This window comes from Acinonyx jubatus, chromosome B1 (assembly GCF_027475565.1).
Source record: "Acinonyx jubatus isolate Ajub_Pintada_27869175 chromosome B1, VMU_Ajub_asm_v1.0, whole genome shotgun sequence".
Classification (NCBI taxonomy): Eukaryota; Metazoa; Chordata; class Mammalia; order Carnivora; family Felidae; genus Acinonyx; species Acinonyx jubatus.
In genome coordinates, this window is record NC_069382.1 from 42,701,134 (window position 1) to 42,989,491 (window position 288,358).

At 43.2% G+C, this 288,358-nt stretch overlaps 2 protein-coding genes and 2 pseudogenes across 21 annotated transcripts in view; 1 reads left to right on the forward strand and 3 right to left on the reverse strand.

Annotated features, from left to right (window-relative positions):
* PLEKHA2 (pleckstrin homology domain containing A2) overlaps nt 1-36,137 on the reverse strand; it is a 72,577-nt gene extending 36,440 nt beyond the window's left edge. For 2 of the 5 annotated variants that reach the window (XM_027070941.2, XM_027070921.2), the window contains exons 1-3: nt 21,186-21,328; nt 20,738-20,832; nt 8,805-8,968 (exon numbers count right to left, since the gene is read on the reverse strand). In XM_027070941.2, the coding sequence (XP_026926742.1) occupies nt 8,805-8,945 (141 nt within the window). In that variant the 5' untranslated portion in view covers nt 8,946-8,968; nt 20,738-20,832; nt 21,186-21,328. Of the gene's footprint in view, nt 1-8,804; nt 8,969-20,737; nt 20,833-21,185; nt 21,329-35,935 lie in introns of those variants that run through there. The other 3 variants (XM_053216570.1, XM_027070925.2, XM_027070934.2) reach the window with 2 other exon arrangements.
* A 32,279-nt stretch (nt 36,138-68,416) lies between these two features.
* Nucleotides 68,417-188,828, reverse strand: TACC1 (transforming acidic coiled-coil containing protein 1). Of its 16 annotated transcripts, none has more exons than XM_015076065.3 (15): nt 188,553-188,819; nt 125,911-126,097; nt 124,841-124,956; nt 99,591-100,692; nt 97,269-97,304; nt 95,902-95,962; nt 93,913-94,033; nt 91,213-91,265; nt 82,794-82,919; nt 81,094-81,170; nt 79,935-79,978; nt 78,373-78,533; nt 77,455-77,561; nt 74,240-74,360; nt 68,417-73,190 (listed from the first exon to the last, which is right to left on the reverse strand). In XM_015076065.3, exons 2-15 carry the CDS (start codon nt 126,069-126,071, stop codon nt 73,122-73,124), a joined length of 2,355 nt encoding a protein of 784 aa, XP_014931551.3. In that variant the 5' UTR covers nt 126,072-126,097; nt 188,553-188,819; the 3' UTR covers nt 68,417-73,121. The 16 variants fall into 16 exon arrangements, with proteins under 16 accessions (XP_014931551.3, XP_026926615.2, XP_026926657.2 ...); XM_027070814.2 differs by having other exon boundaries at nt 93,826-94,033; nt 188,553-188,818; XM_027070856.2 differs by lacking the exon at nt 188,553-188,819 and adding an exon at nt 157,977-159,028 and having other exon boundaries at nt 93,826-94,033.
* On the forward strand, nt 146,621-148,017 carry LOC106978401 (60S ribosomal protein L24-like; annotated as a pseudogene).
* Nucleotides 188,829-288,302: 99,474 nt separating the features above from the next.
* LOC128314265 (60S ribosomal protein L12-like) overlaps nt 288,303-288,358 on the reverse strand; it is a 1,590-nt pseudogene continuing 1,534 nt past the window's right edge.

Consider the following 288,358-nt stretch of genomic DNA (forward strand, 5'->3'; position numbering starts at 1 on the left):
AAGACTGGGGATTCAGAGTAGAAAGGGGGAAAGAGAGAGGCTAGCCATCTTACCTTCTCTCATATCCCTCAGTGGTGCCTAGCAGAACACATTAGGTGGTCAAAAACAGCTTGCTAGTTAACTAGTGGGAGCAGGAGGAAGGGAATGTATGTGGAAATCCCACAACTAGGCCCTGAGCCAACATGGCTGCCCATGGGCTGAAACCACAACTCAAACCACCAGAAGCCAAGGCCAGACACAGACTCTCAGAAAAGAAAGACTTGCCTAGGAAGAGCCATGTGATGGGAACAGAGGGGAAAGCATAATTCCCTCTGCCCCACATTCCACAGCCCTCACCCTAGAATAACCAAAAGGAAAGTAACCAAGCTATTCCCAGGGATTAGGTGATCCAGACAGTGGCTTGACCTGTTGCTCTGGTGTCAAATACATCTCCTCCCCTCCACTCTGCAGCTCCACTTCCTGATAACTAACTTGAGGAAGAGTGAAATGTCCATGGCTATTCTCCTCATTCTACAGTTCAAACTACGCATTTAATCTTTGCCTTCCAGAAAAGTCAACTCTGTATCATAAATTGCTGTGTTGGTATAATGCTTGCATTCTATTATCTGGATGCCTCTTTTTCACTGACACACATCAGCACCGGCTTCAGCCAGTGGCTGGACTTTATGATTTGTAAGTCTCCTGCCACCACATTCCCAGCCCCTTTATTTCCCTCCCCCAAATCCTGGTGATAGTGACCAAAAGACATGCACCAAGGCCCGGGCTGTAGATAATCCCCTGGACACATTCAGATTCCAAGACTCCAACTACTGGCCACAAAAATGGTTCTGAAACTAAAACCTTAAACTCAATAAGCCAACCCCCTTCAGGGTGCCTGGATAGTTCAGTTGGTTGAGGGTCCAACTCTTGATTTCGGCTCAGGTCATGATCTCATGTTTCAATGGGTTCAAGCCCCATATTGGGCTCTGCACTGACAGTGTGGAGCCTGCTTGTGATTCACTCTCCCCCCCCCCCACCCTCTCTATGTCTCCTGTGCTTGCTCTCTCTCTCTTAAATAAATAAAAACTTTAAAACATTTTTTTAAATTAAAAATAAAAAAAAAAGTAAGCCAACACCTTCACCCCTGTGCTCAAGGCAGCCCCCTCCACACATGCCTCAAATTCAAGAGTCATTTCCCTTCCAGCCTCGAACTGGCCCCGTACCCCACTGCCCGCATCCACATTCTCTCCCAGTCAGCCTGGTCCTAAACCTCCGAATGCTCTCCTTCACCCTTCTGTCAGTCACCAAGCCTGTCATTTTCTTCCTTCACAGGGCCTCTGGATCTGTCCCTTCCTCCCTATTCACCTTGCACCACCACCACTGACATTCCAGGAAACCCTAGGAAAATGTCTCACTGTGAACAAGTAACATCTCAGTGACACTTTAGAGTTTATGCAAGCACTTTCACAAAAATTATTTAATCTTTACGGCAACTATGTCAGAGGGAGATATAATTAATATCATTACCCCTACTTTACAGAGGAGGACAGGAGACTCAAATGATCGGTGTTTCCCTAATTAAGGTATATCTCAAAGTGTTCTGTGCTCAGCTGATGTGAACTAAGAAAACGGGCTCGGAAGCAAAATCTAATAGGCAGCTCCCTCCCAAATATACAATTGCCCGCTTTGCCTTAGAGGCATTATTTGAATAAAAACAATAATAAAATGCCATTCTTTTGTATATAGTTTTATAAATACATAAACATAGATGTATATGATAGATATATTCAAACAAATATTGAAGACTGAAATCTAAAAGCAAAACATTAACAACAATATAACCAAAGACAAATTTTAAGAAAACTTAGAACAGTTTCTTCACGGCTTCACATGGGTAAAACCTCAGCTACATCTCTCAGCTTTCCTCTCTTTTAGTTGCTTGAACTTTAATAACAGGTAGGGCTAACTATTAACACAATTTTCCCCAAGTGCCTCTTGGTTTTCACTTCTTTTTAATTTAGACAAAGTACCATCTTGTTATAAAGAAGAGGAGGATTGTTTTTTAAAAAACCACATGATTATACTCTAGTATTTTATGTTCATTCTCCAAAAGTCCATGCATAATTTTAATTCTAAAAACATTAACTAAATAGTAATGTTCCCTTAACAGAATTTGCATTTGGGTGAAAGTACAGATCTGTTGCTTGCAATCTTTTAGAATTTTTTTTCCCCAAAGGAATTCTGCATCTTTACTCTAACACAGTATGGACAAAAGCATGCCAGAAATTCTACTTAGCCCGTTAAATCATTTGTCTACGTGGAAAGTTAATACACATACCAATAACACAAAACCCATGAATGAAAAACACTTGGCTCAAACAACTGCTGAAGATCTGAAAATTATCATGATGCTTGTTTATACGGAGAGTATCTCTGGATAGACACACAAGAAACTGGTCATGTGGGCTGCCTCTGGCTAGGGAAAGACGTGGCTGGCACAGAGGACTGGAAGGGAGTAACCTGTCACTATATGTGAGCTGTCCTACATTTTGAATTTTGTACCATATGCATGCATTGGTTATTTTTTTTAAGTTCTCTTACCGGTTCTTGGCATTTTGACAGGGTAAAGCATGTGATGCAAAGATCTTTTAAATATTGTTGGATTTTAGCCAAATTTTGCTCAAGGAGGTTTCTGACAGAAAACACAATTTTAAAAAGTAGCAATTTTCACCTAGCCTTTAAGACAACACTATTGTCGGGGCGCCTAAGTGGCTCAGCCAGTTAAGCATCTAACTTCAGATCGTGATCCCGCAGTTGGTGAGTTTGAGCCCCGCATTGGGCGCTCTGTGTCAGCATAGAGCCCACCTCAGGTCCTCTGTACCCACCTCTCTCTGCCCCTACCCCACTCATTCTCTCTCTCTCTCTCTCTCTCTCTCTCTCTCTCTCTCAAAAATAAACATTAAAAAAAGAGACAACATTATTGCTCATTTATATGTTCTACATATTCCTACCACTGTTCTGTATTCTACTAATATATCCAAAAACCCAGAATAGTCAAATAACCATCTTTTTTGTCAACACGGGTGAAACTGCTTGCCACTTTCAATGGAAAGAACTTATTAAAAGTTCTTTAAAAAAAAAAAAAAAAAAAGCAAAGGGCTTCCATTGCAGCCCCAGAGTTACCAGGAGAGATAACAATCTTTCTGAAGGTTATAATGATCCATAATTCATATCACGGCCTTTGCAAAGTAAAAGCATCTGAGTATTTTTCTGTCAACAGAGAGAAAATACACTTCGCAGAGTACATTTGACAAGAACAACCATCTAGTACAACAGTATTTTCATGCTTCTGTTTATCCTTTGTTCAGGGCTATATAATTACGTCTTGCAATTACTTAGGCAAGTGGGCATCACGAGGGTGGAACATAAGCGTTGCTGTGCAACTGAAATATAGTCACTCTGTAGGTCACTGTAATAAAGTAGAGCAGCCCAATTAAGGTATTTCCTCTCCTCTCTCATGATAGACACCCACATTAAATTAAAATACACGCGCTCGTTCCATAATATCGTGGTGACGTTTCAGGGAGATCCAGCCAATGTTTGTTTCCGTTCAAAAATTATTTGTGTACTTAATATTATCAGCGTATCAATTTTTAAATGCATTAGCCAAATCTGTGGCCATAACCAAAAATATTGAAACTTTCTATTTATAGGGGTGCTTTTTAGCAAATGGGTTTCATCCCGTATCGGTCTGGTGTCACCACTGCCTGTATTAAAAACTTTACCACATTGAATCCAAATTCTGTCAGACATCTGGGGCTGTACTGGGCCCATGCATGCTGACACCTAGCGTACCCCTGCCATTCATCCCGTGAGCAGACACGGCTGCTGTGCACACGATGGCCGGCACCTGCAGCTCTGTTTCCGAGGGCAGCCTTCAGGCCTCTGGAGCTGTTTTGCCCACACTGGTAGAGCCAAAACCAGTGACTGTCCAGTGTGGCATGCGAAAGCCCATGTCTCTCGGAGAACTCTGAGGCCTAAACCACAGCGAGCCCCCCTGCAGCATCAGGCTGAGGCCTACCCTTTGCCAACTTCTTGGAAGACCTTTGTCTGGTTTCCTCTGCTTCCCTGTCCTGCTTCCCAGCTCTCTTGACAGCTTCCAGAAGAACATTTCCTTAAGAAAGAGCTTGGCACAAATCCTTGTCTTGGTGCCTGACTCCTGGTCTTGGGGTCTCACTCTAACCAGGTGACATCACCTTCCTCCTTGGGACAGCCTCTGTCCCCAAATGACTGCTGTTTCCCTCACATAGAATACCTTCCTCTTCCCCTTTGGCTCTGCTTAGGATAGAGTGCATAACAATCAAATGAGAGGGGTGCCTGGGTGGCTCAGTCAGTTGAGCGTCCGACTTCAGCTCAGGTCATGATCTCACGGTTCCTGAGTTTGAGGCTCACTGCTATCAGCCTGTCAGTGCACAGCCCGCTTCACCTCCCTTGTCCCTTCTCCCTCCCCCACTTGCACTCTCCCAAAAATAAATAAATATTGAAAAAAAACCCTATCAAATGAAATAGCGTAAGTGAAAACACTTCAAAACCTATAAAATGCCCTGCAAATGGGAATCACTTATGGTAATAACTCATCTCACCCATCCTTCCATATCTGGATCTAGCACCACCCCCCTCCACGAAGGTGGGGGTCCCACTCTCCCTGCCACATTTTTTTTAATCGTCCACCTCCTCACCAACAGTGTAAGCTCCATGAAGGAAAAGATGCGGTCTATGCACCGCTGGAGCCTCAGCATCCACAGTGGCATATGGTGCACAGGGTGTGTTTAGCAAACCTGTGTTAAGTTGTGTTGCTAAACTCCAGTAGCTCACTCTACTCTTCTCCCTTCAGGAAACGAAGGGCTGACAGCCATGTTAGAGATCATCTAGAGTACCTACAGGCCAGTGAGCACAGATACCTCACCTAATGTACAAAACCACTCAGTGGCAGAGCCAGAATCTGATCCTTCATCTCGCCTCCCAGACCTGAGAACTTTCCATGTGAGACTCCACCTTGAGGCCCTACACCTTCCCTGGATGGGCAGACACACCAGAAAACTGCACCCCCTTCCCCTTCAGCCAACCTACTGGCATCTGGGCCATTCAACTTAACACTGTGCCATCTTGTTATAAAGCTGCGCTGAGATTTTTAGCACCACAGTTGTGTGTGATGTTTTCACCTCTCCAGCTAAACCTGAAGCTTCCTGGTGGCAAAGACTTCACTGAATTCAGCTCCCACCGCGTCTCCAGGACCTTGCACAGGGCTGAGCACAGACATCAGTGGGAGGAAGCGGATGCAGGTGAAGAAAGCAGGCACTGGAGCGTCTATACCTGGCTCCAACTCCAGCTCTACATTTTAACACCTGTGTGACTCTGAACAAAGTTGCCAAACTTCCTGCTCCTCGTCCAGAGTGATAACAGTCCCTGAGTCCCAGGATTATTAGGAGGACATAATGAGATAACGTATGTAAAACATTTCACGCTCAGTAAGCATAAGCAGCAGGTAACAGTAATAGTAGCAGCAGCAGTAGGAAAAACAGGCTCCATAACCACCAACTACCAAGTGGCTTCAACAGGCAAAGATCAGAGACATGGGTTGAAAGAATCCCCTGCTTATTAGTGCCTATTAACTAAGATACCATATCAGGCGTCTCTTTTGCCCTATAAAAATAAGATAGTGAGTGACCGAATGCAGTTCCGTGTCTCTCTCCTCAGGGGCAGAGCACCCCCTCCACCCACCCCCTCTGTTTGCTCCTGGGGATCATCTCCAATCCACCCTCCTCCTGACTTCCAGCACTCTGCTTTGTCCGCCTCTGCAGAGTTTCCACTCAGTTTAGGCCCAAGGGAAGCCCAACCCCAGGAGAGCAGTGTTGGGCACTCTGCATTTCACAAAGGCCTCCCTTTGGACAGACTCTTCACTTGGCCCTCTTTGGTGTGTTCATCCATTCATTGAGCACACACCTTTATTGAATGCTGGACACTATGGATCAAAACCTAAGCCAGATGAGCTCCCTACCCTAGAGGACCTCCCAGCCCTGAGCGTCCTCTGGCTTCTCTTTCTTCATCAGAGACTGCCTCTAAAGATTTCCTTCCTCCTAAGCAACATTACGATGATGGTCTCATTATCAGCAATAAAGGCAGAAGAACTGGAGTCAGACTGCCAGGGCTGGAATCTTGGCTCTGAAACTCTTCACTATGTAGCCATGGGCAAATTCTTCCCCTCTCTGCCTCACCCACCTCACCTTTACAGTAAGGACAATAATACCTATCAATTAGACTTGTCAGAATAAAATGAAAACCCCATGAAGTCTTTAGAACAGTTCTTGCCACACAGTAATAAATGTTCACTAATACTATTTTACAACTTATAAAAATATCCACTCTCAAATCTAGAATGGCTATTTGGCCATTAACACAATGATGAGCTAAGTCAACAGCTGAAGGAGGAAAATGTTCTAAACCATTGTTCTGAACTATGTCAACAGCAAGACTCTGCTTTTTTAGGCAGATGCCAGGCCAGCTGAAATCTCTGCTTCCAGGGAAACTGTAAAGACTCCCCAGCAGTGACCACAAGTTCTATTTGGTAACTCAAACTCAAAGAAGGCTCTAGCACAAAGTGCAGCTGAGAGCTCAGTCAGCAGGGAAGTGCAAGAGGCTGCCCTTGGCAGACGAGGGCTGACCCCAGAGGTCCTAGTAAGGCGGCCCAGGGCAGAGCATTCAAGGTTAGTGTGGGTTCTGGAACCAAGGAACAGTAAAATCAGTGGGCAGGACAGAGCAAGGGAAATCCCGACAACTGGCAACATTTGAAATCTGAGATGGTAACAATGTGGCCCTGAGTGATCTGTCACTGACAGCAAGGCTCTCAGTCTGTCGTCCAGGATATGAAGGAGGATCCAGCTCTCAGGGGCGGTAGCTGGCAACAGTTAAGTCAGGATTCCCCAAGCAAATGAATCTGCATTAAGAACAGTCTTAGCAGGAAGCATGGCGGTAAGCAGGTAGGTCAGGATAAAAATACTTTTGAATTACCTTAGCTAATATGATAGGTGAGTCAGAGAAGGTACACAGAGGGAGAAAAAGAGAAAGGGAATGATAAGACCCAGAGACCATGAGTCACCCTTAGCTCACCCCTGGCATGCCAGGGGCCAAGTCAACCAGCAACAAAGATTTGATCCCAAGCTCCTCCAACAATGCCACTTCCTTTTGCAGTGGCTCTGTTGACCCAGCTAGGGGCACCTGTACAGAACAAAGGCAAGGAAAATGGTAGAGTAGGGCCAGAAGGCAAACCTAACACAAAAACACTATAAGAAGCAAGCATTCCAGGCTAAGTCAAGGATGTAAGTGTTCATAGGGTTCATTCTGCACACTCAGCATTTTCAATGAAAGTGATCAACAGAAGGTTATCAGGAATGAGAGGTGACACACGGGGCATAGTTCTATTTAGGGGTTAAGTTTTTTCTGGAGGAGGTGACTAGCAGCAGCTAACCAGAGTATGTTTTCTGTATCTATAGCATGTTCTCTCGCCATCAAACCCAGAGGGCAAATGCCAAAGGCCTCTAGAGGGTTAGTCCCTGGATAATAACCTAGAGATTCACAGTAATCTTTTTCCACTGCACATCTTAAAGCACATATCCATCCCCTAACATTCAGACTTTCCCCTTCCCAAGTCTCTGAACCAGAGCCAGATCTCAGCCCCACACTCCTCCCTGCCACAACATGGCTGTGACCCATGAACTTGACATTCAGGGGCCATGCCAATCTTTGGGGACTCATTCCACCAAACTTCCATTGCTCCAGGGCAATGGGAAGGAAAGACCCAACAGCACTCATAGCACCAGAAATAAAAAGACTTGAGACTTTTTCTCATACCAGTGACAACACCAGGGGCTCCCAAGCCCAGCAATTAAAAGTAGGGGACACTATCTTTGTGTCTCACTGCCACAAAATGCTAGGCAGGTCACCTAAGTCTGGCCATGTCCTCGATGAAGTCAATTCCAATGTCTGAGACTCAGTTTCTCATCTGTTACCATCAAGAAGCAAAACTAGGTGGGGCGCCTAGGTGGCGCAGTCGGTTAAGCGTCCGACTTCAGCCAGGTCACGATCTCGCGGTCCGTGAGTTCGAGCCCCGCGTCAGGCTCTGGGCTGATGGCTCAGAGCCTGGAGCCTGTTTCCGATTCTGTGTCTCCCTCTCTCTGCCCCTCCCCCATTCATGCTCTGTCTCTCTCTGTCCCAAAAATAAATAAACGTTGAAAAAAAAAAAAAAAGAAGCAAAACTAGGTGACCACCAAGGTCACCTCCCACCCAGGATTCTACAACTCCCTGATGCAAGAGACCAAAGAAGTCCAACGTTTGTTGAGCTCAGGGAACCAGGCCACACTCCCTGCCAGGGAGGGGCCCCAGACTGGAAGAGCAGGAGTGGCCATGAGGCCACAGTCACAACAAGGGAAGTGAAAGAAAGCAAGCCATGCCTTGGAGCCTGGAACAAGCCGGGCCGGCCTCTGCTGAATTTCTGAAGTTTTAAATTCCTGAGCGTAAGAAAAGATACCAGATCCCCAGGATCAGGACAAATGAGCTTCTTTTTCCTCAGACTAGTATCTGGGATGGCTCTGTGTGTGTGTGTGTGTGTGTGTGTGTGTGTGTGTGTGTGTGTGTTGTGGGGAGTTTCACTCCTTACTGACCACCAGTGTGATGCTGCCCACAAGAGATGAAGTGCTTGGACCTAATCCCATGCATATTCCTCCCAAGCAGTGACAGGCAGCCAGCCACCTTCCCATGCAGCCTCTCACCTGGGGGTTGTCCATGTACCAGAGAAGGCAGTTGGCCTGGGTGTCCAGAATAAAGTACCTCCGCAGAAACTTGCCGCTGTTCTCATTCTCCTCGATGTCCAGAAACCCACAGATTCGGTTCTGTCGATCCACATAAGGCATTCCTGGGCTCTGCTCACATCACCCTGCATGGCAGGAAGAAGGGAGGTGCTGATGAGGAGGGTAAAGGGTGCTCTGCCTCAGGACCTGGAGGACCTTCGCTCTGGCTTGACTCACCTCTGTAAGAAGGTAGGCTTCTACATATCAGCCCCTTTCCCCAGAGCAAATGTTCCACCCCAACCAGACCCTGGAAACCTCTATCAATTCTGTTCCATAAGCAGCCATCAAAATTCATTAACATGTACTTGTACTCAACCAAGTGTCCTGAGGGCCCACTGTGTGCCGAGCAGAGTCTTATGCAACTTTACACATAAAAAGAGGATATAAGCCTAGACTTCGGGTCAGGGGCCTGGGTTCAAATTCCAGTTTTAGCTACTCATGAATTGTGTGACTACAAACTATTTAATCTTTCTGCACCTCAGTTTCTGCACCTGTAAAATGGGGATAATAGTGGTACCTACACCTCATAAGATTTTGGTGAGAATTAAGTGCCCCATGCACATCAAGCATTTTACGAACACTAGGCATTATGATGACCCTTTACAAAGGCCTTGTAAAGTAGGTTATAACCCAATTTTATACACAATGAAACTCAGAAAGGATTTAAGTTCCAATTCAAATACCTGCATAAAACTTTGCCAGGAATGCAGCCACAAAGAGCAAACCCTCCAGCTCCAGGAAGGTACTAAGGAATTAAATCTGAGGGGTTCATGGGGCCTTGTGGCAGGGCCACATCCCTCAGCCCTAGCTTCACTTACTTCACTCTGCTGTTCCCCAAAGGCCACTTATGACTGAAAGAATGAGGAATCAGAAGAAGGCTCCAACCAATGAGCACGGTCACAGATTCCAACAAGGCCTCTGATGATGGGAGACAAGCTTTGCCTTCAAGCCGGACTCCTTTCTCCTCATGATTTCCTTCTGACTCTCCAAAGAGCCAGACAAAAGGGCAGGAGCTCTCTTCTCCTCCCCAAAGAGGATGAACGCCTTCCAACAAGCAGCTACGCCCAACCCGGATGCACAGGTGGAACACAAGAGCCAGAAAACGCCATGTGACATTCTGACTTTCAAGAACAAACACCACCCACCACTGGGTCCTGCTTGGCTCTGACAAGCAAACCTCACTATGACCCAAGCCCACCAGGGCCCTAAGCAAAGTGGTGAGCTGGCTGGCTTACAGCCATGCCTGCACCACAACACTGGATCAGCAAGTAAGCCACCAAGATGCTGCACCCATAGTGGTGCAGGCCCAGGGTAGGCCAGTCCCACATTCCCACAAGATCAGGCTCATTCGAAGGGTAGCTACTGGCAGTGTGGTCTGCTCTCCTTCCCACCCCCACAGGGGGCCCTGCAGTGTGGAGAGGCTGCCCCAAGAAGAAAGGGCCTCCCCCCTCCCCCGACACACACAAGAACACCAATGAACAGTAAATCCTTGATTGCGGGTTAAGATCAGCCCAAATTCCCAATGGGGACAGATGACAGGGGACCCAACGGCCACTTGATGGGTAATGATGGGGGACAAAAGAGTACAGCAGGCAGAGAAACAAGACAAAGATGAAGCAGCACAGCTAAAAGGGAAGAAAAGGAGAAGTAAAAGGGAAGGTGAGAAGATAAAAAGTGGAAAGACGGGGTTTTAAAAGATGGTGGAGGAGAAGGAAGTACAGCAGAAGTGGAGGAAGTGGAAACAGCATCACGTCTGTCACAGGTGCCTGCAGCCAGACCCCTGCTTCCCGGCGCTTTCCTGAGCTGAGCATCCACCCCGGCTCCCGTTTCACAGTGGCGCGAGCGTGAGGTCAGGAAAGGGGAAGTGATGGGCTTGAGCCAAGAGTCAGGAACAAGCACCATAGGAGGAATTTCAAGTCTTCTAGCAAACGCTGAGTTAAAGACGGGAGGTGGTGTTGGTTGGGAAGGAGCACACCCCTGAGACAGGATGCAGTTCCCCACCGCCCAGAGAATCAGGAAAATCAGAGTCCCACGCAGAAAGGCTAGGATGACCCAGGCATCCCATGCATAGTCCCATGCACAGCTCCCTGAGGGAGCTCACCCAACCCCCAGGAAAACTCAGTAAATTCCCTTGGTGGCAGCCTAGTCACAGAGATAGAATTTCCGGGGGGGGGGGGGTGTCAGGACTATTGCCACTCCTGGAACATCTCTAAGAGAAAGCTTATAAACTGCAGTGGGATAACCAAGCCGACTGTCTCTAGCCCCAGTTGGTAAGCACAGCATCCAACTTCATGCTGGCTTTCAAATGTTCCCTTTTCAGCCTACAGGATTCATCAGTGCCAGTCTTTTTCTCAGGTCACAGGCTAGGGAAGGCACTCTTTCTACAATCCTCCAACAGTCTACTTTTGTTGAGGGGCTTCCCATTGACATGATCCATGAGTGGGAGAGGATCCTCATGTGCCAAAAGAAGGATAACAAAAAGGATTCTGGTTATGTCTCCTGGCTATGGTTTTATCGCCAGAAAAAAAAGCTGCTCAGATGTCCTGGGAAGCAGCTGAGTCATGGAGCTCATCGAGAGTGTGGGTGGTGAGGAGAAAGGATGGGCTGCAGGAGAAGCAAGCATCATGTGTAAACGATGTTATGACTAGCCGACCCACACAGAGACAACGCACTCACAAGATGGCGCACCAGACACAAACCTGAGGTCCTAACCCCCAGTCCTCTGTCAGTTCATTCTGACCCCATTTGTGAATCCTTTGTCAGAACAGCGGCTAAGATTTGGTACAGGGAGTCTGCAGCTCCCAAACCCCCAGTCCCCTCTCCCTACTCTTCAACCTGCCACCACCATCTTGCAAGTCCCCTTGGCTCCTCCTCTTTTTCCTGGAAAGCCCCCCCCCCAGTAGAGTGATCTCAGCCACCCCAAGCGCAGCCCCAACAAGTGGGCACTGAGGGGAGAAACGGAAGTGCTACTAATTGATTCATGAGGGGAGAAAAACACCCTGATGCACATGTACACACAGTCACCCCAAATTCCCCTCCTAAGACCAAGGCAAAGCTTTGTAATGTTCTCTCTCACAACATTTCTCCAATTATATGGTTTTAGCCCATTTTGTGACTCTCTAAAATCACTTGCTATCTTAAATTTCATTTGAATCCAAATTCTCTGGTGTAAACCTACAGGTGGGGGTAGTTTTAGAGGGTGCTTTATCCCAGTAGTTACCCCCAACCCATGTCCTGGGCCCCACACCCTGACAATGACTCTCTCCCCACCTCCTGGGACAACATGCCAAATGTTCTTGCTGGGGTGCAGCACCAGATACCCCTGCCCCGGACTAGCCCTAGTAGCATAATGAAGCCTTTGCTCTAGTAGCATAATGAAACCTAGTACCTTCTGAGCCTTCACAACACAATGGTGACAAAAAGTATAGAATATTTGTAGAGGAAGGGACCTCAATTCCACTCCACTCAGTAGCCTCTTTCCAAAGCACGTCAAACCTCCCTAGAATTTTCCAATTTTTGGTGCAAAACTCAGAGCATAACAATGCTGGAATTTAAAAAAATTCACTCTGGCCAACCATTTTCACTTTTGCAAGCTTTTTCATGCCCCTATCCGCATAATTGGCCTTTTAAAATTTTTAAATTATATCATAAACATGTTCCATGTTGCTACATAGTCTTTATAACAATTGCCTTTAATGGTTGCATAACATTACTGAACTGCATTTACCATAATTTACTTAACCATTTCTCTAGGATCAGACAGATTATACTCAATTTTTCATTATATAAATAATGTTAAAATTCTTATTTTCATGCTTTCTTTCTCCTTTTACACGGACACAGCATACATAATTTCCAAGCAATAATACGACTAGGTCATAGATAATGATCTTTTAAAATTCTCGAGACCTATTACAAAGTTACTTCCTAAAAATATTTTCTGTTTACATCACAGTCAGCAATATATCGTTACCATCTCTAGAATTGTATATACATTGGATGTTCTCATTTTAAACTGTTGCTAGTTTTAAATATATAATGATGCCTAGTGAGGCTGAACATTTTTTTCACGTTTGCTTCCTGCTTCATCTTCCTTCCTAGACTTTGTTAAATGCAAATCAAAATTATGTGTACATACAATAGTGTGTTCTCTCTGTCTCTCTCACACTCACACACACACACACACACACAATCAAACCAAGTCAAAACATGCCCTCCCATAATCCAAATAACTGAATAATGCATTTTAATGAAAAGTAAAATAGAAAAGAGGCTGGGGTGCCTGGGTGGCTCAGTCGGTTAAGCATCAGACTCTTGATTCTGTCTCAGGTCATGGTCTCACAGTTCATGAGTTCAAGCCCTGCATCAGGCTCAGCGCTGACAGTGCAGAACCTGCTTGGGATTCTCACTCTACCTCTCTCTCTGCCCTTCCCCCACCCAAAGTAAATAAATGTTTTTTAAAAAAAGAGGAAAATTTTATATGATCCAGATTTCTTCAGTATACAAGTTCCTAAGTATGCACTGCACTTGAAAATATGTTAAATATTTAATTTGTGGTAAAAGTGAGACTGAGCAAAAAGTGAACTGCATGGAGTTACCCATTGATCAGCAACAGAAAATGGGTTAATGTCAATTAAATCAAGATTGCTGAACAACATTTGCAGTTGACCAAATGAAGCTCATTAGAAGATTCAAGTGCCTTCTACCTTTAGATGAGGTGAAGGGCACTGGGAGATATCGGTCTAAAATATCTCCTTGACTGACCATTTCAATGTCTTACTTTCCATTACTGGAGAATGTTTAATCCAAGAATAAAACTGTCCCCTACGAATTGAGGCAACTGACATCTTTATCAGGCTGATTAAAATAAGAGACAGCTGTGACCAACACCCTAAGGAAAAAGAACACACACCAATGGGAGACAGAAGCACTAGCGGGTTACGAATGTAAAGAGAAGATTGCTGCTGGAAACAAACATCATCTACTTGAAAAGATTTCTTAGGGCTCTTACACACCCAGGACAAGAGCATGAACTTTTGTGGAAGGCCATTTGGCAATATATAACAAAAGAGCTAAATATGTTCAGACCCTTTGACCCAGTGATTCTACTTCTAGGATTGGATCCAAATAAATAAAGATGCAAATAAAGATTAAAATTTGGGGGCACCTGGTGGCTCAGTCAGTTAAGTGTCTGGCTTTGGCTCAGGTCATGATCTCATGGTTCATGAGTTCGAGCCCCTTGTTGGGCTCTGTGCTGACAGCTCAGAGCCTGGAGGCTGCTTTGGATTCTGTGTTTCCCTCTCTCTCTGCACCCCCCACCCCACTCACTCTGTCTCTCAAAAATAAACATTTTTTTAAATTTTTTAAATAAAAAAATAAACATTAAAAAAAGATTAAAATATTTAAAATGACAGCTGTAATAGAATTTCTAATAACAACAAGTTGAAAATGCCCTGAATGTCCCAATGATTAGGGGATAATTAAATTAGGGGACATTCACATAAGGAAATGTTACAGAATCATTAAAAAAAACTATGCTTCCAAAGAATTTTAAATAAATCAGGGAGAAACTCATTATACCATAATTTTTTAAATATATAATATGACTTAGAATATCATCTCGGGTTTGAGTTTCATGAGTTTCATGAGTTTGAGTCCCACGCTGTCAGGACACAGCCTGCTTGAGATTCTCCCTCTCTCTCTGCACCTCCCCTGCTCACACTCTCTCTGTCTCTCTCAAACTAAATAAATAAACTTGGGGGAAAAAAAGAATATGATCTCGATCCCCTAAATATTATTTTTGTATTTCTATATTTGGATAGAAAAAGACTGACATATAGACATCAAAATATTGGCAGTTCTTATCTATGGGTTATGGGTGAATTTTATTTACTTCTGTGTATTTTCCAAATCTTCCAAATATTCTACAGGGAATGTGTGCTCCCCTTTATTCAGCAGGTGGGAAAGCTATTTAACTGCACACACACCCTGACCCGAGTGTATAAATTTTGAAGCTGAGAATAAATTTGTCAAGTCTCCAGATTCCACAAACAAACAAAACCTTGCCTCAATTATAGCTTTCCTGGGACCTTTTGGTGTTTCAAAGTCTTTTTATTTTATTTTTTTTAAAGTAAGCTCTACACCCTACATGGGGCTTAAACTCATGACTCTGAGATCAACAGTCACACCAACCAAGCCATCCAGGTGCCCCAAAGTATTAAATCTCATAAAGCACTATGCATCACAATTGCCCAAGAGCCAGGTACCTACCCAGAGGGCTTTGGCACTCTCCAAACTAGCTGGGTTTGGGTTTCTTACCTACTATTGCAACATCCTCTTAGAGAGGCTCATCCTTTCCCCTGCAGGTCTGGTTCCTTACTCTCTGGTCTCCATAAGAGAAGCCCCTGTCCTTAAGGCCAACTCAGTATTCACACCCACATGAGTAGCTATATTCCTCTACTGCTATAGCACCTAAGCCACACCATGCCCAGTGCTCTGGGAAAATGAAGAAGGAACCCTGACAAAGACCCCTAGTGGAATTTTCCTTCTTGAAACTTAGAAGACAGGACTGACATTTTTTAAATAAATGGCTAAATAGATGAATGAAGAGATGGATAAATAGATTTATGTTTAAAAGAAAAGCTATAGGGGTGCCTGGGTGGCTTAGTCAGTTAAGCATCTGACTCTTGATTTCACCTCAGGTTGGTGAGACTGAGCCCCACACACCTCCACACTATCAGCAGTGAACCTGCTTGAGATTCTCTCTCCTACTCTCTCTGCCCCTTCCCCAATCTCTCTCTCAAATAAATAGATTAATTAAAAAAAAACTTTAAAAAAAGCTATAGAGCTATCACATCATTAAAGCTATAATTTGCTCTACTGGATGTCTTATTTTTAAGATCGCTAGTGCAGTTTGGAGATACAGGAAAAAACAGAGTGAAGTAAGGGAGATTCATCTGCTTGACCATCCTGACACTTTCGAAGCAGATAAAAGGGACAGAAAGTGATAATAGAGATAAAAACCTCAAATAGTATCGTCCCCATGATGAAACGACCTCTGACAGTTCAAATATGAAAAAAAAAACATCACTTTATTTTACAAATTTGGAGATTTTTTTTCACATCACTTTGCGTTGGCAGCACAGGGAAATTTCAGGGATTTTGCTCTCGAGAAAGTCAGGATGGTGTTTCTCAACATGTGGTGGGGCATATGCAGTAGAACATCTCTTGTCCGATTACCCTGCTAGGTTGGAAGGTGGAGATAGCAGCGTCCCGGTGAGTGAGAGGGATACCAACAGGCAATTGCTAAACTCGACAGGAGAAAATTTATCGGAAATGACATCAGAGGTCTCAGGGGACTGTAATACAGCAGACAGGAACCAGAGTGAGGAGGTTATGAGCAGTCACTCCACTATTGCTAGAACGTGCATGGGCCATCAGTACAGAGCTCACCTATGTTTAAATCTGCAGCACAGGTAAGTGTGTCCTGTGCAGCTTCACCAATGCCAAGGGCAGGGTAAAAACCACGATAACAGCAAGACACAAGCAGGGCTGTTTCATCCTTGGGAATGGACCAAAAATTATAACTTAGGAAGTGTGGGAGCATCTATCTCCTCTTGTTAACTATCACTGCATTTTGAATGTATCCTAAGAACAAATTCCAAATAGTCTGAAGGCAGGACAGTCATGTGAGAGAGAAGGGAATGAACTGAGAAGCATGTTCCCAACAGAAGTGCGAAGTGAAAAAAGCAAACATCCACAGCAACAGAGGGGTAAGAAAACGTGCCCACATGACACAGATAGCCCAAACCCTCCTGGACCCTATAACTTTAAGGGGAGAGCCAAAGACACTCAAGAAGGAATTTTTAAGGGGGAAATTTTCAGGGAAAAGACTGGAGAAACTGAACATTGATACACCGCAATCAAGATGCCAAAAGCAACAAAAACATTTTAAACAGTCATGACGTTTTTTAACAGCAACTTCATCTACGGTCAGAGAAAATGTGGCCGTTGCAGCCAGGAGGAAACGAAGGCCTTCCCGTGGCCCAAGGCTCCACCAGAGATCTCAGGCACAGGTAGGTGAGCAGCCACACCTGGTTTATAAGTTAGCCAATAAAAACGGAGATCTCCAACTTTCAGAAGTGTGGCAGTCCCCTCCCCCACCCACTTAGAAGACACAGTTATTTCAGTTTTCACTGCAGGGTTTCCTAACAGGAATCAGGAGCTGAAATCTTCATTTAAAACTTGACCCGCTAAAACACAGGCAGTAGAAAAATGAAAAGGCAACATCATTACTTCTGTCTACTAGCCTTTTTGCAAAGTGCCAGGGGAAACTGTAAATGGCCTCAGGCCCGTCTAAAGAGAAGGTGGGGAGGAGGAGGGACTGGGTGTGGCTAAGAGGATGTGCAGGTGACAACAACCAGTACATTTGACTAAACTCTTTTACATTTGAGTGCATTTGACCAAACTCTTGCACGAAGGTGACCAATAAAAAGGGCATGCTGATTTCAGTTGTCCATCAATGTGGGAGAGTGAAGTGAAAGAGCACGTATTTTAGAGTCAGACAGACTCCACTGAACTCTTCTCCTCATCTGTAAAATGGAGAGAATCGCTTTACCTACTTCAAAGGTGGCCGTGAGGATTAAATAAAATAATGTGTGAAAGTGCTTAACAGGAGTTCTGGTAAAGAGTAAGCACTGCTTAAGCGCCTGACAAGTAGTATAGGGTTACCATTACTACCGCAGAGCTGCTTATTACAGGGCAGGCATCTGCATGGGCCGTCTCTACCCCTCCAATATCAAAAAGCAAATGTCAAGAGAAAGGGATCCCCCTCAAAGAAAGGCATAAACCTCCCTTACTGTTCCCTCTACTCCAAGAACCATCGTAGTTTACATCTCTAAAATTCTTCAGGAGAATTTAAAGAAACAATCCAAGAGATCCACAGACTCCATCTTGGCCAGGCTACCCTGAAAGTTAACAACCCAAGCCCTCGAAGATCAGGTTCCAGGGAAGGGACTCCACCCTGCCTCCCCGCTCCGCCTACAGAAGCATCACAAGGGGGGAGAGAGAGCCCCTTTGCAAGTAGATGGCCAAATTTAAGTCCTAGCTGATGGGGCAGCGAATCCTGGCCTTTGCCCTTTAACTACAGTGTTTCTCAAGAGTGTAAGGACAAGTGGACCTAGCTTCCCACCCTCTTTATCTCAGCTGCCAGCCTCTGTGGGCAGAAAGGCACACCACAGGCCCAACGCTGAAAGCCTTTTGCCCACACTGGGCAGTGTTAGGAGCTCCTGCCTCAGCAGGCTGTGACCTCCACAGTGAAAGAGCTCGATTCAGCTTTTAATCCTCTCCAGTCACTTCAGTCAACAGAGAAGGGGCTTTCACAAAGGAGATAAATTATAAAGCCTAAAAGGTTGGATGGGCTTCACAGCAGGGGCCAGGGGAGGGGGAGAGCGGAGCAACCCAAGATTCAGAATAAAGGTCAATGGAGTCTTCCAGTTATGGTCCCGCTGCACCCGCTCCTGGAACAGGAAGGAAGGGACCCCATCCCTCCCACCTCTCAGCAGCCCTATCTCCCCACCCTGTCCCATTCCCTGGCTCAGTGATGGTCTTATACTGGGCAGGGCTAGGATTCTCCTCTCCCCATAGGCTGTCACACTACAATATTTGCTCTGCTTCCTTCCTTTCCAAAGCCTAACAGATTAGATTGCAGGAGTCCTATCCAACTCACTAAGACAGATGGAAAACTGAAAGTAAGGCGACCGAGACTGCTCACAGTAGGAAGACAGAAGAGGTGGGGAAGTCCAGTGTACCAGCACCCGGATGCTCTTTTCCAAGCCCGGGACTACATGGGCCAGAATAAGCCACAGTAACTTCAGTGAATCAGAAGTATTTACTGCACTGTGGCGCACAGCAAGATCCAACTTGAGGCACTCCAGCCTTTTGACAGGGGCATCCCCCACCTGTCCACTGGCCTCATGAAGAGAGGAAATCAATGAAGTGCCAGCTGGGTGCACACAATGAAGACCATGCCCCTGCTGTTTGGAGCTACTTCACAGTGTTCCAGCACTTTTAGCAAACACCCAGCAAGCAAGCAGGAGGGCTGGCTGTTCGGGATGATATGACTGATACAACTAATACTTCTCCCGTCCCACTTTCACAGAAGCTCTCTAGAGGTAGGCACCAACCAAAACCTGCATGTCTCCAGGATTTATTTTAACGTTGCTAAAATACCGAGCGCAATATGGTTCGGCTCACTAGGATGACAAGATGCAGGCCCTACTTCCTTATACAGAAGAGAGAAGAAAGCACCGACAAGGGAAAAGACGGGCTTGCAAACTCTCTACCAAGGAGCAGCCGGTTTGCAAATCAAACCTAGGTGATTAATTACCCCCATCTGTGAGGTGAGCAGGGCTCCCATCATTAGCTAGCTGGAACACCACCAGGGGCATCAGAGACACCCTGTAGAAAGGCTTAGAAATAGGAGACAAGGTCTAAAGGCAACATCAGAGGAAACCCTCATGCGCCAGCTTGGTGAACCAAATCTCTACGGGATTGAGTTACTGCCACACTGTTCTTTTCCCTTCCAACTGGACAGGTGCAAGCAATTCATGTACCTGCAGCCATTCATTCATCCATTCATTCATTCAACAAACATTTGGCTTAGCACCCAGGAGATGTCATACACTGGGCTGCCCAACGTATGGCAGAAGTCATTGTGTGTTCAACCGGCACACATGGAGAAGACAAGTATCTGAAATGAGGATGCTTTTTAAAAAGCCTCTTCTGGTTTCTCAAAGCACCCCGGATCTCTATTTTAGGCACTCATGTACAGCCTGCGTCTTCCATCAGACTGCAAGCTCCCTGAAGACAGAGGCTGGGTTTAGTTCCTGTCTTTCCTATCCTTACTATCCATTAAATGTCAACTGAGTGCAACCGTGAAACAGAACACAAACACTTCTATTCTTTCAAGACTTTTGGCTTTACTGTTTCTGAAGGCTTTGACACCAAAGAAAAACGATGAAGCTCCAGAAAGGAGGGAAAAGGGGGCTGACTTAGATATATTAGGAACAGGAGTACAATTTTGGAACTTCAGCCCCAGTGCAAACCACCACTCAGCGGGCTGAGGTGCCTCCAAGAGCCACAGCTGGTGTCCTGGTAAAATGCTTTCCCCTCCCTCTTTCTGCTGTTTACTCTCCTCTGAAAAAAAACAAAAAAAAAAACAAAAAAAAAAAAAAACCCATTTGGAGTCCTAAAGAAAGCAAAGAGGAGGAACGGGAGACGGAGTTACAGGGGGGAGATTCGGCTTGAACCCAAACTCGCTAAGAAGGAAGGAAACTTTCAGGCAAAAGGCTGGGGGTGTGGGGGAGGGCTGGCCTGGGGGAGGAGATGTGTAAGGCCCAAGTGGAGGTGGCCCTGCCGCGCCTCCTCTCTGGAGGTGCCTGTACACTTTTCCTTCCTGCACGGCCTCTTTTTTCCCTTTCCTCCTCCTTTATCGTTTTTTTTTTTTTCTTTTGGTTTGGGGTTTTGTTATTTTTTTGTTGTTAATCTGATGAAGTAACAGTCTTCAGAACTAGAGCAGAAAAGGGAAGCGTGTAAGGTGAGGAAGAAGTTAGTGAGAGCCAGAGACAGCTCTCTCTAGGGTGCTTTCCCAATCTGGCACCGAACTTGGATCTTAGGACAGTTTTCCTTCAAGTCACCCCCACAGCCTGGAGTTCCAGAAGCCCGAGGGCCCGAGCTGGACCCAGTGGAAAGGAAGGGATCTCCCTAGGGGAGCACTGTAGGCCTGTCACGTAATAAGGTAATAGGGGAAGAGAAAAATGAGGATCCTTGGCCCAGTCCGAGCCCACGGGACTTGCCTGGGACGTTCTCCGCTTTCCTCCCCTACCCGCAGCCCGGGCAGTCGTTGCGAGGCCGGTGCTCCAGCGCCAGAACCCGCAGAGAAGTTTCGCCGCTGCAAACGTGAGAAAATGCAGCTCAGCAGAACACCCGCCCCCACCCCCCTCCGCGCGGCCCCACCCCCGCAGCCCGACCCCTGGCGGTGGCGACCTTGGCCACCCCGGATGCTCCAGAAAAATGGAGGAGGGGCTGCCCTCAGGGGTTTCCCGGGGGCTGCCGGAGGCGCCCACGGGCCACGGCGACCTTTCCCTTCGCCGTCAGCCACCAGGACAGGCGCACCCAGCCCCCGCCTGCGCGCCCTCGGCGCCCCCGCCCGCGTTCCTGCTCCCCATGCTCCGCAGCCCCGCCGGCCCCCGCGCGCCCCTCTGCGCCTCTCTGCTCCCGGACCCGCCAGGGCGCCCCACTTACCCCGCCGTGCGGCGGCCGGGGCTCGGGCAGGGTGGTTTACATCGGGGTGGGACGCGCCGCTCCGGCCGGCCGGGCCGTCGCTCTCGGGGGATTTCTTTATCTCGCTGCCAAACTCTCGGTGCCTCTCGCTCCTCTCGCTCTTCTCCCCCCACCCCCACCCCTCCTTCTCTCTTGTCTCTCGGCTCTTTTTTCCGGGTTAATTACGTTTCGCATTAAAGCAAAACCCAGCCCCGGATGTGAGTACAATGCTCCGCCGAGCCCGCCGGGGGAGGAGAGGGGTGCCGGGGCGCCGTGGGGTGGGAGGGGGCGCGGTCGGGCGCCGCGGGCTGCGCGGAGGAGGCGGGGGCGGGGCGCCCGGGAGGCTGCCCTGGTGGCCGCGCGCCAGGCGCGGGCCGGGACCACCTCGCCGGGGTCGGCGGCCGCGCAGGTGGGACCCGGGCCGCGGAGACGGCCGCGCGGAGGAGGACTGCCTCCGACGCCGAGCCCCGGGCAGCAGGTGTCCGGAGCCGAAAGGGGGCCCAGGGCTGAGGGCATCCTTGAAGGAGGGAGGCGAGCCGCAGCGCGGGCTCCCTCTTGAACCCCGTTTCTTCTTCCCAGAGCCCCACCCCGCGACTTCAGCCGGGCCTCCCTCGGATCGGGAGCCCTTAGCCTTTCTGGGGCCTCAGGGTGAAAGTTTAGGGTTGGGGTGAGAAGAAGAAGCGATTCTCCTGGATTGTCATGAATGTGCCGGAAGAGCCCAGTGGCACCGGACGTTTTTAATGAGGGGTATGGGGACTTTATCAGAGTGTGACGACGCAAAGTCGCCTTTCCTGCCCTCAGAGCGGGAGGGTGCTCTGGGGGAAAAAAAAAAAAAAAAAAGAAGGAAAATAGACAAGCATGCGTTAAGTAAATCATGCCAAGGGGAACCTAAGAAAATTACTGTGTGCCGGTGCAGCCCCTGAATTATCTCACTTGCTCCACACGGCAACCCTATGGATCTCAATCCCGTTCACGATGAGGAAACCGAGACTCAGAGACGTTAAGTAATCTGCCCTGGGTCCCACAGTCTATCAGTGGCAGGTCTGTCAGGTTCTGACGCCGGCCTCCCACAAGGGGAGATCATTTACATATACAGAAAGTGAGGCGCAAGACATCGGAAACATGGACACGTAGTGGATTCACCCTTGGGATGGAGGACGGGGAGATGCTGCTTCTGGGGATTCTGATGCGGGCGTGTTGAGGCTTTGAGGGAGAAGCGGACAAAGGAAGAGCCTCAAGAGGCTCGGGCACATGGACTGGCTGTGCGGGAGGGATGGAAAGGCTGGTCCACATCCCACTGATACGGGGGAAAGGCATGCTGAAAAGTCTCCAGGAGCTGAGGCAACAAAGCCTGGGAGCAGGGGACCTGGAGCCGGAGGGAGGTAGCAGCACACACCCCGAAAGCACCAGTGATGAAACCACACAAGTTTCCTCTTCCATTTTGATTGCCAAAGCAAAAATGAGCTGCCTGCTCTCTCAGGTGTGAAAAAAGGAAAAGAGAAAGAAGGAAGGAAGGAAGGAAGGAAGGAAGGAAGGAAGGAAGGAAGGAAGGAAGGAAGGAAGGAAGAAAGAAAGAGAAAAGAAAGAAAAGACTTTTTGCATTAGAGCATTTTGCTTCGAATGAGGAAGGGGGGACACAAGGAAAAAAACATTTCCTTTGAAATAAATATATCAACGTCCATTTTTTTCTGCTCGTGAAGATTTTTGCTACTCATAGGTTTCAGGCAGCATAGCGTCTTAAAGAGCATGTTCTCTGGAACCAGATGGACTGGGTTTGAATCCCAGCTCTGCCACTTATTAGCTTTGATCCCTGGGCAAATGACATTTCTGTGCCTCAGTTCCTATCTGGGTCGTTATGAAAAGTAAATTGAGTTAACTTTTGTACTGTTTAGATTACTGTGGTACATGAAGTAGGTGTTATGTAAATGTTTTTTTATTTAAAAATTAGATTATGGTTTTCATTGTGAAAAGTAACAAAATTCCACCCAGTGCCAAGCAAATCTGACTGGAACTGACGGTTTCCAGTATGAGCAATGAGGTAAAAGTCTCAGATTCCATGGTATGGTTCATATTAAAACCCATAAAACTCTACTCCCCATGGGGCCTGCCTGAGTCACTCAATCACAGAGCCGCAAATATTTTCTGTGCACTACTGTATTGGATGCCTGGTAAGCAAAGGGAGCCAAAGGCCTTGGGTCTCATTAGAAGGATACAAGTGTCACTTGAAGGCTGAGGCAGCCTCATATCCCTCATGGAAGTGCCATGAAAATGGCACAGAGAATAAGTACAGTCAGTCTTTAGAGGAACAAGACATCTGGGGGGAGGGGTAAAAAGGGGACTTGTATCAAAAAGGAGATGGACTTTGAAATGAGCCTGAGAAGACAGGTACAATTTACTGGACAGGTGCAAGAATACACTGGTCATCAATGTACTTTGGGTGATGCTCGTATTTCACTGGGAGCCAGCCCCATTTACCACCACATTTGCCCCTGGCCAAAACCTGGTCCCAGTTAGACTACAATTTCTGCCCCAATTCCACTCCCTTATTCCTAGATTTCTGGGTGCTTTCTCAATGGACACCCCCCACCTCCTCCTGTAGTGGGCACCACACAGCAGGTGTCAGTTGAATCTGTGCCCTGCTGTGGCCCCTTTGCCATCTCTTGACCTGGACATTTAAAGAATACTTCCATTACCTGATTTTATTCGTGTTTTTTCAGTGCAATAAATAGTCCTGATGTCTGAAAATGTAACCGCCTGTGGGGAAAGGAATATCAAAAAAGGACCTTTCGCATCAGCTATTTCAGTCCCCTCATTGTGTCAGCAAGATGAGTTTCAACAACTTGCTCAAGGTTTTGCAGCTAATTAGAGGCAGAGTTGGTTCTAGAACCCAGGGTTGACTACCCCCAGAATCTTCTATTATTGGTATAGGAACCTTTCCATGAAGATGGAGACTTCTGGCCCAGAACCCAAGAATCTATAAACAGTACACTTGTACTCTAGACATTTATTTATGCATTTTCTATTTCTTTTCAATATTAATAGCGGGGTAACTAGATGGCCTAATAACCTTCAGTGGTGAGCTAGCACACCCTCTGGGCAAATGCATTGTTTTCTGTCCTTAAAGATACACATTACATAAGGTACCAGGCTGCAGCCAGGGCCCATTAGTTCCATTGGGGAAAGTGTGAGACTCAAAAAGCCAAGGTCATTGGTTGATCCTGGTTCAGGCCAGTTAATTTTGCACAGAGATAAATTTCTCCAAGGCCATTACAACTCTAATGCTAGCTGGACATTTCATAAATAGTTACTATTAGTTTCCATAGCGAAGTACCATCCATTTCCAAAAAGATTATTCAAACTAACTGTTGTCCTCTTCAGTCCTATTCATTCAACAAACAATTATCTGAACCTATTACCGTTTTTCCTCCCACCATGTATCTTGCATTTACTTATTATTCAGGTACTTGCTAAATGCTAATTGTTTTACCTGGATTATCTCACTTAAGTCTTAACTGGGAGCAAGGTCCTATTGTGTTCTCAGAGATAAGATGACTAAGGCATAGAGACCCAGACTAGATACAAACCTGTGCGGCCTGAAGCCAGAGCCTGCCCTCTTAACCACTGAGCTTGTGAAGGGTACAGAAAGACATAACACAAGACTCTTCCCAACCACATTGTTGATAACTGTCAACATTTAGAACCTCCATTCCATTTCACCTAGCAATTTCATGTCCAAAGATATGTGCTATTGAAAGTCATCTGGAGACATATACAGTATATAGGGAGTATATGTGTATGTGTCCATATGCCGTGTATACATATGAAATATATACATACATACTCACTGCAGTATTGTTCATAATGTTGATAATTGGAAATCACCCTCATGCTCATCAACACGATTGAACAGGTAAATACTGGTACATCCATACAATCCCATGCTATGCAGCTGTTAAAAAAGAATGAGGTGTACCTCTTTATAAAACATATGAAAAATGCTAAATATTTTAAGTGGAAAAAAGGTACAGAGCTGTCTGTATGGTATAGTCCTATTTCTGTAAATAAAAATTACACATGTTTATTATATGAAGAATGTGTAGAAGACTACATTCCAAACTGTTAACCACAGTTCTCTTAGGGTGGGGGAGGAGGGATTATAATAGTGTATCTCACTTTCTAAGAGATGTAGTTCTGTAATGTTTAATTTTTTGCAATAAGCATGCATACATTTGATTGTCAAAAAAAAAAAACAACCAAATAATGATTTAAGACTTTAATAAAAAAAAAATTTTAAAGCTCTATGAGAAAGTATATTGTAGCCCTCAAGGAACCCATCCTTAAAGTTGGGAGGAGGGGCGCTTGGGTGGCTCAGGTCATGATCTCGAAGTTCATGAGTTCGAGCTCCACATTGGGCTCTGTGCTGACATCTCAGAGCCTGGAGCCTGCTTCGGATTCTGTGTCTCCCTCTCCCTCTGCCCCTCCCCTGCTCACGGTCTGTCTCTCTCTCTCAATAATAAATAAATGTTAAAAAAAAAAAAAAAGTTGGGAGGAAATATACAGAAATATACAGAAATAAGGAGGGAATATACAAGGAGACAGTACAACATATACAGAAATAACTATTATAAAAGCCAGAAACTTGTATACACAGATTGACAAGGGGAGATAAAATTCTGTGGGAAAAATCACAACCAGCTGGGGTTGAGAGGTGCGGGAGAAAATGCATAAAGGAGATGGCAGTATGGAAGGATGTTGAAGGGAAAGGGAGACAGAGAAGGTGCAGAGGGGCTGAGAACAGGTGGGCCCCAGGTAAAGACTGCATCAAGGGCAAGGCACAGAAGCAAGAATGCATGGGATCAATTTGGAGAAGTATGGGTAGTCCAGTTCAGCTGGAGCACAGTAGGGAGATGAAGCATTTTCATGGGAAACAAAATGGGAAAGAAAAGTAGATGGAGGGTCTTCATTGCTAAACTAATGAGTTGTATTTATTATTTTAGGCTTCAAGAGTCCCTGAAGGCTTTTGAGCCAGGAAATGACACAATTAGCAGTGAATAAGCAGCAATTTCATAGTGACTGGGTAGTCACTGGACTCTAGCGCCAGGATTTGCCTCCTGACTGTCACTAATTAGCTGCAAAGGCATGACCAGTTATTTTACTTCTCTGTGTTTCCATAAAATGGGGACGTTGGTCATCATAGATAACCTATCTCATACCATTGTTGTTGAGTGAGTTAATGTTTCTAAGGTACATAGCAAGCGCTGAGTCTGTCTGTTACACTTAAAAAATCAGTATGGTACCTTTGGATTAAGATCTTTGCATTTCATTTTGAAACTTTTATTACAAAGAGCTGACATTATATGGTAAATTATTAACTATTCCTTCTTTTCCCTTTCACAGGATTAGAGATTATTAATCTCATTTTACAGATGGAAGAGTTTAGGTTTTAAGGAGAAAGATGAACCCTGCCCAGCACCCAGGGTTATCTCTTAGCTCAAACTCTCAGAACCTGGAGAACAGGAGAAATGGGCAATGGAAGAAGCTTTGGCAATTTCTGTTTATAGGATAAGGGCGGTAATAAAGTAAATTCAAAAAAGATAAAACTTTGGTGGAACACTTAAAAGTTTGTATATAAAATTAAACTTGTAAAATATAAATATTTAAATACTGAATTATGTGTCCCCCTCCACCACCACCAAAAAATCATATGTTGAAGACCTGACAATGTGATTGTGTTTGGAGACAGTGCTTCTAGCAGGTAATTAAGGTTAAATGAGGTCATAAGGGTGAGGCCCGAATCCTATAGACTGGTCACCTTATAAGAAGAAGAGATCTCTCTGTGTGCACCAAAGAAAGGCCATGTGAACACACAGCATGGAAACGACCATTTGCAAGCCAGGAGGAGAGTTCTCTCCAGAACACAAACATGCTGGCCAACTGATCTCAGACTTCAGCCTCCAGAACTGGGAGAAAATACATTTCTGTTGTTTAAGCCATCCAGTCTGTAGTATTTTTGTTTCACATATGTATACATACATATATACATGCAATGCATACATACACAGGCCAAAAGGGCTATTTCCTAGTAACAAAGTTGGGAAAATATTGCTATACAGCTAAATCTGACACTAATAAACCTCAAAACTGATTGCACATCCTCTCCCCAGAAATAACAGTCTGCTGGCCAAATGCACCATTCCTATTGATTCATGCTGATGGCATTGTTTTTCTGTCAGTTTGAATAAGTGCAGTGCCCTGCTGGGATTCCTGCATCCCTAGAGATGCCCTGTGATTATATGGGAGGAATTGGACCCATAGAATCAGAAAGAGAGAATGAATAGATACGTTAGCTTTGTATCCATGACCATATTTAACACAGTTAACTTTATATTTGCTTAGACCAGTTACATAATTCATTTCCTCGATAATGAGCCTACGGAGGGGCTGCTATTAGCAAACACTTATGGGTGAATATAGTCAAAGTCATTAACTGGAATAAACTTTATCCAGTTTATTCCAAGAGATGCCTATGGTACTCAGTGAAGTGGGCAGACTTTTATATCAGTGGTTCTTAACACAAGCTGGTTATTACAAAACAACAAGAAAGCACAAAGGATATTTGAACGTGAATTTATGTCCTTCCATTATTTTGTTAATAGGAAATATATACACACAGTACAAAGTTCAGAAGGTACAAAAGAGTAAGTATGAACAAATATTTCTTCTGCTCATGTGCCCCAAACACTACTCTCCTCTCCAGAGATAACCAGTGTGTGTGTGTGTTTAATAAAAAAAAATTCAGTTTTGCAGGGATATACTAAAAGTGTTAAAAGTAATTATCTGAGTTAGGTTTACAGGTGATTTTTAAAAATTTTTGTATTGGTGAATTTTCCAAGTATTCTTTAATAAGCCCATAGTATTTTGTTATTAGAAAAAAATATTAGGTTTAAAAGTAGATAAATATATTTTAATTTAAAAGTACCTTAGAGGGGCACCTGGGTGGCTCAGTTGGTTGATTTTGGCTCAGGTCATGATCTCATGGTTTGTGAGTTCAAGCCCCGCATCAGGATCTGCGCTGACAGCACAGATCTACCTGCTCACTCTCTCTCTCAAAATAAATAAATAAACATTTAAAAAAAATAAATAAAATTACCTCAGAGATCTCATAGCTGCTTTGTGACTTAAAAACCATACAACTGAGATGCCTGGGTGGCTTTGTTGGTCAAGCACCTGACTCTTGATTTCAGCTCAGATCATGATCTCACTGTTGGTGAGATGGAGCCCTAAGTTAGGCTCCACACTGATAGCACAGAGCCTGCTTGGGAGTCTCTCTCTCCCTCTCTCTCTCTGCGTCTCCCCTGCTCACACTCTCTCTTTCTCTCTCTCTCTCTCTCTCTCAAAATAAATAAATAAGCTTTTAATTTTTTTTTTCAACGTTTATTTATTTTTGGGACAGAGAGAGAGACAGAGCATGAACGGGGGAAGGGCAGAGAGAGGGAGACACAGAATCGGAAACAGGCTCCAGGCTCTGAGCCATCAGCCCAGAGCCTGACGCGGGGCTCGAACTCACGGACCGCGAGATCGTGACCTGGCTGAAGTCGGACGCTTAACCGACTGCGCCACCCAGGCGCCCCAATAAATAAACTTTTAAAAAATAAAAAGTAAATCAAAAGAAAAAAACCATAGAACTAACTTTATCCTCAAATTAAAAATACTTGTCAGTCTGTGGATACATTTTTCAAAAGCATTGTAGCCAATTTTATTCCATTCACATTAAAATTCCTGCCTCTGGAAAAGATATACAGAAACTGATTAACAACCTGAACCCTGAGATCTAGTGAAACTCCTTATGATTCACTGGAAACAGGTAATTTGCTCAAGGGTCTTCTTCCAAATTTCATCATAGTATCTATGATGACTTCACATGTCTATCAAACTATATTAAAACTAAGTATAACACTAGGCTGGAGAATTAAGCCTGGTCCAGCCTAACTTCTTTATTTAGTAATTAAATAATAACAAGCCAAATTTATCCTTACACCTAATACTTAATGATGCTGTGAATGTTCTAATTGGATAAATAGTCAAATGCACCTTCCAGCATCTGATGACAAAAGATGTCACAGTCTTGCTGAAAAGACATATAGGGGATTTGGCACTGATCTGGAGGTCACCCTTCTGGCAACTTGAGTCTCCAGAGTGGAATTCCAAACACAGAAAGCAAGAGGGAAGGGGCCTCTTTGTAGCCAAAGTCCCTGTATTAAGGAGAGCCTTTCTTAGCCTTGCTTACTAAAGGTTCAGTTATGTGGTTTTCTAGTCCTCAGAAGATTAGAAACAGCAGGAGAAAGGAGACAATATTAGAGACGGAGGAGGAGCAGGATGGAGAAGGAAATTATTTTATTCTGTTCATTCCTATGTCTGTAAATGGATTAGCTGACAACAAAGGAGGGGAAAGAAAAGTCAAGAATTCCCAGAAGTTGGGGTGCCTGGGTGGCTCAGTCAGTTAAGTGTCTGACTTCAGCTCAGGTCATGATCTCATAGTTCATGGGTTTGAGCCCATTCTGTGTCTCCGTCTCTCTCTGCCCCTCCCCACTCATGCTCTGTCTCTCCGTCTCTCTCAAAAATGAATAGACATTAAAAAAAAAAAAAAAGAATTCCCAGAAGTTATATGTGCTCAAGACAATCTTTGTCATTCCTGGTGATGACCTTGGGGTAGGAAAAGGTAGTTAAACTGTGATCAGCGCCTTTATTTTAGGTGGAAAGTTCCATGTAGTTTTGCTGGTAGGAGTGGTGGCCTGTGGGGAGCAGACCACCTCTGAGGGAGGTGGTTAAGAGCAGGCAGGATTCACTCATACCCTCTTACTTTTTTAAATGTTGTATCATGTGTATTATGTATCTTTTGTTTAATAATACAAAATTTTTAAAAATATTTAATGCCCATACAAAAAACTTAACAAGTAAAAAGTTGGTGAAAATAAAATTGCAAAAATTAAAAATACTGAACACTTTAAGCCATAAAACTCCTAGAAGAAAACATAATAGGTAAGCTCTTTGGCACTACTCTTGGCAATGATGTTTTTAGATTTGACATCAAAAGCAAAACCAAACAAAACCAAACAAACAAACAAACAAACAAGTGGGACTACATCAAACTAAAAAGCTTCTTCACAGCAAAAGAAACAATCAAGAAAATGAAAAGGCAACCTCCTGAATGTGCGAACATATTTGCTAATCATGTATATTTTAAATGTTTATTTATTTTGAGAGAGAGTGTGTGGGCATGAATGAGCATGAGCAGGGGAGGGGCAGAGAGACAGAGAGAGAGACAGAGAGACAGAGAGAGAGAGAGGGTAAGAATCCCAAGCAGGCTCCACACTGTCAGGGCAGAGCCCAGTCAGGGTTCAATACCATGAACCTGACCCAAAATCAAGAGTCAGACTCTTAACCAATTAAGCCACCTAGGTGCCACAACTAATCACGTATTTGATAAGGAGTTAATATCCAAAATATAAAAAGAACTCACACAACTCCATAGCAAAACCAAAAGCCTGATTAAAAATTAAACATTTTTATAAAAATAACATACAAATAACCAAGAGGTATATGAAAAGATGCTCAACATCATTCATCAGCAGGGAAATGCAAAACAAAACCACAATGAGATATCACCTCACATCTATCAGAATGGCTATTGTCAAAAAGACAAAAGATAACAATTGTTGGCAAGGATGTGGAGAAAAGGGAAACTTGGTGCACTCTTAGTGGAAATGTAAATTAGGGCAGCCACTATGGAAAACAGTGTGGAGGTTCCTCAAAAAATTAAAAATAGAAATACCATATGATCCAGTATTCCATTTCTGAGTATATATTCAAAGGAAGCAAAATCACTACCTCAGAGGGTTATCTGCATGAGCTAGCCCATGTTCATTGTAACATTGTTCACAATAGCCAAGAAATGGAAATAACCTGAATGTCCAATGATGGATAAATAGATGAAGAAAATGTGATATATATACATACGCATATATATTGTAATACATACACACACACACACACACACACACACACGCATATGGTGGTTGCCAGAGACAGAGTATTTGGGGTAGGAGGAAACAGGTGAAGATGGTCAAAAGGTACAAACTTCCAGTTATAAATAAGTTCTTTATATATATATATATATATATATATATATATATATATATAGCTATATATATATATAGCATGGTGCCTAGAGCTAAACTAACAACACTGTATTGTATATTTGAAACTTGCCAGAAGAGTAGATCTTAAAATTTCTCATCACAGAAAAATTTGTAGCTGCATGAGGTGATGGATGTTGACTAAATTTATTGTGGTTACCATAATATATATATATATATATATATATATATATATATATTATATTGTATACTTTAATACCATGTTATATGTCAATTATATCTCAATAAAAATGGAAACAATTTCAAAAGATACAAAAACAAAAAACAGTACCACAATGAGATAGCACTACACACCTACCAGAATGGCTAAAATAAAAAACAGTGGCAATGTCTGGTGAGGTGGTGGCTGGTGAGGACAAAGAGAAATGATCATGATACATTGCTGGTAGGAAAGTAAAATGGTATAGATCCTCTGGAAAACAGTTTGGCGGTTTCTTAAAACAGTAAACATGCAACTATCATATATCCAATAATCGTACTGCTGGGCATTCGCCTTAGAGAAATGAAGACATGTTTACACAAAAACCTGTATATGAATGATTATAGCCACTTTATTGATAATAGCCAAAACTTGGAAACAACCTGAATGTCCCTCAACTGGTGAAGAGTTAAACTGTGTTAGATCCATATGATGGAATACTATTCAACAATAAAAGGGAACAAGCTACTGACATACACAACAAAAAGGATGAATATTCAGAAAAGTATGCTGAGTGAAGAAAAGCCAGTCCCTCAAAGGCTACATACTGTATATTGATTCCGTTTATATGACATTTTTAAAATGACATTATAGAAATGGGAAACGAATACGTGATTGCGAGGTCAAGAAAGGCGTGGAGTAGGAGGGAAGTGGGTGGGGCTATAAAAGGGCAACAAGGGGCCGCTTGTGCTGATAGAAATGTTCTTTCTTGGCTGTATCAGTGTCAGTATTCTTGTTGTATTGTACCATGGTTTACAAGGTGCCACCACTGGGGGAAACTGGATGAAGGGTGCATAGGATCTCTCTGAACTATTTCTTACAACTGCATGTGAATCTACAGTTAACTCAAAATAAGACGTTTAATTAAAGAGAAAAAGTATAAGCTTAAAAAATGAGAGTTTTATGCTTAAATAGATACTAGCTATTTTTAAAAACCACTTGTGACGCAACATATCCCTCTTGACCCTAGATTAACAGAGGCACCACTACTCACGAAGCCCACACACTGGTTAAGCACACTTTCACATACTGGGGCTGGCAGTACTCCATTTGTGGTGAACTAACATTTAGTTTTTAGTTCGGATATGAAAAGCAGTGCTCCATTGCCCTCCTACCTCAACTGCTACCATTCCTAGCCCATAGTTTCCCACATGTGCGTTTCCTCTGTCATCGGGGCACATGGCTGCTCCCATTCATTTTTCTGTCTTCCTTTTAAAAAGCAAGGTTTTGGTACTTGGAGAAACTCCAGGACCTCAGCTGGTGTTCGAGAAAGTCACTCTCCTATAACAGGGCGCACAGAAGGGTTGGTTAGATCATTTCAATCAGTTACCATAAAATGCTGCTGTGGTTCCTCTATATTCAGAAGGTGAGAAGCAAGCAGTGCAGAAGTCTGTTGAAGGCAGCTCGTAATTACATGTTACTGAGTGCGCCATGAGTCAAATCATGGCCACTGAAATGTAACTGCGTATTCTTGAAATAGTTCAGCCGTGAGGTCGAGGGGCTGGTTTATTTCTGGTTTCTCCAATTTAAGCCCGTGTGCATGACCCTATGACTACCACTCAGTTCAGAGTAGATGAGCAGCACAGTGAGGTACACAGAACTTTGGACAACGGCGCCCCTGAAACAGCAGGTAGGATGGTGCCTGTGATTTTTGTTGTTCAAAGTTGTAAAGGATCTGGAAATGTAACTACTATATTTTGAGCGGAAGTGTTAGTAAGAAAATGATATAAAGCAGACGTCTTCAAACTTTTCTTCCCTTACACCCCCTAAAAATGCTGAAAACTACATATCCCTTCACACATTTTAAGTTGATATCTATAGCTTTTCGTGGTTTGAGTGCTGGCAGGGGATGTAGTCTGTAGATTGTTTTCATCGAATGTTTTAAAATAAAACTGTTATATCACTCTTTTCAATGCACCCAATAGAATCTAAGCACCATAGTAATTTGACACCATCACTCTTTTTTCAAAATGAACACGAAGTTCCTTAACAGAAATGTTAAGTCATTCCCTTTCCTCCACGAACTGTATCTTCAGTCCACTTCCATTAAAGATTTGCATCCAAATATTTTTATGACATCTTTTATTACTTGAACATCTATCCTTTGGACATCTTTTACTGATTACCCTATCATCTTTTTTGAAACAAATATGCATGTGTAAATTGATTTTACAATTTCAAAAAATATCCTGTGACCATAAGGTATTAAAACATTTCCTGAGACGAAGCCATTGTTACCATCATCAGTAACATGATAAATATGTATTTTATTGATCATTAAACATAAAACAGTAAAATATTGAAAATTATTCTCCTCGTAAGAATTATCTCTCCTAATGGATGAGGATGGGTTTTTACCTATATGGATTCGAATATATTTACATACATATGTAATTAGTTCAAATATCCATCAATTAATATTACTTATTGCAAGAATGAACAGGCCTAGCACCAATATTTTCCCACATCGCATTTTTATGAATGTAAACATTGAGAAACCTTGTTCACTTGAATAAGTAGATGGGGCCACAAGGAGCTTTGTCATGACAATGTCCAGGGCTGACAAGAAGAAAGGAAAATAGGGACATATTTCTAGGCTTATGGCTTCAGAGGCACACCTGGAATGACTGGCTTGCTCATGAATACAGACCCTATATGAAGATCCGTGGCCAGTCCACCTTTGCCAGGGAACTTGAGATTTGTTTTTCAGCAGGGCCAAATCTGGCAGTGTCATTCAATTCTTTGGATTCCTTCACCTTATAGGTCAGATATCACTTAGAAACTTTCCTTCAATAATTATTCTATGGGGGGAGGTTGTGCCTGTATAAGGGCAAGGGGTATGTGGGAACTCTCCGTACTTTCTGCTTAATTTTGCTGTGAACCCAAAACCCTCTCTGAAAAATAAAGACAGTTTTAAAAAAAATTATTCTGATGATCTATCAGCGGTCAACTCAATTAGGTTTTTCTCCAAGTTTTACGGAAAACGATAACTTGGAAACCACCTAATTTGTGAAATGATTGGTATCTCAGTCAAAAAGGCTTTTGCTTTCTCAACACAAACACAAATATTTCTAATTGTTCCTTGTCTGGCCCCTGGAGGCTTTTACAATCTAGGACAAATGCCTTTCTTTCCTTTTTTAGAAGTGAAGAAGGGCTAGTGTGCCAGGGGAGTGGGAGCAGAAAAGACCCAATGTGACACCTGGCTCTCACTTCACCTCAGGCGGATTCTGAAACGGATTCCCGAAAACCATCTACCCCAGAGGCACCCACCATTTAAACACCACTGGAGTAAGGTGGTTTAAGAACTTCTTCAAATACATCGAACTGTAAAGTCAGCTTTTGGGGGTACTTATCTGCTGGTTATCTGAAATTCAAATTTAACTGGGTATCCTGTATCCATCTCTCTGGCAACCCTGTCTCATCCAAACCATTCTCTTTAAGAAATGGCAAAAACCAGGACCAGGCAAGACTCAAGTCCTCCACCAGGGAGTAGGGTCTTTTATTTCTCCCTCTACCTAATTCTCAAATGTAATTACTGTTCTCTCACTTTCTCATCATGGTGTCCATCTTTCTCTCCCAACATTGTTTCCACTCTTCTAACCCAAAGCAAGAAGGGAGGCAGAAACAAGAGCACGACAACATTCATGAGAGAAGGACAGCTTTTGGAGGAAACCAGGGCAGTGAAACGCATTTGAGAGGAACAGAACGAGTGTGGGTACAGTGTGGGCAAAACATCTCTGTCCTGTCGTCTCAAAAACAGAGGCTAAAAAAAGGAGAGGCGGGAGCAGCCGTTTCTTTGGGGGCAGAAACCACATGTATCAAATTTGTGCCTATGCTCCTTTACGGTCTAAAAATAATTTTTAAAAAAATAATAAAAAGTATTACTCAAGTCCAGCTACATTTATTTTAATATTTGGTGCTCTTCTGAGCTGTTCCTTAGGAAAGATACTGACAAGCCTTCCTGTTTTTTCTGCCCCCTTCTGTTCCTATTTACTACCATTGCTTTCTCTCACCCCCCTCTCATCTCCCAAGCACTAAAATAATTTGAATTTCAAGCTTTTTTTTTTTTTTGGTTGGGGGGGGGACCTTCCTGTGGGTGTGGGAGGACCTCCTTTGGGAATTGTTCTGGATCTAGTCGGCTCCATCTGTATTTTGGCAAAATCTGTCTGCACCCCGCCCCCACTTCCTTTTCTTCATACGTAGGAGTCCGAGTGTCCCCCACCCGACAAAGAACCTCCTTTATCTAATCCTTAGGTAACCAAACTGAGAGGAACCCCCCGCCCAGGGGGCCCTAGGGGTCTGCAGCCTCCACTTACCCCGCCCTTGGTTTTGGAAGAACAAGAACTCTGCAAAAAGGAGCCAGCTTCTCACCAGCCACAGGAAGCCACCTCCTGCAGGCGAAGGCTCCAAAGGACAAGGTGACTTCCAGGAGGAAGGCAAGAGCTGTGTTTTTCGGTTTCAGGAGACCCAAGGCAAGTTCCTGTTTCAAAGACAGAGTTTTAAAAACTGATTAAGTTCAGAGAGTTTGTGTGTGTGTGTGTGTGTGTGCGCGCGTGTGTGTATGCGCGCGCGCACACACGCGCGCACACGCTCGCGTGTCCCTCTCCCCAATTTACCCACGTGATCCCCTTGATTTTCCTCTGGGGAACAGCTGATCTGCCTTTCTAAAAAATCTCTCTAGACCTAACCTCCCCTCCTCCTCCCCCTTCCCCACCGGCTGTCATCATGGCCATTCCTTAGCTAGTGTCTCAATACTCTGGTACATTTTTGTTATTGACAAAAAAAGAAAAGGGAAAAAAATGAGAAAAGGACTGCACATCTAAGAATTTCCTGTGGTTTGGGACAGGTTTAGTTCAAGCTTTTCATAACTTATTTTCTCTCATTTTTTCCACGCTGAAGACAGTGCTCAGAAACACTGCTGCCAACCCATGGACCTTGTTTTCTTCCTCAGGTCCTGGAGAAGACATTCTCCTTGGATCTGGAGTGGGAAGGGAGGAGATGAAAGGGTGATGCCCAAGGCTGAAGAGTCAACTTCAGGCAGATGTTTTGTGCTCACCAGAGCCTCTGTCTTCCATTCTGGGGACAGTGGGCTGCAGAGCCCAGGGAGAGCATACCCCTGGTTACCTGACCAGAGAGGCACCAAAGAGCGGTCTCACATCTTGTTTTCATAATATTTGTATATTCCTTTATTTTAGCAGTTTCCTTATAGTAAAATAGGTATAATAATGCCTAGCACACAATGATATGGGGAGGAATTAATAAAATGAAAGTGCTTGTATAGTACCTGACATACAGTAGACACAAAACTAACATTTGCTAAGCATGAAGTGCATTTATCACGTTACATTCTGTGTGCTCACTTACCTGTCTGTCTTACCACTAAACTCTGAATGTCTTAGTCATGGTTATATGCCCTCTATCTATGACAGTGCCTGTAATACAGTAGACAGCCAAAACATAATGTGTTTAATCAAATAATTACTATCTGTTTCCACCCTCATCCTGGCTCCATTTTCCTTGCTGGTCAAGAGTATGCTCTTTGCGCTCTCTTGTGTTCTCCGGACAAGGTTCTAGAACTCAAGCTATGAATAAAAATTGCCAGGCTTGAAATGGATGAAATGATTGTTTTCCACTTCCTAGAAATACCAAAGGGAGTTTTCTCAGCAAGCACACAGAAAGGAAGAGATTAGGAAGCACAAAGTCTGTGGGATGTTGTTATTTCTAAGTCCATTGCAGAAATGTGATGTGTTCAAATTAAAGTCAGAGTCCAGGGTGATATTTATAGTCAAAGTATTTCAAAGAGCAGAAAACATGAGATTCCCCAAGGCCCTTCAAGGAGGGAAGACCAGCATTCTAAAAGAAATAAAAAGAGAAAAGAAGGAAGGTAGGAATGAAGGAAGGAGAAAGAGAAAGGGGGGGGGGGAGTGAAAGGGAAGGGAGGGAAGGAAAGGGAGGGAGGGAGGAAGAGCTGGAGAGAGAAGGAAGGAGAGAATATGGAGCAGGGAGAAAAGGAAGAAAGCTAGAAGAGTGGATTTAAAAGTAGGCACATAAGGGGCACCTGGGTGGCTGAGTCGGTTAAGCAGTCTGACTTTGGCTCAAGCCATGATCTCACGGTTCCTGAGTTCAAGCCCCACTTTGGGCTCTGTACTGACAGTTTGGAGCTGGAGCCTGCTTTGGATTCTGTGGCTCCTTTTCTCTCTGCCCCTAGCCTGCTCACACTTTGTCTCTCTCTGTCTCTCAAAAGTAAATAAAAGTTAAAAAAAAAACACAATAAAAAAATAAAAGTAGGCACATGAAAATCACAGTTAAGCATGGTCTACCGAGCACACCTTTTATTAAACCTTCACTAAAATGACAACAAATGGAGAAAAGGAGCATAAACCCTCAAGGACAAAGAGAACATGAAAGCACCAACAACCAACGATAAATTTTACAATTAACAGAAGCACAAAAGCTATGATTGGTGGAAACTCAGCTACCATACCAGGAAAACCTAGACCTGCAAGAGTTGGAAGCCAACAAGAAACAAGCTCTTTGACATGTCCAGGCCCTAGAGAGCCTGAGGGAAATTAGAGGACCAGGAACCTCTGAAAGGGGTGGCAAGATAGGTTTGGGTGGGGCTGACAACAGGAAGGTTCGTTGAAAGCTTGTATGAGGAGGAAGAAGATGGAGAGATTGAACAAGATAGACTCAAGGCTTAGGAGCTGGGACCACCGAGGACAGAAATAAAGACAATTCACTAATGGAGGTGGGTTCATTGAAAGCTTGTACTGAACGGTAATGCCTCCACTCGTGCCCCATCTCCCTTACCCAACTTAGCTGGAAGAATGCTGAAAAAGGCTTCCACCTCCTCAATTCCCACCCCCACCCCCAGGCAGGAGTGTGGAGGAGTAATCTCATTGGGAAACTGTCCAGCTCAAGAGAAAAACTCTACAGAATCAGTTATTTGTCTCCCAGTACAACTTTGGTGCAGCCCCCCTGTCTTCAAACCTCCCACACGTGCTCAATGCTTTCAAACAGATTTTTTTCACTTATAATTGTGAACCAACCACCAAGGACCATCAGATATTTCAGGGAAGCCTCCAACATCAAAGATAGACCAAAATAAACACATGAGGGAAAAGGGGGGGGGGAGGGGGCTTGGAAGACACAGAGACAATGCAGGGAGAGAAAAAATATATATATATAAGTAAAAAGAGATACTGTGTTCTTAAAATAATGATAATTATTTTAAAATACTAGGATGCTTTTTAAAGAGAGAGAGGGCATTCACAGAATAAGAAACACTCATGGAGATTACAAATATGACAGAAAAAAATTCAATAAGAGAGGTGAAAATAAAGTTGAGGAAATCTACTGAGGAAAGTAAAACAGAAAGAAAAACAAATTAGGAAGTAGGAAAGATGAAAACAGATACAAATCCAGAATTCTCAATATCTGCTTATTAAGAGTTGCAAAAAGAAAACACAGAGAAATGAATTCATGATAGGATCCCAGAACTGAAGTACATTAGTTTCCAAATCAAAAGGGCCAATGGCTACTCAATGCAGTGAATGAAAAGAGACCTAAACCAAGGCACATCACTGTGAAATCTCAGGACTCCAGGGATAAAGAGGAGATCCCAAAAATTTCTAGAAAGGAAAAAGGTCGTGCTCAGAAAAGCCGAGGAATCAGAATGGCACCAGACTTCAGGACAGCAGTACTGGACAGTAAGGGACGAAGACATGAGGGCCTTCAACAGGTCTTTTTTTTTTTTTTTTCTTAGAAAGGCAGACTGCTACGTGCAGCGCCTCATTTGGATGTGTCTGGAGTCTTGGAAGCTTGACTACCCTACGTTCTCCTACACATGGACCTTGAGAGCTTGTTTGGAGGTTCTAGCAGGGGAGCGCAGCTACTCATATACCCTTGACTGAAGAACGGTCCTCCTGTATCGGGGAAGTTCGTCCTCTTCGACCGAACGCACAGCTTCGGGAGGGACGCACATGGAGCGGTGAGGGAGGAAGGGGACACCCGCCTAGCCAGCCAGGTCAGCCAGATCAACCCTGGCGATCAATGGGGTGACAGATGTTGCAGCCAGATCACCCTCACATCCCTTCAACAGGTCTTAAAAAGGAAAAATGATTTATGACTGTGACTTCTATGTTCAACCAAAGTATAAACTAATCATGAGGATAGAATAAAGGTATTTTTCAGGCATACACTGTTTCAAACATTCACTTGCCATTCACCCATTCTCTAGAAGATACAAACTAAGATCCCTGGGAAAAGGTAGGCCTAACACATGAAGGAGGTAGAGAGAATTCCCAGGATGAAGATGAAGGGAAGTTTCAGAATAATCGTTACGCATCAATCCAAAGGAAAAAGCAGTCCATATCAGAGGTGAGAGAGAAATGCAGGATTGCTGGATATTGGAGACATCCAAAAGAAAGAAAAAGAAGAAAGAAAGAAAGAAAAAGAAGAAAGAAAGAAAGAAAGAAAGAAAGAAAGAAAGAAAGAAAGAAAGAAAGGGAGGGAGGAAGAAAGAAAAGAAACTAGGATATCATCTGATGTGTTTGAATGTATTTGGAAGAATGTTATAATTCTATCAGAAAATTAGAAGATGAATTAATGACAGATACAGAGAAAAGCAAACAACAATAACAACATTGAAAAGGCAATTATTGGGGCGCCTGAGTGGCTCAGTCGGTTCAGCGTCTGACTTCGGCTCAGGTCATGATCTTGTGGTCCATGAGTTTGAGCCCCGCGTCAGGCTCTGTGCTGACAGCTCAGAGCCTGGAGCCTGTTTCAGATTCTGTGTCTCCCCCTCTCTCTGACCCTCCCCTGTTCATGCTCTGTCTCTCTCTGTCTCAAAAATAAATAAACGTTAAAAAAAATTTTTTTTAAGAAAAGGCAATTATTAATTCCATGAAAAACAAAAAGTTATACAGGAAAGAAAAAGTAACCATAATGTACTACATGGCTCTTCTTTGAACAAAGCTTACATAAATACTAATGTAAACATTAATATTGATTTGATAAAAATTGTTATATAACTAGAAGGGAGAGGCATAAGGGAGCTAAAATCTCCCTTCCATAGTAAGATGTCCATAGAAGGAAAAATCAAGAACTAGATACTTAAGCATGATAAATGAAACTAAGATGGTAAAAAGCCTAAGAAATGGCTAAAAGTTTAAGTGATTTCCTCCCAGAAAACAGCAAAACGTCAAGGAAGGAGCTATGTTTTGTTATAAGCCTTGTAGTACTATTTGATTTTTTAAAGGGTGGCATCTCTTGATTCCATATTGGTGATTTCCAAGTTGACAAAACAGGCATTCTGAGTTCTGGTTCTAGTTCCCTTCCATGTTATAGGATCTCAGTTTCTTGTATGTCAAATGAGGGGCTGATGATGTCTGTCTCCTCCTTTCTCAAAATGGGGCAGTGATCAGAGCCCAGTCTGTGGAGTCTCCCCAAACACTCTTATCGTCTGAACTCCTGGCACTTGATGTCCATCCCTTTTTCACAATAGTTATAATATTTACTCACCCACTAGAGTAAACTGGAGATTTGGGGGCATCTTTATGGCGCTGGGAGGAAGTTTTTAATACATTTTCTTTTATATAAGATGATCGAAAGATGCAAAGAGTAAGGGCAGTATTGGGAGCCTTGCCTCTTTTCTTTGATAACATCATGTCCTGCTTTCGGACAGTCTTTGTATCCTAAATCCGATCAAATATTTCTGGCCTGGGTCACGTGGGTGGCTCAGCCGGTTAAACATCCAACTTCCACTGGAGTCATGATCTCACAGTTTATGGGCTTGAGCCCCACATCAGGCTCTGTGCTGACAGCTCAGAGCCCAGAGCCTGCTTCAGATTCTGGGTTTCCCTCTCTCTCTGCCCCTCCCCCATTCACAGTCTGTCTCCCTCTTCAAAAATAAATAAACATTTTAAAAAATTTAAGGAAATTAAAAATATATATATTTTTGGCCTTTCTCCCCAAGCCAGTTGAAAACTTTCAGATGGTAGGGACCATAATTAGTGGGGTTTTTTTGTTTGGTTGGTTGGTTGGGGTTTGTTTTCTGTTTTTTGTTTTTGAATTCCACATTGAACATGATAGTGGTTTGATAACTATCTGCTGAGCAAGCAGGGGGAGGCCTGTCCTGTCTTGGTAAGAGGTCCTGCAGTGCACATGAGTGTAAAGGGAGATATTTATTTTAAAAGAGAATAAAAAGAGCAGGATGATGGTGGGGGATTGTGGTCAAAGAGCCTGAGACACTGCTTGAGTGGTTTTCTGTACCACCCCTGTTTCTATTTTTTGCTCATTGCTTTTTCCAGTTCCTGGATGCATCACTGGGTTAGGAACCAGAAAACACCAAGACAAGACTAGCTATGCTTTGCCACTTATATACTGGGTGACCTTGAGGAAGTCAGATATGGTCATTTGTCCTCATTTCTTCTCCCGTAGGATAAAAGGATTGGACTAGATGCTACAGACCCTTCTCATGCTAACATTGTAGAAATCATGACTGTTTACAAATAAGTGGACACACTGACAGGCTGCTGGAGGGCCCCATGATGCCCTGCAGAAAGAGAATGGCCTGAATGGCAATGGCATTGTTAAATATATAGAAAAGAAGGAATAATAGCACCAGGTGTCAGAGGGCCCAGCCAGGCGACAGATGTGAAAGGGGAAGTAAAATGCTGTGCAAGTAAACTGCAGGTGGAATAATTCATGAAGAGAAGAGCACCTCCTTTCATTTCACTTAAGGTGACTTTGGAAAGAAGGTGCCATTCACCTGTACAGTCTGAGCCCACTGTGGAACTCAGTAATTCCAGAAAATAGTGGTGATATTATTTCCATCAAAGTCACTGATTTTCAAGAGGCTCACTGGTGGGGGGAAAAAGCCAGGGAGCATTTGGTGTGCAGATTGGGAAGGGCTGAGGTGCGGGGAGGGGAAATCTGGAAGCCGCTGTATAATCACAAGTTATGGAGAACTACAGTGCTGAGTCTGCCCAGCACACTTGTACACACCTCACCTTTGGGAAAGACCCCCTCCCACACCACAGCTCTCCTGAGAAATGCTCCTTCTCCCTTCTCCCCAACTCTGGTGTCAGAGGGGAGTCCCCATGTTCTTCCATAACTCTGCCTCCCTGGTATGGTCATTTGGTTGCCAATGGATACTTACTCTCGCCTGAACTCATCATGGTGCCCCACTCACCTGGCTCAGTTGGTTGGGCCAGGGAATAAATCTGTGACCCGAGTCTGGCCAATTAGTCAACTTAATTAGGATATTTCAAGTTGCAGCTGGGTAAAAAGAGCCAGATCCTCTTGTATTGTGTCAAAGCTTGGTGTGAGCCCACCTATGCTGAGTGAATGAAGCTCCTAGGCAGGAAAGAGACTACTAGGAGCTACTAATTGATTCCCGATAGCCCTAGGGTAACTAACATCTGAAAAAGTAAAGCCCTCATTTGAGGTTCTAGAAGCCTCTCATGGAATTCCCCTATTCCCTTAAGCTATGTTGAGTTGTTTCTGTTACTTGGAACTAAGAGTCCTACCTGATGCTCCAAATCTAACTGAATATTTAAAAAGCCAGGCTTTCTCATGTATTGGACTATCGCAATTTTTAATTTCGAATCCGTTCCTAGAATTAGTTCTAGAATTAGTTCCTAGAATTATTTCAATGACTTGAAATACAATTTCTACCAATTTTGGAGCCAATCAAATAATTTTGCTTAAAAATAAATTAATGTTTAAGATTTTTCTGAAGATTTGATCCAGATTCTTCCATAACGAACCTTCCAGTGATAAAATAACACAGGCAAATGTGAAACAAGGGCATTATCCTGCTGTTTGCTTGACACAGTCATGTTTTTCAAGTTCATTCTTCAAAATAAACATTTGCCTCTAAATGCTTTTGCTACGGCTGCTGGGTTTTTTTATTATTATTATTTACTTATTTTTGAGAGAATAAAGAGTGGGGGAAGCAGAGAGAGAGGGAGAGAGAATCCCAAGCAGGGACTGGGGCCTGAACCCATGAACCATAGGATTATGACCTGAGCCAAAATCAAGAGCCAGACATTTAACTGATGGAGCTACCCTGGCGCCCCTACTGTTTCTTTAGCCAAGCCTAGCAAATAACCCGGGTTGCTGTTGTATGATATATGTGCCATTATTTCCCTCCTATGCCCATGGTGGACCACAGGGCTCTCATCCCCTAAACTGGAGTCTCCAAGTTGTCTCGGTACAGCTTTCCAAGTATCTCCATAAGTCGACCAGAGGTGGCAAGTGAACGAAACCTATTTCCCTTCCTGAACTAGGAAGTTTCAATTCTAGTTTGCATTAAGCTCCTCAATGGAATTCATTCATGCACTTATTAATTCACTCAGAAAATATTTACTTAGTGCCTTTGGGGGTGGGGGCAGGGCAAGGCCCCGTTCTAGGTGCTCTGGACACAGTGGTAAAGAAAACAGACTGTTTTTGTGGAGCTTATATGAACATGGAAACAAATAAGTGACGTAAGCATGGCAAGCACTAAGAGTAAAAACTGAATGAGAGGAGCAGAGAGTAAGAAGGATCCGAGGTACATTTAAAATATAGGAGGTGACATTTGAGCAGACACCTGAGTGAGGCTGAGGAGTCAGCCATGCAGAGATCTGGGGGAGAGACTTTCAGGTCAAAGGAACACAAATCAAAGGCCCTGTGTAGCACTGAGTTCTGCAGAGTGTACAGGGGAGGTGTGTAGGAGACAAGGTCAGAAAGATGGGCAGGGCCACATCATGTGGAGCCGTGGTAGGGTGTAGGATTGGTACACTGCACATCTGAAACGGTGAATAGTTCATACTTGGGGCAACGCATCAACATTAAGAGTATGTTCTGTTGATTTTATCTTTTTTGCAACCATTTTCAAAAGTACAATTGGATTTCATGGTGACTAGTCACCTCTCCCACCTCTGCCCCCAGCCCCTTATTTTCCCTCCCTACAATGACCCTTGATATCTCATGTGTCCTTCTTAGGGATATGTTGCGCATCTACAAGAACATTCCAATATGTGTTTTTAAACCTCCTGTGTTACACCAGTGTTAATATACTATGCATATCATGCTTCACCTTATAAGGAATTTTAGGAAAGTTGGCTCAGGATTAGTTGGGAATGAATAAAGGTAGCAGAGCAAACACACTTTAGTTTCTCCCTTCTCTCTCTCCACAAATATCAGAAAATATACTAAAGGATTTGGAAATACTATACTACTGACTTTAAGATATGGCCTAGTCAACCACGTTCTTAGAGTCAACAAGCAATCTATATGTATAAACCTATCAGTCTGATTCTTCAGAGTCAATGACACTCTTGTTGAGGAATGATGGAAATGGCAGAAAACCCAAGAAACTAGGGCTCAGTTTCTTCTGGCTCCATCGCCAACTTCCTGTATGTCCTTGGATAAGCCACTACAAAGTTGAAAGAAGGAAGGGTGGGAGAGAGAGAGAGAGGAAGGAAAGAAGGAAGGGGTGTTGGTTTGGGCTAAGTCTCTCCCTGAGAATAGAAGTGTGTGTGTGTGTGTGTGTGTGTGTGTGTGTCAAGAACAAAAGGGACAAACTCCATGCCCTTGGGGAGTTTATATTCTAGCGGATGAAAAAGGAGACAAACAACATAAATAATTGAAATATGTAATGTATTAAATAACAGTAAGTACTAAGGAAGAAAAATAAAGCAGGAAATGGGGCAGGGAAGTAGAGGGGAGTTTAGATAAGAGTGTCCAGTCAATGTCTGGTTGAGAAGGTGATACTGGAATAAGAATCTGAACGGAGTGAAGGAGCCCACATGGGAGGTTTAGGTTAGGAGGCAGACAGGACAGCAAGAGCGAAGGCCACAGACGTGAAAGCTGCGTGGCAAAGACAAGAGGTTGGAAGAGCAGAAACAAAGAAAGTATCCAGGACATTGGTGGTATCATGGAGCTGCCTCTAGACATCTCTTTCAGTCACAAAAGAAACCCCTACAGGGACACCTGGGTGGCTCAGTCAGTTAAGCGTCCGACCCTTGATTTCAGTTCAGGTTGTGGTCTCATGGGTTCAAGCCCCACGTCGGGCTCTCTGCTGTCAGCACAGACCCCGCTTTGGATCCTCTGTTCCCTTCTCTCTCTGCCCCTCCCCCACTCTCTCTCTTTCTCTCTCAAAACTAAACATTAAAAAAAATTAAAAGAAAAGGAAAAAGCAAAATACAATTATATATACACACATACATATATATCTTTCTCTGAAGGAAGTGAATACATACATACATACACATATACATGATAAATACAAATATTTTTAACTATGCTTTGTAAAGCTTATGGAGAAAAAAAACCTAAAAGAACAAAAAGCTAATTGTGGCATAACTTTTAGAAGATTATAATTTATATTTGCCTTTCTTTGTTAATGAGTTTAAACTATGGTTATTTGAGGGGCACCTGGGTGGCTCAGTTGGTTGAATGTCTGACTTCAGCTCAGGTCATGATCTCATGGTTCGTGGGTTCGAACACTGCATCGAGCTCTGTGCTGACAGCTCAGATCCTGGAGCTTACCTCTGTTTCTGTATCTCCCTCTCTCTGCCCCTCCCTCACTCATGCTCTGTCTCTTTCTCTCTCTCAAAAATAAATAAACATTAAAAAAATTTTTAACTACGATTATTTGAAATATACCTTATTCACACAAACAAGTAAAATAAGGAATGGGGTAGTGGGCCTATATGCTTTCACAGAATGTACCCCTGCAGAGAATTCAGAAAGGAAAGTATAGTGTTTAGACAGAGGACTTGGTTCTTTGTCTCAAGTGCACATACTGTATTGATAAAATTTCCATTTGAAAATTCAAGTGTTCAAAGCAGCAGGTTAAACACCATTCTGTCCTTCATTCCTTGGCTGGCCCCCTCGGTGACTGAATCCTTTGCTGTTAGAAAGGCCAAGCATGGAATGATGCCTCTCATGTGGCCCTTTGCAAACTCCTCCTTGAGTTCTGGCATCATGGGCACTTGCCTAGCCAGCAGTGGGGACACCTATAAAAGTTTGGGGAAGGGCCTTCCCTTGTATCTACAGGGGGGAACCTGTTCTCAGAAAGAACCAGTTATCAGCTCGTATTTCTCCCATTCACAGCCAGAGTCTTTCCTTCCCCAGTTTAACTGATGTCTTTCCTTTGACTTCAAGTACCCTCTGTGTTGCCAACTCTTAAATATGTATCTCTGGTTTGGATTTTTCTCCTAAACTCTAAATTCCTATATCAATTGCTTCCTGCTCTTCTATGCTTAAAATGTCCCAAAGTTACACCTAAGACTGAGCTCACAGACTGCCTCATAAATATTTCTCTTCTACATTCCCTGTCTCTATCAAAGATGACACAAGGGGCGCCTGGGTGGCTCAGTCGGTTGAGTGCCCGACTTGGGCTCAGGTCATGTTCTCGCGGTTCATGGTTCGAGCCCCCGCTTCTGGCTCTGTCCAGCTCAGAGCTTGGAGCCTCTTCCGATTCTGTGTCTCCCTCTCTCTGACCCTCCCCCACTCATGCTCAGTGTTTCTCTCTCTCAAAAATAAATAAGGATTAAAAAAAATTTTTTTTAAAGATGACAGAAGCTGGAGATCTCAATATCATTCTTACCCCTCCTCTCTCTCTCCACCCACATCAAGTTAGTCACTAAACTGCATCCATTCTCACTGCTTTACATCTTCTTATTACACTGCCCTTCCCTACTCATTGCCAGAGTTCAGGTCCTTGTTTGACATGTCATTCATTCATTCAGGATCTAGGATATGTTGGTGAACAAGACAAGGATGACTCCTTCCCTCGTGAAGGATATTTGAGATGGCAAAAGACAATAATTAAAAAACCCAAAGAATCACACGTTTATCATATACTAAAGTAAAAGAAGGTGAGATTAAAACTGAGACTTCATGGGCAAGAAGGTAGAGTTATGGGGAGAGCCCAAGGACAAGCACTTTAGGCAAGAGAAACAGGAAATAAATGCAAAGGTCCTGAGGTAGAAAGAGCTTGCCATCTCTGAGAAAGATACTGATAAAAGGCCCTGAAGCTGTACTATTCCTTGAGAAGGAAGTGGTTCAAGATGGCATAGAGAAGTAGACAGGCCCTTCTGGGCACTTAGGAGAAGTCTGGCTTTTATTTTAATCTATTGGAAAATTTTAAGCACAAGAGTGAGATGTCTTCCTGGGTCCACTCCTTACTTCTTCAATATGGCTTCCAAGTTGCTTTTTCTATGACAAAACTCTAATTATGTGTCTCTGTGGTTTTAAATCTTTCAATGGCTTGGGATGCCTGGGTGACTCAGTTAGTTAAGCGTCAGACTCTTGATTTCGACTCAGGTCATGATCCCTCGGTTTGCGAGGTCAAGCCCTAAGTCAGGCTCCGCACTGATAGTGCAGAGCCTGCTTGGGATACTCTCTCTCTCTCTCTCTCTCTCTCTCTCTCTCAAAAATAAATAATAAACTTTTAAAAAAGAAAAAGAACTTTAAATCTTTCAAAGGCTTTCGTTTGTCTATAGTTCAAACTCCTGAGCCTGGCCCACAAGCGCCTTCATGATCTTGCCCACACTTTTCCCATTCTTATTTCTCCCTGTACCCTCTTCTCCCCTTTGCTTTGGCCATGCAGTGTGATTACTGGATCCCCTGATGGGTTCTGCTATTTCACCACCGTGTCTTTACTCATGATTTATCTCTTCTGAGCACAGTGTCCCTTACCCCATCATCTGCTCATCTTTTAAGACAAAGATCAAATGTCACCTTATCTGTGTAATCTCTCCTGATCACTCTGTCCAAGCAGAATGTACCATTCCCTCCTTTGGGTCCTCAGTGTGCCCTGGATGAACTTCTAGCAAAAGCCCTCTGTGCTTATGGCACTTCTGAGTTTGCTTACATCTTTCCCTGTTTACACATGAGCCTCTTTTAGTCCTGTTCATTTCCTACCACTTAGCATAGATCTTGGCATACTTTATTGTAGAAAGAGGATGAGTTTCCCTCCGTTGTGCATATTTAGAGTACACATGACAGTTCTTCCAAAGTAGGAAGAGCCCAGAAACATGGGGCTCAGTAAGAATTTTAATGAAAATGTCAGATGAGACTTATAGCAGATCCACCTGTCGTTGAGCTGAGTGTCCCCACCATTAGCTCCATCAGAGCGTTGATTCTCATTGGCAAGGATGGAACTGGGAAGAGGTCTGAGTAGGTAAAAATATCTAGGTTTTGGAACCTATTTCCTTGTTAGGCACCTCTAGGCATACTGCAGTGGCCACGTCATCGGACATGTCTGTAGTGCTCACTCAGTAACAGGTGGCACGAGGGATCCATTAGCTGGTGGGTGTGGGACTGTTGGAGACTAAGCTCATCATTTTATACTTTTCTGCTACGTGGTCAGCACTGTGGAGTGTGAGCTGCAGAGAATAAAGAGGCAAATAACTTGTTCCCTGTGTTTGGGGAAGGGAGAACATGGTTATATCTATAGAAGACATTAATTGATAGTTGTCAATTAATGCGTTAGAGACGTAACCAGAAAATAACCTAGGACTGCACCATCAAGAGCTGGATGAAGTGTTCTAGGCAATAGCCACCATGGATTTTTCCAGGGTCTCTTGATTTTGATGTTGAAGGCCAATATGTAGCTTCTTCCAGCTTGTCTACTTCTCATGGACTGGGCTGCAAAGAGAATCAGGAAATGACTCTGCCAAGTGCTCAGAGCAGTTTCTCTCCTGTTTATTCAGAGTGCTTGCCGTGTACTGAGAAACACATATGGGACGTATGCCTGTCCTGCCTTTGCAGCAGCTGCATCTCAGAAGGTGATTCAAAATTGACCCGGAGGAATGACGAGGTGGCAAGTTTTGCTGAGCCCTGGAAAATATATGGGATGAGTGTGGTCTGCATATGCTGCTGTCTGGGGTCAAAAGAACTGTTGTCTACTGATTCCTTTTTTTTTATGAGTTCTCACCGAGAAAAGTCATAATTGGACCCCAAAGGCAAATGTGCTCCTTGTGAAGAAGATCGATGGTAGTAAATTCTCTTGCTCCCCAAACAGCGGCAGCTGTAGCAGCTTATCCAGAGGCTTTGCCAAGAAGACATCATTGCCTGAGCCAGGATCACAAGTAGCCATACTTGGGAGAGAGCAGCTGGCTGGAGCGCAGATGAGATGTAATCATTACCAATTTCTGAAGAAAGATTTGAAAACTTAAATCGAACTACAAATTATGATGGCTCATCCTTCCATAAATCCTAATTGTGGTGACTTCATTTGGTCTTTTTTTTTAATGTTTACTATTCATTTTAGAGAGGGACAGAGAGACAGAGCACAAGTGGGGAAGGGGCAGAAAGAGAGGGAGACACAGAATCCAAAGCAGGATCCAGGCTCTGAGCTGTCAGCACAGAGCCCAACCTGGGACTTGAACCCACAAACCGTGAGAACATGACCTGAGCCGAAGTCGGATGCTTAACCGACTGAGCCACCCAAGTAACATTATAGCTTTTTGGTGAAGTGTTAAGTCAGTGCATCTCCTCGCTTAATGGTACACAATTTCAGTTGACTTAAAAAAAATTTTTTTTTGCTTTCCATACATTTATTTCTTGACTCACCAATCTAATTTGATACATAAGAAGACATGGTGTGTTCAGAGCAGGGGCCCATGCAGTTCATTGCACATAAAAAACATACTGAATATCTATTGCTTGGCTGACATATTGAGTCTTAGCTTTTTAGATCACTGGAAGACATTTCATATTAGCTAAATATCACCTAACATCAAGACCATATTCACAAAGCTTCATTGTGTACAAAAGGTCCTTTGCAGCTTATTGTTAGCTAGCTTTTACCCTCTGAACCTCTTAAGACAGGAGGTTTTTGTATTCCCATTTGCTTGATCACAATCTTCTTTATTTTCTGCACAGGTAGAGCCTGCATCCTCAGAGGGGGAATTTAACCCTTTATCTCTCCTCTTTATCTCTCCTCTGCCCAGATGAACAGAAGAACGGGCACAATGTGTCAAACCTATTGTGAACTCCAGGCAACGCCCTGTCTCCAAACAGGCTCCAAGTAAAGTGTGGGAAGGGCAGGCACTGTTCCATATCTTTCCTCTGAATATCAGCTGTAAACAAAAACTCACTCTGGAACTAAGGACCCAAAGCTTGCTTTGAAAAAGGAAAACAAAAATGTGCACTAGCATTTGATGTTGATAAAATGTGTGACCACGTCCCAGTTAGCTAATCTGTCTTTTGATTATATTACATCACCCCATGTAACTTGGGTCTTTGCCTTCTATCGTAAGCTTAGCTCTAGTCTGTCCTTAGGGCAGTCACTCAAAAGCTTCACTTGATAGGGACCAAAAGACTCATTACCCGAAGGCAGAATTGGACACACCTGGTGTAAAAGTTACGTATCCCAGTTTCAGCTCTTGTCCGTTAGCATCTCCCCACCCCCATCGTCCATATTTAAAAATGTTGGGTGTGCATGTGCGCCAGATGATTCATCCAAGCTGCTCTGGAAGTTGTCTCTGCTGGTGACAGTAAAGCTGATCCACCCTCTCCCTCCCCTCTATCTGGTGGAAATGCAGGGCGTCAGTCTGTGGCACTGCTACCAGCACATTGTGGCCCTTCTTTATTCAGGTGGGATGCATTTAGGCAACTTGCTTCCACACGGAGCTCTTGGTCTCCCGATCGATCACAGTTCCCCATGGTTTCCATCTGCCTGCGCCACCCGGAATTGTGTGAGCCCTAAAAGAGGGGAAGGACCCACAGACCCCTCGGGTCCTGGGAACTCTCAGCCTTGCTCTGTGGCTGCATATCCATGGAGACCAGGCACTAACCTATTTCTCAGCTTTATCAGTGTAGGAGTCTTCGTTCTCTCTTCCTGCATCTCAGATTCTCCACTGCAAAGGTGCCAAAAAATGATTTTGAACTTTCAGTAATTTTGAGGCTGATTATATTAATAGAGATTCTGAAACCTGTAGAAGTAGCAGCTCTTGGGGTTTTATTTTTTACAATATTTGGGGGACAGATCTGTGTGCCGAGGTTCAGGCTAAGCATCTAAAACCACGACTACTTTGTGGGAACTGCCCTTTTCCCCTCCCTGCTCTGCTCCCTCTATAGATTCTCACATTCTGGAGGAAAGCCAGGCTTTTTTTAAACTGTAGATTTTCAAGCTAGCCCTAGCAGGTTTCCAGCTCTCTCTCCCTCCTCTTTCTTTCCCCTCCTGGCCCTTATTCAATGACTAAAGGAGTATTTATGGACCAGGGTATCTATTGTGACCTTGTGGTTGCACTAATCCTTTGGCTTGAGGCTTCCCTGCTCTGACAGTCACAAGGGTGATTGGGGGTGGGAGTGGGGAAGAGGACAGTGCATCATCCAGGAGTGGTATTTATTTATAGAACAGGCCTTTTCCTTTCCCTCTGAATTGTCTGCAAAGGCAGCAGTTGTCAGAGCCTCTGGGAGATAGGTGATGGAGGCCCACGCCTAGGTAGAGGCCAGAGTTCTTGGAGTCAGCACCAAAGGGCTCCTTTCCCCTACCTCCATGGGACAAACCCAAGGAGTACCGAGTTCCTAGGAATGGTTGACCACTGAGCCTTATAACTTTCTCACAGCCCCAGAGGGGCAGCCAGATGCTCCTGGCTGGGCCACCTGACCCAGGGCCTCAGGGAGTGTGAGTCAAAATTCCTGCAAAACTGTGGTCTCATTCTCATGGTATTTGAGGGCTGGTAGGGCTGTCGATCCCTTTGGGGTCTTTGAGGAGCAGGCTGGGAAGTTGCTGTTACAGTAAGAGAGAAGACAACAGGGGACTGACTTTGTATGTCTGGTGGGATGAAATTGCTCCTATCTGGATTAAGGAAAAAGAGGAAAACCAGGACTCTGGGAAAAGAGTGAGAATGAAGCCCACCTGAATAAACAGGCAAGGCCCACCTAGCCTCTCTCCAACTGAGCGCGTGATTGTATGCTACCGTGGGTGACTGTCATCGCTCCTTGTGTTGGATGTCCAGTTCTGACTCAGCTGGGTAGTAAAGCATCTGAGGGCAGGAACGCTAGGGCACAGAGCTGGGTGCAAAACTAGTGCTCAGTAAGCCTTGTGGGTTCTTATACGTTGATTCTAATGAGTGACTCTTATTAGCATTAAGAAAGTGGTGGTTGTTGTTGTTGTTTTTAGGGAGCCAAATGTGGGACTTGAACTCACAACCCTGAGATCAAGACCTGAGCTGAGATCAAGAGTCACATGCTCAACCAACACGAGCCACCCATGTGCCTCTAAGAAAAGGTTTTTGACAATGAGTAGGATGGCAGAATTCGACTGTGGGCAGGACCTCTGCACCTTTTCTACTTCTCTCTTCCCTCCGCCCAGAGAGTACAATGCACATAGTAGGTTTTCAAAACCATTTGCTAAATTGTTATTAATAAATGATGATTATAATAGTTCTATGTCTGTCACCTAGAAGTTCTAACCTGCTTGGTAATGAGTGAACTAAGCTTAAAGCATTTCTCTCTCTTAAAAAACCAAACAGGGCACCTGGGTGGCTCAGTCAGTTAAGTGTCTGACTCTGGATTTTGGCTGGGGTCATGATCTCACAGTTCATGGGTTCAAGCTCCACATCAAGCTCTACACTGACAGCACAGAGCCTTCTTAGGACTCTCTCTCTCCCTCTCCCTCTGCCCTTCCCGTGTGTGTGCACATACGTGCTTGTGCTGTGTCTCTCTCTCAAAATAAGTGAATAAGCATTAAAAAACAAACAGAATTTGCTGAGCTGGGTGGTCAGCACTCCCACATAGCCCCTTGAAGGTGATACCATATGGTAGTGGTTGTCCAGTGTTAGCCTTGCCTCAGAGTCACCTGGAGAGCTTATGCTACATGAAAGCTGGGCTCCAGGGTTTCTGATTTGGTGGCTGTGGAGTGGGGCTCAAGAATGCACTTTCTGCGGTTCTGATGTACTCGTGCTGTTGGTGTGGGGAGCACACATTGAGAAACACTGCCAGCGGGGTGTGTGAGAAATGTCTCAGGTTCTCTTAGCTGCAACTTGAGGATTTAAGAAAAGTCCTGGGAGTCTGTGGATAGAACTGTGGAGAGGCCCTCTGCAGAATTCTCCGCATCCACCTTCTCTAGAACTTAGAAATTGCCAAAGTGGGGCAAAGGTTGACGAGAAACCATTTGGGGATCCCAATCGAATTGGCCTCCAGGCTCACCTCTTCACCAATCTGCTCTCACTCCAGTCCAGGTGGGTTTTCTAAATCAGAAATCGATCATCTCGGTCTCCTGCTTGAAAAGCCTTCGATGGCTCCCTAATTCCTCCAGCGAAAAGTCCAAACTCAGGGGTGCCTTAGACTGTTTGGCAAACCCTTCATGGTTTGACCCCTGCCTATCTCTTCCCCGACTACCTCTCTCCCCCGCTCCTCTGGACAAGCTTTCCCCTGGGCTTCCCTGGTCTTCTCTCAGCTGCATCCTACTACCCACAGGGCTCACCCCTGCTAGGCCTCTGAGCAAAGCACTCCTCCTTTGTTCTCGCTTCCTGCCTAGGCACCCCTCCTTATAGGGCCCTCATGGCCAGAGCTGCCGTCATAGTGCTCTGCTCTCTGACTCACCCCACCAGGCTACGGAGGGCCCTAACGTTGAGCACACTGCCCCGGATCGCAGAAGGAGTTTGCAGCGGGTTTGTTGAATGAACAGAAATTGCGGAGGACTCAGCAGCAGCCGACCACACACTGGACCAGTAATTACTTTTACCTTGGACACTTTTGGATACAATGCGGGGTGGGGGATGTTTGCAGGTAAAGAGGAGGGGAGGGAATGGAGAGAGGGGTGGGCGCAATTACCAGCATTCCCTTTAAGTCACCCACAGTAGGGGCCCCTGGGTGGCTCAGTTGGTTAAGCGTCCGACTTCGGCTCAGGTCATGATCTCACAGCTCGTGAGTTTGAGCCCTGTGTTGGGGTCTGTGCTGCCAGCTCAGAGCCTGGAGCCTGCTTCGGATTCTGTGTCTCCCTCTCTCTCTGCCCCAACCCACTCACATTCTGTCTCTGTCTCTCTCAAAAATAAATAAACATTAACAAAAAAACTTTTAAAGGGGCACCTGGGTGGCTCAGTCAGTTGGGCGTCCGACTTCGGCTCAGGTCATGATCTCGCAGTTTGTGAGTTCCAGCCCCGTGTCAGGCTCTGTGCTGACAGCTCAGAGCCTGGAGCCTGTTTTGGATTCTGTGTCTCCCTCTCTGTCTGCTCCTCTCTTTCAAAAATAAATAAACGCTAAAAAAAAAAAAAAAAAAAAAGTCACCCACAGTAAAATGAGCTCCTCCAGCCTTTGTTTTCCTAAAGTACAGTGACAAAGGTGTGTCCAGAAGCAAACAAATGAAGCTTTAGAGGTAGAACCGTAGGCACTGGCCCACACAGGGGGAGGAAGTTGGAGGTTTTGCAGAAAGGGAAGTAGGAGCCTCCTGAAATTACAGTGGCCGGTGAGAGGGCCCTACCCGCCAGGCCCTTACCTCCCTGAGCTCCCCCCTTCTCTCAGGCTGGGTGGTAGCATCTTTCTCATCCCTTTTAGTTGGGTGGCTTTAGATGGTGGCAAGTCGCTTTGAGAGGTTCTGTGTGGTGCCTGAGGACATTAGGCTTCTCTTTGTGCACTTAGTGTATCAATCAACTCCATTTCTGAAGCAATTGTTATACTTACAGGGTTGGCTTATATACCATTGGATCATGTCTATAATAAAAGAGGTAGACTGGGAACCAAGAAGCCTGGTTCCTCTTTCTCCTCCAGTGACCAGCTAGCTGCCTGCATTGGGGCAGTTGTATCTGCAAGTTCCTTCACTGCCAGGCGGTGCTCGTTGAGACTGCCCACTCGGGTTTATTTATGACCCTTTAGAGCTGACCACATAGCTGTTTTCCATTCCTAAGATTGAGCCTTAGAAAACTTGGACCCACTTTCTAAGTTCTCCCAGAGATATTAGTCTTTGTGAACTCCGATGGCCAGGGAAGTATGATAAACAAAAGCAACCCCAGAGGGACTTTGTCAAGTTCCAAATGTTTGATCTCAAAATCTGGCGGAATTTATCGGCTGAAACCACCATTGACAGAATATTTCTGGCTGACCTTTCTGCCCTCTGCGCCAGCCACCCCCATTCTGAACACTGAGCTTCTCAGCCCTTCTATTAGCATCTGCACAGATACCTCCCTTGGGATCAGAGCCTATGTTCTTCCTGGAACCGATTTAAACCCAACAGAGACTTTAAAAAATACATTTAATAGTTGGAGAGGCTCCCTTCTCCTTTTAACTTCTGAGCTCATTCCCTCTGGGAACAAAGTGACATTTAGATTCCGGTGTGTAAGTTGTTTTTTCTTTAGATCAGTTATTGTGTAAACATTCCTCTGCAAATTATTTTCACATTTTAAGGCAACTTCTTTCAAGTGTCCAGTCAGACTGATTCCTACTCTGTTCCCTTCACTACCCTCAACTCGACTTTCTCACTCACCAACTTCCCCATTTCTCAACAACTCAAATTCAGACCAGTTCTACCGTTCGTTAAAATACCTCCCCAACTTTCTGGAATTTCCATTTCTCAAGGTTATCTCCCCTGGGCCACAGCCAAGGCTAGGCCCACGAAGACAGATGAAGGCAGCGTGGGTCGAGAAGGACGAGCCCTCATTGTTCTGCCCAGGGGCGGTCAGCCGGAGGCCAGAGCTGCCCTGAGAAGGCGACTCGGGACCAACAAGACAGGCTTAGAGTGACGTGGAACACTAGCACCAAGACCAGGCAAATGGGGGAGAAGCTGTCTCATTGTGAAGCCTAGCATTCAGAAACAGAAAAGCAGGCAAACTGCATCCTCTTCTGTTAAGAACCCAACTGCTCCTTGTAACAGGCCCACAAGAGTATCTTCACCTCATGCCTTTTCTTCTAACGTTGCTCTTGAAAGTTTTGTCTAATGTAGTGTGGTTCTCCTTATACCCACTCTTCATCTCTCAGTTTTATTTTATTTTATTTTTTTAAGTTTATTTATTTTTGAGAGAAAGAGACAGAGACAGAGTGGGAGTGGGAGAGGGGCAGAGAGAGAGGGAGACCCAGAACCCAAAGCAGCCTCCAGGCCCTGAGCTGTCAGCACAGAGCCTGACACGGGGCTCAAACTCACCGACAGTGAGATCATGACCTGAGCCGATGTCAGATGCTTAACCGACTGAGCCACCCAGGTGCCCCCATCTCTCAGTTTTAAAACATGTCCCCTCATCAGGAGGGACACCCACATGGGCCAGTCATGACTCCGGAACACCGGTCATACAGACTACAATATACTTTTCAAAAGAACAAGCCACTTCTTCTCTTTAAAACTTAGAGACATCTTTTATTTTTCTTCTATACATTAAGAAAGGTGAACTGGCTGTGTGGAAGGAATACCTAAGTAGTTCTACCAGTGCCACAAAGTTACTGTGTGCCACAGTGCCACAAAAGTCACCATGCTATCCACACCTCTTGGCTGTAAAATAAGGGAGGTGGACTGGATCATCTCTAAGGTCTTGCCTGAGGGCAATAATCTTTTCAGATCAGCAGAAAGTGACGTTGTTCTGATCAGTAAGGTACGGGACAGGGAGCTTTGGAATAACCATTTTCTTGTATTGCCACTCTGACATTTCAAGTTGCTCAGCCTGGCTGTGACATTAGCTCTTTCCTTGCAACACCCAGGAGTTTGAAGTCCAATGAATGTGGACTCACTGGGCCAATCCTCTTCCTTGATTTTCTGAGCTTGGATCTTTTCTGCACCATTAAAACTACAGGCACTAATTTGAGGAATTAACTGAGGTGGTCACTTGAGGTCATACAGCAGCTGTGGCCCTTCAGGGTCTCACTTTTGCAAAGAAGTCAAAACAAAAGAGGCAAGAAGGTTGACCAGACAATTTTGGAAGTTTAGGTAACAAAGAATTCCATTCTAAGTTTTTTCGGGGGGCTGAATCACAGCACTTCCTGGGTTTTGTTTCCTATCAAGTCGTAACTTGGCCAACATTTTCTGGCAAAGGTCATAAACCAGTGCCGTGGAGAACAGTGGAGAAACATTTGCTTGACCAATCTCAGAGTAGTTCTGCGACGCAAGTTCCAGAAAGGAGGTTCGGGAGAGAAGGCTGTTTTCAGTTGACTGCATCCAACAAGGCTTTGTCAAGGGCTCTGGTTGTGAGGAGACAAGAGTGGAAACAGTACTCCCGAACCTTGAAATCAATTTGTAATCTAACACTTGTGAAAAATCAGAAAATGAGAGCAGTGCTTCTCAGTCACTCCGTCTATATTGCAAGTAATTCACTATTAATATGTAGCCACTAAAGCTTGAAAGCGATTGTTTTGAAAATATAAATTAGAGTGGATTCAAGGTCATCTTTCAATACTGAACTTTTAAAAAGTCTTCTGCAGGACTGCTAATTCCCTCTGAAAGAGAGAATTATTTTTGTTTAGGAAAATACCTTGTAGGGACATTTAGATTTTAAAAGATGGGATGGGGGCACCTGGGCAGCTCAACCATTTAAGTGTCCAACTTGATTTCGGTTCAGGTCATGGTCTCTTGGTTGGTGAGATTGAGCCCTCCATTGGGCTCTGTGCTGACAGTGCAGAGCCTGCTTGGGATTGTCTCTCTCCCCCTCTCTCTCTCTCTCTCTGCCCTTCCACTGTGCCCTCTCTCTCTCTTTTTCTCTCTTTCAAAATAAATAAATAAACATAAAAAAAAATAAAAGATGGGACACAGAGCAGAGCCTGAACAGACAGATTCAATGGAGGAATTCGTGAATTGTTCTGCATAATAAAGAGGATAGAATCCATTTTTTTTTTTTCACTTGCTGTTGTTGTTGAAAATAGGTAAACCAGGAGGTGGAATGGTGGTGTGGTCCAGATAATGTGACTGGAAATGGGGACCCCAGAGTTAGGCCACTTAGGTTCACATCTATAAAACCCACTATGATGTACCTTGCAACAAAGCAAATTTAGAGAGAAGAGAATTGGTTTCCACCCTCTGCCCATCTCCCATTCTCAGCCAGCGTTGGGTAAGGTTCTTTCTTTTCTTTTTTTTTTTTTTTTTAATTGTGGTAAAATACACACAACACAGAATTTCTTATTTTAATCACTTTTAAGTGCACAGTTCAGTAGCATTGAGAACATTCACATGGTTGTGGTGGCCTAAGGTTCTTATTTTCTCTGGCGGAGGGGAGTGTGTGAGGGAAGGGTGACCCGACCCCAAAGACAGAAGGAATGTTTGGCATTCCTGGTGTTCTCCCAGCCCATCTCCCTGGCACCATGTAGCCTGGAGATTCCTGAAATTGCCATTCTGGAAGTCCAGTTAACCACAGGACCAGAGATTGACCCTATCAATATTTAATCCAGAGTGGTCAGTCACCACTAGGTGGTTGGTGCCAGCCTATAGGATGGAGTCCAATAGCACAGCTGGACGTCTAGAATGCCAAGCCAGCAACTAGCACAAGCTCACACCAGCTCTATCATTAACCTCCCAATAAGGCAATCCCGCCTTTTGGGGATTGAAAAATTTGGGCCCTAAATATTTCTTATGGAGGGGTTTACCATGTATATAAACATATAGGTATATCTAGCACATAATAAGCACTCTAGAAGTCCTAGATATTACTGGACATGTCTAATAACAATGTAAGTTGTGGCATTCCTGTGATGTTAGCTTGCTGTTCTGCAGTGGTTCTACATCTACAAGACTTCTTTATTATTGTTGTTGTTGCTATTACTTTGGTGAAGATTAAAAAAGATGCTAATGGGGGGCGCCTGGGTGGCTCAGTCAGTTAAGTGTCTGACTTCAGCTCAGGTCATGATCTTGTGGTTGGTGGATTCGAGCTCCATATTGTGCTCTCTGCTGTCAGATCAGAACCCGCTTCAGATCCTCTGTCTCCCTATCTCTGCCTCTCCCCCACTTGTGCTCTCTTTTCTCTCTCTCAAAAATATATAAACATTAAAAATAAATAAACAAGATGCTAAGGTACATTTTTGAGCCAATGCAAGCATAAAGATACAGAAATATCCATTAGATTCAGGATGAAGAATAAGAATTCACTGGAGGAAGGAAGCTAGCTCCAAAGTTCAGCATAAGAAGGTAAGCCTCTAGAATTCTCAGTAATTTGGGGGAGAGTATTGGACTTTTCACGTAAGGCAGGTAATGCAGGTTCAAGTCAAGCCTACCTATATCACCAAGGAGACCCCTAGGTAATATCTAAGTCACTCATAAAGTCATCCCATTCAATGCCCAATGGGGACTGTGCAGATTCTAGGCGTCCTGCCCAAGGGAGTATTCATCACATGCATAGAGCATAGACGTGCTAAGCTGGCCTGGATTTTAACTCTGATTCTGCCACATGCTACCACATGTCATTGGACAAGTTTACTTGCTCTAGATTCCTCATCTACAAAATGGGGATAATAAGATAAGGTGTCCATGAAGTCTGGAAACAGAGGAAATATACATTACATCATGAAGGACATCTTCTAGCTATAAAAAATCTATTTTATGGACACTGTAGTAGTGAATTCTGTTGGGGAAAAATTGCCACTTTGAAATAGGCAAAGAAAAGCTTAGTGATTAGCTCATTCATCTGTGTTATGTCCATCTTTCATCTTTGAGCTTCTTTTCAACTCTATAAATTGTAGGAAGCTGATACCAATGAAAACAATTTTTGTCCATAGAAATGCCAATGAACTGTGTCACATAGAATGCATTATTGCATTGAAGATAGACCCCTTTTTGTCTCTATACATTTATTTCAGAATTCCCTATTGTCTCTGTAGGCTCTTTGGGTTCCCTTCTGAGCCACTTAAACATTTTATAGATTCCCTCATTAATACACGAGTTTAATAAAATCTCTGATGTGTGTTCATTTTATGTATCCGAACAAAAGTCATGATTATACCCTCTTCTAAAACTTTTTTTAACACTTCCTAGGGTTACTCTGAAGACCAAGTGGGTTAATGCATGTACAATCTTGAGAGTGTGCTTGGCACACAGAATCACGAAGTGTTCGTGAGGATTGTTCTTATCTATAATACGCACTCAGTTCACTGTGATGTCACTATTAAGGTCTTTTTCCTGTGTTAGACTCCACTTCTCTCTACAGTGTGAGGCCCATTAGGACAGGACCTTTGTAACTCCAGCACAGAGAACAGCAGAACCAAACTCTAAGAAAGAACAGAGTAGGGGCACCTGGGTGGCTCCGTTGGTTAAGCATCCAACTTCAGCTTGGGTCATGATCTCATAGTCTGTGAGTTCAAGCCCCTCATTGGGCTCTGTGCTGATAGCTCAGAGCCTAGAGCCTGCTTGGATTCTGTATCTCCCCCTCTCTCTGCCCATCCCTGCCTCATGCTCTCTCTTCCTCTCTCAAAAATAAATGAACATTAAAAAATTTTTAAAAAAGAAAGGACACAGACAGTCAATAGATTATTTGGATATAACAGGGATTGGCTTTTTGGGGGGGGGGGTGGTAAAGGACTAGATAGTTAATATCGTAGATTCCATAGGTCAAACACTGTCTGTCACACCTACTCAACTCTGCTGTTGTGATATGAAAGCGTCACAGACATTACCTAAAAAAATGAGTGTGACTGTATTACAAAAAAACTTTATCCACAGACACTGAAACTTGAATTTAATATAATTTTCACATGACATGAAGTATGCTTCTGATTTTTTGATCACTTAAAAATGTAAAAAACCATTTTTAGCTTGAGGGCCATAGGAAAGCAGGCAGTGGGCCAGATTTGGCCTCAGGCCATCATTTGCCTGAATTAGATAACAGGTACATGAAGGGCGAGAATTATGCCTATTCACACCACCTTTGATCTGGTCCTTGTCATGTAATAGATGTTCAAAAAATATTGAATTAAGTAGCAAAGGCTTAAAGGCAAAAGGGAGACATTTTAGGAGAGTAACTTGCTAAATCGTTTCAGAAATATTCAATCTGTAGTGATGACAGGCTGATGGCTGGCTTGGCCAAGCCTGTCCTGTCCTGTGGTGGCAGTGACTAGTCCCAACTGCACCAACCAAGTCCTTTATCATAATCAGTCTTAACTGAAATCTTAAGTGACTCCAATGGTTTTTATACCCTGCCTGTAAACTGCCTTAAATTCTTCTTTAGAACAAAATAGAAATAAGTCTAAATAATATCTACTGATCAAAAAAATGGGACCAGAATCACATTACAGGATGCCTTCTCCAGAGAAGCTAGAAAAACTGTCAGACTATCTTATATTGGCAGGGGTCAATTTCATAGAGCAGAATTAGGAATTTTCCAGAATTAGGAAAATGGCAGATCAGAGGCCAAAAGCACAGATAGGCCCAGAATTTGATCCACCTACATAATTGAAACAGACCCAGCTGGAATCTACAGATGCTGCCTGCTTTGCCTCTCGGTGCACATGCCTGCCTCCCCCTCACTCTTATCGTCTCCCATATAGAACAAAAGCATTTGCCTCCAGCCAAGTGAACTCTGTCCTCCCTGAAGACCACAAGTCCATGAACACTGAGGTACTAAAGGTATACACACATAGGTACAGCTGTATTTCTGTTTATGATTTGATTTCATTTACGGCTCAGGCAAATGTTAATTTGGATGGTGGACTTTCTTTTTTTTTTTTTAATTTTTTTTTTCAACGTTTATTTATTTTTGGGACAGAGAGAGACAGAGCATGAACGGGGGAGGGGCAGAGAGAGAGGGAGACACAGAATCGGAAACAGGCTCCAGGCTCTGAGCCATCAGCCCAGAGCCTGACGCGGGGCTCGAACTCACGGACCGTGAGATCGTGACCTGGCTGAAGTCGGACGCTTAACCGACTGCGCCACCCAGGCGCCCCTGGATGGTGGACTTTCAAACAAGAATTCCATAAAAAGCATTTTTCAATGTATAACTATGACCAAATGAATTAGGAGAACCACTGTGTCAGGAGAACAGATCTGGAATAGGAAGGAAATCTGAACAGAAATTGGAAAAGAGCTCAAGTTTAAATGACACATTTAAAATATTAGTATACCAAAAAATAAAATAAAATAAAATAAAATATTAGTATACCTACACACATAGGCAGGGTTAAAAAGAACACGAAGTCACAGAGCGAGTCTGAACTCCCGGTATTTTATAGGTGATGAAAGGGGTCCACGGTATTACGGTGACTGTCCAGAGCCCCACCACAGAGGCCAAGTCTGGCACCTAGCTCTCTTCTCAACCAGACTCGGGTGCTTTGCAAAGAAGATGCAGGGAAGAAAAGGAAAGGGGTCTTTCTTTCATCTATGGCAAATCATCATACATCGATTTGTAGCTTTAAAAAATGTACTAAGGTAATATACCTTATTGGAAAAGAGGTGGCCCACGATACCACCACTCAGCTATAACCACAGTAATGCTTGTTTCTAAGGTGGGGTGAAGAGCTCTTAGTCCTTCCTTGTCCCTTTGTGGAACATACCACAAAAGTACAATAATGCTTGAAAAAAGAAGGGGAAACCCTGGGGAATACAAGGGAGAAAGAAATGGATTAAGCTTCCCCCATCGGCACCTACCCGGGACTTGGCACATAGTGAATGCTCAGTAAACACTCAGACCCTCTTGGAACCCTGTAATGGTAGGATAAGAAATAGGGAAGGGGAGAAATAGAGAGCTAACGACAAGAGAAGGAAGAAACGTCTAAAGAATCCTTGCAACTTGCCTATAAATCTAAAATTATTCCAAACTGGGTTAAAATGTTTAGAGACGCTGGTGGTTATTTCAATAAATATTCCAATTGACCCATTATTTCACCATTCCTCTGGAATTCTCTGATTTCCACCTGTGTGACATTGTGCTGAAACTTCTTGGTTTTTTCCTTAGGCCTATTTCACTGACTCAAACTCCCGGATTCAACTTCAAATTTTATCACACTTCTAAAAACATCTGGTAACTTCATGACTTAGTCACTTATTCGCTGAACACAAGCATCCTAATTGCTTGTGTTATTCACTTGAAGAATGGCATTCACGGTAACAGAAAATCACCCAAATCTGGTCAAGATTTTGATAATTTACTGCTTATGTACACATTTATAATTTTGAACTAGGGGCGCCTGGGTGGCTTGGTCGGTTAAGTGTCCGACTTCAGCTCAGGTCATGATCTCAAAGTTTGTGAGTTCAAGCCCTGAGTCGGGCTCTGTGCTGACAGCTCAGAGCCTGGAGCCTGCTTTGGATTCTGTGTCTCCCTCTCTCTCTGCCCCTCCCCTGCTTGCACTCTCTTCTCTCAAAAATAAATGAACATTAAAAAATTTTTAAAAATATAATTTAGACTTGAACTGTGCAAACGGAGTTTAGGATAAGAACTTGTAATCAGGGAGGTCTTGCTTCTAACAGAGGGGGTTTCATTTTTTTGGGCCTGGGTCAGGTTAGCTTGTAGTACTGGTAGCAAAACAGAAATGGGGCTTTGAACCTAAGGAGCCCGCCCTCTGCTGCCACGGAGGAGGGAGCACTCAGGACGGTGGGGATTGCGGAAAGCAGAGAATTTTGCTGTCATTCTTTTTCCAAATAGGTTTTAGTTTTTAGAGCACTTTTGGGCTTGCAGGCTTTTATTCTTTATCCCCCCAACTTCCTCTTTTCTTTCCCTCTCAACCGAGCATTAGGAAGGAATTTTTATTATGTCCTCTTTTCTGAACGCAGCTTCATGTTCCTGTTCTAGTTTTGACTTCTTCAAGTTACTATAAACCGTGGTTGTTGGTTACTGAGTGTTCTAACCCTGTAGCTTACTTTTAAGAGATGGACATTGCAGTTGTAAGTTCTTTTTTGCTCCCACAAAACACGTGACTGATTCCACACCCCCCCCCCTTCCCCATAACCTGCAGTTAGTGGCTTTCAAAATTTCAAGTTGTCTTTGGTTTTTTTTTTGTTGTTTTAACTTTTCAGACCATCAAACTAAGTCATTTAAAATTGCAAGCCAGTGCACCTATGTGTAGGTGAAATACAAGTTCCACAGCTCGGTGCTTCCCTTCACTGTTCGTTCTTACAACGAGCCATTCTTTTCTGGTTTCTTTCACATCCTCCCAAATGGGTTTTGACTCGCAGTTGGAGTGGAGCCCCCCAGTGACCATTCATACACATTTGCACTGGAAGCTGCTGCAGGAAATAGGCTATTTTAGACCTCTTATTTTTTTGCCGAAAGCTAGTAATGTTACAAAGATCATTGAAAGGGCAAAGGAAAAAAATGTGTCTGGAAAAACCAGAACTTTATAAATGACAAATTACAGTAAATGCCACCCTTCCGGTGGAATCTCAGGTACGTTCTTCATTGCGCGGCACCTTGAGGTCTGAACTGGTCTGTCTGGACTCTTAAGATTTTTGTAAAATATGGTGACTATGCCTGAATACATCAAATTAGCCAACTGCGCTGTCATTTTTGATGCCTGGAACAAAAAATTCCTACGTTTATAGAATGTCTTACAGTTGAATACTTGTGATTATGAGTTTGCACATCTTGAGAACTCAACACATTTTGGCAATGGAATTTTTCTCAGAAAGGCAAGATGATACAGGCTGGCTGTCTCCACAGGGTGCACAACCCAACGCCTGAGTCCGTGGGCATGGTGCCCTGGAACTGTTCAGCACAGGTCAGCTTGAGTCATGGGCGTGATGGGGACAGTGGCTGTAATACACTCTTGGGAGATGCTTGGAGGATAAAACCCGACCTCATCCTGCGGACAAAACCGAGGCCTAGGTTGGAGCAGTTGGCCTGAGAAAATGAGCACAAACCTGGATGTTGGCTTGGGACTCGGGCCCAGGCCTTTTCCCTTCCTGTGTGATGTGGGCTGGCGCTCACCTCTCTGAACGCTGCGGCCACAGTGGACGCTGAAAACAGCCCCTGGGACCCACCATCTTGTGGCAAGTCCACTATTGTCCGTACATCTGAAGACAAGCCTTTCCAGAACGCTTTTGAAAGGGAAACCGGGAGACCTTTTGCCTTCTAGTCAGCACTTTGGGCAGACCTGTGAAATCAGAAATCAGAGGAAGGGACCTGCTAGCATTCTCAGTCCAAAGGAGGGGGTTGAGGCCTGACTCAATGCAGTTGACAAAAACCGGGACTAGGACCCATGGCTCCGTCTCCCGTGCCAAGCTCTTTCTGCAAAGCCAGGATGCCCGACTGGTAGAACTGGAGTTCCGTTTTCCCGTAACAGTGCCTTTCAATACAGTAACCAATTATTCATCTCTGACTAGGTTTCACGTTCTCACACTCTTGAATTGTGGGGACACTATGCAACAGCTTCTCTGACATCCGCTGAAATATTCCCACTTGAGATAAGGACGAGAAAATTCATTTGGTGAATAAAAGGTCATCCTCTGCACTCTTGAAGGGTACGTTCCAAAGTGTCCCCCAACATGGAGTTGGCCTTGAGGATGGGATTTGAGATCAGAGACCCGGGTTCCCATGCCAACTCCACCTTCCAGTTAACTCCTTTGTGGCCAGTGTTCTTCAACCTCATTTTCCCCATTGGTTAAAAAAAAAAATTCCACCGGCATGGAATTGTTGATGTGACATGTTTGTAAAGGCACCTATCTGGTGCACAGAGGACTCAAATGTCATTTATCTTTTCCTTTAAATTAGCTAAAAAGTGAAATTGTTAACTGAATTCTATCTTTGGTATGTTCTTGCATAATATATATTCCCACGAAGACCCACATATTCTGCTGAAGGAAAACTAGAGATCAGAGATCTATCATTTCACAGCTGGTACAGGTGTGTGTGTGGGGGGGGGGCATGGGAGGGGGCTTGGAACAGTCTGTGGTACCAACAGCGGCTTCCATTCCCATTTCATTGCTCAATCACCCCAACTCTGGGATGTGTCTTCGGCGAATCCTCCACACTTCTACTTCCTATTAACCTCAAATAAAAGAACAAAGTTAGGTAACTGAAGTTTCTGAAGCCTTGTTAGAGATGTCTCATAGCAAAATCATTTGGATCTAAGGGGGGAGTCTCCATTGGAAATGTTCATCGACTCCAAGTGTTAGGTGATAATGATCACTATCCCTTAAGGACCCAAGGGCCAGGCACTATGTGTACATTCCTACAGAGTCCTCACCTCCTCTTCGGGAGGTGGCAACCCATTATCCCTAGTTAGGAAAACTGAAGCTCAGGCAGGTGACATAAGGGAGAGGCTGGATCTAAAGCCAGTCTGAGCCAAGTATTGGTCTACATGGCCTGGTGCTCCACACGATTTGTGTCTCCTTCCCGATACATTGTCTCTCCTCCCAGACTCCTTCAGCACTTGGTGCTTGCCACAGCACGTAAGAGTTCCATGCCCTCTTGTCCTGTTTTGGGGGGTTAGATTTATCTGTAAGCACCATTGTGTCCCCATCCTCAGGCACCTTAGATAAGATAACCTACAAGTCACAACCGGGCAAAGAAATGTAGATTAGGAATGGCTTTCTGCTGGGAAAGAAATTTGAATCGGCATATCACTTATATTTCAGTGAACTTTCAGTCAAATGTGAAAACAACTTCTCTTTTGCCAACCAGCCGTGGAAACTTTGCACGGTTCACTTTGAACTCTGCAGAGGCAGGAAGTATTTATTTGGTAAATACTTATTTGGTAAATGCATGCAGAAAAGAGGCATTTTGTTTGGTCCTCATATACCTATAAACTTAGAAAATGCCTACATTATCCAAACATGAGAGGTCTTGTATTTAAAGAGCTTGAAAAGGACGAAGTGACAATTTTGTTGCCCATTTTGAGTGCTGCACAATCTTGGCCACATTTCTCCCCAGGCCTGTTTCTATAAATGCAAAAGGACTTAAGTCGGTAGACTGTTTTTTCATACTTCGACCACCAGCCATAGCAAGAAATTAGTTTTTCGTCATGACCTAGTACACACACACTTCTGAAACAGATTTCATGAAACACTACTTACCGTGGTGCGATTCCTTACTTCCTGTCGTGGATTCTCTTACGAAAATATGGATTGTCACTCACTAAAATGATCCCATGATCCCCCTATTTGCAAAAGTGTGAAAACAACTTTTGGTCTGATGTTACCTAAGAATAAAATTCTGTAGGAGCAGAAAGGTAATTTTCATCTTATTCTTCCCAAGAATTCTTAGAAAATGATGAGATTTCTACTGTCACGAGCACTTAGCGAAAGCCAGTGCCGCCTCCTGCCGGTTCAGGAGCACACTAGTGGGAAACCTTCCTTTTAGGAAGGAACTTCATAGGCTGTGATGTGTTACATGCGGCCAACGGTAAGAAAGTGACAGTGTTCTGACCCTTCGCAGTGGTTCCCCACCAGGTTGTGAAGTGCAGCCGTAAGCAGCCTTTTCATTGATCTTCTCCGGCAATCAAACTCATGAAATGTCCTGCCCAGTCCCCCTACCCCTGTAAGCAGAGAGCGGCCTGGCCAGTACTGAAAAAGTTTTTCCTGGTGTTAACCTAGAAGAAACCTAAAACGTCCACTATTTCCTGTGGGCTCTCCTGCAACGTTTGCGCAGTTCTGGCTTTATCCTGTGTCCTCCGAGGAGTCAGAGAGCTGAGTTGACTTCGGTACATAGGACTTGAAAAATGCCAGGGCCGGCAGGCAGTCTCTAAGCAAAACCAAGCAGCACTCAATTAAAAACTCTGTTTGCACAGATGCGAAGGCATGGAAATTTATACGGCAAGGTCTGAATTCCAAAGTTTGTTTGTTTTAATTACACACCCCACCAAATGCATAAAATTTCACGAAATGAGTGTAGTGAAAATGTCATCTTGTCTATTTTTAGACTGAAATATGGAGCTCTTAAAAAAGCAAGGCTGTCAGAAATGTTCACGCTCGGGGAGAAAATGACTTATAACCAGGGGAAAAACATTCACACACCCAGCTCTAACAGTGGTAAACAGTTTTTATTCAGGCAATGAAACATGGAAAAAATATATTAGTAATCATTATAATCATTTCATTTGTGTGAGTATAACTTTTACAAATATTTACCTGACATATAAAAGGGGAAGTACTGTGCATATAAAATTTATGTAGATGATTATTCCACACGACACGATCCTGACAGCAGTAGTCAGTGCAGCGTTCACGCCTCCCGACGAGAGGTTCCTCACACACTTCCCGGCACCCGAGGGGGCGTAGCGGAAGCAGATGGGCAGCTGACATGTACTTGTTGGCACGTGAGTACAAATGGGCATCTACTGGCAAACACACGCTTGCTAATGGCAACACCGACAAGCTTACTGCTACCTGGGAGGTTTATAAAGGAAGGCCTGGATCCTGTCCCCGGGCGTGAGAAGGGGCTGGGAAGAAGCTGCGGGGTGGTTGGGAACGCAGGATGCCCTGTATCTGGACAGGGGGTGGGGTCAGGAGTTCAAATCTTCGTATGTCCACGTGGAAGTTCTTCACAGAGCATCGGTTTAACAATGTGACTGGGGCAGACCTTGTATATTTCAGATACCACTAAAAGGCAGAGGGGGACAAAGTGACACCTTCACGGCCCTAGAGTGAAGAGTGGATACAGGGAAGGTTCAAGCCACACCTCAGCTGTGCCTGGCCTCCTCCAGATGGGTTAAAGCATTATTCAGACTGCCACAGGCTGGCATCACGTGGGCCATCTCCATATTAGAACTATAACCAGGATCTATATACCTATATATCTATATGTAATAGCTGTAACCATATTATAGTTAATAAAGTCATTCCTTAGGAATCTTGTTTGTCCAAATCTAACTGCATGCTAAGAGGCACAGAAATGGGATCGCATTTGGACGAAGAACTACGGAAAGTGCAATCTTTAGTCTCCAGAATGCTAGCTCTGGGCACAAGGGAGTGGGTCTTCACTGGAAATGCTGCTGTTACAGTACCTTCCAGAGGAGACCCTCAGAGAGAAGTTGTCTAGTGTATCAGTTCTTTTTACCTTTACTGTGTGGGAGACCAAGGTTTCAGTGATACACTGCTCTTCATAAAACCACTGGAATCTGGAGGCCAGTCAAACCTTTTTGGACAGAAGTCTCCTCAAAATACTACGTTATTAAAATCTTTACAGAAGATGACTTCTTAGACCTTTGGCTTGGCATTCTGGGATTCCCAGACTATATTTACTCTTTAATAAGCAAAGAATAATCTGCTATCTTTTAAATTCTTCAGAATATATACATCTTTACTTTAAAATCCTTTGCCTGAAACATTTAATCTTTCAACACCCAGTTTCTCTCTTCCCAACAAGAGGCTAAAGTAAGAACCCCAAGTCCAAGAGCAAGCTCGCACGGTCACAGGAAGACTACAGGGGCAGCAGTCACGTGTAATTCAGGCCATGGCTGCCAGTCGTAGTGAAGAACCAAAGGAAATTAAAGGGAGCGTTAGAGCTTTTACTCCACTAACAAAGGATGTGCTGAATCACCTCCAACCACAGCACACAAGACTTACTGATGCTTGCTCTTCAAAACTCCATTCTGAGCTCATAGAGCCACCAATGGGCCTCCTGTTACCTTTACTTAAAATGAGCGCTTTACTCTGGCTGCTCAATCAGCCCAGGAACATTTGGGGCACGTTATGCTCCCCATTTATAAACAGGGCTAATTCGGGGCTGTCTCATAAATAGCTAAGTATCTGTGTGAGGATCGTACAAAGTGTGGGACAGGTAGAAAGGTAACTGGCTGGAAATCAAATTCAAATTGAGCTAGGTTTCAGGACGAAACACGAATCTCCCCTTGGATTCCATATCATTCTGGAAGGCTGCCAGATCCTCAGAGGTTTTCACTATCATGTGCTTCTGCACTTCCTAATTTGGGCTGGGTCTGAAGAAACTAGAAACCATGTGAGAAAACTGGGCTTCTCAATATTTCCAGAACAAAAGGTTTGGGCAGGTCACTGGCTTCCAGGAGGTTCTCCAAATAAAGTAAATCTCAGGAGGTCTGACTGTAACTGACTAGCCAACCAAGTGACAAACTAGTCTATCTTACACTAAATCTTCCCGTTAAAATGCTTCTAGATAAAGACTATCTATCCACATTTTGGCAAAGTCAAAAACAAGAAATGGCTCTGGGTCGAGTCTCAACAAGGTTGATCACCTACTACTCCCAAAGCTATCTGGGACAGCAGCTTCCCTTCACCTCTGCTTCCCACTCTTGTGACAGGATTTACTACCTCCTACCCAACAAGTAATGGCCCTCACGTGCTTTGAAGCAAAGCTCTAGGCTAAACTCTTACTCTCCAAAATTTTGAAAGGTTTTTTTGGTTTTTTTTTTTTTTTTTGCTTTTGCTTATTTTTAAAGAGAAACAAACATAACTTCTTTCAGCCCAGGATATTCTCTTGATTTGCCAGCTCCATTTTTATTCTTGTTGGAGAATATCCATCTATTAAATGAGAAGGAAGAACATTCCCTTGTACTGGCTGTGGCCGAGAGGCCAATGGCAAAAGTTACTTGACCAGGGCCTTTCGTAATCCTTGTGCAGCAACTTCACCCACCGGGGTTTCTTTACGGGGTCTCTTCCACCAGCATGCTAGGGAAGGATTGTCGTCACCTTGGTTTTAACACACAGCTACTTTTTAAATATGCACATGAAGCCTAAATGGAGGACCATGGATTTAGAATGGAGACCACTATAAGCCTTTCGTGCTTAAAACAGATCAATACAAAACAAATAAACATGGCTGTCTCACCAAAACACAGCAGTAAAAAGATTTAGCAACGTTCCTTTCTGCAAAATGCACAGTTAATTTCCCTAGGAGCAGAGGACTGGCAGCAGAAACCAGTTCCAGCAACTGGAGACACGAGCAGTCCATGGGCACTATGACCGTGTGCAGAGACCACATGGAACTGCTTTCAAAGCCCACGTGATTGTCAAGTCACTTCTCCAACCACAGATCATTTTGCTATTCTTGTTTTGTACAAAATATTAAGACAATAGGCTTTAGAATACAGCCTAAGCACCAATTACGATAAATGCATATCGGTAAGACGTGACTTCTAGCTTTAAAGGACACTACTGACCTCCCTGGGGCTGAAGATTGCACCCATGTGAACAGTACACGGCTAAAGAAAAAATGCATGTTCGAAGATCTATAGAGGTTCTCCACGAGGCACAATTTGTTGCAGAAGTTGGATCATGCAAGAGTTTTACAAGAAAGGTACGAAAACTTACTTGTACGGAATAGCGTGCGTATCACCGTGAAGAGAGTGTAAGATTAAGACAACAAGAGTGCTTTAAAACACTGCATGGATTTGGTTTTGCCTACCACATGGAGGGGAGTTCACCGGCATCACGGGGAAAATTTCCATCTTGGGTTTAAAGGCGCCCACTCCGTGACCCAAGCGCAGGAAGAGCTTGAGGAGTTTGGTTTTGAGTGCAGCTCTGCTCCTGCACTCCTCTGCTCTGGGACTCAATGCTCTTTGTTCAACAATATCCCCAACGTGATTTTTGGAGTGGTTCACATGATTTTTACAGCCTGTTTTGTTAAAAATTCTACCATCTAAGTTTGAAAGGATTTTTTTGCCTTAAAATTTTTTTTGAAGAACAACACAACACACTTGTGAAAAACTGCTTCTTCACCTTCTAACTGCTACCGCGGCTACAGTTACCTTTTCACTAAAGAAGATCACCTAAGCCTTTTTTTTTTTTTTTACAAGTAGATTTTCTTTGTATATTTCAAATAGCAAGATGATAAAGAGTAAATGTTGATTTTGAAGCAACAAACAGAAGCAGAGGAGACTGAACTGCTTTGGGACCAACTCGCCAAACCCCAGCTTTGAGGGATTCCTGCCTGCCAGGGCCATTTGCCGTGTGGTCTGAGGACTGACCCCAAAGGGGCCGCACCTGTCAAAGCCAAGGAGGGTCCCAACACCAGGACAATGAAACACTGGCAAAAAGTCTCCCCCAGATGTAAAACCTGAGTCTGGGGTCTTTATACCTACCATTCCCTAAATTCTGAGGTTGGCACTCTAGGCCACAATTCTATTTCAAAATAGGGTTATACATTTATGGAAATACGGTCTTCTGTGGAGAAGCTCTTATTTGACTATGCTTCAGAGAAAAAAGAGCAGCATATGTAAACGTGTGTGTGCGTGTATAAACGAGTACTCAGAGTCCCTTCTTGCTTATAAACCAGAAATAACAATAGGCCAAATTATTTCCCCAAATAAAACCACTAATGTTGAACATTAAATTTCAAAGATGAAATAAATAGGTCACCAAAAAACTTAGACAGGTGGTGGACAGAGATGAGCCCAAGTAGTAGGCACAAAATCCCAAATTTAACGAGCTTGGAAAAGAGAAGAAGACTTTTAAATGGACTAAAGATGATCGAGAAATCATGACCCTAAACTTAGCAGCCCGTCTGACTGAACCTGTCAGCAGACCGTGGTCAGACGCCCCTCCTTCCGGGCCTGTGCGATACTCCAGGGATCCTTCCAGGGCTGTTGTGTCGGCAGCAAAGCGGGACAGGCAGCAGTAGGCATGTGCTTTTTTTTAAAGTTTTTTTTTTTTTTTCCTCTGCAAAGGGGCAATTTTTCCTGGATAAGGCAAGATAACTGTGGTTAAGAGAGAAGCAGCCAAATGCAGACCTGCTGAGCTAACGAGGGGGAGACTCAGTCAGTCTTTCCCAACTTCGCGATCAGCTCATCGCAGATTTTCGTTAGTTCTTCTATTTCTTGGTTCTGAAAGACAAATGACATGGTGATGTAGGCCACTTTGCATCCTGAGATCAAGGCAATTACACCCAAATAGTCCCAAGACTGGCCACACTTTGCCTAGACATCCTGACTCAGTGGTTGGTAACTTTCCTATGTCAGAGACCCTTTAAAGAAAGGGAAGCTTGTCCCTGAAAAATGTTTGTGTCGTGTTCATAAAGTCATGCTTCAGTTGAGTAGGGGATGAGGGTGACCATCGGCCCTCTGCAGCTTGCCCATAATCGTCTCAGTTCCCCAATTCTCTTGTTATCATGGGAATTACCTGTGATACTTGGTAAAAACACAAGTATTCTGGAGTCTGAGTAATCCCAGGGAACACTGTCTAGGGGTTAGCAGACCTCAAGATCGAAACCCTCGCCCTAGCTGAAGGGATGCCATACACGTGAGCACATAACTGGAGACACAGGAAGAAAAACACTGGAGGCACACACAAAAAAAATGAAGTCTAAGAATCAGAGTAGCGAGAAATAGGGACCTGATTTTTATTTACCTACAGCAGAATTTCTCAACTGCGGCACCACCGGCATTTTGGGCCGGGTCAGTCTTTGTTGTAGGGACTGTCCTGTGCACTGTTAGATGTTTAGTAGCACTTCTGGCCTCTACCCATGAGACGCCAGTAGCATCTCCTAGTCGTGACAACTAAATCCACCTCCAGATGTTGCCAATGTCCCCAGGAGGATAAAGCTGCAATCAAGGGGGAAGATGGCTTCATATATTACATAAAAAACAAAAAGAAAAAAGGTAACCTCGGAACCTAAGAAGTGTCTTGTCCCCTTTAGTTAATGCAACTTCCTCTCTGCATCCTGCCTGGGGATGGCTCCTACTCAGAGGCTTGGGAGTTCATGGTCTGCCTTGTTCGTGTCCACCTGAACCAGTTCCCAGAGCAGCTGGATCAAAGTTTGACTCTGGGCAAAAACACGAGGTTTCTCTTTCATCCAAATCCACCACAAGCCAGCCACGGCCACAGAGGAAAACCACGTGTCTCACAGGTCGTCACCCCACACCCCTCTGTGTACCTTCTGCTGAAGGGCTCTTTCCAGGGACTCCACCTTCATCTGCTCCTTCCGGAGTCCAGCGTGGAGAGCCGCGCTCTCGGCCTTCGCTTTTGTTCGAACCTGAGCAATCTCCTCATTGGCTCTGTTTGTGGTGTTTTGTTTGTGGAGTAAAGGGACAAAAAGCTCATGGTTAGTTACAGGTCACAGCTAAGGAGTCAAGACTGCTGACATCTGTGAGACACAGAATAACAGGGCTTCATGATAAGAGAAAAACTGGTGACCCAAATCATTCCATTTAAATTTATAAAACTTCAGTGGATACACAACTGCTAAGGAAATTTCCAAGGTGCAAACCAGTGGTAGAATTAATCTCATAGGCCACAGTGACTTCAAAATTCACATGTCACTAGAAAATGGAATCATGTGACACTTTGTACAGCAATCTTAGATTTGTTTTTTAACCCAATAGCAGGCAGGGTCATCTGTGGGATTATCACAGCCAAAGAGTCAGGATGCTAACCACTGACATCTAGGACACTAGAACTAAAAGTGACTTTATTAATGAGATACAAAAGAAAATTCTAAAACTACAAATGTCAATTGATAAGTGGCCAATTAATTGATGAAAGGATGCTAAAAACTCATTAGTAGAGGCATGCAAATTTAAATGATAAACTTTAAAAATTTATCAGATTGGCAAATATTAACTAGGATGATCTTATCCCATTATGGTCGAGATGCAAGAAACAGACTCACAAACTGACGGGGGAAGTGAAAACTGGCACCGTCTTCGCGGAGAGTGAGATGGCTGTAACTATTAGGATTTAAAATGCATACACCTGGGGTGCCTGGGTGGCTCAGTCAGTTGAGCATCCAACTCCTAATTTTGGCTCAAGTCATGATCTCACAGTTTGTGAGTTTGAGATCCCACACTGGGGTCTGCACTGATAGTGTAGAGCCTGTTTGCAATTCTCTCTCCCTCTCTCTCAAAATGAATAAACATTTTAAAAATAAATAAATAAAATGCATACACCTTCTGACCCGGCAACTCCCTTACGTTACGTATCCACAGCAATACTTAAGTATCCACAGCAATACTTCCATGTTGCACAATGATTGTGGATAAGGATGTTCACTGCAGCAGTGTTTACGACTGAAAAACTGTGCAACTATCTAAATGCCCATCAGTAAGGAATGGAACAGTCCTACAACTAACACAAATAATTAGACTGAGCTAGATGTTCTGACATGGAGAAGGGCCATATATACTATTAAGTGAAAAAGGAAATTTGTATCCTATGACTCCGATGTTATTTTTAAAAAAGTCCAAAGCCATGTTGGGTAGTATTTATAAAGGTGTCAAGAAAAAACTGGAAGGATACACAATAAAGCTTTTTCTTTTTTTTGAGAGAGCATCCCCATATGCACCAGCCGGGGAGGGGGACAGAAGGAGAGAGAATCTTTTTTTAATTTATTTGAGAGAGACAGAAACAGCCAACAGGGAAAGGGGCAGAGAAAGGGAGACAAGGAATCCTAAGCAGGCTCAATGCTGCCAGCGCAGAGCCTGTCATGGGGCTTGAACCCAAGAACCGTGAGATAATGACCTGAGCCACAAACCGAGTCAGACACCTAACCACTGAGTCACCTAACGCCCCGAGGGAGTGAGAATCTTAAGCAGGCTCCACGCTTAGCATGGAGCCTGATGCGGGGCTCAATTCCACGACTGTGAGATCATGACCCAAGCCAAAATCAAGAGTCAGATGCTCAACCAACTGAGCCATCCAGGTGCTTCTGTTAATAAACCTTTAATAGTAGTATCTCTGGGGGTGGGAATGAGAGAGGGGAACTTACAACGTTTTACAAATATGAAGATAGACAGCAAAATGTACAAGTATTACTTTTTAGTTAAAAAATAAAGTTGGATGCATTCTTCAGACTGTTCCCCAGGATAAATTCCAAACGTGTTGGATTTAAGGATTAAAAAAATGAAGCCATAAAAGTACTAGAATGAAAACATGGGAGAATATTTTATATTCAGAGCAGAGAAGATCTTTGTTACCATGACAGAAAATCCTGAAGCCATAAAAGGACTGATAAATTTCACTACATAAAAACAAACAGATTTCTGCATATCAAAAAACACCAGAAGCCAAAAGACAAACTAGAAAAAATATTCAAGACTCATATCACAAAAGGCCGGCATCCTTAGTACATAAATATAATAATATATTTACAGATGAATAATATATAAACTGACAATAGAAAACCAGGCAAAGAATAGTCATTCACGGTACAGAAAGTACACGTACAGATAGCTGCTCAAATAGGTTCAATTCCATGAGGTAAACAACAATCAAAACTACATTGAATAAATGCTCCATTTGCTTGTCAAAAAAAGAAATCCCCAACTAAACTGAAATACTACCTTGTATCTACTGGGTTTACAGAAAACCAAAAATTTGATCTGTGGGCAAAGCCATAAGGACAAGAGATGCTCGCACACCTAGCCTAGGGATAAATGGATGAAAATCAGGTGAGGGCAATTTGACACTTTTTATCATAATGATAAGCCTGTATGTTCTTTGGCCCAGCAATCCTTTTTCTAGCATATAGATAACTCACATGCACGCCAAATGAGAACCATACCAGGTCACCTACTGCAGCACTATTCACAGTGGATGGCAAGTACCCTGAGTGTCCAGAAGGAGGGGGCTGGTTAAATAAATGACACATTGCAACACTGGAACACCATATGGAGGCTAAGAAAAATACAGAAGCTCTTCATGGATTGACATGGAAAGGTTTCCAAAATATAGCACTAAATGAACAATGCAAAGTATGCTGTTATCTGTATAAAAAAGGAGATTCTCATCACATAAAAAAAAAAAAAAAAAAAGGTGATCATGTGGTGTGATGGAGCTGTTAGCTAGGACAGGGGAGAAGAAGGGAAAAAGTTTATCTGAGGAGATGGAAGGAACCAAAAACTGATCACCTGGGTGAGGAAAGCGGGGGAGCCAGGGACAAGGGAAAGGGTGGGAGAGAGATCCTATAGATCTCTATTCTATTCTTTTTAATGTTTAATGTGAAGATACTATTCAAAAAATTAAATAATAAAACATACACACACACGCCAATGCAACCTAGGGTTGCAAAACAACATTGGGTGGTTTTTTTTGGCCTTTCTCAATCTCCCCACAACATCACAAAACATGAAACATCTCATTGAGAGCTCTCACTTGTCTAGTTTTTCCTCCGCGTGGATTTTCAGGGCCTGATACCGCTGTTCCTCTTGTTTAACTCTGGCTAAATAATCCTGAGCACACTTTTTCAAGGCTTCTTCATTCTGTTCCAAAGTGACAATTTAAAATAAAAAAAACTGGTCATTTCATCTTTCTTCAACTAGTGACATCCCATGTATCAGAGTTTTCATTTTTGTTTTTAAAATGAGAAAACCTCATTACTTCAAATGCCTTTAAATTCTACTCTGATAATTCAAAACAGGCACATGTAATTCTTACTGAAGAAATTCTGGATACTTTCTTTGCGTATAAATTTTCAAAACACAGTAAGGTTCAGTGACCCGATAAACCTAGTTTAGGGAGGCATTCTGAGTCTCATTGTAGGGAAACTAGGCAGTCTCATTTTTATTTTCCTACGGAAACAATAAAGAATGTTCACTGCTATAAATGTATCTTATTGATGATATGCAACTAAGTTGAATATGCCCACTTACAAGCTAAATCTGAAACATTATACTTATTTTCTTCTAGAATATGTAGCCTGAATTTTTCAGGGCTAAATTTTCCTTCTACTAATATTAAATTGGGGAATTATCAAAAACAATTTCTGGAAGTCTCCTAAGGTCTGAAGGTTCCACACTTCTTCTACTCCATGCCACACTCTGGCTGTGGCCTGACCCAGGAGAGGAAATGACCAAAACATGCCACCCGGTGGGCCAGATGCCTGAACCACCACAGAAAGAAAAAAGGGAAAAGAAAATCTCCAGCTTCACTGGAACAGAAGGTACAAGACCAATGATACATGGGCCCCGAACCCCCGTTCAGAAGGCTACCCACACCTCTGGCATACATGTTTAAAGATCCATTACCAAGGAAATACACTACTACAGAGACAAAAGGAAAAGGACATGCTACCTTCTTGAACCCTTCCAGAACGCCTTTCAGGTTCTCGTATCTCCTGAAGAGATCAGAAAGGGACCTTTCCACAGAATTAAGGTCAGCCAGGGCCTGCTCCTTCTCCATGGTCAGTTGCTGGAAGCTCTTCTGAGAGGTCATATTTGTCCTCTGTTCATCTTCTGTGAACCACAATCAAAAGTAATGGCATATTCATTCAACAGATTGTTAGCGGCTGCCCTGTCAGCTAAGCAGTATTTTTGGTGGGGGGCCCCAGCAGCAGACATAGCAAAGTTCCTCTCGAGGACTTAGGTTAGTGGGGGAGACAGCTGCTGACAAGTGAGGGGGGAAAAACAAAGCAGAACAAGAAGGATGGGGGTTCCGTTTTCATATAGAGTGACCTCTCTCAGAAGAAAGATTTGACAGGGACCCAAAATTGCTGAGGGAGGGCAGGAGCTGTGCAGCTACCCAGGAGAATATTCCAGCAGAGGAACAGCAATGGCAAAGGTCCCATGCTGGGAAGGCATGAGGTGATATGGACTGTAAAAAGTATGATTTTAGTGCTTAAGAAGTGCTTTAAGTAGAGAAAGACTTAGGCAGTCAGTCCTGCTGATATTGGCTACTCAGTTATTCCAAATTCAGTGGAATAAGAGAACCAACCACTGTTGTTTTGTAAAAGGTACCAGTGGGTCTAAATGAGGGAAATATGATTTGTGGCAGAGTTAAGGACACTGAGCCAAAACGAAGATCCCACTGGGGGGGGGGGGGGGGGCGGCGCACTAATGATGTGGCTAGGCCATCAACACTCTAGGGGCCAGGTGGAGGGCTTTTCACACAATTCAAGCATTTGCTGGCCTCTGAAATGAACGTAACTACAGCTTATCTTCATTATTTGTGGACTGTGTATTTGTGAATCCATCCACTTGCTAAAATTTATTTGTAAACCCAAAATCAATACTTGTGGTGCATTCCCGGTCATGCGCAGAGTGTCAAAACATTTAAGTCACTTGACAGGCACATTCCAAGCCAAGGCTGATCAGGGTGACACTGCCTTCTTGTTTCCTACTGTAAACAAGTGTCCTTTTCAGTCTACTTAGTACACCATGATATTTTCTGCATTTCTGTGCTTTCTGTTGGTGATTTTTGCTGTTTAAAATGGCCCCCAAGTGGAGGGCCAAAGTGCTGTTTAGTGCTCCTAAGGTTGTAATGTGCCTTATGGAGAAAACACCTTCATCCGATAATCTTCATTCAGGCATGAATGATAGCACTGTGGGCCAGGAGTTCAATGATATAACGAGTCAACATTAAATGAGATGTCTTTAAACAAATATACGTAAGACAAGGTTATGTACTGACAAAAATGGTGTGACCAGAGGCCCGCAGCAACCTCACCCTGTACTTTCCCTAAAGCGATGGTTCAGTATTCAGCATTCGCTGTGTTTGTGGCAACTCTGTAGAACACAACCACTGCGAACAGTGAGAATCAACCGGATCTAGGTGATGTTCGAGCTTGTGTTCTGATTTGAAAACCATCCACGGAACCTATGGCTCACACCACACACACACATAAAAAAAGTCCTTACCAATCATTTGAGCAATGGTCTTTTCATATTCAGCCACAATTTTCCTTAAAAAAAAAAAAAAAAAAATTATCAGAAGAGATTTTTCAATAGACGTTCCTGAAATGCTGCCCCAAACAATTAAACACATTAACAAATGAACATTTCAACAAATAAGTACTTGAACGATGTTCAAATGAACAAATCTACCCTTTTGGGCAGCCTGCCCCCTCTAATTCAGTCACAAGTTTTATTTTACGGTCTCAGTTCCAAAAGCATTTCAGTTATTCAAAGACTTTAAAGATCACCCTGTCGTGTTAACCTTTCTTTTCAGTGAAGTGCCACAAAGTTTCCCTGACCCTGCCGACCCTGTCCAGGGACTGGCGCTCTTCCCTGTGTGCCTCCCTACTGTCACTGGTGGTGCCCATCACTGTGACCCTGCATCCAAGTCCTTTATGATGGCTACCGTAAGCTCTCTAAGGGCAGGGGCTGTCCCTTCCTCTCCGCCACACCTGGCATGGGACCTCACACCCAGGAAATGCTCAAAACACAAGTAATACAAGAGCTATAAGTTAGAGTGGGCATATTTAAAATATGTCTTAATCATTCAAGTGCTGACTACACAAATGTAGAAATTATGCTTTTTTCTTCTTCTTTGATCCTATCTTCAGTTATTTCACAGCCTCTAACTCTCCATTCTAGGGAATGAGCAGCAAAAATAAAAAAGATTTCAATTTAAGGTCAATCAATTTTGTTTCCGGTTAACATGCTTTTTATAATCTATTTGATGGTGATGAAAGTTGAAGCCATCATGCATAATTAATTTGAGAAAAGCATTATAGATTATAATGCCTCCAGAATCGAGTATGTCGATAAATCTTATTCTTCAGTTCAAATGGGTATCTTTGCACAAATTGATGTCTTTTCAAAAGACAAGAATCATGTGGGTTCTGCTTACATGTAATGTTCTCAACATCCCACAAGAAGCTACCGTATGTGAATAATTGGTCAGCAATCCTCATAAAAAGATGCTGTCACAGTCACAAATTAAAGTGCAAATATCAATGCCCTCAAGTTCTCAACACCAGATTCTGTGGTAAGCAAATACTTCCATCACTTCATTTATATGAAATCTAATAATGCATAAAGGTATCCAATCCCTCCCCCAAACCTCCAGTCTAACCTCATCTCCAACACTTCTTGTCGGGTTTCTTCGTATTTTTTCTTCCATTCATTTGCTTCGATTTCCTTAGTGATTATCTAAATTATAATAGAGATAGAGCTTGGTTTTACTGAATCTATTACAGTTTGAATTTAAGATTGGAAACTGAAAACAACACGCAACCAGGTGCATCCCAAGACATTTGAGCTCCATGAGGAATATAAAGCCTCAACGTCTGTGTATAATGCTCACAAGCATCTGGAAAAATGTTCTCTCTGCCACACAGGATGGCAGAAATGTAGCCACCAAGGTAGGGGTGAACAGAACATCCCCCAGGGAAGATTCCAAGTGATAATCACAATCTCTGTGAATTCTGCCAGGGTCCAGGGTCTGCTCTCAGCTCTGCATGCCCAGAACCGTGACTGGGACAGGACACCAAAAGAAGAGCTATCTGCCTGGCAGAGATGCGCCTTAACCAAAATACTGATTTTACTTAGGATAAGAAAAATCAGAGCATTAGCATGACCAGCACATTCTCTTCCTATAGAGATCTCTGCTTGATAAGAATGAAGTCACAACTAGGGGCTCAGAAGTTCAAATCCTTTAGCCAGATGCACCCATCTCACCATAGGCAGGATCTTGCTTGTCAGACCAGAACCCATATTCCTATTTGGGGTGCCCCTGCTAACTGGGAAGAAATACTCTAAACTCATTACCTCAAACTCTGTGGGCCTAGGCACAGCTTAGAAGGGCATCACTACCCTCCTTTTATTCTACGTCTCTATGCTTCTCTCTTTCTATTTGGTACATTCTTTATTTTGTGCCTTTAGTCAGGGTCTCAAGAAGCTAGCAGCCAGCCCATCTGCCTGAGGTGACGAGACACATGCCTGTTCTGCTCCATTAGGGCATCACCTCACAGTTTCGCTCTCAGGAGGAAGATAGGGTCATTTTTCTCATTGACAAGATTTTGGTAGGCCTCCTCACCACTGCTCCCGAGTTCTGACAAAAGGGCCAGCTGACATCCCTCATTATCAACTTAATGCTATTTTTTGAAGCTTTAAAAGGCCTTGACATCAGAGGCTCTTAACTATTCCTATTATATTATGAAAATAAAATTGCTACAGCAAGGGAATTCCCTTCTTTAAAAAAAAAAAAAGGTGGAATCAACAAGAGATGCACAAACCAAACATACAAAATACAGCCTAGAAATATAATGGGAGAGAGTGGTAACTGGGCAACAGCGTCTTTCATATTTTTTCAGATCATCCAGGAAAGACCTAGCAGTAATCTATTTTCAACACAGAACTGAAGTTGTTTAGTTAAAGAATTGAACTGTTTAAAGAATAGATGAAAGTAAGAGACATCTTATATTATTGCAAATTTAAGAAATCCTTAAGCATGAACATATCATATCTGTCAAAGGAAGGCACTGATTTAATTATATATGTGGGTAGAGTCGGCAGAATTTGGTATTTAAAAAACTTCAAGGCTGAAAGATAAAGAAGTGTTGTCGGCTTTGTCCCCAGGACACCAGAATGTCGGGACTCTAGCACCAATGCAGAGTTTACAGGGAGCCCTTTATATGAGCTCAACAAGCTGCAGGAAATAGGAACTTCCAGGAGGGGATAACTCAAGCCGAACAGAGATGGAATCTACCTGCTGGCACATGGGCTTGACAAAGACATGGGAGTGATAAGTGGACAGAACATGAGGGCCTTTACCTCTTCTCTTATGAGGGTGAGCACAGCTGTCTTATCAGATTCGCTGAGGCAGATGCCATCCAAGGGGCTCTCCCCTCCACAGGCCACAGACACGGGGGCCTTCTCCACAGATGACTCCAACAGTCCCTGAGGAGGGGGAAGAAGTTACATTTAATATGTTCGGGCTTCAGCTTCTTAACCCCAAATAGCGTCCTTCAATAGCGTCCTCATTACTACATTGATTACAATCTTTAAAAACACGTTTGAAGAAAAAAAAAAAAAACCACAGCAGGGAAACTTAAAAAAAAAAATCAAATCTAGTTAAAGTAGTTGTTTAAAGGAAAAACTGGGGCGTTTGGGTGGCTCAGTTGGTTAAGTGTGCGACTTCGGCTCAGGTCATGATCTCACAGTTCATGGGTTCGAGCCCCACGTCAGGCTCTGTGCTGACAGCTCAGAGCCTGGAGCCTGCTTCGGATTCTGTGTTTCTCTCTCTCTCTCAAAAATAAATAAATGTTTTAAAAAATAAAAAAACAGAAAAAACTGAATATGGGGTGGGGAGGTTGGCTTCCATTTAACAGAGAGCCTAGTGAAGTTTTCTTCTTATCCAAAAAGGATAAAATCTGATTATCACAGTGACCAGTCACCAAAGATCACATGCACCAAAGAGAAACCTGTCTATATAAAGTGGAAAATGTCTCTTTTTCAGGGGGTTTCTGGTTTCCAGGGAAAATGTGTTCCATGTAACTTTTCCCAAAAAAGGTGTCAACTTTTTAACACAGTGATACTTTGTGTACAACTTTAGCCACTTTGGGTGGAAATGTTTCCAAAATGGACTACTAACTTTCAAGCTTGAGGAAGCAGAAATGGCAAACACATGGCTGACTCCCCTCCCCCCGCCCCAGAATGAGTCAGGGTCATCAGGAACTTCAGCTGCTCTGTTGTGGCATGTCCCTGCCCTGGCAGTGTGTCAGGTTACAGCACTAATGGGCCCTCCCTCTACAAAGTGGCCACGTGTAAAGTCAAGGTCTGTGCCTGTACTCTCATTTTTTTGCTTCCTTGTTGCTGCTAAGTTTTCAGTTCCCTTCTGATGTGACAGAACTTAAGCTTTTATCATAAACTCAGGTTCCAGAAAGCCACGGTGGTTAGTATTTTTTCACAAGAACATGGACTTCATCCTATTCTCCTTCCTAAAAGGCATTTTGGGGGCTATTTCCTCCCACGGTATGTAAGTAAACTTTTTTACGTAAATAGGGAAAAAGTCAGTCTAATAACATCCAAAATGCCAGCCCAAGTGATCTGGCAATAATCTTAACAATCTTAAGTATCTGTATAACCAATCCATCAGTTAGTGATCATAATCAATCAGTTCTCTGGTATCTTGTTTGAACCAAGACTGAACAGAAAAGTCCCAAGTCAGAGATCAGTGGTTTTTAAACTTTTCATGGTCATTACAACTCGCTCTTTCCCTAAAAAATGCCCCCCCCGTCCCCCCCCCCACAATTTTTGCATTTAGCTTCACATAGAAGGGCCCTGATACAGAAAGCCCTGGTTTAGGCCACAGAAAAGGGAAATGCAAAAGCCACAAGCTGGCAGTGCCCATTTCAAGCAGCATTTGGGGGAAGGTACCCACCATGCTGACAGGAGTCTGAGGTCCCCCCAGAAACACTATCTTGGGGTAGATCTATCACTAGAGCCAGAAGCCACTTGTGGTGAGCAGTCTCAAACATGGCCTGCAATGACCCCCACCCTGCTGGTACTAATCCTCTCATGTAATCTCCTCCCCTCGGGAGCAGGCTGGTCCTGGTGACTTACTTCTAAAGAGACTATGGTAAAAGTCATGGGATGTCACTTTTGATATTACTTTCCAAAAAGACTGGCTTCTGCATTGTGAGAAACTCTCTATGGAGAGGCCCACGTGGCAAGGAATCAATGTTTCTGCCAACAGCTAGTAAGGACCTGAGACGTGCCAACAGCCATGTGAATGAGCTTGGAAATGCATCTACCCCTGATTGAGCCTAGAGGTGACCACAGCTCTGGTTAATACCTTGATCGCAGCCTGTGAGAGGTCAGAGGCACCCAGCAAAGCCGCCCCATGATTCCAGAGCCAGAAATGATAAGAAGTGCTTCTTGTGGATAATGAATAAACCTCTGGACATCTGAGTCATCACATTGACTTCCTGTGCCATACTTCTCAAGAAACTTTCTCATAATCTTGCTTCCCATGTAACTTGCCTACAGGGAGATAACACCCTAGGGTCAAGTTGATACATTTAGTTCACTTTGTTGTTAGATTTCTGATTCTAAATTAATGCACTTTAAAATCAGTCTTTTGTGTTTTTATTATTTGAAGCCAGAATCCCCAAGCTAATTCTAAAAAACAGCTCCCCTGTGCTTCCAATGACCCTCAAGTTAGCAAGAATTTGGGAAATAAGCCAAAAGAATTTTCCTAGTAAGGAAAATATCAATGTCTATTCTCGAGTTCAGCATCTCAATCATTTGTGAGGGGATGAATGAGTTGTCTGCCTGCTTGCTCAACGACTTAATGTGTCTGGAAGAGGCAGCACTCTGTTGGAGGCGGGAGACAGAACTCAGATGGTGGCAGAAATATCCAGGTGACTGGGCTCTGCAGCCTGCAGCCCTGCCTCCCCTGGCCACTCCCCTCCGCCAGGCGACATGCCTCTCGCCTCACGGCTCAAACTGCAACAGCTCTTAGGAATTTATGGCCATGGCCTATTTTAGCCGCCTTTTCAAGAACCCTAGGATTCAGTTTTTCACACTGTCCAGTCCTTTATATTGCTTATCCAACAGCACAGAAAGCCTACAGAATCTACCATCTCAAAAAACTGCGCCGGATCTCTTCCTAGCCTGGGCAATCTAACATGTTTAACAAAGATGCCAACCCAATTGATCAATCGTGGCCTTCGAAAAGGGTCCTTTTTCATGTCCCATAATCTTCTTCCCTGTCCCCCAAAAACATTTACAGTTGAGGGCCAAAAAACGCTTGTCTGTAGATAGTGGAGCCCAACACAGTCCTGGTTGCAGGATTTGCAGTGAGCAGGATGCCACAATGGAAACCTCTTTGCTCAGCTCCTTGCAGTGGGAGAATTAGCATCATTAATCTCTCACAGCATGCTGAGTTCATCCCATCTTTTGCCCTTGAACTCACTGGACTAGTACCACCCCAGGTACTTCGCTCTAACAGAGACATGCCTGAAAAACCAAATGAACTTAACTTTTAAGAAGTTTAAGATGTCCTAAAAAATAAAAATAAAAAAATCAATAAAATAAATTGACTCCTACTTGAAAAATGCTGCAGACCAATAGCTGATAAACAAGATGAGACTGGCTACCCATCACTGACTGTCCTCTGGCCTTAGGTATTTTACCCTGGCCGCCACCAACCACTGGCAATGAGACTGCAAAGGAATTCACTTCCAAGCAGCCCAGAGGTGTAAAACAGTGAATGCTAGGCTAACCAGACTCTTTCACTGAGCGTCCTGAATACGGTAATTGCTTCATGCAATACCTATCCCACATTCTAGGAAGTAGAAATTCACCAATTTCAGGAAGTTCAACTGGGGTTACTTTTTAAAAGATGGCAACATAGGATATGTTCAGCAGCTGGCTCCAAAGGCAAGCATTCCCCATTTTTCTTTCTCATTCACCTTCCCACCCTTTTCCTATCAGCACTGCCCCATCTCATAGAGGTCTAGCTCTTTGCAGCTTCCATCTTTTACGCTACCAATTCCCTCATCCTCTCAACTACTCGGACCAGTCAGACAGGTGCTCTTGTTCTATGGATGAAGAAGTTGGGAATCCGGAAGTGGAACCAGTCTGTAGTTGAACCAGTCTGTTTCAAAAACCGGGTAAGCCACAGAGATCTGCAGCCGTGCAGAGCAATGCTTGGTCCCCTTGACACAACCTTCTTCAATCATCTCCTTGTTATTATCACACACTGAAAATACAAGGAAGCGCTCCCGCAGTACTTGGAAAACTTCAAACAAGTGCACACGCAGGCTGTTCTGCTGGAGCGTGTAGTTTCGCCCTCTCGTGGGTGGGGACAGCAGGCACCCCTCCCTCTCAGAGATGAGGAAAGACAGGCCGAAGCCCAAGAGTGGCTGTGCTGCAATCAGGTGGCCCGGCTCCCAAAACAGTGATTTTACCCAGAAACATATGTCACTAATGCGTGAAGCCCCTGTGAGAGGACAACGCTCCTGAGACCCTATGTGCACATCCTCCTTCTGCTCACACTTCCACAGGCTCCTCCTCCACCCATGTCCCTTCACATCTACTGCTCACTGTGTCCTGGTGGGAACACCGTGGGTCATGGCCTAATAGTGAGTCCTGAAAACAATTTACTGGGACACATAGTCTGCATTAAAAAATGAAATAGAATATCAGAGTAAATCACACAAAGAAAGGTAGATACTGGTTTGTCTGTTTGTTTTAATTTGAGAGAGAGCACGTGCAAGCAGGGGAGAGGGGAAGAGGGAGACAGAATCCCAAGCAGGCTCCATGCTCAGCACGGAGCCCAATACCAGGGCTTGAGCCCACGACCCTGGGATCATGACCTGAGCTAAAATCAAGAGTCAGATGTGAACCAACTGAGCCACCCAGGTGCCCCTGACAGATACAATTTTGTGCAACTTTTTTTTCTAAATTTCCTTTTTTATTTTTTTTTAAGGTTTACTTATTTTTCAGAGAGAGAGAGAGAGCACGCGAACACGAGCAGGAGAGGGACAGAAGTGGGGGTGGGGTGGGGAGGCAGAGGATCCAAAGCAGGCTCTGTGCTGACAGCAGACAGCCTGATGTGGGGCTCAAACTCACAAACCGTGAGATCAAGATCTGAGCCTAAGTCCGATGCTTAACCAACTGAGCCATCCAGGTGCCCTTGGTACAATTTTTTTTTATAAATATACAAATGCATATGTTGTGATGTGTTATCTCTATATATATATGTTAGTCAAGATGCAAAAAAATTTTTTTCAATTATCCTGTGTCCCAAAGGCCTTCAAATCTATTAAATCCAACCCAGGCTTTTCTTGAACTCATGCTATGTACTTATTAGAACTGTCTCCTGGAAATAATGGACTTAGAAACTGGTCCCACAGATGTCTCAGAGCCACAGATCTAAAAATTAATTCCTACAATTCTGCTTTTCTTTCTGTATTCTTTTTTTTTTTTTTAAAGACTTATTTTTGAAGTAATCTCTACACCCAACATGGGACTTAAACTTACAACCCCAAGAACACAAGTCGCGTGCTCCAACTGAGCCAGGCAGATGCTCTTAATTTACTGATTCCTGTGTTCACAGTATTTATTGTGGTAGGTGCTAATGTAGCAGCAAACAGTCATCTACCTGCACCAAGCTTAAAGTGTTAGAAGGAAAGAAGGGAAATCAAGAAGTGACTCCAAGGAGTAGCTTCACAGAACTAAAAGAAATTCCATAAATTAAGGCAAGAGTCAGATGTGCGAGGGAGAGAGGAAGCAGCAGATGCTGGAGACAAAGGCAGAGTCCCACTGCAGAAAGCCACACTGGCCATAGGAAGCGTCTGAACTTACTCTAAAGACAGGGGAAGCCAACCAGGAGGTTTAAGCAGAAAGTAACAAGATCAGTTTTGTGTTTAAAACATCACCTTAGCTTACATAAAAGGATAAGAGAATAAGCCTGGGAACAGGGGGATTAGTTAGGAAATTACTCCTTCCTTCCTTCCCTCCATCCCTCCCTTCATTTATATTTCATTATTTTTTTTTTACTTTCATTTTAGACAAAGAGAGCACGTGAGCAGGGGAGAGAGGCGGGGGTGGGGAGAGAGAGAGAATCTTAAGCAGGCTCTATGTTCAGTATGTAACCCAACATGGTGCTCGATCTCGCAACCATGGGATCATGACCTGAGCCAAAAACAAGAGTCAGACACTCAATTGACTGAACCACCCAGGTGCTCCTTACCACCATATTTAAAAAGACTGGTGGTGGCCATGGGCTGAAGAAAAGTAGATGAATTTGCAATATATGGTTTCTGGACATAGAAACCACAGATCTTGCTTGTGGAAATAAGAGGGAGGGAGGAGTCCAAGGTTATCTTAGGTTTGTGGGGTGGGTTATCAGTAACACTGACCACTAGGATGTTAAAGGAAGAAACCCTGGGTGGCTTTTGCCAACCTTCCCTTGCCACCACCTCCACCCCAGCTGCAATGCACATCTCCCAAGTCGTCTCACCAAGCAGTCATGGTTCTACCTGATAAATCTCTCAGCCTCCAGCCCATCCTTTGAACTATTACTGATTATGATACTCCTTACTTAAAACCCCACAATAGTCCCCAACTGCTTCTACCATGAATTCTAAGACTCCTGGCACCATGTCTATGGCCCCTGATGATCTGGCCCTCACCTACCTAATGTAGAGTACCCTGTGATCACATGAGATTACTAACAGTTCCACTTGCTTATAAAGGCCATGCTTCTCACTTTCTGCCTTTGTGCAGGGCAACTCTGCTGCCCAGAAAGCCCTTCACTACCTTATTGGTCTTGCAAACCCTATTCTTTCTTTACAACTAAGTTTTCAAATGGAGGAACCTCAGACACCACCACCTTAACCATGTGATCAAAGTTAACTCCACCAATAATGGGACACACTGAGATCCACAACGTCACTTCTGATGGATTCATACCCAAAATGCATAAACTGCATTTAATCACAAAGAAACACTGGACAAACCCAAATTGAAAGATATCCTACAAAACTGACCTGTATTCTTCAAAAGTGTCAAGGTCAGGAAAGATAGAGAGACTAAAAAACTATCACAGATTTTACAAATGAAACAATGAAGGAGGGTTCAATGAGGAGGTGGGGGGAAAACTGAGTTAACACCAATAAAAATGAAAAGTTATTAAAAAAAAAAAACTATCACAGATGATAGGAGACTAAGAACCTGAGAACTAAATGCAATATGCAATCCTGAGTTGGACTCTGCACCAGAAAGAGGACATTACTGAGACAAATGACAAAATTTGAATATGGTTTATAGGTTAGAAAATAATACTGTACCAGTGTTAATTGATTTTGTTAACTGTACTGTGATTATATAAAATGTTAACATTCAGGGGCATCTGGGTGGCTCAATTGGTTAAGCATCTGACTCTTGATTTTGGCTTAGGTCATGCTGAGCCCCATGTATGCTTACAGTGCGGAGCCTGCTTGGGATATTCTCTCTCTCTCCTCTCCAAATATTTTTTTTTAAATAAAATATTAAAATTCAAAGAGTATGAGTGAAAGAAAGATTTACAGGAATTCTTTGTACTGTTTTTGTAAGTCTATAAAGTTTTAAATAATTTTCTTTTAATGAGCTCAAATTCAGCCTCCCAGATACCTGCTACACAGGCAGTCAGCTCTGGCTCCCACAGGCCCTGGAACACATTCTATTACAACATTCATATAGCATTAGTTTCCATTTTGTATCTACTGCCAGTACTGTTTAAAAAAAAAACAAAACACAGTGCAAGGCATACGTAATTTAAAAATTTTCACTAGCCATTTAAAAAGTAAAAAGATATAAGTGAAATTAATTTTAATACTATAGTTAACTATATATATTTAACTATATATATAGTTAACTAAATATATATATCTAGATATATATCTAACAATACTTCTATATCTAATACATATTGAGATGATCATATCTTAGATATATGATATATATCTAACTATAGATATATATCTAACTATATATCTATATCTATCTCTATATATAGTTAGATATCTAACTATATCTATCTATAGATACAGATATAGTTATCTAACTATAGATATATAGATATCTATATATCTATATATATAGATATCCAACTATAGTTAGATATATATCATATATCTAAGATATGATCATCTCAATATGTAATCAATATAAAAGTTTGAAACATTTTTTTCTTTTCTTTTCTTTTGTACTAAGTCTTCAAAGACTAGTTGTATTTTATACTTAACAAGACATCTCAATTCAGACTGGCTACAGGTCAGGCGCTCAGTGGCCACTGGATAGGAGATCTCAGGATAGGCTATGAGCTCAAGTGAAGAAACTTGTATTTACATTTCATCCCCAGCACCAAACAATGACTATGGTTTATTTAATGAATTAATGCGGGCTTTAAAATAAATACTAAGGCGTGCCTGGGTAGCTCAGTTTAGCGTCTGACTTCAGTTCAGGTCATGATCTCACAGTTCATGAGTCTGAGCCTCTTGTCAGGCTCTGTGCTGACAGTTCAGAGCCTGGAGCCTGCTTCGGATTCTGTGTTTGCCTCCCTTTCTGCCCCTCCTCCCACTTGTGCTCTCAATAAATAAATAAATAAATAAATAAATAAATAAATAATACTGGGAGAAAAAAAAAAGATTAGCTGCACCTCCTCTAGACTCCCTACCCCCCCACAAATGTAGGAACTTACAGGCATGGTAGATCCATCTTTCTCCATCTTCTGGCACGTCTCTTTCTCTATGCCTAAAACAGAGAGTCATTTTTATAGTTATCCCAAGAAGTCCGTTCCTTTCTTTCCTAGTGAAAGACTCTGAAAACCTCAGTGCAGGCCCAGACTGACGTCTATGAACACATGAACAGCATTTCAAGATTTTCAAGGGAGCACTGGCGTTTGGTTGACGGCTGCGTTGTCTGTGTTAAATGTCTAAAATATTCAGAAGGGAAGTGTGGGGTTAGCCAGCCATACACAGGATCGCCATCTTCAGGTGGAAAGAATAGCAAGGCTGCCACCTTGTGTCCATGAAAAGTTCTGTAAGTTGTACCAACCAAGGGACTATTTCAGAAAGAGGAAGCGACAAGAATGCTATTTTCTTACCAAGTCTGAGTCAATTTAAATTCCAGCCCAGGAGGGTATCCTCAGACTAATTAATGTAGCAGACAAAACAATAAACTCTAAATTTCAATGCCTGAAAATATAAATTCATTCTCCTCCCCACACCCTTCAAACTTGTCTCCAGTCTACCTTCCACTCTACCACCACCAAAGGCAACATTGAAATAAAAAATACTATGCCTTTTCTAATTAAAGGAATGTGTACTCATTGAAGAAAAAATGTTAAATATGAAAGGGCACACAATTTTCAAGCTACCATCTTCCATGTAGCCACAACAAATTACTATCTAAGTGTACTGTCTATTAATAGTGGATTGTTGAACACACAAATGTGACCATCACTATTCTGCTTACAAACCTTCAATGGCTCCCCTATACCTGTAGGATCAGGTCCAGATTCCCCAGTACAACCTCGTTTTCCCACTTGTCCTAGAGTCACGGAGAACTACTGGGCACTCACCAACATGACAGGTTCCTTCCCATCCCTGGGAGAGATTCTTGTTCCCTGGCGCACATCTGTGTATGTCTGTATCAAGACCTAGCGTAAAGGTGACTCTCCCCAGGAAACAGACTCTGCCTGAGTCACCTGACAGCCCATATTCCTTTCCCACCTCCACGTATCTACCACCCCTCTGCATGACCACAGTCTCTGCCTGCTCCCAGGACATGGCTGATCAGTTACATACACGGTAGCACAAGCTATTCACTATCTCTGAGGATAGCACTATAGTTAACAGAACCCCTGCTCCAGAAATTTCTGTTGGAAGGAATTTCCTTCTAGTGAGGAAGAATATAATTCAAATATCTACATGCTCCTCTACTGAAGGAAGTTCAAAGAGGAATCACTCATAGTCCTTAACCTCAGCAAGTTCATCAAAGACAACTTTTATAATAAATATATGGGGAATAGAAACAGTAAGAAGAAATGTGGTGGGAACGTAAAGCGTGGTGGAAGCCAAGAAACAGTTTGGAGAGAAACCAGAAAGAATGGGCAGAATGTTTATAGGAGATGGCAAAGAAAGGTATTTCAAATGTAAGAAATAAACATAGGTACAAGAGTACTCAAGGTTATCCTGCATAACTGGGGTAGAGGGGTGCAGATGGGAAAGCGGCCTGGGAAGAAAGCTGGAACAGTGCCTGGCATGTATACTTTACAGATGGGAAGCTGCGACCTGGGCAGCAGGGAGAGGCCGAGGGAGTAACTCTCCCAAAGTCATCTACTTCCCTGGTTTGACTGTGATTTTTAAAGTTCTAAGTATAAAAGTCCCCACATCAAATTACATTGCTGAAAATCTGAGATGTTAATAATAATGTTTAAGGTAGTCAGGGACATGGCTCTTAACATTTCACAAGTCAGGTTGAAGGCCACAGATGTAACTTGGGGCCTGGAAAGGGACCTCAGCTCTAGAATGTTCTAATGAGTTCAACAGTAAGAAGCTTCAGCATAGGTTAGTCTAGTTAGTTCTTATCAGAACATTAAAGATTTTTTAGGATATTGGTCAATTTCAATCTACTACATCCCTGAACAGGAAAATGTGTAATATTCTAGTAATGAAAGCAATCTCTTCCCACATCAGCACTGTGGCCAAAAGACCATGAAACCAGATGGCCGAGGTTCGAATCCTACTTCTCGTAACAAACTATAGAAATGATCCCTGAAAGTATAGTCTTCGAATCCTACTTCTCTACCATTTGCTACTCAAGTGACCTTGGCTGACCTACTTAACTTCTATGTCTCACCTCCCTTCTCTGAAAAATGGGGTAAAAAAATAACACCTACCAAGGACTAATCAGCTAATACATGTAAAGCATGTAGAACTATTCCTGCACATGGTAAGCCATTATACGTGTTAAATATTATTATTTCTGTAAGTTGAACAATCACAACATGGCTACAGGCCACCGTATTTTGAGATGTGACCATATTAAAAGAAATTATTACAAAATTCAAGTCGTCTCATATGTCGGTGTTTCCTGTGCCTTGTGCCACACTCATCCCTAGGTCTCTGGTTCTTTGATAAGACTCCCTTCTGTGCCCCTCATCCAGGTAAAGAAGCAAAGCATAGACCAGCATCCTACATCTATCCTCCAAGTGACCCAATTCTCCAATCTCTTTAAAGCACCTCCTGCATTGGCTTTCAGGCATTTCTAGGCTTAAGTACGTTATAAAGATGAACATATGCTTCCATACCTGCTTCTGAGGATGAAAACGCATGATTTATGGCAGACACGGGAACATTGGAACATTCAAAGTACTCCAGGTCTTCCTCTGGCTCACCTTTCACCTCGGCCCCAGTTGATTTCTGACCAGATGAAGTGGACGCCAGTTTCTCCTCGTCAGTAGCATGGCCATCCCTATTAGAAATGTCTGAAATCTGGGAGATCACTGCTCCTTCATCCTGGGAAATGAAACACACCAGATGCTACCATTTAGGAAGACCAACAGTGGGGATGGCAATGTCTCAGGAATAGGGCAGGACAGCCACCATTCCACACGGATGTCTGACAAGACTCAACCACAGATTTGGTACCAATCAAAGAGGAAGCTGGGGTCTCTCAATCATGGAATGCTATGTTTCCTAGAAGCTACCTTCACATCTGAGGTTTGAAAAATTAAACTTTAGCCCACCCAGACTTACAAGCAAGAAGCTGAAGTGGTCCAAGGCAACGGTTTTCAAATATTTTACTCATATACACCTTGAATTGTTTTGGAAAACCTAGGTACCCCACTGTATTTTCAGATGACATTCAAAAACATCTCAGCATAAATATAAAAAACTGCAAAGGATACAATTATCTGGTACACTTTAAACACTGGCCTTGCCTAATTCAATCTAGTTACCAGAGTGGTTTGATGATACTCTATCATCTATTTAAAATCAAGCACGAACACACTCCTCGATAGCTTTAATAGTCAGAATTTGCATCATACCCTTTCCCCTCTGAATTTGTACTTCCACTCTACTCCCTCCAAGAAATCATCCTTTAAAAAAGCATTTATATGCTTGAAAGTCTTTTAAAGTTCTCCCTACCATCTTTCTCAGTTAAAAAAGATAAAAATTAAAAAAAAAATTCTATGTCTTTAAGTATTAACATTTTTGCTTCTGAAGAGCTAATCATTATAATTAACTAATGCACAATTTATCCTATAAATATCACAACTTTTGATAAGTACTATCAAATACAAAAGTTTCTACTTTTGTACGATTACATTTTGTTGAATCAATTATTTAAAACTTTTGCAGTGTGATACGTGCAATTTTTCTGAATCAAATCAAAGGTAAATTTCTCACGGTTCTTGTTGCCACTTTAGCAGCATTTGAAAGTGGATAATTACACACTGGTAATAGATGAAAAAATCAGAGGACAAATCATTTTTTGTTTGTTTTTAATCTTAAGCCATGTACCCAAGTTTTTGGTCCAAACTGTGTAAAGTAAGTTAAACTTAAAATGCATTCTGTTAACCAGTGAATGCGTTTCTGTAATCACGGTTATGCTAAAATAGTTTAAAAAGGATCTTATCCCAATCAGATGGGTCTGCGTGCTTGATTTTCTGTGTTTCTCAATTCATATGGTCATGGACAAATATTTATTGCTAGAAGGAAATAAGGGTCTGCATGAATTTTATTCCTGTTTTTCATTTTTTAAATTATAAATCAGTAAAGAGTCTTATATATTTAAGCCTATTTATATAAATAAGTGAAACAGAAAAAGTTTTGTAATAGAAATGTCTTTCAATTCTTTGAAACTCTTTCCAAGTTACATACCCAAACAAATCTATAATCAAAAATTATTTTTTAAATTGAGATATAAGTGACATATAACATTGTGTCAAAGGTAATTTTCAATAATCAGGTGACATCTCAGGTTCTCCTACCTCATTGGAAGCAATGAATTAGAAAACCATTTGACTTTTAAAAGAAGTTATTAAAGTCCTTCACTTTCTTAAAATATACTCCAATATTTCAAATCTGCCCTTTGTTTGATGTCCCAGACATCAAATGCACCTTAGTAAGATTTAGAATGAAAGAAAACTTTACTCAAAAGAAGTGGGAAAAGGATAGTATGAAGGGTTCCTATGTTCTCAGGAGCCTTCTCAGGTCACTGTGGGAAGTTAAGGATCTGGAAATTGGTTTCCTCAAAACTAGATACTCAGACACCCACCGCAAACTCTTCGTTAATCTACCCCTCGTTCCCCCACGAGGATACAAACACCACTTTGGGGCCACTGATCTAAGAGCCATCCTGACGATAGGCATGGACTCACCTGAGAACACCCGTCCAAAGCAAGAGACTGTGTTTCATATTTCTTCACCTTGCAGCCACTCCTGGAAAGGAAAAACAAAAACAAAAAACAAAAACAGGCCATTTTGTAATCACATTGGCAATTTCCAAGCTATGAGATGGCGCAGAGACAGCAATGTGTGCAGAGAGAAGCGAAAGCATACAGCACCACACAAGTTCTACATTTACACATTTGAGAGGGGGACACCTTTTATGTCTCTGAATCTTCTCCCAAGAGACAAGGCAAGCAATGAAGTGTAGCTCAGCTCACTCTCTGAAAAGACCTCCTCATATGCTTCTGTGGGATGTTACACACCAGTACTCTGACCCCTACGGGTTCTGATTACATGCCACCAAGCCTTTCAGAGGTAGCCTTAGCACCTAGAGACATTCGGTTCATCTGATCCCAACTCACTTGGCTTTGACATTCATTAGAAAAATTACCACGCTGGACCAGATTCTTTAAAAAAGTTCTTTATTGCACTAGAAGCCACGTAAGTCTGATAGGACAGTTCCAGACCTGTGTGCTGACAGAGAAGAACTGTGGTCAACAGAAAGTACAAAAATAAAACTATTTGCGTAAATTGTTACCATTCCTATGAAGCAGTAAGATGGAAAGCAAATGTCAAGTATTTGTGCCAAGACTGGAACTGGGGAAAACTCAAACCACCTGTTATTTTTTAACTAGCACATAATTTATGATCCGAGGATTGGTTCAGATGCTGTTCTGTTTTAATGCACTTAAAATTTCCAGTAAAAATGCCACTCTGACAAAATAAATACATTTACAACTTTTTCTTCTGCAGGGGGGATGGGGCTGGGTGTGGGGGGCAAGACGAGCATATAAAGTTCCCAGAATGTGCACGACTACTGTCTAGTTTCTGGTTTTCTTTCCTAATACTCTTACTAAACGCCACCCCCTGCCACCAAACCACCAAATTTGAGTTGCTTCTGAAATGTATCCCCTGCTCCAAGCCAGCAACCTTATCCTATCAAAGAAGTCCGTTATTTCCAACAACCGCAGAGCAGTCAGTCCCTCCAATCACTGTCGGAATGATGTGGGGGCCAAGCCAGCACGCATTATCAAAGCGCCACGTGAGGCGTGCCGAGCTGGGGAGCGCAAGCTCTCGCACCTAAGGTGGAAGGTTGGTCTCCACTCCGTTAGGTACAGACGATTGCAAGGCTAAGCTGACTCATGAAGTGGCAGATGAAATGCAAAAAAAAAAAAAAAAAAAAAAATCATCAGAAGGTCAAACTCAGATACAGAAGCCAACATGCTATGGAGAGATGGTCTGGGGAGAGGACGTGCCAAAGGTCCCAGGGACGAACAGAAACGGCCGGGGTACTTACAACAGAAAACAGAGAAATTTCACTTGTTCAGTAGTCCTGATGCACCAACAAAATTAGAGACAGGAAAGAGACAGACAGATGGAGAAAAAAATCATGTAAAGCCTGGAATATTTATCTGTAGTCTGGTAGATGTAAAGGCTGCAAAATTCTTTCTATGAGGTGAGACACAAATAAAGATGTCGTATTCATGAATGTTACCATTGGTGAGCGAATGATTATCAGGAACCTCTCTCTAATGCAGTAAGAGTGGTAGAAACACTCAGAAATGCCTCATATCCAAATTTATAGAGGAAGAGTAAACTTCCAAATATTTGTGAATATAAAAAACCAACATTATTTCACTACTGAGAACATTTAAATGTCTCATCACCCAGATTAAAGGCAATGCATGAATACAACAATAGTGGACAACATATCTGCTCATAACTACTATAGGTGTGTATCACCAAGAAGCTTAAAATGGTTTTACATTAACTTATCTTATTTGATCCACAAAATACCAATCATGGAGAGTATGATGTCTCTACTTCACAGGAGGAGAATCTGAGATGCCAATTACATGCATCTTTTAAAAAGTCATACAAGTGACCTGTTAACAGAACCTCTAACTCCCCACTCGCTTCTACTTCCACATGCATACTTCCAGTCTTTCTTACCAACGAAGGGATTTTCTAAACAAAGCCCAAGTTACATAAGAGGTCACACACCGCCTCTTATAGAAGGAACAAGGAGATAAGAGGTTTGATTATATAAGACATACAAAAAAAATCTACAAGGTACATTAAACCAAGAAGTTCACTCACCAAGAATAGAACAGGAGGAAAATGCTACCGGGTGAGGGTGGAAGGACTGAGAGGGTACTTCCTGCTACTGAAAATTTGGTGTACGATAAACTTCCCTCCCTCTGGTCCAGATTTAGTCTCATCTAACATGAATGTACTGGCTATACAGCTTCAACATGCAACTGAAAGGGAGGCTCCCAAGGACTCCTTACTAATTTTGCTAGCCAGAAGCACCGCACAGGAAGCACCAAGGCAATGATGTGGCCAACACATACCCCAAGCACTGTCTAGACAGGTAACTAACCTCAGCCACAGAAGGGCACCTGGCGGACCCCAGATCAATAATATTTTTCAGCAACCATTTAACTGCTCATCTATGACCAAAGAACAAATCAAGAGCTACTAATGACATTTCAATCACCTTAGGCATTCTGGGGTTGCTGAAGAAAGGATTTCTCATGGTTCAAGCATCTTGGTCCTGATGCTTTCTGCTCTTTAACTTTTCTCTCTAGTATACTTCATCACACCACACTAGCATACTCCTTTAGGTCACAATAATGCTGAACATTATTTCCCTGACTCATCTACAGTGACAGCTGGAAATAACAGTACTTTTTCTCATTCTCCCTTTTTACTTTTCATCCTCTGTGTCATTGGTCTGACTTTATTTTTAGTAAAATGTCACAGGGTCACAAAAGGATATATGGTCATCAACTCAAGTTCTGTGAAAAGGTAATCCTGTAACAAATCTAAATTGAAACTTTACGTGGAATAAATATGCCTTGATCACTCTGGGAACTTCAAGGACCCTGCAAAAGTGGTTATGGCATTCCCAGAAAAGAGGGGAGGGGGAGGGAGACAACGCACAACAAAAGACTAATTTAGTCAGATTTACAAGAATGTTTAAAATATTCTTGCTTCTTACTGCAAATTGACCTCCGTACTGATGGAGCCATAAGCTAAACATGGAGACATAAGAATTCTTAGCAACTTTTCGTGGTAGATTTGTTTGTAACAAAAGTCACAGCTTTCTGTTTTAAGTGAAAGACTTCTATAAGACCTCTTGGGACCATTTTGCACGTTACTGATATTAGACCGGTAATCAATCTGGAGAGATGGAATTTTCCTTTTATCCAGAGAATCTGAAGATGGTGGCCAGCACTGACACTTGAATTCTGTATATAAAGCAATTCCTGACAGCCTGGATAGGATTTCTGAAAACCATCAAATCTCTACCTGCTGTACACTCCTCTTTTTTTTTTTAATAGGAAAAATGTACCCAAGGTGTGGTGGTGGGAGAGGTCAGCCGAATAAGCTGAGGATTCAGAAACAAAGCAGACACCCACCAAGGACAACTCTGGCACTTCTAACTGTACCCCAGAGTTAAGCAAAACAGTGAGGGCTATAGCATAAAGCTCTAAGCTGCATGTCTGCCCCGATGCACCTCAAAGATCACTTCGGTTCACCGAAACCAAAAGCAGCTGGCTGCCAAACTCAAGAAAGTACACAGAACACAACACCCACACCCGTCGCCACTCACGTTATTAAACGCGACTTTGCCTTCTTGGGTGATTCTAAGATTTCATTAATATGATTACCGGCGGGAGAACAAAAGTCACTGCTTGCTAAAGTTGTAGTTGGTTTAAAGGGATCCATGGATTCGTCAAGGTGGTAGGAGCCCTTAGAGGAGAGAGGGGGGGTGTTCTGCAGAGCGGAGAGGCCCCCAAAGGGACTGAAGTTGGGGTTATCCCACTGGCTGGGAGCCAGCTTAGCAGATGCCTGGGAGGGAGGAGCGCTGTCTGCAGCTGGGTCTGCAGGCTGGTCCCCACCTTTGGCGCCTACTGGCTTACTGACGCTATCTTTCTGTACCTTGGGAGGCAGTTTGCTACCCAGTTTCCTGCCAAGTTTCTTCGGAAGGCCTTTCCTGGACTCTACATTTTCCACATCTTCTGTGAAATCAAACTCGAGTTTCAGAGGTGAGTTCCTGGACTCCTCCAGCAGCTCAACTCCAGAGTCGTTGGTGTCACTGCCAGGGGCGCTCGAGGTCTCCTTAGTGTCAGGAGGAGGTTTCTGGATCCTGGCGCCTCCTAGCAAAGGATTTGCTTTCCCATCCATCTCATCAGCACAGAACTGATAGGATGCCTGGGGGAGAGGTGAGCCCTCTAGGGCAACATCAGCCTCTAAAAATTCACCAATCGTCTTCTTCCTCAGAGAGACGGGTTTGGGCTTTCTTAGCTTGCTTCTGCTGGGAACAGGCTCTGGACAGGAGCTGGCAGCCTTCAGGTCAGCTTCTGTGGAGGCCTCCAGCGTCACCCCCATGGTGCCTTCTGTCATTGCCTTGTCGGGGATGGCTGCTGGTGTGCTGGAGGGCAAAGCCTCACCTGAGACCACAGTTAGACAGCCATAAGCTGCCTTTGTTCCTAGAGCTGCCGGGGCGTCCGTGGAATTCTTGGTTTCTATCGAAAATGGCCTCACGACTGAAATTTTGCTACTATCATGTTCAGGTTCTTCTTTGAAATCCTTGACTGGGTAAGAAGCAATAGCCTGCTGTGACACCTCATTTTCTGAGGGTCTAGAACAAGTCTCAGATGAGCATTTTTCAACCACTTCTGCTACCAGCTGTTCATCAACTTCTTGTGATTCTAAAAACAAAACACAAAAGCCATCTATTAAAGACTTATCTTTTTGGCGTTGGTAAATACTCTCTACTAGCTGAATCCACCCAGACAAGCAGCAAATTCCTCCCTCTTTAAGAGCTTCTATTAAACATCTCTAAGGTTCAGCCAGATTGGCAGAGCAGCCTGGAAAGGAACAGTTGGTATTACACTCTAAAGTCAACCTTCCTATCCAAAATGTATACATGTTTTATCCAAGCTATACACATAATAATTAGACCAAATAGAGCCACTGAGGAAAAGACGAAATAGATTGTGAGACTATTGCAAGGCATATTAATATGATGTTAACACTCCACAGGTTAAAGTAACCAGTCTGGAAAAAGCTTGAGACACTGCCAGCTCAGATAGAGGGTTCAGATCTGGAACCGACACAGTTCCCAGGGCCTGCCTGACAGCTTCTGGGTCCAAATGCTACACGGTACACAGATTTTAATCTCTGGATGTTAAAAACAAGTATTCTCTCTTCCCTAGACTATAGATTAAATAATCGAACTGTTTCAAAATTAAATGAAAAACCCACCATGGCCTGCTCAAAGTAACTTCTCTATAGACTTAAAAAACTGAAAGAAACCAAATAAAAAACCTAATTTGAAAAAGCAGATACAGGGGCACCTGGGTGGCTCAGTTGGTTAAGTGTCTGACTTCAGCTCAGGTCATGATCTCTCGGTTTGTGAGTTTGAGCCCCACATTGGGCTCTGCGCTGACAACTCAGAACCTGCTTCTGATCCTCTGTCTCCCTCTCTCTGTACCTCCCAGCTCATGCTCTCAATCTCTCTCTCAAAAAACAAAACCAAAAACATTAGAAAGAAAGAAGAAAGCAGATATGGAAATGGCTTTAAAACAAACAGCCTTGGGGTGATGGCTGGTTCAACTGGTAGGGCATGCGACTCCTGATCTCAGGTCATCTCGGGTCATGAGTTCAAGCCCTACGTTGGGCATAGAGCTTACTTAAGAAAGAAAAATCGACTGGATTTAATAAAACTTAAAAAGAGAATCAATGTTACTTAAAAGCAACCACCACCACCACTACCAATAGTTCTTATTTTACTAAGACATAAATCATACAATAATAAAGTTTTTTTTTTAGAAGTTCTGTCTCAAACTGGGCCAGGTATTCTCTCAAAACACTTGTGAAAAATAAGGATCCTTTCTAATCTGGGTCTTATTAGAAGGAATGCTGCAATCAGGAAGGTGAAAGTGAGGGTATTTCCTTAAAGCACAAACTAAGATAGTACTTTCCTGACTAGTTACCTGAAATAACGATCGAATAGCAGCAACAAAAACCGAATAAATTGGTATTATCATGGTATCTTGTGATTTTAAAGGAAACTCAGAGGGGCACCTGGGTGGCTCAGCTGGTTAAGCTAGGCTCAGTTCATGATCTCATGGGTTCATGAGTTCAAGCCCCACAGCAGGCTCCCTGTTGACAGTGTGGAACTTGCTTGGGATTCTCTCTCTCCCTCTCTCTCTGACCCTTCCCTGCTTGAGCCCTCTCTTCTCTCTCTCAAAACAAACAAACAAACAAACAATTAAAGAAACTCAGAGATGACCCTCTAATCCTACTTTCTAGCCCTACTTCTAATCCAGGAACAAAAAAGTGAGCACCACAGGAAGAGTTTTTTAAACCACCCACACATATTTTCACAAAACTCCTTTAGGACTACAATTAGGTAGGCAGTGGCTTACAAACTGTATTCTGCACAGATGCTTCAGGTATTCTATCAATGTCCAATGTAAGTTTTGTTTTCAAATACACATTTAACTATTATTAATACCGTAATCTTAAGAAAGCTCTCAACACATGGTATCTGGGATCTGCTTTAAAATACATCAAAAGAATTTCTTTCTAAAAATAGTAAATGTGGCAAAATCTTGATAACTGTTGAATCTGGGGATGGGTATACAGGGGTTTTCACTGTGCTACCTTCTCTGTTGCACAATTGCGAAAAGTTTCAAAATAAAAATATTTTCAACTCAACTGCATTACACACAAAATTTTAACAAGAATGTTTTAAAGTGTACCAAAAATTTAACATGTCTGTGGATAGATATATACATAGGAAAATCTGCACACACACACATCTGAACTGTTATGAATTCTGTGCTGATGGGGAAGGGTAGACAAGCGACAATGAAAACACATCACCAGAAACCCAGCGCTGCAAAGATTTACATGTATCCAGATGCTGTAGGCTCAGGGAGAAGCCAGGCCAGGTCTAAGCACCCCTGCTCATAACCTAGCATCCAGTCAGTTACAGAAAATGGAATCTCGATTATATCGAAATATAGACAGTTATCACTTACTTTAAGTTTTGGTGCTTACCATGAGCTTTTTAGATTCAACATGTATGGTACAATAAAAATATACATTTGTTCTTTGTCCTGGGTTCCCAACACAGGTCTAAAACTCTTGGACTCTCAGGAGTGATAAGTGTCTTTTGTATGCTCCTGAGGTGACTGGTGGCCCCTCTAGCTTCAGGATGGGGGCTGGTCACCAAAAAGGTCAAGCAGTAGACAAGGTTGGAACTTTCAGCTCCACCTCCCCTCCTCACCTTAGGGGAGGAGGGAAGCAGGAAGGGAAGTCTAATCACCAATAGCCAGTGATTTAATCAATGATGCCAAAGTATGGGTAAAAACCCCTAAACTATGGGGTTTGGGGACCTTACAGGTTGATGACCTTCTCAAAGTGCTGGAAATATGTATACCCATAATAACAACAACAAAATCTTGAAACTATGTGTGGTGACAGATATTAATTAACTGGACTTACAGTGGTGATCATTTTGCAAAAGACACAAATACTGACTCTTTACAGTATACACCTGAAGCTAATATATCAGTTATACCTCAATTAAAAGAAATTTGAATTTTAACCAACTTTGTAAATGAGATATTATTAATAATTACATCATAGTTATGTGTCCAAATATTTTAGGGATGCATATTGACACAGATGACCCGATACCTGGAATCGGGAGGTAAGGAAAAGGAAGAGGAAAGGAAAAGGAAGAAAAAGGGAATGTTGGAAGCAAGTCTTGAGAAAATCTTGATAATTATTTAATCTCAGCAGTGGGAATATGGAGGTTCTACTTTCCTGTGTGATGTTGGGAGCTGATCACAATAAAAATTTGTTATGTAATTTCTCCGATGTCTTCTCCTTGCCACTGACTTACTAACATTCACCGTCAGTCTCCCTCGTGGGATCCCTGAGCCCCACACCCCACTCCTCTGTCCTTTCCTACAAACCTGAGAGAATGTGAGGGGGGGGCGAGGCTACAGACAGGAGAGTACAGTGTGACTCCCACCCACCCACTTCTTGGAACCTCTTCTCGCTATTTCGCAGACGCCTTCACCATCAACCTGACGCCTTCCAAAGGCCAAGGGGAGACCTTTCACTGACCTCTCTCCTAGCTTTTGGTTTCTGCCCTAATCTTCTCTGTTAAAAAAGGGCAGAAACTCCTTTTAGGTCCTCCCTTCTTGTCCCCATCCGCATCAACTGCTTTTCCCAAGCTGAGAACTGGAGAGAGGGAGAGCACCTCACAGCATGAGGGACAGGGCAGGCAGCCTGAAACCAGCCAAAGAGGAACAAAGGAGCAGGATCTCAGCATTCACACAGAAGTTCTAACGCTGCCCAGCCCAGCCCCATAGCTTTAAGGATTAAGGAGTTTTATCGGCTGCATTCTGAAGTGAGACACCCACCGGTGGAATGGGGAAGGAAAACCATCGCCCCTCACTGACTTCAGCCTGAGCAGACAGCTGAAGGAGCCCCGCCTGGAAGACACCACCCCAGTGCAGGCAAACTAACATGCCCAATCTGCACCTAGTCCCTGAGGACCCCACCTTGGTCCAGTATCTTCAGTCATCACTAGAAAGTACTGCGGGGTGGGACAGAGTGGGTGGGAGAGGACTGCTCACCAGTTTTGGGAGTTGTGAGAATGTAAAACAAGAAAACAAACCAGGAAACTCAAAAAGGTAGGTTTGGGTAAGATCTGATTTACATTTGCACTCTGAATCAGCCAAGTCTCCCAGGGCCCTCTGAGCCTGCATACCCAAGTGCTGCCCTAAAAGAGAATGTACACCTCAGCTACCACAGAGCAAAAAGTTCACCACCCTTCCCAGCAGGCTCCGCTTCTCAATCTTCTCCCAGTTAAGGGTTCTAGCCACAGCAGTCAGGGCTGGCTTTTCATCTGCAAACACTGTTATGTAACTGCCCTACCTCTATTCATCCTTCTATTTTTACAAAATTCCTGTATTCCTTAAAAATCTTCCTCCAGGGTGTGCTGAGATGCTCTCTTCCTGAAAGGAGTTTGATGAGTTTGGATGATTCTGACAAGCACTGCACAGCCTGGCAGCTTCGTGAACACAGACACTGAAGAGATTAGATCAGTAGATGAGTTCAAAGCAAACACAGAGGAAATCCAAAAATAGAGCGACATTTCCACTTCTGCCACATTTGTTGCTGTTAACAAAACTCTTCCTTTCAATTATCAGCCTCTCTTAAATCTAGACAGAAGGTTGTGTGAATCGCCCAGGGGTGCTTAAAAACATAGATGCTTTTTATGCTTACTCAGGACATAGGCTATTCTCATGTAAAAAGGTTTCCCCCCCATTTTATCCTATTTTCAAAAGAAAAAGCACAGAATATCAACATTTTGAAGACTGGGGTAGCAGCCTGACATTGTGTATGTGTAATATACCTTCAACATACTGGAGTTGAACATAACTGGAGTATGTTGAAGGTATATTAAGTTGGAAGACAGGCTTACAAAACAGTTTAAAAGCCTCAGACGGTGACATGCTATTAACAACAGTATTTTTGAGGATGAGAAACATACTCCGCTAACATACACGGAGAACCTGCTGGCTAGCTGCTTTCGTATGTACAATCTCATTTAAGAGAAGACAAGACAGAACCACTTGGAAAACAACATGTATTAACACTTCAGATTTGGCATTACTCTCAAACATGCTTGTCTGTTCCCCCTCAGATTCTAATTTTTTGGTAAAACACTCTCTAGAAGCTCCTTTTAGATCTGTCCATCAGCCCCTGTCCTTTAGCTACAGAAGGTCCCTTTTATGAATTCCTGAATACCTGACATATAAAGTGAGAAAGCTGCCAAAATTTGAACAGGCCTCCTGTATCATACAGACATACACCTGGCCTCTTCCTAACCTCAAATCCAGTCTTTCGCATCCAAGTTGAAGACACAGGTCTGACTCTAAGGCCTTAAAACAGAATCTGAGAACCAATACATGAAAATGAGTGACTTTTATAGTAAGTAATTTAAGAAGTGTTCACAGATAAATTTTGAGAGGGTCCACAAAGCCCCCGAAACTCAAAGAAAATGTTTCCCCAACAGAGAAAATCCAACAGCCTTCTTTATTGGCTGGCATTTAGGAATCACTGTTCTTGAAGACTGTATTTCTGGACCACTTTTTAGGGTCCTCAGAAGGGCTCCTCTCACTACTTTATAGTTATAACCTCAATCCCCCTTTGATCACTACACTCACTGAAGTTTAAAAACTCTTCAGCTATGGCGGAAAAAAATCTTAACATCTAAGAATAAAGCTTGTCACCTTTGAGAATGCTCAAAATGTGTTGCAAGTGCAGTTTTAAGCACTTTTTAAAGTGTGGATTAAAGCTCTGAGAGGGAGCATTCATTAAAACATAAATTTAAGCAGGTTTCATTCAAACACAGTTCAGCCCCCTTATGTCATTCCTGTTGACATCAAGACTGGACTGAAGGGACGCTAAACACCCAGTGGGAGTGGGTGGGGGAACCGATCTCGCCAGCACCCAGGTGTGGCAGGACGGGACATTAAGCAGACCACCCTGGGGAGAGAATCAAACCCCAGGAACAAACTGGAGTAAATATCTTCCTTCTCTGGACAGTGGTTCAGATTTTGTCGTGCAGAGCGCAGCAGAAGGTCAAGGGACAATCAAACTTTGGCCTAAGTCTGCAGATCTTTCTTCACAGGCTCCTTACATGGAGCTTTTCTCTAATAACTGCTGGATATTTAAAGAACATTGATTTGAAGGGGGATGCAAACTGCTGGCCTGCGTGGTGACCTTGGCCTTAGGCTGGCCCCATTCGGGGCCAGACAAGCAGCCACCCACAAGGCCTGGGGTAAAGTCAGAGAACAATGAGAGGGAAGAAAAGGGAGGAAGTAGCACTGACTACAGTGTCAGGCACGGTGACTGAGCATTTTACAAACAAAAACTCATACAATCAAAAGGAGGATTAAAGAGAACACACAGACAGAAACTCCATTTTAAGGAACCTATGAATTGGAGGCAGCAAGCAATTTTAGTGAGCAATCAGATGGTAAGTCCTCCTCCCCACCTCCCATTAAAAAAAAAAAAAAACAAAACACAACAAAACATCCCTGGTGCTTTCCACCGAACAAATGAAATAAAGAATAAATTCTGTATGATAAACGGTACAAACAAACAAGAATTTTGTTGTTTTTTTTTTTAATGGCCAGGGCTGCCTGGGTGGCTCAGTCGATTAAGCATCAACTCTTGATTGTGTCTCAGGTCATGATCTCACCCTTTGTGGGTTCAAGCCTGGTTGGGAGTCTCTCTCCCTCTCTCTCTCTGCCCCTCCCTCATTCACACGTGTATGCACTCACTCTCTCTCAAAATAAATAAACTTAAAAAAAAAAAAAAAAGAATAGATTCTTTCACTCATCAATGCCACTGCTAGGAATTTATTTTAATTCCCACAAAGAGGGCCATACACATATGTACGAGAATGAGGATGTTCACTGAAGTGCTGGTTCCTACACACTGATCTGTGGCAATTATAAAGTATCACAGGGCACTGAAAGATCACTGTATGTGCAACATCACAATGGAATACTATAGGGAGGTTAAACCATAACGTAGATCTGTATGTGCTAACAGGGTAGGATCTCCTAAGACATGTTACATGGAAAAAGCAAAGTTATTCAATTGAAACATATAAAGACATAAAACATATTCTGAGGTCCAGAATCCTTCTTATTAAGTACAAAAATCTCCTTACCTAAACTTACTTTCCTTTTACCGATTTCTCTTTTTCTCCATTTCACCGCAAGATTCCTATTTCCATCCCCAACCCAGCTCGCCCTCTCCTCCTCCCAAGACAGAGGGGTGGGATTCATTGTCAAAGGTGATTTTTTAAGTGTCTCCTGAAAATTTTTTCCTCATTATAATATTATTGTAAGTGCTTGACACTCTAGATACTTATTCAGTCCTCACAACAACCCTGTGAGGTATTTTTTAACTCCATCTCACAGATGAAGAAACCATGGCTCAGAATGGTTAACACACACGCGCGCGCGCGCACACACACACACACACACACACACACACACGGGGAAGAGGAGGGAGAGAGAGGAAGGCAGTTGGGAGTCTACATTGGGGCACAGGCAGGCCATGGCTCAACCATGCTAGACCGTCCCCCAATTAACTCCAGAGTTATCTTCATTCATCTAATTTCTCTTCATTCATGGGAAAGTCCAAGTGTGAACACAAGCCAAGGAAGAAGGGGTCTGGAGTACAGGTTCAATGCTATGGTATGACACAAATATACTGATCTATGCTGTCATATCCACTGAGGGGGGTGGGGGGGGGGAGCATCTGAAAGACAGGAAGCAGAGGGACAGTCTCTAGGAACAAAGCTCCAGTGCCATACTTCTGAATGCTCAGAAGTAAGATGATGAACCCATGTGACCATGCTGGGCTACATATCTCAAACAGATGGAGTTATTCCTATCTACTTTATTCTATCCTCACTGGGAGAGATAATCCTACAGTTGTACAATCCTCATATTGTAATATATCTCATAATCAGGCAACTTCAATCTATGCAACTATAGAATAGGACCCCTAGTTACCAAGACACTGGCCTGCACCTCTGAACTCAAGCCCAAAATGTGGGTCTTTGTTATTCAGGGCCACATAAAAGATATGCAGACACAGTAACACAAACTTGGAAGGCCCAGCAACCACAGTGAAGTTTTATTTAATTTTATTTTATTTTCAAGAGAGAGAGAGCATGCACGTGCAAGGGGAGGAGGGGGGGAGGGGGGGGGGAGAGAGAAAGAGAGATAGAGAAAGAGAGAGAGCTCAAGCATGGAGCCCGACATAAGGCTCAATTCTATGATCTTGGGATCATGACCAGAGCTGAAATCCAGTTGGAAGCTCAACCGAGTCACCCAGGCACCCTGACAGTGAAGTTTTATAAATGTATAACAGCAATTGACTACAAACCACAGTACTAAGATATTCTACATAAGGATCCAAATCAGATGTTCAATAGTCAACACTTCCTAATTAATTTAACCATCAGCTTCATCAGGACTTGAAGTCCTAAAATGAAATCACAAAATAATTTCTAAAATAATCATCTAACCAACCAGGCACAGGCTCTTATAACCTGCAGCATATACTGTACTAGGCATGAAGAGATCACAAAATAAGTGCATGGGGCTTATAATGCAGTTAAGGAAACAAGAGCCACACTCAAAATCCCTTCAGAGAACAACCAAATACAACAGTGAGGGGAAAAAACTACCACCTTCTTATATGAGTGCCACCTCACATGTCTTTATAGAAACATGTTTACAGAAAACACCAGCACTTGCTGGACTTCTGATCTTAAGGAGTCAGTTTTTATGTCACCAACTTCTCTTCCCTTTCTAAAGGAGAGATTCCTTCTTTGAATTTGCCTTCATATTCAGCAAATGAAGAGAACTTTCTAGAGCATTATATGAAATAATTCTTTTTTTAATGTTTATTTATTTTGAGAGAAAGAGAGCACAAGCTAGGGAGGAGCAGAGACAGAGAAGGGGTGAGAGAATCCCAAGCAAGCTGAATTGTCAGCACAGAGCCCAACGTGAGGCCCGATCTCATGAGCCATGAGTTCATGACCTGAGCTGAAATCAAGAGTTGGGCACTTAACTAACTGAGCCACCCAGGTGCGCCAGCTAAGCTGTATTTTAAGAGAACCTTTATTACTGACTTTGACGCAAGCTGGGCAGAAGTGGGATGAATGAATATAGTGCATCTAAGGTATGGATTACAGGAAAGCTTAGGGAATCAGTGACTGGATAAGCTCAGCATTTGTTCAGAGAGGAAAGGAAACAGGTTTTCTCAGTGCTAGCTGAGAGCAGAATGAATCAGAGCCCACAACTGATTTCCTTAATGGGGCACTGATGTTCTCTGACCCTGACATAGGATCCCCAGCATAGGATCTAGAAGTTCTGCTACTCTTCAGGAAACAGGCAGAAATAGGCCCCCAAATGACTTTAATTCCCCTTTGAACCCAATCTTAATTCATATTCTTTTGGGAACAAGAGCAACAACCTCTCCCCTGAAATGTAATTAACAAAGGAGGAACACAGTAGAAATGGTAAACTGCATAAATTGCAGACAGTGGTAAAATATGGTTATATTTTCCTACAACTAAGAATTCAGAACAAGTAAAACATTTCACTTATTTGATCCTCAAAGCATTACCTAACTTGATCCTCAAATCAACCCTGTGAAAAAGGCAGAGCAGGGCTTATTAATTCCATTTAAAAATGAGATATTGCATGTTAACAAATTAGATAACTTAGATAAAGTAGAAAAATTCCTAGAAAGACACAAACTACTTAATCTGACTCAAGAGGAAATAGAAAATCTGAATAGATCTAAAACAAGGAGAGAAACTGAATTGGTAAGTTAAAAACTCCTCCCGCCCCCCAAAAACATGGACCAGCCTGGTGAATTCTGCCAAATATTTAAAGAACTAATATCAATTGTTCACAAACTCTTACAAAAAATATAAGAGGAAAATAGTTCCCAACTCATTCTATCAGGCCAATATTACTCTGATAACAAATCCAAAGTTATCACAAGAAAGAAAAAAAACTACAAACCAATATCTCCTATTGAAAATAGAAGCAGAGGCCCCTGGGTGGTTCAGTCAGTTGAACGTTCAACTTCAGCTCAGGTCATGATCTCACAGCTCATGGGTTCAAGCCCCACGTCGGGCTCTATGCTGATAGCTTGGAGCCTGGAGCCTGCTTCAGAGTCTGTGTCTCCCTCTCTCTCTGCCCCTAACCCACTTGCATTCTGTCTCTGTCTCTTTCAAAAATAAATAAACATTAAAAAAAAGTTAAAAAAAGAAAACAGAAGTAAAAATCCTCAACCAAATACTATCAAACCGAATCCACCAACACATAAAAAGCCAATTTATGCATCATGAACAGTGGGATTTATCTGAGGAATGCAAGGTTGGTTTAACACCTGAAAATCAATTAGTGTGTGTCAACAGAATGGAATACAAAACCCACATAATTATCACAGTATATGCAGAAAAAGAATTTGACAAAATCCAACATCCTTTCACGACAAAAAACATCTAACAAACTAGGCACAGAAGGGAACCTCCTCAACTTGATGAAGGACAGCTATGAAAACCTTCATGCTAATGTCATACTTAATGCTAAAAGATTGATGCTTTTACCCTAAAATCAAGAACAACAATATCAGCTTTTGCTACATCTATTCAGAATTGTACTAGAAGTCCTAGCCAGGTCAACTAGGCTAGGAAAAATAAAATAAAAGATACCTAAATTGGAAAGGAAAAAGTAAAAACTATCTCTATTTACAGATGAAACGATCCTGTATATAGAAAGTCCTAGAATATAAAATCAATGTGCAAAAAATTAATTGTATTTCTATACACATGCAATGAAAAATCCAAAAAAGAAATAAAAAAAATAATTTCATTTACCATTATATCAAAAAGAATAAGATACTTGAAAATAAACTTCACAAAAGAAAGGCAAGATACTCTAAAACTGTTTAAAAAATTAAAAATCTAAATAAATGGAAAGACATCCTATATTCATGGATTGGAAGATTTAATATTGTTAACATGACCACACTCCCCAATTTATCTACAGATTGAACACAACATGTATCAAAATCCCAGCAGGCTTCTTTGCAAAAACTAATAAGCTGATCCTAAAATTCATAAGGACATGCAAAGAACCCAGAATAGCTAAACCAATCAAAAGAACAAAGTTGGAGGACTCCTATGTCCTGATTTCAAAACTCACTACACAAAGTTACCATAATCAAGGCAGTGTAGGACCAACATAAGGAAAGGCATATGTATCAATAAAACAAAATTAAAAGTTTAGGGACACCTGGGTGGCTCAGTCGGCTAAATGTCCAGCTTCGGCTCAGGTCATGATCTCATGGTTTGTGAGTTCAACCCCTCATCAGGCTCTGTGCTGACAGTGTGGATGGAGCCTGCTTGGGATTCTCTCTCCCTCTGTGCCTCCCCACTCACGCTTTCTGTCTCTCTCAAAATAAATAAACTTAAAAAAAAAATTAAAAGTTCAGAAATGAACCCTTACATCTATGATTAATTGATTTTGACAAGGGTACAAAATTAATTCAATAGAGAAAAGGGCAATCTTTCAACAAATGGTGCTGAGACAACTGCACAGCTACATGCAAAAGACAGAAGTTGCACCACTTCCTCACAAACTATACAAAAATTAACTCGAAATGAATCACAGACCTAAATGTAAGAGCTCAAACTATAAAACTCTTAGAAGAAAACCTAGGAGTAAATCTTTGGAACTGTGGGTTGGGCAAAGCCTTCTTAGATACGACATAAGGGACAAAAGAAAAAGTAGAAAACTGAAGTTCATCAAAATTAAAAACTTTTACACATCAAATGATACCATCAAAAAAGTAAAAAGATAACCGCCAGAATGGGAAGAACTATTTACAATCACATCTATAGTAAGGGACTCGTATGTAGAATACATACTCTTATAACTCAATATGAAAAGATAAATAACCCAGTTAAAAAGTAGACAAAGAATCTGAATAAACATTTTGCTAACGAAGATATACCAACGGCCAACAAGTACATGAAAAGATGCTTGATATCATTAGATATAAGGGAAACGCAAATCAGAACCAGGAGATGCCACTTCACACCTACTAAGATGGCTACAAAGAGATGGATAGCAAGTGCTGGCAAGGAGGTGGAGAAACTGAAACCCTCACATGCTTGGTAAGAATGTAAAATGGTGTAGCCTCTTTGGAAAACACTTTGACAGTTCCTCAAAATGTTAGAAATAGAGTTACCTCATGACCCGGCAATTCTACTACTAGGCATCTACATAAAAACCTATGCACAGGAAGTGTTCATAGCAGCATTAACCATAATAACCCCAAAGTGGAAATAACCCATACGTCTATCAACTGAACAAAATACAGCATATCCATGTAGTGTAGTGCTAATCAACAATAAAACAGGACTGAAGTACGGATACATGCTACAACATGGATGTAAACAGAGGTAATCACAAAAGACTATAGACTGTATAGCTCCATTTATATAAAATGTTTACAATAAGCAAATCTACTGAGACACAATTTAGATTCTCAGTTGCCCAGGGGTGGAATGGGAAAGGAATGGGAGGTGACTCCTAATGGGTACGGATTCTTTTGAGGGTGATAAAATGTTCTAAAAATTGGATACAGGCAATAGTTGCACAACTCTGTTAATATACTAAAAATCACTGCATCGCAGGCCCTTAAAATAGGTGAACTGTATGGCATGTGAATTATATCTAATAAAACTTTTTAAAAATATTTTTAAATGTTTATTTATTTTCGGGGGGGGGGGGCAGCAGAGAAAGAGGGAGAGAGAGAATTCCAAGCAGGCTCCCGGCTGTCAGCGCAGAGCCTGATGTGGGGTTTGAACTCACAAACTGCGAGACTATGACCTGAGCAGAAAGCAAAACACTTAACCGACCGAGCTACTGAGGTGCCTCTCAATAAAATTGTTAACAAAGAAAAAAAGGACACAGCTTAAAGGCTGAGCAGGAGGAGTTTCCTGCAATTCTTAATAAAATGTTCTAGTACACCACAGACTTACATTTCAGAAAATGCTGTAAATAGCTCTTATGTGTATCACCTGTAGGGACACTGCAGCGAGGTGGTAGGTCTCACTAGCACATCAATTTGGGATTTTAAATTTCTCTTGAGGAAGCCTACAGTGTGCTAGATAAATTCTATTTACAGAAAAAGGTGAAAAAATGACATCACTCCTCTCTCCTACAGCCCAAGCATAGGAACCATTCTAGAGACAGAACAATTGTTAAGCTCAAAATGCTTTTCCCTTTTTTTTGGGGGGGGGGGGGGGGCGGGGAGGAAGGAGCTGTTTCTTTTCAATTCTGATTTTTAACATTTGACTTCTCCCAAGACCTCCCTCATACATTCCCTTGTAAGAACACTGGTAATAGAAGCCGGCAGGCTTCCTCCAGACTGAGTTCTGTGGGGGCCTTACACCTGGTCCCTTTTGTATCACCAAAACTGGAGCGAGCACCCAAACCAGAGGTGATCCTCAACCAGTGCCCACTGCTGGGCAAACGTCTGACACATAAAGGACTTCTTTTTCAAGAGATTATCATTTATAGACAGAAAAAGTACACTGAAGTAGTGGGGAAGCTGTTCAGCTCTACACCAACAGCTGTAAAGGATTAACATTTGTTCTTCATTCGACCCGTTCCCTTTGAAGAGCTGTCCTCTCTTAAATGTATGGCTTGGTCTTGTCTCCCAACCCCTGCTCTACTGTGCTGGAATCAAGGGCTGGAATCAGGAGGGAAGTGTGATTCCGGCACTTGTGCCACCCCTTCCTGCTAAAGTGGTCTGACCCGAGGAGACTGTTAATAAGGTACAGATTAGCATTTAGGCAAGTGTCCAAAATTCGAGGGTTTTGTTTTGTTTTTTTCAGTTTCATGTCTCTGAATTCCCAGTCCCTCTGATTACCCCAAAGTTGAAATATACTTTATATATGTACATTCTAGGCCATTTAGTCAAGGACACAGGCCTTAAAATGCAGTAGAAGTGGACACGATGTGGTACCCAGGGGCAGGATAACAGCACACGCAAGTCTCTTCCAGGAATGCTGGGTAGAACCTCAGGGTATAGGCTGCAGAGCTCACGTTCCCTCACGACCAGTGGGGCCCCAAGGTCATCCAGAGCATGAGAGTAAGGAGAGGATTCCAAGTGGGTGAGTCAAGGCAGGAAAATGCAGAACATCCTCTTAGGTAGCCAGAATTTTAAGATATCACTACTTAAAGCAGAAAAACATCAACATCCAACACCACCCTTCACGTACCCACCCCTGACCAAACCTAGACAACAACAAACAAACTGGCCAGACCTCCGCCTCCGGGACCTACACAAGAAAAACAAAACAAAACAAAACAAAAACAAAAAAACACCAAATAAAACACTATTCAGGAGCTGGTAGGGGCGGGGGCAAGTTTAACTGCTTTTTGTAAGAGACAGGACGCCAGATGCCGTGTTCTCCAGAGATAAGCTTGTAACTCCTGACAGAGGCTCATCCTAAAATATAAGACTCCACAGGTAAAGAGTAATCTGGAAAGCCACTGGACAGGCTTTAAAAGCTTGAACTAAGGGTGAAGAAAATATTTCAAATCTCCAAACCAGCATGTTATGCTATTTTATTTAAAAAGGAGACCCAAACCCTATCCTCTGAAGGCCAACATCACAATACAGTTAGATGGAGAGGCCCACTAATCAAGACTGGCTGCCCACCAGGCAGCCAAACCTTGTCCACAGAAACCCATCCAACAACGAGTAAGTCTTCTCACTGATGAGATGTCCTGGAGTTTCGGAACCATCTGCATTTGTTTGAGGATACATTTCAAATACATTAGAAATCCTCCACCATAGACAGAAACTGTAGAAGGCTCTCCCTGTAGGACTTTTCCTCCATCCCCAACAACTGCAGCAGGAGGAGCAGAGAGAAAGGGCACGTGCTAACAGATGGGACTCCTCTGCAGAGATGTGAAATTGTGTAACTTCACTCCGTTGCTGCCAAACAACCATAATGTGCATCTCTTCAGAAATAATTACTGGAGAATTCGAAATACCAACTGCCTCTCTCACAAAGTAGCAACTGCCCACACAGGAGCTGGGGGCTGATGCAGGATAAAGGAAAAGAGAGAGGAGCCTCCAGCCAAAGCAACCGATTCACCAGGCACATGAGACGCTTCCACAATAGGAGAGGGACCCTGGTTGAAGACCTTATTTCTCCTGTCGCTTCTGCTCCTGTACTCTAAGAAAAGGAGCCAAAGGAAGGGGTGGATAAAGCAGTGAAGAGGCCCCAGAGGAAGAAAGTAATAAAAAAGGCTGAAGTCTTTGAAATTATACCCTTTGGTATAAGTTTTTTTTAAAAAGTAGAAAATGGTCTTGTGCTAGTCAGCCTCCAAGATGGCACCCAATGAGGGAGCCATTTATCAGGTGAGATGAATCCCACCTCCCAGCATTCATGTCCCTGGACTGACTCGTTTAACCGAAAAGATATTATGGAAATAACAACGTGACTTCTGAAGCTAAGTCACAAAACACGTTACAATTCCCATCTTGTTCTTGGATCACTCACTCTGGTCACTCAGCTGCCATGCTGGAAGAACACTCAAGCCACCCAATAGAGAGAGAGGTCCATCCACATAGTAAAGAACTGAGACCTCCCACAAACAGCCAGCACTTGCCAGGCAGTAGTGAATTACTTGAGGAGAAGGTCCTCCAGCCCCAGTCAAGCTTTCAGGTGACTACAGTCCCAACCAACACTGTGACTGCATTCTCACAAGTAACCCTAAGCCAGATCACCCCGCTAAAATGCTTCCAAATTCTAGGCCTATGAAAGCTATGTGAAATAATGTTTATTGTTCTAAGCTGCTAATAACTTTTGGAGTAATTTGTTACGCAACAATAGATAACTAATACAGGCCTCTTAGAAACTCTTCTTTCTAACCCAAAATAGGTACAGAGTCCCAGGAGGCTGCATACATCTCCAGGTACCTACCTCTCCTCCCCCACACGACTCACATGTGGAGAGAGAAAGCAAAAGTTACTACTCAATATGTCCCTTCCCTCTTTATTTCTCACTGATAAGCTGAAGCTAAGCATTAAGGAAGCAAAATGTTTTCAATAAAGTTGAATACCCAGTAATGCTTTTTTTCTTTCCTGCTTCTGGCTCTATATCTAAATTGTGCTGCAAACTTCTAATATTCAAAATTCCTGAACTACACTTTATACTTCATATATGTGCAAGTTAATAAATATGGAATATATATCCCCTACTAACTTTTTCTTAAAATCACTGTCACTTAACAGGATACCTTAAAGGATGCTTTCCCCCAACACACACTCTGTCCTGGAAACATTTTAAGAACCTTCAGTTCCTCTGAAAAGTTTTCAATCAGTGAAGAGAATCACAGAAAATCACAGATTCCCTGGGGGAGAGAAGCTGTATAATATGTTCCAAGAAGCTCTGGATGTGCAATCTTAAAAGCTAAATTTAAGACCCCACTCTGCCACTAGTGGTAAAGACTCTGGCCCCAATCTGTGGAATGGAGATTATATGTGTCCCATCTCACAGCATCACTGTTCTAAAATCAAGTAAGATGCTGAAAAGAAGGGGGGAAAAAAAGCCTACTTGCTCCCATCAAATTCAATAAACTCAGCTGAGGGGCACCAGAGTGGTTCAGTCGGGTAAGTGTCTGAATCTTGGTTTCAGATCAGGTCACGATTTCACGGTTCATGGGTTCGAGTTCCACGTTGGGCTCTGTGCTGGCAAAGCATAGCCTGTTTGGGATTCTCCCTCTCTCTGCCCCTCCCCCACTCTCACTCACTGTCTCTAATAAATAAATAAAATAAATAAATAAACAAACAGACAAACTCAGCTGAAACAGAAAGACAATGGTCTGCTAGGTGGCAGTCTTCTAGTGGGAAAGCTGGAGATGAGTAATTTATTGTTATATTTCCAGCAAGGACATGGGAAAGAGGGCACCTGGACTGGCTAGGAATATATCTGTATCTGTCAAACAGAACTGTCAAATTACACTTTTTCATTTGTGAAATAATGAAATATCCATTCAGCCATTATCAATCTAACTCCTGGAGATACAATCATGTTTGTGGAGACTCATGAAATCAGGTTCATGTACAAGCAAAGGAGAGAGTGAGATCTTGAACTTAGAAACAGCAATCCCTTTCTAGGCCCAATGCTAACAGTTTTCAGGCAATTCAGCAACCCTCATTTATCACAGCCCCACCAAGCTGTTTTGTTTTGGATAAACCAGTAGCTTTTACATCACTAACCTGAGTTAGGAGATAGTGACAAAATGGCTTATGCTGCCAGGACTTCCTATGAACATTGCTACTGCTCACTTGAAAAAGACACTATGAGTACTCTTTAACCTAAATGTTTAAACGGCTTTAGACCACATACATTTTTTTAAGTGGAGCATTAAATGGCAGCAACATAATTTTGGAAGGGTTGCCCCTCCCACACACACATGCACCACCAGAAACTATCACAATAAGCTATATCACTTGATTTGCTGCTCAGGTAAGCCCCAAACTGGCAAGTACGAGTCTAAAGTGAGTTTAACCATTATAACATTTACTGCTTTACAGTTATTAAAATGTTTACTTCCTTTTTTTAATGTTTATTTATTTTGAGAGAGAAAGAATGAGCAGGGGAGGGGCAGACAGAGAGAGAGGGAGAGACAGAATCCCAATCAGGCTTTGTACCATCAGCGCAGAGCCCAATGTGGAGCTCGAACTCATCAACTGCGAGATCATGACTCGAGCCAAAATCAAGAGTCGGATGTTTAACAGACTGAGCCACCCAGATACCCCTAAAATGTTTACTTTCAGCAGGGAGGCTTTACCCCTGCTCCTAAAGTTTTTTATTCAAATATTGTGGTTCTGCACTTCCTGAGAAGTCTGCTGGAAAAACTATACTTTTTCCCCGAGAAGACTTTCTTTTTTGGGTGGAACACCACATAGAAGCTCTCTGTGTGGCTCATTTACACTGCTATAAATTAACCAACAAAGAAACATGGCTCTGATCCCATTTACTAACTAGTAGGAATCTCCCAAGTTGAGAGCTAAAAATGTTATCTGGGGAAAAAAAAAAAAAAAAAACACCACAGAATTGTATCATGCTGCTGAGGTTTCCAAGCCTTAAAGATCTTATAATAATAGAATATACAAATTTAAACTATGAAAGAACTAATTACATCAAAAATTTAAAAATAAAAGTAAAAGTACTGGTTTGGGATATTGTCAAAGGAGCCACATGGGTTAAACTTTTGGGCTAGGTAACATTAAGGGTCCTTATTAGTCCCATCATTTCTAGGAAATTCTAATAAAGCAATCCTTGTGGTAGGGGCAGGGAGAGGATGTTAAACTAAATCCTTAGGAGAACCATACTCATGAATTTTACTGGAACACTTCAATAAATACCTAATGAAAAATGTCTGTATAGTATTTTCTTTTTTTTTTTTTAATTTATTTATTTTGAGAGACAGTGTGCACACATGAGCAGGGGAAGGGCAGAGCGAGAATCCCAAGCAGGCTCTGCACAGCTAACACACAGCACAATATGGGGCTCAAACTCACGAACTGTTGAGATCATGACCTGAGCCCAAGTCAAGAGCTAGATAGACACTTAACCCACTGAGCCACCCGGGTGCCCCTGCATATTTTCTTGTACATGTAACTCAAAGCCTTAGAATTGAAAACCTAAGTCTTACATTTTAACAAGATCTGCATTCTAGGTCTTATATATGCACAGTCTAAAACAATCCAATAAATATACCATTTCAACCATATAGCATATACCAACAATATACCATATCAACTGTCAAATAAATTCTAAAACACCCAATTAAAACTATTATATTAAATTAAAACTATTAAAAAACACTTAATGGGCAAAAGTCAAAAGTTATATATTTGTATTTATATTATTAAATGATTCCCAAGTTCTCTTCATTCTTCTCTAATTTCCATTTTTCATAACTCCTTGGATCTCACAGTCAATTAAAAAGCAAGTACACTGACAGACCAATGACATTTGTGTTTTGTAAGGGAGACAAACAGCCAGCCCAAACCAGCCTTTCCCTAGAGTCTTACCTAAGCATACAGGCCTGCACTAATGGCACCAGGTGCCACAGTTCATGTTAATTAATCATGTATATAGCCTTGCTGCTTTCTTGAAAGTTAGCCCAAATTACTTAAGCTTTATATTTTTATCAAAATTGTCCTAGGTGTGGATCTACGTCAGCAAACTTTTCTGTAAAGAGCCAAACAGTAAACATTTTAGGCTTTTGCCAGCTACACAGTCTCTGTTCCAAGTAATCAACCTTGTTGTTTTAGTGTGAAAGCAGCCACAGACAGCACCTAAGCGAACAAGTGTGGCTGCATTCCCACAAAACTTTACTTACGGGCCCTAAAATTTGACTTTCGTATAATTTTTACACGTCACAATTTTTTTCAAGCACTTAAAAATGTAAAAACAATTCTTAGCTCCCAGACAAAACAATAATCGGTCAGAGCAAGAGACAGGGCCACATTTGGTCTGTGAGCCACAGTCTGCTGATTCCTGATCGAGACTACCAAAACTGTGTCAATAAACAACTCTGCATTCCCCACCAGGCCTCCAGCAGTAAACATCTGTGGACTGATCCTGTTTATCTCTTTCCTTCTATTCTGGAGGACTACAGTGAGTCTTTGAAAAGGCACCTAATTAACATATCAAACAGGGTAGATTTAACTAGCTGTTCCAAGGGCATACACAAGAGCTTCAGCATGAATTAAGATTTTCTTTCTCAAAGAAAGGTATGTACATATATACATATATGTATATGTATATACATATAAAGGTATATGTGTGGCAGGGAGACTTCTAGTAGCTTCTAGTAGCACAGGACATCCACTCACTGTAGCTTTTATAGTCTAAGACAATGGACAAAACCATAGTCCATAAGCACACACACACAAAAAAGTGGGGAGGGGATGAACTTGAGATTGTACCGCTTTCAGAAGTCCTCTGTACGTGCCATCTCCTCACTGATACATCCCCCAGCAAAAAGAAAGAACAGTTAACAGTAGCAGCTTAAACACTCTTTGTTGGGGGAGGCAGACAGATAGCAAACACAGAACTACCAGCCCCAGTATTACAGCCACCACTCTGGTATTTTCAAGGAACCTCTTTGGCTAAACTTTTATTTTACCAGTTAGTCCGAAGCCAGCTTCTGTCTGTGGCTTAAAAAAATCCCCACAACCTCATCCATTGTTTCATTCCTAGAATGGCATACAATTAAGGAGTGTTAAGACAGAGTTCAGATACTGTAAGTCCCCAAAAACTTCCAATAAAAAGAAAATTAACTTCAAATAGGTGTAGATGTTTCCCTGCGTTCAAAGAATCATATGGAAGTTGGGGTGGGATACAACCCATACATTGGGGGACCATAATATACCAGGAAGCCAGTATCTTTTATGTATGTTAACTCTAACCCCTGACTAACTCATAAATAATCCCCCAAAATGATACAGTCTTATATCATTTCTACCTGCTATCCCACTATGTCTTGGAACCAAAGATATATGAAAGACTAACTTTATCAGGAGCCAAATAATCAACAATTTGGGAGAAAGAGGACCATCCAAGCTCAGAAGTTAAGACTTCAACAAGAAATGTGTCTCCAGGAATTTTGGTCCACTGATATCTTCCCTGGTCAGACCTGTGTTTGGTTGTATTTTTATATTTACTCTGTATGTGTAACAAGGCCATCAACAAGACTCTGGGCTAACTCTACACGTTGGGCAGAAGGAGCTCTCAAAGGCAGAATACTACCAGGCTGAAATACAATCATCCTATTATTTAAAGGCTCCAGGGGCACCTGGGTGGTTCAGTCAGTTAGGCATCCAACTTTGGCCCGGGTCATGATCTTACATTTTGTGTGTTCAAGCCCCACATCAGGTTCTCTGCTGTCAGCATGGAGTCTGCTTTAGATCTTCTGTCCCCCTCTCTCTCTGCCCCTCCCCCATTTGCCCTTTCTCTTTCTCTCTCTCTAAAATAAACATTAAAAATAAAACAAAACCCCAAATTGAAAGATTTTAACGTTTTATTTATTTATTTTTTTTTTTGAGACAGAGACAGAGCATGAACGGGGGAGGGGTCAGAGAGAGAGGAAGACACAGAATCGGAAGCAGGCTCCAGGCTCCGAGCCATCAGCCCAGAGCCCGACGCGGGGCTCAAACTCACGGACCGTGAGATCGTGACCTGGGCTGAAGTCGGACACTTAACCAACTGAGCCACCCAGGCGCCCCCCAAATTGAAAGATTTCTTAATATGTGGTGGTAGTCTCCTAGATTGTACACCCTACCCCATTACCCCATCAAATACATGGTCTCCAATCATGATCTACTCCACACAGCTTCCCTGGTCCATGACTCTCTAAAAAGAAATCTTTCAAAAGAAGAGAGAAAAAGAGTGTGAGCTAGAAGTTACCAAAACATGTAAAAAAAGAGTCAGTGGCACAGGAAGGACCAAACAATAGGTTCTCTATGGCTCTGGGGGGGTCTTAGCCATAGGAGCCTCTATGCAATTAGCAAAGAATATGTCAAGATGAATCAGACTAGGAGCTGACAGAATGGTGAGGAAGGGAGCTGCCCAAGCTGAGGGACATTCAAAGAGACTTTCAAATCGCTACTTATGGGTCTCGTGAGCATTAAATTTGATGGGAAAACTTCAAAATAGTTCTTTCCAGCTTTCAAATCTCTCTTCTGATCTGCCAATCTTGACAGAAGAAAAAGGAAGCTTTGAAGAACAAGTGCATCTTCCCTGTGCAAAGCTAAGCGCCACATGTGAGCTCTCCAATGTATAAACCTGCCTGTTCCCATGCGGTCTCTGCCTAAAACAATGGTGAAAAGCAACCCAGGGTGGAAAAAAAAGCAGGGAGGGAGGCTACCCAGGGTTTGTTGAGAGTATGGCTGAATTCTCAGCAGGGGAAACGCATTAGACAACTCCCAAGTCAAAGCAAAATCAAACCACAAAAGTAATAATTATTATTATCAGTGAACCAATAATTCCAGCTCCATCATGAAGTCTTTCACAGAGAACCTGACTTCCCAAACAACCTGTAAGGAAGTTATGAAGCAATAAAATACAGTAACCGTTAGGAGAAAAAAGTCATAATCAAGTCAAAAACTAGTTAACAGGATAACCTGGCTCTATTGAAGGATGACACTGGCAGACACTGGAAAAGAGAAAACATGGAAGAACAACATCCATGCTAGAGTCCCTTCTCCAGACAACAGTTAAGTAGCCTTTTTTTTTTTAATGTTTATTTGTTTATTTTGAGATAGAGAGCACAAGTGGGGGGAGGGCAGACAGACAGAGAGCATCCGAACCAGGCTCCCAGTTCCGAACTTTCGGTGCAGAAGCCATCACGGGCTTCAATCTCACAAACTGTGAGATCATGACCTGAGCTGAAATCAACAGTCGGATGATTAACCAACTGAGCCACCTAGGCACCTCATGTCTTTTTAAAAGGATGTCAAAACATGATCTCTCTGCTCAAAGCGCTGTTATGGGTTAAATTGCATCCCTCAAAAAGATATGTTGAAGCCCTAACTCTCCATACCTGTGAATGTGACCTTATTTGGAAATAGTACCTTTGCAGATGTAATCAAGTTAAGATGTGGTCATACTGGATTAGGAGGGTCCCTATATCTAATCACCAGTGTCCTTAAAGGAATGTCATGTGAAGGCACAGAGATACACAGGAAGAAGATGGCCTTGTAATGAAGGAGACAGAGACTGGAGTTATCCTGCCACAAGCCAAGGAACACCGTGAAGTATCAGCCACCACCAGAAGCTAGAGGAGACAAGAAAGGATTTTTCCCTAGAACCTTAGGAAGGAACATGGCTCTGTGGCTCTGCTGATACCTCGATTTCGGACTTCTAGCCTCCAAATCTGTGAGAGAATATATTTCTGTTGTTTTAACCCACCGAGTTTGTGGGTTTCTACTTTGTCAAGGCAGCCCTGGGGAGATAACACACCCTCCAATGGCTTCCTATCTTACTCAGAAAGAAAATCCAAGCATCATTACAAAGTGTTCCAGACTTTCCTTTATCTAACTTCAGCTCCTACTGTTCCCTTCCTAGTCACCACTCCATCCACACTGGCTTCTTCATTGGTCCTCAAAACCCTCCCACTATGGGGCCTCACCCCATCTCAGGCTGGTCCTGTTTCAGGCCTTTGCAGATGCCATTCCCTTTGCTGGAAAGGTTCTCTCCCCAAGAATCTGCAAGGCTGTTCCCTCAATCTTCTTTCAGGGCTCTGCTCAAGTTCCCTTATTGGCAAGGCTCGGCCTAATTACCCTTTGGCATCTCTTATCCCTACCCCATGCACCCTATACCTCCTTCCCCTGCTTTATTTTTTTCCATAATACTTAAGACAAGCTGACATGTGTATCTTGCTTAACCTTTAAAAGATCCATTTCCCTCCATAACGTTAGCTCAGTGAGAGCAAGACTTTTTCACTGCTGAATCACAGCGCACTCTATTGAACAGATAAACAGACTCTACCAGGACAGGTGAAATTTTACTCAAAACTGGCTGTGTGACAAAAAAGGTTTCTACTAATTAAATGGATCAGAAGCTTTTGTAGTTGAAGGGCAGGCTCAAGGTTGAGCTCTGAGGGGCTAGGAGACCATCTCTGTGCCAGGTTTCCTTAGGTAGACTGAGAGGCTCACCATTCCTATACAGATGAAGAAGTGAACAATTTTGAAACAGCTTAAGATTCCTTATCTAAAAAGGTCCACTCTTACATATAATTTTTGTCTCCAGCCACACACACCCCTGAAGAAAGTGACTTAGCCTGAGAAACATCTGAAGCCAAATCTAAACATACCTTCACCTCTGCATTACTACACACATTTTTGGTTTTTAGGGGCTTAGGGTGAAGGGCCCAGCAGGAATGTTTGATAATGATAATCTCAAACTGCAAATGTACAAACCACTTGGGAAGAAAACCATATTCCTAAAACAAACAAAAATATTTCAAATAAGCCAGGAGCCTTAAAACAGCTCTTTCTTAGTAAGTACTCGATCAAAAGCTTTTTAAATGGTCCTAAGTTAACACTCTTCCTTCCCTCATTTACATTCTCAAAACTTTAAAACAGAAGAGGCAGAAAATGAAAATCTTCCTTTACCTTGGGTTTTGGCCCCCGGTGCTGCCAATCCTAATGATGAATCACAGGATTCCTTGAGAGGTGATCTGATTGGTGTTTCAGCTTCAGGGGTCTCAAAATTACCTTCTGAATCCGAGCTGCCAAGGGGGAAAAATGAGGAATTACCACTTTCAACGGTATTTCCGACACCCTTTACAACCTACATATCCGAAAAGGCTAAAGTCCAGCATTTTTGCCTAACTTTACAACCCACTAGTCCTCAGCAAGGACTGGCCTGTGGGAGCTGCTGCGGGTTTTCTCGCAGGGCCCTCCTCCGCCTTCTGTCTGGCATCCTGTCTCCCTGAATATCTCCTCCATCCTCCGGAGCTTTTCTCATCACCATTTATTTCTGAGGTCATCCTTTCTTCTGACATCCCCCCAAAAGCGCTTTCCAACAGACTCCTTTTCTAACAAGAATCCTTTCTCATAGGTTTAAAAATTAAGACTGCCCTCTCCCCCTAAAATTAAGCCAGCTCTCGCCATGATGCCTTTTTCTTTGGCAGGCCTCTACCTGTTTGGAACTCACTTGGCCTGAGGCTGAGAATGCTGTCACCTGCCTTCCTCAATCACTCGGTGGCAGCTCAGCAAAGACCACCATTTCTCACCAGCTGCCAGGGGCCTGTCATCACGCGACCTTCTTTACCAAGGCTGCATTTTCGGGCCACAAGGGGACACCAGGAGGGCCTGGGAGCGACTTCTTCTCCACAGGGACGGCCCCAAGTTCTACCGGTGTGATCAATGACACTCTTGTGTGTAGGGGCGGGGGCTGGGGGATGGAGGTTAGAGAAAGTGACTGAAGCAGACCGGGATGCGGGAAGACTGCAGATTCCGGGTTAGGTTCTGAAAGCTCATACGGAAACGGAGGAAAGGTAATACCGGACAAAACATCCTGAACTTTCGAATGCACAGCGGGGACCCGGTTACGGGCAGGGACGCAGCATTGCCATGATAATGGTTACGCGGGTGAGCGACCACACACAACGCACACAGAATGAGCCGCAGATGGATGGATGGCAGCACGTCTGCATCTCGGCAGGGATGCGTGTACTTGCCTGAAACTCAAGGATTTGGTCTCGGCTTGCGAGTCCTCCTCCTCGGGATCGCCCTCGGGCCCTCCGGCCTCGTCCTCTCCGGCGCCCCCGCCGCGCACCGCGGACCAGGTCCATTTCGCCCACTGCACTGGGGACAGGATCTGCCAAGGGCTGAACGCCATGAGCGCGGCTCCTCCGGCTCCAGCTCCTACGAGTAGGGGAAGGGGGAGAGCCTTTTTTCCCTTTCAAAATGGAGGGAACGGGTGACAGGCGCCTGTAAGCGTTTCCAGCGGAGGCGCGGATGTGGTTAAACGAGCGCCGTCGGGGGCCCGGGTGGAGCGCTTCCTCTCGGCCGGCAGTCAGCGCCGCTTCCTCCTCGTCCTCCTTCCCCAACGGTGCGGTCGCGGCCACCCCCGCGCCGGGCGACTCCCGCCGGGAAGATGCCTCTCCTGGGGCCTCCTCAGGGCCCCGGCCCGCGGCGCCGGGTGGCTCGGGTCTTGGGGTCTCGGGCTCCCGCCTCCCGGCCGGCGGGGCGCGCATCAGCTGCCGCGGGAGCCGCGCCCCAGGAGCCGCCCCCTTGGACCGTACTATTCGCGCGCGCGGGCGGGGGCGAAGGCGGCGCCAGGGCTTTGAAGTCCGCGGCGCGCCCGCCCGATCCCCCCGCCGCGGCGCCGTGCTGGTAGCGCCCGGACTGCGGGCAGGGGGCTGCCCCGCTGCGACTCCGGCGGGCAGAACACCCAGGCGCCCCCAACAGCTCAGCGAGCGGCGGGAGCTGGGAAGATCCATTTTCTGGGTCCGTGCACGCTGGGCTTTTCCTCTTTCCCTTATTTTTTCATCTTGCTACTGTGACTTAATGGCGTTGTGACATTAGATCGCATAGAAGTGAAGCCCCTTATTAAAAAAAAAAAACAAAAAAACAACTTTGAGGCCGCAGTTGCCTGTTCTTTTTACCCCTCCCTGACATTGACAGCGTGGAAGATTTCGGCCTATTCACCTCCGACTCTACCACTCCCAGGATTTGGAAATTCCTCAGCAATGCTACAAGAGGAGCCAAGGACTGGAATTGTAGATGCTTTGTACCTCCCCAAACCGCACTCCTGGACGCTCTGGGGCCAGGTCTTTGGTAAAGGGTGCTAAATTACCCCTGTGAAATTACAGCCTGATCGGCTTCCCATTCTCCTTTTTGAGGCTTTCTCTTCATAACTTCGTCTAAATCTTTGATTTCTGACTTCGTTTACTGCTTCAGAAGTATGCCAACAGGCCTGGTGAAGGCAGCCTTCAAAATAAAAACCCTCTTTATGTTTGAAAGCAGAAGGAAATAGAAGAGCTCTCCTCGGATTTTCTTCATTTTCCGTTTAGGGATTGCTCGCCTCAGAATCTCCAATGCACCAAGGAAGCTGGCAGACACAAACCACAAACACCAGGTTTCATGGTCTCCTTGCCTGTATAAGGCATTTCTTGTATTATTGTAATTTCCCAGAGTCGCCGTGAATCTGTGAGGTGGTTGCAGGTTCTCACAGAGAGAGCAGCTTCAGAATTTAGGAACAAAGTCATGCTGAAACTGCAAGAGACAGTCTCCCCTAAAAGGGGAGTCAATGCTGAGGAGTCATGACTGTCTTACACATTTGATAACAAAAACAAAAGCAAATATACTGTAAGATAAGGCAGGGTAGTTATCTTACCATAAGATAACTTAGTCTTACCATAACAGAAAGGCAGAGGTTTGCCTGAAGTCTAGATAAAAGGATTAGGGTGTCAGGATGCTTTAGAATTCATCCAGCTCCTTTCCAGAGAGAAACACAACTGTCAGGATTGTTCTGGAGACTACAAGGATGGGGAGTAAGCAGGAGTCTTTTTTTTTTTTTTTTTTTTAAGTCATGAAATATACCCCAACATTATCCAGTTCTTTGTATTTTTAGGTTTATGGCTCATCATATAAACCTTCAGGTTATAAACTCCCCCAGGTTCCTGGATTTGACCCGTGTTTTGTTGCCTGGAAATAATATTACCAACCCCCCCCCCCTTGTAAATTAGTAACTGGCACCTATGTCTTCTTACATCCTGTTCATTCTTTCTCCTGGGTAGTTCTCAAATCTTCATTCCTCTGCATCCCCACTGTCACTGACATACTTCCCAAACTGTCTGTTTCTTACAGCTCCACTGCAAATGTCTTCCAACTAGTTCTACCTCAGGGTTTTCCCACCTGAGGGCATCCCACCTGGTTGATAGGTGACTTGTGCTATAGTCTTGCAGTTCCTGTTCCTCATTACTCCCAGCCCTTTGTATTCCTAAGCCATAATCAGTAGAGAATTGGTTCTGAACTTTCAGTATGTCCCAGAATCATCTGGGGTGCTTCTTTAAAAATACTAACTCAAATCACCACCAGGGCCTGGAAATCTGAATTTTTACCAAGTATCTTGCGGAATTTTCTTTCACAGGATAAATTTGGGAAACAATGATGAGCTTGGACTAATTGCTGCTGCTGGAACTATTTCTCTTTTTCCTGTAGAGTTCTGCACATTCCCACCCCCTTACCCCCACCTCGAGCTCCCAGACCTTGACTTCCCAAACTTCCTTCAATACCCAACTCAAGTGTTTAGTCTGAGAAAGCAGGCTGATTTCTCCTGTTTCTACCATCTCTATACCCCAACCTCTCAAAGAAACTTTTACTGTGGCCCTTAGATGGTTTCGAAAGGGGACACTATTAATAGTTACACCAGACAGCAAGCACAAACCAGGATGCCCCCAGGATGTAAGGTCACCCTACACTTAGCATATGATATATAATGTATTTGTTTACCTATCTGTCCCACTTCTAGACCATAAGCTTCTAAATGGCAGGGACCACATCATATTTGTGATTTATTTTTGTTTCTCCAGAGATTAGGACAGGGCCATACACTCAATAGGTGTTCAGTAAATAAACAGAAAAGGGATATTGTAGTTTATAGATAGATCTTATGAGTTTGAGTAGGATGACATAAATTCCAAAAGCCTGACTCCTCCTGGGGAAATCAAGTTTTGGAACCAGCACAGAATGGAACTTGGAGCAAGTAATGACCCCAGTAAGATAAAGCCCAACCTATACAGCCATTTCTTGAAATTGGAGAAGCAAATGCCTAGTTTTCTGAACATCACTCTACTGCAAGCTCCTAGACTTGATGTGAACAGCAATAAAGGAAGTAATTACTCAATAACTTGAACTTATTTTATTGTCTAGAAGTTCAAGTAATGAGGCTAACTGACATATCAATTTTCCTGTAATTCTGGGAAAGAATGGGCAATGTTTGAAAACAGATATCCCAACCAAGGTAAGCCATTTTGCTGCTATCCTCAGCTTCAGAGAGCAGAATGTCTGCAAATACATGACCAAGTAACCTAATGCAACGGATTTGTCTTGGAAACAACCGAAACCACAGAAAGAAACCCATCTGTTCCTTCCTCTCTTCTTGCCCTTCACTGAAGCTTTAGATCAATAGGCCATGAAAATCTAAAATGTAACTTCCTTGAAACACTCCACAATTGTGGTGTGGCCAAGCCAGGCACATCCCTTGCCTGTAATGGATGCTCCAGAGGGATCTGCAAGATGGGTCTCTTCGTTTAAAAAAATAATAAAACGTACGGGTGAGCAAACTCAAACAGGCAAACAACTAATCATTTCATAGCATTTCACAGCAGAGCTATTCTGGGAAAGCCTGGCATGGGGCAGGAGGTGGGGGCAGATGTAGTTGGGGCCTAAAGGAATTGGTATGGATCCTGTATACCTCATAAAGCATTGATCTCAACTCAAGTACTCAAGTTGAACTTGATCCTGTAGCGGGCGACGGGGTGGGGAGGTGTCAAACACCAGAACCTCCCTAGGTAACATAAGGGAGTGACAAGGCCAGAGTGGCAGCTGTGTCATCTGGAGAACACTGCTGTGGCTAAGGGGCAGCGCTACCAAGTTCCTGGTGCCCAGCATTGCCATCTACCAGTCTTTTGAGAAAAACCCAAACCATGGGTTTTATAACCCATCTTCCGATCTTTAATATTCTTACTAATTTAAATCATTTTGAACCTTGTGAAGGCCAACATGGTGCTGGACAAAAACAAAGCCATCTGTGTGTCCGGGTAGCCCCCGAGCCTGGATGGGCAGAGGGGAGTCATCAGGCTTTGAGCAAGTAAATAACATTTCCATTTAGATCATTTAGATCATTCTGGTAACAACCTGGGGGATGGAAGGGAAGTAGTGAAGACTGGGACCCAATTTCCCTGCCCCAAACTACCTAAAGAAAGTGGACAGCCTCTCCCCTAGAGGGTAAAGAAGCAGAACTGAAATGCACGTCCTTAGCTGTCACTGCACTTGTTCAGGAAGCATCAGAGTTGTAAGCAGCTCAAGCATGATGTGAACACTTTGACAGTGGAAGGACCAGAAAACCACTGCTAAGGAAACCGAGTTCGTGCCAGCCAGTGAAATGAAAAAGCATCGGTTATGAAATGATGTGGAGGGAGTGGAGGAGGCAAGGCAGGAGGACCAGGATGGCACAAGGGAATTAGGGATGAAGTAGGCAGAGAGAAAACAAAAAGGTCAGGCAGGCAGACAAACCCGTCAACATATCTGTATTTTCTCACAATTTAGGAATCTGGTGAGCAAGAGACACATCCCATGCAACTAAGATTAGATGCCAGATTGATGATGTAACCAAAGTGGCTGGGCAGCTCTGAAGCACTTAGAAAAAGCACTGGCCTGGGTGAAACTGAAATGGCAAATAGCAGCTAGGCTGACATGCCTCAGTGGAACCTCCATAGACTGTCTCCCACTCCCCAGCCCTGCTTTTTGAGAGCTGTTTGCTGGATGAGGTTCCAAGACGTGGCAGGGAATTCCCCTGCACGTGGCTGCCCCACCAACCTGATCACTGAATGTTCTCACCTCACTCACCAAGCTAAACATCCTCAGGAGGTCTCTAAGATGTAATGGTTTAACAGTACCCTAGATCAATCTGATCCCTGTAATCCTTCTCTCCAGTAGCGGGGCAGGTTTTCTTATTCTCAGTTTGCAGATGACGTAACTGAAGCAGAAAAGGCAACCACCTGCCTGAAGTCATACAGCTAATTGGTGCCAGAAGTGAATCTAGAACACCAGTCTCCTGTCAGTACTCTTGGCGCTGTATCAGACTGGAAGAAAGCAGAATGTCTTCGCAGCCACGAGGTAGCTGGCCATTCCGTAATCTAGACACTCCTCTCGATATACTGCAGCTGCAGTCCCTGCTTCCTGCTTACCCGGCATGAAAGCCACAACTAAGAATACCTCACTCTGCCACAGAGAAATGCCACTGCCAGCAGGAGGCCTGCTTTCCTGACCCACCTCGGTCTAACCAGGCAACAACATGCTGATGTCTGCACGAGGCAACATCACATGAAGCGGATAAGGGCATCTGACATATTCAAATACGTTAATGTTACAGTCTCAACCCTGCAAGATGAGATGTTCTTACCTAGAGGCTATAATCACCTGTAGAATTACAATCTTCACTCCACTACCCAAATACTCCCAAATCAGAATTCATACTACATATTTACACTGCACATTATATCATAAAGACATCCTCCTTTCTTTTTTTTTTTTTAATGTTTATTTAATTTTTTTTGAGAGAGAGAGAGAGAGAGAGACATAGCACCAGTGGGGTGGGGGCAGAGAGAGGGGGAGACACAGAATCTAAAGCAGGCTCCAGGCTCTGAGCCATCAGCACAGAGCCCAATGTGGGGCTTGAACTCACAAACCGTGAGATCATGACCTGAGCTGAAGTCAGATGCTTAACCGACTGAGCCACCCAGGTACCCTAAGAGAACCTCCTAATTTTTTTTTAAAGAAAAGCCAGATTTATGTCTGGCTACTCTTAGTTAATACTCTTCCAGACTTCTACAAAGATTAAAAGGGATCTAAACTGTATCCATTAAATACTTGGCCAAGCTCCCCACCTAGGGCCTGCTCAGAGACCCTTGTCCAGGCTTTCTGCTGGTGAACAACTCTTGTCAGGTCCATCATATCACAAAAGTAAAGTCTGACTTTCCCAGAAAGTATGCTTTTCAACCTGGCTCAGGATCAGACCGACGGCAGAATTGCCACATGGCAGTTAAATAGTGTGTCAGCCTTCAGTGGGAGGTGGGGGGAAAAAAACAAATGTATTTTATGGTGTTTACACTGAACTAGTATCATTTAAGAGCCAGTTCTATGAAGTTCTCTCTCATCCCTATCAGACAGCATGAATGTATGTTTATTGACTTTATGAGAAAGTTCACTTTAGCTCCGCCCTGGGATGTAAGAGGGTTAGAGAAACAGTTGTTGAGTATGAAAGACAGAAGCAGAATTAGGTCTGTTCATTCCAAGTGAAGAAAATAACCCCAATATTATCCCTAATTCTTCCCACCAACTACCACAAACCCAAAGTTGAAAAGAAGCCAAAAATGAACACAAAAGATCCAATTAAAGCAGTGAACTCTCTTTAAATTTAGAAATACCTTCCATTCTAGGAGATAAAAGTGGTTTTTCCTGCTAAACAGCATTATTGCAATTACAGAGTCGGTTAAACAGGTAGGCAATCTTGTAAAATTACTGTTATTGATTTAGCACTTTTTGTTTTCTTCTGTTGAATTTGTATTCCTTTCCGGCAGATTAGGCATGAAGAAAAGTGGACCCTCTGAGTCAGGCAGTGCTACATGTTAAGCCTCAGACAAGAAAACCATCTGAAACCCTTTCTAAGTTGTTTACGAATTTAAGTTTCTAATACTGAACATTACCCCAAATTTGAGAGATCTACTTTACTTCATTTACCTAGGTTAGGCAGAGGGTAGAATCTAAGGCTTGAGTTAAAGAGACTGAAGGAATTTAGGAAGTCGAAAGAGAATAATATTCCTACTCCTGCAGCCATTTTATTCCCTCCCCTCTCCTCTACCCAACCTCTAAAATAAATCTCCCAGATAATACACCTGGAACACTAGAAGAACACGGATCACATGACCCGGCTTTTCTGAGATCATCCTGATATAAAATATTCTACCTGCTCTCCTTGTAAATACATGTCCCCATTTTCAATTTATGAAACATTGTCACTAAGAAGTTGAAAGGTAATAGAGAGGGAGGACAACTGGAAAGGACAGCAGAGATTCATGGGGGTGGGGGTCAAGAAGGGAATATCCAAAATAACCGGGGTACCCACTCCATGTAAATCCTCACTTTGGGATGTGGGGTGGGGGGTGGGGATTTCATGACAGTAACTCTTTGTGACTGATAATCTTCCTGTGTTTCTAAGGAAAGGAAGAAGCAAACTCCTTGACATGATATACCACCAACCTTCATCTTTTTTTTTTTTAATTTATTTATTTTGAGAGAGAGAGAGAGAGAGAGAGAGTGAGTGAGTGAGTGTGGAGGGGCAGAGAGAGAGGGAGACAGAGAATCCCAAGCAGGATCCATGCTGTCAGCACAGAGCCCGACGCGGAGCTCAAACCCATGAACCGAGAGATCATGACCTGAGCCGAAACCAAGAGTCAGATGCTTAACCAACTGAGCCACCCAGGTGTCCCTGACCTTTACCTTTTTAAAGCAAAAATGTAACTGCCATATTTGGGTTCTGAAACTGTATGTGTGTGAAAATTGAAGGAAAATATGTTCTTTTATATGTCCTGTCATACCACAAAGTGGGGAGAAGGGAAACCTGTCCTTTTTGTGTATGTTAAAATTTTTTAAAACTCCAAATGTTAACACATCACTCATTTTCTTCACTAATAAACAAAAGCTAACCAACTAGCTGAATAAATGGAAAGATGTTACAAAGTCTCAAGTTGGTTAAATTAAATATTTAAAGATGGCAACATTACCCAATTAATGCATAGGTCTAATGCAATTGCAATAAAAATTCTTAGGGTTTTTTTTTCCTTGGGATTTGTCATTGTTTTCCAAAAATTTACTTAGAAACAAGTGAGCATATTTTAGATTCTTAAAAAACAAAATAAACAAACAAAAAAACCAGAGTCAAACAGGGGATTGGGTCTACAAGGTATTAGGATACATTTATGCCAAAATAGGCATATCCTTGTTCTGTGAAACAGAATGGAAAGCCCAGAAAAAGAGACTACCAAATATGGGGATGTATTATGTGATAAAGAAGATATTATAATACAGTGGGGAAGGAAAGGATATTTAATTAGTGGTTGCAGAGTAAGTGGTTGGCAATGGGGAAAAAGATCAAGTTAAAACCTTACCCCAGAACATATACCAAGACGAATTCCAGATGGATTAGATGTCTAAATAATAAAAATCAAACCATGGGGAGAAAAAAAACCCAGAAGCAACAGAATCTGTCAAAGCTCTGTCGAAAGGATGACTGTCTAATCTTCCAAGTAATTAATGAAATCACACACAAAATAAAGATTGCAGATTTGGCCACATAAGAGTAAAGCTTCTAAATGTTTGCCTTCAAATTAAAAAGCAAATGACAGGCTGGGGAAAATAATAGCAACCCAAAGCTAGTATTGTTATTACCTAAGGCTCTCATGAAAATCATTAAGATCATCCAAACCTCAACAGAGAAACGAGCAATTATAACTGCTTGCTATGTGTCAGACACTATGCTAAGCACTCTTTACGTGAATTATCTCCTCTAATCCCTGCCCTCTGGCCCCATAGTATTGGAGGATATTATTATGAGGAAGGTATTAGTATGGCTTTTTTTAAAAACCAGGTCAAGTTGACTACATTTTCAACTTCTAGAGTAGGGACTCTGTATCTGAGCTTAGCAAGAAGGGTTTCAGAAGACTGTGATCTCCTTGAAATTACATGCAAAACCGTGTGTGCGTGTGTGTGTTTGTATTTACACCCATCTCCCCCTGCCTCGTCCCCGTATCCAGTCAAGCTCCACTCCAGGAACAATGCTTTAGGCTGATTAAAGATTAATTTCTGAATCTGAAAGTAGAACCAAAAATTTTTCTTCCTCCAAAAGGTACAGGGAAGTTCTAAACCAAAAGGGCCCTTACACATAGAACCCAGAACTGCCAGGGATTAACACAAGAGGCAAGCTTGGGTGACACGCAGAAGGGTAGAGCCACGGGTACCAGTGGGCAGCCTGTGGGTCTAATCTAAGGGACACCCTCATTCCTGGGGAGCCAAGGCGCCACCAAAAAGGAGATTTTCCCAGGGACTTCCTACTGATACATATGAGTGTCCTCAAGGACACAAAAAATTGGGTCAGATATCAAAGGTGCACTTTATGTGGGAGATGCAAAAGAATCAGTTTTAACATCCCTGTCTTTGGGGTGCTCTCCTTTTAGGATACTTCCTTTGGAGTGGTATCTTCTGAGAAACCATGTTGCTGGGGTACACTGGACTCTGGGAGTCCCCCCTTATCTGCCATGTGTCTTTTTGTAATTTCAGTTACCCGCGATCAACCATAGCCTGGAAGGGGATGAGTCTCCTTCTTACACATGGTCAGAAGGTCAATAGCAGCCTAATACTAGCTCTCAATGCCTACATCATTCACCTCGCTCTATCTCATCACATAGGCATTTTATCATCTCACATCGAAAAGAATGGTGACAGATGAACACAAGGGAAGGGAAGCAAAAATAATATAAAAACAGGGAGGGGGACAAAACATAAGAAACTCTTAAATATGGAGAACAGAGGGTTACTGGAGGGGTTGTAGGAGGGGGGATGGGCTAAATGTGTAAGGGGCATTAAGGAATCTACTCCTGAAATCATTGTTGCACTATATGCTAACTGGATGTAAATTTAAAAAAAGACAGTAAAAAAAGAAAAGAACGGTGAGTGTAGTACAATGAGATATTTGAGAGAAAGACCACATTCACTTAACTTTATTACAGTATGATGTTATAATAGTTCTATTTTATGGTTATTGTTGTTAATCTCTTACTGTACCTAACTGATAAAACAAATCATTGGTATGTAGAGGAAAAAACATAGTGTATACAGGGTTTGGTACTATCTGTAGTTTAGGTACCCAATGTATCCCCCATGAGTAAAACGGGCCTACTGTACTAGGTAGGAGACTCTTCCCATGTAGGAAAAATTCGAAACTGTGGCGGGGCTCAGTGGGGTATGGAGGCATGGGGCAGAATTCCAAGGCCCAGTTACGTGGAACAGTACGTAACAGTACGTAAGCTTCCCAGTTACGTGGAAGCTTAAGAATATGGGGAGCTCTGAACACAACGATAGGGCTCCTCTGGAGACCTTGGAGGGGGCCTACCCAAGTGGGGGGTCCTGAAGTTTAAGCTTCATTAGCTTCGTGGTAAATTCAACCCTACCCAGAGGGCAAAAGTGATCCTTGTGGCTCTGGAGTATCCAGCAAAACTTCAACCTGGTAAGTGAAAACATTGATAGACTGAGGGAAGGGGTCTCACTGACCTCCTCTGTCTTCTGAAAGGCAATGAAAAATTTTAACTGTTGGAAGCCTGATAAAACTGTTAAAAGTTCTCTCCTATACGAAGTGTGATACATATACCTCATGGTTCTATTGCTTCTGTACAAATACACACACACCACACATATATAACTTTAATTAAGGCGAAAAAGCAGGGGCACCTGGGTGGCTCAGTCAGTTAAGCGTCCAACTGCAGCTCAGCTCATGATCTCACAGCTTGTGGGTTCGAGCCCCACGTCAGGCTCTATGCTGACAGCTCAGAGCCTAAAGCCTGCTTTGGATTCTGTGTCTCCCTCTCTCTCTCTGCCCCTAACCTGCTGATGCTCTCTCTCTCTCAAAAATGAATAAACATTAAAAAAAAATTAAGATAAAAAAGAAAACATGTAATCCTTCTTCAGCATTGTGTGCGTTATGCACTCTTACCCTTTGAACTTCCACAACCACTGTAGCAGAGTCTAACTTCTCCCCACAGCCATTATTTCCTTGTTTCTTCTGGTAAAAGAATCCCCTGAGTTTCCATGGGCCACATGGCCACCCAGTAGAGGCCACATTTCCCTGCCTTTTCTGTAGCCAGGCGTGGTCTTGTGACTTCGTTCTGGCCTGTGGGATGTGAACTAGGTGGCAGATACAACTTTGGGGCGATGTCTTTAAAAAGAAAAGTGCTTGCCCTTGCCCAATGTTGTGGTCTGGTGCTGAGCCAGCTTCTACTGTGTGGACCAGGACCACACTCGGGAAACGGTGGAACAAGACGGACAGAGCCACGCCAGGCTGACCTCTGGAGCACGGCGGCCTGCTGCCCTAGACTAACACACCTGAGGACTGTTACATAAGAGAGAAACAAAAGCCCATCTTTGTGCTACCGGACGGTTGAGTCTCTTGGTGCTATAGCAGCCTCTCCTCCCCCTTCACAATACAACCTCTTTTGGGGCATCTTAGCATCTTAAACTCCCTCAGCTGGCTATATGGAAGAACCTGCCTTAAATTTCATTCCAGATCATTGTGAGAAGGACTACATTTTGGTTCTTTCAAAAATTCACCTTGGGGCGTCTGGGTGGCTCAGTTGGTTAAGTGACCAACTTGGGCTCAGGTCATGATCTCACAGTTCATGGTTTGAGCCCCGCATCAGCTTCTGTGCTGACGGCTCAGAGCTTGGAGCCTGCTTCGGATTCTGTGTCTCCTTCTCTCTCTGCCCCTCCCCGCTTGTGCTCTGTGTCTCAGTCTGTCTCTTAAAAATAAATGTAAAAAAAAAAAAAAAAAAAAAATTAAAAAAAATTCATCTTATATCACAGTTGTATCTCTCTCTTTTCTTTTTTTTCACAGAGCCCAACACAGGGTTTGAATCCACAACCCTGATTCAAGACCTGAGCTGACATCAAGAGTCAGATGCTTAACCAACAGAGCCACCAAGTGCCCCTTCAGTGGTGTCTTTTTCTTACGGCCAGAAAATTCCCCAACTGTGAGACTCAAGCCTGCCATGTAGATGAGGTGGTCTAACTACTCTGAAAACAGGACTGAGCCCACCTTTCTCCTTACTGTAATGACTTGAGTTGTAATACTTCCTTTCTGGAAAATTAGGCAGCAGTTTCTTTTATTTTTTTTAACGTTTATTTATTTTTTTGAGAGACAGAGAGCGAGTGAGCGGGGGGGGGGGGGGGGGGGGGAGGGGGGGGAGGGGGAGTGGATAGAGACAGGGAGAGAGAGAGAGAGAGAGACACACACACACACAGAATCCGAAGCAGGCTCCAGGCTCTGAGTGTCAGCACAGAGCCCGATGTGGGCCTCAAATTAGGAACCATGAGATCATGACCCAAGCAGAAGTTGAACATTTAACCAACTGAGCCACCCAGGCACCCCTGGCAGCACTATCTTTAAAGATGACAGGTGTAGACGAAAAAGCTGAAGGGAAGACAAAGTCAATGCTTAGTTTCCTGCAAAGGCCAGATCTTCCAGGCAGAATGGATTTGGATATTGTACAAAGGACATAATCTTCTTTGAGGAGGTTTTCTTGAAGATAGTATGATTTTACAAATCCAGAAATACTATATAATAACTGAGTATTTTGCCAATTCAAAGGCTAAAATCATAATTGACCCAGGACCTGGTTGAGTGTAAAGCGTCCAAGTCTTGATTTTGGCTCAGGTCATGATCTCGAAGTTCATGGGATCGAACCCCACATCAGGCTCTGTGCTGGCATCATGGCTCCTGCTTGGGATTCTCTCTCTCCTCTCTCAGCCCCTTCCTTGCTTGCTCTCTCACTGTCTCTCAAATAAACACTTAATTTTTTACAAAAATAATTGACCCACATTCTATAAATAATCATTGTTGTTCTTTGGCTTTAATACCAACTGGTGTTAATAATAATTGCTAGTACTCACCCATAAAATATTTTTTTAGAAACTATTTTCTTATGGACTCAGTTATCTTTCAGAACTACCATAAACAAAGTTATCCTTAACTGCTCTTAGTACCTCATCATGTAAGATACGGTAATACTGAATGGATTTTCTACTTCCTTTCACCAAGGCATAGATAACCACTAAGTAAAATGTATTTGCTTTAAATTGTTTTCTGAACAAATGATAAGTCAGTGACTCCAAACCTAAGCATCCACCCTAGAGCTCACAGAACCACAGGAATTTTCAGATGGAAAGGATCTTTCTTTGAGAAAGATCACTCAGCTGAATATCCTTGTTTTCAGATGATCAGATGAGTCCCTGAGACATTAAGGATTGCCCAAGGTGCAGTCAGGCACCAAAGTTTGTATGACTAGGACTCATAACCTTTTGGGTGAGAAGTATGAATTCTAGGCTTTTTCCTCAATCCTAAAGCATATGCACACTTCATATGTGTAACAGAGATACAACTCCCTGCCCCCCAACATTCATCTTATTTTAAAAGGCAACTTGAACTATTTTATAAAGCATTTTAAATACCTTTATTAAGGGGAATAATGCATACGTTCATTCTTTCATTCAATGATTCCACAGATTTCACACATGACAAAACAGATCTAGTTCCTGTCCACACGGAGCTTGCACATTAGTGAGTTTAGGAAGCAAAAAAATAAATATGTAACTTACAAACGGTTGTGCATGCTGTATCATAAAAGTGCAGGGACTATGACAAAGGCCAGGGGCGGTGGGGGGATTAGTGGTGATAAATCAGGGAGGTGACATCCTGAGGCCTGAAGGATGAATGTGGTTAAGTGTGGGGGTAACAGCATCCTGGCAGAGGGCAGAGGAGCCTCTGCTTTGGAGCAAGTATGGCTAAAGCTAGACCAGCCAAGGGGTGGAATTGTCCAGGTTAGATGGGTGGAGTAGGAAGGGCATAGGTTGTCCAGGGGGCCCGCCGGATCGTGGTGTTTGAAAAGGTGCATTTTTGATGACACAAAAAAAGAACAAAGAAGGAAGGAAAACTCACCTACAGTTGTGCTTTTGATAAACAGCCACTGTTAAAATGCTGGTGAGCAATATACCATTTTTATCTTCTTCAAAGCACTTTTTACATCTGCAATCAAACTATTTCTATTTTTCTACTTATTATCTGTCTTTCCCAACTAGACATGGCTCCATGAACACGAAGCACCTTGTCTGTCTTGTTCTGTCTGATATTTGATGACCAAATGAACAGACGAAAACTTCCAAATACTCCTGGCGAATATAAACAAGCATGTACTTAGGAGAATGGATAGATAGGTAGGTAGACAGACAGACACTTGTTACACAAATGGGATTTAAATACCATGCTGTCCTCTGCTAGAGGTGAGGACTTCATCCCTGCTTCTCCTGTTTCATCAGGATCTCTGCTCCCTGGGGGAGGGGGGATGGGGGGGTGGGAACCAGGATGTGCAACCAATGCCATTCCTGACCCTGCAGAACCCAAGTGTTCTGCTCTCTCTTTGCTGCAGTGATAAGCCTCTCTGTGTCTACGACATTTATCTTGTTTCCCGTGGAGGGATATTTAGGGGTTCATTGTCCCTCATTATAAACGAAACTATGATGAATAACCCTATGCACGCATCTTTTCACACACATACAATGACTTCTTAGAGTTAAAACTCTAGAAATGGGATTGTAGTATCACAACACATTTTAATATCTTGATGCACATAGCAAAATTTGTTGTACCAATTTACCTTTTTAAAAAAAAAATTTTAACGTTTATTATTTTTGAGAGAGAGAGACACAGAGCGTGAGTGGGGGGGGAGGGGGGTTGGGCAGTGAGGTGGGGGGAGAGAGAGAGAATCCAGAGCAGGCTCCAGGCTCTGAGCTGTCAGCACAGAGCCCGACCTGGGGCTAGAACTTGTGAACCTCAAGATCATGATCTGAGCCGAAGTCAGACACTTACCTGACTGAGCCACCCAGGCACCCCTAATCTACCTTTTTAAATGACAGTGTATGAGACAGCCTTTTCTCTAAATCTTAATCAATACTGCGTTCAGTTAATCTACACTATGGCAAATAGGTGGAAATGACATGCCATTGTTGGTTTTATTTGAACACATTTGATTGCTAAATGAAGTCTGAATGTATTTACTTATTTGAATGTATTTATTGAACCACTCGCCGACTTCCTTTCTTCCCACCCTCCCTTCCTTTCCTTCTTTCTCTGGTAAACAGAGTGCTTAAGTCCTCTGCTTTAAACCAGTAGTTCTGGGGCACCTGGGTGGCTCAGTCTGTTGAGCGTCCAGCTTCGGCTCAGGTCATGGTCTCACAGCTCATGAGCTCAAGCCCTACGTCAGACTCTGTGCTGACAGCTCAGAGCCTAGAGGCTGCTTCGGATTTCTGTGTCTCCCCCTCTCTCTCTCTGCCCTCCCCTACTTGCACTCTGCCTCTGTCTCTCAAAAATGAATAAATGTTAAAAAATTAAAAATTAAAAAATAAATAAATAAACCAGTAGGCTGGTCTCTGCATCACCTCAGAGTAAGAAATGAAATTCTCAAGCCCCACCCTGAACTTACAGAATTAGAAACTCTGGGGGTGGGTCCAGCATCTGTGTGCCCTCCAGTGAGAAGCAACCACACAGGAGACCCTCCTTCTCTACACAGGAAATGTGTCTCTAACCTCCAAACTAGAGACAAAAAGCTTTTTTTTTTTTTTTAAATATTTTTTAATGTTTATTTATTTTTGAAAGAGAGTACGAGAAAGCAGAGGAGGGGCGGGTGGGGGGGCAGAGGATCCGAAGCAGGCTGATGTGGGGCTCAAACTCACCAACCATGAGATTATGACATGAGCCGAATCAGATGCTTAACTGGCTGAGCCACCCAGGCATCCCGAGACATAAAGCTTTTTGATCAAAAACAAGTTCAATATTTCCTCCTCAAAATGGCATTTGTGGACTGAATTTCATTTACTATTTTCTCATATTCAAAATATTCTTAATTACCTCAACAAGACTCATGAGTCCATTGTATCACCAGCACCTAACTCACAATGGCCCAAGACAGCTGTAAGAAGTATTTCCTATTCTTGGCATCACTACCCCTTCTCTGAGCAAAACTCCACATTTTCTTTGAGAAGCCATCCCCTCCCACCCTCAGGGCCTGTGGTTTGGGTATCTGGCTCCAGATGTAGGAGTGGGAGAGTGAGTCAAGCCTGACTAAATACCACATTCCACAACCAGCCCCCCACACCACCACCCCCACACCTGGTTCTACAAAGAGCACATGACCCAATCACAATCACCTTATGTCTCCTGACAACCTCTCCAAACCCTGTCACCACTACCTCTCCTATTTCCTGTATCAAACCTGTGCCCTCTGATAGGATTCCAAAGAAAATCCAGCATCCTAACGGAGGGAGACATGCTAAAAGCTGCCCACAGGAGCCACCTGTGGGAGAAATAGCCTCTACCATGGTAACTACAGTGTGTTCAGCAGGCATCCCAGGGCACAGGCTGGTATCAGCAGACAGTATATGCACAAATGTGACTCCACACCGGGATTAGCCAACATGATGGGCATTTTCATTAGTCACTGGCCTCTTGGTTCAATAATCCCTTTATTTAAGAAGCTCTGTAAGCCTCAAGTAATGACAGCTGGTAGACACATTTCCCAGGCTGGTGGGTGCCAGGAATGGATCTGTGGAGTTTGTGTGGTAACATTCTTCAGTCTCATTCCAGGGCTCCTGATACATCTGTTTGGTAAAAAGGGGCCTCAGATGTTCCCAGAATTCACTCTCCCTCGCCAACACCACCAACGGCCAAATTTAAAGAAATTCCCTAATTCTTAGATACTTATTGAAGTGTCCTTGTGCTAGAGTCTTTATTTTCTCCCTTTGGTTTTTTATTTTTTCCCCCTCAAATAAGATATGCAGAATTGTTTTATCTCCAGCACCTACACTTCAATTAAATTCACTCATTCAAAAACTTCTATTGAGTGGCTCTCAGTACCCGCAAGGCAGGCCAAGGGAACTTGGCCTCTCTGAAATCGACACACAAAACAGGCACATTACAGACAGCATAATGCAGGGAACTGATTTGTTTCACACATCCCCAGCCTCTGCCTGATGAAAGTAGAGGAAAGCTCAACTATGACCAAAAAAGGAAACAAAATGATTCAGCTTCCATAGAGGGTTTTCAAATGCGTGAAGGGAAAAAGTATGGGGGAGAGGAAGAAAAGAGGGAGGGAGGGAGGGAAACCCAAGAGCGGTGACGTTATCGACTGCAAAAGAGAAAAGTGAGCATGCTCCTCTCAAGATTATTCTCCTCCTGGAGAGCTATTTTCATGCTGATAAATAATGTAGCATCAAAAAAATCTCTCTGCTTTGTAAAGAACATGGGAAATCTAGGATTTGATACTGTCAGCTAGAGTATTCATACTCTATTCAAGACAGACAGCTCTGAATACAGCTCTTCAGCTCAGCAGGGGAAACCACAGTCATCTGACATCTCTATGTATGCAACTGTCACAGCTCTGTGAGAAAGGATGTGTGGGAAAATCAGGGCTGGCAACACAGTGCATGTACGTACACATACACACACCCCCCCATACACACAGCTCACACACAGGCGTGCACAGCACACACAGTCACAGAGACCCACATACACCCCCCCACACCTCTACACAGTCACATGCACACCATACACACGTATACAACAGAATCACACACACCTCACACACATGCGTGCACTATATGAGTCACACACATACACATAGCCCTACACAGACACACACACACACACACACACACACACACACACACACACACAGTCATACACACCCCTCAAACACTTCAGTCCCAACACAAGGCCCAGCCCCACTGACCGTTCGTACAGCAGTATGGAATCGATCAAACAAGACAGACAATTACCAGGGGTATAAAAACAACTTCTACTTAAAAGAAAAAGACCATAAAACTGGGAAAGGTCTGCCAAATGAGAAACACAAGGAAAAATTAAAACGGGTAAGCCCTAGGGAAACAAAGACTGAGAAAAAGAAACGTTGGAAGAACCAGTCAAGTTAGAGTTTTGGTCTCTGAAGAACATTCCTCAAAAACTGGGCTAACCCACTCTCATTAAGGAAGAACTGGCATCCTGTTGGGTTGGGGAAACACCGGTGTCCCCCTTTCTCTGTGTGAATAAAACCTACTGTGGGGCGCCTGGGTGGCTCAGTAGGTTAAGCGTCCGACTTCAGCTCAGGTCATGATCTCGCGGTTCGTGAGTTCAAGCCCCGCGTCAGGCTCTGTGCTGATGGCTCAGAGCCTGGAGCCTGTTTCAGATTCTGTGTCTCCCTGTCTCTCTGACCCTCCCCCGTTCATGCTGTGTCTCTCTCTGTCTCAAAAATAAATAAACGTTAAAAAAAAATTTTTTAAACCTACTGTACAGATTTGCCAGCCATGTGCTACAGCAGCCACCAGAGGGCACCAGAAAGTTCTGTCACACATTCAATCAAATATTTTTTAAAGAGAATTTCTTCAAGATTCGTGTTTCTATAAATACAAAAAGTTACCACGAGCCCCTTCTGCATCCAACACAGGTGTTTATTCTGGAACTCAACCTTTGCACACCAATAAACAACACACGAAGGAGGGAGAAGTCTTCCAACTTCTCAGAAGCCACAAAAAGTATGCTCTGAATCATGTGATTTGAAGTGAAGAGAAACAACACACCCATGAAAAGCTCCTTCCTAGCCAGCGGGAGACAGAAATATCCAAAAATTCAATTTCATTCCCCGTTGTTCCCTATTTTCATTTTTCCTACATGTACTGAGTATCTGATGACTCTCTCTTTTATCCCACCCAACAAAGGAGTCCGCAGAAGACACTGTCTCATCTCAGACCAACCTTGGTCAAGAACTAAGGAGATGGTGGCTGGCGCCCCCTGGTGGGAGGACTGGAGAACAGCGCCTCCTACCTGGCAAGAAGCAGGTAAAAGAGGCCCCCCCACTCCACACCATCCTACCGCTATCTCTTTCCTCCCCACTATTGTCAGCTACTTTTGAAGTTTGGGCACATCTCTTAGTTCTAATCTTATCCTCAAGGGAACCTTCCAACAAGCACTTCAGGTATCAACTGTTAAGGTGGCCCATATTCTTCAGAATTTGACTTGTGTTCCCAAATGTCATTACTAGGACTCATACTAGGAACCATGGCTTCACACATGGGGACCCAGTGGAGGCACAGGTTCGCCAAGGCAAAGGAAGCAATGGGGGACGGGACTGTTCTCAAAGAAATGCTTAAAAGGTGATGTCTGGCAGGTAAAATGTCATTCATCTTCCCACCATTATTTCATGCCCAAGCCTTCCTAGTTTTGTTTTCTCAAACCCCTATTTAAGAACAATTTGGATGTAGCCATAGAAACATAACATTTTGCAGTTGTTAGGAAAGCAAGACTCACAGACAAAAATAATTCAGCAAAGAAACCCAGGAGAGGCATTCTATCTGCTCTGTGTAAATGTAATACAGTATATGGGTATTTATCTATAGAATGGGCTGGACAATGTTTCTCAAACATTTACTTTCCTGAAACCATGTTATCACTAGGGAAAAAGCCATAAAACTTATTTTCTAGCAGGTAACAGAAGCCGCTGCTAGTTAATGAGTTGCCTACATGGCAGACCCACTCTGGAAATGACTGGTAATTTTGTTTCTTCTGCTTCAGCCAGGTTCATTAAGCTTGAATCCCAGCGCTACCATTTACTACTAGCTCTGTGGCCTTAGTTTCTTAACTTTTCCCAGGCCTCAGTTTATTGATCTGTAAAATTCGGATAATAATATACCTCATGGGGTTTAGGAAAGGATTAAATGAGATAATTTTCAGTGGCTTCAGGATCTCTGATCCTTCTAACTTTAATGTATTGTATATATGTGTATTTTCATTTGGAAAAAGCCTACAAACGTTTGATCATATAATCAAGGGATCTGTGATCCAAAGGAGTTTTAAGAGCTGCTGTTCTCAAGCAGAGCATCTTTATAAGATTCCTGGGGCTCCTGTCCTTATCAGTGACATATCATGCTGTCAGGCTTCTGTGGGGGCATGCAGTATGAGACAAGTGTATGGGTTATATTAGAAACAGAACTGGCCTGCTTTCAGAAAATAGCTAGGACTCTAAAGTTTCTATGTAATACTCCTAAATTTAAACAAGCCAAATATAATTTCTTTTGCCCACAACTGTTATTAATAGCATTTGTAGCAGACATACCATAAGATTGGTCAAGCCAAAACTGTACTATGTACAGACAAAAAAGAAATTTATATCCACAGTATCCTTAACAGTGATAATATGAAAATGAAGAAGTGTCAACGTGAGGAATTCTCTTACTTTCCAAAGTTACCAAGTCTCTACAGGTAGAAGAGCAGGCGGATAAAGGACTAGTAGAGAATAGTGGTTAATCATTTGCAATTCCTTATAGAAATCTACAAGGGCTTTATATCATATCACCATGAAAAGGAAAGTCTAGATGGTCCATAGAAAGTGTATGTGTTACAAAACATGCAGATGACCTGAGAGTATTTGAAGGCACCACTGTTTCCATACAGGAAGATAAACTGTTTAAAATGAAACCTTCAAGTGGACCCTAGATTGACCTATGTCAGTGTAAAATCTGTGAGGAAAGCTCTAGTATGGATGTTCTTTTTCTTTTTAACATTTATTTATTTTTGAGACAGAGCATGAACGGGAGAGGGTCAGAGAGACAGGGAGACACAGAATCTGAAACAGGCTCCAGGCTCTGAGCTGTCAGCACAGAGCCCGGCGCGGGGCTCGAACTCACGGACCGCGAGATCATGACCTGAGCTGAAGTCGGACGCCCAACCGACTGAGCCACCCAGGCGCCCCTGGATGTTCTTTTTTTCCCCAAGCTCCACACATTCCCCTCCATTCCCGAAATCATCTCCACCTGTTTGACTCTTCAGCAAATGTCCTGCCCTCAAATACTCAGATTTTAAACATTTAAAATAAGAATGGAAAGACCTTTTCACCATCTTTCCTTCTTCCCAGCTGCTGTAGCCATGAACATCAAGCTGTGGGGTTTCAGTGGGAGCAAGTTGTACCCCAGACACGGGAGGCACCACAGCAAGACTGAGGGGAAGGTTTTCCAACTTGTTCACGCAAAATGTGAGTCGGCACTCGTTTCCACAGCAGATAAACTGGACTCTCCTCTACAAGCACAAAAAGGGACACCTGGAAGACACTCAAAAGAAAAGAACTCACAGCTCAGTCAAATTTCAGAAGGCCATCACTGGTGCATCTCTTGCTGATATAATGGCCAGGAGGATCAGAAACCTGAAATTAGGAAGGCTCAACGAGAACAAACCATAGGGGCTGCCAAGGAAGCAAAAAAGGCTAATCAAGCACCTAAAAAGGCAGCAATGGCTGCTGCTAAGTAAGCCTCCCACGAAGGCAGCACCTCAGTAAAAGACTGTGAAACCCATGAAGCTTTCTGCACCTTTAGTTGGTGGAAAACACAAAGTTGGCAGATCAGATTTTTAAATAAACATCTATTCAAAAAATGAAAAGAGAAAAAGCATCAAGTGTTAAATAGAAGGAAAGAGAGGTTACACTCTAATACTCAATATTTCATTTATTTATTTATTTGGCTAGTGTGGAGCCCAATGCAGGGCTTGAACTCACAACCCTGAGATCAACACATGAGCTAAAGTCAAGAGTCAGATACCTAACTGCTTCAGCCACCCAGACACCCCTAATACTCAATTTTTAAAATGCTATTACAATCTGCAGGAAAATAAAGGATTAATGCAGGTCTTCCTCAATTTACAATGCAGTTATATCTTGATAAAGCCATTATAAATTGAAAATATCATAAGTTGAAAATGCATTTAGGGGCACCTGGGTGGATCAGTTGGTTAAGCTCCTGATTTTAGCTTAAGTCATGGTCTCACAGTTCGTAGGATCAAGCCCAAGTCAAGCGCAGAGCCTACTTGGGATTCTCTCTATCCCTCTATCTCTGCCCCTCCTGCTCTCTCTCTCTCTTTCAAAATAAACATTAAAAAAATGAAGAAAATTCCTTTTATATGTCTAGCATACCAAACACCATAGCTTAACCTAGTCCACCTCAAACGTGCAAAGAACACTTACACTAGCCTACAGTTGGGCAAAATCCTCTAACACAAAGTCCATTTTATAATAAAGCATTGAATGTCTCAAATGGCTCAGCTGGTTAAGTGTCCAACTCTTGATCTCAGCTCAGGTCTTGATCTCAGGGTCATGAGTTCAAGCCCCACACTGGCCTCTGCACTATGGAGCTACTTAAGGAAGGAAGGAAGGAAGGAAGGAAGAAAGATTACTAAATGTAATGTGGTATTCTGGATGGAATTCTGTAACAGAAAAAGGATAGCAGATAAAAGCTAAGGAAATCTGAATAAAGTATGGACTTTAGTTAATATATCAGCAACAGTTTCATTAACTATAACAAATGTACCATACAAATATGAGATGGTGATAGAGGAGATTGTGTGTGGCATCTACAGGAATTCTCAGTAAGTCAGCTGAATTTTTCTGTAAGCCTAAAACTGTTCTAAAATAAAAAGTTAATTTAAAAAATACCTCTCCAACAAAACAAAACAAAACAAAACAAAAATGGTGGAAAAGGGTTGCTAGATTTGTGTGACACAATTTTGTCACTCATTAGCTATGAGACCTTGGGCATGTTGTTTAATCTCTCTGTACCCTTTTCCTCTGTATAAAATAGGAATTGAAAATTATACCTGCCTAATAGGGTTATTTTGAGAATCATTTAAATAAACGCATGTAAGACATTAACATTTTCCTAGCACATAGCAAGCACTCAATAGATGTTAGCTGGCCTCATCATATAAAGAATCCTCACAAATAAATATGAAAAATTAATATCTCATTACAAAACTGACAAATAGAAAGAAATTAAAAAATTACAGCTGGTTAGTAACATATAAGGGAAAAGTTCACTCTCATTGATAAGGACAAAAGAAATAAATAAATCAAAATTATATATTTTTTCTTACCAAACTGGCAAAGATTCAAACTGACAGTGCCCAGAACTGGAAAGGATGCTATAAGCATCTAGAAAGGACACTATACTGCTGGGGGGGAGTGCAGTCAGTACTAGGTTTTTTTTGTTTGTTTGTTTATTTCTTTATTTTTGAGGGAGGGGGGCACGAACAGGGGAGGGATGGAGAGAGACAGACAGACAGAATCCCAAGCAGGCTCTGTGCTGTCAGCACAGAACCTGGCACAAGGCTTGATCCCACAAACTGTGAAATCATGACTTGAGCTGAAATCAAGTCTGACACTTAACCAACTGAGCCACCCAGGCGCCCCTAATTGGTACTACTTTTGGGGGAATAATTTGACAATATGTGGTAATATATAACAAAACATTTAGAATGTTCACATTCTTTGATCCTGTGATTAAACTTCCTAAGTTATTAACCAGAGATGTACAAAGAATTATAAGGATATTTATTAACTGTGTTATTTACATGAGCAAGAACAGTTACCAACCTAAATGTTAACCATTTAGGAAAGAATTGAATAAACTATAATACATGTAGATACTATACCATGTCAGTATAATGACAGAGAAATGTTAATAACATTAAGTCAAAAAAATCAGAATGTAAAACACAGTATAACCCCACTTTTGAAAAATATATTTACTGGAGAAAAAGAGACAGTAATAAAACATACCAAGATATTAACAGTCATCTCTGGGTAATGAGATTATGAGTGATTTATTTTCTTTACAGTTTTCTGTGTTTTCTAAATTTTCAGATTTTTAAAATTATACTTTATGATTATAAAAGAATATATGCTTCTAACAGAAAATCAGGAAAAAGGAAACATTTATATATGCTACTGAATAGCTAATAAACAAAAATGAAGACAGGGTAAGGGGTTGAAAAAGGAAACTCTAGTCCCCTGGATGTGCTGATGGGGTGGGCGGTGAGGTGCTGGGGAGAATCATAGGAAGTTGTGGTTTCCTGGAACCCCCCACCATTTGGTTGAGCCCCTCTGCAAGAATCCTTCTCCCCAGTCTCATCCAGGGCTGCCATGGTGGTTTGGCCAACCCCTCAGCTGAAAACTTCCATCTATGGCTCCTGAAATTAATAAGTCCAAACTCCCACATAAGCCACAAAGACCCCACACCCAGACTTTATCCACTTCTCCAGATTCACCATTTCCCGACGCCACCAGCCCATCCCACATACACCTTACCCCCAAATCCTCACCACTCCCCAGACACAGCAGGCTCCCCACACCACCAGGCCATGCTGCACACAGGCTTTCCTTGCACCTGGACTGCCCTTCCCTGACCCCCTCACCTAGCAACTCATTCATCCTCCAAGACTCCTTCCAGGGTCAGTTTCTTCTCTGCAAACAGGTGGGTTCCCTGATGCTCATCTCTCAGGACGTCTGACCCTCACAGTGATTCCACTTTCCTGCCTGTCTCTCAGGGGCTCCTGTCCACATCTAGGTCCTCTTTGGCTACACGGTGCCTGAGTGTCTGGCTTGGAGCAGGTTCTCAGAAGACATCATGGGGTGAAAAGTCTGGCTGGAGATGGGGAAGGCAGGGAAGGAGAATTTCTGGGACAGCATACTGCCACTGGAAGGCAGTCTAGCATTCTCTCAAGCAAGGCTGGCTGCCACAAGCCAAGAAGAAAAAGCCACAGAGAAAGAGAGAGATATTAAAACATACACACACACGTACACACATGTACACACACACATGTACACACACGCACACTACCTCAAGAAACCCCAAGCAGCTAAGACAATCTTGAAAAGGAAAAAAAGTTGAAGGACCATACTTCCTGTTTCAAACTTACTACAAAGTTACAATCATCTAAATGGTGTGTCACCAGAGTAAGAATAGCCATATGAAAGCCCAGAAATAAAACCTCACATACATGGTCAACTGATTTTCAACAAGGGTACCAAAACCATTCAACCAGGAAAGGATACTCTTTTCAACAAATGGTGCCAGAAAAACTGGACCCACATTCACTCAAAAGAAGGAAGGAGTCCTTACCTTACACTAGATGTAAAACTTACTCTCAAAATGGATACAAGACCTAAACTTAAGAGCTAAACTATAAAACTCTTAGACTAAGACATAGAACAAAATCCTCATGATGCTGGATTTGGTAATGATTTCTTGGATGCAACACCAAAAGCACATGCAATACAAGAAAGAGTAGTTAAGTTGGACTTCATTAAAATTAAGAACTTTTGTGCATCAAAGGATACTATCAACACAGTAAAAAGGCAACCCACATAATAGGAGAAAATGTTTGAAATGACATATATCCGAAGAACGCCTGTAACTCAAGAACAAGAAAACAAACAACTGGGGCACTTGGGTGGCTCAGTCAATTAAGCGTCTGACTTTGGCTCAGGTCATGATCTCACAGTTCACGAGTTCGAGCCCCACATCTGGCTCTGTGCTGATGGCTCAGAGCCTGGACCCTGCTTCAGATTCTGTGTCTCACTCTTTCTCTGGCCCTCCCCGGCTCATGCTCTGTTTCTCTGTCTCTCTCTCTCTCTCTCAAAAATAAAAATAAAACATTAAAAAAAAAAAAAAAAAAAGGGAAAACAAACCTAATCCAAAACTGGACAAAGGACTTGAATAGACATTTCTCCAAAGAAGAGATACAAGTGGTCCATAAGCACATGAAAAGACGATCAATATCACTAATCACTAGGGAAATGCACAGCAAAACAAAATGAGATGCCACTTTACACTCATTAGGCTAGATATGAATTAAAAAAAAAAAAGAAGCAAAAAGAAAGTGTTGGGAGGATGTGGAGAAACTGGAACCCTCATGCATTGCTGGTGGGAATGTAAATGGTGACATACTGGGGAAAACCATTTGATGGTTCCTCAAAAAGTTAAACATAGAGGTACCATGGGGCTGATCAATTCTGTTCCTGGCATATACCCAAGAGAAATGAAAGGAGAGACTCAAACAGGTACCTGCACACTAACCTGCAGAGCAGAATTATTCACAACAGTCAAAAGGTGGAAGTGACCCAAGTGCCCATCAACAGACAAGTGCATAAATAGTATGTGGAGTATACATATCATGGAATATTATTCAGCCATAAAAAGGAATGAAATTCTGCCCCGCGATACAACAGGGATGAACCTTGAGGGCATTATGCTAAGTTAAGTAAGCCAGACACCAAAGGACAAAGGACAAATATTGTAAGTTGCCAGTTACAGAAGGGACCTAGACTAGGCAGACAGAGACAGAACGCAGAATAAAGGTTACCAGGGGCAGGGGAAGGGAGGTTGAGGAGTTACTGTTTAATGGGTGCAGAGTTTCTGTCTGGGATGATGAAAAAGTCCTGGAAGTGGATAGTTGTGGTGGTTATACAACATTGGGAAAGTACTTAATGCCACTGAGTTGTATGCTTATAAATGACTCAAATGGTGAATTTTATGTTATGTGTATTTTACCACAATTAAAAAAATGCAAACAAAACAACAACAGCAAACCACCAAAAAACAAAACACACAGCCCACAATAGCCAGAGTGAGCTTTCTCAGAAGATGGGTCTCCATGTTCCATGGCCATTTGGGATGCAAGCAGTTCATTTCCTTGACCTTGGGTTAACAAATTCATGCACCCTGTGGCCCACTCTGCCTAGGAGCCAACTCAGACCTTAGAAAATCTGTTGCAAGCTCGGGACACCAGCAACTGAGCCTTCCCTGTTTTCCTTTTCTCTTCTTGATTTTTAATTTTTTTAATTTCTTTTTTATTATTTTTTATTTTTTTAGAGAGCAAGAGAGAGCATGCACCAAGCAGGGGAGAGGGAGAGAGAGAATCCCAAGCAGGCTCCATGTTCAGTGTGAGCCCAACGCAGTGCTCAATCTTATGACAGTGAGATCAAGACCTGAGCTGAAATCAAGTCAGCTGCTCAGCTGACTGAGCCACCCAGGGTGCCCCTCGTCTTGATTTTTAACACTGAAACATGTACCAGCTTGGAGAAGCCACACTGAATGGAAAAGAGGGAAGAAACCGCGGAACAAAACTACACCTGAACCCCCTCGGAGTTTCAGTCCTTAACAGACCAACTATCTTCCCTTTTAATGACTTTCAGAGAGAGATTTTTCTTCCCTTATTAACTGTTTACTATTTGAACTGCCCCCATGGTCTAGAAGTTGTGATAGCTAAGCTCAACATACACATACAAATAATCCCCTTGTCATGCAACTCAAACCATTTCCTTTTGTGCTGGCTGCACTGGAGATGGAGCCATTCAAACATGGGCATTTAAAAATTTTCTATAGCAATCGGGAACCTAAGTGTTTTTAAGGACAATATAAATCGCACTGGGTTTCAGAAACATAATTCTCAAAGTTCACTTATTTTGAGTTATATTTTCCTGTGTCTAAAACTTCAAAGCCAGTGCTTCCCTTTTCATGTCAGGGGCATCTGTCCCAAAGTGACTTGCCTGTCAAGGGGCACTTCAGTTTAATTGTTGCTGATTTCGCAGGTCACCAGAACCTTGTAGAAACCGCATCTGATTCACATGATCAGAAAGGTGCATGGGAAAAACACTCAAAACCTCAAACTCGTCCCGACTTTGCCAATGTCTTATTCCATTACGATATATTCCAAATGCAAACAAACACTGGTCTAGAAATTTAATAAAAATTGACAGCAGGTTCATATCTTGCATTCCAGGCAGACAAGCTCAACGAGCAGTAAATGAATTAGTTACACACCATATTCCCTAATGAATAAGAGGCTTTGTTTATGTCATTGTTCAAATCTCTCCACAAATTACTTGTTCTTAGAAAACCCACCCTAGCCACATTTAAAAAAAAAATCACCTAAGGAATCACTGATTTCAAATACTTCTCCAAAGTACCATATTCCCAAACACACGTCCATCCTCTTGATAGTGCATCTTTCTGGAAAATGGAAATTAACTGAGGAAAAAATTAACTTGAAAAAGTTATTGCCTTGTTGAATTAAGACACAAGTCAATCTTCCCTTCAGAAAAGATGCTGCTTTTTTCAAAAATATACATCCCAAAGAAAATAGCATAGCATCTGGTTTATAGCTATATGTAAATGTACTCATAATAACTTAGGTATCGAGTCCTCAGTAAGTACCAGGCCCTGCACTAATAACAGACACTACTTCAAAAAGTAGTTATGAGGGGCACCTCGGTGGCTCCATCAGTTAAGCGTCCGACTCTTGATTTCAGGTCAGGTCATGATCTCAACATCGCAGGATGAAGCCTGGCACTGGGTTCCACACTGGGTGTCCAACCTTCTTGATATTCTCTTTACCTCTCTCTCTCTCTGCCCCTCCCCCGCGCTCGCTCTCTCTCTCTCTCAAAAAAAAGGTAGTTATGATTACTGCCATTTTAAAGATGTAAAAATTTTACTCAGCTGAAGAAATTAACTGTTTTCCAAAGCTTCCTGAACTAAGTAAGCGATCTAGCTGGAATTCTAACCTGAGTCTGCCTCAGTCCACAGCTTCTGTTCCTAATCACCATAATGTGCAGCCTCCCTGAATAAATGAAGTGACATTTCCCCTACCATTTACCAAAGCAGCAGTTTTCTTTCTTTGGGTCTGGGGAAGGGAAACAGCTACAATTTTCAATAATAATCAGTATTGGGGAAGCTAGGTAGCTCAGCCAGTTTAGCGTCTGACTCTTGGTTTCCACTTAGGTCATGATCTCTTGGCTTCGTGGGTTGAGGCTTGAGATTCTCTCTCTCCCCCAGTCTGCTTCTCCCCCACTCACACTGTCTGTCTCTTTCAAAATAAATAAGCTTTAAACAAAATGTTCTTTAATGTTTTATTTATTTTTGAGAGAGTGCAAGCAGGGGAGGGGCAGAGAGAGAAAGACAGAGGATCTGAAGCAGGCTCTGTGCTGATAGCAGCAAGCCTGATGTGGAGCTTGAACTCCCGAACCAGGAGATCATGACCGGAGCCAAAGTCAGACACTCAACTGACTGAGCCACCCAAGTGCCCCCTCCCCAAATGTTCTTAATCATTAAAAATAATAATGAGTATTATCTTGGGGCTCCTGAATGGCTCAGTCAGTTAAGCGTCCGATTCTTAATTTCGGCTCAGATCATGATTTCACAGTTGTGGGATCAAGCCCTGAGTGGGGCTGCACACTGAGGACTGAGCCTGGTTGGGATTCTCTTTCTCCCTCTCTCTCTCTGCTCCTCCCCCACTCACACACTCTCTCAAAATAAATAAACATTAAAAATAATGACTATTATCTTAAAATCAGACATTTCTTTTCATGTACATCCATACTTCCTTATATTTCACAATACAGCTGTCACGAAAGATTTATCTGGCTAATTTTAGCACTAGGTTAAATTATTCCAAAATATAAATTGTGAACATCCTGAAACATAACTTCTTCCTCAAAAGGCAGATGCCAGCAGTAATGCTTTCCTTGTGAGCTTTTCAAGTATTTATTTACTTATTTAAAAAAGGAACAATAGATTTTGAAAATGCAACTGAAAAGGCTTGAGTAGGAGAACTTCCTTAAGGTCAGTGTTATCCACGACAGCCATATGTCCGGCAGGAAATCTGCAGCCGAGTGACATTAACAATGAATCCCCCATTTTCTCAGACCCTGGAGACACTTGTGGCTTGTACATCTAAATAAGGCAGGGCTTGGACAAAGCATACTTTTAGCTTTTCATATGACAGGCATGGAATCTCATATTTCTAATCTTTGACCTGGTGCATGCCAAGTCGTTTGTAGGCTGACTTCTTAAACAGAATCTGCACACTCTGATGAGACCAAATAATCCTATCACCAGCTACATGAGTTTCTGTGCTTCTTTTTTTTTAATTTTTAAAAAGTTTTTATTTATTTTTGAGAGAGAGAGACAGACAGACAGACAGACCATGAGCAGGAAAGGGGCAGAGAGAGAGGGAGACACAGAATCCGAAGCAGGCTCTAGGCTCCAAGCTGTCAGCACAGAGCCCAACGCAGGGCTCCAAACCATGAACCAAGAGATCGTGACCTGAGCCAAAGTCGACGCTTAACTGACTGAGCCACCCAGGTCCCTGTGTGCTTCTTGATGTATTAAATTGGGCTATATTCCCAGGTGAAGATCAAAGATGGGCTTCTATGTTGATCATATTTAGGCAAGCTTTGCTAAATATCTAAAGTACACAGAAGAACTTCATTGAAGAGAAAGATCCTCTATCTATCGCCAAGCCACTGGATAATCTAACAACTGAGAATCAAATTCCTCACCCTAACAACTGAACCTTACACAGAAAGTACTGAGTTCCGGCAGGCTACCAGTGAATGATCCCAATATTTACTTTCAAATTACACAGTAAACCCTGCCACATGTTCACAAAGATTAGTCAATTTTTATCCTTAGGTAAAACAATATATTGTTCAGAGATAAAACTATAACTTGTTTTTTGTACATACATGATTTTATAGCACCTTCAGAACAGCCTATCAAGTGGACGTGGTTTTCATTCCCATTTTACAAATAAGGAAACAAACACAGAGAGGTTAAGGAACAGATAAAAGATCTCCAGCTGTTAAGGAGCAGAACCTAGAATTAAACCCAGGATTATGTGCTTCCAAAACTCTTAACTTCATCTCAGTGTTACACTGCGTCTCATGTTTGTTTTTGAAAAAGGTTAAATCAACTTTGGCAATTTCCTTTTAGTAGGTACTAAGCATTGCTAATTCAGATTCCTGCCTTATGCAGGAAGAATTAAAGGGAAAAAAAGTGGGATGCAGTCTGCCAGCTGAGACAAAAGTTCGCTTCCTAAGACAGCCCTAACTCTCCTGTGGGAGGCAGCTGCAGCAAGAGCTCTGGAGTCAGACAATGGGAGTCCACCACTTTCTAGCTGTGTGACCTTGAACAAGTCACTTAATCTCTCTGTCCTTCAGTTTTCTCATCAGTAAAACAAGGGCAGTAATAGAAATGAACTCAATGTTCTTGGGGGTTAAATAACTTAAAAGAATGTTTTTGCGCATTGTACATGCTTGTATTTAGAGGGTTTTTGCACATTTTACACGCTGGATAATTCTCAGCTCCTTAACAATTAATAAGCTGCCTGAACTAAATTTAGTGTTCATACATAAACATCAGGAGGCACAACTAACATGCCTATTATTTAGATATTCAGAAAGCTACTTTGCCTTGAAAAGATGATCAAGGGGCGCCCGGGGGGCTCAGTGGGTTAAGCCTGACTTTGCTCAGGTCATGATCTCACTGCTTGTGGGCTCGAGCCTGGAGCCTGGAGCCTACTTGGATTCTGTCTCCCTCTCTCTGACCCTCCCCTGCTCGCACTCTCTCTCTCAAAAATAAATAAACATTAAAAAGAAAGGAAAAAAAAGATGATCAAAAGCCCTCCCATGGCACAGACTGTTGTATGTCAAGGCCCAGGGTATCCTTCTCAAACGAAATAGCTTTGTCACTGGCTGCCTGAAAATACAGTATGAGTTCCTCCACATTACCTCACCTCCAAGTTACACACACGCTCCAAAATTAATTTTAAATGAAAAGGTTAACTATTGTTTGGGTTCTCAAGTAGTTAGCAACGCATCCTCTCTGGCGAGAAGCGTGGCCACCTTGCAAACCGTGCAACTAATTTGCTCTAAATCACGTTCTCTAAAAGTGTTCCTTCGCAGCTTGCATTTCAGTTACTTGGTGTCCCCAATTGTTGTTGTCCCAGAACAAAAGCCTAATTGCTGCTGCTACAATACAGCCCTTTTTCTGAGATCATCATGAAGCCCTCGGAGCAAACAAGAGAGGGAGTTCTCATGAGCAGCAAGCACTGCATCCAAATTCCTGCACTCCAAAGGCCAACACGAGCCAAATTATCGGAGACTCGAGCCCCTTTCTAATATCTACACTTCCCTGCAAATAGCTGTCTCGCGAATACTTCAGAGCCCTTTAGGACACATGTGTTCCCCTGCCCGGACGAGTTCGGAAAAACTCGGGGCCCCTTTCTCCCACCCGCGCAGCGTGAACATGCGCCGGGCAGCAGCCCCGCCTGGGCGCGATTTTGTCGCGGTGGGGTCGTGGCCGGGCGCCCCCGGCCCCGCAGGGCGAGGCTCGGGACGGAACGTCCCACCAGGCCCAACCCGGAGCCCCCGGGCGCGGGCGGGAGCCCCACCTTCCCGGCCCCTGAGGGACCGGCGCCGTGGGCTCGCATCCCGGGCTGGCACGCAAACCCCCGAACGGCGGCCCCGCGGAGGGCTCAGGGACTCACGCGCTCTCTCGGGCTGTCGGGGGCCTCTCCCCGGCCGGCTCCCGGCCCCGCGGGCTCTGAGAGTGCGAGGCTCCCATGGCTCGGAGCTCTGCGCCCCGGCTGCGCCGGCCCGAGCTCCGCGGCGCGCCGGCTCAACCCGGACCCTAGGCGGGGAGGAGGCGGCGGGGCGGGGGAGGAAGGGTGGGGCGGAGGGGCGGGCGGGTGGTGTGGAGCCCTGCCTCAGGGTCCCGGCCGCCGGGAAAGCCGGCTAAAGGGCGTTGCTCGAGACGCCGCCAACTTCGCCGCCAATTGCAGGGCTCGGCCTGCGCCGCGGCTCGGGACGCACGCCCCGCGACGCCGCGGGGAGATGCTGAGCTGCCGGAGGGGCTCGGGTCGCGGGTTCCGCACTCCCAGCCGGGGAGCCGCTCGGCGGCAGAGGAAAACAGGTGGAGTGGGTGGGGGCCTGGGCGCGCCCCCGGATCCCCAAGGACGGGGAGACGTCGCTGTTTCTGCCTGCCCGGCCCGGGGCGCTCGGCGGCGCCTGGCTAGCCCCTGCTCGAGGCTAACAGGGAAGAGGCTCTGCGGGGAAGCACCAATAGGGGGCGGTGTGTGTCGGGATCCCGAGACCGAGGCTGCCTTTCCGCACGGCACCGCTCCCCCGCAGCAACTTCTTCGGAGACTGAGGCGGGGGCTGAGCTGTGCAGAAAAACGGGTTCATCCTGGTTGTGCCTCCGTCTAGCTGGGACACATAACTGCACCCTATGCGAGTCATCTGTAAAATGAGGTTGTATGTTCATTTTTACCTCTAATGTCCCTTCTGGTTCTGACATTCAGTTTAGAATGAATTCTCTTCCTAATGCTGTCTTAGGGAAAAATGCACCCTATCCCTCCCACTGCGCCTGTGACCCACCTAATGACACACCTAGTAACTCCCTTTGCATAATATTTCATGCCCTTTCTCATCCATTCCCACCTCCTACATCCCTCCTCTCCAGCCATCTCTCCTCCATCCCAGAGTTTTGTTTTGTTTTAAAACAAAGATTGGAATGCCCTTTTGTTTTGTTTTTTTTTTTAAGAATTTATTTTTATTTTTTTTTAATTTTTTTTAACGTTTCTTTATTTTTGAGACAGAGAGAGACAGAGCATGAACGGGGGAGGGGCAGAGAGAGAGGGAGACACAGACTCGGAAGCAGGCTCCAGGCTCTGAGCCATCAGCCCAGAGCCCGACGCGGGGCTCAAACTCACAGACCGCGAGATCGTGACCTGAGCTGAAGTCGGACACTTAACCGACTGAGCCACCCAGGCGCCCCAAGGAATGCCCTTTTGTGCTAACACCTATTTATCCTGCCAGACCAACTCATACCTTCCTTCTATAACTCTATCCTGCATCCTGATAGTACATCTTTTTTTGTTGTTTTGTTTTTTGGTTTTTGTTATTGCCGGTCTCTTTCACTAGAATGTAAACTCTGCGAAGACAGAGAATTTGTTTTTTCACTGTTGCCCCAGCACCGCCTGGTGCATAGTAGACATTAATAATTGTCGATAAATGCATTCATCCTATACTCATTTGATCGTTTTCCTCCCCAGTGTTCCCACACCATGTGTTAATTCCTCTAACATACCACTTACCAATCTTATTTTATAATTATTTGTCTTTCCACTAGAATATGAGTTCTGTAATGACAAGAACCCTTTCTTATCTCTGTATGCAAGCTTAGTGCCTGGCACAGTGCCTCTATCCTGGCATATATACGATAAGTATTTGCTGAATGAATGAATGAGTGAGTGAGCGAGCCAGTGGCAACGCACACAGAATGGTGTTCAATATCAACTTAATTCTTGACTCGAAGCTTTAGGCAATGAAGATGTATGTGCCTACATTTTAATGTTTCTAGAAAGGGTTAGAAAACTCATACTAGAGACTTAATATTTACAATAGATCTCTCTCTCTTTTTTATGTCTAATTTTTATTTCCTGTTTATACATTATCTACACTCTACTATAGCCAGAGAGTTCCTAGAGTTCAGGATGCTGCCACACTGTAGGCATATACAAACAGAGTCTTTGGGGGTGGGAAAATAAACAGTAATTAGTAAAAGTGTAGTGAGACTAGGAATTGAGACGGGGAGGGGAGGAGGATTTCAAATAGCTGTAGAAAAGTTGACTTTTGGCAGATGATTAAAAAAAAAAAGCTCACATTCTTCACACATCCTGTCTGTAATACCTTGGCACTGAGATTGAAGTGCCACTGATAACACAAACATAACCCTGTCAGAGCTGTGGTCCCTTTCAGAGGAACACTCAGCCTCTCCTGGTAAGAAAGGTCTTTATTCCCAGTGGATCATTCTAAGGGAAAAATGGGAGGGGGGCGGGGGGGAAGCAACAGGCGGGGCAGGGAAGGAGGGGAAAGCTTTCTTTCTACTGGGTAGACAAGATGGGCTGTTGGGAAAAGTTTTATTATTATCAGTGGAGAAAGGCACAGGGTAGCATCACTAAAATGGTTTAAAAGAAAAGGAAATATGTGACATCCACACCCTATTGTGATGCAGAGAAACCGAGACAATGAGGAGAAACAGTGTCTGCAAAATAATGTGAAAGTTTGTGTCTACTGGCGGGGCCCAGAGACATGGCCAATACAGAGACATGGGCAGCTGGGGCTCTAGACCCAGGGGAGTGAAGACAGTGAAGGCGAAGTCTTATCTTTGGAAAATAAACTTATGAAGGCTTTTCAGGGGAAATGCCCAGGATAGACCTGAGAGATCCAAACATTCCTCTTCCCTGCAACATTTAATGATTGGCTCTTCTCACAGAAGCAAAGCCAAGGTCTATTTCCTCATCTCAGAGACTGGCTGCAGATCTCCAACAAAGGAATAGGCTATAGGATATGTAAAGATCCTCTGCTTCACGTCTCTTTGTTTAAAATCCTTCTTGCTTTTTATCTTTCAATTAGAACACAAAATTTAAAAGCTCAGCATCCCTGAGCGCCTGGGTGGCTCAGTCAGTTAAGTGTCTGACTTCTGCTCAGGTCACAATCTCACAGTCCGTGGGTTCCAGCCCTGCGTGGGGCTCTGTGCTGACAGCTCAGAGCCTGGAGGGTGCTTCAGATTCTGTGTCTTCCTCTCTCTCTCAAATATAAATAAACATCAAAAGCTCAGCATCCCTAATGAAGACATAGAATTGTTACCATGCAATCAAGAGTTCTTCTCCGAGGAAAATTAGTAAAGAAGTGCAACCACCTCCTCTCCCTCAGTGTGGTTCTGAAGTTGTGAGCTCAAAAGCCACTCATAAGTGGTGGACAACCTTGCTGTCATCTGACCTATTGACTGAGCAAGTAATGCCAGTTCTGGGGCTCCCAACTATTCATACAGCTGAGGAGTTGTTCTTCAAGAGGAGGGCAGGAAGATAACAGCTGGACACCACTTGCTGTTGCATTTGATAGGGAATAAAGGTCTTCCAGAATAGAACCTTCTGACTGTTTTATGGTGTCTGTAGTTTCTGCCTAAAGTGACCAAAGAAGAAGAAAGGGATGAGGAGAGGAGGGAGGCAGCCTGCATTTTGTAGTCCCTGGGTCAGCAGACTGCTGAACATGATGGCCAGCTGGGATCAAAGGAGATATGCAGCCTGTGATGGAGTCTTGGAGGGGTAATATTTGATATCCAGTGCTATAGTTTCCATTTTGCATTATAATTCTGTCAGTAGGCATTTTTTAAACATTGGAAAACAAGTAAAGAAAGAAAATTTAAGAAACTGAAATTTATGATTGCCACCTAGATTGCAAAATACACTCTTCAGTGTCAAACCCTACCGCCAGAATGCTGCTTATGCTCAGAAGGATGCGAGCTAACATTTATTGGATACCTGGGACATTGCTTGGTGGTTGATGAAAGTAAGCACATTTAGTCCTTGTAACACAGAGAAATGATAACAATAGTAGGTAATAGTTTTTTAAGTACTTTTTATGTACTAGACTGTTCTAAGTGCTTTAGGTTTACTAATTCATTTAATGTTCCTTACATTACAACATTTATAGGCACTTTTAGTAGCCTCAATTTACAAATGAGTAAAGTGATGCATGGACACTTTAACTTGCAACACAGCTACAAAATGGCAGAGCTAGGAATAGAACCCAGGTAGGTTAACTCCAGAGTTATAACATAGAGCTTAGCCTCTATGCTGTATTTCCTTAATTTTTATGCTGTGCACCCCATTTTATTTTATTTTATTTTATTTTATTTTATTTTATTTTTTAAAGTTTATTTATTTATTTTGAGAGAGAGAAACAGAGCATGAGAGCAGCGGAGGGGGAGAGGGAGAGAGAAAGAATCCCAAGCAGGCTCCATCCGCACTGTCAGCACAGAGCCTGATGCGGGTCTTGATCTCCTGAACAGTGAGTTCATGACCTGAGCCAAAATCAAGAGTCAGACACTCAATGGATTGAGCTACCCAGGTGCCCCTGTGTACCCCATTTTAAGATGAAGAAACTGAGGCTTTGAGAAGTAAGTACCATAACCAGTATTTAAACCCAGTTCTGTCTTGATCACAAAGCTTATGTTCAACATGGATTTGTCTCCCCAGCAATCATGCCAAATGAGTATTACCCTTCACAGTAGCCCTCTTTGGAAGTTACATGCTTATCTCAGAGCTGCCCTACCTTTCCATTTTTGGAAGTTATTGAAATGTTAATTTATAAGCCAAAGGATAAAGTTAGGTTTACTACATATTGTTTGTTAGTAAGAGCCACATATTGTTCTTGAAATCAGGTAATGTAAGTGCTCCATCACTGTTCTCCTTTATCAAAATAGTTTTAGCTATTCTAAGTTCTTTGTTTTCCATATAAAAATTTTTTTCTTTTTCTTTTTCTTCTTCTTTTTTTTTTTTTTTTATTTGAGGGGGTGGAGCTGAGAAAGAGATGGAGAGAGAGAGAATCCCAAGCAGACTCCATACTCAGCATGGATCGTGCTGACCCTGGGATCATGACCTGAGCCATAATCAAGAATCAGACTCTCAACTAACTGAGCCACCCAGGCTCCCCTTCCCATATAAAATTTAAAATAAACTTGTAAACTTTTTAAACAACCTTGTCTGGATTTCCACAAGGATTACACTGAATCTATTGACTAATTTAAGGAAGATCGGTAGTTTAACAACATTGAGACTTCTAATCTATGAACATGGTGTAGCTCTATTTATGTAGCCCTTCTTGAATTTCCCAGAATGTTTTGTAGTTTTCAGTCTATAGGTCCTGCACATCTTTTGCTAAATTTATTCCGAAAAGTTTTATGCTATTTTAGATGGAGAAATAAAACTGATTATTGTATATTGTATCCTGCTATCTAGCTAAATTCATTATTACTACTTTTTTTAAGATTAAAAAAAATTTTTTTAATGTTTATTTATTTTTGAGAGAGAGAGAGAGAGACAGAAACAGAGACAGAGCATGAGTGGGGAAGGGGAAGAGAGAGAGGGAGATACAGAATCTGAAGCAGGCTCCAGGCTCTAAGCTGTCAGCACAGAGCCTGATGTGGGGATTGAACTCATGAACCACGAAATCATGACCTGAGCTGAAGTTGGACACTTAACCGACTGTGCCATGCAGGTGCCCCTCTTCTTTAAATGTTTGATAGAATTCACCAGTGGGGAGCCATCTGAGGCAGAAGGTTTGTCAGAATGTTTTTAAATTCCAAATTTCCTTTCTTTAATTGTCATAGGGCTCTTCAAATATTCTGTTTCTTCTTGGCTCAGCTTTGTAATTTATGTCTTTCCCAGAATGTGTCCATCTCACCTAAATGGTCACATTTAATGGCATAAAGATACTCATACTAATAATAATGGAGTGTTCTTCTTTTAATGTCTGAAGGATCTGTAATGGAGTCCTCTCTTTCATTACTGATAAAGCAATTTCTTTTTTTTTTCTTGGTCAGTCAGGATTGAGATTTACCAATTTTATCAATTTTTCCAGTGACTAGCTTTTGGTTTTATTAATTTTCCCTTTTTTTCCTGTTCTCTATTTCATTTATTTTTGTTTTATCTTTATTATTTCCTTCCTTCTGATTGCTTTAGGTTTAATTTGCTTCTTTTTCTAGTATTTTTAATTAAAAAAATTTTTTTAATGTTTCTTTATTTAGAGGGAGAGAGAGAGACAGAGTGTGAGAGGGGGAGAGGCAGAGAGAGGGAGACACAGAATCTGAAGCAGGCTCCAGGCTCTGAGCTGTCAGCACAGAGCCCAATGCAAGGCTCCAACTCATGAACTGCAATATCATGTCCTGAGCCAAAGTCAGATGCTTAACTGACTGAGCCACCCAGGCACCCCTTCTTTTTCTAGTTGCAAAAAGGTGGAAACATAGACGGAAAGGTGGGAAATTGATTTAAGAGCTTTCTTCTTTTATCTTAGAGGCATTCAAAGCTATAATTTCTTTCCCTCTAGGTGCTACTTAGCACATCCCACAAAGTTTGATATGTTGTATTTTCATTATCATTCAGTACCAAATATTTTCTAACCTCTTATAATTTCTTCTTCAACCCATTGAATATTTATAGTATGAGTATTTATAGTATTAATATTAACATAGTATTAATATAGTATATAATATAGTATTATAGTATATAATATAGTATTAATATTTATAGTATATAGTATTTATAGTATGGTTTAGTTTCCAAATATTTATTATTTTCCTAGTTATCTTAGTTTCTAATTTAATTTAATTGTTGTCAGAGAACAAACTTTTAAAATTTACTGAAACTTGTTTATGGCCCAGAATATGATCTATCCTGGTAAACATATCACATGTACTTGAAAAGAATGTGCATTTTGCTGTTGTTGGCTGAAGTGTTCTATAAATATCAATTAGGTCAAGGTGATTGATAGTGTTGTTAACAGTTTCTTCTTTGATGATTTTTCTTTGTTTATCAATTTCTGAGAAACAATATAATCTCCAGTTATGATTACATATTTCTTCTTTTAATTCTGTCAACTTTTGCTTCATATATTTTGAAGCTGTTATTGAACACAGGCAAATTTGCAATTTTTCTTTTCTTTTCTTTTTTTTTTTTTTTTTTTGAGAGAGAGAGGGAGAGAGCCGAGTGCACACACACACTGGGGAGAGACAGAGAGAGAGAGGGAGAGAGAGAATCTTAAGCAGGATCCATCCCAAGCGTGGAGCGCAACATGGGCTCCATCTCACGACTCTTGAGACGATGACCTGAGGCAAAATTAAGAGTCAGACACTTAACCGACTGAGTCACCCAGGCACCCGAGTGATTTTTATGCCACCTTGACTAACTAAAACTTTTATTGCTCTGAAGAGCTCTTTATCTCTGGCCATACATTTTGCTTAGAAATCTATTTTGTTTGATACTAATATAGCCACTCCAGCCTTCTCCTGCTTACTGTTTACGTGACATATCATCTTCTATCCATTTTTGATCTATCTGTCTTTGTATTTAAAGTATGTCTATTCTTTTTAATACACTTTATTTTTTAGAGCAGTTTTAGGTCCACAGTTAAATTGAGCAGAAAGTATAGAGAGTTCCCATGTACCTCCTGCCCCCAGACACACACCCCCCCCCAATACCAACATCCCATACCAGAGTGGTACACATGTTACAACCAACACTGACATCATTGTCCCCCAAAGTCCACAGTTTATATTGGGATTCGGTACATTCTATGAGTTTTAACAAACATATAGTAACAAAAATCCACTATTCTAGTATCATACAGAATAGCCTCACTCCTCTAAAAACCTGCTATGCTCTGCATATTCATCCTTCCCCCCACCCCATTCCCTGGCCACTAGATATTTTTACTGTTTTTATAGTTTTGCCTTTTCCAGAATGTCATAATGGAATCATACTGTATGTAGCCTTTTCAGCCTGGCTTGTATCACTTAGTAAAATGCATTTAAGCTTCCTGTGTGTCTTTTTGTGGCTTGATAACTCATTTCCTTTCAGCCCTGAATAATATTCCTTCTCTGGATATCTCCATTCACCTATTAAAGGACATTTTGGTTATTTTGGGAATTTTTGGCAATTAAGAATAAAGCTGCTATCAACATCATGTGAAGATTTTTGTACCTAAGTTTTCAGCTGATTTGGGTAAATGTCAAGGAATGTAATCACTGGCTTATATGGTGAGAGTATGTTTAGTTTTGTAAGAACCCACCAAGGTATCTTCCAAAGTGGCTGTACTACTTTGCCCTCCCACCAGCGATGAGTGAGAGTTCCTGTGGCTCCACATCCTCACCAGCATCTGGTGTCACCAGTGGTGGGAATTTTTGCCATTCTAAAAGGTGTGCAATCAATGGTACCTCCTTGTTTTAATTTGTAGTCTCCTAATGACATACGACGTAGCATATCTTTCATATGTGTATTCGCCATCGATACAACCTTTTCAGTGAGATGCTGCATTTGGCTTTTTAATTCATTGAAAAACAATCGTCAATTTTAATTTTCTGAGTGGAGTGTTTAGGTTATCAACATTTAATGTAATTATGGATATGATTGGGTGAGGCCTATCATTTTATACTTTTGCTTTCTATTTTTCTCTTTTGACATTTGCTTATCCATTTCCCATTTCCTGCCTTTTTTATTTCTTTAATATTTTATAAATTATTCCATTTTAGTTTTATTGATGGCTTTTTAGCTAGTGTTCGCATTCTTATTTTAGTGGCTGACCTATAAATTACAAAATCCATCCTTAACTTTTCATAGCCCATTTAAAATTAACAATGTCCTGGGACACCTGGGTGGCTCAGTTGGTTAAGCATCTGACTTCAGCTCAGGTCATGATCTCGCAGTTCATGGGTTTGAGCTCCTCGTCGGGTTCTGTGCTGACAGCTTAGAGCCTGGAGCCTGGAGCCTGCTTTGGATTTTGTGTCTTCCTCTCTCTCTGCCTGCCCTTACCTCCCCACTTGCCCTCTGTCTCTGTCTGTCTCTCTCTCAAAAATAAATAAATAAACTTATTTAAAAACTCTTAAAAAAATAAAGTTAACAGTTACTTCTTCATGTACATTCTAGAGATGAAAAGTGCAATTTCTGAAAAAAAATTGAGCAGATGGATTCAACATCCAAATAGATACGTTAAATGAAAGAATAAGTAAACTTTAAGATGGACCAACCAAAATTACTCAAGATGAGTAACAGGCAAAGACCAAAAATAAAATGAATAAAATCTTAGGGACTTGTTAGATGATATAAACAGTAAACATACATGGATTCCCAGAAGGAGAGAAGAGAATGGAGTGGAGGAAATATTTGAAGAAATGATCACCAAACTCCTCCCAACGGTAATAAAAGTCAGAAATTTGCAGACACGAGATGCTGGAAAAACACCAAGTAAAATAAACATAAGGTAAAAGTAACATAAAAGTCTACTCTAATCACATCCTGGTCAAAATGTTATAAACCTCGAAAGCAGAAAGAGAGCAACACGTAAAAAGGGATTTCCATTTGGTTCTTTTTTATTGCTTCAATTTCTCTGCTGAAACTTTCCGTTTATCTCCTGAGATTTTGATTCACTGAAAACAAGCATTTTTCCTTAATTTTCTTTGCTTCATGGAAGATGGCGATAAAGTCTTTTAAAACTACAAAACACTTACATCCTTGCCTTCGAAATTCCAACATCTTATTCATCTCCAGGTTAGATGTGATTGACTTCTAAGAGGTGTTTTGTGTTCCTGGCTCTTCATCTGTCAGGTAACTCTGGACTGCATCTTGGACATCATAAATGCTAAGTTGCAGGGATTTCAGATTCCATTCTTTTTCTCTGATGAGAGTTGTTTTTCCTTTGTTTCAGCAAATGATTTTCTCGCTGGGCTTACACTGCAAACTGTTTCTCAGGTAACAGCTCCAATCCGGGTGTAGATCTTTTTGTCTAGCTGAGCTGCTTTGAGTGTGTTCTGTGCATGTCTGGTTCAGGGGTTAATCAGAAATTTAATTTGGGGATCCTCTTTCTGACAGTTTCCTTTCTGGGTTCCCCCACCTTTTCAGCATTCATGATTTTCGGACTTGACTTTTCTTACTCCCTAAAACAGCAAGACTGTAGAGTTTTTCATGTATGCCCCTCTATTACACAAGCCACTATGTGAACTACACTGAGCCCCAGGCTAAAAGCCATGGTGGCAGAGGACTTTCTCCCGTGACTCCTCATCTCCTCTCCTTCAAGCTGACATGCAACACCACAACCTATTTATTTCTGTTTTCTCTTCAGTACCTCCAGGTAGTCACTTTATATATCATGTCCAGGTTGTAGAGTTATTTTCTGCAAGAATGATCTTTATACCCAGAATAGTCCATAATATCCAGAGATAAGAACCCATATATTGTTCTTATGAAATGGTAATACTCAGCTTTATCACCCACTTTACTCATCACAGTTGTCCTGAGTGACCCCAGTTTCAAAAGTCAAATCTACCTCCACAGGATGAAGATTCATTTAGAATACTGAAAATAGGGGCGCCTGGGTGGCTCAGTCAGCTGACTGTCCAACTTCGGCTCAAGTCATGATCTCACAGTTCATGGGTTCGAGTCCCACAACGGGCTCACTGCTGTCAGCAGTGTAGAGTTCGCTTCGGATCCTCTGTTCCCCTCTCTCTGCCCCTCCCCCACTGTGCGAGCACATGCATGCTCTCTCTCTCTCTCTCTCTCTCTCAAAAATAAATAAAACATTAAAAAAAAAAAAGAATACTGAAGATAATTTGCTATGTGCCCTGAAGACAATTTTAAGGGATAGGACCAAAGGAGTTGAGCAATGGAAGCATCATTGCATAATTGCAGTACGTCTGTAATATCTTAAGGTGACAGAGGCTAATATTTCCTAATATCTGTTCTTCTCTTTTAATAAAACAAACAAAGAGAAAACCACCTGGTTTTTGGCTATTATGAATGAAAGCTACATTTCCCTATTACACGTCTCTATTACATGTAGATATGGCCATGTAACAAAGTTTTGGTCAATGGGATAAAAATAGAAGTGTCAAGTTCCGCTTCCATGAAGCATCATTAATGGGGAGTGTGGAGGTACTACGGTCTGAATGCTTGTGTCCCCCTCAAATTCATGTGTCAAATAGTCCCCAAGAGTGACGGTATTAGGAGATGGAAGCTTTGGGTGCTACTTAAATCATGAGGGTGGAGCCCTCATGAACGACATCGGTGCCCTTACAATGACGTTGACTCCAGAGAGATCCCTTGCCCCTTCCACACTTTGAGGACAATAGCCATAAAGCACCGGCTATGAACCAGGAAGAGAGCCCTCACCAGAGTGCAACTATGCCAGCGTCCTGATCTTGGACTTCCAGCCTCCAAAACTATGAGAAATAAATGTATAAGCTACAGTGTCTGTGGTATTTTGTGATAGCAGCCCAAATAGACTCTTTACCTTGCTGGCTGGGATATTGAGGGGCTAGCTGAATTCATGCGGCCACACTTCATCTTGAGGTTGAAGGAGCCTGGATTCATCACATCATGGAGCCTCTAAGCCTGCTGTACAGATTTTTTTTTTTTATGTGAGAAAAAAAACTTACATATTGCTTAGCTACTATTATTTTGGATTTCTGTAAACCTCAGCCAAAGGAAATCCTAATTAATATTCTGGTCCTTAAATTGAAGAGAAAAACAGTCCTATTATCTTGTACTCAAACTGGAAGAACTGTATTACTTAGTGGCCCTGTCAGCAATTATTCCACCTACTCTTTAACTTTTTTTAATGTTTATTTATTTTTTAGAGACAGAGAGACAGAGTGTGAGCAGGGGAGGGGCAGAGAGAGAGGGAGACACAGAATCTGAAGCAGGCTCCAGGCTCTGAGCTGTCAGCACAGAGCCAGATGTGGGGCTCAAACTCACGGACTGTGAGATCATGACCTGGGCCAAAGTCGGACACCCAACCAACTAAGCCACCCAGGCACCCCTATTTCACCTATTCTTTAGATAAAGAGTGTGGACAGAGGTGCCTGGGTGGCTCAGTCAGTTGAGTGTCCAACTCTTGATTTCGGCTCAGGTCATAATCCCAGAATCGTGGGATCCATGCTCAGCATGGAACCTACTTAAGATTCTCTCTCTTTCTCTCTCTCTCTCTCTCTTTCTCTCTCTCTCCTTCTGCCCCTCTCCCCTGTTCTCACTCTCTCTCTCTCTAAAAAAAAAAAAAAAAAAAGACTGTGTATAAATTAGCCCCTAACCCTAATACTTCTCAGGCCTGAAGTTCAGCTCCTGCTGAATGTATCCATAAAACCTACCCCCAGCCATCATTGCCCCCCATGTGAATCTATGCCCTATCCCAAATAAACTTCCTCCAACTGAAGGTTTCCATTCTCTTCTCCCTCAGTCTTGCCCTGAGTGATTCACTCATTCATGCATTCATTCATTCATTCATTCACCAAATACATACAAACACCTACCTTGATGTCTATCTCAATTTGAATTCATCTTCACAAAAATGTTGCACAAGGTGACAGCTGCCCGAGGCCTGCCACCAGCCTCCAATGACCACATTGACCCTAATTCCACCCCACATCATTGTTATGGCACTGCCTAAACATAACAAAAAAGTCAAAACCAAGAGACTGATTCCTGGAACAGAGCTGGAAAGGACCCTGGGCGTCATCTAGCTTTTCCTTCTTATATTAATACATGTGAGCCAAGGCCCTGACCCACTTGAGATTTTCCCAAGGTCACAGAGACCGTGCCAGAGATGCAGCCAGGACTCAGAGTTCCCCACCCCATCCAGGCCTTTGTTTTTTTCCTCCCTTCTCATTTCCTTCATGCATACTTAATCCAAATATGAAGATTACATATCTGTTACTTTGATTAGAAAATATAAAAATGTTACCTTAAAAACCATCCTTATACTCAGTGTCAAGGAAAGAAATTACCTTTGGTGATTTGTCTTTGAATTTATTCTCAGCTTACTCTGAAGAGTGAACATGCCAGCAACCCAGACCAGGACCTTTGCCCGGGCTGGAGCCATTAGCACTGAAGAAAATTAAGTCAGGTGAAAGTCACATGCTTCCTTACAAGGTAGGTTTTCAGTTCGTTTCCAGCCAAATGCCTTTTGCCTAAGGCTCATTCTCAGAAATTCTTCCACAATTCCACCACTGTGTGTTTGACTGTTCTCTTACACTTTGTGCTAGCAAAGCTGAATTCTGGCACACACACACACACACACACACAGAGTCTTTGTTTCCCTGCTTCAAGGTGATACAACTGTCATCTATAATAAGTGGGCAGTTCCCAGAAGAAAGCTTGTGCTTCAGATCTGTGACACTGCCCTCCTCCTGTGGAAACAGCTGCCAACTTCACAATTTCAATCTGTATTCTCCAGGACAACAAGGAAAGCACTTAAAAAAAACACACACACAAAAAAAAACCCCACAAAAAAAACCTACTTGTCGATTCTATGCCTACATAATGGTTCAGGGACCATATACCTACATAATGGTTCAGTGTGCTTTCTATTGATTTTGTTTGGGAAGCAGGATATTTTTTGTGCCCTGGCATTGTCTTCAGAGACAGAACCTGCCTGGCCTATAATTCAAATGTCCTGGACTCAGTAACCTCAAGTGTCTTCTTGGAACATTAACCCTTAGTACTTTTTTGGATCTTATCTAATTCTGGGGTAGTGACCTGGAGCAAACTGTGGATATTTATTTACTTTTTTTTTTTAACTTTTATTTATTTATTTTGAGAGAGCTAGAGACAACACAAGCAGGGGAGGGGCAGAGAGAGAGGGAGAGAGAGAGAATCCCAAGCAGGCTCCGCACTGCCAGCACAGAACCCAATGCGGGGCTCGAACCCACGAAACTGTGAGATCATGACCTGAGCCGAAACCAAGAGCTGCATGCTTAACCAACTAAGCCACCCAGGCACCCCTGGGTATTTATTTTTAAGCGATCTCTACACCCAACACAGTGCTCAAACTCACAACCCAAGATCAACAGTCTCATGTTCTACCGACTGAACCAACCAGGTGCCCCAACCTTTGGGTATTTAAAGATGGACTCCAACCCCACTGTCTGGTCCTGAGGGTTGGAGAGTAGGGAGACCATACTGTATTTCTCCTCTCTGACCCAGCAGGTTCCAGCTTTAGTCATTGTACCAAGACATGAAAAAGTGGGTAGAAAAAAACAGAAGGTTGGCAAGAGTGCTGAGTGCCTGGGTTCAAGGAAGTGCTTTAATTTGTGAGCATTAAACTTGGAATTAAAAATCAGTATGATAGTTTGTTGTACAAGAATAGCAGCATGAATATTAAAAAAAAATGTGACTGTTTTCTGGCTGAGCAAACCAACAGGATGTATGGAGCCCAAAAATGCTGCAAAGCAGAAACAAACATTCAAAGGAAATCTCTAAAGAGAGACAAAGTAAATATAAAATGTTCTTTGGCTTAGAAGTTAAGACTGTCCTTAGAGGTCATGTCAGGACCTTGATTATTTATCTTTGGATATTTGTGAGCCAGACAGAGCTGCCAAGTTACAAGAATAAAACAGGCTTTTACTCATAAGCAGGTTAAATGAAAGGAAGATTGAGTGCACGTACACCAAAACATCAGGGCCACTCTTTCCTCAAGAAGTCTGAAAGTGTTCCACCTTGTTACAAAGACCAGAACTGCCCCAGCATGATTCTGAACATGCAGGTGAATAATCCAGGGGTGCCCATGGGAATTGGGATGGAAGAAAATAAAAAGATCGCACCTAGCCAGATGTAGTATATGCACTGATCAGTGGGGAGGGCTGTTGTTTACTTTTTACCATGTTCCAGGGAAGCATGGGTGGTAATCAGATCAGGATTTGGTTTGGGTGGTCTTAGCTTTGAAGTTTTCAACTTTCTTGCCTGTGCTCACAAGTTTTTTGTCTCCATGCAACTCAGTGATCCACATTGCTATTGATACTATAACCATTTTCTTCAGCATCTGGGATTGGGCAGCACAAGTGGAAGCTATAGACTCCATCATTTGGCTCCTCAGCCCCTCCATGAAGAGTTCCTGGGAGGAAGGGACTGATTGTACCTCTAGGACAGAGCAGGGCATAAGATGATCAGTGCAAGAAGGGAAACAGAGGTGTGAGCAAGATGGAATGAACATGAAAAACATAAAACCTGGCTTGCCTGGATCAAAGCATGCTGAAGAACAATCCTAGGGCCCAACAGATGAAAGGTGCCAACAGGATCATCAGATTCCAAATTCCACCTGACTCAGGAATCCTCTGCTTGAGAATCCTGACCAGTGGTCAACCAGCTTCTGTTTGGAATTTTCAAAGATATTTCTGGTAGGCACAGAATTGTAGCACTCCGATCCCTTTCCAAGAAAGGACTTAGCAACCCAGCTTCAAGGAATGTGGTTAGCTGATAACCTCCAGCTGTTAGTGCCTTCAGGGTCTGCCTCAGCTTTGGAGCTGAGATCAGTTTTCCCCTGGAGTCCCCAGCCAATGCCTGAGCAAGGTGGTAGTATAAAGGCCTGACCATTTCTGCCCAACATGGCACTCCTCTAGCGGACAACGTTTGCTCTGGAACCCCTCAGCGGCCTGGCAGAGACTTAGTCAAAACTGTACGACAGTCTGAAGGCTTTCCTGACCGATCTTGCTTTCTCTCTTTTTTCTTTCCAAGTGTTACTCTTCAATAAAGCACAGGGGATTTTTTTTTTTTTAGGGCATAAGTTATTATTATTTTTTTAATTTTTTGTTAACTCTACCCCCAACATGGAACTCGAACTCATGACCCTGAGATTAAGAGTCATATGCTCTAGGGGCACCTGGGTGGCTCAGTCGGTTAAATCTCTGACTTCGGCTCTGGTCATGATCTTGTGGTTCATGAGTTCGAGCCCTGCGTCGGGCTCTGTGCTGACAGCTCGGAGCCTGGACCCTGCTTCAGATTGTGTCTCCCCCTCTCTCTCTGCCCCTCCCCCACTTGTGCTTCCTCTCTCTCTTTCTCAAAAATAAATAAACATTAAAAAAAAAAGTCATATGCTCTACAGACTGAGCCAGCCAGGTGTCCCAGGCATAAGCTATTCTCTATGATCCCATAATGGTGGAAACATGACACTACACATTTGTCAAAACCCACAGAATTTTACACCACAAAAAGTGAACCCTAATGTATATACATTGAAGAAAAATCACTCAGGAGGTCAGGGGATCCCAAGATGGAATTTTTAGAACAATCTAAATGTATTACAAATGTATGAAACATCTTTACTTAAAGAGGTTAAGGGGAAAAAGGGGCTGACCTAAGTAACTTTGGAAACGAGTGGAGTAAGACTAACAGCCAAATAAACTATACATAAGCACTGTATTCTGACTGATAAAGTTGTTTCCCACAGGAGCCCATGTTAACAATTCTAATACCACTCTACATGTATATCACAATTGAACAATGAAGTAAATGGATGGCAGATGGTGGGAGCCAGGTTTTTCTGTTGAAGTAGGAAGTTACAGGTAAGCAAAGGGAGGTCTACAAAGAGCCATGTGGTAATAGATTAGAACTGGAAACATCAGTATGAATCCATGTTTGGTTCCATATAGATTACATATAGGAATATTAATAAACAGGGGCACCTGGGTGGCTCAGTCGGTTGAGCGTCCGACTTCGGCTCAGGTCATCATCTCTCGGTTTGTGAGTTCGAGCCCCACATCGGGCTCTGTGCTGATGGCGCAGAGCCTGGAGCCTGCTTCGGATTCTGTGTGTGTCTCCCTCTCTCTCTACCCACCCCCCCCCCCCCACTCACACTCTGTCTCTCTCTCCTTCAAAAATAAATAAACATTAAAAAAATTTAATAAAAAAAGAAATATTAATAAATATGTTTACATACACAGGTTAGTATACACACATATATCTTTCTGCTCTATGAGCTGAGAGGGCATAAAAGCAACATCACCTCTGTATAACAAGCATGCACAGCACCCAGATCTTGGTTTTCAATTCCATTCTCTAATTAAAGGAACCAGGGCTACATCTTGGAGAAATGGTTGATTCTAGGACTGAGGCAAGAAATATACAAGATGATCCTGGAACACCTTTTAGTGCCAGAAAGTAAAGAAGTGCTCAAAAAACAAACAAACACGACACAAAACCCTCGCTGATAGAGCTATAAAAAAGGGACACAGAAGCCAACTGAAAGACTTCCCAATGGTCAAAGCTGGAACAAGTTGAGAAATGAAATTAAGAAATTAGTGTTAAGGGGCGCCTGGGTGGCTCACTTGGTTAAGCGTCCGACTTCAGCTCAGGTCACGATCTCCTGGTTTGTGAGTTGGAGCCCTGCATCGGGCTCTGTGCTGACAGCTTGGAGCCTGGAGCCTGCTTCGGATTCTGTGTCTCCTTCTCTCTCTGCCCCTCCCCCCCCCTCAAAAATAAACAAACATTTTAAAAATTAAAAAAAAGAAATTAGTGTTGGATTATAACCTGAAGTATGAAATAATTATGTATAAGTTTCTACAATATAAATAACAATATATTTACAATATATTTATATATTTACAATATAAATTTAACAAATAAATAAGTAAGAGGACAAATATTCCATGAAGAAAAATTCCAAATAACTTATGTAGATACTCCAGTCTCAATAAAGTAATGCTTAACTCTCCACTCCTTAAGCATGGACTGTGCATAGTGACTTCCTCCCGAAGAATACAAAACAGAAAGAGGAAAAAAAGAGTAACTGCACAGTGCAGAAATCTGACAAACACTGCTTCAGCCATGTGATCAAAGTTAACATCAACAGTGATAAGTCATGTTGACAGTATGTACCCCTGTCTTGATGCAAGGAAATGGTACTTCACTTCTGTGGTCTTCCTTCTAAGAACCCATAACCACAGTATAATCATGAGAACAACATAAGACAAATTCCGATTGAGATATTCTACAAAATACTGGATCATTGGTCCTCAAAGCTCTCTGGGTTGTCAAAACCAAGGAAAGTCTGAGAAACTGTCAAACCAAAAGTAACCAGAGGAGTTATAACTACTAAATGCAATGTGGCACCCTGGATGAGATCTTGGAACAGAAATTGGACATTGAGCAAGAACTAAAGAAATCTAAATAAAACACGAACCTTAGTTAATAATTATGTATCAATACTGGTTCCTTAATTGTGACATGGGTTCCACACAAATGTTAAATGTTAATGACAAGGGATTCTGGATGTGAATTATACTGGAACACTCTATACTATCTTCACAAGTTTTTGTAAATCTAAAAACTGTTGTAAAATGAAAAGGTTACAAACACTCCCTTATATTGTTAAAATTAACTTTCTTATATTTAGCTGACATGATCCTCCTGGTTTTCTCCATCTTCCTCTCCTCCTCCTCCTCCTCCTCCTTCTTCTTTCTTCTTCTTCTTCTTCTTCTTCTTCTTCTTCTTCTTCTTCTTCTTCTTCTTCTTCTTCTCCTCCTCCTCCTCTTCCTCCTCCTCCTCCTCCTCCTTTCTTCTTCTTATTTCTTCTTTCTTCTTCTCCTTCTCCTTCTCCTCCTCCTCCTCCTCCTCCTCCTCCTCCTCCTCCTTCTCCTTCTCCTTCTCCTTCTCCTTCTCCTTCTCCTCCTTCTTCTACTTGATGATCCTCCTGGTTTTCTCCTTCTCCTCCTCCTCCTCTTCCTCCTCCTCCTTCTTCTTCTTCTTCTTCTTCTTCTTCTTCTTCTTCTTCTTTCTTCTTTTCTCTTAATTTTTAACGTTTATTTTTGAGAGGGAGAGAGTGTGTGTGTGTGTGAGTGGGGAAGGGCAGAGACAGAAGGAGACACAGAGCCTAAAGCAGTCTCCAGGCTCTTGAGCTGTCAGCACAGAGCCCAACGCTGGGCTCGAGCTCAGGAATCACGAGATTGTGACCCGAGCCGAAGTCAGATGCTTAACTGACTGAGCCACCGAGGTGCTCTGACTTGGTTTTCTTCTGAAGTTATTTTTATTTTACATATTGTCTCATAACCACCTTCACCCATGAGGCCCAAGACCTCATTATTTTTGCCCACAGCAACCTTAGCAAATACCTAGAAAAAAGTCTGGGAATACAGTGAGCACTCAAAAAGATTTATCAGTTGAATGAACAAATACAAGTAATACAACTAATACAACTGGTCTATTTTCTTCTACATGATGATTCTTCAAACATATGGATTTGCATCCCTCCAAGTTTTCTTTAAGTTGGAAACCTCTAGATTCTTCACTTGTTTTTCACTTGACATAGGCACCTGGTACTGGCACTGGATGATGATACAGTAGTAATAAATTTATTTATTTATTTATTTATTTATTTAGTGCTTTATCATATGCTGTGCACTGTGGTAAGCACTTTTAAAACAACTTCTCTTTTAGCCACACAAAATTTATGCTTTACAAGTCAGGCATTGTTAGATGATTTCTGGAATGTCATTATTCCTCATAAAGAATGGCCCTTGATCTGGACTCTACTGACTAGGTGCATTCTGGACAGAGGAACTATCACCCTCTCCAATGTCTTTGTCTATCAACATGACCTATGTGGGGGATAGGTTTGCTGAAGCAGCAGTGAAGCCATGCTTTTATTGTTGTCCTCTAGCCAGTGATCATCATGCTGGTCTGTGATGAGTGAAGGAGCTTGTAGCAGACTGTAAACCAAGCATATCACTCAAGTACACTGTTTAGTTAGCTGGCTTGTTTTCACAGCAAGACCTTCTCAATGAAGGAAGCTGTGTGTTGATTTATATTCTGATATCAGCCCTTCATCTTGTTGTGGACCGGCACTCTGAGTAGCACTGATCTAAGCCACAATTCTCAGCATTGTTTTCCTGTTCTGTGTTGTAACACACTCAATATCTAGTGCATTCCTGCTGCCTATCAACTTCTAGCAAATGGAACTACTCAGGGTAGAAATCCTACAAAGAATACTCAAAGATTGTCCAGAAGGAGGGCAGTTGGTGAGAAGGTGTGAGAAGGGTGAGAAGAATGTGAGAGGGTGGAATAGTAGAGAAGTCCTTAGACTGAGTCTATTTTAGTCCTGGATCTGTCATTCGCCAGCTGTTGGTAGGGAAATTCCCCTCTCCAGGTCTCATTTTCCTCATCTGTAAAAGAAGGTGATGGAGCCAGGTAATTGCTTTCAGTTTTTGTGCTCTAGGTTTTAACTCCTTGAGTCAAATAATTTCCACATACAAAATGTCCCTAGGCTATGCTTTTCCACAACTTTTGCGTCGCCATCACATCTGCCACCATTTTGTTTCCCACAATGTTTGCCTGGTGACTGAACAACTGGCCTCAGAAAGGGAATGTCACAGTAATATCCATCAGCCAGACCCAAAGATAAGGGATTAAGAGTCTAGGGGCTGAAAGGCATCTTCTGCAATATGTGTCTCCCAATGACTGAGCAATGCTTTCGTCAAACAGAGTTGTCAATAAATGTGGGCCATTAAAATAGTTCTGGAGTTTTCTGGTACTGCATGAGGGCTTGGAAGTTACCACTCTGTCCTAACAGCAAGTAAAAAGCTGAACAGACTGAAAAATCAACAACTCTTCTTTGATCCATAAGAAAGGGAAGGACACAGGACAAACCACTGCACCCAAGATTGGAGAGACAGACAGTGAGTACAGAAAGTCACTGCTTACCAGAGCAGAGATGCATAAGCAGAGACACCATTGAAGCCACTTGGATATCGACAAACTGATTCTAATATCTATATGGAGAGGCAAAAGACCCAGAATAGCCAACAGGATTTTGAGGGAGAGGAACAAAGTTGTAGAAGTGACACTACTCAACTTCAAGACTTACTATAAAGCTACAGCACTCAAGACAGTGTACTGTCTTTCACTATTGGTGAAAGAACAGACAAATAAATCAATGGAACAGAACAGGGAGCATGGAAATAGGCCCACACACATATAGTCAAAGGAGCAAAGGCAAGACAATGAGTAAAGATAGTCTTTCCAACAAATGGTGCAGGGACAACTGGAATGTCCTTCATAAAACTGACTCAAAATGGATCACAGACCTAAATGTAAAATGCAAAACTATAAAACTTCGCAAAAATAATACAGGAGAAAATATGGATGGCTTTGAGTGTGGAGATGACTTTTTGATACAATACCAAAGACACAATGAATGAAAGAAATTATTAAAAACTTGGACTCATTAAAATTAAAAATTTTCTGCTCTGTTTGAAAAACACTGTCAAGAGAATGAGAAGATAAGCCACAGACTGAGAGAAAATATATGCAAAGGACAGATCTGATAAAGTTCATTACCTAAAGTTTACGAAAAACTCTTAAAACTGAACAATAAAGAAACAAGCGGAGCGCCTGGGTGGCTCAGTCGGTTAAGTGTCTGACATCAGCTCGGGTCATGATCTCACGGTTTGTGAGTTCGAGCCCCATGTCAGGCTCTGTGGTGACAGCTCGGAGCCTGGAGCCTGCTTCAGATTCTGTGTCTCCCTCTCTCTCTGCCCCTCCCCTGCACATGCTCTGTCTCTCTCTGTCTCAAAACTAAATAATAAACATTTAAAAAAAAAAAAAGAAACAAGCTGATTAAAAAATGGGCCAAAGACTATAACAGGCATTTCAATAAAGAAGCTATGCAGATGGCAAATAAGCATTTGAAAAGATGCTCCACAGACAAATATGATATGATTTCACTCATATGTGGAATTTAAGAAACAAACATGATGAGCATGTTCATTTAAGGCAAACATAGGGGAAGGGAAGCAAAAATAAGATAAAAACAGAGAGGAAAACAAACCATAAGAGACTCTTAAATACAGAGAACAAACTGAGGGCTGCTGGAGGGGTGTTGGATGGTGGGATGGACTAAATGGGTGATGGGCATTAAGGAGGGCACTTGTTGGGAGGAGCACTGGGTGTTATATGTAAGTGATGAATCACTAAATTCTATTCCTGAAATCATCATTACTATAGGTTAACTAACTTGGATTTAAATTAAAAAGATAGAATAGAGAAACAAGATACTCCACATCATACATCATCAGAGAAATGCAAATTGAAACAGTGAGATACCACTGCACACCAATTAGAATGGTCAAAATCTGGAACACTGACAACACCAAATGCTGGTGAAGATGTGGAGGAACAGGAACTCTCATACATTGCTAGAAGGAATGCAAAATAGGACAACTGCTTTGGAAGACGGTTTGGCAATTTCTCATAAAACTAAACATACTTTTACCATTCACTCTAGCAATTTCACTCCTTGGGATTAATGCTATGGAGTTGAAAACTTATGTCCATAAAAAATGCACACAGATGTTTATAGCATCTTTATTCATAATTGGCAAAGCCTGGAAGCAACCAAGATGTCATTCAGTAGGTGAATGAATAAATAAATTGTGGTAATCCAGATAATGGAATATTATTCAGGGCTAAAAATAAATGAGCTGTGAAACCATGAAAAGACACGGAAGAACCTTAAATGCATATTATTCAGTGAAAGGAGCCAATGATAAGGCTACATACTGTATAATTCCAACTATGGGACATTCTGGAAAAGGCAAAACTCTGGAGACAGTAAAAAGATCAGTGGTTGCCAGTGTAGGGGGATGTGGAGAAGACAAATAGGCATAGTACAGAGGATTTTAGGGCAGTGAAAACACTCAGTATGAGTTTATAATGATGGGTATAGATCATTATACATTTGTCCAAACCCATAGAATGTACAACACCAAGAATGAACCATAAGGTAAACTATGGACTTCGTATGATTATGATGTGTCAATGTAGGTTGGTAAAAATGGACCATTCTGGGGAATATTGTTGATAATGGGGGAGGCTATGCATGTGTAGGGGCAGGAGGCATACAGGAAATCTCTCTGCCTTCCCCTCAATGTTTTTTGTAACCTTAAATTGCTCTAAAATAAAATCTTTAAAAAATTGTTCTGAAGGAATTCACCTGTGCCTCTATCACTCTCTGTAGTAAGCTGAATAATGACCCCAAAGATATCAGGTCCCACTCCCTGGAACCTGTAAATGTGACCTTATTTAGAAAAATGTTATTTTATTTGCAAATGTAATGAAAGATTTTGAAATGGATAGACTATCTTGGATTATCTGGGTGGGCCCTAAATGCAATTACAAGAGTCCTTCTAAAAAGGGAAGCAGAAGAAGGTTTCACACACAGAAGAGGAACAGGCAATACGACCACGGAGGCAGATACTGAAGTGATGTGGCCACAAGCTAAGGAGAATGGCAGCCACCAGAAGCTATTGAAGAAGCGTGGCCCTTCTGATATCTCAATTTCTACCCAGTGATACTGATTTTGGACTTCTGGCCTCCAGAACGGTGAAAGAATAAATTTCTGTTGTTTCAAGCCACCAAGTGTGTGGCCATCTGTTAGAGCAGCCACAGGAAACTTACATAGCCTCTTCCTAAATTTCACCTTCCTTTCATATAGATTTTTCTTTCTGTAATAAAGCCACCCACATGTATCAGTCAGGATCCTGGCAGGTGACACTGCCCAGTTTGAGAGTTTGATAAAGGGACTGTAGGAGCGCCTGGGTGGTTCAGTCGATGAAGTCTCCGACTCTTGATTTCGGTTCAGGTCATGATCTCAGCTTGTGAGTTCAAGCCCCACGTCGGGCTCTGCACTGACAGTGCTGGGCCTGCTTGGGATTCTCCTTCTCTCTCTCTCTCTCTCTCTCTCTCTGCCCCTCCCCATCTTGTGCACATGCACGCTCTCTCTCTCTCAGAATAAATAAATAAGCTTAAAAAAAACCAAAAGGACTGTAATCAAAGGTCTGAGTAGAGTGTGAGAGATCTCCAGAGAGTGTAGTTTCACATAGCTGAACAATGAAGGAGACTCCAGCACCACTCCAGGCCTAAAGGGTGAGGGAGACAGAGCTGGATGGAGAGAGAGGGCTGACAGGAGCTGTGGCCTTCGGTCAGGGGACACAGTCAGCCCCCAGCAATGCCACAGCAAACGGGCAGAGGAATAAGCACCTCATATCACTCTCTTCCCTTCCTCTGATTTCCTGCCAGTGGCCTCTGTTGCCTGCACCTAACTGGAAGGGAGCCATTCACATCAGCCTCCTGCACACAGAGAAAAGGGGAGAAGAGTGGAGAGTGGATTTATAAGGGCACATGGAAATATATGGCAACCGCATAACTTTAATCTCTTCCCAAAACCATCCACTTAACAGACTGGTCTTAGCTCTGTGGCCTTGGGCAAGTCACTACTACCCTAAGCTTCCTTCTCTTCATCCGCAAAAGGAAGGATGTAGACTAGGAGGTCTTTACGATCCCTTTCAGCCCTGATGCTCTGGATTCTAGAAGCAGACTAAACCCTTAGCAGGCTAACGCTGACACATGCCTAGAGTCCTGACAGCCGTTTGCTTATTCAGATATCAGCAGGCCCCTCTTTTCCATGACGCACCTCCGCATTTATGCAAGCACGTGCGGGGCATGCCGGTTACTGAGCCGCTCGGAGGAAAGGAGCAGGCTGTGCTCACTCACCATGTGCACATGTCACAGGCGTGCTAGAACAGGGCAGCCAACGGCGTGCGGCGAGGAGGCAGGGGAGACAGGCAAGCCACTTACCCGATGGCCAGGACGTGGTCAGTGGGCATGTCTGCTTGTCCCTCCAGAAAGCTCCAGGGGCCCAGGCAGCTGGTGCAGCCCTCAGGCCAGCCTGGCAACATCCCTGGCAGCCCCAGTACAGGGCGGCTGCCAGCAGCCACACACATGGTAATAATTAGCCAGAGAGTCAAACTACAGAAACTTCCAAGGGTCCAGGACGGCCCCACGTTGAACAAGGAACATATACCAAGCCTTCCCCTGCTGCCTTGAGACGTTTTGTTCTGTATTAGGTCTGCTTTTACAACTACTCCTGTCTGCTTTAGTCTCTTTGAAAACTCCTTTTGGAAAGGGAGGATGAGGCCAAGGAAGAGAACATCTTCATTAGCCCTCCAGGCCTGCAAGTGTAGGAGGTGCAAACTACCCACCCTCCCCCATCCCCATACACCTTGGGTGGCCCAGGACAAACGACAGATTTCCTCCCTTCTCTTAACCCCACCCATAGTCATTAACTAGGACCTTCCATAACTCCTGATGGGCCCCACAGGAGCACTGGTTTATAGTGTGTGATTTGGGGGTGGGGGGGCCTAACAAGGACCTATACCCCAAATCCTTTTTTTTTTTAATGTTTATTTATTTTTGAGAGAGAGAGAGAGAGAGAGCGAGAGCATGAGCAGGGGAGGGGCAGACACAGAGGGAGGCACAGAATCCGAAGCAGGCTCCAGGCTCTGTCAGCACGGAGCCCGACATGGGGCTCGAACCCACGAACAGTGAGATCATGCCCTGAGTCTAAGTCGGACACTTAACTGACTGAGCCACCCAGACACTCTTATATCCCCAAATCCTTAAAAACCCTCCCCAAACTACTAATTCCTAAATTCCATTGTCATCTTGTTTCCAGCAAAACAATTTGATTCTTGTTGCACACACACCCGCACTTGAGGAATATGTGTTTCAATGTTGTCCAGTGAGTTAAGGGCCTGAGGAGCTTGCTGGAGGTGAGGAAGGAAGAAGAGTCTGCGTGTGAGGGATATAAGTGGAAGTGGGGCCTCCAGGAAAGACAAAAGGACACACAGAGGGGGGACCTGGGCACTGGGGAACGGCATCACCTATGTCACACTGCTGTCTAGAGCTGCCCCGGCTGAGCCGGTGCTAAAGATGTTTTGTGAGAATTCAGATAAGCAGCTTCTCTATCAAGAACACCTGAGAAGCTTGCGCTGCGGACCTCAGACCCTCAGAAAGGGGCTGCCTTTCCAGGGTTGGAGCAGATAGCCACCATGGAATGTGGTTAGGGGGTGCCTGGGGGTCTCCCTCCTCCAAAATGCTTCCCCTTCTCACTGCCAGGGTGAGATCTAAGTCTCCCATTAGAGCCGAACCTGCGTATCAATTCATTTATTAATCACTTTCCAGTGGTTGGCTGAAAGTCAAGCACTGGTCGCGGCGCCTGGGTGGCTCTGTCGGTTAAGCGTCCGACTTCGGCTCAGGTCATGATCTCACGGTTTGTGAGTTCGAGCCCCGCGTCGGGCTCTGTGCTGACAGCTCAGAGCCTGGAGCCTGTTTCAGATTCTGTGTCTCCCCCTCTCTCTGCTCCTCCCCTATTCATGCTCTGTCTCAAAAATAAATAAACGTTAAAAAAAAATTAAAAAAAAAAAAGAAAGTCAAGCACTGGTCAAAGGGAGTTCTGATGGACGACAAAAAGGATTCATTTTAGATACAGGACACTGAGGGTATGAGGTGCAAAGCAAGGCTCAGTAGGAGGCTGCAGCTGGGACCTTCTCTGTCTTGCAGAAAGTGACGGAGATCCTTGCATAGAAGGAGGGAGGAGGGGCACCTGGGTGGCTCAGTCAGTTAAGTGTCCAACTCTTGATTTCTGCTCAGGTCATGATCTCATGGGTTTGTGGGTTCAAACCCCGCCTCAGGGTCTGCACAGTGCAAAGCCTGCTTGGGATTCTCCCTCTCCCTCTCTCTGCCCCTCCCCTGCTCGCTTGCCCTCTCTCTCTCAAAATAAATTAATTAACTTAAAAGAATAAAAAATAAACTAAAATAAGGAAAAGGAGGGAAGAATCCCTAGACACAGGGACTCTGGAGAGAATGGAAACAAGTTCAGATAGCAACCTGCTTGCCGGGCCCTGCCTGAGAGTGTGATTGCTTAGATGCAGTTACTGTGCATCCAGCACCCTGCCCCGGCCTGCCTTTGCATCTTCCGACTCCTGTTCTACAAAATGCCTAAGTGCTTCACTAGACCTCATGCTGTGGGTGTTCCTGCTCCCTCCATCTTCTTCCCAACAGCACTCTTCAAACAGACAGAAATGGCCTAAATCAGGGAGGATTAGATCCACTAGAACCAAACTGTGAGATTTAAGCACCATGCACAAACCAGACGGTCCTGAGTTAGTGCCAACCCTAGCACTTACCAGCTGTGCGTGTGTTTACACATATTGTTTTCTTCTCTAAACTTTGCATTCTGCATTTGTAAACTGGGGATAAGTACAAGTAGTACCTTGATATGCAGTTCTGAGGATTAAGCAAATGAGAAAATGCGTATGAAGCACTTGGCACAGTGCCTGGTTCATAGTAAGTGCTCAATAAATATCAATTATTAATTCATATCTTGCCTACTTTTCCTTCCAGTAAAGGTTGGCAAACTGATGCACATAGCTTTCAAAATCCTTGCAAATTTAATCTAGGCTTAGGCTCTGCACAGATTTGTTCTTTGAAAAAGCCACAAAATTCTTTTGTAATTCATGATCTCTTTACTGGCTTTTTATCTGCTATATTTAGCTCTTAAATTTTATATCTCAGCTTGAAACCCTGAAGCCATTCTTCTAAAAATACAAGTGGTTCAGCCATTGGCATTTGCTCACTGAAAGCACAAGCAATTTTTTTTTCAAAATAACAATAGGTCAGAGGTGGGACTAATTACCATAACTTCAAAGATAAATAAATTATACTTCATTTAATCAAAGGATCCAATTTGGCAAGGCCAACCCTAAAGACTAGCTGCTTTAGTTCTACCTCTTTAATCTCTAAGAGATTAAAGATTAGTGTCCATTTTATAGTCTCAAACACCAGGTACTTATTTCCAGATGGCCACCCAGCTACCTAAAGTTAACCCAACAACCTCTTTTACACATAATAACATATTTACTGAGTGCATACTCTGTGCCAGACACAGTTCTAAATGCTTTATGTGGACTAAACCACTTAATCATAATAATATCTCTATGAAATTGATACTGTCATTATCATCCCTCTATATGGGATGTCGTTATTTTGATAATTTGTCTAAGATGACCTAACTAATACGCGGCGGTACTAGGATTTGAACCCGAGAAGTCTGGCTACAGAACTGTTCTTTCCCACTAAACCACACCACCTCTGAGGGAAGAAGTAAAGCTTACCAGGGATATAGCTTAAAAATCCTGATTCCACTTTTTCACAGAAGCACCCTTCCTTCCATGGAACATTCTGTCCTGGCCTTGGTCACTCTGTTCCTCCCAGCCTATTCTCTGGGGCATCCTTTGCCCAAAATATGAACGAAACACACAACAATATCCCTCTTACCTCTGTCAAACAGGGCTGCAAAAATATTCAAGGCAGTGTGGCTCAGACTCAGAGGATGGGGTTCCAAATCCACCATCAACCCTAACCAGCTGGTGCCCTTGAGCAAGTCACTTTATGTCTCTACCTTTAGATGCCCCGTCAGCAGAGTGAGGGACCTGCCCAACTGCCTAATTGGGGGGCTTTTGTGGGGACTACATGAGCTAATTGGTGTAATGTGCTTAGCACAGTGCCTGGCTCAGTAGATAAGCTGTTATCATTAAAAGAGAGCAGTAACACTATTATGATTATTGATCATGCAGTCCATAACTGGGAACAGAGTTGAGAAGGGCACATTCAGAAAAGACTCAGAGGGAGGCCACATTGTAATATAAGCTTGCCTGTCCCTGCACACGAGGATGGGCTGCCTGAGATGGAAGAGTTCACCTCCAGACCTGGTAGGCACACACCTCCACTGGGTGCCCCAGGGCAGGAGATGATCACTAAGTCGGAGGCAGTGGGGAGGGCCAAGTGAGAGCTTGGACAGGGAAGCTAGAAATCCTCCCGGAAATCAACTCCATCTCACAAGCAGTCATTTTCAGCCCAGACGCATGACTTCTTCCAGGTTAACGGTTCTCAGAATTGTTCTCAAAACTTTCCTTCAGCTGGGCACCCCAACATATAAATCCATAAAGGTGGAGGTGCTTGGTTGGAAGTAGGAAGAGGAGGCTTCTGGCTGAACTCCTCCCCAAAGGGACCCTGTGTCCCTTCTGAAAGACAATGATAACCTCAGACCACAGTTTGAGAAGCATTAAAAAAATTTTTTTTTAATGTTTTATTTTTATTTTTGAGGGACAGAGACAGAGTGTGAGCAGACAAAGGGCAGAGAGAGAGGGAGGCACAGAATCCGAAGCAGGCTCCAGGCTCTGAGCTGTCAGCACAGAGCCTGACACGGGGCTCGAACTTACGAACCGTGAGATCGGAACCTGAGCCGAAGTCAGACGCTTAACCAACTGGGCCACCCAGGCGCCCCGAGAAACATTTTTTAAGAGAAATAAAAAGACATACTATATGAACCCTGCCCTTAGGGAGCTTGGAGTCCAGTGAGCTGGCGGCTACAGTCCTGTACTGACTGGCAAGTAAAGTCCAATGTCCCTCATGGAAGGTACAGATCCTCACAAGGCACCCTTGCTGTCACCCACAGAACCCTGAGGCTTTTCATTTGCAAGAGATATGTCCACATTCATACCACACACTATAGGGACTGGGAAGGGCTCGCTTGCATTGTTCACTGGCTTCAATAAAATCATCTTTTAAATCTATTTTACTGCTCGCAGCTCTTCTCTAAGGTGGAGATTATCACTACGCCATTTTACAGATGAGGGACCTGAGGCTGAGGGCATTGAACTTGTCCAAAGTCATCCAACCAGGCAATGCAGGAACCAAAATTCAAATCCCCACCTTCCTGGTTTCAGAGCTTGGCAGCAAAGACCGGGGCCCCAGGCTACCTCAGTGCAGATCCCACCTCTGCCACGTGCTGGTTGTCTCTGCACCTTCAGTGTCCTCATGGGTAAGTAAAGGGGACGACAATGATACCCACCACCCTTAGAATGGTGCCTGGCACCAGCGACCGTTGCCGTCTTGGGATCACCAGCTAATAGGTTATGACTAGTCTGTTCAATTCACGCTCTCATTTTTGCAGCCTGTAAGAGAGCAGTGCAAGTGTGTGGCTCAGCAAGATACAGAGAAGTAAAAGCCACACGAGTTCAAAGAGAGGGCATTTGAGATGCTTCATTTATGACTGCTTCATAAATTTTTGAGTTACTCCTTAGGCAGAAGCCAAGCTGCGCTCTCCGTGTCGGTCCCATGTCAGCACATGTGGTGCCAAGGCTGGCTTTCGGCGACGCACGGCCAGGAGCACGTCCCTGACAGAGCCAAGGGCCCCACGCAGCCTCCCGGGTGGACGGGTAACCTCTGCCACGCTCATCTGGGTCTCGAACGCCACCTGGGCGGACCCATAAACGCGCAGCGCTGGTGCTCAAGGTTCCCTGGGGGCCTGCGCCACATTTCCACGCCTGGAGAAGCCACTCCGGAGTGTGCCCGTGGTGGGGGTGGGGCAGGGGAAGGAGATAGCACTGCCGGCCGGCCGGCAGAGCACGTGGTCAAGGTCCTGGGTGCCGGTTGCGCCCAGCTCACCACTGTGAAAATGCCACTCGATCTATTCAGAGCTGAAGGTATTTACAAATGTGACATTCCAGGGAGAAGAAGAAGAAGAAGAAGAAGAAGAAGAAGAAGAAGAAGAAGAGACAAACCCCCAAAGCCAGAGAAATCAGGGAACTCTCAGAATTCTGCCACAGCGCTTTCCATACCAGAAATCAAACAAAACGTGTGCTTCCAGGAACCCAGGAATTAAAGTTCAACTTGGAAAGAGAGGGAAAGAAACTTCTGACCTTATGGCTGTGCGTCCACCCCCCACCCCCACCCCCCACACCCCCACCGGCAAAAGAACGCCGTCAGCCCAAGGCTTAAAGGACAAGTGCCTCTTTGGCTCAATACATGTCAAAGGATCGCAAGAACGTCCGGTGCCCCCGTTCCTACCTCTTCGGCTGGGGTCCCCACGGTCGTTTCTGTCTCCCTCTTCCACCACCTGCTACCGCGGATCCATCAACCCTGCTTGGGAAGCCGGCGCTGCTGCTCAGGGAGGGGTTCCGCGGAAGGAAGGGGAGGGCAGGCACTGAGATCACGGACGTGGGGAGGGGACGGTCTCCGAACCAAGCACTTGGTCAGAGGGAAAAGGATGTTTTGTAATTTTTGGCTTGAATTTCCAGAGGCAGAACAGGAAATGTCCACTGGGGCTGGGAGGTCCAGGGAGAAATGGGCTGAGTCTCCCTTCGGAGGGGGTTTTTCCGTGGGCTCTCAACTGTGCCCTCTCTGGAATTTAAAGCTCCGTCTGAATTCTGGTGCCTTTTCCCCTTTACTCTTTCCTCTAGCACATTTTTTTTTCTTAATGGAACGTCAGCTTCGTTCCTGACATGCTGGAAAAATTTTCCTCTGCCTAAACTTGGCTCAGGAACACTCTCTCCTTGTGAGAGAATTTCTCCTATTACAAAGTTCAGTTTAAAAAAAGAGGGCTATTTGTTTTGCCAATTTTTGTATTAGGGACATTTTTCATGGATTTTTTTTTTCTCTGAACGTCTGGATTTCAAGAAATATGCACACCCATATTCCTCTTGACTGTTTCCCACTCCTTTCTACTGGAAAAACAACAACAATAACTAGTAAAAGATTGCAGCAAAAATGTCCTTAAACTGTGGGTCTAGGTCAACCTTTTCCCTGCTCCCATCTCCACCCACAGTGCAGGGTGCCTGGAGTGTGGTAAGGAGGAGTAATGCTGGTCTTCAAGACCCTCTCTTAGTTCTAGGTCTTTCTATGACGGTAACGTAGGAATTGGCTACCTTTCCCAAATGGGGTCCAGTTCCAAGTAACAAACTTGCCTCAGAGATGGGTCGGCAAGATCACGGGTTGTGATTCCTGGAGGTGGTGGGTGGGGGTGATTTAGCTGTTGGTAATTGCCTGGAGGGTGGCACGTCTGTGAATTGTCAGATGCCACCACAAATTGGGAACCTTTACGGTACTTATTGACCCTTGCAATAAAACTCAGTAGTTCTCACAGTGCTAATTGGGGATTTGTTCACAAACAGGAAATGGGAACGTCCCCTCTGTTCTAGTTATTAAAAGGAGGTGAGTAATAAACAAATTAATCGTGTAAGCAAGATAAGAACAATTTTTTTTTTTTTTTGCCAATTCGTGAGTTTAGAAAATGTCAGATGCTTTAGAAGTCTCCTTCATTTACAAAAATGATACCGCATACATAAGAGGCTGAGGCTGGCGGTCTTTAGATTTTTGAGTTGATGTATTGATAACGTATTTGTACCTAGTCAGGAAAGCAAGATTGACATAAATGATACATATATTTTTTTTGTTTCTAGCTTGAGTTTTGTACCTAAACTTAAAAGTAATTGAAATGCATTCATATTCTGAAGTTTACAGATTCTAACATTTCAGTCTTGGTTTAGTGTGGAAATAATCCTAATCAACAAAATTTAGCCCATCATTAAAAGTATTTAACTAGATGCCCATTTTACTTTTTAACATATTTTAACATAATAGTATACGTAATAAACATAGAACTCCCTCACTTGGTCTTTGTCTGCAAATGCTCTCAAGAATCACACTCTGAAAAGAGGCTGACAAATTGAGTCTATGTGATATCTAAGCAATAGATAAGCTATGTTCTGAAAAGACTGACCAAGCCCCCAAATGAGGGCAAGAGTCTAATTCCCCACATGTGAAGAGTGTGTAGCTTGCTGGGCCCAGCTCACCACAGGGGAGATGTTGCCAGGCAGAATTGGTGGGGTGGCATTTCTAGCTCTCATCCTGAGAGCATGAGTCACTAGATTAGTCCTCTCTTTCCACTTGCTAAACTAACTGCTTTGATATCATGAATATAGGCAGAGGCATAACAATCTCATAGGCAGCAAAAGACAGAGCTTGAAGCTGAGATGAAAATCCAGTCTTTTCCAGGTTAGAGCTAGACAGTATTTCACAAAATGCCCAAGTTTGGATTGGTTTGTGGGTGAGGGACCACACTGAATTTAACCAGCTACAGAGCACTGGTGGAATGCTTAGTGTGCGTGCCAGCTCTATTGGAGGCCTCCTCAGATGGAGAACAATTTTAACGCAACACCTCTGTAAGGTATTGTTGATCTCGTTTTACAGAAGGGATGCTGGGGTTCTGAGAAGTGTATTTTGCAATTTTACTTGTCAGTGTCAAGATTGTTCATGATTTGAGGTTTTTTGTTTTTGTTGTTTTTGAAAGAGCAAGAGCAAGGAAGGGGGGAGAGAGAGAGAGAGAGAGGATCCTAAGCAAGCTCCATGCTCAGCACTGAGCCCAATGAGGGGCTCAATCCTAAGACTCTGGGATCATGGCTTGAGCCAAAATCAAGAGTCGGATGCTTAACTGACTGAACCACCCAGGCGCCCCATGATTTTAGTTTTTTGAAAAGATTCATTTTATTCATGCTGCCTGTCTAGCCTCCAACTCCCTACCACCTTCCTTGTTAGAATTGCGAATATCATCCACTTATTCATTCCAGGCAATAAACATGTAATGAACATCAACGTACATAGTACTGGGTCAGGAGACAAATACCTCAAACTCTGCCCTGGGGATGTTTTTAATCTAGTAGGGGGAGGAAATAAATATATGTGTATCACTGGATGCAGCAATTCTACTCCTAGGTATATACTCAAGAGAACTGAAAACGTATGTCCACACAAAAACCTGTACACGAATATTTGCAGTAACATTATGCATTATAGCTGCTGATGAGAACAACCCAAATGTTCATTAACTGGTGAGTGGATAAACAAAAGTGATAGAGCCATACAATAGAATATTACTCAGTCATGAAAAGAAGTAAGTACTAACACGTGCTTCAACATGGATGAACCTTGAATACACTACCCTAAGTGAAAGAAATCAGACACAAAACATCGCATACTATATGACTTTATTTATATGAAATATCCCAAACGAGCAATTCTGTAGAGACAGAAAGTAAATTAGTGGTTGCTAAAGTGGTGGTGGAGCGGGGGTCCTTGGGGTTGACAGTTAAAGGTACAGGGTTTCTTGGAGGGATGATGAAATGTTCTAAAATTGATGATGGCAACTGTTGCACAGCTTTGTGAATATACTAAAAACCACTGAATTGTACATCTAATAAGGTGGATTAATAAGACACGATACACGTACCTGAAAAAATAATAACTGTATCTGTTTGTTTTGTAACCTACCCCAGTTTGCCAAGTGCCATATTCCACGTCCAGGTTCTTTTTTCTTTGGCTAATTCATTTTGAGGTTTTATTTTCAGAAGTTCAAGACGCTAAGAAAAGATGATGTGGGAGATTCAAGGAAAGAAACATTTCTTGTAGGAGCAAATTATTCTGCATATTGTGATTCTTTGACAATCTTCTTTCTTTGGGGAAACCAATATCCCCAAGCTGGTCCCATTCCTTCCTCTACCAAAATTCGTATTCAAGCAAGTATTTTAAAATTGTAATTACCCTGAGATTTAGGAACCAATTACTGTATGATTACTGTGTGTGCATTTAATTAATAAGCAACTGTTTGATTATCTTAAGCTTATTGAGATAAATTCACTCTACTTTTTCGTCTCTCAAAAATGATCAAACTCCTACTAATTCTGGGTACTCTGAAAGGCGCAGAAACCAAGAGTCTGGCAGAGAAAGCAAGCAAGTAAGAATGTTGTAGGCAGTTCGGGTTCTATAATGGGAAATACAGGTACAATAAGGGCCCCATGGGGCAAGGAGCATATGTGTGGGGAATGGGCTGGAGTGGCAGGTGTCGTAAGAAGGAGTCCTGTGGAATCACTTCTGAAATTGATGGAGCCACCGAAAAGTTTGAAGCAAGAGAGTGCCATGTTTTAGAAAAGGTGTTCTGGAGGTCCTGAGAACGGACACTGGTACTTTCACTCTATAATTCCCGGCAATTGGGTAAATGAGGTTTCATTATTGTTGTTGTTTTATTTTAAAGGATGGATTATGTAAGGGTAAGGTAGTAGCATCTTTCTAACCCCCTGAAATATGATTTGCACTGATACAGAAGGGAAAGACAATTCAGCTGCCCTTCTTTAGAATCCATGACCTGCATCATGAACTTCGTTTCTCCTTGTGGGTCAGATGTCATTCTTTCATCTGTCCAGTAGATGGAGGCATTGCTGTTCCAGAAAGAAAACTTTCCAAACTTGGTCTTCAGTGTCCACAGCAGCTAAGTACCAGGAGTGGCTGCCATTCACTGCTTTCCATTGGGCAGCAGATAGGACAAGTAGCCCAGAATTATGCAGTACAAAGAGCAGCCGTATTCTAGTCTCGACAGTGACCTTGGGCACATTACTTCATCTCTCTGAACCTCATATGCCTCATCCAAAAAGTGAGGGTTTCCCAGGTCCAGAGTCTCCTGTCTACATTTCCAAACTACTACACTCAGAAAACTAAAAACATTTCATAACTCACCTGGCAGCAAGACTTGACTTGAAGTCATGTATTTTCTTACTTAATGTGGATATTCTTACATTTTGCTCCAAAAGGGTTTATATGTTTAATTACAAGGTGCTTCCCCTGCTCATTGGGGGTTTGGATATAATAAAAGGTAGAATATGCAGAATTAGCTTCTTAAAATCTGCAAACAGTTGGAATCCTGAAGCACACCTGGATTTTGGGTAAGAGCTTGTAGACCTGAAGTAGTGACCGCAAGGGTGCTTTGGGGATGCAAGCAGGTATCTAAAGCACTAAAGCACGACATTGCAAAGAGCCCTCCCGGGCTCTTCTCCCTCATAGCCAACCCAATCAGATTTGGGGGATGGCAAATAAGAGAAGACCCACAGGGAAAAACAAGGCAAATAATCCTGGTTGATGCATTCATAGCACTCGTTCATACAACAAAGATACGTGAAGCACTTCTTACATGCTGGTTCTAAAAACAGGACATAGATGTGAATGTGCACCCGAGTATGTACAGAGACAAGGATCGCAGATAAGGATGCCAGCAAGGTGGGCGGTGGCCAACTGGAAGACTGCCATGCAAACATTTCAACCACTACAGATTGATTTCTCTTCAGTCTTTAAGGAGTCTTCCTTTAAAATTCAAATACTTCTGGGTCCCACTTTGTGCCACCTTAAAATCATAGAATCTCCAGGCCAGAAAGGAATTTAGTTGTAACAGCTCAGCCAACCTGTCAAAACCTTGCAGGGACGGTTGATGGGCAACAGGAGTGGGACAGCGCTGATGGCATAAGCCCCAGTGAGACCTACCTGTAAGCTGTTGACAGGGTGTAAGAAGGTACACTAGTAAATTTCTCCTAGTTGATTAGTTTCTCCTCTCTCCATTTTCAGTAGTGTAAGCACTTGTACAAAAGCAGAATTTATGTTCCAAATTCTGTTCTATTCTCCACCTCCCACTGCCCTCTCTAGGCATCCCACCACCATACATCCGTTGCTCAAACCAAAGACCTGAAAATCATTCTCTCCCTCCCCCATCTCTAACACTCAATCCATTTGTAAATCCTGTCTTCTCTTCCTTCACATATATCCTTGGTCTGACCCGCTTCTCACTGTGAGAACTTGGGTCAAAGTCACTGTCATCTTGCTGGAACTAAAGCTGCAGCATTCTAGTTGGGTGCCTGCCTCTATTCTTGTGCCCTCGGACATCATTCTTTTTAAGAACAGCCAGAACCATCTTCTCCAGTGCAAAACCCTTCAATGGCTTCCCACTCTGCTAGAGAGGATCCAAACTCCTCACCACATCGCAGGGCCCCTGCCCACCTCTCCAACCTCATCTTCCAGGCTGTGGCCACACTGGCTTTTCTGTCCCTCCAACATGTCAAACATTCTGCTGTTTGTTTCAGTGTTATTGCCTCTTCCCCCAGATCTTCATACACAGGCGCAGCCCTGGCATTAGTGGGGCCCAGGGCAAGGGTAGAAATGGGGCCCACATAGCACTAAGAACTGTTACATAAGATATGTTCTCTCATAACAACAAAATTGAAAAATTGTGTAAATGTATGGTTTTTATGACTGTAAATTAGCAAACTATAAAAGACAATTGAATTTAATTATTATTCTCATATTAAGTGTTCTGTTGGCTGGTTGGCAATATTTAAATGAGTAACAGAATAGACAAATACATTATTCATAATTATATATTTATTCCAGAAAAACTCACTTTTTGTTTTCATTTAAGTGAAATCACTGATGTAATCATTTTCAAATAATTTTGTTCTATTGAGATGAAAGATAGAAAATATTTTTTAAATTTTATTATTCTCAAAATATAGAAAACTTGAGTATATTATCATTAAAAACACATCTGAAGATAAACATAAAAAATGAAAAAATTTTTCAAGCATTCAAAATTATTTAAAAGTAAATAAATGCATAATATAATTAGAGGGTATGAAAGTTGAAAATTAGACTTATTTAAATAAGGTTGAAGAGCTTTTTTGGAAAATTTAGCCAAATTATATGAAATATCCTTATTAAAAACATGATTCTCATCATTAGTGTTCAATGTCCATGTGGTTGTCAGGGTGAAGAATTGGTATGCTTCCAGCATCTTGCATCTAGACTAACATACATATGAATTTAAGAGAAATACGAATTATTTAACATTGCAAAATGTTCCTCCCAAACCATGTGCAAATGTTGCAAATACCACTCCAATCCCTCAGCATCTCCCAAACACAAAGATGAGCAAACAAATAAACAAACAAGAAAACAACAGACATTCAGAACCCAGGGAAACAATTCTTTATGCAACGATCTCCTGCACTGATGCTATCTGATAAGAAGTTTTTAACAAATTAGCTAATTTGTCCTTTCTCTTGCCTAAGCATTTCTGCCATGCTTGCCCTGTCTCTACTTGTTTGCGTGTGGGAGCAGAGGTGGAAGAGTGTGTCCCTGGGGTCCAGTGTTGAAAAATGACAGTTGCAAAGAGTGCTCAGGCAGGGGACCCAGAGCAGGGGCCCCTGCTGCCTCGCTCCAAGACTAGTCCTTGGAGGACTAGGTCACTTCTCTCTGTGTTTCAGACATAGAAAAGCCTTCCCTGGCTTTTCTTCCTGACTCACTGCAGGGATGCCCAGCTCCCCACCCCAGTCATTCTTTACAGTTGTCTTGGATGCTTTCCTTCATAGCAATTAATAGTCTCTGAGATTACATTGTACCTAATTTGCTGATTGTTTATTCTCTTTCTCCCCCAATCATGGAGTCTGTCGTATGTCTACTATTATAGATTCAGCAGTTACAGGACGGTGTGGCAAATGATAAGCCCACCATAACTATTTGTTAATTGAACATCTCCGACTTTATAATTCTAGAGGTACAATAGCAGTGTACTTTTATTTATGTGATGCTTTAACACTTACTTACCCTTTTGTCTGTGCCCAAAACCTGGAAGTCCGAAGGGCGTGACTGGGACTGAGAGGTCAGTGTGAGAACTGGGGCTTGAAACCATAACTCCTATCCATAAAATGAAGGTTCTCTCCTGTATACCACTAGAGCAAAGAAGTGTGATCTTGAGGGCTTATCACACACTGCCTTCAAACATAAACCCAGGGGCACTTGGGTGGCTCAGTTGGTTAAGCGTTGGACTCTTGGTTTTGGCTCAGGTCATGATCTCTCGGTTCGTGAGATCGAGCTCTGCGTCAGGCTCCACGCTGACAGCATAGACCCTGCTTGGGATTCATTCTCTCTCTCTCTCTCTCTTTCTCCCTCTTTCTCTGCCCTTCCCCTACGTTCTCTCTCTCTCTCTCTCTCTCAAAATAAACTTTAAAACAAAAAACAAAAACATAAACCCACAGTAAGCAGCCCCGCACATTTCTTCCCCTAGGGGGCAGTGGCTGCACGCACAGGGACATCAGACTCATTTTGGTCAACTAGAAGGTAGTAAGTAGTGAGAGCCCACGTCTTCATCTTCACCCAGATTTTAGAAGCTCCGCAAGACATTCTTCTGATCATTCCGAGTCTGCAGTACCAGTCCCATAGATATTAGCTCTGTGTGTGTTTCCAGAAAGAATGGATTCCCTGCCTTTACCCCATCTTTTTCCAAGTAAAAACTTAGAAGTTAAAGCCAATACATCTCTGTTCCTTTTTGCTTTTCAGATACCTTATTGCCAATGTTTCTCAATCTCCAAAATCCTGACCTGTTGAACTGGAGGATGTTTTGTTGTGGAGGGGCCATTCTGGGCACTGTGAGGTTGAACAGCACCCCAGGCCTCTGCACACGAGTTGCCAGTAGCACTCACAACCCTCTTCTGGCCACCACACATACCCACAGTTGTGACGACAGTGTCTGCAGACCCCACCAAATGTCCCCAGGAAGGGAGGGGTGACATCACCCTATCACCCTGGTTTGAGAATCCCTGCCTCATTGTAAAACACAAAACCCAAACCGCCCCGGGGAAGAGATGCCACGGAGTCTAGTTATGAGTTGTGCTTCGGGAGGGTGCTGAGGAGGAACTCACAAATGTTCTCTGCGTAGGATCTCGAGATTTCCGTGTAAACTTTTCTTCCGGCGACATTTAATTTTTTTTTTTTTTTTATCGCCTCCCAATGGCAATCATTTGCAGATTAAGTGGTGTTTATCCTCCTGGCTATGAACTCTAAAAGGAGTGCAGGGGACTTGGGTTATTGATGTTGCTTTTGTTGTTGTTTTGTCTGCACTGTTCTTGGTCCCTGGGAGTCATTTCTTTCCCTTTTATTGCAGTCGTTCCTCCCCCTCCACCAGACAGGCTTAATAACTGGCAATCATCACATCGCGGGGCAAAGCGGTCGGCAGCCACCCCCGCAACCGGGGAATCAGACGTTCCGCAGATTCGGAGCTCTCTGGAACCATCGCTTCTTTTGTTTTCGCAGGCAGACTGCAGTTTTGCCTCTTGGCTCTCCCTGAATGAAGAGAATCTTAAAACATCGTGTGGCTGCAAATGGCTTCGTATAAGCTGGAAGGCGCGGTAAACAGGAAGTCAATAGCAAAGGAGGAATAAAAGTGATCAGTCAATTAGGCTGTTGGAACGACTGAAATCCCCCCAAGGCATCTTTGGGGAAAGCTGGGCCGCCTTAATCACGCTTGGGTATACAGGCCCCCGGAGCAGAGCTACAGGGAGGCCTATGGGGGAGCCAGCGAGGGCTGTTGAGTGCCAAACCACTCTGAGAGCCAAAGATCTGCCAGGAGAGCCAGAACAATGTGGCCCACATGCATGCGTGGAAATCGTCACAGCCAAGTTGCAGAACTTACATGACAATTTTTTATCCTTTCCTGGACTCGGATGAAAGGCTGCTCTGTGAGTGGAGAATTCAATGGCCCTGGCATTCTGTCTCACATCTGGCCGCTCTTGTTGTATTCCAGACTCTCACATTCAGAGAGAGGCGACCCACAGTGTTCGTGAGACAGGAGGGCACTGAGGCTCCAACTGTGCCTTGGATTCTGCTCCTTGGGACCCTGGCTGCCCTTCTCGGCTGCCACCCAGCACCTTTGGCTTCCGTGCCTGGTGTCCTGACCCAGCGGGGCCCCTCCAGAACCTGCCACACTGGGTTAGACACTGATCTGCCCTCCCTCAGACTCTTTTGTGAGAGCAACATCACAGAGAATTGGGGGATGATATAGTGATGTTTGACGTCAGTCTTAAAGGGAAGTGCCCCCCATAACTGAGAGAGAAAAAGAGAGATGGAGAGCTATTACAGTTTTGGTGTCTTATTTCACGAGGAGGATCAGATTGTGCAGATAGGGAGTTTAAGGGGAAAAAAAGATATAGGAGGTGACAAACTAGTTGGAAGTCAAAGATTAAGAAACATATTTCTTTTTTTTTTTTTAAGGTTATTTATTTTGAGAGAGAGAGAGAGGGCGTGAGAGAGAAGGAGAGAGAGAATCCCAAGCAGGCTCCATGCTGCTTTATTTTGAGAGAGAGAGAGAGGCTGAGAGAGAAGGAGAGAGAGAATCCCAAGCAGGCTCCATGCTGTCAGCACAGAACCCGATGCAGGGCTCAAACTCACAAACTGTGAGATCACAACCTGAGCTGACACTTAACTGACTGAGCCACCCAAGTGCCCAAGAAACATATTTCTAAGGCTACCTGGGGGAAGCAGGGTATGCACCAAATAGACCACTATGATTAAAAAGTAACCCTCTCTCCAATCCCTATTCCCCGGGTCCACTTATTCTGTCACAGGCTGGGCTGCAAATGCAAGCATGGAAGTGGCCTGGGTTGTCTCCCTACCAGAGGTTCCACCGTGGCAAGTGGGGACGTTTTCAAGGAGGCCCCCGGGAAGACTCATGTTATGCATGATGACGGAGCTCTGCCCTCAATGTTTCTGAACTAGAGCCATAAGCATGATGTTTTCCAACAGTTGACACCCTTGTGACTAGACCAGAGAATAGAGATCCTTACCAGGTGTGGGAGGTGGTTGGTCTCGAGCTTCTGGTTCAGCAAAGGCCCCGCTTCCTGGAAGCACTCTTGCTGTCCATCTCTGGACTGCTGCTTCTGAACAGGACAGGACACAAGGAGGAGCTCACGAAACCTCCCACCAGGGCTCAGACTTCTCAGTTGTATCACCAGTTGCATGATTGTCCATCTTCTCCTTAAGCAGACCCAACAGGAATCAAGCCATCACAAATACATAACTTTGCAACAACTTGCACACGTATGTAGTAAGCAGGACACACACTCTGCAGGGGTGGGGAGGGCCTCTCAGTAAAACTTCCATTTCCCAGGTAAACTTAGTGCCATGACCTGACCTAGCAGTCATCATGGACAACAGATGAATCAATGGACAAGAGCTTCTGCCGTGTGCCTGGGCTGTGTTCTGTCCTGTGGGTCATATTAAAGATGCCAAAATGGTCCTGGCTTCTGTGAGCCTGCATTCTAGTTCAACACACGAGCCTGACAGACATGTGAGGCTGAGACCATAATAGAAGGCCACGTGATCATTCTGGCCCTTAGTGAGCTCAAGCCTGAACATTTATGTAGAGGTGGCTACTTCGTTAAATAATATCTCACATTGTTATTTAATTTGTCCTGTATCACCCTGTGACATATAAACCCCTCAGTAGGAGTCACAACTTACCCTTCTTAGGGTCTCATCACATATACACGCATAAGTGTGCGCACGCACACGCACACACACACACACACAGCTTCTAAAATAGTGCTGTACACAGTTAGGTGCTCATTATGCTATTACTGAATGCCCCGGTCAGTATGATTGTGTAGAACAGAATATGATTGCAGCAGGGGTTTGTGTAAGGGAGCAATCTGGGTGGAGGTGCTTGAGAGGCTCAGTGGGTTAAAGCATCCGACTTGGGCTCGGGTCATGATCTCATCGTTCGTGAATTTGAGCCCCGCATTAGGCTCCAGAGAGTCCGCTTCGGATCCTCGGTCCCCATCTCTGCCCCTGGCCACTCATGCAGGGACTCTTTCTCTCTCTCTCTCTCTCAAAAATAAACAAACATTTGTAAAAAAAAAAAAGGGGGGGAGCAATCTGGGTGGGCAAGAGACGATGGAATTGACAGTAAATATGCTGTGGTTCTTTTTTTTCTTTTGAAAGTAGTGATTAAAGACAAAATTTTAAAAATTATAAAAGTGTACATATTCATTATGGAAAATTCATAAAATAAAGAAAAACACAAGAAAATTTAAATCACAGATAGTTTGACTCCCAGACATTTGTAAACATACAGAATTTGTAATTATGAACTTGTAACCAACACTAGAAAAGAACAGATGCATAAGAGAATAATAATGGAAGACCTGATCTCAAAGAGAAGAGCCTCTCTGCGGATGTGACATTTATACTGAGGCTGAAGGATGGGCAGAGGTTGGACAGATGAAGGTACGAGAGAGAGTATAAGAGGCAGGTATGTGTTAGAGAATGCAGTTTTTAAAAAGGTAAATCATACAAATATAAAATGAACCTGTGCCAAAGATTTTTTAACTCATTAATTATTGAGGGAACCATTAAGATGTTATAACTGTTTCTTTTTTTTTTTTTTTAGTTTATTTATTTTGAGAGGGAGAGAGTGCATGCACATGCACGTGGGTTGGAGGGAAGGGCAGAGAGAGAGAGAGAGGGAGAGAGAGAATCCAAAGCACAGCATGGAGCCCAAAGTGGGGCTCCATCCCACAAACTGTGAGATTATGACCTAAGCCAAAACCAAGAATCAGACGCTTAACTGGCTGAGTCACCCAGGCACCCCGGTTATAACTGTTTCAAAGGAGAATTCAAAGGACCATCTTATCAATCAGGAATGCTGAAATGAGATTATTATATTATATTATATTATATTATATTTTTATTTTTATTTTATAGAGAGAGTGCTGGAGTCAGAGAGAGGGCCAGAGAGAGAGGGAGAGACAATCTTAAGCAGGCTCCACACTCAACATGGAGCCCGATGTGGGGCTTGATCCCACAACCCTGGGATCATGGCCTCAGCTGAAATCAAGAGTTGGACATTCAGCTGACCGAGCACCCAGGTACCCCTGAAATGAAACATAAACAGATGCCAACGTGGGTAGAGGAAAAATCTAGCCCTCCCCTGGACAGAATTTATTAGCACATGGAAATAATCATTTGCACAACTTCCCAAGTTGTAAACTAGCTCATAGAAAATGAAAGATGGAGATAACCAGGATGGGTAAGCTAGTCACGACATCCATGAATTTTTCTCTCTCCTTTCAAAGTCCTTTATGATTTTTCCTGACATATGCAAATGCCCTGGGGAAGGAAAGAGCTTAGTAGAACTGAAAGAAGAGGAACGTTGCTGGGACATAATGAGCAAGGAGGGGAGTGGGTGGAGATGGGGTCATGGTGTACATTCCAGTCAGTGGCCTGCTTTTTTCATTTAACCATAGAGGATGAACATTTCCCTATAGCATCCAATATCCTTTTGAAGCATGATTCTTTTTTTTAAATAAGTTTATTTATTTATGTAAGTAACCTTTACACCCCATGTGGGGCTCCAATTCGCGACCCTGAGGTCAAGAGCAGCATGCTCTTCTGAGCAGCCAGGTGCCCATGAACCATGCTTCTTTTTGGTTGTTGTTGTTTATTTTTGAGAGAGAGAGAGAGAAGAAGGGAGAGAACAAGCAGGGGAGGGGCAGAGAAAGAAGGGGACAGAGGATCCAAAGCGGGCTCTGCACTGACAGTAGCAAGTCCAGTGTGGGGCTGGAACTCACAAACTGTGAGGTCATGACCTGAGCTGAAGTCCGACGCTCAACCAACTGAGCCACCCACATGCCCCATGAGGCGGCAGCACCATGTTCCCTGGAAGAAGACTCATTACAATTTACCAGCCATCCCCCCCACCTTGTCCATTTAAGTTGTTCTCACTTAACATGCTTGTGTGTGAGTCTTTGTTCTCACATATCTCTGATTACTTCCTTAGAATAGATTTCTATAAGTAGAATCTCTAGACCAAAAATAATTTTAAGGTGTTGATGAACAAAAACTGCTTTTTAAAAAAGTAGTCTCTACACCCAACATGGGGAGATCAAGGGTTGCATGCTCTACTGATGGAGCCAGGCGCAGCAACAAAAATCACTTTGCAATGAAATGTTTTGGGGAAATAATGGGGTGAGGAGAGGTGGAAGCCCTGAGATTAGCTAGAAGGCCAGTGTAACAAGGGGCAAGAGGGGGGCGGGTCTGAACTAGGGTGAGAGAAGCGAGGGGGAGGGAGGCTCAGAGAAAGAGGCATTTAGAAGCAGTAGCAGTATGGGGGTCTGGGTGTGCAGAGGAGAAATGGGGCAGGAGTAGGCTTTGGGCTTTCCTTTGCTGTGGACACACTGTGGAAATGGGCATGTTTGGGAGAGGAAACAATTTGAGGAACATAGAGCTAGAAGCATGGAGGCAGGGTCTGGGCTAGGAAGGTAAATTTGGGAGGCACACAGAGACCTGCTAGTTGGAACCAGGAGCGAGGGGATGCCTACATGAAAGGAGCTCTCACAGACTCCCCACAATCAGGGTGTGCTTGGGGAACCCAGCAAGAAAGAAGAAGGTAGGGAAGCCAGTCCAGGAGGTAGATGTTTAACAATGTTAAATATTGCTGTGGGGTCAGAAAGGATGAGGGATAAGGAAGAGAACCATTGTGTTTAGCCAGAAGTAAGTCGTCGTGACCTTGACAAGAGAAGCTTCAATTGAATTGTGGGGGCGGAAGTCAGTGGTTACGGGAATAGGAGGTAAAGGCATTGAGTGTCGGCCACAATGTGGAGGATTTTGGCAGCAAAAGGAATAAGAAAATCTGGAAATTAGCTAGAAAGGAGGGGAGTCCAGCATTATTGTGTGTGAGTGTGTGTCTTGTTCATATTCCAACCCAGCAACTTCCGTCTGCCTTTCCACATCCCCTACCACGGTTTCCTCTGCTTATTTTCCAATCCTAAGTATTTTTTCAACCTCAGAGGACGTTATGTGGCTTCATAAGACAAACACGTAAACAGAGCCGCCACATAGTAAGTGCTCAATGAGCGTTAGCTATTTGTATTAATCAAGAGTCCTTAGGAACAAAATATGTGAACAGAAAGGAAGACTGATGTGCCACAGAGGGAAAAAGTGGAGACGAGGTTAGGGAGGAGGTACCGTCCTTAGCAGGGAGCCGTTAGAAACATAATAGGCCCTTTTTCTTTTCTTGGCCTTAAATTTAGATCTATTGCTGGCTTAATTCTAGATACACTGCTCCTATATGAGATGTCCTGAAGGAGCCTGCCTTTTGTCAGTTTGCACATGCATGTAGCTTTGAGACTCTTCTCAAGGATTTCTTTCTGTCTCCACGTTCATTGCTTTGGGGTCAGTCTGAGTCGCGGGCCTGGCCCTGCCCCTTTGAACAGTGGAAGAGAACAAAGAACTCCCCAAGGGACGAGATTTGGGAAGAGAATGTGCAGAGGGGAAACCAGCAAACACCAAATGTGTGGTCACAGCAAATAAACGAGGGATAGAAGAACCTAGGAGCCCACGTCTGCAGCAGCGGTCGGAGTGAAATCCCAGCCAGTCATCAACAGGGAGGATCTGGGCCAGAGCAAAAGCCCAGAGGATTCTGTTTCCAGGTGAAGGTGCAGGTACAGTGCAGGCTGAGGAGCAGAGAGGGGCCCCGTCCTGCTTTTCTTGTCATAGGATGACAGACTCAATCCACATTGCAGCAGGGCTGTGGGGAGAAGGTACAATTAGTTTATTTTGTCTGTGACTTTGCTGGCCTTCCTCCTCAGTCCTCCTCACCCACTGGTTAGAAGGCAGAAAAAGTAACTAACTGTCCAACTTAGTTTATAGCTTGAATAATGTATACAGTCCCTTTGAGTAGAGAGGTCAGTCTTTCATGGATAAAAATACTCCTGTTTCTCCGTCTCACCCTAAGATAGTGTCTGGGTCACAGAGGAAGAGGCCTGTGTGACTTACTAGAAGGAGGGCTTCAGATGTGTCCTCAGCATCCTGGGAGGTCCAGCGAACTTTCCTATGTCTTCTGGCTTGCTCCTTGCTCCAATTGGCCTCTCTGGTGATGTAGGGGGCTGTTGAATACTCCATGTGCCCTCTCTTTGCTTGACCAGAGCTCAAAGCACTCCCAAGTAAGTTGACTTGGCTCTCCCATTGCTGCATGCCCCTCAGAGGACAGTCTGTGACTGTCATTAGGTCCCAGTGCCAAGGTTTTACTCTGCTGCCCTGGCCAGAGACACCCATCGCAATGATAATTCTTGTCTTTTCTCTCAGCAACATCTCCGCTGGCATTTCTTTTCAGAAGCAGAAGCCCTACTGTTACAAAAGCTGACCGTCTCATTGCTTGATTTTATAACTAGGCTAAATGTCAGCCTGGGCACAGGGTGGGGGGATATGTTATTAAGGCTACCCACGTAATGAGACAGGAGACCCCTCAATTCCTCTGCACTGAGTGATGCTTCGGACCAAATTGTTTGAACTGGTTAGTTCCATTGGCATCTGGTGGACACGGCTGGTTTTGGCCGGGCCTGAAAACCTGAGAGTCTTTTATTTCAAACCCTCTAAACTCTGTGCTCAATGAGTATGGAAAGTGTTGCATGTGGAAATTGCTTGGGCGACTGGGGGAAACGTTGCCAAAAGAGAAACTTTCCAGTTCTTAGCTTTCAAAGTGTGCACTGTGCCATATGTCATGAAGTAATGCAGATTCTCTGAATGGGGGCGCCACAGCCAATGAAAGCAGCGACTGGACAGTCAGCAAATAGAGTTCTAGTCACTAATCAGAGGCAAAAGAATTGCTCAGAAAAAGCAAAAGAACAGGCTACTAAGAATCCAAGCAGCACAAAATGGAGGGAAACTGCCCTTGGGCCCAGAACTTCATTTTGTTTAGGAAGAGAAAAATAAGCTCGAAAGTGTTCCCGAAGCAGCAGCGTTAACGTTAACAGATACCATCTGGAAATCAACAAAACGCAGATTTTGTTTTTACAGATTTGTACTGAAAACCAGTTCCAGCCAGGGAAACTCAAATCTCAGAAGTCTCCAACAGGGTACTGAGATATAAACAATCATTTAGCAAAATCCGCAGTCAAAATGACAGATGAAGCCTGCTGTCTTGTCCTCTTTATTTAAATCAAGACATGAGGTCAGACGTGACCAAGTGGGTGGAGATGTGATCGTCTGCGGTGATACATTTTAAATACTTTTTAATACGCAGAGCTGAGCCTCAGAGACAGGCAAAATTGACCTTCAAGACTTCATCTCCCTCAAATACCTCGTGTCCTCCTTCTGGCCCCCACAGATTACTGTTCTTGGAAGATAATGATTTAATGGATTTGTTAGTCTTTTTCCTCACCTGCCTTACTGTCTCCCTATATTTACATTTAAGAGGGCTTTTTGGAGATACAGGTATCCCCTGGTTTTAGAAAGTTTGCCTTCGGGGCACCTGGGTGGCTCAGTTGTTTAAGCATCTGACACTTGATTTCCACTCAGGCCTTGATCCCATGGTTTGTGAGATCGAGCCCACGTTGGGTTTATGCTAACAGTGTGGAGCCTGCTTGGGATACTTTGTCTATCCTCTCTTTCTTGCCCATGTCCTGCTCTCTCTTTCTCTCAAAATAAATAAATAAACCTTTTTTTTTAATCTGCCTTAAGCCACTTTGCTTTTATGAAAGACCTGTTTTTGCTAACTGAAAGAAATTCAAAGAGTATTTTAGCTTTTATGAATAAAAATGGAAAGTGAAATAAAAAATAGCGTTCAGCGTTTATTTTGCAGCAAGCCGTTAGAGAGGCCGCACGGGGCCCTGAGCGGCAAGAGCGGCCCCGCCAAACTCCTTCCCTGGGAACTACACTCAGCGTCTCAGTACCAACCCACCATAGCTTGAACTATGAGCATCTGTGCTTATCTTCATGTATGTTGTGCATTCATTAGCTAAATGCGTCCTAAGGTATCAGAACAGCCTAAGACAGGTCATTTTTGGGGTCTGGGAATGTTCAAAATTACTAATGGTAATTGTTTTTTGCTTTACAACTTTTGCTTCAGCTTACAAAAGTTTTCATAGGAACACTCCACTTCGGATATTAGGGAAATACCTCTAAAAGAATTGTCAGGATTGTGGGAATTTTAGACAGCAACCTGGTGGTCTTGAAGGGGAGCGGGTTGCCTTTTGGGAGTTGGTACATTTCTCAAATCACCCATCTACAAACAGTTGCCTGCATGTGAGCATTCCCTGGTCTAAGGCTGGCTGCAACTTTCCAGCCAGGCTTCCCATCTCCTTCCATATCCTGGCAAGTGTGAGCAGGGACATCCGTGAAAGTCTTGCATACCTGTTCAGTTCAGAGCGTGAACTACTCCGTGTTGTTGTTGGTGAACAATTAGCGCAGGTTCCCCTGGGTAACTAGGTGGAAAGCAGGCCTCATGCATAATTCCCTGCATGCATGTGGCTATTTCCAAACAAAAATTTCAAGCAGAAGACCTCAGCTTCTCAGAGAGCTTCCATGCCTGGCTTCTTTCTCTGGCCCTGCCCTGAACTGAGATTCAGCAGGATTGCTGCCCACGGCTGCCCAGATGCACTTTGGTGCTGCTTGCCGCTTCACATTGGACTGTGGGTCATTCCTGTGCTGGGGAAGGTCACAGACTTGATAATTAGATGGAAAGCAAAGACAGGATACAAATTTTCCTAGAAGGACACTAGCATGTGTGATGTCAATACCATTTTCAACTTTTAGTGGTGATTATGGCCACCACCCTTTCCTGCTTCCTGAGGACAGCAGTTCAGTATGACTTCCAGCACAATTAAAACAGGCAGCTTAGATGGAGCCAAGGTTAAGGAGGGTGTAGGCCTCAGATCCACGACACGCTGATTTTTCCATTTGACTACTCAAGGGGGTTCTCATGCAAAACTACCACTGGGAACACACACCATTTCTTAGTTTTATTTTTTTTATTTGTATGCAAGGTATATTTGCATGATGTTTTATTTTTGGCAAACACTGTTACATTCATAATTTCATTTGAGCCTTACCAGGATCATCTGAGGCAGGTAAGGTGGGGATTAATCTTTCCCTTTGATAAATAAGATATCTGAAGCTCAGAGAGCTCCCACAAGTAGCAGTGAAAGATAGGACTAATCCCAGGTTTTCTGGCTCCTTGACCTTGTGATAGAAACGCCTTGTGATGGGATAGAACTAGCAAATCACCGTCACCATTCATTACAACCCAGAGAGAGCTGTGGGTTCGTCAGACCCCGTCAAATCTGCTCAACTGGACATGTGCTTTTTTTTCTACCCAGCATCCCTTCCTTTGGGAATCACCCAGCCCCCAATTCTGTAGTATCCATCTAGTTTGACTGGTAAAACCCACCAAATCCCTATTTGAAGATAGGGAACTATAAACCCTGGCCAACCAGAGAATTCTATTATCCTGGTCACATAATTGGCCCAGGTATGACCAAGATGACCCAAGATGACCAATCACAGTCTTCTCTGGGCCTTTCACTAAAGCTCTTGGGAAAGATGCATTCTCTTTCTCTGGGTCCTTGCTTACATGAAGCAAGAGTCTGACTGAGAATGCAGGCAAGCAGAGGCTACCAGAGCTGAGAGATGGTGAGATCGCTGCTATTATTTGAACCACTGAGTCCAGCTGCGCCTGAAACTTCAGTGAGCCAATCATTCCTATTCTGCCTAAGCCAGTTGGAGTTGTATCTATGACACTTGCAAATGAAAGGAGTTGTTGACTAATAAAACCACCATTTCTGTCTCTCCCAGAATTACAAAATTACCTCTTTAATGTTTATTTATTTAAAAAAAATTTTTTTTAACATTTATTTACCTTTGAGAGAGAGAAACAAAGCATGAGCAGGGCAGGGGCAGAAAGAGAGGGAGACACAGAATCCGAAGCAGGCTCCAGGTTCCGAGCTGTCAGCACAGAGCCTGACGCGGGGCTCAACCTCATGAACCGTGAGATCATGACCTGAGCTGAAGTCGGACATCCAACCGACTAAGCCACCCAGGCGTCCTATTTATTTTTGAGAGAGAAAGAAAACAGAGTGTGAGCAGGGGCAGGGGAGGGGCAGAGAGAGAGAGAGAGAGAGAGAGAGAGAATTTGAAGCAGGCTCCAGGCTCTGAGCTGTCAGCACAGAGCCCAACGCGGGGCTCAAACCCATGAACTGTGAGATCATGACCTGAGCTGAAGTCGGACACTTAACCAACTGAGCCATCCAGGCACCCCTCAAAATTACCTCTTTAAAACCGTTTATTTATAGCATGCTTTATTCCTTTCCACACCAAGAAAAAAAAAAAAATCTGAGGCTCCTTAATACAATAAAAAGGCCAAATAGGCAAAAAGCTAAAATCAAAGCATAAATTTAATGCATAAAATACATATCATATGTATACATATAGAGCACTCTTTATATTAAATTTAGAGCCAAGTATAGTTGAAATTATAGTACCAAGTGTTGTTGAAGATGCTAGAAAATGGACACTGTTGGGGAAAGTATCAACTGGTGCAAACTTTCTGGAGAGAAATTTGCCAATGCTTATTCATAACCAGCATTTGCCCATAATCAACAATTCCACCTTTAGGAATGCATCCTAAATAATTAAATAAAATAATAATAATTAAATTATTAAATAATTTAGAGGAAATAAATAATAAGGATTATGCAAATATTTAGCTATAGGAATGACTACTATAATCACCAAATAATTAAATAGGGAAATAATTAAATAAAAAGGATTATGCAAATATTTAGCTATAAGAATGACTATTATAATCACCAGAAGTTGGAAAACAGCCAGGATATCAAATGACAAGTGATGGATCAAAATAGTATGTCCACCCATTGGAATACCATGTATTTATTCAAATAATGATGTGGACTTTTATTTGCCGACCTGGAATAATATTCACATATTGTGGAATGGCTTTGGACTAGTACACCTAAATTCTCCCTAGGCCCCAACAAGATATGTATAAATTGTTCACTCTTAACCCCATGTTTTTTTAACAAAACAAAAAGAATCTACTTATTGGTTGTGCTAATTAAAATGGGAGAAATAGAGAAGTGGAAAAAGTTGCCTCTTTTTTTTTTACAGTTTGGATGTTCTTATTTAGGCCAAATTTGGTTCTTCATAGATGTGTGGTTAATTATCCCCTCTTGGACCGTGTCCGTTTTCAAACACTTCACTAGTATTGCAAGGTTATTTATTGGCAGTGAGTTGAGTCTTATGCATCATCTATTCTAGACCACTGGTCACCAAAATGTGTATATGCTCAAAACAAACCACTGGGTTGTAAGAAGAAAGTTGTAGAATTTCTATCTATGGATAACTCTTTTTTAGTTTCTATTTCTGATATGTTTTATAATATATATAATACAACTGGGTAATATGTAACAAATAAGTATACAACGATTGCTAAATGTTTTTGATGATAAAGTTGTGTTCTGGGTATCTACTGCTGTGTAACAAACTGGAAACTGAATGGCTTATAACACCATTTTATTTTGTTCAGTCTTGCGGATTGGATATTTGTGAAGGACTCACCTAGGACATTTATCTTTGCAAGAAGCAGCATGAGTTAGAATAGCTCAACTGGATCTAGAAGATCCATTTCCAAGATGGCTTCCAAGATGATTGGCAAGCTGGTGCTAGCTATCAGTTGGGAGTGCAGCCAGGGTTGTTGGCTAGGGGAGAGGGACATCTCAGTTCTTTTCCATGTGGCATCTATATTAGGCTGCTTGGGCCTCCTCACAGAATGGGATCTGGCTTCTGAGAGGGAATATTTCAAGAGATGGGAGGTAGAAGCTGCCAGTCTCTTAAGGCCTGGAGTAAGAAAATACCAAAGTGTCATTTCCATCATATTCTACTGGTAAAAGCTATTCAGGAATCCATTCAAGATTCAAGGGAAGAGGCATAGAACCAACCTATCTCTCAGTAAGTGGTCTGTGAAAGAAGCTGTGGCCATCTTAATTTTTTTCTCTTTTTTTCGTGACTGGCTTTATAAACAAGTGTTTTGCCACCCAAGAATGGAAAATGTAACAAGTTCAATTTCATGGCAAGAAAATATTTGTTTCTAAAATTAGATGCCTTTTTAAAAAAATGTTTATTTATTTTTTAGAGAGAGAGAGAGAGAGACAGAGAATCCAAAGCAGGCTCCAGGCTCTGAGCTGTTAGTACAGAGCCTGACACAGGGCTCAAATTCACAAACTGTGAGATCATGACCTGAGCCAAAGTCGGACGCTCAGCCTTCTGAATTACCCAGGTGCCCCTTAGATGCCATTTTTAAATGAAGTATCAGGTTACCCTACTTTTTAAAACTTTTTATTGAAGCATAGTTGACATACGATACTACACTAGTTTCAGGCATACAACCTAGTGATTCTGCACTTTACACATATACATTGTGAAATGCTTATCATAAGTATAATTACCATCTGTTACCTTAAAAATTATTAGATTATTGGCTATATTTTCTATGCTGCACTTTTCATCCCCTGACTTATTTGTTTTATAATTGGAAATTTGTACCTCTTATTTCACCCATCCTCCACCTCACCTCCCTCTGACAACCACCAGCATGTTTTCTGTATTTATGAGTCTATTTCAGTTTTTCTTATTCGTTTGTTCATTTGTTTTGTTATTTAGGTTCCACATATAAGTGAAGTCATGTGGTATTTGTCTTTTTCTGTCTGACTTATTTCACTTAGCATAATATCCTGTAGGGCCATCCATGTTGTCACAAATGGCAAGATTTCATTCTTTTTTACAGCTGATTAATATTCCATTGTATGTATATGTGTGTGTATATATATATCTTCTTTACCCATTCATCTGTGGATGGACACTTAGGTTGCTTCCATAGTTTGGCTATTATATAAACAATGTTGTACTAAACATAAGGGTGCATATAGCTTTCAAATTAATGCTTTTGTTTTCTTTAGGTAAATACCCAGAAGTGGAATTATGGAGTCATACGGTATTTCTATTTTCAGGTTTTTAAGGAGCCTCCATACTGCTTTCCACACTTATATTCCCACCAATAGTGTACAAGGTTCCCATTTCTCCACATCCTTCCCAACAACTCTTGTTATTTCTCATATTTTTTGGTACTAGCCATTCTGACAGGTGTGAGGTGATATCTCATTGCGGTTTTGATTTGCATTTCCCTGATGATGAGTGATGCTGAGCATTTTTTCATGTACCCATTGTCCATCTGCATGTCTTCTTTGGAAAAATGCTTATTCAGTTCCACTGAAAAAGTGGAATAAGTGGTGTTGAGTTGTATGAATTCTTTATATATTTTGGATACTAAGCCCTTACCATATGTGTCATTTGCAAATCTTTTCTCCCATTCAGTAGGTTTCCTTTTTATTTTGTTGATGATTTTCTTTGCTGTGCAAATGCTTTTCAGTTTGATGAGGTCCCAATAGTTTACTATTGCTTTTGTTTCCCTTGCCTGAGGAGACAGACGCATAAATATGTTTGCTAAGGCTGATGTCCAAGAGACTACTGCCTATGTTTTCTTTTAGGAGTTTTATGGTTTCAGGTCTCACATTCAGGTCTTTAATCCATTTTGAGTTTATTTTTGTGTATGGCATAAGAAAGCGGTCCAGTTTCCTTCTGTGCATTAGCTGTCCAGTTTTCCCAGCACCATTTATTGAAGAGCCTTTTCTCCACTGAATGTTTTGCTTCCTTTGTCATAGCTTAAGTCGCTATATAAGTGTGGATTTATTTCTGGGCTCTCTACTCTGTTCCACTGATCTATGTATCTATTTTTGTTTCAGTACCATGCTGTTTTGATTAGTGTAGGTTTGTAGCACAGTTTGAAATCTGGTTCTGTGATACCTCCAGCTTTGTTCTTCTTTCTCAAGGTTGCTTTGGCTATTTGGAGTCTTTTGTGGTTCCGTACAAATTTTAGGACTATTTGTTCTAGTTCTGTGAAAAATATTACGGATGTTTTGATAGGGATTATATTGGATCTGTAGATTACTTTTAGTAGAATGGACATTTTAACAATGTTAATTTTTCCAATCTAAGCACAGTATATCTATTTATCCGTGTCATCTTCAATTTCTTCCAGTAATGTCTTATCGTTTTCAGTATAAGTCTTTCATCTCCTTGGTTAAATTTATCCCTAGGTATTTGTGTGGCCATCTTTAGTTCACCACCTAGTATGTGATCAAAAATATGTGAAGACCACTAATTTAGGTAAACAGAATGTGGACCAGCAGCTCCGCCCCCAGACTGGAGCTCAGCTCTCTCACATGAGGAATTCTTGGCTGTCAGAAGCTTTTCTGCTCCCACTGGTGCATCTCCTCATAGCTGTTTCACCAGAAATGAGGCTCTTAGTGTTTTTTTTTTAATTTTTTTAATGTTTTTACTTATTTTTTGAGACAGAGAGAGACAAAACATGAGTCGGGGAGGGGCAGAGAGAGAGGGAGACACAGAATCCGAAGCAGGCTCCAGGTTCTGAGCTGTCTGCACAGAGCCCGACATGGGGCTCGAACTCACGAACTGAAAGATCATGACTTGAGCTGAAGTCAGACGCTTAACCGACTGAGCCACCCAGGTGCCCCTCTCTTAGTGGGTTTTTTAATCCAAAGGCATAGAAAGAAGACTATATGCAGGACAATGTGAAGAAAAATAGAGTTTAACTCTTTATCAGCACTACCGCTTTATCTTGCTTAATAAAATGGTTTGTCTAGCGTCAGAAACAAAACATTTATCTGGTCAGGTCTTGATGACCTTTTATTATTTATTTATTTAAAAGTTTTTTAACACTTATTTATTTTTTGAGAGACAGAGAGAGACTGAGCGTGAGTGGGGGAGGGGCAGAGAAAGAGGGAGTCACAGATTCTGAAGCAGGCTCCAGGCTCTGAGCTGTCAGCACAGAGCCCAACATGGGGCTCAAACTCACAAACCATGAGATCACGACCTGAGCCAAAGTCGGATGCTTAACCGACTGAGTCACCTAGGCACCCCTTGATGATCTTTTAAAAAATCTCTCTATTATGGGGCACCTGGGTGGCTCAGTTGGTTGAGGTCTGACTTCAGCTCAGGTCATGATCTCAGTTTGTGAGCTTGAGCCCCACGTCAGGCTTTCTGCTATCAGCATGGAACCTGCTTGGGATCCTGGGCCTCCCTCTCTTTCTGCCTCTCCCCAGCTTGTTCTCTCTCTCTCTCTCTCAAAAATAAATATTTTAAAAAACTACAGAAAGTTAAAAAAAATTGTCCATTACAACAGTATTCTCTAAAGCAAAATATACTGAAACTTAAACGAAATACAGTCAGAGTGACTTTTATGACTCAAAGGATACGATTGTAACGGTATTCTACCAGAAATTTCCCAATGCACAGGCTGACACCTGCTTTTCCTTTCACATCAATCAAGTAAAATAATCACAAACAGAGGTTTAAGATTTCTCCCATAACACCTACTCTTAAGGAAAGCAAAGTGGGTTATAAACAGTATAAACCCATTTTTTTTTAAAGAAAATATGTGTAAGAGAGACAAGAGTAAAATTTTTCACTATTTATGATTCTAACCTCTACCGTTAAGAGGATCCTGAGAATAACATGTTGTTTTCCTGAACAGGGCAATGGGTAAGGGAGCAAATTAGAAAAAGTGAGATAATGAAAAATTATTTCTCAAGAGAAAAGGAAGAGTTGTCTCAAGGTGGCAAAAGTGAAGAAGGTGAGTAGTTTAAAAGAGTGATTCGGGGGTGCCTGGGTGGCTCAGTCAGTTAAGTGACTCTTGATTTTGACACAGGTCATGATCTCACAGTTTGTGGGCTCGAGCCCCACATGGGGCTCTTTGCTGACAGCATGGATTCTGCTTGGGATTCTGTCTCTCCCTTTCTGTCTCCCTCTCTCTCTGCCCCTCCCTAACTCTCTCTCGTGCTTGCTCTCTAAATAAATAAATAAGTAAATAAATACACTTTTTTTAAAAAAGTGTGAATCGGGGATAATTTTGCTATATGGGCTGTGGGGACTCTCCTCTAGGTTGTCACAAACCCTTTGGTAAAATCTTCACTGTTTGGCAGTTCTTTTTGGTATTGGATTGTGTTCTTTGGGGGATGATTCCAGTAATGTTGACATAAACATGTTGAAGGTAGACACAGGCCAAGAACAAGGGTAGCCTAAGCAAGTTCAAGTCGCTTGTAAGTAACATCTGAATAAGAAAAGTCCAAGGTATACGTACCCCAAATCGGGACAGTGAATACCCCTGGGTGGCGGAGGAAAAGGGTATTTCTTTCATTCTCTCTCCATTTTTGTGTGTTTACATTTTGCTATTAGTTGTGTTGTTAAGAGGAAATTGTTTTGAAACATACATGGACTTTGCGATTGGACAGATCTATGTTAGAGCCCAGCTCTGCTTCCTCAATTTATGATTTTGGACAAGTGCCTTAATTTTTGTAAGCCTCACTTTCTCCGTTTGCCTAAAAAGGATAATAACTGTACCTTTACTTGTGGGTAGTTGAGACAATGTGTGAGGTTATGTCTGTAAAGTTCTTCGGGTGGTGCTTAGAGCTGAGCAAGCATACAATAAGTTGTGTAAACTATTGTTGTTTTGTCAACAATGAAAGCTTGCTGGTGGTTCTCAATCCTGAAAATGACCAGCCTTTCCTGCTCATTATCAAGAAGACAGCACCTGACTATGTGTCTCTGTCCTTGAAGGAACCAGGAGTGTAAATCCAACTGGGTTTTATCCCTTCTACCGTAAGTCACACAACATATTATCGTCAAAAAGAAAAGCCTTTTTGAATACCTACTGTCTGCAGGTCACTTAAGTTCTCTAGAAGACACGTAAAATGTAGTCTTCATCTCATAGCCAGGTCAACTTTGGCTACTAACGCCCGAGTGTCTCAATTCCTAATTAAAAACACTTTAAGGGTAGGCTATACTTAAGACTGGACCCACATGTTCTGAATTCCCAGTGAAGAATACACATTACATTTCAGGACTTCTGCACTAGCCAAGGCGTTCTGATGTGGGGTTTGAGTTCCTTGGTGCTGTCATGTGACTGGCTTTTTGATGTGGTTTCTGTTCCAGTAAGTTAAACTCTGGCATCTCAGAACTGGCACAGCCTGCCATGCTAAAGATGAATTCTGAGCGCAGACTGAGGCGGAATCTGCATGCCTGCGGGTTGATGAAACCACGAACTGCCACGGGATTAATTAGCTGGAGGCTCTTCAATGTGGCACGGTCCCACTATTCAGGGTTTCTTAGTTGCTGCCATGGAGCCTGGCTATCTAAAACAGCACTCTCCAAAATATTTTTGGTCTTTGACCTCTTCAATGGAAGAAAAAAACCAAAAAAAACAAACTCTGAACTTGGCATATTCCTGCTTGAAGCTCTGGAGGCACACTTATTGGGATTTATGAAACGTCTCACTGTTCTGTGGTGCCCGGTGTTTATTCATTACGTTAAGTAAATAAATAATTCATGCCTGAAAAAAGTATAAGCATTATGATAAATATTCTTAGTGTCCTCACCAATATCTGGCTCTCCTCTGTAGGCACATAGAAGACCAGACTGCCCAGCCGTCTGTGGTTAAGCAGAGCTATGTGACTGGTTTAGGTCAATAGGATGTTAGCTGCAGTGACATCTATCACCTCTTGGCTGAAGTGTGAAAGCTTGGGAGCAGGTGACAGGTCCGGTCTCTTTCTCCCTGCTGAGACCAAAGGAGTCATGCGTGCTAGATGGTGCAGCTACAGACGGTAGATCTCCATCAGCCTGGATCCTTGAGTGATTGCTGGAGTGGAGTTTTCTCAACGCACATACCCCCACCCTTGACTTGCAACGGACATATGCAAGAAATAAATCTTGTTTGTGTCCAACTTTGGGGTCTGCAGGTTAATCAGTTCTCACAGCACAACGTAGCCTATTCTAAGTAACGCAATTATCTTGTGAACATTAGTAATACAGAAAACAGGATGCAGTTCACTTGTAGGACCTGGGGGTCACTGGGGGTAGGTCAAGGAAGACCATGCTGAAAGAAAGAGAACAAAAGGAGTGCAGCAATTCAAATGACCAAGTTCAAGGGGACTGGACTCACTGCGGTCTACTGTAGGATGCCTGGATGCAGGGCAGAACTTGCAGGTGACAGTCTCTGGAGGTGCTCATCCCAGGCACACCAGACTCCAGACCCAGGTTATGAGAGCATGGCAGCCCACCCCCATGGATATAAAACATTTCCAGCTGACTGCATACCTTGGCCCCATTGGTTCGGAGCCTGTGTCAGTTGGTAACGTTTGTTTAGTTACCTAGAAAGTGAAAGATGCTTCATAGGTCACTGCAGAAGCACAGGATGTTAGACTAGGATAAGAACCAGTAACTGGTCTGTATTGGGTTTTTGTTGTTGTTGCTTTTTAAGGGCTTTTTGTTTGTGTTTGTTGTTGTTGTTGTTGTTGTTGTTTTACATAGACCCTGAGTGTTTCTGGGTTCTATGCAAAATTATCCAGATGGGAGTTAAGACATACATAGCCACCATGTAAGACTCACTGAAATGCACCATAAATGATAAGTTAACAACCATGATGTGAGGGGAGTCAGTGCTACACTTTCCATTTCTAAACTTGAAACTACAGCTGCTCCACCTAAAGCCACAAACAGTTGAGTACACTGGACAGAGAAGAACTTGGAAAGGGAATGAGGAGAATCTTCCTTGCTTGTCATCACTGATGATGGAAAGTCAGTTGCCATCTATCTTTTGCCTGACTAGCCTAAAGTGAGGGGGCATTCAGTTGATTCAACAGAATGATGCACATAGGCTAATTTCTCATGGTGCCAGATTGCCTTCTTATTAGAACTGGAAGAAAGAAGGAAAGACGTAGGGTTAATCTTCTCACGATTCCCTGGGCTGGAATTGCCAAGTGTTTATACTTCTGTATAAAGTTATCTTTGCAGAAACCTGCCTCTCTGAATTCATTGGGAATGCAGGGCCAGGAGTCTGGCAAAACTGAGACGAAAGTGTTCCCTAGAACCCAATTTTTTTTGGATACTTTGCTACTTAGCAGAACTTTTATGCTAAAGTCTCTCAGGGTTTCTAATTTTTACAAGGTAATTATTTTCAAAATCCAAAAGGTGCAGTTTCCCTTTCTGAAAGCCTCCTGATGCAAGAGAAATGGGATCTTGTTACAAATTACTTAAGTCACTCTGCTTCCTCTGTCTAAATCCACTCTGCTGGGAAGGCTAGCTGGAAGACTGAAAACCACAGCTTCATTCCCAGGTACACTGCCGTAAAATAATTACATTAGATGTTCACGTGGTGAATTTAAATGGGGATAAGTACAAATATATTTTTACTTTGAATATAATGCACTTAAAAAAAGAAATTGCCTGTATAGCTACATGCAAAAGAATGACACTGGACCACTTCCTTACACCATACACAAAAATAAAATGGATGAAGGACGTAAATGTGAGACTTGAAACCATAAATATTCTAGAAGAGAGCACAGGCAGTAATTTCTCTGACATTGGCCATAACAACATTTTTCTAGATACGTCTCCTGAGGCAAGGGAAACAAAAGCAAAACTAAAACATTGAGGTTAGATGAAAGTAAAAAGCTTCTGCACAGCAAAAGAAACAATCAACAAAACTAAAAGACAATCTATGGAACGGGAGAAAATATTTGCAAATGACATATCTGATTAAGAGTTAGTATCCAAAATATATATAGAACTTTTACAACTCAACATCAAAAGACCCCAAATAATCCAATTAAAAAGTGGGCAGAAGACATGAACAGACACTTCTCTGAAGAAGACATCCAGATGGCCAACAGACACAGGAAAAGATGCTCAACATCACTCCTCATCAGGGAAATGCAAATCAAAACCACAATGAGATATCACCTCACACCTGTCAGAATAGCTATTATCAAAAAGACAAAAAACAACAAATGTTGGCGAGGATGTGGAGAAAAAGGAAACCTTGTGCACTATTGGTGGGAATGCAAACTGGTACAGCCACTGTGGAAAACAGTATGGGGATTCTTCAAAAACTTAAAAATAGACCTCCCATACAATCCAGTAATTCCACTACCATTTACCCCCAAAGAATATGAAAACACTAATTTGAGAAGATATAATCACCCCCATGTTTATTACAGCATTATTTACGATAAACAAGCTATGGAAGTGGCCCAAGTGTCCATTGATCGATGAATGGATAAGAAGAGGTGGTCTATATACACAACATTTTATTTCTCAGCCATTAAAAGAATGAAATCTTGCCATTTGCAACAATATGGAACTAGAGAATATTATGCTGAGTGAAATAAATCAGTTAGAGAAAGACAAATATCGTATGATTTCACTCATATGTGGAATTTAAGAAACAAAACAAATGATCAGAGAAAAAGAGATAAACCAAAATAACAGACTCTTAACTTATAGAGAACAAACTGATGGTTACCAGAGGGGAGGTGGGTGGGGGGAGTGGGTGAAATAGGTGAAGGGGATTAAGAGTACACTTATCATGATGAGCCATGAGTAATGTATAGAATTATTGAGTCACTATATTGTGCACCTGAAACTAATATAACACTGCATGTTAACTATCCTGGGATTTTTCAAAAGCTGGATAAGAAACTTATATATGATTATATGTGAACCGCAAGAATGAACAGATTGTTTGCTTATAATTATATGCAGATAATATACATAAAATTCACTTTGAATAAAAAAAAGAAAATGTGCTTTAAAAAAATTTTTTTTAATGTTTATTTATCTTTGAGAGAGACAGAGACAGAGTATGAGCCAGGGAGGGGCAGAGAGAAAGGGAGACAGAATCTGGAGCAGGCTCTAGGCTCTGAGCTGTCAGCACAGAGCTGGACGCGGGGCTCAAACTCACCAACCGTGAGATCATGTCCTGAGCCAAAGTCGGACGCTAACCAACTGAACCACCCAGGCACCCCAATGTCTGTGCTTTTAGAATAGAAGCCAGGTTTCTGACCTCCCCCTCTGCCTAAATAAAGGATTTGGAAAAGGTGAATAGTGTCAGTTGAAAAATATTGGCAAGAACCTATCTAGTGGTCCCCTACCTTATAAATCCATACCAACAGTACTAAATATGTATAATTCTGATTTCCAAATCTCACCTCAATACTCTGTGAAGTGAAAGAAAAAGTCCTACATTCTGAGATATACCATAGTTACTTATTTTTCAGGGACTCTGAGAGTGCTTTATTTGCAAAGGCTGCTAATGTAAAGATTTCTGGGGGCAGGGGAGGGGAACGCCTGAGTGGCTCCAGCGGCTTGAGCATTGGACTTCGGCTCAGGTCACGATCTCACAGTTCATGAGTTCAAGCCCTGAGTTGGGCTCTGTTTTGCCAGCGTGGAGCCTGGAGCCTGCTTCAGTTCTGTGTCTCCCCCTCTCTCTCTGCCTCTCCCCTACTTGTGTGTGCACTCTCTCTCAGTCTCTCTCTCTCAAAAAGAAATAAATAAACATTTAAAAAAAAAGATTTCTGGGAGCTGGGTGGCAGGCAAAGCCCCTTGCTCAGAGCCTAAAGGCCTAAGCCAGAGCTGGGGCCCATTCCATCTAGTATTATTGCCACACACTGGGAGGAATGAGGCCATGGACAGGTCCCTGTTTATGGAGCTGTGAGTTGTACCCTGTGTGTAGAAAACATACCTATATTTCAGATTGGCCCCATGACCGAGGCGGAGCACAATGGCTCTGCCAAATGGACATTCACGGCAGAAGTTGGGAGGCTTGTGCCATTTTTTGCAAGCAGCAATTAGGATTTTCAATACCTAAAAAGAACTTAGAAGTAAATGAATGCAATCTCCAAAAAATTAAAACTGCACAAATAAACAATGAAAGGAAGGAGACAGGAGGTTGTCTTTCTCATATGCCAGAGGAAGGTGATGTCAACTTCAAATCTCTGCTTCATTCTGGTCCAAGGCCACTGTTAGAACTAAGTTCTGTGAAGGAACACAGAGACACTAAAGAGGCAGACTCTAGACAAGCTCACATAATGAATGGCCGTCCTTGCTGCCTAAAGCATCACACCTGATTGACAGGCCCGAGAACTCTGCTCCCACCTCGCTAGCCCCCAGGAGCTGAGATTGATGTGCAGGATGGGAACACGAATCCTGGGCTTCAGGAGCAGTTTGAGGTCGAGTCAGAATTTGTTTCTATCCTGCCTTTCAAAGCTTTGTTTGTATGAACCGTCCATATGAGTGACTCAGCATTGCTGGGCTGGGGAAAGTGGGGATGGGGAGCCTTTGAAGAGATGCATTTCAGAATGGACATTCATCAGAAATGAGGGAGGCTGAGGATTTTCCTAAAACGATAGATGAGAACTGAAAATTCTGTTTAACCAGTTACCAGGCTGGTCTCCCTCCAGCCCATCAAATCCCACCCCCTCGCTGTTGGTTGCCCTAACCAAAATAAATAATAAATGCGTAACGCTCAACAGGGAGTCTATTCAGTTACTGCCACCCATTTCCAAAGCCCAGGCCAATATAAAGTAACCCAAGACTTCACTCCTCTTCAGGAGACTCCTGAACATCCTCTGAGGCAATTAAATCATGGAACCTGTGCAAATAAGATTTTAATGGAATGCTATTTCCAGACATGATGAAAGCATTTGTAATGAATTGAGTATTCATTCTGACTATCACATGTAAATGAAGCATAGTTCTTTGATATACTAATGATGATAACAGCTAATTAATGGCTTTCCTTTGTAAAACATTTATAGCTTACAAAATAACTTCACATGAATCATCTCCTTTATTTTCAGAATGGTATGGTAGGTAGGATGTGCGTTATTATTTAAGTGAACAAGGAAACTGAGATTCAGAGGTTAAAAGGCTTTCCTGGAGTAACACAAGTAATTGATGTTGGATGTAGGATTAGAACAAAGATTCTAGGTCCGATACTTTCCCCAATCCATCCCACTCTCTCTCAAAAAAGAAAAATTCTTCCTCTTCTTTGAAAGCTTAGAAATTTATAAATTGTTTAGTACTTATTTAATGTTTGCTGGCACATTGCTAAGTTGAGTCATTGTATTGAGTATCAAGTGCTAAACATATCTTTTCTCATTTAGAGGTAAGTCTTGTCATGCCCATTGCTATAGATGAGGAAACTGAGCACAGAGATGGTTTTGTAATTTGTCCAAACCACACAGCTACTAAGTAGTGGAATAAGGATTTGAAAACAGTCAGCATGACCTCACAGCCTTAACTGCAGTGCTATGCAGCCTCCCATCCCCACATCCATCCAGTGAGGTGGGCAGGTTTGTGACTTCTTTAACTGATGATCGAAGAACCATAGGTCTAGTTTCTAGTCCACAGAACTACCCACATTGCCAAGTTGTTTGACATCGTCTGAGTCCTTGTTGATTGTCACAGCTGAGGGGCCAAGCTGGAACCAATGGACATAACCAATAACCAATAGAAAGAAAACAAATAACCAATGGAAACCAATCACTCTACTTTTAGATGGGGTTCCTCACCTGCCACTCTCCCACCCCATGAGAGCCCTCCTTTCCCATCAGCTACTTTTTTGTTCACAATGGCACCACCTTTCCTCTTATTTCTGATCCTGAAGGACCATAAAGTTCCTTCTCCCTCAGTTCTCATATCCAGTCAATTATCAGGGATTCCTATTTCCTGAATGTGTATATGTCTAGAAATTGCTTTGCCCTCTTCTGTCCTACCACCTATAGTCCAGTTGAATGACCAGACAATGGCCTCCCCAGTTTCAAACACTTTCCACAGTAGAGTCCAACCTGTCTCCGAGCATCCTAAAAGCACAGCTGTCCTTGTCACATCGAATGCTATGAAAACCACAATGGCACCTTGTTGTCTATCATAAGCGCTGTTTTTCAAATCCTCCACAGTCTGGTCTACTTTTCCTACGAATCCATTCTCTCTCCTTTCTCTTCTTGTCAAGTAGGTGTCCTCAAAGTCCCAAACACATGTCCATATAATCCCTGTGTCATCGTTGTTCTTTTCCTTGATCCGTTATTTTCTCTTCTTTTCCTTGATCTGTTATTTCTCATGCTTATTCCAGCATAGGCGCCCCTCCAGTCTTCTAGGAAATCTCTTCAGAGTACTCTTCCTTCTTGGACTCCTATTGTTCCTACAGAAGGTGCCCCAGTGTTTGGTGTTTAATATTGTTTTCTAATTGTCTCAGTACTAATTTAATCTTTTCCGGTAAGTTTCCAAGGTCAAGTAACTTCATGATCCTTGCCAGGCATAACAGTACCGGACTCAGAGATAGAACTTATTTGGTGGAGTCATTGGCATCAGACCAGAAATCATTGGCATCAGACCAGAAAGCAAACTAACCCAGGTTGATTTCGTGGTTCTGATGAACAACCCAGTGGCCTTGTTCTAGGACGGTTACTTCTCCAATACTTGATGCCAACATCAAATTCATCTGAAGGTCAGAAAATTACAAAAAGGCCAATTCACCTTCTGTAGTAGAGTTGTCTTTTTGTCTACCTTCTCGAACAGCTGAGGAACCCACCTTCTCTGATTCCTTTCCCAGGTCACAGTAGCTGTTCTCTAAGGAGGTATGATAATGGAGGGGTGGGAGTGAGGGTAAAATGAGTTATCCAAATGAAAGATCACAGCAGGTGGAAGGTGATTTATAATCTCCAAAGTAATACATTAGAGAGTGGAAAGTCGCTCAAGGCAGATGTTTTAAACTAATTCATGAAACAGTTTTTACCAGAAGAGAAGTTCCTGGATACTGCTAAAGCATTGTTCAGAATCAGCATGTTAAATGGCCATTCATCAAAGTTAAAGTTGCCCCAAGGCATATTTGTGAGAGACTAGTACTTTGGAAATATAATAATGATAATAATAAAGTTAGTATATATGTACACATTTGAAAAGTATGCCATACTTTCCAAACTATGTTCTCCAGCACCATTAGGAATTAAATCCTTTTGAGTCGGAAGGAGCTCTGAAGGTCATCTGGATGAAATAGGGCTAACATTTTTTGAATACTATTTATATACTTTTATTTTGTCCGAGACATTAAGTCTATTTTTAGATTTCTACAGCATGAATGCAAAAACGTGAATATTCAGGTTCTCCCAATCCAGAATGGGATTTTTGTAGAAATAATAATTGTGAAAACCAGGCTTTGTTGGGAATGAAATGAGATTTTCTAAATTTCTTTAGGTCCCATTTAGCATAGCAAGAACCAAGTCTGTAGATGCGAATCAGATCGTAGAAATGCTCCCATGTATACAAGTACTGAATCTGACTGTGATATGTAGGCCATGAAGCTAGGTAGTTTAGGGTAAGAGGAGAATGATGAATTGTAGAGGTAGGAACCTTGCCTGTTTCTGTCTCAAAGGACCACGAGAAGGAGGAGAGAGACAGATGCTGGAGAGACACATTGGTCTTGATTTTCTGTCTCTGGGCGGCCCAGAGGAAAGATGTGTTAGATAAGTTAAAATCAACACAAGGCCTTTCCCCCATTTAACACTGAATGGAAACATAGGCTCCCCACACCAATCTGGGAGTGGCCACATCAGAGTAAACTCAGCAATACTGTGTGGTTAGACAGTGGAAGAGCTAGAACTTAATTTCCCAAGCTACCCTCGGTTCCTGTGTGGTGTGGAAGGAACTCAGAATCTCCTGTGTGCCCCCTGGGGGGTGTGAAGCACAGATGCTGGTTGGAAGCTGGCTGGTAAACATACCAGAGAGGGATGACTGTGGTGAGAGCAAGATGGCCATGTGGCCAAAGGATATGAAATAGACTGCCTAGGTCCTGACCTCACAACCAGACCCAGGGGCCCAAAGCATGGGGAAGGGGTGGGAGGGGAAGGGGCTGGGCTCTGACTCAGCTAAGACAGGAGATGAACCAGAAGCTACCTGACCCATAGTCTTCAGCAGCAAACCCTGGCCAAATGCCAAGAATAGGACAAGCTGCACATCAGTGGTCACCAGTCCAGGGAGCAGCCCAGGAAAGCCACCTTGCAGCAGACATGGTGAAGATCCAGAGAACACCATGTGGATTCATGCCGGCCCCCCTCCACCCATGAGAATACAGTAAGTCCCCTCATATGCCCAGGCACCTTCTCGGTGAGAGAAGGGAAGGAGAGAGACACCAGAAACTCTGGGAATTTTGCCAAAAACAAAACAAAAACTGTGCAATCTGAAGAAGACTGCTCCAGAGCATGGGATTGGGCTGAGATTAGCAGGTTGGAATAACTTGGTTTCCCACATCACGGTGGGATAGGGGCTCGATGAAAAAATGAGAGCATTTTCGCAGTCTTCCGTACTCTACTCTGAGAGTAGGGTGAGTGCTTCAGTGACTCTGCTCCCTGGCATGAGTATCTCCTTTATAAGCAGGAAAAGGCTTATATGGACCATGGGATCAGGGGAGGCAGATGTTGCTATATCTATTTTGCACATGTAGAAACCAAGGTCCAGCAATGAAATGTCTCCTCCATGGCCAAAAGGCAACTGGGTAGCAAAACCACAGCAGGACTTAGACTTCCTGATCCCAGCCCCACGCTCCTCCTTGTAAGGTCATGAGCCTCTCCCATGACCCTGCAGGAGATGCCCAAGTAAATGAGCCAGTGGAACAATGGTGAAAGGTATTTATGCTCAGAAGCTTTACACGTGGGGATGGCATGATTCTATGTCCCTTTCATTATGCCAATGTTTGAAATGGAACAGAGCTGATAGGACATTGATTGAACAGAGTGCTTCTTTTTCTTTCTTTCTTGTTTGTCCTCCCAAGTATCACCTAAAATTGAAACCTCTGTTGGCTGCAGTTTTTATCCATCTGCAAAAACATATTAGAAAGAGAAAGAGGTTGGCAACTGACTTCAGGCTTTTCCCCCCAGAGTGTTACTTACCTGACTTTAACCAGATGCTGTGTATCAGCCTGTCTCTCTCCTCCATGCTCAGTGGGTAAAAGACAAAAATATAAGGAATGCTTGTTATGCTGTGGACTCTCTCCCCCTCTCTTTCTCTTTCTCTCTTTCCTTTTTTTTTTTCTTTTATCCCAGGACCGGATATACAAGTTCCAGAAGAGGAATATACATCCCCAGAGTCTGAAATCAAATCTGGAATTCATATCCTTTGTAAATGTACTTTATTAAAAGCAGGAATCAAGAAAGGTTTTGGAATTATTATATTGGAGACGTTGATTGTGTAGAGAGGACTTGGAATTAGGGATAATTTTAGACATGTTTTGCAGGCAGCCAACTCCATGGACAAATGGAAAAACTGGGCACTTTGGCATCGGTCCTATCCCAAAGACTTTAAAACCAGCCCTCAGACTGCATTACCACGTCAGAAAAGAAAGCAGAAGACTGCAGTAGAGCCCATTTATCTTTATTGCAATCAGGTGAATTGAAATTTCTACAGGAACATATAGGCAAAAATTCCAGGCATCACGCTGTCAGCTTGGGGTTAATCTCCATAAAATCTGTTTGCTGCCACGTAATGATGTTTAGTGCAACCCCAGAAGGCTTCCTGGGGTGGAAAGCATGAGAGTTGGTGTGTGTGCGTAGTGTGCCTGTGTGTGCAAGTGTGTGAAGCAGCTGAAAGTGTTGGTTGAGCTCCAGAATGGGAACCGGTTGAGGCTGTAAGGGGAGGAAGCAGAGCGAGTCACTTGAACTGCACTGGAACGTGCCTGCAGCCTGCACCACTGGCCGTCCTGTGGGTGGGGAACCAGGAACTTGTCCATTGTTCCCATAAGGCCCAGACGGTTTTATATCAGTAAACTGTCTCTGAACAATTTTCTCCCCTCGGCTTGGCAGCACATCCTTCTGAATACCATTGCAGTTCACGGTATTTCTCTGATGAAAACCATCATTTCACAGAGGTCAGCCAACTCAACAGCGGGAGCAAAGTGATTATGGGATTCACATTCCAGTAATAAAGGAGGACCTAAGCCCTTTAGCCAGAGAAAGGCGGGAGCCCCTTGTGAACCAGAAGAAGCCCCTGGACTCTGAGAGGTCCTGGAAAGACAGAGGGGTGGCAGTGTTTCTGGGCTAACATAAAGGAGAGCTATTGTTCGGAGAGAAAGGGTCGGAACTGTGGCACATGAGGTTCCTGATGGGGCCACTGCTGGCTTTGCGCCACTCCCGAAGTCACCTCTGTCACCCAGCCCACCGGCTGCTGTGCATTCACATCCAGTATCTCTCCTGTTGCTTTATTTGAAAAGTTCCCTTTCTCGGAACACATGGGGAGGTACTGCGAACATTCGGATGGCTAAGGTCCTTGACTTTTCATGTTGGCTGCCTTTCTAAAACTTTTGAGTTATTGTCTTAATTATTGCAGCCATAAAGGAGAATTTGAAATTACCCCTATGGTGGCTCCCAGGAGAAACAGCGGTGGGATCATTTTCTTGTGTTCCTGTCTTCTGGAGAGAGCTGGATTCCTCCCGTTCCCCTCCCCCTGCCTTTCTTCCTCCGCAGGGTTCTGGCCTCCGGAGATGAGTGTGGGCCTGGAGTCTCTGTCCCCAGGGTTCTCTGCAGGAAGGGTGGCTGCTCAGATTCCAAGCTTCCTGCCTGGACCAGTGACGATTCTAACACCCCCTCAGGGAGGCGGTTTGTAATGTTTGTCCTGTAAACTCTTAGGTAACTGTTCTGTTCCACCAGAGGAGGTCATGTGGCTTAGAGAGAAAAGATGTGTTTTTCTACGGGTAGCTAAGGACACTGAGATGCGGCCAGGCAACCACACGGACAGAACCCCTGCTCTGAGCACAGAGCACTGTTTGGGGAGCCAAGGGGAACAATGTGCTATAAACAGCCCCGGGCGCTAGGCTTGTAGCCCTTCCACATCCGTCTTCAGAAACTTCACTAGAGAAACGTCTCCTTTCGGAAGGCACAAATCAGCAAACTGATACACGTTTCATGAGCGACTTTCCAGAATTCTAGGCCCCTCTGCCAGAATGTTCCAGGGCATTTGTTCTTCCACTAGTTAGCTTATGGCTGTGTTTTTCATTATTACTTCAGCTGTAGTTCTGAGTCTTTCTGACTCTCCCCCTCCCTTCAGTTCAGGTCATCCTGTTTGTCTCTAAACGCCAAAAACTTTCCCAAAATGCATTGAGGCCAGCAGGTTCTAAGCAACTAGAAATTACTGAAGGATGTAAGAAGGGGGCTCTAGCCCGGACCTTCTGTGGTCCTCAGGCTTGGCTGAGATAGAAACTTGGCTCAGATCGAAACAGAGCCAACCACTCTCTGCTCAGATGTTTTTATCTTCTTGGGTTTTGTTGTGTTGTGCTTTGTTTTGTGTTTTGTCTTGTGTTTTTTACTATTTATTTATTTGGAGGGAGAGCATAAGCAGGGGAGGGGCAGATAGAGGGGGACAGAGGATCTGAAATGGGCTCTGCGCTGACAGGCTGACAGCAGCAAGCCCAATGAGGAGCTCGACCTCACAAACTGCAAGATCATAACCTGAGCCCAAGTCAGACGCTCAACAGACTGAGCCACCCAGGCATCCTGGTTTTTTTTTTTTTTTATTGAAGTATCATTTACATACAGTAAAATGTGCAAATCCTAAGCATTTATTTATATTTATCGAACTACTCCTCATTTAACTACCACCCAAACCAAGAATATAGGCCTTTCCCAAGACCCTTCTTCATGCTCATCCGGTTCCTGCATGCTTATAATCCTCCTGTGAATATCTTACAATGTTATGAACTCTCACCTCACTTGGAGTTTCTTGCCCTCATTGTCTGTCTTGCTCTCCACCAGCTCAGACTACAGTCTTTGCTTCCCTCAGACACCCTCCCAACAACCAGACAACCCATAGTCAGACAGCTGGGTGAGGGAGCTGGGGTGGATTCCATTGTCTTCTTTTGAAAAGTTATCAGCAGAGGGGCACCCGGGTGGCTCAGTCAGTTGTGTCCAACTTCAGCTCAGGCCATGAGCTCAGGGTTTATGGGTTCGAGCCCCACACTGGACTCTGTGCTGATAGCTCAGAGCCTGGATCCTGCTTCAGATTCTGTGTCTCCCTCTTTCTCTGTCCCTCCCCTGATCACGTTCTGTCTCTCCCTCTCTCTCAAAAATAAACTTTTTTTAAAAATTTAAAAAGGAAAAGAAAAGGAAAAGGAAAGTTACCAGCAGAGGGGCGCCTGGGTGGCTCAGTTGGTTAAGCGTCCGACTTCAGCTCAGGTCATGATCTCAGCGTTCGTGAGTTTGAGCCCCACCTCAGGCTTTGGGTTGACAGCTCAGAGCCTGGAGCCTGCTTTGATTTCTCTGTCTCTCTCTGCCTCTCCCCTGCTTGCATGCTCTCTCTCTCAAAAATAAAATAAATAAACATTTTTTTAATTAAAAAAAAGTTATCAGCTGGAAGTTCAGAGAAGTCAAGCAATTTGCTCCCAGCCACAGAGCCAATAAGGAATGGTGTGATGTCTGCAACCCAGCTCCTGCAGGTTTGCTCTCGGCTAACTTTCCTCTGCCTGGGCTTTGCTCATCACACAAACGTGGCCATTTTCAGAAGAGCACAAAGCTATGCTCCACGGAAGTGAGAACTCATCAGGACACAGACCATACACAGGCCACAGGAGCAGGTGCGTGGAGCCCAGCTTTGTCCGGGTTAGACAATATCCTGGCAGCCTCTAGCCTGAACGTCATCCCTGCCTGGCAAGCTGGTGGTGTGAGTCCTCTCCTTCCTCTTCAGAGCCCCCCTCGTGTCTTCTCCTTCCTATTCAGAGCCCCAACGCAAATGAGTGCCAGTCCTCAAGCTTTAGCATGCCTACGGACCGTCTGCAAATGGGGTGCACATGTCAATTCTCTGGCCTGGGGCAGGCCTCTGAAGTCTGCATTTGTACCAGGCTTGCTCTCCCCCTCCCCGATGCACCCCAGGGCATCTGTGGGACCAAGAGCAGCGCTATCTCCTCTGCCTCCTCGGCATTCAGCCGTATCCGGGTCCTACACCTCTCACACCTGTCTCTCCCTTCCTGGGAGATTTCCCCCATGCTTCATTTCTTCCTTCCTGGTCTTTGCCATCTGCCGAGTCCCTAGATTATTGGGTTCCTTTTGATCGTGATTCTTTTATTCAGCCTATCCACCTAACCTCCAGTTCTTCCCTGAATTGTGCCTTAATCTCTAGACAGGCTTAATGTTTATGGTGACTTAACTGAGTCCACACACGCCAAATATACATGCAAACACACCCGCTGCTGGAAAGCCTCCCGCAGCTCCACTGAGTATAGTCCAGACTCCTCCAAGTAGTGCCTTAGGCTCTCCAGGATCTACTGCTTCTCCTCTGGGTCATCTCTGTCCTGCCTCCCTGAAAAATGCCCTTCCCTCCTGCCACTATTTCTTAACTATTTATGCACCTTCCTGCCTGGGGAAGCTCTTCTCCCTTTGCCTGGAAAAGTCGTCCCTTGGGCCCATCTGGTGAACACCCACTCTCTTTTCAGGAGTGAGACTGAGGAAGGTTGTTTCTTCAGGAAACAGCTCAGGCTTTCCCAACACCCCCCCACCCCCATCCCCCGCAAGAATGGATGGTTCCTTCCTTTTAGGCAATGCCTTCTCGCTTTAACTGGACCAGGAGCCATGTATCCTCCCAACCTGCATGGGGTCTGGGCTCACAGAGTGGGAACTGAGAGCAGAGCCATAACCCAACATTTTCCTGGACAAAGGACTGTGGCCATTTTTATGTCGTGGCTGTGTGCTAAAATAGTATGCCAGTAAAAATGTTTATTGAGTGTTTCCTAAATGCCAGGCACTGTTTTAAGTGTTTCCCCCCCATTAGGCTTATTTGTAGAAGCTGTTTTTCTTGGATGTTGATTATTTGAAATGATCTCCTGTCTGTATAGAATAATGTCTCACGTTTCAGAGGATGCAATGGTAGCATCTATAGGAGTCAATAAAAAGCAACTGTCTCCTGTTGGTCTGAGGGTTCCACCCCTATGGCAGGCGAGCTATCAGCTGCACATCTATGATTCATTCATCCGAGTGGGTTTTTTTTTTCTTATTGTTTTCTTGTAGGCTTTAAAAATGCTAATGGAACATTTGAGGGGTGATTTTATTATGTCAGCCCCATCCCCAATATACCGGAAAATTCGAATAGAAGTCAACGTGGGGGAAAATGATTCAAAATATACAAATGATTCAATGCAAAGAAATTTATCTTAAAAGCCACCTCTCTGGACTATGTCTGCTCCTTTCCATGCATTTAAAATGCCACAAAGAAGAGTGCCATTTCTCTAGACAGAGGCTTCGTACTCCCTAAGATTTATGATGCAGGATATTGTTGAGGTGTCTCAGTGCAGAAGGGAGAGAGCAGGAACTGAAGCCTCCAGACTCCTAGTGATCACTAGAATGTGCTGGCATTTCCCAGGAGACTGGCAGTTTAAAGCCACCAAAATGTACTTCTTGATTCATTAATCTCTTCTTTAGGGTGGGAGTGGAGACGGGGAAATCTGTTCGAGATAAGCATGAAGCACAATATGACTTTGCCTTCTTATAAAGAGCCATCATTCACATAAATTGCATCCTTCAACCTTTCAAGGGATTAAATGCTACAAGACAGACAGCATCTGGTTCAAACAGCAGCAAATCAAAGGGGGTAACAATACACCGCACGGTGAATAACAGGCAGGCTCCTGTATCCATAGGAGGCCAAGAGCAGAGGGAAAAAGAGTCACCCTAAGAAAGGGTACACCTGTAGATGTGTCGGGGAAGATAGTGGTGACTGCAGGGATAATAAGGCCATTCTTCTAAGGTGACCCAAAGCGGCAGGCAGCCACCCTCCTCCAGGGGAGCAACACAGCTCTCCTTGACCCAGGGACCAGAAAAGAGAATAGAGGACAGAGATTCTCCCTTCAGAAAGCCACCAGTCAGGGCCATTCATTAATGTGCAGACTCAAATTGGTTTCTTGCATGGCTTGTTAAGAGAGCAGAGGGAGACGCTGTTTGTCTGGAATTAGATAAAAAGTCGCAGAAGTTTGCCGGCTTTGTCTCGGTCCCCACTTTCCTCCCCTCCCCCACCTGAAGTCTCCTCCCCTTCATCTCCATCTCAGGCTCTCATTACTCTCATGACCTCTGCCCTTTGACCCTTTGGAGGAAGGATCAGATGCATGCCATTCACACCTCCATGTAAAGTTAATCCTCTGGCATCTCCCAGGTATTCTGTTTTAGCATACCCTGAATGAAAGGCTCTCCTCTGCTAAAGAATTTCAGGTTTCCGTGCTTTTCTGACTGGTAAGCATCAAATTCTGGCTGTTTTGACTGAGGCCTATCTTGAGCGTTTCAGACCACCCTTTTCTGGAACTTTTCCTCGAGTTCTCTGGTGAGTTTTAATATTGAAGGATAGAGTGCCCAGAACTATCCTAGGTGCTGTATTTGTTCAGTAGTCTCTCTTAAGTTAGTTTTACTTTCTATCAAAGTTGTACATACACCTTCTCAAACATGTCTGAAATTTAGACTCATCTGGAGAAAAGTGTTTCTAAAATCTTGAAGTCTAGACTTCACACCAGCTAAGTAAAAATCTTTCGGAGGTATGGGCCAAGTACGGGCTTCCGAAGAAGCCCCAGGTGAGGCGGCAGGGATGTGAGCCATTGACAGAGATCTGTCATCCTACAAGGCATATTTCAAACCACACGAAACCAACAGCACCCCCCCCCCCAGCCAAGCGTTACCTCCCTTATTTCCCACTTCCCAGAAGTAAGAAATTCAACAATCTGAGCTGGTTCATATGACATTTACCCTTATATTTCTAAATTGCATGATCATATTGCTTCTCCTTCATTTTCCACTTTATTCATTTCTTTTTTTTAATGTTTATTACTTTTGAGAGAGTGTGCACACACGCATGGGAGGGGCAGAGAGACAGAGGATCCAAAGGGTGTCCTGTGCTGACAGCAGAGAGCCCCCAATGTGGGGCTTGAACTCACAAACCGTGAGATCATGACCTGAGCAGAAGTCAGACACTCAACCGTCCAAGCCACCCAAGTGCTCCTGGCTTTAATCGTTTCTTGACTTCCCACCATGGAAAATAGGATTTAGCTCTTTCATATCACCAGACACACTGCAAAAACTCACACTGCCCAGCCCCTCGACATCATCCCAATGCTGTTATAATTTTGTTGTATCAATATTCACATTATGATGATAGTCTCTGTTTGCTTCATTCTTCTAGGTACTTCTCTATAGTTCACCCCCACACTCTCCCTGTATTGTTCTCTTCCCAGTTGGTTTAATGTTTTGAGGAAATTACTCTCACTGCCTTGGGACCTACAATCTGGACTGCCACCACTTCAGGCCGCTTCATGGTGATCCCCCCCACCATCAGCCTGGGGATTCCCACCTTTCCCTGTGTCGGATCCTTTGTCTTCTTTGTCTTCTCTTTTGGTTTTCTTCCTTATTTTTGTGAAGTCTATCCACCAGGAGTTTCTGGGGAAAGAGTACGCAGAAGCAAACTTTTGAGATCTTGACTGTCTGAAAATTCATGATTCTCTCCTGGAGTTTGGCTGGAGATAGAATTTTAGGCTGGAAATAATTTTCCCTCAGAATTTGGAAGGCATTGCTCCATTGTCTTCTGACTTTCTAGTTCTTATTGAGAAATCCAGTGCCATTCTGATACTGGATAATTTGCATGAAAAAAAAATTTTTTTTTTCTATGTGAAAGCTTGTTGGACCTTCTCCTTGATCCCAAAATTCTGAACTTTCATGACGATGTACTTGGTGTTCCTTTATTTTCATCCACTGTGCCAGGTATTCAGTGAGCCTTTTGAATCAAGAAACACAAGCCCTAGGGTCTGAGAAATGCAGTAATTTCATTAACAATTTCCTCCACCCACTACTCTGTTCGCTCTGTCTTTTAAAATTTTTGTTATAGTCACCCTGTTATACATTATATTCCCAGGACTTGTTTATATTATTACTATTTTTAAAATTTTTATTTTATTTATTTTTCTTTTCTTTTGGAGAGACAGAGAGAGCGAGAGAGAGAGAGAGAGAGAGAGAGAGAGTGAGGGAGGGGACAGAGGGAGAAAGAGAGAATCTTCAGCAGGTTCCATGCTGAACATGGAGCCTGACGCAGGGCTCAATGCAGGGCTGGATGCGGCCTGAGACCCTGGGATCATGACCTGAGCTGAAATTAAGAGTCAGACAGCCGACTGAGCCACCCAGGCACCCCTGGACTTGTCTTATACCTGGAGGTCTATACCTTTTGACCACCTCCAGCCATTTTGTCCATCTCCCATCCCCACCTCTGGGGACCAGCAATCTCTTTTCAGATTCCACACATAAGTGAAATCATACAGTATTTGCCTTTCCCTGTCTGACTTATCACATCATAATGCCCTCAGGGCCCATCCATGTTGTCACAAATGACAGGATTTCCTTCTTTCCCATGGCTGAAAAATATTCCATTGTATGTGTATGCCACATCTTCTTTATCTGTTTGCCCATCTATGGACAGTTAGTTGTTCCCATGTCTTGGCTATTGCACATAATGTTGCAATGGACATAGGAGTGCAGATATCTTTTTGAGATATTGATTTTATTTCTTTTGGATAAATACCCAGAATTGGAATTGCTGGATCATATGGTATTTCTATTTTTAATTTTTAAAAAATTTTTTAATGTTTATTTGTTTTTGAGAGAGATAGATAGAGTGCTAGCAGGGAAGGGGCAGAGAGAGAGGGAGACACGGAATCCAAAGCAGGCTCCAGGCTCTGAGCCGTCAGTCAGCACAGAGCTGGACGCGGGGCTCGCACCCACAAACTGAGAGATCATGACCTGAGCCGAAGTTGGAGGCCCAACCAACTGAGCCACCCAGGCGCCCCTCTATTTTCTGAAGACTCTCCATACCATTTTCCATAGTGGCTGCACCAATTTACATTCCCACTGACAGCACGTACGGGTTCCCTGTTCTCCACATCCTCACCGATACTTGTCATTCCTTGTATTTTTGATATTAGCCATTCTGACAGGTGTGAGGTGATATCTCACTGTGTTTTTTTAAATTCTTTAAAATTTTTTTATTAAAAAAATTTTTTTAATGTTTATTTATTTTTGAGAGAGAGAGAGAGACAGACTGCGAATGGGGGAGGAGCATAGAGAGAGAGGGAGACACAGAATCTGAAGCAGGGTCCAGGTTCTGAGTTATCAGCACAGAGCCTGATGTGGGGCTCAAACTCACTGATCTGGAAATCACGACCTGAGCTGAAGTCAGAGGCTTAACCAGCTGAGCCACCCAGGAGTCCCTCACTGTGGTTTTGATTTGCATTTCCTGTTCTCTCTTTTTAGACCTCTTATTCAGACAGTGAATCCCAAGGATTTGTCTTATAATTTTCTTATTTTTTTCTCTTCTCTTTTCCAATCCTTTGTCTTTTTGTTTTACTTTCTAGGTGATTTCTTCATCTCTAACTTCCAACTCTTTTAATAAATCTTTCATTTTTAATTTCTAAGGTCTTGTCCTGTTTACAGAATGTCCCTTGTATAGAGCCTTCTGTTGTTGTTTCAAGAGTGCAATATCTTATATCATCAAGGACTTGGGAAATCCACAATCAGCGGGGCAATTCGTGGCTCTGCTGACTACACTGATGTCTATCTCGGGGACTCACACTGTTACACACCTGGGTGAAGTGAACAGTGGACCACCTTCAAGAGACAGAGGACAAGTTATATATGATATATGGATGTATATATACCTGCATGATATATGGACAAAAATAGTGCACAAACCCAGAAAGGCAATGTCTCCTAACGATGCAAGAAACCTCTCATCCATTACTTATTGTCTTTGAGGGTCAGCGAATAAAGGATAAATTCTCTTTTGATTGCTTTAGAATAATACAGAAGCACTTGTTCTAATCTATGACCTGATTGTTAAAGATGAAAGCTGTAGTGAACTCCATGTTTATAATAATTCCTTTTTTCTATATGCAACTTCTCATTTTACCAAGACTGCTCACAAGTATTGCCCCATTCGGGCCTCATAAAGACTGAGCAAACAAACAGATAATTCTTCCATTTAACAAATGAGGAAAGTACTCTTTCCTCCATACACACTGCCTTGCTAAGACACTATGGCTGTGCGATTGCACTTTGCCACATACAATGATGTAGCAAAACGGGAACAACAGTGGGGTGGAAATCTAGAAACCTGGATTTTAATCTAGACTCTATGACCAGTTAATTAAGTGAACTTGGGCAATTCATTTCTGTTTCACTAACATTTTGAGGGCCCTTCCTATGTACCAGGTATTATGCTGGGTGCTGGAGATACCAAGCTGAATAAGACACGGTTCCTGTCTCTCAATTGCTTGCAGTTTGGCTGACAAGACAGAATAAACAATCACAACAAAAAAAGCAGTTTTCTATAATCACTCATGAAAGTAATATACGAATCTATGCCTTGAAAGACTACCAGAGGGCATAATGAATTCTATCTGGAGGAGAAAAGCAGTGAAGTTTTCAAAGAGAAGATGAAAAAGAAAATCTTAAAAAAAACAACAGTAATACATTGTTTCAAGAAAACTCAAACAAAATATGTTACATACAAAGTGAAAAATCATCATAACTCCCTTCCCACCAAAAGATGAATGATGCTAGTTTGATGTTGATTAGGAAATGACATTTGATTGATGGGGTTTTTTTAAATTTTTTTTAATGTTTATTTTTTATATATAGAGAGAGAGACAGAGTACGAGTGGGGAGGGGCAGACAGAGAGGGAGACAGAAACTGAAGCAGGCTCCAGGCTCTGAGCTGTCGGCACAGAGCCCGACACGGGGCTCGAACCCACAAACCATGAGATCATGACCTGAGCTGAAGTTCAATGCTTAACCGACTGAGCCACCCAGGTGCCCCTTGATTGATGTTTTAAATGGCTACTGGAGGTTTGCCTGACACAAAAGGTGGCAAAGGTTGGAAAGAATTCAAGGCAAAGGAGATGTGCAAAGGGGGAAGGTAAAAGCACATGGTGGGTTCAGGGCACAAGCTACAGTCAGTTGTGTGTGTTCAGGGGAAAATGGCAAGAAATAAGGCAGGAGAACAAAGCAGCTGTCGGAACCTGAAGGATCTTGTCTACCACGCTAAGGATTTCGGATTGTGTTCTGCAACAGTGGGGAGGCATTACAGTGTTTTAAGTTAAGGTGGACAGGGTCACATCTGTATTTTGCATACCATTCAGTGGCATTGTGGAGGGTGCGTTATGATGGGACGAGACAGGACTGAAGTCAGAGAGACCAGTGAGGAAGTCTAGGTTAAAATGATGAGTCTGGACTAAGACAAGAGACTGAAGAGAGAAAGGAAGAGAAAAACTAGAGAGACTTTTGGGACAGGTAGTATTAAGAAGAAACTGGAAGTGAGGATAAATGAAAAGAGGGGTCTAGGATGGCTCTTTGATTTCTGATTTGAATAACTGCGTCACTAATGACATTATTAACAAAGAGAAAGAATATTGGATGGGGAGCCAGGTTTTGGGGGGAGAGAACAATGCCTGGAACACATCTGGGGGATGTACCCAGGAGGCACTGGTCATAGGAGTTTGGCAACATCCTGATCCCATGTGTCAACAATAGGTGACTCCCAGCAAGGGTACTGGCCAAGATTGGGTTAGCTGGATCAGGAAAAAATGATTACTTGGTACAGAAAAAAAAAAAAAAACACTGATTATTAGTAGTAGGACTAGAGGAATAGTATTAAGCGTCTGATCTAAGCAGTGAATATGAAATCATAAAAAGAAAGAGGTCCAGGAGTCAGGAATTTAGGGGATGAGAAATAGCATGGAAGGCAGAGTATACATGTATAAAGGAAGAGTACAAGATGTGGGCTGTAAGAGACCACGTGAAAGTCCTTTTTTCATTATTGGTTCTGACTGAGGATCTTGGAGCCCATCTTCTGGCTTAAAGTGCCATTCATTCCTGGGTCCAGATGTAGCAGGCGAGAGCATGCTCAGGTTTGCCTAGTGGAAACTCCCAGCCCATCTGAGAAAGAAGGGTCATCTTTCTATGGTCCTTTCCCTTCCTCTGCACCAAGTGCTAGAACTAGCTTCGGCTCCAGCCTCCAAGATGAAAGGAATGAGGAAGCTGGAAGGAGAAGGGGTATGGGTTCTGAGTCCATGCAAAGACCTAAAAATTGAACTTGGGTTTGTATCAGGGTTGCACCTCATTATCACAGGATGTTGAGCCCTCCTTGAGATGTGTCTCTAGGCTCTGCAAGCAATCATTCTTACTTAGAACCCAAGTGGATGGTCTCAAGCACACGTCTGGGCCTACATCCTTACCGGTCTTTTTTTTTGGCCAGGGAAGTGGTCATACTTACTGTATGTATGCTTGGTTGGGGTGGGCCAGGAACAGAGGCAGATGTAATAAGGGATTTGAGCCTTTAAAAGAATCTTGCTGCCCCAGAAGTTCAGAAAAAAATGTTACCCTTGTCAACTGGACTATACTACTGCTGCAGGTGCCTGAAGAGAGTCCAGCAACAGGCTTACATTGATTGGTTCAAGTCCAGGAAGAGTCAAATGTGAACACTCTAGTCTCTCCTTTCAAGGGTATGAGGAGGTTCTATTCATCAGGCCAAAAGACTTCAATGTGTAACCTAGATTATTATTACATTTTTCACTGTTTAAATTGTTCTGAGTGGATCAGAAATGCAGGATTCCTCCCTGTGTACCCTCTGAAATATTTAATCAGGTTAGAAGACATCCGGAAAAATCCAACCACCTGTTAGAAAACAGATTGGTCTACAGCACCGTCTGCTTTTTATAGTCAGCCACCCTAGTTTTAGTGGGTAATGGCTTCCCACCCCCATGCCCAGCCACAAGAACTTGACCATCATATTCTCCCAGGTTGGCTCTGACTCAGACCAGTTTGAAGGTTGTGTTGGCTAAACCAAGACAAAGCAACATATTCCCAGATGTTTTAGAGTCTACCACCAATCAGGTCTGTAGTTGGGACCCCCCTCATTTCTCTTCCACTCATCCCATCCCCCCAAACACAGTCCACACCCCAAAGTAGAGAGAAAGAATAATAAAGAGAAGGAGGGAGGAAAATAAGGAGAAAGAGGCAGGATAAATACATTCATTACTTTAGAGGAAAGAGAAAGGAGTTAAGAGAACTCCCACCTGACAACTTCTGTCGATTTGGGTGGATTAGAAGGACTAAGATGGCAGAAGGCTAAAGCAGTGGGGTCATTGAAGGTTCCGGGGAAAGTGTGATAGAAATGACCAACAATGGGGCACAGTTGTGAAGGAGGAGGTGTGAAGAGAAAGGGAGTGAATCTAGAAGACCAATGATACATTATAAGTACAGGAAGTGAATAAGGACTAGACCATGTGATGTGGTTGAAAAGCAGGTTCAGCTGGAGTGGGTACGGGAGTGGGCAAGTGGTAGGCTAAACAGTGACCCCTCCCCCCAAAATTATATCCACAACCTAATCCCTGGAACCTGTGATTGTTACCTTACATGGCTAAAAAGGAACTTTGCAGATGTGATTAAGGATCTTGAGGTGGGGAGATTATCCTGGGTTATCTAGGTGGGCTAAATGCAGTCACGTACCCTTGTAGAGGGAGATTTGGCACACAGGAGAAGGTACTGTAAGCACAGAGGCAGAGACTGGAGTGATGTGACTACAGGCCAAAAATGCTGGCAACCCCCAGAAGCTGGAAAAAGCAAGACTTCTCCCCTACAGGATGCAGAGGAATGGAAATGTGGCCTTGCCAACACTCGGTGACACTGATTTTGGACTTCTGGCCTCTAGGTTTTTTGTTTGTTTTTGTTTTGTTTTTTGATGTTCATTTTTTTATTTGATTTTTTTTAATGTTTATTTATTATTGAGAAAGAGAGAGAGACAGAGCACAAGTGGGGGAGGGGCAGGAGAGAGGGAAACAGAATCTGAAGCAGGCTCCAGGCTCTGAGCTGTCAGCACACAGCCCGATGCGGGGCTCAAACTCACGAACTATGAGATCATGACCTGAGCTGAAGTCAGACGCTTAACCTATGGAGCCACCAACGCGCCCCTGTTTGTTTTTGTTTTTTAATGTTTTATTTATTTTTGAGAGAAAGAGAGAGAGAGACTCCATGAGTAGGGCAGGGGCAGAGAGCAAGAGCGAGAGCGAGAGAGAGAGAGAGAGAACAGAAGATCCCAAGCAGATTCCATGCTGACAGCAGCCAGCCCAACACGGGGCTAGAACCCATGAACCTCAGCTGAAGTCAGACGTTCAACCGGACTGAGCCACCCCAGGTGCTCCCTGGCCTCTAGAACTTTGAAAGAATAAATTTCTGTTGTTTTAAGCCACCAGGTTGGTGGTAATTTGTTATAGCAGCCACAGGAAACTGATACAACTGGTTATGAAGATAAGGTCACAGAGTTTCACAAGAGGAAAGTTGTTTTGGACAAGAATAAAAACCAACTTGTAGCCACGTAGTTATTAAGAGTAGAGTGGAAGCTAAGTGAACTTGAAATAAACTTCATAATGGTTAAAAAAAAGAAAGAAACTTCGTAAGTGCTGACATGTGCTAGGAACTGGCTAGACATCTGAGGTACATTATCTCATTTAATTCTTACAGCCACCTCTTAAGGTAGGCTTCCTACCCCATTATTTTTTGCTGGTGAGAAGATGTACTGCAGAGTGATTAGAAACCATGGTGATCTTGGAGATGGAATTTTGAAGTCTCATATCTATCTCCAAAGTTGGGTTTATATTCACACCACGGTGAGACCAAGGCTCCCATGGTTGCTGGGTGCCTAGCAGACACAGAAGTTGGAGTGAGGAGGAAGACTAAATGTCTTTAATAAATGCTCAACTCTAACCCTGAACCTGAGATGCCTGTGTGCTTTGAAAGGGTGGGAGGGGACCCTTTCATGTCCCCTTTCATGGACAGTGGTATCATCATGGACATGTCCTTTCATGGACAGTGGTATCATTAGGGCAAAGTCAGGCCTATTAGGACAAGGAAGCAGAGAAGGCACATTCCAGAAAAGAGAGACTTCTTGGCTGTGGAACTGGAAATTGCAGAGGACACAGTGAAAGTCATGAGAAAGGGAATCTTAGAGACTCCCTGATCCAGCAAAGTAGCCATAGAACAGCATAGAAATCCTCTCATATAAACACTTAGAAATAAAATAAAAGTATAATAATATAATAATAAAAATAATAAATATAATAAAATAAAAATATATAAAATATATATTTATATATATTCATATATAAAAATTATATAAAATATAAAATAAATATAAAATATAATCATACATAAATATATAAACTATAAATAAAATATAAAAATTATATAAAATAAAATAAAAATAATAAAAATTATAACAAAATAATGTATGACAGCAACAACACAGCAACCTCATTAAAAAAAAAGGGCAGATGACTTCATCTTTTTTTTTTTTTTCAACGTTTATTTATTTTTGGGACAGAGAGAGACAGAGCATGAACAGGGGAGGGGCAGAGAGAGAGGGAGACACAGAATCGGAAACAGGCTCCAGGCTCGGAGCCATCAGCCCAGAGCCCGACGCGGGGCTCGAACTCACGGACCGCGAGATCGTGACCTGGCTGAAGTCGGACGCTTAACCCACTGCGCCACCCAGGCGCCCCTGAAGGGCAGATGACTTCAATAGACATTTCTCCAAAGAAGATATGCAAATAGTCAATAAACCCATGAAAAAATGCTCAGCTAGTCGTTAGGGAAATGCAAACCAAAACCACAATGAGGTACCACACCCGTTAAGATGTCTATATAGGATGGCTGCTATAAAAACAAAAACAAAACAACAGAAAATAACAAGTGTTAGCAGGGATGTGGAGAAATTGGAACTCTTGGGTGCTGTCAGTAGGAATGTAAAATGGTACAGCCACTGTGGGAAACATATGACAGCTCCTCAGAAAATTAAAAATAGGATTACCATATGACCAGCAATTCCACTTCTGTGTATATACCCAAAAGAATTAAAAGCAGAGTCTTGAAGAGATATTTGCACACCCACATTCCTAGCAGCATTATTCACAATAATCGAAAGATGGGCAACCCAACTGTCCACTGATGGATGAACGAATAAACAAAATGCTACACGCATACAATGGAATACTAACCTGCTAAAAATGAAGAAAATTCTGACATATGCTACAAGATGGATAAACCTTGAAGACGTGCTAAACGAAGTAAGCCAGTCACAAAAGGACAAATATCAGATGATTTTACTTATGTAGGCAAATTCATAGAGACAGAAGGTAAAATGGTTGTTGCTAGGGATTAGCAGGGGAGGAATAAAGAGCTATACTGTCTAATGGATACAGAGCTTCAGTTTTGCAAGATGAAAAGAGTTCTGTGGTTGGATGGTAGTGACCATTGCGTGATGTGAATGTACTTAATGCCACTGAACATACACTTAAAAATGGTTAAGATGGTAAATTTTATGTGTATTTTACCACAATTTTTAAACAAGTAAAATTAAAATAAATAAAGCATGGATGAGCTTGACAGGTAGAAAAGGAAATCTCCAGGTTATGAAGTGAAAAAGGAATAGCTAGAACAGCAGATTCTGGAACTTGTGCAGCAGTGGCCCCAGGCAGATGATCTGACCCAACAAAGGAGAAGGGCTTGGCCTTTAACACCCGTGCAGGACAGGAGATGACACCCCAAGCCTGGGTGAAGTGAGGGTTAGACTGAGTCCCCTATGTAAAGCTCAGATGCTCTCAGGAAAGCTGGCAACCCAAAAAGACATCAAGGAAGCTCATCTCTGCCCTGACTCTAAATGGGAAAGAACAGTCGCCTATGAAAAATCAAAACCCCAGTCATGTGTCTAGCACAAGTTTAGAGCCCCAATATCTACTACCTGCATCAGAAGGAAACTCCAAGCCAAAAAATTAACATAAAATTGGTCTTTAGCCAGTGATACCCCTAGGATACCTGGCAGAAGCAAATATTAAATCACTGGAATTAATCTTCAACACTCCAGGCCACAGAGAATTCCACAGGAAAAATAAAACCCTGCCTACAATAAAAATTTCTAAAAACAGAAATAATCTACCATGTACAAGAGTCAACAGTCAAAATAAACAGGAGGGGTTAAACTCCTCAATACTTTAGATAGTAGACAAACTGTTGAATAGAGACTACAAAACTAGTATTTTTAAATGGTTTTTAAATCAAAGAAGGATATTCCTAAGAACAGTACAAGACGCCATTTTAAAAAGAATAGAAAGATTTCAGATTAGCCAGAGGAAACTCCTAGAAATGAAAAATATGGTTACTGAAACTAAAAGTGCAAGGGGTACATTAAGTAGCAGATTAGACACACAAAAGAGAGAATTAGTGACATGGAGGAGGGATCTGAGGAAATATTCCAGAATGCTCCAGAGACAGACAAAGAGATTAGATAAAAAACAAACAAACAAACAAACAAAAAAAAACAGGTTGAGAGACAGGATGAATGAAAAGAGCCAATATATGTCTCATAGGAGTACCAGAAGAAGACAATAGAAAGAAGAAACAATACTCAAACTCTAATATCTGGGTCCCAAAAATAGCCTTGCCAATTACTGTCTTACAGTGGGGCAAATATTTTAACCTCTTTTGACCCAGTTTTCCTGATTGTACCATGGTTGGTTATAGGACCCTGTTTGAGAATTAAATGAGATAACATATGTAGAGCACAGCACATAAGAAACATATAATGTATGTGGCTATTTTTTCTAACATTTTAAAATTTTTATTTACTTATTTATTTGTTTATTTTTGAGAGAATGAGGGAGAGAGTGAGCAAGGGGCAGAGAGAGAGAGAGAGAGAGAGAGAGAGATAATCCCTCATAGGCTCTGCACTGTTAGTACAGAGCCTGACTCAGGGCTAGAACTCATGAACCATGAGATCATGACCTGAGCCAAAGTCGGAGGCTTAACCCACTGAGCCACCCAGGCACCCCTATGTTGCTGTTATTGTTGTTCACAGGAATTATCCCATGTTGTTAAAAGATTCAAACAACTGTTGAAAGAATCACATAGAAGATAAATAAAAATAAATCCATACCTAGACACTCTATACTAAACTGCAGAACATCCAAGATTAAAATCTTACAGTAACCAGAAAGATAGACATACGACCTACAAAGGGACAATAATTAGACTTACAGCAAGGATCCTTCTCAATAGCAACAAAAGAGACCAGAAGAGAAAGAAAATGTCTTCCATGTGCTGAGGGAAAAAAAACTGTCAACCTAAAATTCAATAGCCAGATGAATTGCCATTTACTATCGAAGGTGAAATAAAGGTATTTTTCAAAGTAAAAAAAGAAGAAGAAGGAGAAGGAGGAAGAGGAGGAGGAGGAGGAGAAGGAAACCAATTCCAGAAGGAAGACATGGTATGCAAGAAGCAGCAGTGAGGGGCGCCTGGGTGGCTCAGTCACTTAACCGTCCTGACTCTTGATTTCGGCTCAGGTCATGACATCACAGTTCGTGGAATCACGCCCCGCATTGGGGCTTGCTTGTGATTCTCTCCCTCTCTGTCTGCCTCTCCCCTACTTGCTCTCTCTCAAAAGAAATGGTGGGGGGTTGGGGGGGAGTCAAGGAAATGGGTCTGTGGGAGAGGAAAGGCAGCCCAGGAGTTTCTGTGGTGGGCAACCATGGCAGAGGAGAATGGGGTAAGGATTACAGGATTACGGAGGAGAGACATGAATGGAAAGCTAATTAGAATTTTGGTGAGGGGACATAAGGGCCCTCCCAGGGGTTTTGAAGGAATCGAGTCACTTTCTGGGCCTCAGCTTCCTTGTCTGCAGTGCAGAGTTGGAGGGTATTTGTCTCTGATGCCCCTTCTGCTCAGACATTCTACAGTGCTGGATAGAGTAGGGGAGACGTGAGGTCAGAGCACCTGAGAATAGCAGGGCTAATTGTATGGAGACTCCTGGAACTCTGAGGGTGACCTCAATCTGGCTCTGAAAACAATGCAGCCGCCAATATTGGACATGAAAAGTCCCTCCCAGAAGAAGGGGAAAGAATAGGCCTGAGCGTGGCACAGACATAAATGCAAGAGGCAGATGACAGGCAAAATCCTAAAAAGCCACATCCTGCCTTCCAAGCTGCTTTCCAAAGGCTCTGAGTTTGACAGAAATCCAAACATGTCTTGTCTTGGGCACCTTCCCCTTTAATTTTCAAACTGATGTATATTTTAAGGGAAATTTAATCCATGTGGCTCTGAATTATGTACAACAAACTCCTCTAAGGGACACTTGGTGCTGGGAGCTTTTTGCGAATTTGGAAGATCTTACTACAAGATGCTCTTTCTGTTTGTTTGTTTGTTTGTTTGAACTGATTCCGTTTCCATCTCCTTCTACCCAAAGTCCAAGAGTTTGGTCAGATGCTAGGAACCTGCTGGATAAGGGCTCTACACTTACTCTTCCTCCTCTTCCTTGGCGGTCAAAGGGAACTTATCCAAGCCAAGGGGGAATGGAGCTTAGCTCTGTCAATGGAACTGTTGTCCTTGATCCCAGCATGAACAGGGCCTTACTTTGCTTCTCAGGCACAATGGCTGTGTTTGAGGCAGAGTTGGCAAACAGGACTCCAGTTTCCAAACCGTGTTTCCTTAGGTGGTAATCGACACCCCACCCAACCTTGTTCTCCAGTGGCAAACCTCACAGAAGCATGTTGGTGGCTCCTACTCTTCTGCTGACCAGAGCCCAGTCCCACAAGCCCCAAGAGAGGAAGGAAGGTATGCAGCCAGGCTGGGCAGAACCTCCATCGTTCTCCAGTTCTGCTGGCTAAGAGTGCGTGGTCCCAGCTGACTCCGTGGCTTCGGCAGTTCCGTGGTATACCTCACTTCCAGGAATCTTACCCAGCCCGGGGTGGAGAGCCTCGTCACGTATTTACCCACAGCCTGGTTCCAAGATGCAGAATCATGCCACTGGAAAGAATTTCCAGTCTGTGACTTCGTCCCCCACAGTTTCTACATTTCCTTGACAACTGGTGATGATCTGGATGTTTAAAGCACATCTTCTCTCATACTTTCACATTCTTACTCATTTAATTTAGTTAACTTCAAGCAGGGGCTGCAAAGTCCAATCAGATGAAAGAGTCAAATCTTGCCAGTTAAAAAGCATCATGAGAGCTGAAAACAACCTCAGGGCTGCTTTTCTACATTATCCACCCGCCCCCCCACCTCTTTAAGGTTGGAATTATTCAAAGGAACTGTTTATGTGGCTTAATTTTAGGGCTGACCTTCCCTCAGTAATATCCCTGTGACATCTGCTATTCCATTCCTAACGGTTATTAGCCATCTCGTCTGTGTTAAGATTGCTGGAGGAAGAAAAGAGAGGAATTTGGAACACACTTGTAAAATGCATATACTCTTGGAAATTAAAGCACACCGAATCCAAAACACTTGATGTAAATGAGTTAATTAGAACAGGAAGCCCAGTGAGACAATGTGGTTTAGTGAAAGAATGCTGTGCTTGGAGTCCGAAAAATAGAGATTGAATTCTGTCTCTACTCTCGTTCTCTGCCTTAATTCCCTCATCTGTAAATTGGTGATAACCATCCTTCTCTCATTATAGGACAGTGATTAAGATTTAAGTGTGTGTGTGTGTGTGTGTGTGTGTGTGTGTGTGTGTCCAGGAATATCTTCTGTAATGACTCTGTGAATGTCAGCATACTTTTTTTCCAAAAAAAATTTTTTTTGAAGAGAGAGTACAATCAGGGGAGGGGCAGAGAGAGTGGGACAGAGGATCTGAAGCAGGCTCTGCACTGTGGGGCCTGAACTCACAAAACATGAGATCATGACCTGAGCCGAAGCCGGATGCTCAACTGACTGAGCCTCCCAGGTGCCCCAAGGTCAGCACATTTTGAGGGTGGAGGCCATGAGAGAGGAGGGAGGAGAGAAGATGTGGCCCCAGGATTTGCCATAGGCTGATGCAGTGCTGAGTCCTGACGAACTCTCCAGCAGCTAGCCTCTGAGTCCACCAGGCTTCTCACTGTTGGACCAGACTTCCTCATGATGATACTTAGGAACTGAAAAAGGTCTGAGGCACCTGAGTGGCTCAGTCAATTAAGCCTCACGGTTTGTGAGTTGGGGTTCCACACTGACAGTGTGAAGCCTGCTTGGGATTCTCTCTCTCCCTCTATCTCTCTGCCCCTCCCCAACTTGTGTGCACTTGTGCTCTCTCTCCCTCTCTCTCCCTCTCTCAAAATACATGAATAAACTTAAAAGCAAAAAAAGAATTGCAAAAGGTCTGAGCGTCTGTCATCGCTTAGGGTTCCACTCAACACACTCAGAGCCTCTCTGATGCAGCCTGTCATCTCTGGGTCCCCTCCACCAGTGTGTGCCAGTCTACTCCCCGTCTTGGCTCCTCAGTGGAAGGCGAGACCCAACTGGACAGTTGGAAGCTACCTGGTGGCATTTTAATGAAGACTGTTACGCCTCAGGTGTAACTTTTACTGACTCCTAGGGAAGCCTGCTCACCTCTGCTTGGGGCACCTTTATTCTGGCTTCATAAAATATTGTTTATAAGGCCAGGCTCAAATAAAGTTAAAACAGTACAGCAGGGTGGCAGAGATGGGTTATAAGACTCCAGCCCATTACACAAGCAGATTCCCTGTAGCCCCTGTATCCACAGACTGGTGGATCATCCCCAAGAGTTATTTTTCTCTTCATTTGGGCAGATTTCCCCCCAAGGCAGGCTCTGGAGCTGCCTGCCAGGCCTTGGGAATGGGGAGAAACGTGGGGCTGACATGTGAGCCCCGAGCTGCAGTGGGCGGGGGGATGCTGTTTCACCTCTGGGCTTGGAAAAGCCGCCTGAATTTTGGGAGGGAGCCTAATTGATTCTCCCGGTGGCGGCACTGTGGTGGAGACCCCTGGAAAGAATGATGTTTAGGGCCAGGGTACCAGTGCCCAAGGCACACACACTTCCTTTAATTAATGGGAGCACAATGCCAACAAACACACCGGCATCTGGGAAGTGAGGGCGACTAACAGGCAAGCCTCCTGACTTCCTCAGGGAGTGCCCTGCCAGCCAGGATTATTCGCTGTTCTTGTTCCCTTGCACACAAAAAACCCCCCTGTGCTTGGCTGGGAGGCCCGCCCCGGGTGCTGGCAGACCCCCAGTCCAGCGGCACTGCCTAAGCTTGTCTTCCAGCCTCTCTGGCAGGGATGTTGCTCTTGAGTGGCTCCTTGGAAGCATTCAGAAAAGCCAGGGGACCTTTCTACCTCCTGACCTTAAATGGTCATCTTAGCTTCCCTTATTCTCTCATTTGGTATCTCAGAGCTGTGGCTATTTCTACCGATAAACTTCTTCTTCTCTCTCCAGATCTCCCACCATCGCCACCTACCCCCACCCTGCAGGGTCTGAAATTGTCTCTAGCACATGCGAAGCCCACCCAAGCAAGGAGCGGGGCTGCCCAGTCTGTGGCTTTTCCCACACTCCACATCAGTCAGTGCCTCTCATTTCTAGAGCAGTCTTCCCTGAGATATGCTCTGTGAGTCTCTTTTGATTCCTGGCAATTGCAAACATGGCTTAAGAGACAGTGATTCATTCAGGAAGTGTTATACACCAAGTTATGTGCCAGGCACTGGGTACTGAGGACTCCAGGCACTTGAGGTCAGATTCCTTCCTACGTAAAGAACCAGAGTTAAGCGCTCTAGTAGTATGTCCAATGGGCTACCGGTGCACAGTGGAGGGACCATCCTGGCTGTGCACAGACTATGTGAATCAAATGCAGACTTATAACTAGCTGTGATAAATGCAGATTCCCAGGTCTCATCCCAGGACCCTCCAAATCAGAATCTCAGGGAGGGAGGCCCAGGAAGATGTATTTTTGAGGAGTTTCTTAGATGATTCTTATTCACACTAAATTTTGAGAACCACTGTCCCATTTGAGAGCCTCTGTTCTGGAAGCAGTTAGGCAGGGTGCACAGAGGTGATTACATTTGAGGTTTTTAAAAAGGTAATAGTCTTTATTTAAATTTTGATTTTCCTTGAAAGAAATTATCAAAGGATTCAGTAATTATTTGTGACAAGCTTAGTGTGTGCTGGGCTCTGTAGAAGGCAAGCATTATTATCTCATTCTACAAAAGAGACAATTTAGCCTTGGAGAACTTGATGCATGGTGGAAATAGAATTCAAACCAAGCTATTCATACTACACGTAGAAGGCCTATTTTGATCTGTTTCAGTAATGGAACTAAAACTTTGCCCCTTCATGTGCTCTAGAGTTTAGTCTACATCCTGTAGGCAACAGACACTGAATGTTTTTGAGCAAAGGTATTACACTGGCAGATCTTTGGATAGATAACTGTGGGAAGATTATCTTGGAGAAATAACTCTGACCACCAAAAATAAAAAGCGACTGTGATAATCCAGGTAAGAAATGACAAAGGTCCAAACTAAGGCAATTGCAGGGCGAATGGAGAATAGGAGAATGGACAAATAGAAGGTCCTCTATAAGACATGATGACTGGACAAGGGGATGGAGATGTGTTGGTGCTCCACAACAATTCTCTCTCATGGCTTTAGAAAACTGAGTGTACACTCTTGCCACTGGCCAAGGCAGAGAATGCTAGAAAACAGTAACTGCCATAGGACAAAGTGTTTATGATACTGAACCATTGCTCTTCTCCCTCCCCTACAATCTACTTGGCTTTCCCAACTTGGTTTTTGCTATCCTCCCAAGAGTATGACAAGCCCTGATGTAGTCCAGCTACTGTGAGGACATTATCAGCTCTCAGTTTTGGCCGAGAGAAAACAGTGGGTTCACTAAGTGCTTTGCTTACAACAGGATTTCATCATATTGTCTGTGGGCAGCTTCATGATTCCTGGTTCAGACTTCTCTTAACTGAAAAAGCACTGAAATGTCTCTGGATGAGCATCTCATGCTCTCATGTCCACTACCGTGGAAACTGGGGGAATGCTATTCCTTTGCAGATTTTTTCCCAGCTGTGCATTCACAAGCCACGTGGAAGCCTGCAAGTCCTGTCTGATCGCAGGCTGAAGACTCAAGCTTGAACAGTACTTACTCAGTGGCACTGTGTGATGTATCCACAGCCAGGGGACTGACGCTTTGGCTACTCCTCGAAACCAAGAGCAGTGAGCAGAGGCCAATTCAATTATTAAGAGGAGTTCTTACAGCCTTGAAATTGAAATAGCTGGTACAGATTTGGTCCCAAGAAGAAGAACATTGCAGTCAGATTTCCTGGTTCTCCTGAGCCCGGACAAAGCACAGCCTGAGCCGAAGACAAGTACAGAGCTGGGGTTGGCCCAGAAGGTGATAGTCTCAGTGGATAGTGGCTTAAAACAACATATATATATATATATATATATATATATATATATATATATATATTTCACATAGCTCCTGTGGGTCAGGAATGTAGGAACAGCTTACCTCGGTAGTTCTGGCTCTATGTCTCTCATGAGGTTGCAGCCAAGTCATTGGCAGGGGCTACAGTCATCTGAAGACTCGAATGAGGCTGGAGGATCCACTTCCAAGCTCATTCATATGGGTTTTTGTAAAAAGTGCCAATTCCTTGCTCTGTAGGCCTCTCCATAGGGATGCTCGTGACATGGAAGCTGGCTTTGCCCAGTGCACATGAGACAGAGAGACAGACAGACAGTTAGAGAGACAAAATGAAAGCCATAGTGTCTTTTAAATTTTATTTTTTTACATTTATTCATTTTTGAGAGACAGAGAGAGACAGAGCACACGTAGGGGAGGGGCAGAGAGAGAGGGAGACACAGAATCAGAAGCAGGCTCCAGGCTCTGAGCTATCAGCACACAGCCCGACGTGGGGCTCGAACTCACGAGCTGTGAGATCATGACCTGAGCTGAAGTCAGATGCCCAACCGACTGAGCCACCCAGGTGCCCCTACAGTGTCTTTTAAATTCTAGTCTCAGAAGTGGTATATCATTATTTCTGCCATTTTCTATTGGTCACGCAGACCAACCCTGGTACAATGGAGAGAACCACACAAGAGTGAGTATCAGAAGGCAGGGGTCACTAGGGCAGTCTTGGAGGATGGCTACCACACTGAAAGTTCCCACAGTGCACCTGTTAAACAGCCAGAAGGAAAGACAACGCAACCCACTATACTTCATTTGGCTTTTGCCACCTTATTACAGTGTAGGAAAGGGTGTGAACTTTGCTGCCTGCATTTTGACCTCCAGCATTTCCATCCCATTCCCTTAACATACAACGGCAGCCCTCTAAACTTCCATTGCATTTAGATTTAACACTTTTACAGTTCAGCAGAGTTCATCATTTTCCTTATCGTACTTAGATGGTTTCCTCAACCAGATTGTAGGCTCCTTATGAGAAGGAAACACAGGTCTTCTTTTTATTTGTAAACAGGAGTAGTAGCAAGCCCGATGCTGGACACATTGTAGCTGTTTAATCAAGAGTCATTTACTGAACTGATGGATTCAGAAACCCTTCTCAAATCCTCCTTTTTATAGTCTGGGAAGTTGAGGAGTCAGCAAGGAAAAAACTTGGTCAGATGAATCATCAGTCAAGTCCAGAGCAGATCTCCATAGGCAGCTGCTCATCCCAGCTGGAAAAGGAAGACTGGCTCTTAGTCCGAGACTTGGGGGCTGCCGGCTGCATCTAGCTGGGGCTCATGATCATGCCTCTCTTGCACTGAGCTGTCCAATAACTCATGAGGCTGTTGGAAGCCTCATTTCTGCACAGCCTGGGCCTGTTGCGTGCAGTTTGCCAGGCAAGCACTAACGTTTCCAGAGGAAATGGTCACTAACAAGCAGAACTTCCTTTTAAATCTCTCCGTGATTTGTGACACGGCTCTGAAATGGGAAGCATGTCTGTTCTGCAGAGCAGAAGGGCCACTTGGCCTCGCACAATGTCATCAGCACACACCAGTGAGTCATATGGATCTCACTCTGCTCCTTTCTATTCTGCTCCTTAGCACTAGATCATACAACAGTTGGTGATCTAGGAAAGAAAGCTGTACTCAGCCCAGTGCTAGCATAATACCAAACAAATGCATTTTGCAGTTAACGTATCTAAGTGGCAACACCAATACCTCACATTGGAATCGCAGTGAGAAGAACTCCCCACCATCTGCTTTTCAGTTGCCTTAGGTTTACCTGGGGTTAATGGGTCCCTACTAAATGTTTCATTATTCAAAATGGCCTTTGGAAACCCATGCCTTTTGTTCTTTCAGCGAATTCACCTTAGTTCTTGTGTTGTCTGCACCTCAGCTTTTCCTATCAGTGGTTTTGCATTTGTGGTAACTATGGGAGAAAGCCTGTGAAAAATGCTTTGCTATATTACATTGCCCCCTGGCTCCAATGAATTGCTCCGTAAATCACGATATTGTTAAAGTGTCCTAGCAAAACTAAACCACTTTCGGGGTCTCAGAGAGCACAAGGATATTAATCAGAGGCAAACACTGCAGAAGGGACATTTTAAAAAAAGAAAAAGAAAGAAAAAAACCACAGTTTTTAATGTGTGGAGTCTGGAGAAGAGCGTACATTGGGACTAGGGCCAAACCAGAATATCTTTACTCTTTCACAAATACTCTGATATGGGAATGCATTATCTCTGAACATTTTAAGCCCATTTAGTTTCATAGCAAAACAATATTGAACACCCGCTGCATCTTAATGATGTAGTTCAAGCAGCACAGGGTGAGGACAGGAGTGGTGGGGGTGGGGGCTCCGTACATCAGGAAGAACCATTAATCAGCTTCAGCTGGGCCCCACAGTGTTTGCGGAGCAGATGACATGCACGGGCATCTTACAGATACACCTGAGTGCACCTGTCCTTGACTATAGTGCAACAAAGGCAGTAAACCTGGCTCCTCGAGTCCTAGGCTGTAGGTACAAACCTCAGGGAGGGGAAGCGGTAACAGCAGCACAGGTTCTCGGGTTACTGCCTAGGACAACTGGTCAGTGGACCAACAGCCTTCATTGAGAGCCTATAAACCACTCCACACTAGGTATGATAGAAAAACACAAGCAAAAAAAAAAAAAAAAAAAAAAAAAGAGAGACCAAATTCTACTATTCTGGAACTTCAGTCAGCAGAAATGTTGCTCAAAATAAGTGGCACTTGCTCGTCTTTTTGTTGCTTGGATTTCTCGCGACATTTGGTTTCTTCTTTTTCTTTTCCCAGTTTTAAGGAGATACAATGGACATATCACATTGTGGAAGTAGAAGGTGTACAATGTGATGATTTGAAGCACGTCTATGGCGTGAAGTGTTTACCACAATAAGGTTAGTTAACGCACAACCTTCACATGACATATTTACCATTTTGGTTTTGTTGTTGTGGTGAGAACATTAAGGCTCTCCTGTCAGAGCAGCAAGTATACAGCACAGTACTAGGAGCTATAGTCACCGCACCATTGTACTTTAGATCCCCAGAACTTCTTCATCTTATAACTGAAAAGTTGTACCCTTTGACCAACATCTCCTCACTTCCTTCACCCTTCAGCCCCTGGAAACCACCATTCTACTCTCTGCTTCTGTGAGTTTGGGTTTTTCAGACTCTACATATAAGAGAGATTATACAGTATGTGCCTTTCTCTGATTTATTCCATTCAGCATTATGCCCTCCAGGTCCATCCATGTTGTCACAAATGGCAGGATCTCCTATCTTTTTTTATGGATGAACAATATTCCATTATCACATATGCACACTATCACATATCTTTTATCCATTCATCTGGTGGTGGATGTGAAGGTTGCTTCCGACATAGGTTGGCTGTTGTGAATAGTGCTGCAACGACCCTGGGGGTGCTGGAATTTCTTCAAGACAGTCGTTTCATTTCCTTTGGATTTATACCCGGAACTGGGATTGCTGGATCATAGGGTAGTTCTAGTTTTAATTTTTGGAGGAACCTCCATATTGTTTCCCACACTGGCTGAAACAATTTACTTTCCCAGCACCAGTGCACAGGCTTCCCTTTTCCTCACATCCTTATCATCACTTACCTCTTGTCTTGTTGATGATGGCCATTCTAAGAGGTGTGAGATGATATTTCTTTTGTGGTTTTGACTTGCACTTCAGGGTTTGGTTTCTAATGGAATCTGACTTAAAGTGGATGGCTTGTGTCCTGAAACGATTTATCATCTAATGATAAGTGACAAGCACAAAAAAGTACTGTCCCTAAACAGATATTAGAGACAAACTTTTTAAATCCCAGACCTCCAAAATAGAATCTAACAAATGGAGAAAGGGGCAGTCTTCCACTGACTAATTGCAAAGAAAGCATTGCAACAAAAGTCAACCTTTTCAAATCCCTTCTTATCTCTTTACCCTCTTCCTCATTCCCCAAACACACAATGAAGATAAAAGTCACTTGAAATGTAACTGACCTTTTAAGATTTTGGCATATAATGATTATGATTAAGCAGATGGACTTGAGGGTCAGCAGGCCTGACTGTGAATCGTGGCTCCATGTGCTTCTGGTCAATTACATCTGCTCTCTAGGCCTCAGTTTCTTCACCTGTGAAATGAAAATAATAACAGCATTAACCTTATATACTTGTGAGAATGAACTAAGGCAATTCACATGGGGGGGGGCTCAGAAAATTACCAAGTAGTAAGTGCTCAATAATGCTATTTAATATAAACATTATTATATATACATATATCATAACCATATTACTTATGGATGCATACTGTCACACTCTATTCTGTGTGTGTGTGTGTGTGTGTGTGTGTGTGTGTGGAGTTTCAAGCATTTATTTCTTAGATCCTCCATTTTTCATTGTATTTAGATACAGCCGTAAGATATTATGCACAATCAAATTATTTATAAATTTTAGCAGCATTCAAATCTAAGTGCTTACTGATGTTCTCTGACTCTGCAAATCATTTTTCCCAACCTAGGAAAAACAAGATTCACCAGCTACAACACGCTTTTTTTTAAAAAGGGCATACTTTACATACTGTTTTGTTCATCTCTTTTAAACATAAAATGTATTATGAACATTTTAACACATCATGAGCCTCCCAAAACATCATTTTTAATGGCTTCCATGTATGCCATTACATGGATGTACTCTAAAATATTTCACCAGTCTCCTATTGTTGGACAATTAGGTTGTTTCCAATATTCAATATTATAAATACCCACCAAGTAACTGCCCTGTAGAGCTTTCTTGTACACATTTTTGGTTGTTGCCTTAGGATGAATTCCCACAACTAGAACCACTGAATCAAAAGAAATGCAATTAAAACATTCTAAAAAGAATATAAACACATTACAGAAAATAGGGCAAAGAAAAAAAATACAATTCTACCACACTAATACAATTACTAATATAATTTGGGTGATTAATATATTCTGATGTTTCATTTTTACTTAGAAGAACAGAAGCTTCAAGTAAAAGATGGGCAGATGTTTATTATTTCTTCTCCTTCTGAAACCCACTAAAATGACAATAAAGAACTAAAAGAAAATCATAAACCCACAACGAAAGAGAGAATTGAAGAGGAGATGACAGAAAACAGCCAAAAGATGTGGTAAAAATTTTTGAGAACTGAAAAGCAGACCAGATGAGTGATGAGTGACTTAGTAGATCAGAGGAAAGGAAAATTCATGCCATGACTTAAAATCCATGACTGGCTTTAAAAGAAGCAGCTAGACTTTCTAGATCCTTCCTTGACCTTGAAAGAAGACAGAAGGTTTACCCTCTAGAGAGGCTGAACCAGATAGGTTCTGGATCAGGAACAACAGACACTACAGAGGGTAGGGTGAGGCACCTTAATGAGAGGAGCCTATTTCAGTAAAAGTTGACACATCAACTACAAAGTGAGACTCATCCCCATTCCTCAGTTCTCCAGGCTCACGCACTCTCTATCCCTCTTCCCAACTCCAGACAGGAGACTGGAGAATTTTCCTACAAGCAATTTGTAGATCGAAGAGAAAAGATTAGGAAGGGACCCTAAGGAAAGATCAGTTCTCTGAACAAGCTATGGTAAAGTTCAACAACTGACAAGAACCTCCCCCCTACCCATGCAGAAAAGGATCTCTAGACATTTGAGAAGAGCCACTAACATGAAACACACCAAAACAAAACAAACTATCCAAAAGGAGGAACTCTGCTGCGCCTGGGTGGCTCAGTTGGCTGAACATCTGACATCAGCTCAGGTCATGATCTCATGATTCATGAGTTTGAGCCCCACATCAGGCTCTGTGCTGACAGCTCAGAGCCTGGAGCCTGCTTCAGATTCTCTGTCCCCCCTCCTCTCTCTACCCCTCCCCCGTTCACAGCTCTATCTCTCTCTCAAAAATAAATAAAAACGTTTAAAAAATTTAAAAAAAACAACAAACCAAAAACAAAAAGAGGAACTCTGAAAACACAGGGCAGGAAGCGGAAGGAAATATCTAAAAAGGAAAAGAGAGAGAGAATATTACATCCATGAAATAAGAACAGGAAGCTATAAAAAATTTAGAAAACAGGGGGCGACTGGGTGGCTCAGTTGGTTAAGCTTCTGACTTCAGCTCAGATCACAATCTCATGGTTTGTGAGTTCGAGCCCCGTGCTGGGTTCTGTGCTGACAGCTCAGAGCCTGGAGCCTGCTTCAGATTCTATGTCTCCCTCTCTCTCTGCTCCTCCCTTGTTCACACTCCGTCTCTCTCGCTCTCAAAAATAAATAAACATTTTAAAAAAATTTTTAATTCGAAAACAGGAAAATACTGTCATTAAATATGAGAAAAAAATCAACTTTTCTTTTGAAAGACAAAGTTGAGGAAATCTCCCAGAAAGTGGAACTAAAATAAAGTTATAGAAGATGTAAAGGATAGGAAATTTTGAGACAGAGTTTCTAGAAAAGAGAACCAAGAAAATGGATGAAAGGAAGTCACTCAGAAATTAATACTGTGTCTGTCCTAAAGGAGAGTTATACACAGTACAGTGAATGAGAAAAGGCATACCCAACACCTGTCAATTTGATATCATCAGGTTTCTAAAAACTTTCTAAAAGTTTCTAAAAAGTTTCTAAAAAGAAATCTAAAAAGAAAAACAAGTCACTTAAAAAGACTGAGAATCAGAAGAACAAATGAAAACAATGGAGAAATTCTGAGGGGAATGATTTTAACCCATAATTCTATACCCAGCCAAACTACAAATAAAGTGTACTAATACAAAAACACAGTTTCGGGGGCACCTGGGTGGCTCAGTTGGTTGAGCATCCAACTCTTGATTTTGGCTCAGGTCATGATCCTAGGGTCGGGAACTGAGCCCCACATTGGTCTCCATGCCAAGTGTGGAGACTGCTTGGGATTTTCTCTCTCTCCCTCTGCCCTTCTCCCCTGCTCTCTCTCCCTGTGTGTTCTCTCTCCCCTGTGCTCTCTCTCCTTCTCTCAAATAAAAAATAAAAATAAGAAAAAACACAGTTTCAGACATTTGAAGTCTCAGAAATGTATCCTCCTTCCTCAGGAAGCTACTGGTGGATGTGCTTTGCTAAAACTAGGAGAGAAAAGAAGAAGAGAAGAAATGAGGATGAAAAAGCTTACTGATATAATCCGAAGATCCAAAAATAGTTTAGTTGCTTATAAAGATATAAGCTTATTTTTTTCCTCTCACATAATAGTCTAAGGTAAAATTCCAGGTCTGCAGGGAAACTCTGCTCCATTTAGTCATTCAGGAAACCAGATTCCTTCTGTCTTGGTTCTTTACCACCCTTTAGAACAATGGTTCTCAAAGAGTAATCTCCTAACCAGCATCACTTGAGAACTTGTTAGAATGCAAATTCTCAGGTCCCAACACCAGGTCTAATGGATCAGAAACTCTGGGGGTAGAGCCCAGAAATCTGTTTTAACAAGTCTTCTGGGTAATTCTGACGAAGTTTGAAAACAACTATTTTATGACATTATCCTTTTCTGAATCATCAAAGTTTGACAGCAGGTACTTCCATGTTCTAAGTCACCAGAGGGAAAAGAGGTGGAGGTTGTTTTTTTTTTAATTTTTAAAATGTTTTTATTTATTTTTGAGAGGGAGACAGAGGCAGAGGATCCAAAGCAGGCTCTGTGCTGACAGCAGAGAGCCTGATGTGGGGCTCGAGCTCATGAACTGTGAAATGAGCCATCAGATCATGACCCGAGCCAAAGTGGGACGCTTAACCAACTGAGCCACCCAGGTGCCCCAAAGGTATGGAGGTTTTTATGGGAAGGCTTGGAAGTGGTCTACATTGCTTTCACTTGCGTTCACTTGGCAACGGTAACCCTTAGCTTCATCTGGTAACCCTTAGCTTCAAAGGTGAGTTGGGAAATGTAGTTTTCAGCTGGGCAGCCACCTATTACTATGGAAGAAGGAAAGCATGAATTTGAGAAGATAACCAGCAGTTTCTACCATAAATATAATCCAGGCAACAGGGACTCCAATACCAAAGAGCAGCAAAGATAGATTCCAGGATGATGTGGAAAGGACATCCCAGAATGTCCCACTCACAGACTCAAACTGTGAGTCAGGCCACAGAGAGAGCATGCCAGATGGGAACAGGAGCACTGCAGAAGTTCCAGAAGGGCCGCCAAGGAAAATAACAAAACCAAGAGAATACCAGCATTTGAATGTATTGACAGGAGATTTTGCAGATAAATTAATAGTAGGTACATAGAAAACTGAACAGAATACAAAAAAAAAGATAGAAAAGAATTAATTACAGGGAAAACAAAAGGTTGAATGAGAAAGGTTACATAATTATAGGATTCTATGTGGCTTAGCTAGGAATAATATTACATATTCAGAATGTAAATATTTAATATTGATTTAACCAAAATGGTGATCTAACTATATTGGGAGAATGGGCAGAGAGAAAGTGTGGGCAGACCAGTTTAATGATGGTAAACATTTATATAGCTGTGTATGTTGTATTGTGTGTCATAAATTATTCTAAGCTCATTAGATATTCACATTTTAACCCTCATAATCACTCTGTGAGTAGATTCTATCATCATCCATCTTACACGTGAGGAAACTGAGGCACATAGCAGTTAAGCAATTTGCATAAGATCACACAATTAGTAAGTATTGGACTTGAGATTTATTTATTTATTTTTAATGTTTATTTATTTTTGACAGAGAGTAAGAGGCAGAATGAGAATGGGGGAGGGGCAGAGGGAGAGGGAGACACAGCATCTGAAGCAGGCTCCAGGCTCTGAGCTGTCAGCATAGAGCCCGACACGGGGCTCAAACCCACAAACCACGAGATCATGACCTGAGCTGAAGTTGGACACTTAACCAACTGAGCCACCTGGGTGCCCCTGGACTTGAGATTTAAACTCACTAATTTCTCAAACTCACTAATTTGGACATGGTCCAAAGTCCATGTTCTCAGTTACTACAATACGTGATCTCACTTTCTGTGGTAGGAAGTCAAAATACCTAAAATCAATAAACATAGAAATACAGAATTAGCATGTTATTTATAAATAAAGACATAAGTACCAAGATGAAACATATAATCATTTAAGGTGATTGCCTCTGGTCAGGAGGTAACTAGCAATGGCCAAGGAATCACTGTTTTTCTTGTTAGTGTTGTTATAGACCCACTAGAACTATTGGACTTTTAAAATCTTTTAAACAATATTTTGATTGAAATAAATTTGGGGGTGCTTGGGTGGCTCAGTCGGTTAGACGTCTGACTCTTGGTTTCAGCTTGGGTCATGATCTCATGGTTTTGTGGGTTTAAGCCCCAAGTCGGGCTCTGTGCTGGCATTGCAGAGCTTGCATGGGATTCTCTCTCTCTCTCTCTCTGCCCCTCCCCTTCTCAGACTGTCTCTGTCTCTTTCAAAATAAATAAACATAAAAAATAAAATAAAATAAAATAATTTTTTAAAAAAGTGAGATGACAGAAAGAGTGTGTCTGGCTAGCTAAACTTAGAAAATGGAGAGAGACCCAGAAGAGAAGGTCAAGAGGACTCTAATGGGAAATTATGCAAGGGAAGCAACAGGAAAATTATAGAAAAGAGAGAGAGAGAGGAATTTCCACAAGAAACGGAAAGAAAAGGATGATATTCTTGGAGAAAGAATAAGTCAAAAGTAAGAGAGACAGGGAGAATGAGAAGGGAAGAGATTGAATAAGACAGGGTAGGGACCTCACTCCTGAACATTATCCATGGAAATTCTGTGGGTGGTGTCCAGGGAAACTACTGAATTAGCACTCCAGTGGCTTTATGCAGAGCTGCTTTGATTTGGGCTCTAACTGGAGACTCCTTCCTCAGCTGAAAGAAACAGCTTTGGCCTTAAAACTGAAGGCAGAGGGAAGGATGGCCTGGAAAGCCATACTGAGATGACTGATTAAAATCTAATTATGTGTCAACCTAAGCGAAACAAAAGTAAGTAATAAAACTTCACTTGTTTATCAAGATGGGACCTTGGAGCAAGTCACTTAATTTCTGTGAGCCCTGGTTTATCCTGTTGCAAAAAAATAATATATAACAAATCCTGCATATACATGGTACATCATACCTTTCAGAGCTAGTTTTCATTTTCTATTTCCCCAAGCGAGCTTTTTAGGAGATAAAATTGAGGCTCAGGAAAATGAAGCAAGTAACATATAATTACACAACTAGTTAATAGTGGAACATATAGTTCACTTTTGTTGGTAAACAGTCTCAATTAAGAATCACAGAAACTGTATGGTGTAAAACACACTCCTCACTGGACTCCTTGGGAACGCGGTACCGTCCTTCCCAGGAAGTCCAGATTCCAAACTCCGCCCTGCTTTCGGAACATCCATTTGCCCAACTTTTTTCATTTGGAAACTGCGATCGCAGAAATAATAACGGCTAAGATTTGCTGATGCAGCGTTACTGTGGTGAGTCCAGTTCACGATTCAGGACAGGGATACCCGCCAGGAGAGACGAAGCTGCGTAAAGCTGTGGCGGGAGGGCCCGCGGCGTTGCCCGGATCTCTGGTCACAGCTCCTCCTCCGCCCCACCGCCACCCTTCAGCAGCCCTGGGCTCCACTCCCATCCCTGCCATCCGTGCTCATGGTCCCGGAGCGCCTGCTCTCCCAGCCGGGTGAGACACCTAGGCTCCCAGCTTCCTTCGAGGGCGCCTGGAGAGGAGCCGTGGGGCCTGGCCGCGGCCTCAGGCCCAGCTGGGTTCACTTTGGGTTTCTTCAAAGTCGCGCCAAGTTTTTCCAACACCTCCCTCCAGGTCGGTGCTCTGGCCTCACTCCCTGGCCCATAGCAACTGTGCAAGGAAAGAGCCGGCCTGGGAGGCTCAGGAGGCCCCAGAGGCTTGGGAGGCAGGGAGGCCGGGGAGCCAGGGAGACTGGAGAAGTCAGGGAGGCCGAGGAGGCTGGGAAGGCCCCAGAGGTTTGGGAGGTCAGGGAGGCTGAGGAGGCGGAGAAGGCTCCAGAGGCTCGGAAGGCAGGGAGGCCGGGGAGGCCTGGGAGCCAGGGAGGCCAGGAAGGTTGAGGAGGCTGAGGAGGTCAGGGAGGCCGAGGAGACCCCAGAGGCTTGGGAGGCAGGGAGGCCGGGGAGCCAGGGAGGCCGAGGAGGCCCAGGAGGCCCAGGAGGACTGGTCGCGGCCACCACCAAGACGGCGACCCCAAGCAGGGCAGCTCCTTCAGGGGCGCGCTCTGCGGAGGTCCGCCCTTCTGGAGGCCGCCCGCCCAGAGACCCTCTTCGAAGGAAGGAAAAGCTACGCCGCCACGGCTGCCACCTTCCTTCCCCGGGGCTCCTCGTCCAAGGCCAGCAAAGCAGATATTTAGCCTGGATGCCCAAGGCCGCGGACGTGGGGCCAGGGGCCCGCGCGCCCCCTTCCTGGGCCGGCCTTGCCACGTGGCTCCCCGAAGCCTGTCCGTCCCCGCCCCCACCGCCTTTTAACGGGGAATGCTGACAAGCTGAATACAGCGGGAATAACAGCCATTTGTTCTGGTTATCGCTGCCGGTATTGAAGCCAGATGTGTGTGTTGCTGACATTGACATGGTACATCTGGCTGGGTTTTTGGTTTCCATCGTGGAGTTTACCACATCCACCCTAGTCTGCTAGAAGAGAGGAGGCGAACATCTGGAAGTCATTGCAGCTGTCACGCTTCAAGGGGATCCTGTACCACAGAGAGGAGAATTCAATACGTAACTGAGCGAAATTATCCAGCTCGTCTTGTCAGTCCAGATTTCAAACACATGCAGGAAAATGGCCACCGCCTTATGGCGCCCTCCCTCCCTCCGTGATGCCCGCGGGCACCGAGAGCCCAAGAGTCCTTTACCCACCACCCCAGGCACCGGGGTGTCGCTAGTGTAACACTCTGGGTCACGTTCGTCACTGCGTGCCTGATTCTTGTGTTCATCCTGGCTAAGCGGGGCTAAGATGGCTCTTTCTTTTTCCTTTTGATCTCAGTTTGCTGGACCTTTTAAATTAAATATTGCTTAGTCCTTCCTCCACTTCCACTCATAACCCCCTTTTTTATGGCATTCAATGCTCTAGCCCTACCCTACCTTTTCAATTTTATCTTCATTCCTTTCCCAAGGCAAATACTACTTCTAGTCAGGGCTGAAATAAATTATGCTTATTCTGACCCCAACGTGCCTTTTTCCTGGAACCCTCTTTCTTTCCCTGTTCTCTTCACACCAATCCAAAACTTCTTAACCCTTCAAGGTCTACCTCAAGTATATTTTCATCAATGAATCCCTTCCTGACCACTCAAGGCTCCAGTTTATCTTTCCTTCTGTGTGTTTTAATTAAGTACAAACCTATGGAGACAAGACAGTGGTTTGCGTTTTTCTTACATCTCCTTCAGCAGCCAGCACTGGGTGCTGAAGAATAGTAAGCCCTCCATAAACATCTGCGGATAAAAGCATGAATTAGTGTTTTCTGTTTTTTTTTTTAAGTTTATTTATTTATTGTGAGAGAGAACGCAAGTGGGGTAGGGATAGAGGGAGAGGGAGAGAGAATTCCAAGCAGGCTTGGGGCTTGGTGCAGCCTGATGCGGGGCTTGAACTCACGAACCATGAGATAATGACCTGAGCAGAAGTCGGAGGCTTAACTGACTAAGCCACCAGATGCCCCTGAATTAGTATTTTCTTATCACCTATTCTTTGCACTTAATTTCCTTGCCTTCTATTTACTTTTCATGACAAGAGTCAATGTCTATATATAATGTGTCTTGGAAAGATAACTGCATAAATCTAGTAAATAAGAAATAATAATACCTGAAGAAATCTATCAAGAGGAGATTCCATTAATGTGGAGTTCTGCCTGCTACTGCACATTTGATAATTGATTTTTAAAACTGAAGTGCATTAGAAAAAGAGAACAAAGATTACAAGTCAGGAGATGTGAATCCTATTCCCAAGAGTGCCCCAGACTTGCTTAGTGAGCTTGGGCAATCACTTACCTTCTTTATCCCTCCAATCTCTCTCTGTGAAAAGAGTGGGTTGTGGCCAATGTCCTTCTCCCAGTAATGGACAGAAAGGAGCCACTTTCCTGAGGAGAGATAGATTTCCTATCAGAAAAGCTTTTCTCTACCACTTTTGGATCTGTTCTGGGGTTAGGAGGCAGCGGTCTCCATCATTCAGTGTTTCACCTGCCCAGCACCAAAACAACATGGATGCATAAATGACATGGTGGAAAGCAAAGGGAAGCAAGCAAGAGTAGAAGCAAGATTTACCCCTTGTGAGTGTCCAGCATTTTCTGAATCAAGACGAGCCATTGCGGCAAGTGTTGGGAAAGGCTAGGTGTCCCAGCCACAGATGAAGTCTCTTGAGTTTTGTCCTTCTTTGTGCATTGCTAAGGATGCAAAGTGCTCCGCTCAAGCATTGTTATCTGGCATGGATAAGAATTTAGGAGAATAAGTAGGATCTAGAAATAAAGGAGATGGATGGAAGGAGGGGACTACCAAAGAAGAAAGAAAGTGTGCTTCCCTGGTAGGACCACCTAGCCAAGGAGTATGTTTAACTTCCGTGTTAAGGAGGGCCATGTTCCAAGATAAGAAGGAATAGGAATCAGCAGACCCAGGGTTTCAGTGGGTTTTGGCTGCTCTGCTCTGGTGGGCAGGTGCATTTTCCTCTCTGACTCTCATCTGTAGAATGAAACACTTAGGTTAATTGATCTCTAAGGTCTGTTAGGTCTTACATTGTATAAGTCATTCAGAAACCACCTTGGAGCCCAAAGCAACATATCACTTCTGACTAACCTCTAAATCCTAGCCCTACTCTGTCCTGAACTCATGGGGCTCTAAGACACCTTCATAGAAGAGAACTCTGGGCATTGAATCCCTGAAATGCTTTTGCTCCATTCCTTCAAATGGAAGAAAAAACTTTCTCCTCTTCTCCCAGAGAGGAATCTATTGCAATAGGAAGATTGCAGATTAATGACCTAGAAAATCTTCCTCAAATGGAAATGATACTTAATTAAGTTTCATTAAATCGTAACTCCTGGCTTCTGCTTTTGGCCTCTTGCTAGCGAGTCCAGAATTGAATAATTCTCCCATCCCTGGGGCTATTGAATTAAAAGTACATCAGCTCTAGGGGATAATCTTCTCACCTCCACTATATCTTCAGCCACCCTCCTTCCTGTCTGAACACTCAAAAAAAAAAAAAAAAAATCATTACCAGGCATTTCTGGCTCCTTCAGGAGAGAGGATGGCCACCTCCAATTTGTCTTCGTTTATGGGCAACTTGACAATTTGACTAACTACTAAAGATCCAGGACTATATCATCCTCTCATAAAAAGCTAATAAAAAGGACTCTTAATGCAGCCCATTAGTTGGCTGAAAATGAAAGGTTATGCAATCATTGTCTTAGCTGAAAGGAACTAAGCTTTCCAGGAAGAGTTCGCTCTACACCCAGAGAGGCATCAAGAGGAAAGTTCACGTCCCTCTGCTCCCATTTGCCGGCCGTGGATATTTAAGCATCTTGCCCCATCCTTCCCTCCCTGAACTCTTCTGTTTCGACTGGACCTCTTGCTTTCTGTATAAAATGCCTCTCTGCAAATTCACTTTCTCTCCACAGACACTTCTTCTCACATTGCCCTGCTGTGCTCATGGCATGGGTGGGTGAAGCCCCAGAAACCTCCATTCTCATGGGAAACAAAGTGCTCGGCACTGCAGGCTAACTACTCAGGTGGCCTGACATCATCAAGCAATTTGAGGGGTTCCAGGAAGACCTTCCCTTCTCAAAAAAATATGCTCTCCTCAATTCTGCTGTTAGATTCCTTTGGAGCCTTGAAAGACCTTTAAATGGGATTGTGGGTGCCATATCTTCTTATCTTATGCAAATCCTCCCTTCTCTAAAGTCTTAACCATCTGCATGATTTCTCTGGTACTTTTCATACAGTGACTTCCTCTGTGACCTTGGGCGGATCACATTTCCTCTCTGGACTGCAGCTTCCCCCTTTGTAGGATGAGTAGAAGAGTGATGTCCGAACTAACTTTCATTTGATTCCAGCTCTGACCGCATAGAGTCAAACCACCTTGAGATGCAACTCTCGTCTTTGTGCATCTGGTCTTCCTACACGTGTGTATTGAAGGGATGGTGCAGGAAGCATATTCTTTGTTGGTCCCATCCATGTGCTGAGCATTGTCCAGAGTATGAAAATTAATATGTACTTGATTTACTCAATGTACTTTTGACATGACCCGAGGTACTTCTAAAGAAGGATGTAGTTTAGGATCCGTTTAAATGGACTTCATCTCAAAGAATCAGAAGGAGTTGCTAGTTTCCAGCACAGAAATCTCTGCTTCTGGTATTTTAACAACAAATTTGGCCTTTGTTTTTCTGGTAGGCACGGCATAAGGGGCCACAAGCTTGCTGGATACATAATGGATTCAATAAATATTTTTTCCATTGATTCAACCACCCCTTAGGTGGGAAGGCAAAATACTGATGGAGAAGTCCTAGAAGAAAGCAGAACAGGGTTGGTGGCTAGAAAGGCTTTCTGCCAAGCGAGAACTCCCAAAACAAGCTTTCAAACTTGTTGCCAACAGTGGACCCTTCTGAGAAACTCCCATGCTGCATGCAGGCCACCAGCACGGCTCCAGGATGTGAAGCATGTCTGCAGGCTACTGGGTGCACACCCAGCTGCTTCCTTATGGTGGTTTCATTCCAGGAGAGATGTTCCATGTTGATCTGTAGACCCGACATTTCTTTGAGGAAAATGTAGTATTTTCTCTTTTATCCAATCACACACCTTTGGAAGAGAAGAAAAGCAACCCTCTACCTTATAGATCCTTTTTTTTTTTTTTTTTTAAGTAGGCTACATGCCCAGTGTGGAGCCCAACTCTGGGCTTGAACTCATGACCCTGAGATTGAGACATCAAGACCTGAGCTGAGATTAAGAGTCTGATGCTCAGCTGACTGGGCAACCCAGGAGCCTCTGCCTGTAGATCCTTAAGCCTGAGTGCTCACCAGCACAGAGCTGTCCCAGAGAACCCCTCATTATATAAAGCTTCTGCACCTGACTCAAGGATGGACCCGGCACTGGCTGACTGGCAGTTGCCCCTCAGAATCCCAAAGCCTGCTCTTAGGATTCATTGTCAAGCCCACATTCAGTCCCAGTTGTACTTGCATGAAAGATTACTCGGTTTGATCTCTGAAATTCTCCGGGTTTCCCCACAGATGGGAAATTCTCTTTATCCTTACTCCTCCTCTGCTTCGACACGCCTGCCCACCTACTCCTTTAAAAAGCACCTTCTCAGGGCATCTGGGTGGCTCAGTCGGTTGAGCGTCCGACTCTCGGTTTCAGCTCAGGTCACAATCTCGAGTTTCGTGAGTTCGACCCCACATCGGGTTCTAAGCTGACAGCATGGAGCCTGCTTGGGTTTCTCTCTCCCTCTCTTTCTGCCCCTCCCCCACTTGTGCTGTCTCTGTCTCTCTCAAAATAAGTAAATAAACTTTAAAAAAAATCAAAAAGCATCTTCTCTGTTGTTCCTTTCCTTTCTTAGATTCAGGCTTTTTTCTACTACAGGATCCTCAGAGTTATTTCTGCTTGCTCCAGTAGGGAAGCTAGGCAGCTAAGTCCCCCAACCCTGCAGCTGGCACCCTTACTCCACTCCACCAATCCTGTCCCATTTGGAAAACTAATGTGCCTTGCTCTTAAGACCAACAAAACTTTTTGAGGTCATTGGGTGCCACCTCTTGCTCCTGGACAGGTGACTGTCCGAATCTTACCAAGAGGTATTCTACCCTCTGATGGCCTTGCTGCTACATCCTAATCACTCCTTGTAGGTGAGGAGTTCTTCCTTTCAACCTGGGTTTGCCTGCTCTAACTGAGGCCCCAATTCTCATCTAATCCATTGTGTCTGGGACAAATGGCTGATGAGTGCTTTCCTTGTATCCTTAGCCTTCTCTTCAGCAGAGAAAGTTTCCCCAGAAATAAAACTCTGATTGTTCTACTCCTTCCTTCCCGCCTGCCTTTTCTAAGCACCCTCTAAATCAGACCTCAGGCTCCAGAGGGAGTAATATCCTTTCTCTCGCAGCTGGTCTGAGTTTTGCCGTCTGGGAGACTGGGCTTAGAACAGCTTGAAGTTAGCATAGAGGCGAATGAAGCTTTAAATCTCCAGCACTTAACAGCTTCTCTGCAGCCTCAGAGGTAACCGCATTTTCTTGCTTGCTTCCTCTCATCTCTATATATATCTATGTAATCTCTGTTCACTGGAGCCTGACTCCAGCCCTCTGTCTGCACTGCTCTGGTCGTGCTGAAAGAGGAAAGGTTGGGGAAGAAAAATTAATAGACACAGACCCATAAAAATAACAGGCTCTCTAGAGCACACATGAAGAAATAATTAAACAGATTAAACTTGGGGAATGGGAAGAAAAGGGCAGACAGCTTAGCAAGCTGATACTGATGCCTCTGACTTCTACTTCCAAAGGGGCTGCGGCTCAGTGGAGAGGGATCTGGGTGCCTTTTTCTTCGTTCTTCTGGGTTGGATTCATAGCTGAATGTTGCTACGTCACTAAACTCTTTAAAGGCTGGGTCAGTGCCTTGTATTTCTTTGTGTTCCCCCATCAGAGCCTCAAACAGTGCCGCGCCCTAGTGAGAAAAGGAAATTTGATATTTATTGAGATTTCTTTGTATGCCAGGTACCATGTCAGATAGTTTACATCCTGGCTGATGATCAGTTGAGTGTATTTCAAGATCCAGAAATGAGTGCATTCTCTTTGCTATGACCAGAGATCAATCCCAAATAACTACTACCACAAAAGCTTGTGATTCTGGGGCCAAAAAACAGATTCCTACCCCTTACCCTGACTGCCTCCATTCCTTTCCTCTCTTCAAAGGTAGAAACTTCTGCTAAGATGGCAAGGGAAGGAGGGAGGCTGGCATGTAGAGATCATTTAAATATCTGAACATGTGTAGGTCAGTGAGCAGCAATGGCCTAAGACAGGGGGAGGTCTGGGGGAAGCAGGGGGCTCCCTCCCTGTCTCAAGGTATGTCCATTCCTTCCGCCTCATTCCTTTGGGCTCAAATGAAAATCTCCTGAAGAGGAACAATCTTCAACTGCTATTTCTTTTCATCAAAACTCTCATTGCTTTCTAATTTTTCATCATTTTGAGGATAAATATGTATGATGTTGTGCCTTATAATAGGAATTATATATTTGGTCTTCTCTGTCCCTGGCACAGAGTTCTTAAACCCTTGGAATTGCCTAAGTGATGAGAGCTGAAATGGGTCTTTTGTTATATTAATGAAGTAATGTTTGAAAAGACCTTAAGTCACCTAAGAATGGGGCTGGTAGCCAAAGGAGCCAATTGTGGGATTAGAGGGTTGGAACTTTCAGTCCCCCCACCCCCACCCCGCCCCCTCGCCCACATACACTGGGAGGGGAGAGGGACTAGAGGCTGAGTGCAATCATTGATGGCCAATGATTTAATCAATTGTATCTAATGATGAAGTCTCTATAAAAACTCAAAAGAACAGGGTTCAGAGCGTTTCTGAGTTGGTGAACAGCTGGACGTGGTGGGAGAGCAGTCAGCCAGAGAAGGCATGGAAGCTGTGTGACTATTTCCCCATACCTTGCTCTATACCTCTCTTCCATCTGGCTATTCCTAAGTTGTATCCTTTTATAATAAACTGGTAGCCTTGTTTTTACATTTTTTTAAATGTTTTATTTATTCTTGAGAGAAAGAGAGACAGAGCATGAGTGAGGGAGGGGCACAGCAAGAGAGGGACACAGAATCCAAAGCAGACTCCAGGCTCTGAGCTGTCAGAACAGAGCCCGACTTGGGGCTGGAACTCGAGAGCTGTAAGATCATGACCTGAGCCGAAGTCAGTCGCTCAACTGACTGAGCCGCCCAGGCACCCCTAAACTGGTAACCTTGTAAGTAAAATGTTTCTCTGCGTTCTGGACTTGGAACTGGCATGGAAGGGAGACATGGGAGGAGAAGGGCAGTCTTGTAGGATTCGGCCATAAACTGTGAGATACTAACGTCAGAATTAAGTTACATTGTAGGATGCCAGCTGGTGTCTGAGAATTTCTTGGTGTGGGGAAAAGAACCCCCACAGGCTGGAATTGAATGCAGAATCATAATATCAAAAGAGAAGGTTCAGAATACAGGTATCTTCCCTGGGGAAGGCAGACCTGGGTGAGAACCCAGAATAGTGACTGGTAGCAAGAACACAGAGCATGGAAATGAGACAGATTGGATTCATATCCATATTCCACCATTTCCTACGAGTGGAAAATGAAGCATTGCTTTATTTCTTTGGGCTTCTCACTCTTTTTTTTTTTAATTGATTGATTATTTTTTGACCAGTTTGGGGTTTACAGAAAAGTTGAGCAGACAGTACAGAGTTCCCTAATATACTTTTATCCACCACACCCAATTTTCTCTATGATTAATATCTTCACTCTTGGTATTATAGATCCTTGGGTTTTAACAAACGTATGATGACATGTATCGACCATTGCAGTGCCACAAGGAATTGTTTCTTTTCTGTTTTTAAGCGTTTATTTATTTTTGAAAGAGGGAAAGAGAGAGAGGGAGACACTGCATGAGTGGGGAGGGGAAGAGAGAGCGGGAGACACAGAATCCAAAGCAGGCTCCAGTCTCTGAGCTGTCAGCACAGAGCCCAACGTGGGTCTTGAACTCATGAGCTGTGAGATCATGACCTGAGCCAAAGTTGGATGCTCAACCAACTGAGCCACCTAGGCACCCCCAGAATTGTTCCACTGCCCTAAAAATCTGTGCACCACCTCTTCATCCGTCCTCCCACCCCAACCCCTGGCAACCACTGATCTACTGACTGTCTCTAGTTTTGCCTTTTCTAGAATGTCATGGGGATGGAATCATGCCATCTATAGCCTTTTCAGGTTGGATCTTTTCACTTAGCAATATGCATTTCAGTTTCTTCTATGTCTTGCTGTGGCTTGATAGCTAATTTCTCTTTATCACTAAATCTTTAATTTTTTAAATCAGATCATGACCCATATACATTAAAACCCAGTGAATTTTTACAAAGTGAGTACCCAAAGCAGTTGTGAAAATGACCAGCAGCCCAGCACCCTTGTTCTCCCCCCCCCACCTAGTTATTACCACAACTCCTAAAAATTACAGCTATTCTGACCTCTAGCATCATAAATTAAATTAGCCAGTCTTTGAAGTTCATATAAGTGGAATCATCCAGCACATACTCTTTTGTTCTGTTTTTTTATCTTTGATATTTAGTTTCATCTGATATCATAGTAATTTGTTCTTTTTTAATTGCATAGCATAAATATACCACAGTTCATTTGTCCATTTTATCGTTGGTGATCATTTGTGTTATTTCCAGTTTGGGAAATGCTATTACAAATATTGCTGCTATGAATAGTCTTCTACAGGTCTTTTTGGTGAACATATGCTCACATTTCATTTGGGTATATACCCAAGAGTGGAGTTTATGGGCTATAGGGTATCTGTATTTTTAACTCTAGAAATAATCCCAGTTTGCCAAAGTACTTGTATCAATTTACACCCCCACAGCTTCCCGCTCTCCCCAATACCTTGTATTGTCAACAGTTTAATTTTAGCCATTTTGGCGACCTGGTGGTTTGAATTTGCATTTCCCTGATGACTAATGAAGTTGAGGACTGTCTAAGGTCAGGTTCCTTGAGAAAGACCCAGATGGAGATTTATATGCAGGAAGTTTATTAGAAAACACCTTGATGGAGAGGGACATCCCATTGCCATAAGTGTCAGCTGGTCCTGTGGGCAGCTCTGGAGCTGGCATGACCCTTCTCCAAGTAGTCCTGCCTTGAGGCAAGGGACCAAGTCTTCATACCCAGTACTGACCAATCACTGGATGTGGGCTGTCTCTGGGAAGGAGTATGACTTTGGGTAAAAAGTTCTCTTTTGCTAAAGGCAGTTCCCAGAGAGGGACATGGCTGAGGGCAATACTCCCAGAGGCTGGGGAATGAGAGGATCTGGGCTGCTCACCTTAGCCTCACCTGTAAGCACCTTTTCCCATGCTTATTGGCTACTTAAAGATCCTCTCTTGTCAAGTAGCCATACTGGTCATTTGCCAAATTCTTTTTTTATTGGGTCATCTTTTTGTTTCCTTATTGAATTGTAGCAATTCTTTGTATATTTTGAAGATGAATCCCTTATCAGATATATGTAATACAAAAACACATTAACTTGTCACTATTTAAATGGTGTTTTTTAATGAATGAAAATTCTTAATTTTAACCAAGTTTCTTCTCCTTTTTGACAAGTGCTTTTTGTGATCTGTTTATAAAATCTTTCCATATCCTGAGGTCATGAAAATGTTCATATATATTATCTTCTAGAAGCTTTATTGTTTCACTCTTCATATTTGTCTATGATAGACCCAGAATTGATTTTTATGTATAATGTGTGGTAGGAATCAAGTTTATTTTTTCTAGCTGGGCATGTAATTAATCTAGTACCATTTATTACAAAGATCATCATTATCTCACTACATTTCAGTGATAACTTCACCAAAAGCCAAAGCCAGGTGACTGCATATATTTGGGTCTACTTCTGAATTCTCTTCTGTTCTATTGGTCTGTGTCTATCTTTCTTTTTTAATTAAAAAAATTTTTTTAATGTTTATTTATTTTTGAGAGATACAGAGACAGAATGCGAGTGGGTTAGGGGCAGAGAGAGAGGGAGACACAGAATCAGAAGCAGGCTCCAGGCTCCGAGCCATCAGCCCAGAGCCCGACGTGGGGCTCGAACTCACGAGCTCTGAGATCATGACCTGAGCCGAAGTTGGACGCTCAACCGACTGAGCCACCCAGGTGCCCCGGTCTGTGTCTATCTTTTAATAATTTGATTATTTTAGATCTATAAGTCTTTATATCTGATAATACAACTCAGCCAACCTTGTCTTTTTTCCTTTGAGAGTATTTTTGCTATGCAAAGCCCCTTCCATTTCCATGTAGATTTTACTTGTTTAATTCTTTTTTTCTTGATGTCTATTTATTTATTTTGAGAGAGAACATGACCACAGGGAGGGGCAGAGAGAAAGGAGAGAGAGGGAATCCCAAGCAGGCTTTGTGCTCCCAGCATGGAGCTGGATCCCACAAACCATGAGATCATGACCTGAGCCGACATCAAGAGTCAGATGCTCAACTGACTGAGCCACCCAAGTACGCTGGGTATAGAAATTACTTTTAAAAAATTAAAAATAAATGAATAAATAAAAAGCAAGATGGAAGGCCATACCTTTCATTCACTTAAACAAATATTTGTTAAGTAACTACCTAGTGCCAAACTTCATTCTTAGACAGAAGTGGCCTCTCGTGGAATTTACATGTGACCAATTAAAAAATAAAAAACAAGATAATTTAATTTTATGATTTGTCTTTAAAGGAAAGTGGAAGCCCCAGATCTCGAGCACTTCTGTGCACTTTAACAGGGTTTGACTACCTCAGGAGTCAGTGGGGCATTGGGCTCAAGGCATTCAGGAGCATCTGGCCTTGAGATTGACCTAGCCTTTTATACATGTTTTGAAACTCTACAGTCTTTGGAATTTGCTGGGTTGTCAGTGAAGGTTGCTCCAACCCCCCCCCCCCCCAACCCGCCCCCAGATGTGAGCTCTCTTCTTTTCTGCTTCCAATGACTCTGGAGACTGGAGCTCAGAGTTGACCCATCCACAGCAGGCCTTAGATGCTCTGATCAGTGTTACACTGGAAAAGTGGAGGCCCTGGAATACAAGGAGTTAAAAAACAAACCCTGGACAGTCTCTTCTTCCTGTGTTGACACATCTTCTAACTCTGAATGAGCTATCTGAAGTCCTAGGTCCTACCAATCCCACCAGGAGACAGCCCTACTCTCCAGGACAGACCTAAGCACTAGCCTCAGAGACGTCTTCTCCATTCCTGACTCATGCAATATTCCTGGTAGCCAGACCTGATTAATCAGATTTTATGAGGTCCCCATTATGACACTCATTAACTTTGAACTCTACAGACACTTATGAATTCCTTATTTATTGATTCATTATTTATAAATCACTTTCATTCACATGATCTCATAAAATCCCAATCCCAAAATAAAGATGAGGAAACTAACTTTCAGAAAGGCCAGCTGGCCTTCCTAAGGTCACACTTCTGGTAAATAGAACAGGACTTCTGACTCTAAATGCAGAGTTCTTTACAGTGGGAAGAGAGAAGGATGAGAAGATCAACCTGGCAGGCATGTTTGCAAATGGCAAGGCTTCCCTGACACCCCCCCCCCCCCCCCACCGGAGATCTCCTCCAGCTATGAATAAAGCCATTTTCAAGGCTCTTGTTCTTCTCTTAGGGGTCAGGATCTCAACCTCCAGCCAGGGCTCTTACCCTTTCTATTTCTTCTGCGTTTCCACCAGATAGTTGGAAGCTAAGAGTGTGAAAACTGGAGGCATTTCAGTGCTGAGGTGCCCATCATCCTGAGGAATGGTCATCTACTTCATCTCCTAGGCTGGATAAGGAGCCAGCTGCCAAGGCAAGCCCATCTGTAGTCACCCCTTCCCAGCTGGCAGCAGAAATCAGGGCACCCTTTGCCCAGGGTGCGAGGCAGTCTGTCTGCACTGAAGCATCCGGCTTGAGCTAATGAGCTGTTGGCATGGATGGCCAATTATTTTACTTTAAAAACCTGCCAAACTCTCCTTTTTTGCCATGGCATTCCCTCAATGGCTCAGGCTTGAAATCGAATCCTCTGTGTAGAAGGCAGGGCCCTGCCCTAGGACATAACCCAGCCCTTTCTCTGCCTTAGGCCATGGGCTCAGGGGTAGAGTGGAGCCAGGATGTTTTCCCTTGGAGCCTAACTCAGACGAACTTTGGCCACCTCAACTCCCCACACCTAAGAGGTCAGAGTCCTGAGAAAGGGGCTTGGATGGCTCCATTTCAGGAGGCCCCAGGGTATTCCTGGACCAGAACAAAGGCCAAGGACTGCCATCGGAGTCCTGGAGCACTCAGAGCTCCTGCCTGCAGAGCAACCCAAGCTGTCCACAGGGCCAGAGGCCTTCAGGATGGATGTGCTCCTCACTCAACTCCAGCTCCTTCTAGATTTACACTCTGTACTGTGCTCCCACTCCCCACCATCTGGTGCCCTAATGCGTCTTTCCCCGGCCATAAACTGCTCTCAGGAAAGAGCCTGTGAAGCCCATGTAGCCAACCTAAAGTACTTCTATCAAAAGGCACGTCACTCCGAGTGGGATGCCAGGGAGAAACAATTGTTCCAGAACAGTACATTCTCCACAATGGCATCAATTCATAATTTTTAAAGGTAACTGCTAGACATGATGGCTGTTAGAACTACACTGAGCGCATGCGGGAAGAAGCCGTGCAAAGCAGGGCTGTGTGAGGCAGAGAAGAGTTTGTCCCAGGCCAGCCCCAACTCTTTCGGAGCTTGCTCTCCACAGGCCCGACACCCAGCTCTGCCCCATGCCTGGCTCCTGTCAGCTTGCACAGTATGATCATGCTCACAGGATGGAGCAAGCCCCTTTTTGCTTCCGCTTCCGGGAAAACCTACTCTGCAGAATGAGGTGATGGGACAGTGGGAGGGAGAGGCGCACCCCTACTGGCGTGAACACCTGCTGGAGCTTCCCACCTGGAGCACACAAAGGGCCCGAGAAATTGCCAATGGTCTCCCCCAACTCTGCCTCCTTCTTCCCCTCTTCCATCCCAGCTCGTACCCCACCCTTTCCTTATTTGCCTCAGCTGCTTTCTCCCCTCTCCCCCTTCTCTTCCTTCTCTCCCTTCTTTCCTCATTCTCTTTTCCTGTCCCCCCCTCCACATCCCTCTTCCTCCTGCTCCTCCTCCCCTTCCGCAGAGAGCATTTCTCTGGCACTTTTTCATCCTGGGGAATTCTCAGGGCTGAGCCAGGTAGGGTCCCTCCCAGAGCCGCCCCTGCTTCCCCTCAAAGCATTGGCAGCCCACACCCTGCACACAGCAGGGCCCCTGGGAGCCACAGTTTGCACAGCCGGCGAGGCTATGGCATTCTGTTCTTTCCCTGCTTTATAGAAGGGGTTCAGACAGGAGGAATAAGCGACAGGTGTGGAGCCATTAATGCTAGGGCACCCTTTCTTTCTTTGGATCCTCAGTAGATGGAGTGGAGGGGGTCATTGAGCATTGCTGTGGGCCTGTCCAGGGCAGCAGAAATGAGTGAGGAGTGCAGGGGCAGTGCTGAGCCACGGTACAGAGCACCAGTGCAGTCTGGAAGATCCCCCTATGAATCACTCTCTGTCTCTGTGACTCAGACCAGCTATTCCACGCCTCTGCTGCCTCCTTTGTAAAATTAAATTTCAGTCTCGTGGAGATAGTGCACTTAGCATAGTGCCTCACATGGTGAGCTCTCCATACGTGTCAGCAATGAGGGTGGCGATGGTGAAGTATCAGGTGGGAATCTTTCCCTGGTGGTGTTCCATCTAGAAGGGGAGGTAACACAGCAATTCAGGGTAGAAACTGAAGTCAGGAAGGCATGAGGAAGAACGCTGGGGTGAGGAAGAAACTCCCTCACCTTGGGGTATTGAGGGAAGCCTTTGAGAGGAAAGTGGCACTTAACAGAACTTTTGAGGGTGGGAGCTAGATGTGCCCTGTGGCACATGTCCCTGAGGGACAACATTCCCTGTGGAGGAAACACCATAAGTAAAAAGTCCAGAAACAGGCAAGTTGGTGGCTCATTCAGGGAAGGGATTTGTGCACTAGATTGCACCCCCCTTGCCTCCTCAAGGACATCCCTCCAGGAATTTCCACTTCCTCTCCTGTTCATTAATGTTTCTCCTTTACTGTGTCATTCCTGTCAACGTATCAACATACTATTATTTCACCTATCTTAAAACAGATAAACCTCCTTGACCCCACTTCTCTGCTCCTCTTTGGAGCAAAGTTCCTAGAAGGCTAGGTGCACTCACTGTCCCCAATTCTCCTCTCAGCCCCTCTCAGCCCATTCATTCAGGCTTCCATCTCTACGGTCCCACTGACACTATTCTTGCCAAGGTCACCAATGACCCTCGCATGGTCCAATCCAATGCTTATCTTTCTTGACCCTCTAGAGCATTTGACATAGTCACCCCCTTTACCCTGAGGTACTTTCTTTACTTGGCTTCCAGATACCACCCTCTCCTAGTTTTCCTCTTACCTCATGAGATACCCCTTATCATCAGGCTTTTTGACTTCCTCCCCAGCTCCCTGACCTCCCTCTATTGACATACCCCAGGGCTCTGACTTGGACCGCCTCCCTTTTTTTTTTTTTTTTTTGAAGCTAGTGTTTGTTTATTGTAACATTGAAAATATTTTAACTATGGTAAAATATATATAGCATAAAGCTTGCCATCTTAATCATTTTTAAGTGAAGAGTTAAGTACATTTACACCCACATTGTTATGCAGGCAGTCTCCAGTACTCTCTTCATCTTGCAAATCTGAAACTCTATACCCCTTAAACAACATCCCCATTCCCATCTCTGCCCCTGGCAACCCACCATTCCATCTTCTGTCTCTAGGGATTGGACTACTTTAGGTACTTCATATAAGTGGAATTGTACAGTATTTGTTTTTATGACTGGCTGATTTCACTTCACATAATGTCCTGTAGGTTCACCCGTGTTGTAGCACGTGACAGATCTCCTTCCCTTTTTAGGCTGAATAATATTCCACTGTATGTGTTTTCCACATGTTATTTATCCATTCATTCATTTATGGCCCCTTGAGTTGTTTCTGCCTCTTGACTACTGGAAATAATGCTACTGCGAACATGGGTGTGCAAGTATCTCTTCCAGACCCTGCTTTCAATTCTTTTGGGTATATACCCAGAAGTGGGCTTGCTGATCATATGGTGGACCTCTTCATTTTCTCTCTATACCACCGTGATCTCATCCAGTCTCATGACTTGAAATATGTTTACTGATAGCTTCCAAATTTACCTTTCCCCTGAACTCTTGACTTACATACCCAACAGTGTACTTATCTCCCCATCTGGATATCCAGTAGGCATGGAGAACTTATTTCCCCAAACTGAACTTGTAATTCTCCCCGTCCCAAACCTGACCTTCTACCAGTCTTCTCTATCTCATTTAACGGCAACTCCGTCTTTCCATCTAGTCCATCAAAAAACTTGGAATCTTCTTCAGTCCCCACCCACCCACCCAGCCACCCCTCACATATCACATCCTATTGGCTCTCCTTCAGAATAAATTCGAATTCTGACCACTTCCCATTACCTCAACTGCTACTTTCATGGTCCAAGCGATCGTCTCTCACCTGGATTGCTGCAATTCCCTGCTAACAGGTCTCCCTTCTCCCATACTTGCCCCTCTTCTAAGTGTATTCTCCAGGCAACAACCAAAATGACCTTTTTAAAGATTTTTAAGTCAGATTACATCCCTCCTTATCCTTCAAGCCCTCCACTGGCTTCCCACCTCCCTCGGGGAAATGCCAAAGGGCTTTAATGACCAACAAATTCAAAACGAGCTCCCATTAGCTCTGTGAGCAAGTGTCTTACTAGCCTCCCCTTAGGTATTAGGTACCTATGACTGCATAACAAATTACCCCCAAACTTACTGGCTTAAAAAAGGAAACATATTATCTCTCAGTTTCCTGTCAGGATGCAGGATGTGGCATAGGTGCATCTGAAGGCTCTAGGTCTCTCACAGGGCTACAGTCAAGGTGTTGCCTGGAACTGTGGTCATCTCAAGGCTCAAGTGCGGGGCGAATCCACTTCCAAGCTCACTCACCTCGTTGGCAGGACTCAGTTCCTTGTGGGCTATGGGACTGAGAGCCTCAACCGCTTACTGGCTGTTGGCTGAGGGCCTCCCTCTCTTCTGTGTCCCGTGGGCCTCTCCATAAGGCAGCTCGCAACATGGCAGGTGGCTTCCATCAGAACAAGCAAATGAGACAACAAGAGGAAGCACGCGGTCTTTTGGTAACCTGTTCCTGGAAATGACACCCCGTCTTTTTTGTGTATTATATTTGTTGGAAGCAAATCACTAGGTCCAGCCCACACTCAAGGGTGGTGGATTATACAAAACATGAATCCCAGGAGGCAGAGATCACTGGAAGCCACCGTGAAAGCTGCCTGCCACACCCTGCTTCCTCTGCACCGGCCTCCTTGTTCTTCCACACAGGAGGCAGGCCTTTGTCCCAGTTGGTCCTTGGCCTGGAATGCACTTCCCACATGGCTCGCTCACCTCCCTCAAGTCTTCACTCAAATGTCACCTCCTCCCTGAGGCTTTGTCTTACTGCCTAATTTAAAATTGCCGTTCTCCACAGTCCCTATTCCCTCTCCCTGCTTTATTTTTCTCCACAGCACTTAGCATCTTCTAATACCCTCTATTTTCCTGTCTGTTCGTCTGTCTCCATTAGAATACAGGCTCCTGAGGTCAGGGATTTTTGTCCATTTGTTTCACTGTCACACCCCCAGTACCTAGAGCAATGTCTGGTACATAGTAGGTGCTCAGTAAACGAATGGATCCTACAGGCCTACAATTTTCAACTTTCCCAGCGTGTAGCCCTTTCTTCAAAAAATATGGTAGGAGACTCCAGTATACCAGACATAGAAAAGCAAGGTGGCTCAGCTGGAAGTAGGCAGTAGGGACAGCACCGGTCCATCTGTACCCCTTCCCCTGCCCCAGCCCATGCTGTTATTCCCTTTTGGTGGTGTTGAGAGGGCTCACAGACCCCCAGGCTTCTCTCTCAGTGCTGTGAGAAGTTCTGTTCAAAGCTAAGAAGGAAAGAGCTCACTGCTTCAGCCCCTTGTGTGGTTCCTGGGCCCTGCTGGGAATCAGCCTGGTGTTTTAAGCCATAGGAAAGGAGCCCTACCTGTTCCTACCACAGCCACCAGTGACCTCTGAGTGTGGACCTACCTCTCTCTGATTCCAAACTTCGTTCTATTTCTGGCCTCTGAAAAGTGAGAAAACATTCAGAGACTCCCAGAGAGTCATTGTTGGAAAAGACCTTAGGTACGACTTAATACAACTTTCTGTCCTATGGTTTCCAATCATCAATTCATTCAACAAACGTTGAGTACCTGCCAAGTACATGCCAGACACTGTATATAGACAAACAAAATAGAGTCCCTATCTTCCAGTGGCACATGGGGAGATAGTGAATACCGAGACACCCATCTCAAAATTCCCTCTGCCTGAACACCTCCAGATCTGGAGAACTCACCTCCTCCCAATGACACCGGTAACAGAACTGTTCTTTTTCTTGAGCCCTAACTCTGTTTTCTTATAACTCCCACTCTTGGCCTTAATTTTCTCCTCTGGCTCCACACTGAGTAAATCTATCTGTCTTCCAAATGATAGCTTTTAAGTACTGGAAAATAGCAATCAGATCCCACAGAGAGCTCTCCGAGACTTGCGGCCACTTTGGGGGGACTATGTTTTGTGGTTGCCCCTAAGGAGTTGGGATTTTGGAGCCAGGCGGTGTTCCTGATCACGTAGCAAGGCCCTGGTGCTGGGAACTCCCTTTCAGAGTCGCTGCCCACACCGCCCCACCCCGGCAGGAGGGAATTCCAAAGCGCTTGCTCTAGAGGGGTGAAGGGTGCAAAGCCATGTCAAGGCCTGGGCTTGGGTTTTCTGCTCCTGCCAAGCTCCCCTTCCTAGAGGGGCATCTTGTCCTCCAGATGCGGCATTTTGATCTGCTCATTTGATTTTGAAGCAGCCAAACCCCCGAACCGCACCGCCCCCCTTCTCTGTGGTGAGAGGGACACAATAAGGAAGGAACCAGTGACTCGGGGAAAACTAGCTGCAGCTGGGGGAGGCAGCAGCAAGGAATTAAACCTTTTTTTTTTTTATTTTGAGTGTCCTTTGTTTCAACAAAATGTAGTTTTCCAAGTAATTGTTTGCCTGATGCAATAGGGCCTGCTGGGCCCTGGGGTGTAAATCTTCCCGACAACGGGTCAGTTTTCTGCTTTTTCCTGCAAGGCCCAAGCCTCGAAATTTCTGTGGGCCAGCCGTACAGGTCTTGAATTCATTAGTTTGGGCCCCTTGGCTGAGTCGTCTCCAGCACCTCTGCCAGAGCTGTGGGCTGCTTGGCACAGTCCTGGAGGCCAGACTTGCCCAGGAGAGAAGAGGGAGGTCAGGGGGGGAGGGGGGAGGAAAAGGAGAGGGAGCTGGGAGTGCGAATGGGTGGCAGGGAGGGGAGGGAAAGGAAAGGAATAGAAGAGAGGAAATGTGAGAGAACCTTAACTATTTGCTGGCTAGCTGTAAAGCCTCAGAAGAAAGAGAAGAAGCTTCAGGATATAGTCTCAGTCTCAGAAAAAGGGCCAGGATATGGGAGTGACATGTGGAATCTACCCGCCCAGCTGTACAAGGGAGCATGTTCCTGAAGAAGTATCTAGATTCCTGGCTGCAGAGAGAGGAGGGGGAATAAAAGGCCCATTCGCCAGTGTCTGGAAAGTCTCTGTATTGCATTGCCCTGCCTCTTTCCCCTTTCTCTCTCTTTTTCTCCCCATGCACTTATTTCCATTTAAAATACAAAAGCATAGGGGCAACTGGGTGGCTCAGGTGGTTAAGCATCCAAATTTGGCTCAGGTCATGATCTCACGGTTCATGAGTTCGAGCCCTGAGTTGGGCTCTGTGCTGACACCTCAGAGCCTGGAGACTGCTTTGGATTCTGCCTCTCTCTCTCTCTCTCTCTCTCTCTCTCTTTCTCTCTGCCCCATCCTCACTTGTGCTTTCTCTCAAAAATAAACATTAAAAAAGTAATAATAAATAAAATATAAAGACATAAATAAAAAACATTTTCCTTCTTCCTTTTCCCTCTTTCTACTTCCTTCGTTCTTCACCCTCCTCAATTCCCTGCCCAGCTCAAATCCCATCTTAACCCCTCTTCTTTGACACTTACAAGTACCTGAATAAATGTGACTCTTCACGGCCCCCAAACACTGTCATTTTCTTAGTACCACCTTAATCTCCTTCCCCATAACTCTCCTGATTAAATGAGGTAGAGTGTTGGCATCCTTAGGGACATCTAGGCATCTTCAATGAACGAAGAAGACTGAAGGTCTGTCCTTCAAAGTCCAGTAGAATGTCAGCCTGTTGTGGGCAGGAATACATCCAGAATTTGTATTAAGCACCTACCACGTAGCATCACCCAGACTCTGCCAGTCAATCCACATCTACCCCCCACTGACTTCCAATAAAGAAGGGCCATTCTGGTTACTCCATGACCCTAAGTAAAAGCTTTGGGCAGAACTATCCAGTAGAACTATCCAGAAGTATCCAGGCTCTAAAACCTAGTACCTTAACCATCTCATGCCTGCCTAGTAAAACATGCCCTTGGAAAACATCTTTAAACTCCACCATTTGTACTTCTGTGTGAGTTTAAAACCCTGTGTTAGGTCAACCTAGAGATACTTGCCTTTTCATTTTCCCTCATTGCAGGAATAAAGGCTTTAAAATGATTGCAGGCAACACCCACCCAGGGAAAGGTGTTTAAGGGGGCAAAGTGCTCTTTCCATGTTCCTGATAAAGACTGTGTATTGCTTTCCCTCTGAGGCCAGCGTAGAGCCCAATCCCCTGAAGCCAAATTAAGAGGCTTGTGATCCACACTTCTGGGACAGAGAAAGAGCTACAAAATGCCATCGGTGTTGAGTGAGGGCACTTGTGAAAGCTCCCCTCCTGCTCCTACCCCCTCCCCCCCTCAAAAAAAAAAAAGATCTGGAGAAACAGAACTCCGTGTACTCATTACAATTCGGTTAACCTAGACAAATTCCTGCCCAGACACAGAACCCTGGGCTGGAGCTTCTAGGAGCCCTGTGATTGTGGGGTTCTCTGTGGGTCCAGCCCAGGGTTTCTACTGGTGCTGGAAACAACAAGAAGCCCCACCCCTTCACTCTAGGGCTCTGATCTGGAGGGCAGCCCTGCGTGGTGTGTGGTTAGCACAGCAGGAGGACATTTGTCTTGGTCTCTGATGTGCATCTCGCCTGAGAGTTCTTTGGGGAATGATGTTATCGCACCAACATCATCATCAAATGGCATTCCCCCACAGCCCCCGAAGGGTCCAGATGTGCAGGACACTGTGTTAGGCCAATGAAGCTGGCTTATTCTGCAGCATCTAAAGCTTTGTCTCCAGCACAAGGGCTGTTGCTTATTATGTGCTCATACCCTTGTGTTCTACACCCAGCCTCTCCTCCTGTGCCAATCTAGGGGAAGCAAACTTCTCTTCTCCAAAAAGCTGCAGAGGTCTTTGGGGATCTGTGGAGGCTAAGCCAGAGCCCTTATTTGCTTTGGTTGGTGGTCCCTGCCACAGAGCTAATGAGCTGCAAATACTCCCCTTTCAAAAGGAAGGGCTGAGCCTTTGAAGCCTGCAAGGACCCGCCCCCGAATTCCACAGCTGCAGGCAGCACTTCCCAGCAGGGCCCTGGAGAGTGTGTCCCACCAGCCTCCCCTCCCGGGGCACACCCAGCCTGGGCCTCCCCATCGGAAAAGGGGGAACAGTTTTGCTTCGCATCCTGTGTTCTGGGCGTGACACAAAGAGCAGAAATAAGCACCGTACGTGTATCATCTTCTCTGTGTCTCTCAAAGACCTTAAAGATACAGGAACTGGGGCACAGAAAGGCTCTATCATTTTTCCAAAGTCACATAGCAAGTAGGTGGCAAATCCAGGACTTGACCCTAAGTCTAGCTGACTTTCAAGACCGTACATTTCAACATAAGGTAAATTGGTTTTATTTCTATAAAACCCTGGAAATAAGCCTTGATCTACATATGTCTGGGACCCATGTGCTTAGGACCAGATAGGAATTGGTCTCCGTCCAAAAGAAATCATGCTTTCGGGCCAATGATCATCTCTGAGAGAACATGGGAAAAAATTCTCTCATTTAGGTCTCTTCTTCCCCCACCTTCAGCCAGGCATCTGTCGGTGGGAAGATTTCTGAGTATACACACTGTCAACTTCTAGTGAAATTAGGAACAATAAGGACAGTGGGTGGCATCTTGGCAGCCAGATAGAATTTCTGCTTCCTAATGATTTCTGAGAACCAGCTGCAGGTCTCCTGTTTGGTCCCTGCACAAGCGAAGCCAGTGTTAGACCAGAAGGCAGGCAGGCAATTCAGCAGAAGTGAAGAAAAGCAGGTTGTAGAAGCCTATTGAGAGCAACAGTAACCTAACAAGACAAGACTGTATTGAATATGTACCTAATGCTCAAAGTTCACAGCAGTGTGTGAGCTTCGGTGTGAGTGTGTGTGTGTGTGTGTGTGTGTGTGTGTGTGTGTTCAGCAGGGGGGTTAGGGAAGGGGAGAGCCTGAGAAACAGAAGACCCTCAAGGCTTTTGCAAATTGGTTGAGGAGAAAAGACCAATATTTTATATAAAATAACAGCCAAAAGGGTTTGTGTTACAGTGCATGTAAGGGCTAAATTATTCAGAACAGACCATAACTGCAGTGGGAGAGCCAGATCGGTGGGTTTAGAATAGTAAGAAGGGGCTTCATGGGGTTCGAGGAAAACTTTAGCTGGCCCTTGAAGGCTGAGGAAGATGCAATCAGGTGCTGAGGAAGAGAGCATCCCTGCTGAGGAGCATACATATGAAGACTGTAAATAAAAACTCAAATCAAGTCTGCATTGTACTTTAAATCACAAGCTGTTAGGGCTCAAGGGGACTTTACAGGTCATGTAGTTAAGCCCTTCCCTTTGCAGACAAAAAACCAGAGGCCTGGAGAAATCAAGTTGCAGTGGATGAACCGCTTAACCTCCTTGGGCTTAGTGGATATTGGTCTCCATGGAAGTGGGATTGCTTTGTAGACAAGATCTCAGTTAACCCAATAATAACATCCTTGGGAACCAGCCAGAGATGGAGATGGTGGCCAGAGCAGTGGTGGTGATTTGATCCTTCATATCATAGCGAGCTAGAAAATAAGCAGGTCCCCCAAGTCTGCTCTGTCAGACTCTCCAGCTACAAAGCAATTGGAAAAGGGTGCTGTTTGAAAGGTGGGGGCAAAGGAGACACCTCAGCCTCCCAACAGGCCTCCTGGCCTCCACTGTTGTTCCTTTCAATCTGTTCAGCACACTGCAATCAGGTATAATTTTATACAATGAAATTCATCCATTTTAAGTGTAAAATTTGATGAAAATGTAGTAACCGGATATAGTCCTGTAAACACAACCACACTCAGGATACAGATGTTTCCATCACCCTGAAGACTTTTCTCATGCAACCATTGCTTGTCAATGCCCTTCCCCCTGACACTCGCGATCTGTTTTCTGTCACTGCAGTTTTGCCTTTTCTAGAATTCCATATAAATGGAACAGGGCAGCATCAGTCTTTTGTTTTGACTTCTTTCACTAAGCACGATGTTTTTGAGATTCATTCATGTTGCTTGTATTCATGTTTCATTCCTTTTTATTGGCGAGTAGCGTATCTGTTTATCCACTCAGCAGTAGATGGACATTTGATTTCTTTTCCATTTTTAATTATTTTGAATAAAGCTTCTATGAACATTCAGGTACAAGTCTTTGTGTGGACATATGTTTTCATTTCTCTTGGGTAAATATCTGGGAGTGGGATTGACAGGTCACAGGGTAAGTATATGTTTAATGTAAGATACTACCAAACTACTTTCTAAAGTGGCTGTACAATTTTGCATTCCGTCTAACACTGGGGAAGAGTTATACTTGTTCCATATCCTTGCCAACACTTGGTTTTAGCAGTCTTTTGAACTTGACCTATTTTAGTGGGTGTGCGGGAATATCTCATAGGGGCTTACCATAGCATCTACATCATAACTAGTGATGCATCTTTTCATATATTTGCTGGCCATTCTTATATCTTCTTTTGAAAAGTATGTGTTCAAACTGCCCATTTTTTACTGGTTGCTTGTCTTCTTATTGAGTTGTAAGGGCTCTCTATATCCTGAGTACAAATCCTAATCATAAGTGTGCTTTGCAAATATTTTTTCTCAGTCAGTGACCTGCTTTTTGTTTTCTTACTCGTGTCTTTCGAAAGGCAAAAATTTTAATTTAATTTTTTAAAGATTTTATTTTTAAGTAATCTCTACACCCAACGTGGGGCTCAAACTCACAACCCCAAGATCAAGGGTGGCATGCTCTACCGACTGAGCCAGCCAGGTACCCCAAAAGGTTTTTAATTTTAGTGAAGTTAATTTTATCAACTGATGTGTACTTTCTGGATTTTTATGAAATATTTGCTTAACCTAATGTAGTGAAGATCTCTTTTTATGCTTTCTTCTAGTTGTCATTTCATGTTTAACGCTATGATTCATTTTGAGTTAATATTTCTGAGTAGTTTAAGGTAAGGAACAAGACTTAGTTTTTTTAAATACAGATATTCAGTGGTCCCAGAGCCATGTGTTGAAAAGACTATTTTTTTTCCAAGTGCCTTGCCTTGGCACCTTTGTCAAAAATCAATTGATGATCCTTAGGAAAGTGCAACTATTCTTTATGATACTTCATGTTGGATATCTTCCACACATATGTCAAAACCTATAGAATGTATACAACCAAGAGTAAAACCTAATGTAAGCTATGGGTTTTGGATGACAATGATGATCAATATAGGATCATCAGTTATAAGAAATGTACCACTCTGGTGAGGGATGTTGATAGTAGGTTAGGCTGCATGTCTGTCAGAGTAGGACGTATATGGGAACTTTTCGTACTATCCGCTCACTTATGCTATGAACCCAAAACCACTCCAATAAATAAAGTCCATTTTTTAAAAAGAGAAAAAAATAGCCTTTTTAGTCTTTTTTTAAAACAAATCAATTCACTATCTAAGTGTAGCTCTACTTCTGACTCTCTAGTCTGTTCCATTGATTTATCTATATTTATTTCAATACCGTACATCTTGATCACTGTAAGTTATGACAAGTTTAAAAATCAGGTAATGAAAGTGATCCAATTTTCCCTTCTTTTTCAAAATTATTTTGGCTCTTCTATGTATTTTGTCTTTTTCATATAAATTTTTGCATCAGCATGTCAATTTCTTCAAAAATGCTTTCTAGGATTTTCATTAAGATTGCAGTGAGTCTTTAGGTCAATTTGGGGAAAATTGCCATCTTAATCACATTGAATGTTCCAATCCATTAACATGGAATCCATTTAATTAAGTCTTCCTTTGCAACGTTTTCTAGATTTCAATGTGCAGATCTTGCACATCTTTTGTTAAATCTATTCCTAAGTATTTTTTATGCTACTGCAAATGGAGATTTTAAAAAATTATTTTCTAAATGTTCATTGTTAGTATATAAAAATAAGAGTAATTTCTGTTTATTGACCTTATATCCTGAGATCTTGCTGAATTCATTTATTAGTTCCAGTAGCTTTTTTGTAGAATCTTTGGAATTTTCCTTATGTGCAATTATGTTATCTGCAGATAAAGGCAGTTTTACTTCTTCTTGTCCAATATTTATGCATTTTATTTCTTTTTATTGGCATGTTTTACACCGGCTATAACCTCTGATATGATGCTGAATACAAATGGTGAGAGAACATATTTTTGCCTTGTTCCTAATCTAAGGGAGAAATCACTGGGCCTTTCACCTTAGAGTAAAATGTAGGTTTTTAGAAGATCCCTTTAACTCGGTTGAGAAAGTTCCCTTCTATTCCTAATTTGCTGAGTTTTTTTTTTTTTTTGATGTATCTATGTGACAAAAGTTTTTCTGCATCTGTTGAAATGATCATATTGTTTTCCTACTTTATTTTGTTAATTTGTTGAGTTATATTGATTTTGAAATGTTAAGCCAATCTCACATTCCTGGAATAAATCTCATTTGGTCATGATATATTACCTTTTTTATATGTCATTGGTTTCTATTTGCTAATATTTTAAGGATTTTTTAATAAGGATTTTTATGTCTCTGTTCATGAGGGATACTCCTCTGTCATTCTCTCTCTCTCTCTCTCTCTCTCTCTCTCTCTTTGTAATGTCTTTATGAAGTTTTGAAATCAGAGTTATACCAGCCTCATAAAATAAATTGGGAAGGGTTCCCTCCTCCTCTATTTTCTTAAAGAATTTTTGTGAGGCGAGTATTATTTTTTTCCCTTAAACATTTAATAGAATTCACTAGTGAAGCCATCTGGACCTGAAGCTATCTTTGTGGATGAAGTTTTAACTATGAATTCAATTTCTTTATTTTATATAGGCCTATTAAAGTTTTCTACTTCTTTTCAAATCAGTTTTGGCAATTTTGATCTTTCAAGGAATGTGTCCTTTTCATCTAGGTATCACATCTATGGGTATAAAGTTGTCCACAATATTCCCTTATTATTCTTTTCATGACTGTAGGGTCTATAGTAATGTTTTCTCTTTCATTCCTCATATTATTAATTTGTGTCTTGTCTTTTTTTGTCTTGATCAGTCTGATGAGAGCCCTACAAATTTTATTGATCATTTCAATGAGCCAGCTTTTTCATTTTTCTTTTCTTGATTATTTGTTCACTTTATATTTCATTGAGTTCTGGTCTTTATTATTTTCTCCCTTCTATTGACACTGGGTTTAGTTTCTCCTTTTCTAACATCTAAAGTGATAAACTCAGGTAATTGATTTTAAGATTTTTTTTTTCTTTTCTGATGTAAGCATTAAACCTATAAATTTCCCTCTATGTATTGTTCTAGGTCCATCCCATAATTAAAAAAATTTTTTTTAATGTTTATTTATTTTTGACAGAGAGAAAGTGAGAGAGACAGAAGCGGGGGAGGGCAGAGAGAGAGGGAGACACAGAATCGGAAGCAGGCTCCAGGCTCTGAGCTGTCAGCACAAAGCCTGATGAGGGACTTGAACTCACGAACCATGAGATCATGGCTTGAACTGAAGTCAGATGATTAACGGGCTGAGCCACTCAGCCACCCTACCCCTTAATTTTTTAAATAAATTTTAAATTTTAGAATATTATCAGATTTACAGAAAAGTTGCAAAGATGGCACAGAGTTTCCATATACCCCTCACCCTTTTCCCCTATTGTTGATACTTTACATTCATGTATACAATTACATGCCATAATTAAGGTATCAACATTAGTATATTACTATTAACTGAATCAACACTTTTTTTGGACTTCACAAGATTTTCCCTAATGTCCTTTTTATTTTCCAGAATCCCATCCAGGATATTCCATTGTATTTAGTCATTAGGTCTCTTTAGTGCCCTCTTGGGCTGTGACAGTTTCTCAGATTCTTGTTTTTGATGACCTTGACTGTTTTAAGGAATACTTGTAAGGTATTTTATAGACTATCTCTCTCAGTTTGTCATTCTCATGGTTAGACTGATGTTACAGGTTCGGGGGAGGAAGACTATGAAAGTGAAGTGATATTCTCATCACATCATATCAAGGGCATGTATCAGTATGGCTTATCAATGACAGTGTTAATCTTGATCATTTGTCTGAGGTGGTGTTTGTCAGCTTTCTCCACTGTAAAGTTATTCCCCTCCCCCCCATCCCTTTCCATATTTTACTCTTTAGAAGCAAATCATGAAGTACAGCTTGTACTCAAGGGGCTGGGGAGTAGCATTCACATAATCTATTTAGAATTCCTCTGTAACCAAGACTTGTCTGTTCTCCCATATTTATATATTCAGTCATTTATTTATATCAATATACATTCATGGATATTTATTTTATATCTTGAACTATAATACTATGCTTCATTATTGGTTTTGTAGCTCAAATTGTACCAGCTTTGGTCATGGGAGCTTTTTTAGGTTGCTCCTGTATCCCTTGAACATGCCCCTATCCTTTTGATTTTTGAGCATTCCCTTACTCTCTGGCACAAGATGATCCAGGTGCATCTTGTATATTCCCTGTTCCAGTCCTACAATCAGCACTGCTTTAGCTACATCCCACAAATGCTAATGTGTTATGTTTTCACTGTCATTTAATTCAGAATATCTTCTAATTTCCATTATTACTTCTTCTTTAATTGATGGATTATTTAGAAGTATGGTACTCAGTTGCTAAATACATGGAGTTTTCCTAATTATCTTATTGATTTCTAATTTAATTCCACCATAATCAGAGAACATAGTCTATGTGATGTCAATCTGGTTTGGGTTTTTTTGGGGGGGGGATGTTGTTGTTAAATGATCCTCTGTTAAAATATTTTTCCTTTGTAGTTCTTAACTAGCTGGGCATTCCACTACACCACTACTGATGTCACCTGTGATGTCATGAG

Bases quoted from the DNA above. Each gene is read 5' to 3' on its own strand.
- TACC1 (XM_027070814.2), bottom strand. From the start codon at position 126,071: ATGGCGTTCAGCCCTTGGCAGATCCTGTCCCCAGTGCAGTGGGCGAAA. The intron at 79,979-81,093 runs GTTAGACTGGAG...TTTTTTTTTAAG, and splicing joins CAAGAAGTGTTGGAGATGAG to GAAAATTGTGGCTGAATATG. The intron at 77,562-78,372 runs GTAGCATGTCCT...ACTTTGGAACAG, and splicing joins TTCTGGAAGGGTTCAAGAAG to AATGAAGAAGCCTTGAAAAA.